The sequence below is a fragment of the Hippoglossus stenolepis genome, chromosome 7, assembly GCF_022539355.2.
Source record: "Hippoglossus stenolepis isolate QCI-W04-F060 chromosome 7, HSTE1.2, whole genome shotgun sequence".
NCBI classification, from domain to species: Eukaryota; Metazoa; Chordata; class Actinopteri; order Pleuronectiformes; family Pleuronectidae; genus Hippoglossus; species Hippoglossus stenolepis.
The window spans coordinates 18,969,395-19,207,964 of NC_061489.1; the positions used below are offsets into that span (position 1 = coordinate 18,969,395).

The following is a 238,570-nucleotide window of genomic DNA, read 5'->3' on the forward strand; positions in this document are numbered from 1 at the left end:
TCATGCATGCCTCCTCTATATGTTCCACACTGAACCAGCACATACTGATCCCACTGTGGTGCTTTCCAGTGACACGCTCTGGGGTTTGCAAGTGCACCACCATGGCTAGATGGATTTTTATTCTGTGAAAAATCTAAATAACTATTGCGTGTTTTAAGCCTTTGCAGCCCAAACAGCCGAGAACACAGAGGTGGCAGGTTATCATAGAGTCAAGGAACAAACAGGGCGAGGGTGGTGGGGGTGTGGAGGGGTTGTGCCTCTGTGTTGTTGGGGTTCGGTGGGAAAGCCTCGGCTTAAAGGGAACATCATGTTCCCGGCTCCACAGATGCGTCTCTGTGCTGACAAGACAAAAGACCTGAGACTGAAGCTGTGGCTGAGACACGGGACAGAAACTTTTTGTCCCTAAACTGACGATGATAGTTTGTGTTACTCTGCCTTAAAAGGCTTTGTTTAAAAGTTAACATGAAGGGATATTATCCTCTAGAGAACAACAGCATCAGCATGACGGTCTGCAGAATCAGTGGTGGAAGAAAGGTCCACATCCTGTACTCAATTAGGATACATGATGTAACAATACTCCATTAAAAGCAAAGTGCTGCATTCACTCACTTAAGTAAGACAAGTTTATTTGAATAGCATATTCAACAACAAGGTGATTTACATAAAATATGAAAAAGTAAATAATAAGTAAACCTATTAAATGCAACGTCTATTGAGAGTAGGACCCTTGTGGATCAAATAACTGCAAAGAGACAAAACAAATGGGACAATGAACACAACATAACCAAAGAAACACAAATCAACAACAAACGACCCAGCTCTGTTTGTCTATACACTGTCTTTTTCCTGTGTGAGAGGTGAGTAGGGGTCGGCTGCCCCTCAGACATTCAGTAACACATCAATATCCTAATTTATCTGAATGATAAGTTCACGTGGGAGTAAAGAAACAATCACATGAATAGCCACATGGATCACTTCTTCAAGTGTTTATTCTTCAGAAAACATCCATTAATTTGCTGACAGTTGCATTTTCTTGTTACATAACAGAATTCCAAAGGAGAAATGGTTTCGAATGCTCTCAGTCGGTCTCCTCCTCAGACGGTTTTCTGTGACCGTGCTGCTCCTGTGCTGTTGGGAGAGCATCGAACACACAGGAATGTTAACAGCATCAGCGAGCGTGCTGGTTCTAATTACGTGTGCAGCACAAGGCAGCACATTGTGAGTCTGAGCGGTGCACAGCAGCGATGTATGTGGCCTCCGCCGTCTTTCACATGAGTCGACTCGTCTGCAGAGGCAGTGCCTAGCAACAACTGCATCACATCACAAGACAACCAAGTGGTTTGTAACGCAGTGAAGCAACAGTTACCTTGGAGCCGTGTTAGACACTTGAGGTCCCTTCTAGCAGGTTGGTTCTACATTGTTAGAGTTGGACCTTTTATAAAGGGTTTATAAACTGTGATCAGTGGATGTATTAGTGGTTAAACGAATAAAAGGAAATTAAAAGAGAGTCTTTATTAATGATTAATTAGAAAGTGCCACTACCTATTAATGGTTTAGCATGATTTTCTTAATTTTAAAATGTGACAAAAACAGCTCCCATATCATGAATAAGTTGTTTAGGTTAAGAAAAGTGCAATCCACTGAATACTCCATTAAAATGTTTACCCTACTTAAAGTATTATATGCTAAATGTTGTTATCTTTTTAAAAACGTTTTAACTTCCGTTAAATGCTTGAGGTATAAAACAGGAAATGAACGACAGCTGTGTTACAATAACATTTCAAAGTCCGGGGGGGGTGTTGGGGTTCACATCCACGAATGGGTTCATCAGAGTTTGTATGATCCATTATATTTTATATAGTTTCAGAGTGTTTTAAGAAAGTGGATGAGGGGGTCTTCCTCTCAATCGTAACTTTAAGTCCATTATGTTGGTACTAATGCAAAATAAATATAAACATTAATGGAAATCAAACAAAATAAACAAATAATAAATAAATGGACAGCAAGCAAATCTAAGATTTCACGTCCTTCTGATATTTTTCACATTTGTGGTGGCATGCCTCAGATTCTTTACTCAGCCATTTCCTGCTCATGGTTTTCTTACTAGCTGCTAGTAATATGAACTATCCGATTCTTTCAAGCTGAAAGTTTGTATCTAAAGTTCTCAATCTTCCTTCCACCACCTCCAGTGATTTGAAACCCTGCAGGAGGTCTCTGTAAAATAATCAAATGCTATTGTCGTTCAGTCCAAATTCACTGACAGTTTCAAGTTCTCATATCTGGTCTCGGTTGTTTGACCTAATGTGACATTTAAAGCAAACAAAACCGTGCATGCGTGCAGGTGTTTACTCAGGGAGCAGCAGAATAAGGGCAGCCCAGTGATAAGAGCAGAGAGGGTGGAGGTGTCTCTTTCTTTAGAATCACATTGACCCTTAGACTTCAGCCTCCTCCAGCACCTGATCACGCTGACCTCATCTGCGCCTCATAAAGTCATAATCTCTGCTCTGTCTGCTTGTCTGCAGGTTTACGTGCCTGTGAGGCACAAGCTTTTACAGCTATTGAGCAACAGACTGTGCAGCTGAAGTGAAGCGGGGAGCTCCACCGAGAGAGGGACAGCACGCAGATGCTGCCATTGTCTGCCAAGTCTGTATCACGCAGCCTCTGGCTGACAGGCCGAGCGGGTCAAAGACCTGCCAACCTCAGAGATCCAAGAGACCTTTCAACACCAAATATCTGCCAATGTCGGTCACATTACACTGAACTCAAACTTGGCATTGAAACATCTCGCTCGCAGATGCACACAAGATCCTATTTAACCAGTGTGAGTCTCAGTTTTCTAAATGTCCCTGAGTGATGAAACCGTCTCACTCACAACCCCGGAGCCGAGTCAAGTCTGCAACGCACAGACTGAGAAGTTGCAAGCGTTTGCTCTCAGGTTTCTCAAGACATGGACGTGAGCATGGGGGAGACGTGTGCGGGGTCAGTCAGACTTCGATTACAGAATATCACTGTCGCAGTTCAAGCCCTTTGAGATTTGCTTGGTGACACTGTGCAATGGAAAGTACAACTTTAAGCCATAAGATTGAAGAGATGAGATATTACTCTTTTAGAGCAATATAATTACTGCCAATAAACCGGCGAATGTGGTGTTATATTTTACTCTTTGCACTCCCACACACCCTTGTATCATTCGTATACTCATTGAAAGACAGGTAGAAATTATATGTACTATGCATATTTTTTTTAATCTGTAGGCTATATGTGTGTTTTAGCCTCTCCCTGACATCTTAAAACCAGTCTAGTGTTCGTGGGCGAAATAATCCTGGATGAGATATTTTGGTATATGCCTTTTGATTAATGCCTCTTCTCTGCCTGTTCAATATGAAGCTAGTTACTGTTGGCTGCAATAACATCAACAGCTAAAAACCAACAGTCACACAACCCCCCCCCCGTACACTGTTATTTACTCAGGTTAAACAAAAAAAAGGCCAGGTTAGCAGTTTTTACTTTGTTTTCAGTGTTTGTGATAAGCTAACCTCCTGCTGGCTATTGCGTCAGTTATGCGATCTTCATACATTCTCTTACAAACATATATATTTCCATAAATGCAGAAGTTTGGGCCATTTGGTGACAATACACACTAGTCATGAACTCATGTCATATTTGGTGAACTTGTGGACGAACAATTGCTAAATGAAACAGTTACAGAGAAACATAATTCATTTGGTGTCATGTTTCTGTCCAACTAGTAAATCAAACATTCACCTGTCTTTTAGCTCCGTTTTTGGTCTCCACCAGTTGGGTGTCTGACAAGCTGCTAAATGCTCTACGTTCAGCAGTCAGTCATCTGAGTTGTTTTTAGAGTGACTGCGATCAGCTGCAGTTCTTCAGCTTTGAGTGCTGAGAGGAAATCCTGTTGGGGAGCAGACAGCTAAACAAAGAGATAAAACTGGCTTTGAACCTGCAGGTTCACTTTCATGACATGCGACTTTCAAGTTGTTTTCGAGTTGTAATTCTAAATAATATTGATTCTTGGTTCAAATGTGGACTCAATTATCAATTAAATGTAGATTTGTTTGATGTAAAGAAAAAGACCAGAAACCCACTTTTGGTTCACATGCACTGTCTGGCCAGCTGTCACCAGCTTGGTTGACCCAGTTTATCCGGGTGGGCTGAGGCACACTGGCCAGCACAGCCATTTTGATTTGCAGCCATTTGTAAGGCCCATTGTGAGCGGGAACAGAGGAGGACTGTGGCTCATGCAGCACTTTCTCTGTGCAAACTCCGTGCCCTCTGCGTCCTCGTTGCTCCTGCTGGTCGGGGAACACCAGTTTGTTTGACCATGGCCACCGCTCGCTTCCTGGATGCCCTTCATCAGACGACCATCTCTTAATCACTGCTGTGCCTTTGAGAGGGGAAGAGAGAGGGGGGGGTGGCTTTGCGAACGGATTGGCTGCTCCTGGCAGAGCTGTTGCTAAGGGAGGGTTTGGCTCAGTGATGGATAGATGTGGCGGCTGTTAGGGGGTGGGTGTGTGTGTGTGGGGGCAACCACTGCAAGCAACGTGTACATCAATTTGATGTTTCATTTATACGCCACTGACGCCGTGTTCTGTGACTAAGCAGCAGGAACCTGTGACTGATCCTGTTCATATCCTCCAGAGGTTTTAAAGATCATGGTTTCTGTGTCACCAGGGTGCCACTTATTTTTATCAAGTTTATTGTCTCGCCAACAAAGTCTTATCACCTCTGATCGGTCAATGCACTTATCTGCGTTTTATGGCCCTGTTTCACACCGTTTGAGATTAGTGGACTGTAAATGTCTAGGAAGTTAGAAGCGATAGCAAAAATAGAAGGAAATACATGCAGAATCCACCACTGCCCAGAATTCAGTTGACTATTTTCTGAAGTGAGGTTTATAAACGGTAAACCACACATTTGTTTTCACAAGCAGCTGTAACACCACTGCAGTATATTTGCCTATCAGCCCAACTGTCTGTTTGAATACAACAGTCAGAATACATTGTGTGTTTGAGGAGAGCCGTGACCTCTTTACATCTCCTTTAGGTAAATCCTGTGCAAATCCCCTTACACAAGCTTGCTTGACCAGTATAAAACAAGGAACCAAGTCATGTCTTGTTTCAATACCGTGTTATGTCAAAAATGCCTCACCACTCATGCCTGGACAGGCCTCGAGCAGCAAAAGAAGAAACAGAAACAAAGTGTTGCTGAATGAGCCGCTACAGGAAAAAGGTATCAACGCCTCTTGCACACTTCCTGTTGACAAAGACAAAAGAAACCAAGCCAAAGAATAAGATTTCAATTATTTATTTCGTTTTTAACTGAGTCAATATAAAATTGGTTTTGAAATATCGTAGGACACTTAAATGAGCCGTTGCATCATAAACACCTTGAACCATTTAAGCACAGAGACAATGGGGAGTTAACTGAACAGGGCATGAGAGAATACAAAAGTCAAGGCACACCATGTTAGATACACAGAGTGGAAAGATTTAAAACCTCTGCTGGTAAGAGCCCTTCAGCTCAGCATAAGAACCATGTCAGATCTTTAAAAAAGGAGGGACGAATAACCAGCATTCAATATCTCCTACAGTCGAACCTTTTATTCAAAAACGGACACATCGATCTGGCCACAAAATCATGTTAAAATTTGAAAATGAAGACAAAAGGGGAAGTGCAAGTTTCTGCATAAACCAGAGCTGTGCTTCATTTGGACTCGAGTACGGATTCAATAAACCTCCACCTGAGCACAAAGTGTCAACCCCCGCACCGACAAACAGGCCCAGGTTGACACGTGCAGGCGTCATTGGTTCAGGTATGTTTAACATGGGAAAGAAGAAGAAGAAGAAGAATTCTGGGAGTGTCACTACACAGGAGTGAGAAGTCACTAAGTGATTGCCCTGGTCAGTTCACTGTCCATTGAGATCTATTCTGAAGAGAGGGGGCCCTTCAACACATCCAATTAGTTAAAGTCAAGCAGTCCGGCTGAAGTGGGGGAATAAAAACAGAAAGAAGAAGAAAACAGTGGGGACTTCTATCTGATGAAGTTTCCTCCTCCGATTTCTCTCTTGTATCTGTTGGTGAGATTGTCCGCTTGCAACGTGAGCTTGGACAGAACGCCAAACAGTCCTCGGAGGTGAAAATGAAACTGATGCTCCAGGTCTGTGTGCTCGTCCGTCTGCAGATCCCCGGTGACCGGCTGCTGCTCCTCCTGCTTCACCGCCATCTCCAGGAAGCTGGCGCCGCTGCTCATCTCCCTCTTCAGCATACCCCACTCCATGTCGTTCTTTATGGACTTGAGGAGCAGGTAGTGCTCGTACATGTCCCTCTGCTTGTTGGGACACTGCGGCACGTTGTTGTTGGCCTCCACCTCGCTGGCTGCCTGCTCCTCCAGCGGCATGTCTCGCAGCAGGCTGGGCACCATGATGGTCTCGTCCATGTTGTTGGCGGCCGCTATGAAGCGGTGCATGACGTTGATGAGGGAGTGCTTGTTGCTGGCGGAGTCGCTGATGAGCTGCATCATTTTGAAGGCTTTGAGTTGGCGTAGTTACAGCGGAAAAGTGGTAGGTTGGGTTGTTTGAGGCGGGGATGCTGGGGCAATTTAGAGGTGGCTGATCTGCAAGAGGAGAGGAAATGTGAGGAGGCTGCAAAAACAAGCCACACAGATCATCCCGGGTCACTTCTGTGAACATTTAGACTTGCTTTCAATTCCTCAATGTTTACCCACAACTACTGTTTATAAACAACCCGAATGTAACCCACACAAAAATCTTGTTTCCCCAATTGGATCCACAGCTTTAGTCCGCAGTTGTGAAAACTGTCCCCTGCTAACAGGTCTTTAGAAGGACTTTCAGACACAGCCCCCCCACTAGCAGCCGAGCACATGAAGGCTAGTTGATGTTCACAACACTGAGCTGGAGTCTGCAGCATTAAACTAACTTCCCATGCACAGTGCTGCAGCTGAAGAGCCTTCACCAACTGTTCTAATCGAAAATGAAAAAATGAAACTAAAGTGGCGGATGGAAGCATTTTGACTACGAGGCACACGACCAGGGAAAGACAATGGATGATGCTAATTGTTTGGAGAGGCCGGTAAAGCGCAACAAGTTCCAACACTGAAGTATTAAATCATAAAAGGTTAACCGTTTAACTATTAGCAAGCGGCTACATTAGCAGTCAGTTAGGTTATCATTAAGCTAGCGGCCAATAATAAAAAGGCCTAACGTTGACGTGGGAGCTGGACAGGAACCGTCAGTCCTGCTCGTCTGTAGCGTTAATTTGTCTGAAAATGTATTTGTTTCCCTTAAAGTCCCAGATTGAAGCTGAGGAGAGTCCACCAGCAGCTGGACATGAACTGATGTTATTGCTCCAATTTTTATTAAAACATTTTTCATTCCGATTTGAAGTGTTTGGTAATTTTCACCCCCGTGATATAGAAAATGGCATCGAGCATCTTCCACCCAGGACACCCCCCCCTACACACACACATCCCCCCCCACACCCCCACCCACACACCAGGAAACATGACGAAACAGATGCAGCTTGTTTCTCATCATCTGGTTATAATCTGATAACACAACTGCTGCAGCCGCACATCTGGATCGCTACTCCATCCACATTGTGTCGCATCGCATCTGTCAAACATCGTGACCTTGGATTCCTCCGCACGGACGGATCAGTGAGAACTCGCAGCTGAGGCTTCGAGTGTAAACAGAACTGACCTGAACCACGAAGTGAAGCTGAGGGAAAATCAGATTAGATCTTCTCAGACTCTGCGCGTCATCCGCCGGGAAGCAACACACTTATTTCCCCGGCTTCCTCTCGGCTGAACGCGGCTTTTATACCACACGCGCCGGGGCTGGGGCGGAAGAAAGGAAGCAGCAAACCCCGCCCTCCGTGTTGCTTCCCCGCAGAGCCGATTGGCCGGCGCGGAGAGGGATGGGCGCGTCCAAGCGAGCACCTCATCCATATCCGACCAATGGCAACGCGCATGGCAGCTGTCTGTCAAACGGGCTTTCCCCCACGGTGTGCGGTGATTGGCTGCTCATCTCTTCCGGTTCCGTTTGTTGCCTGAAGGCAAACGATGAAAATACGCAGTTATTATATTTTGCAGCGTTTTTTTCTGCCTTTTTGCGTCAATTTTATCTTTCGATCTTTCGTTTTTTTGCGTCAGAAAGTGGATTTTGAGCTTATTTCTTTTATTTCGCTTGTATTTCATCATTTCAATGGAGTCAATCTGTTTCTATAGCTGCCTCAGTTTATTATTGCACCAGTACTGCCCCCTGGTGGACATATGGTGTTAATTGAAATCCTTCTCTATCTAATTACTGAATCTAAAATATATATATATATATTATTTTCGTCACTTTTAATAACAATACAAATTATTCTATTCTTCATTTTTTTGTAATGTGTCTTCTCTTATTTGCTTTAATCTTAATCATATTGGCTTTTTGTTGTCTATCTATCTATCTCATAGCAATCTAACACAACATACAGCTTTAGATATTGAGATATGTACTTTCTTTCTTCCCACCTGTATATGACATATGTTTGAATATGTTTTAATGATTATATTTTTATCTCACTATTATCTTTTGTCTCCTGTTTTTTGTTTTCCCTTCTCCTATTCTTGTGTGCTGCCACTGTCATTTAAGCTATTGGATGCCTGAAGTATCTATCTATCTATTCATCTATATCTATCTATCTATCTATCTATCTATCTATCTATCTATCTATCTATCTATCTATCATTTCTGAAAGGAGTCAATGTAAAAACAGTCTCCCACTCTTATTATTTGATTCCTGTGTCTCCATTAATTGACAGTTGACAATCTACAGTGTGATCAATAGAATGTAAAAGCCTCCACAGTTCTTCACTCACCAGACTCTTCCAGGTTATTTTACATGCTGTAGCAGAAGGTGTCTCCCTGTGTGGCTGCATGTTGCAGGGTCACAGCAGCTCTGACCTGCTCTAAGAATAGACACAGTGTTTACAGATTGTCTGAACTCAGTTATAAGGATAAACCTCAGGTTTATTACACGGGGTCATTAGAACACTCACCTTTGTGTTCTCTTTGATAAAGTAGGTTGTTATTGTGTGGAGACGTGAGGGACATTGGTGTTTACTTTTCTAAGAAGCTGTTAGTGGAACCTGACTCCCTCTATCTTTTCCATGTGACTTTGACACTGCGGCTCAACACATTACACTATGGTTGGTTGATGCTTAACAAACACCAAACCAGAACGGATCTAGGAAAAAATGCTTTTGCTGGTGGTGCAACAACTTCATGGAAATCTGCAACATCTGAAGAAAATCACAACACTTATGTCTTTCTGTAACTTAAAGTACATTCAGTAATCATTCTCATCCTGGATTCACAGAGACTGTTTTTTTTTTTTTAACCTCCATGTGATTTCTCTTAACTCTGAACAGAGTGTTAATTCGTGTTTAGCTGCAAAAAATAAAATCATAGGACACAAAGGTCTGGTTTTGGGCAAATACTGTTGACTATACGTAGGAAGAGAAATGCAGGAGCAGACGTTTCATGTGTGCACAGAAACAGCGAGAGTGCAAGTAGAAGAGCTGAAGCTGAAGCTTAAGTGCAGGAAATCTGAGCGCAAACTGAAAGAGCACTCTCTTGAATAAACATAGGACAAAATACTCCATAATGTGTTGAAGATTATGTGAAACTATTGTGAGGTCTCAGCACTCAGGAGTTACTCAAGAGGATTTATTCATAAATTAGAGCATTTTAATGTGAATTGTGTAATTTGGAAGATATTCCCTTGAATTACTTAAACTGCTGAGGTCCCATATTAACACCAGATAAACTCCTGAATAAAAACCTTTACGCAGAAAAGAAAAGAATTTGAAAATACATTTTAGTCGATCTTTTAAAGAACTGTGTGAACAATATGAACGATTAGAGGCAGTAAGACCGGTTTAACTGCTATGGGAATATGACTGTTGTTTTATGACAGGCTGTTATTTAGAACCTTTACTGTGGATCGGCAGGTATCTTTATGTAACACACTGTAAATGAGCAACACGTATTAGAGGCCTGAGCAGGAGCTGACGGTGATTCAGCCGTGAACGTTGAAATGTATTAACATGGCTGACACATTTTAATAGGATATATTTAATGATATAAAAGAAAAATACAACTTGAGGAGTGAACACAGGCGCTGGTGAGAGGCCAAACATGTTTCTATCAATGTTTGAGCTGATTTAAATCAGAGTAACGGTGTGAAGACTACTGAGAAAACCTTTATTGGATATGAATTTGATCTGAATTTACAAAGTTTTGAATCTACCAAATTCAGGACTGTTACAGCCTCATTCTCTCCGGCTGTGGCACAATAGGATTAAAGCTGTTGATGTGTAAATTTGGTAATCGACCATATCTTGTGGGATTCATGGTCTGTTCTACATTTGTATAATCTTATTTTGCTGTTTCTTAGCTCTGCTGTAACTGAGAGATATGGACAGAGAATTGCTTTTTGATCATAAAGAGTATAAAGAGTTTAGTTTATAGATATCTGAATTCACTTATATTTCTGTCAAATATCAGACAGAAATAAAAATTCTTAAAAATAGCATTTAAGAATTTTTTATACAATTACTTGAACAAATAGATCACAAAGTATGCCAAAAATCATTTAATACCCACAACTACAACCACACACTGCACTAAGGTATTTTAAGCATAAAGCTGACGTTTAATTAAAAGTCGTCCTGCATATTAAAAAAAACTAGACGCCTTTCCCACCTTGTAATTTGAATCCCTAACAAGGCCCCAAATAACTGAGTCATCTGCCAAAACATCGACTTCAGCCGTGGAACAGACGCATCCTGAGCTGAAAATCTTTGGTCAAGATACTGGATTTCATCTTTATTTAAATTTTTTCAAGTATTTCACATGCATCAACAGACGAATAACAACTGAAACACTGAGAACTTTGAAATGAAGGTGGCTGGGTACACATGAATACAGGCTCTCAACAATACTGGCCTACACAACCATTAGCAAGGCCTGTTTTCCACACTCCCCCCTCAGACCTTACTGCAAGTCACACGTATTTGATTTCAGAGTGGCGACCTCTTGTCCATCTCCCGGGCTAAATCGGTTTCACAGACAAATTCACTTAGTGTTGAGAGAACCTGCACATTTATCAGCTCGTCATCTACGTTTGATTTGCTACAGACTAAATATAGCAACATTACAAAATAAGGCAGCTGCAACACACAGAGAGAAACTGGTTGAGTTCATTAACTCAAACGAAAAAAAAAGGATAATCTATATCTTAATGAAAATTCCCTAATTGAGTCCGAGGAGTATCGCTGACCTCCGAAGTGTCCAGGTCCCTTTTCTCTTTCGTCGAACTACGCTGCGGGTTTTGTCCCTTTCTGATTCTCCTGTTACATTTTTTCCCTACATTTTGTCATCGATGACACTTGATACTGGAAGTGTTTTTCCCTTGCTAAAATGATAATAACTAGCACACATACACACACGCACAATATAAAAAAATCACAGGAGATTCGTTTTAGTCCGTTTTCACCAGGAGCAGCACACCAGTGACCTGCAAACGCAAAACAGAAAGTTTGGAATAAAAGCAGCTCATTTGCATTCGAACATTAGATCATTAAATCGCTGCTGTTGCTTCTCGGTATAATCTGTGCTGATTTGAATGAAGCACGATTCTTTCTCACGTCTCCAATATTTCATCACTTTGACACGTAAGTCTTACCTGCGACAGGTCACAGTTAGACCATCTCATACTGGTTGTTGGTGATGTATCGGGACAAGCAGCAAGCCAAGAAAATCCCAATGAGCTGAGAGGAAACAGTTTGAAACAATATCGAGTTAACACACACATGTTGGTGATGGTCATTAACAGTGTCTTTAACCCCTTGGCCGACAGGAAGAAAACTGATATCTGACTGTTCTCGTCGTTTTATTTATTTGTTTATTCTACAGGGACAGAACAGATTAATAAACACCACTTTAAATGTGCCAGACTTAACCAAGGTTATTTTCTATCTGTAGTCCCTGGACAGATGTTACAATGTCATCTGTCCAGATGTTTCCCCAGTGGACTGCTGTCTGTCGCTGAATCCCCAGATCTGGTTCCCATAACCGACAGGCATCATGGCCAAAGCTACAAACATTATACTTGATGTTGGAGAAAATATATATTTGTACACGAACCCACCAGAGGCACAACGCAGCTTCATTTGTTTCCTGCGATTAAATACATCTGAGAGAACGTGGGATGTACCTGGAAGAATGCAATCCCAAAGGAGATCCCTGCAATGATTCCCAGGTTGGCCTCCATTGTACTTGTCACTTTAGCGAAGCAGCCCTACACAGCAGAGGAAGAAAGATTTATAGAGCGGCTAAGAAAGTGACAGTTTTGGATTTAAACTGGTGACCATGCGTGTCGTCGACAGATGTTTAAATCATTTGAATACATGACTGATTTGAAGCTACATAATATGTTGTGGGCAGTGAACTCACCGTCGTGTACACTTCACTCTCAGCCTTGTCGAGGTCTTTCAGGGACTCGGGTGAGCACTTGAGGTCGTCTTTGCAGCAGCTGGCAGGGACGCCCTTCTCTTTAAAGTAAGCCGTGTCGCTCCAGTCGGTGTAATTTTTCACCCCGCAGCAATGCAGCTACAAGGAACAAAACATTTTTTTACTTACTCCGAAATACACATTCAACATTTTAAGATTTGATGTTACAGTCCCTGCCGGTGCCGTCTTCACCATGCAGTAGCTGCCACATTTGTAGAGAAATATAGAATCCATTGTGTACACTGTCTTTTTAATATATAGCAGGGTTTACATGCATGTCACTGCTGAAGAAGAAACACTGCTTATGCAATGGTGCATTTTAAGATTGAACGTGCCCCTGGCTATGTAAGGGGGAGAATGCCAGAAAAGCCTCGAGGCATGCATCATGCAGATGCACGTCACAATGACATGGTCTTGTAACTCTGCAGAACTTTTACATGCAGAAAAAAATCTATAAAACCCAACAAAGGAAAGAAAAACTGAAAAAGCATGATGTAATATTATATTAGGTTTAAAATATCCCGACATAAACTCAAGTTCTTTGATTGTCCATCGAGACAGAAACAAAGTGGACCACATGAGTGTAACTTACAGCCTTCTGGATGGTGTCCACTGCAGTGCTGCTGCTGCCGCCGTCAGTGCTGTTGTAGGTCTTCACAGCATTTTCATAGGCCGTGCCTAATTTGGCTTTAATCTGGTGAAATCAAATCAAAAAGGTAGAATTTATTTCATTTGAGCTGATGTGACCCGTCTGCGAAACATTTCAATGTTTGGCACCAGTGACTCACCTCGTGTCTGAAGATAAAGCCTGAGATACCTGCCACAAGCTCCGCCAGGAACACCAAGATCAGAAACATGGCATACTGCGGAACCAACACAGGGGGGGAAAACAGTTATATATGGTCACACCTGAGAGGGGGGGGTATGTTTTCAGGAGAACTGCTCCTTCACTGACCAGTTTGAGCATCCATGGGCTGCCGCGGCATGTAGCGAAGCAACCGAACAGCCCAAAAATAACGATGGTGGCTCCGGTCCCAATGAGGACATATGGTGCATTGGTGCTCTCCTCAGAAGCCAGGGAGAGATAGGCCTCGAGGCTCACCTTCCCCCACACCCCGACCGCCAGCAGGATCACGCCTGTGAACTGCAGGAGACAGCAGGGCATCAAAGAGCCACACAGTAAGATGAGGAGGGTCGGACACAAAACCTGAGATTAAAGCCTCCAAAGCACTTCCCCCCTGAATCAGTATCAATTTATCACACATGAAGGATTTTTAATTATCACATTTACGGTGAATTGTTTTGAGCTGCTAAAATAAAGAATGACATGTTTATGAGCGGAAATGTGAGGATTGACAGTGATGTTTTCTCTCATAAAAACCCAAGTTTAAAGGGACTTTAACAACTTGTGACGGAATAAAGCTGAAGTTGTCTGCATCAATTCTGAAAATCAAATATTCGTTAAAATCCTGTCTCGAGCCAAAAGGACACACATGATGATTCCAGCTTCTTAAATGTGAAGAGTTTCAGTTTTTTGGGGGCTTTGGACCATTGGATCAAACGAAATAAGCAATCTGATGGATTTGATGAACATATTTAGCCATTTTTCTGTGAACAAAAGTAAAGCAGATCAAGTGATGATGAACATAATGAGCTGAATGATAATCAATCAGGCAATAAACACAAAACTACTTTAATTCAATGTTAAAGATATTTTTCTTACTAAAATGCCAAATATTTCCAACATCTCAACTGTAGAAATGTGATGCTTTTATTTAAGTCCTATATGATAATGAATGGTTAGTGTATTGTGGGTTAGTGGACATTTGTATTGTGGTTTCGTCTGTTTCAGAATCGTTAGTATTGAGTCTACAATATTGTTTACAGTCAACACATCTTCACTGAACTCTCCTGTCACCTGTATCAGTAAAAGACAGATGTTTGATAAGCAGCAGTTTGTCTATTTACCGTCAGGATTTTACATAAAAACGAAAGACACCTGGGACTATGGCCTCGGCCTGTGATTCAGTCATCTCAGCATCTTTTCCTTTACCACTGCTCTCACAAGTCATTAGCCTGAGGCGAGACATCAGCTCAACCAGCCAAGACCAATATATCGTCAGATAAAATCACTGACCTGAACTTTGTGTCTGCAGCAGCAGCCTGAGACGGCTGTTTGCTCAGGTACAAAGATTAACAGGGGGAGCGACGATAAGTGCTCATTTTCTTCTCAATGCCACCTCGTGTTTATATTTTACCAACATGTAATGGGGGCTGCAAACAGCAGCTGCTTCAACTATCAGTTACCCTGCTGATTATTGTCTTGATTAACCGTGTTGTTGTAATTAAAGTTTTAGAAAAACGTAATAAAAGCTTGTTTAAAGTTCCCACAGTCCAAGGTCATGTCTTCATGATATCCAGTTTAATAAACATGCCATGGAAAAGTAAATCATTGTAATCCAAGTGAAACATTTATCAAAAGGAGGATCAGCAACTATTTTGATAAGGACGTAATAACTTTTTCTATGTTAATATATCAAACATTTGCTTGTTCCAGCTTTTTAAATATTTTGTCCAATGTAATAAACTGGAATGAATCCTTTGTTTTAGAACTGCTTGTAAGAAAACAAGACATTTGACGACGTCAACTTTAGCTACTGGAGACTGTACTGGCAGTTTCACCAAATTATGACTTTTAAAACCAAATAATTAATCAACTTATCACAAAAATAATCAGCAGATTCATTAACGGTGTTAATACGTTTAAGTTTAAACCCTCGATCAAATCCACACAACTGAGAAACTGAAACGAACAAAGGTTTTGCTTTTGTGTTGACACGTTATTTAGGAGGTCAAGGTTTTCTTAAGGATTGTTTAAAAGTTACATTGCACCACTGTGGGTCACAGGAAGGACACAGTGAACACAAAAATAAAACCTCATTGGTGAATCGATAAATAATTATAAAATTTGAGTTTTCGCAAAGTTTACTTAGATAGTAACAGTAAACTGAATTAGGGCAATTCCTTGGCCAGTTTTAAATGAATACAACAACTAATGTCATTCATCATCAGTCAAAAACAGGATTTATAAATAAAGAAATACATAAAATTATCAGGAAACCGCAAATATTTGGTAAAAGTTGATCCACTTTCTGTCGATGTGAAGATCTGCGAGCTGGTCCTCAGCTTTAAACTGACTTTTACTCACAGAACAAATAAATTACAAACAAACTACTTTAACAACAGATTCACAAACTGAATCCACGATCAGACACAGCGAACAAACCAACGATCCTCCGGTCAGTCTACGTGTACCGATTAATCGACCACAGCTCTTTGTTACCAAGTAGAACAACAGAGAAGCAAACGGGGGGTTGAATGTAACTTTAAACGGATGATGTGTGAAATGTAACAACACTGCGAGTGAAACAGTGAGTTAGAGAAACACCGAGAAACAGACAGTAAGTCCACGAGCCGCTGCTTGTACATGACACGTTGATGCTTTTCTCTGCGACCGAACAACAAACATCTGCTTCACGGCTCCGACATTTCCAACAAGTGGTTCTGTGTGAACTCGACAGCTGTGACCGGAGGACATGTTGTCAACACGGGTCCCTGTGCGGGTCGTGATTTGAGGGAAACCGTGTGTTCGCTCCGCAGCTTCTCCTGTTAGCTCATTGTTGCTTCAGCTCGTCGTCCCTCCAACTTCCACGAGTCCGGACTCACCCAGAAAATGAGGCTGTAAGAGATGAGGAAGGTTTTCAGGCAGGTGATCACTGGCTTCGTCTGAAGCCGCCGAGACGGCGGAGACATGGCGGAGGTTGAGATTCAGGACAATAACGAGACGAGGAAATGTTTGGCTTCTTCTCTGCGCCCCGGAGGAGAGGAGGAAAAAAGTTGGAGAGGAAAACAGAGAGAGGAGACTGGAGGGAGGGGGGGGGGAGTGTCGTCACTGACCCACATTCACTTTCCTGAAGGGGCAACGTCCCTCCTCCACTCAGATCCACATCCACATCCACACCAGATTCAGACCAGATCCTGATCCAGATCCAGATCCAGATCCACACCACATCCAGATCCTGATCCCCACTAGATCCAGATACACACTTTCACACCGGATTCAGAATCAGACCCAGATCCACACTTTCACACCAGATTCAGAATCAGACCCGGGTCCACACTCGATCCGGATCCACACTTTCACACCGGATTCAGAATCAGATCCAGATCCACACTACATCTATATCCAGATCCAGTCCAGAGTAAAATCTGCAGAAACATTTGAATAATTTCACCTTCAGATTATAAATGAAAACATGAACTAAAAACACTTTATTTTAACAGACAAATTTAACTTTTTAAAGTCAATTCATCGTAATATCATTGTGTAATTTAGTTCTGTCTCCCTTTATGTTTACACCGGGCATCAGAGAGAAACGTCATTTGAATCCTGTCTGTGTCATGTACATGTGGCAGAATAGACAATATTGTTGACTTTGACTTTTATAAAATAAAAATAAACATCAGAGAAAACCTCTCCTGGATGACTCACAACTTTTATTTGATCTTAAATTTGTTGTCTATTTTCACTTTCTAGAAGTTGTTTTAAGTTTTTTGTTGATCTTTCTTTTCCCCTTTGTTTCTTATTTTCTTTGATGAAATGGCTCTGTCGTCACTTCAGTCCTTCTCTCGGACGTCAGGCGAAAACACACACATGAGAAGTCCGGTAGCGCCACCCAGCGGTGGTTCTCTGTCATCGTGGCCTAGAAGGATCATTTCTTTAAAAGCTGCGGAGACTCTGCAGTGACGAGACGCTCATTGTCTTCAGCGATGAAGTGAAGTTTGTAGAAAAAGACGCGTCTGGTTTCAGTTGAGAACTTTCTGTGGATCGTATCTTTGTTCTTGGTCCTTTTATTATCTGCGGGACTTTGGAACCTGAAGCTCAGACCTCAGGGAAACTTCGGTTCAGCAGGAGAAGTTTCATCTTTGTGTTTCTGACATGATCCTCAGCTGCTTTGTTGCTGTGTCCAGTTTATTCTTCACAGGTGAGTCCAAGGAAAACCCCTTTAGTCAAGTCATCAAGTTCTTCAATAATATGTTTGTATTATAGTGTATATGTGTAACATGGTGGAAAAAGTACTCAGATACTTAACTTAAGTAAAAGTACAAAATGTTAAAAATGTTATTTAAGTTACAGTATGTTAGTATATGTAGTATTTAGTAAAAGTAAATATACTGTGGATGTAATAGGCTACTTGGACTTTACAGTATCCTATGATTGGTTTGTTATTTTGATGAAGTAATGGCATCACTGTGTTGGTTGAGGTTTAAACTACAGTTTTTCATGTCAGGCTGCAATTGATTATTATTATTTAGTTCATTGTTATCGATCAATTTCCTGATTTGTGAAGGGAAACCCACAAATTACTAATTTTACTGTCATTTAAAATGACTAAAGTAGAAAATTATCACAATTCAAAAGGTGAACTCATTAAATCTTAATACAATCTAATTACATTTCCTTTGGGCCACCTATTAGTTTTAATTTGATATAGGCCTAAAGTTAATCTGGATAAATCATAGTCTATAAACTCTTCAAATGTAAAAATCTGAGTTTATAAAGTAACTAGTTAAACAACAACACTCATTAAAAAACATAAATAAACAGATAGAAAATGACAAAGTATACTCAAATAAAAGTGCAAATTAGCATGACATATAAATACTCAAGTTCAGTATTCAATGTACTTTGATACTGTACATTTCTCTATTATATAATATTTCACTGGAGACAGTTGAAAGTCATGTGACATCCCTGCATCTGGGGGCCTGCTTTCATCCCCGCTGTAATAACAACTGTATGAGATGCAGATGTGCAGAATGTTTGAGGTGACTGGGTGAAAGCAGACGGACCCACTCCTCCCTTCAGGAATGAGGAGCTGGGATGCAGCTCGTTCACAACACCTCCCAACATGCAACTGGCCACACTCCAGTTATGAAGAATCTGAACTAAGCCGTAGCTGCAGCTGAGCCACTTTTTCAGACGCTTCCCTCTGCTGTGTTGACCAGGCAGCTTAATTACAGCTCGGCTCCAATCAGTGGCAGCTAATTACCGAGGAGCCCCCCCCTCTGGGCCGAGCGCGCTCCAGCCTCCATTTAGTCCTGCAAGACAACGACGGGACCTGAGATCCGCCCACAAGCTTCAGATGATGAGTGGAGGAGAAAAGATGCAGGTTATTATCTCTGCTCTGTCATCACAGACAGATGAAACCCACTCCACACCTTCCTCCGGTGTGAGTGGGTGAGTCATGTGTCTGAGGTAGAGTCACTTCTCTGAGTGGTGTCTGATGCACAGTGTGTGTGTCAGTGTTGTGGAATTCTGCACCATTTTGTTTTTACATATTTGGATTTGTTGCTTTGGGGACGCTTTAGATCTTTGGGGGTTGAGCTGTTGTTCGGACGAAACGAGACATCTGAAGAAGATGTGAGCTTTGTCTGACACAGATATGAAGATAAACTGATAAATAATGCGCAGATTAATCAAAATACTAATGGAAATAGTTGCTAGTTGAAGCCCTACAAGCCAAATCATAGTGGGAGCCATTGAAAGAATGACACATCACAACAAACAGAAAAACACCAAAAGCAAATCACAAAACATAACAAATAAGAAAAACAACCTTTTTTAGGATGTAATTAGCCAATGTGTTTTCTTATTTGCTGCTCTGTGTTTTGGGTTTTGTTGTTGTTTTTTTTATTTGCTGTTGTGTTTTCCTATTTTTTGTTGTGATTTGCACTTCAGGGCAGCAACACCCTGGGCACACAGGTAAAAGACCAACAGAGACATGTTGTCTTGTGTCATTTTGAGTGTCTTTGTGCATCCTTTATGAGTTCTACTATTGTCAAACAAGAAATATTAATGTTCACTTCGTACATAGGCTCTTGTATCTTGGACATATATATTTATATATCTGGTGGGCCTGTTCAATGACCCTATAGGACAACTGGCTTAATCTTTAACTGTGCATTGGTTTTATCATATTTCAGGTGGAATCTTAATCTGAAAAGACACAAGTAGCTAGCAAGCTGCAAATTAAATATAGTATTTTATATAGAACAATATTCTCCTCTGCAATGTGGAGTAGAAATATGATGTTGAATGAAAAGGTCTAGTAAAGTACAAGTATTTATCTTCACCTCTGCAGTAGTTTTACCTGCATTTGAATATTTGTATGCATGCTGGTGCAGGTCAATCAGCGTCTCTGCTTCGGCCCAGCAGTGCAGACCATCCCGGTGATGGGCTGCGTCTGTTTATTTCCTCTGTGAATAATTCTATGTACGAGCTTTCTGAGTGGAACACTGGGCTCATTATGAGAAAAACGCTGATGGAAGTTTTAACCCACACGTCACTGGAACAACCCAGGGCAGCCTCCAGAGCAGGAAAGTCAAATGAAGCATCATTATTAATAAAACACAGTGTTAACCTGTGAGGACTTGATTTGTTTGAGGGCAATTGGGCCAAAAAACATGCAAAAAATCGGAGCCGAAGCAAAGGAAGCAGCACAGGAACTGACTTGAGACGAGGGCGGAGGTCGACACACTGGAAAATTTGGCTCTTGGCTCTAAACACAGAGTCATTTTCAGGATATCACAAAAAATAGAGTGGCTGAACCACAGCAGCTGAGGGCGGAGGATGGCAGAGACAAGGGTTTATTGTGCTGAAAGAATGATTCAGACAAAACTCAGCACACGAGCCACGCTCCTTTTTTTACATGGAAAGAGATGAGTGAGCGGGAGCGTCGCCAACAGAGTAATCAAAACAAGCAGTTTGTCCTAATTTGTGGTGAAGACTGTGTCCAGCTAAACATTTCACAATAAAGCGAGGGCCAGAAAACCACTACAATAGTCGTCTTGCACACTTTCTTGACTCACATCCACATTTTTTTCTGTTCCCTTCAAAAAAACAACAAAAATCTTTCCACCATTTGCGAGATTGACATGTTTTCTCAGTCTACCTCTCAGGTTGTAAACTTGCAGGAGCTTCCCCTCAGAGTCCCAGATTGCAAATCCAGGTGTGTGTGCACTGGAATGTTACTGAGCGTGTGTGAGAGGAAACCTGAGAGGGAAGTTATGGAAATGAGATTGTGCTGCAGGGGGAGAATCACACAACACTCTGGGTACAGAAGCTTCCACTTCCAACATGTCTGACATGTGTTCTTTGTTCTGTTTCAGCTGGCTCCGGTACAACAGTGGATGACGGCTACAATGACTTTACAGAGGACGACAATGCTCCGCAACTAGACTACAAAGGTGCGTATTTAACCCCCCACCCCCATTCTGCATGCGGAAGTGTCCAAGATATCACTGATGGCCGTTTCACTGGTGTGTGACTGAAGTGTGTTAGAGAAAAGTGCTGCAGATAGATGCACTGTATGAATGTGTGTGAATCAACAAATGGCAAAACTGTACTGTTACTATTATTATTATTACTATTAAGACTAAAAAAATTGCTATAAATACAGTTATTTATATTAGGACATACATTAATATAGACTATAAGTCTGAGTTTTTAAGCTAAACAAGATAGATACAAGATAATACTGTTTTTTAATGTGTTTATGAATCCGTATGATTTTTTAAAAACATAAATCTATTGGTATTCATGCAGATGTAAAAAGTGATATGTGTGATAGCTCTTGGATACAGGTCATTGATCAGAATAATAATATATAACAGCACAATCCTGGTATTATCTTTACCCCTCTAGCTTGAATTTGCACATATGTGACCTCAATTTGGAAACAATTTTTGCAATTTCATCATGTTGTGTTATGCTTTTATAGAATTTAACCAAGTTTGACCTCCGCCAAGGCCCAACTGCCCCTTCCAGTTCAATCAAACTTCACACACCCGAAGATATCAGTCCCCTAAATGTGCCTGATGTTTTTCATCAAGATCCATGAATTGTTTTCTGGGAAATGGAAATATGTTGTGTCGGTTTCTGTGTAATCTTGACAGGGGTTTATTTTTATTTAACGTTTGGGGTCATTGTGATAAAATCTGACATTTCATTTGCTAAATTATCAGAACCTTACTGGTGCCATTCTCCGGGTCTGACCAATGGGGAGGTGACCTGCTACTCTCCTCGGGGCCCCGCCTACAAGAGCACGCTGGGCACCCGCTGTGAGATGAGCTGTGACCGGGGATACAGGCTGGTGGGGAGGAGCTCCCTCCAGTGCCTCGCCAGCCGCCGCTGGTCGGGGACTGCCTACTGCCGCAGTATGTGGAGACCTCACCATCACACATGGGGACACATTATGGGATGTTTTGTGTTTTGTTATTATCGACAAACGTAAAGACCAAAAGCAACAGTGAAGTGATGCTGCTGAAGAACTGTCTGTGGTTTCAAAGCCTATTAAAGTTTATTACTCTGCACCATGGAACTCCATTAATGATAAAACTCTTTTATAAAGGCATCTGTGAGCCACATTGTTTCACTGCATCTACCATCATTGCCATAAGAAAAGACATATTTTGAGTGATTCCTCATACAGAATCCTGCAGATTCAAAATGTCTAATAATTGAAAAAAGTCCCCCACAACTGCATCACGTGTTACGTAACATCTGGTCAAACCTAGTGTCCAGGAAATTAGGAAATATTTCACCTTTTTGAACATTTTTATATTAAATTCTGGATAGTTCAGAAAAATTTACATCCTCAGTAGGAATGACTTGGCCTGCACTGTAAAAACAAATCCGGTCAAAAAATCTGGCACCCTTGTGGCCAGATTTTAACCGGCAAAAAACAGAATACTGTAACATTTAAAAAACGTAAAATTACAGATTAAGCACGTACCACAAATAAATTATATGGCTGTTATTTTATAGTTAAAGGATTTCTCTATCAAGGAAATTATTGTCATTTAATACAAAATAAATGTAAAAAAACATTAAAGCTTAGATATCATGTAGAAACCACCATTAAATAACAGCTTGTAATGTTAATTATAAACAAAATATCTGGAAAATAATGGTATTTTTGGCGCATTTAAATACACTAATTTTACAGTTAAACGCAGAAAGAAAACCTTAATACTTTAGTATTAGTTCATTTCTGTCAATGTCATTACAGTTCTTTCATTACTTTCCCATAATATTGCAGTTAAAAAAATGACAATTTCTTAGTGTGTGGGGTTGAGACAGGGGAAGTTGGAAGTATTGAGTTGGACCCACTCATTGTTGATTTTGGTCTTTTATGGGATTTGTTGACGCAGCCTCACTCTTAAAGATTCTCCCTGATTCTCTGACCGTTTTCTCTTCTGCTCTTCTTCAGAAAGGCGTTGCCACGTGCTGCCACTCATCCCACAAGGCAGATACTCCTGCACTCAGGGCTTTGTGGTGGACTCCAGGTGTGAATTCACCTGCGACCCCGGCTATAGCATCCAGGGGGAGCACTCACGCACCTGTCAGCACGGGGGGTCGTGGAGCGGAGGGCAACCGGACTGTTTAGGTACACACCGCTACTGTGCACGTAAAACGAACCACATGTTCAAACTCGCCGTCATAACATGGACCTGAATTGAGTCCATCTGCGTTGCTGTGCAGTTTCCCATCATTCTTTCACAAGCTGCACGTCCCAGTGTCCACTCTCATAATAACAAGCATATTTCCTGCTCCTCTGTTCTCTGGACTGAATTCAAACTGTTCTCTGTGCTCTGATGTCTCTTCACAGGCTGCTCTGGGCTTCCATGTGTTCCCGTTCAAACCAATTTCCTTCCTCTAATATCTCCAGTGTTATTCTTACCTTTCAAACTGTTCCTTTCAGATACCGATCCCCCAAAGATCAGGTGTCCTCTGTCCAGACTCAAGGTCGCTGATCCGGGGAAACTCACTGCCAGGGTCACCTGGGACCCCCCCACTGCCAAAGATACCGCTGATAAATCACTTGAGTATGTCACTAAGTTCCTTTACCTCTGTCTCTTGTTTAAATGGAGTTTAACCTTTTGGTCTTCACTTGTGTCTCTGCAGGGTAATATTAGTGGACCAGCTGTCGGGCTCTGACTTTAAAGAAGGAGTAAATGTTATCCGCTACAAAGTGTTCGATCAAGCCAGGAACAGAGCCGCCTGCAAGTTCTTTGTCAGAGTTGAGGGTGAGATCACGAACCTTGATATTCATAAAGCAGTTCATGGAAAAATACTAAGTGCTTTGAGATAATGAATGCTGTGATATGGTGCCATACCCATAAAATGTTATTTGAATGAGTTTAAACCCAACAGATTAACTGGAGGCAGCTTTATAACTTGCAGGATGTCAGTTGGATGTTTGTTTTGTTACCATGATGTTCTCCTCACAGTGAGACGATGTCCAGCACTACCTGCGCCCCTGCATGGCTACCTCACCTGTTCCTCTGACGGGAATAACTACGGTGCAACATGTGAATACCACTGCGATGGAGGGTATGAGCTGAGGGGGGTGTCGAGTCGCGTCTGCAAGTTCAGCCGCAACTGGGACAGAAATGCAGCCGAGTGTGTTGGTGTGTACAACAGCAAATACTGCGTGTACTAGTGGTGGAAGAAGCACTCAGGTCCTTTACTTCAGGAAAAGTATTAGTGCAGCAATGTGAAAATACAATACACCACTACAATCAACGGTACTGCATTTGAAAATGTACTTTAAAGTATTAATAGTATTTAGCCGTGAAACAAATGTAGTGGTGTAAAAAGTTCAATATTTCCCTATAAATCGTTGTTGAGTAGAAGTATAAAACCTTAAAGTTGTACTTGAAGTGCATGTACTTTCTATCACTGACATATACGATACACAACAGTATTCATGGTGTATATAAGGTTTAAATGCAGGATTTCATTGTGTGTTCGTAGCGATGGAGATTAAATCCGATGTAAAAACAACTTCAGCTCTCCTGGATCAGTTCTACGAGAAGAGGAGGCTGCTGATCCTGTCTGCGCCCAACATCTCTGACTCCGACTACAAACTGCAGAACATCATGATTCAAGTGAGGGAACCTGTTGTTGACTTAACATTCATCTCCACACAATACTGAGTTTCTGAGAAAGTTTAACAAACATCAAGAAACTAAAAAAATCGGTTTTCTCTGTTTTCCACCAGAAATCAGACTGTGGATTAGACCTGCGACAGGTGACCGTGATCGAGCTCCTGGGCTCCCCGCCTCGAGAGACGGGTCGAATTAAAGAAAGTCTGCTTGGCTCTGAAGTCATCGAGGGATTGAGGTAATGGTCAGATACTTCACCACTTAGTTATTCAGGAGGTTTATGGTACATTCTGGGGGAAAATGTCAGTTTAGTATAACATTTAACTCAGTTTCTGGCAGAGTTCAAGTTCAACCCCTCCCTCCCACAATCTTTATCAATCATTAATAATGATGAGGAAGCAACTGATAATAAAGAGTTTTTAGTAAACTCTTCTTGGTTTATTTCCCCACATGAGTCATATTTCCCCCCCACTCTCTGCAGTGGCAGTCAGCCCCCCAGGGGCCCCACCCCTCAGCTTGAGAACCACTGCTCTATTAAAATGTCAGGAGCCTCCTAACATAAAGGGAGTCTTTGTTAGTTTGATGTTAAAAGGAAAAACTCCCCTGGAAAGATTAACAGTGTTAGTAGCACAGTCAATCCAGGGTCGCAGTAATGGGATTTTGACAGAACCGACACAACAACATCAACAGCAGACATCTGGATTCAGTTCCTATGAGAATCAGGGGCTTTTAAAATCCATTCTGCACCAGACAGGAGACAAAACCGTGTCGGCACTGATCCATTTAACAAGAGGCAAAGATACAGCTTCTTTCCACCAACTGTGAAATTTGAGTAAGGGGCACTGCTCACTTTTTCCAGACTCTGGAAAATCTCTCCCAGAGTTTCTTCCTTCAGTCTCTGCACTGACACACAAACCCCACAGCTGAGTGAGAGCTGCACACCAGGCACATTCTTTCAGTATAGTGCTAAGCACTCTGAGAAATGTAGAAGAAGAAGTAGATATGAGATAACAAGGACATTTTTGGGCCTTGTTGTCAAAATAAAACCCACGGTACAATTACTTATTATTACCTATAACCACTTTAACATCACAGTATGAGACGGTGGACTGTCCCTTTAATAGCTGCATCATTTCTCTGCAGACAAGTATTCAGAATCTCCAGGTCCTACTTCAGCATGGTGCTGCTTGACAAGCTCGGGCTGGACCGAGAGCGCTTCATCACCCCGATGGCGTCGGACGAGCTGTTCTCCTACATCGACGGCTTCCTGCTGGACGAGGAGGAGCGAGAGAGGCTCGAGCTCCACAGAGACTTCTGCGATTAACTCAATCAGACCCTCCGGTTGCCACAGCGATAAACTCATCAGTAGAACTATAACAACATGAGGAAGGACAAACACCCAGAAGCCAGATCCAGCGGAACATGAAGAAGGGGAAAACAGGACGAGAAGGCCGTTCCTCCTGTTTACATGTGATCGTTATACAACACTGAAGAGATAGCACTGTTTTCTCTATATCAAGTCATCAGCTGAAGGCATGGAGGCCACCACTGATACAGAAAACATTTAAACTAATATTTAACTAGAACTTTAACACATAAATGATAACCACTGCGACAGAAGACTCAGGAACATCCAGCAGGTATTGAGGTGAAATGCAGAGCTGAGATAATCAACCATGTCCTGGGTTTCTCTTGGGGGACAGAATATTTAAGGCAACTTTGAGGTAAACATATATAATTGAGATAAAAAACAAATGTAACAATTTCAAGTTAGACTTTATTCGTTTTATATAAATATAATTTTATGTGATAATATTTGTGCAAAATAAAATGTTGTAGATTAAACTAAGCACAATTTGTAGAATGCAACAACACAAATTCTGTATACAACTATAAAGAAACACATTTGTGACCCTGTTTCTGTGCTAAGTGCTGTGCATAATTTTAATGTATGAAGCCTGAATTAAAAAAAAAACATAAAATGACTGTGTCAATGCTCTTGGATTAAAGACATAGTGTTGTATGCTTTGGCCCATTTCCAGCAGTAACACCAGTCTGCAGCATGTGTGTGAGGGGGTGTGAACAGATGTCTGTTGTTCAGGAGGCCAGTAAACTGATGAGTCTGATGAAATAAAACAAATCCACATTCCTCATTAATCTCACTTTCGTCTCAGAGGTCACAGCTTCTCCTCTTCTCAGTCTCTTTTCCCTGAAGGTCCAGGGCTGCGCTGCCGTCCTCATTTGCCCTCCTCCTTCCGCATAGTGGATCGCAGTGGAAGAGTTCCCTCTGCCCACGAGTCGGGGTACTGCATCATCTTCTCCCACATACTGACCTCCTCGCCGACCGAGTCCATTTCCACTTCCTCCTTGCTTATTTTAACAGTGCCTGCAGGGGTGACGATAAGTGCAGCATTAGTGCAGAGTTAGCCGTTATTAATAACGATGCCAAACTCCTTTAACGCTCTTAATTGTCACACTGGGGAGGGGCTTCGGCAGTAAAACAAAATTAAGCATGTCCTTCTCGTAAAGGCAATTTAAGCTTAGGCAATAAAACTAATAAAAGTAGAAAAGAAAGTGTTACTTTCTCTTTTCATGGAGACTTTTTTTTCAACCTTCATTCCACTGTTAATGTGTCATGGGGGTTAGAGGCTGAACAAAGTTAAAGAGTCGTTCCCTCACTGGTTCCAAAACACGAACATAGTTCTTCGAGACAAAAGCTAAAAGAAAAATCCAGTCTTTGTTTTGTGCAGACATATATTCCCAAGTCCCCCCCCCACCCCCTAGTATTTCTTCCAAAGTTCCTCCAAAATCCCCCTTTTTGTGTTTCACTGTTTTTGTGGGAGTTTTCAACTAAAACGGCTGCAACCCTGGAATATGTGCACTTCCTAGATTTAAGTAAAACTGCTTAAACAACATCATCAGATTTAAATACAGTTCTGAATAACTGTTTAATGAAAGGAGGAGAAATTCTGTCCCCATCACACGACACTCAAATTGCTTTAGAGGAGGATCTTCTCAAAGCCAGCGTGAGCAGCAAGAAAAAACAGTTTCAATATTTATATGGACAAAAGCTGTATTATTGTGTTTACAATATAAATACGATACAGTTAATCTGCCAGAGCACTAGGTCAACAAGATCTCACTGAACAGTCTAAGAAACACACACAGAAACTACAAACGGAGGAATATCTGAGAATTTTAAAGAAACTGTCTTTCATGCAACATATGAAATATCTGGATTTATTGGATTCTTTCAGTTTCCTACCTTTTACCGAGCTGAGGCGGACCCCTCCTAGGAATTCATTGGTCAGCATGGCCTCCTTGTCCCACACAGTCAGCTCCAGACACATCTCCCTCAGCTGCTCCAGAGCCAGGTCCTTGTACACGAACGTGTGGTCGTAGTGGGGGTCCAGGTTCTTCTTTACGACTGGAGTCTTCCTCTTTGTGCTCTTCCCTTTCGTTGGGAACAAGTATCTGCAGAACCACAAACACAGAGTGGGTTTATAAAGGTAAAACGCTCTAATGAAAACACGTGAGTGGGTTGTGAGAGTTGACAGATGATCACTAACCCCTTCACAAAGCTATCTGATGTCCCTCCTGGTTGCATTGCCATCAAATTATTTGCCTCTTTAATTAAGATGTGCAGTTCTCCCCTGTGTTCAGTCGCCGATTCTCTTTTCTTGACTGAAGAAGAGAAGACACTCTGATGAATTTGAGGCTAAGCGTATGAGACAGTCAGAACTAAATGCAGTTTTCTTATCGGACTTTTACCTTTGGTTTTCTCAGTCGCTGGCTTTTTAGATGTGACGTACTTCAAGGAGATGACCAACTCTCCTTTATACTGAGCAAAAGCTGAAGTCTGTGCAGTGGAGGCTGCCTGTTTGATACAAGTACATGAGAATTAGGACACGGAAGGATCTCACACAACAACACAGTAAACATGTTATCTTTCCTAACAAACAGGTATCAGCACTAAAACCTGACTAACAATAATACTGGTCGGCTGAGGCTAATGCAGGGTGGGAAAAAATTCCATTCACCATAATGATAAATACTGAACAACCATATTTACTAAGATTCGTGAACAAGGCAATTTATTTCTATATACATCACATGAAAATATATAATGGAAACCCACTTTCTAGTGACCTTAAACATAACCCACGTATTTTTATGTCCTTTTTTAAACAGCTGCCAAAATAAAATAAAAACTGTTTTAACTACTTGATAAACAAAATGGTTTAATGAAAAAATTACAAAGGATCTTCTGCTTCTGGTGAGTTCTGCTCTGGACACTAATTGATGAGAGACGGATCTGATTACTAAATCCCCCAACATCATAGTGGGGGCAAAAATGAATTCAGCAAGTAAGTTGGACCACATAGATACACACAATGCATTTTGCAGTGTAAACACACTGGGGCCCCTCCACTGGACCTTTTACACATAGTATGAGACAGAAACACAAGTTCTGTTCTACCTTTGACATCAGAGCCACATTGTCCTCGTCCGGGGAGTCGAGGTCTCTGGAGTCCAGAGGGATCTCCACTTCTCCCAGGAAGGCGTTGCGGCTGAGGCGACCGTGATGCCACACTGATATTAGCATGGAGCGGGTGAACAGCTGAGAGCGGTTGATGGAGTACTGGAGGAGGAGGAGGAGGAGGAGGAGGAGGAGGAGAAGAGTGGATGATTCAGAGATGATACAGTGATGGAGAAGTCTCACTGTTTATAATATAATGCTCTGGTGCTGAGGGAGTTTTAAATAAATCATGTAACATTGATTAACGCAGAAAATTAATTCAGAGTTTATTGGAGGTTGTAGTTAAAGTCTCCTGAAGAATCTAAGTTAAAAATTACAAAATTACAAATAGATTCCTCCAGCTAATTTTCTTTCCAGCACTTTTCTTTGCCCCTTGATTCAAGCTGACTCTACATTAGAGGCCAAGACAAAAATCAATATTTGACAACAGGTATTCTAATCTGCAACGTCAATATCAAACGTAAGGGCTCTGTAGGTGTGGTCATTGTTTGCAGCAGGCACGGCGCAAGGTCACTAATCAGGGAGTGTCATTGAGTAAACAGGATAAGGTCAGCAGCTGAGAGGAGTCAGATATAAACCACCACCTTAAGTGTTTCTTTATAGACGGGGTCGATGGTGTTTCTCTTGATGGTGGTCTTCCTTTTGCTCTGGCGAGATTTGTCGGGGAGCAGATAACACTTGACATAACTGAAAGACAAAAATAACAAGTCGGTCAACCCGTTTTTCTCCTCAGCACCACGTCAGTGTTTTGCTGAAATTTCCTGATTGAATGCTGTGAAAAGATATTTGTTGACATTCAATTTCCTTTGAAATCTCGCAGTAAATCACATCTGGGATGTGATTATCGCGACTTTGTAAACACGGCAACCTCTTATCCACCCAGATCAAAGCTATGTTAACATCACTGAGGGGTGTGTGTTCAGTGGAAAAATGTCTCTCAGAGCCACGGTTCGGCAACAGCCGCTGCAAAGTTTGAAGTCTTGAGCAAACTGTGCTTCCAGACGACGTGTTCTGCCAAGTGGAGATTCACACAACAGCCACGCTAAGTCAATAAGTTTAATAGTTACGGGTTTGAAAGCTGCCGTGTGGCATCGGCGTAAGCCAGCCCGTGGCACTCCTTGATGAAGACCTGGAGGCTCTGGCTGTCTTCGTCGTAGCTCATAGAGAAGACGATGTTCCCGCTCACCTCCACGCTGTCAAAGTCTCCTGCTTCACTGTAAATACTCATCATGCTGCCCATTGCGCTCTGCGGAAACACACACACACACACACACACCTGAATAATCATCAACAATTCCTGTTTCATTAGCACCAAATATTGACACTTAGATTAGAATTGGACAGACGTGCTCTAAAGGCTTAATGCTGCAGAACAAATAGAATAAACTAGAAATAACACATAAAACAAATAAATGATATGTAACATAAGACATACTGGAGGGTGTAGAAAGTGAGTCAGGGACAAACAAAGAGAAGGTTTCGGTCAATATCTTAATCCAGAGTGACAGCAGGAGAGTCATCCTGTAGTAACAGCTTTAGTTACTATGGAGACATGTTGGTGGACTGTACACAGCGATTTCACACTTTCTAATTTGCTGGAGGTTTCCTGAGGCTGTAGATGCTCGTTCAGATGATCCAACATCAGTTTTGTTCTGAAAGAGATTTTCCTCAAAGAGCCTCCAGTTGAGTAAACGTGAGCTGTGAGAAACGTCAATACTTCACCTTTGAGCTGTGCAGGCTGGAGGAGCTGGATGCCATTGACCTTTTGTGAAAGCTAACCAGGCTGTCAATATCTTCATCTTCCTCTTCATCTTCATCTTCCTGTGGTGAGATAACAGACATTTAAAATCAGACACACACAGTGGGATTAGTTTTACCCGAGATTCACGTTATTTGTAAAAATATAACAGCAACATCTAAGACAATGGATTACCAGAAATGTATCTGGTAATTTACCACCAATTGTTTTACTAAGGCCACCGAAGCAGCATCACTGACAACATTATAACTGAGTCAAATACAGGATTTGGAGAAGAACATTTTCCAGGTGATGATGACGTCATACATTCATATTTTCCTTTCTGTGATTGATGTAATTACTTTGTTTGGCTACAAACTATCTATGAACTCATCTCTTACATTCTAACACTGTCAACAGGACATTCAGTCACTCAATCCTGTCATAAGAGGGCAACTGTTGTATGGGCATAACCTTCAGATGTTTTAATGTCATGACTTTTACAACAGTCTCCTCTTACTGTTGTTTTTATTCTTTGTTTTAGTCCTTTATACAATATTTTGTTTTTTTTAAACCCCTAGTACTCTATGCCTGGGAAGTGTTATGTAAATAAAATGTACATCTTATGCATTATACAATCCAATGCCACCTGAACACCAATAACTCAAAATACATATCATCTACTGACAAATTTAAAATGAAATTTGAAAAGGTCAATGTGAGATCCAAAGTTACAGTTGAGTATTTTTGGATGATTAACTTCCACTGAGCCTCATCTGTTTATCCCACTTAACTAGTAATAGTAAGTGGAGTCTTCAGCACCTGCTGGGAGATACTGGAACTAAACCACACAATGAAGCTCATACAACCGCTCACCACAAGTTGGGGAGAAAGAATCATTGATCTTTAAAACAAATAAAAACCAGCTACAGTGACTAATATTTGAACGGTCACTCACATATTTGAGCAACTTAAGTTGTGAAAATAATTTAAAAAAACAAACATTTTCCAGGATATTTTACTTTTTGTCCTATTTTCTATTAGTTTATCATGAATGGAAATTTGGTCAACTGTTTTCATGGACATGTGGGAGCCTTGAAATAGTTGGAAATTGTTGAGATATATGAAACATCAACTGTAAAGGCCAAGTTTGAGAGTTTCTCCCCTCATCCAGTGATTTTCAACAAATCAACGTAAGAAATACTTAACCTCAGTGGACCACAAATAAATGTGGCCACAAAATGTTTTAATAAGAATCTTTCTGTAGTTTGTTTGTTTTGCTCACTTTTAACTGTGTTGGTCTTTCCTTCCAGAGTCCATTACATGAAACAATTGAAATATTAAATATAAATTAAAGACATACAATAAAGTATGCAAGTCGTTAAAAACACATACATTAATTTACCCACATTGTACTGATAAGAATGCTCACACGCACCCATTCAGTCAGTCTAACAGTAACAATGCACTTCCTCATACATAAGAATCCTCATATCACACTAGTTTTGTATTGTCTCTTAAACTCTTAACTACACAGCAGTTAACTGCCAGAACAAATATTACAATCATGCAAATATCTGAACACAAATATACTTTACAAGTTGTAGTGTCGGACAGGTTGAAAATGTAAAATACGCAAGGATCAGTTTTGTGTCCCTACACTGAGTTTTTTTTTTTTTATACTGGTGCTCTCACAACAGAAAGAATGACAGAGGCCAATGTTTAACTAAATGCCAGACATTAACTTTTAATATAAAATATAAAAGCAGTGCATAAGAATATCAAAATCTAGATATTCCTTCAGTAAACAACTCACCTTAACGTCTAAGCCTGGTACAGAACGACTCCGGTTGCCCATCGAGGCGTCAGGTGCCTTGAGTCCGTCGCGTAGGTCGAGTGTCGACACGGACTCTAAACGTAAAAACAGTGAATCAAACACATGTATAGAGACATTGTTTGTCCTTTGACTCAGGAATAAAATCAACTGCACTGCACATGGTGAGATAAAGATACTAACCAGGAGGCTTTGGGGCTCGTTTGAGGCTCTTCTTGAAAAGTCTGTCAACGTCCAACTCCGAGCTCGGACTGACGGGTTTTACTTCTGGAGCCTGTGGGGACAGAAAAAGGGAGACATAGTCAGAAGAGAAGAAAGATATATAATAATTTGAGACCACGTTAATTTAAAAGCATCTCACAGCGTTTGCTTCTGTGTTGGTGTCGACGGTGACGACACATGTTTTGACTGGGATGGTCAGACTGGAAACAGTGGAGCCTGTTGGACTGGACTGGAGCGACTCCTTCCCTTTCCTTGTTGACAACATACAATTAAATCAAATACAGTTAAAACAGGCAGCTTTTAACTTTACAAATACAGCGTAGATGTCTACCCCTCATCCACATTATAATCAAAATGGCATTTGGAAATCGCAGCATATCTTTAAATCATATGTGGAGTCTATTTTAATAATTATGCTTGTTAATATCATTATTTTTCAAGTCAGACACAGGACATCATTTTAAATAAATTACTTGTTTGTTTTTATTGCAGCTTCAATAAAAGATTCTACATTTTTATAACACCTTTTAATGGAAACTATGAGGTTTAGAATTCCAAGCCAATATTAATAATGTGTAAAAAAGTATTGTCATTACTCCGCAAATCATCTGATAATTTAAAGCATTATACAACAAGTTACAATGTAATTTGTATTTATCAACTTTACCGTATTTAAAATTATCAGAATATTAAAGACTAAAGATTTCAAGTCGTACACTTGAGCAGGCCGGACTGAGACCAGCCGTGGGGGAGGAAGGCTAATCTCTGCATTATCTTCACCTCAAATGTTGTTTGAAGTTGGGTAGCAGTGTTTGTACATTTCAGAATAACTGTAGATTAGTTTACCGTGGCTGCTCAGGGGTCATACGGCCGGACTCAGTCTCAGTTTTATTGCTGCTTAAACTGGCATTTTCTGCAGACTCTGTATCACTGCATGTCAACTTTGACCCGACGTCCTCCTTGGATTCAAATGATTCCTTCGAAGCAACTGAATTCTTGCTTGAATGTCTGACAGAGAAAATTTGACAAAATGCGGAGACGTCCTTAATCAGTGTTTCAGAAATATGTTAACATTTTTGAATACTGATAAAACTAAAGAACGAGGACAAACCCTTTGTTGTCCGTTTGATTCTTCTGCCTGGGCAGAGGCACGGGAAAGGGAGGATCTGGGTTTATTTCTGTATTTCTCAACAGCTGTTCTCCGGTCGTCTCACGCTTCTTCACTTTAACACAGAACAAAAAAACCACACACACATACCCGTCAAACAAAATGCTCTCATGTTAATGCATTTTTCAACATCTCTCTCCTTCCACTGTTGAACTAAAGATTTCTGTGACTGTGGGCTCGGCTGAGAGCTGTTTACATTCCTAGTTGGACGGTGATACCCACTTCCTCTTCCTGTACTCACATGGGGATTTCTTTTTGAGCGAGACCCTCACTAGGTTGTGTCCTGGCGCTTCGGAGAACCGGTTGACCCTCTGATCGTAAAACCAGTCACCCGTCCTTTTCTTCAGATCCCTGGCAGAAACAAACACATTTTAAAAGTTTAAAGTGAACTGGATTAACATTCATTCAAACAACTGAATGCCACTGTAGTTAATGTTTACCCAACACACTGTGAGCTCATCAGTATGTTCCAAAATGCTGAACATTACTGTTATTAACATTAGTCATGTTGATACAGTTACAGATAAATGTTGGATTGTTAACGGCTGCCAAATATTTTAATTTCTCCATTCATCTCATTGCATTATACAAAGAGGCATTCCTGTCATTTAGCCTTTTCTCATTGGTATAATCATGGTGGACAAAATAATAGAAACAACTGTCAGATTAAAATATTGTATAAAATACTGATGATTACTGATTACAATATCTTTTACTATTTTCAAATACATTTCCCTCCTTACATCTTTTTTTTGTGTGACTATTTTTAATCCGGTGTCATTAACATCCTTGTTTGGAATAGTGGGAAACCACAGTGAAACCAACAACCGTGTGTGCACAAGATAAACAAAACAGGAATCTACTCATAGAAAACCGGGGAGGGTCTGAGGAACAGCATGAAGAAAATGGTGTCTTACGATTCTTTGGCGCACACAGAGCACAGCCAGGATCCATCGGGGAGGCCCGTTCGGCAGTTGCTGCACACATGGTGATTGCACGTCTTGCACTGAGTGGAGAAAAAAGTCAGTCGACTCAGAGGCTCCAGGCATCGGCCACAAATACGCTGACTGTATTTTCCACTGCCACGTTTGGCCCCTTTCCTCTTCACGTCCAGCAACTCTGTCTTCAACTTCCTGTGACAATCATGACATCATCCAGTGAGTTTTGGGGTTTTATATACACACACACACACACAACAGGTGAATCAAGCATTGGCCAGCCATCTACAGGAGTAAGAAAACTTTGCAACAGACACAGAAACACACTGTACACTTCCTCTTTAAACCAGGGGGAAATGTTACATGTTAGATTTGGTGTTGAATGATATGTCTAAATCAAGCACTGGGGTTGACCAATGAGACGGAGTTTAAATCTGACAGTATTTCTAATCTTTGTTGTGAGGAACCTGTTTATTCCTGCAATTCAAAACACATTGACAATGGACACATCTGTAAACTCAGACTGGGTAAAAACAGACTGTGGTTTCACAAACAGAAATGACGTTGTATGTGTGTATTTGCATACAGAGCACGGATGTGGTCACAGGGGACACATTCAGGACGCATTTCAATGCCAGGTGTCAACAGACATCATGAGTAGCCATGTGCATCCATTTGTGACCATCTTCTAACGGCCACTTCCAGCATGATAATGCCTTTGTCTTCTGTCACAAAGTAACCAGGTGGCTCTGTTGCATAAACCTAGTCAATCTGAAAATAAAAATAAAGAAACCACCACACCTGAATCCAACAGAACATATATTTCATGTGGAATGTGTAGCTGATGTGATGTACTCATGTGAAGCAGAACCTCAAAGAAATGTTTACAACCTCTTGTAAAATCTACACCACAAAGAATTGAGGTCAAAGAGAGGAACTAGCCAGTATTAGCGTGACATTACTAATAAATTTCATAACATGATGACCACGCAATAAATGATTATACTGAATTGTGGTCCAGCCTTAAATCAAAATATTGTGCACTGCCACACAAAAATGTGAATAATAAGATAAGATATATTTGTTGTCCACTATGTGAACACCAGTGTAAATTTGTCTTGGGCTGTACTTGGGCTCTACTGTTTGAAATACTGGTGCCAACAAGATATGTTATGAATGAATATTTTCATTGACTAAAATAGTGCCGGTGCCTTTAACACCATTCAGCCTACATTCCTCATAAAGAATATGAGGGTAGTGGAGAGTATTATGACTGTGTGAGCTGAACCACCTGCAGCTCAACCAAGTAAAACAAAGGAGCTGGTGGCACATTTGCATTTCCACATATATTTATATCCACTTACTGTGTATTTATTATAATTAGTAGTACAATTTTATAGCAGTCTGAACTTTTTACTCAATTACTTCCTCTTTGCTGACTGGATTTTGAGATACTATCACAAAGCAATTTCCCTGCAGGTGATCAATTAATTTGTATTTCTTTTCTGAATCGACGACACTAGCAATACCTTAAATCTGATGTTGAAAAAAGTAAAGCAAGTTAAACACAATTTAGCCCAATTAACAGGAAAACGTTCTCTTCTCACCTCACACGCTGCTCCTCTCCCTGCCTCAGCTCCTCGTCCCGCTGCAGCACCTCCAGGATCCGCTCCCGCTCGGAGTCAGACAAGAAGCCTAGGCTGATCATGTTAGCAGCCTGGGGCATCGTGCCTTCAACAACAAGCCCTCAGTGCCAGTTAACTGACGGTCGCATTGAGAAGATCCCCTGGAGACAAACACAACATCAGGAGTTGACTCAGACGGGAATATACTCTCGACTGTGTCACTGCAAGAAAAGGTGGAATTCATACCAAAAAGAACTGTATTTTAAAAACTGAAAGTTAACATAAAAAAGATTACAGAGGTGAGAAACACTCTTGACATAACTATTGCAGAGCCTGTTTTCTTATGATTCCATGGAAGACACGCACAGTTATGGCCGGTTGTGTACACTGGTGTGTCTGAGAACTGTCAGACGTGATGCTATAATGACAATAACAGCAGTAAATAGAAGAAGGTCTATGCGGTGACTTGGGGTAAAATGCAGAGAGAGCTGCAAGGTCTCTCTGCAGCCAGCGATGAACACACTGCCTCATTTGACTATCTAAATCTCACTGCACATGTAGCTGTAGAGCAACATGGTTCCTTCTTGTATTCAAAATTTTGTACACACACACACACACACACACACACACACACACACACACACACACACACACACACACACACACACACACACACACACACACACACACACACACACACACACAGAGAGAAAATAGTCACTCATAGTAATCGGAACATTGAAACATGTTTTCCATTCACAAGGGGGAAGGAATCAGTGATAACAACTATGGAACAAAGTTTGGGCCGAGCCCGGTTCTCCAAAAATGACAAATGACTCAAAAGGAACCAGGCTGCCAGAGGATTTAAGAAATCCCACAGAAAGCCTCTGCCCGGGTGAAAGGTTGTTTTGAGTGGGACGGACAAAAACAACACCAAGTGGGTTCCCACCCTCTAAGGATACAGAGAGACGGGTGGAGTTCAGTAGCTCAAGCATTTGTTTAAGCCCGACATTAAGCTTATCATCTGTCACTATCCCATCTGAAACTTCATGCTCCATTTATTTTCCAACAGCCTCAAAGAGAATTAAGTCAGAGGGAAAATGTGCATGTGAAGAAGCTAATTAGAGGGAAAGCTGCAATTCTAAAGTGCACGCAAAAAAACCCCGAGACCTTCTTTTCCTCATTGTTTGAATGCCTGAGGCAAACCGACTCCAGCAAGTGTTCAATAATACCTGCTGGGTTACTTGTCTAAGAAACCTTTAAGGAAATGGAGCGTGCGTCTGTTCAAGATGACCAAGAGATACAGCTTCAACTGAAAAACATATAATGGGCATTTAAGAGGAAATGGTTTTTTTTTTTAAAAGCACATCGAGCTGAGAAAGTTAGGTCACATAGTGGAGGTAGTTGTCTCGGGTTGTGTTAACTGTAATTGACATTAATTCTCTGAGCTTGAGGTTCATTTTGGTTAATTTCCTCAGCATTAATCCAGGTTTTTGTCACATTTTAAACTGCACCACATGCACAGTTTCCTATTTTCAACACAAACTCAGCTAAATGTACAAGTTTTAGTTTTGTCTGTTTAAGAAAGTACAAAGCCGTAAGGAGCTGTACTTCTACTACTTATACACACTACTTAAAGACCAGTAAAGGTATGATGTATATTTACAGTCTTTCATGTGTATTTCAGATTTAAAGTCTCACATTAGCACTTTTAACTGTTTTTCTCAGTTTGTCTTTACATTATGTAAATAAAATGTTTTCCTTGATTAACAAACAAAACATCCTCCAGAAGTTGTCAATAATATGACAACTTCTACTACTACCACCACTAATATATATAACAATCATCATCATCTGTAATTGTATAGCACTATTCAAACAAAGGTATAAAGTGCTTTACAAGAATATCCACGTAGTAAACTCAAATAATGAGAGATGAGTCAGTTGTTGTAGGATTAATAGAAATGTTGAAATTCAGATTGCAGAATTTACACGTTCAACGCAAAGTGCTGATGTTTGAATGCAACTTTAAGAACCACAGGTTTGTTTAAGTTTAAACAACGTGATCCCCACAAACATGTCGGCAGATACAGAAAGACACGAAACTCCCATTTAACGCGTGGAAACAACTTGGCTGTGAACACCACGGCTCTGGGTTGACGTCACGATGCCAGCGGAGAATTAACGTTACTTTTGCCGTATCTATAGAAACCAGTTTGCGTTAAAGTTAAAAGTTTGACGCGTAAACAAACGAAGTCACGACTTTAGTCCATTAAAGAAAACACACGCACGCACACACACACACCTGTTGTTAAAGTCGAGGTCACACCGCTACTCAGTTCGCGTCACTGCGACATTAAACACAACAAAAACAAAAACAGGTTAAAAGTAGCACACGAGCTAACTGCTAACACAAGCTAATTCCTTTACCTGTGTAATAAACGTGTCGCCTCGTCCTCTGCTCCTCTGTCAGCTGTCTCCCTCCTCTCGCCTCCTGCTGCTGTGTTGACTGAGAGACTCTCTGCTACCGGAAGATCAGGAAAGTTTGCAGCAGACACACACACACGCACACTGAGTCAGGAGCGCCTCTCCACAGTTTCCATGACAGGTGCTTCCCTGTGTCTGCTCCGTGCGCCTCAGCAGAGACACACTGGAAGTTCAGGAAACACGCGAAGAAAGAGAAGTGCAGGGGACTTTTATTTCTCTCTTTCCTCAAAAGTCAGACAAGCGCAGCAAGGATCACTTCTCCATCCATGTATGGTGGCCCCCGAAGTGCAAACCACGAATCAGAAAACACACCAACAAACACAACACATAAAAACCCCCCACAACAAATAAAAAAAAAAACACAACACAAATAGTTTTCTTATTTATCACTGTATTCTTGTTTGCCATTGTTTTTTTTTAAAAAAATTCTGTTTTCTCATTTGAAGTTGTGTTTTGGCATAGTTGTCTTTTTTTCCTGTTGTGTCATGGATTCTTGTTTACTGTTGTATAACAATTGGCTGAGTCCATATTTGTCAAATCGCCAAACCCTATTTGCCATTGTATCTTCTTGTTTGCCTTTGTGATTGGCTCTTCAGGGCCACCATACCTGTAAAGTTACAACAGTCTTAAGAGTTTAAATGAAGTGGTTGTAATTTTCATTTTGAGCAAACCCCAGTACATCTCCTTCCATAAAAATTATAAATTAGCTACTTTCTTCCACATTGTTCCTTCTCGTCATTGTAAAGCTTTTACAAGTTGCTAAAGAATCAGGCTGAGCAATACAACAATATCAGTAAATATCCTAATATAATTTTCATCAATAGAAATATAACAATATATATGCTTATACAGTGTCATTCTCTGCCCATAAGGAAGAGTTTAAAACTATAACCTTAACTCAGGAGCAAAAAACAGTCTTTTAACATAAAAGAAATAATAAAGTGACATTAATCATAATTATCGTAATCGACTGATATGAAAATCGATATCTTTCCATTTTTTAGCCGTATTGCCCCGCCCTAATATATAGACCGTATAAAAAGACATAGCCCTGGATATTCCTGGAGACTTTGTATTTCCATAAGACTGATAATACTCATAAATCAAACCTTATCAGTCTAACATGGATCTACATTCACCTCCTGATTCCCCCACAGCAGATGCAGAAGGATGACAACAGAAAAACAGCATCAACTGTCTCAAATACATGTTAATCCACCACAAGTCATTTTCAGAGCCTCAGTGCTCTTTGGCATAGATTACTACTGGACGGATGAACGCCGTTCAACCAGAAGATTTTCCCTTATTTGGATTCCAAAATCTGCTTTAGCTGTTCAACTGGGTTTAGATCTGATGCGTGAAAAGACCAGATCATATGATTCACATCGTTGCCAATTCTCACGAGTGTGTGAGCGTTTTTTCTTTAATTTATAACTGTTCTACAGCTCAGAAGTGAAACCATCATGTAAAAATGAATAGTAATTTCTCAAGGTGACTTGCCTTTCGAAGCCATATATACAAATCCTGTAGTTTAAAAAGTCAGAACATTGGAGTTTTGGATGCTCCTGTATTTATTATTTACTATATATTTCAGCACAGTGGTGCAGGGAATGTGAGTTATGTCTGGGCGTACACCTTTTCATTTCAGCCAAACACCAGTTTAACGAACAGTGAGGTTCCTTTAACCCTTTACCTACTAATGCTCCAGTTAAGTTCTCCGGTCAGCAGATAAGGCAGATAAGGCAGATAAGGCTGTGGTTGGGGTAAAGCTGGGCAGCCTCCATGTAATTAAAATTGCATGAGTGTTTTTGAAAAAGAAAGAAACAACAAAAAACATGCATTAATGCTCAACCTGCCCGAGGTTTTAGAAAAACACTGGAGCAGCAGATTTCACCAACCGACAAGTAAAATAATCATAGAAACCAGCAGGAGTCTTTCTCTTGGAATCCTCGACCTATTTCTTCTTTTAAATAAGCAACTTCAGTGCATTAAAAAGTTCAGAGTCCCTGTGTCCTCTCTGCATCTGTGTTCCTCAGCTCACACAGGTCTGCACTCCAGGTCCAACACAACATGGTGGACATGAGGTGCATATGACTTCACATGCTCTATGTGCTGGACGTTTGTCAACCAGGATGCACCGCTGATGTCCCTCAAAAGAGAAGCAATGAGGTGTGCTGTGTCATCAGCCCAGACCTGCCACGCCTCTCTGTCGGCCTTCTTCCCAGAAACCCTGTGGGCGGCATCATCGATTGCTGGAATGGCTGCAGTGTTCGGTAACGGCGAGGTGACGTTCTGGTGAATGTGCAAAATGCCACCTGTTGTCCTCTTCAGCAGGCGACAGGCGACAGGCCAGCCGTCCTCCGAGCTCGGTATGAGACCCAGGTTCACGTGGTCAGCAACGTCACACAGCCGGAGCTGGAGAAATGAAAGACAAATAAAAAGACAGTGTTTTTTATTCTTGTACTGATTCAGATTAATCTTTTTTTTTTAGCTTCTGTGTACAAAATATTAAGAGTGTGTGCTATTTACACAAAATAGACTATGTGACTCCTTTTGAAAGCCACAAATCCTTATAATTTTACCCGATATCTTTAAAGGGGGACAATTTGATCAATTTAAAAGAGAAAATGATAGTCAGTTGTTATTTGTTTGAAGTGGGTAAAGTTTCTGGCCATTTATTGGGTTGAAAGGTACATTTTGGGACATGTCAGCATTGGGTGTTAAAGTTAAAAACAGTTATGATAATCATAAGGCTAGACCGTAACATGTTTTAATTCAAAACTTGAATAAAAACTAAATAACAAAACTCCTACACACAGTCTGCTCACTGAATATTTCATTTTATATTAAATATTATGACTTTTCATTTTCATCACGTATACTGTATGTGTAGCAAATTTAAATATTTCATATGTTGCCAGAGACACTGGGGGAGAATATTTCTAGTTGTTAAACTTCACTTTGGAAATAAGTTGAACTTAATTTTGAAATAAAATGAACTTGTTTAAACCAAAGTAAAACCATTTCATCATCATTGTGTTGTAACAATATTTCTCCACTGACCAAATGTGGCTGCAGTTACTGTTGAAACACTTTTTTTTGCAACCGTGGGATCCAGAGTTCACACCCCTGTAAACATGCAATGTGATTGCAGCTAAAATATTGATATTGATAAGCATTTTTCATTGATCAGTGGTGATGAAAGTCAAAATTAATCTCTGGTTCCCTTCTCAACCACTAGAGAGCGTAAGTCAACACTTCCATTCAGACACAGCTAATGTTGTTGTGTGTCAAGCAACACATGTAGCATCGGGACATGTTACCTCTCGGTTGTCTCCTTGGTGAATCGTGCAGCGGTCAGACACCTCGTTGGCCTCCAGGTTTTTCTGTAAAGCTTCGACAGCATCAGGGTTCCACTCGCAGGCGTGAACATGGCTGGCCCCAGCATGGACCAGGTACGGGAGAGTGAAGTATCCGATACCTGACAATCAGTTAATCATTTCTTTAATTACGAGATGCAATGAAAGCAGCATAGTGGACAATGATTATTTCAAACCTGGACTAAAGACAATTTTCAAAATATCCACATTCAAGTATCTCCTGTTAAAAAAAACTCAAAGTGCATGACACTGTTTAACTACCTGCATATAAATCCACCACAGTCTCTCCTGTGCAGTCAAATCCAGCCACGCGCAGCTTCTCTGTTATGTTTCCAGCTGAAAACATACATTTGGTGACATCGAACTCATACCTGAAACAAAGGTGGACGTTATGAGTTTCACACAGGTTTTAGGCAATTTTATTAACCGGTGTGCCAGACCGATTATTACTGACACCTACCCGATACCATTGTCCACATGTTTGACCCAGCTGTGCTCTCCCAACAGCATCGTCACCACCGGAGACCTAAATCCATCCCTGGAAATTTGACTCATCTTTGCCAAACGCTTTGCCCCCAGACCTTCGGCCACTGCGCTCCACAGCTGTCCATCTAAACAAGTAAGAGGAAATTAATACATGTCCCAATTAAATATTTTGTAAACCTACACCCACCGAGAGCTTTATTTGGAACCGATCACTGGGTAGGGCCTCCATTCTTTGTTTCATCGATTCCAAAATAGGTTGTGAACATTTGTTTAGGATTCTGCTCCATGTTGACACTATTTATATCTGCAGATTTTTCAGCAGCACATTGTGTGTTCTACTGGATAATGATCTGGTGACTTGTAGACCACTGGAGTACACTGACCTCATTGTCTTATATATATATTGTGGCCACAAATGGATGCACATGGTCAGCAACAATACCAAGATAGCCTTTGGTATTTTAACCACGATAGGTCCACATTACAGGGCCCAAAGTTTGCCAAGAAAATATTCCCCAAACCATTACACCACAATGAGCAGCCTGGACTGTGTTTTTACAACTTTCAACTCTCCAGAGTTTGTGTCTCCACTGCAGCCTCAACTTTCAGTTCTGGGCTGACAGGGTGTTTTATGTTTTTCTCACCATCCTGGACTGTTGTGAAATCAGCAGTTTCAGAAAATACTCAGACCATATCCTCTGTCACCAGCAATCATGCCATAATCACTGAAATCGCCTTTTCCCACATCCTGATCTGTGACATGAACATTAACTGAGCCTATGCATTTCCCTACAGCCATGTGATTAGACAGTATAGATATAGAACTAAAGAAAAGTGTGCTAAGGTTGGGGACTGTACCCATTTTCTTCCACAGAGGGAGGGAGAAACAGCCGTCCCCCATTAGGACGAGGTCTCCGTGCCTCTGGAAGCTGCGAGGGAGGTCCGCCCTCATCTCCTCTGTCCATCTTTCACCATGAGACTCCAACAGATCCTGGAGGATTTGTTCGAGTTTACTGCCACTCGTCTTTCCCTTCTCTTTATTTGCCTGCAGAGGACACAGACAACAGGAGACGTAAACAAAGACTTGGACGACAGTGTAATTCTGTCTGTTGCAAACAGTATTTCACTCCGACACTTTTTATTTACCTGACACCAGACTAGTTCACACGTGCTGCCTGAGGCCACCATGCTTCTGAGAGAGTGCAGATCCAGCTGTGACACACAGGACGGGGATATGGGTAAGAGGACTGTTCCATCTGAGTCTTTCAACAGATGCAGACTCAGATCTAGAGCTCCTCCGGACTGGAGACACCTCCTGTCAAAAAACATATATTTTAAAGATTCAGTGAAGCTTCATGTTGTAGCTGAAACCCCCACCACCTCATCCTCCCCTTTCAAACATGAGAGAGAACCTGTGGTAACCTTCAGTCGTCATAACAACTCAAAGGTTTTTAGTTTGTCCAGTCTGGGCTACTGTAAATAAAACATGGCAGCCTCCATAGAGAGGAACCGCTCCTGATGTAAATATAAAGTATTTCAATATAAAAGGCTCATTCTAGGGTAAAGAAAACAACAATTTGTACAATTTACATGATGAAACACTAGTGAAAACATTACTAGGATTATTTTATATTCCGTTTCTGCCAATAGACCCTTTCACCTAAATATTACACACTGGACCTTTAAATATTTATTTTTTTTACACTAAAACATGAATCAAAACAATGTCTCTGTGCAAAGGTTCCCATGTCGACTAGCAGCTAACTTAGCTTAAGGAGGCGAATCAATAACTAAATATCTACCTGAACTGTTGTGTGTGACACTGAGACACACGAAGACAAGGCGCACCTTCCATTTACCAACACACATCGGAATCCGCTGTGTTTCGGTTTAAAAGGACCAAGAGCGACGAATCAGCGTCAGGGATCGTAGCTTCCCCATAACCATAAACAAGAACTTGTTTCCAGTCGGATCATTATACGCGACGGACATTTGAACCCACCAAACTTTATTGTAACGACAAACGGCGGATTGTTTATAATTTTGTTGATTACAGATTTCCCGCTGCTGACAAATGTTAAATTCTCACTAACAGATAATAGCTAAGACTGAATTTGTGCCATATTTCAGTCGGTGATGGACAGTTTCAGGCTAAATTTGTAGAAAAACATGACTGAGCATCGGTTTGGTTTGGACCAGTTTCCAGCTGATGGTCAACAGATGGAGACAAAAGTCAGGGAGGTGAGTCACCTAAAGGCAGAGTCTATTGTCAGAAGTGTCACGTCAGTGCTTTAAAATGAGCTTTTCGTTTTTAATTAATATTAAATGGAGGAAAATTTGCATGAAGTGTGTTGACAGGTTTTATTCTTGTGATTTGTTATAACACTGGTTGTCTGCAGAGAGATTGATTAAAAAGAAAAAGACAGAAAAAGCCCAAGATATCCTGACATCAACCCCTGATCGTCTAAGTGCTTTAAAACTTTATACCCTCTGTTTTTAATACAGACTTTGTGTTAAAAGGTTTAATCACAAATACCCCTGATGACATCATGAAGGTAAATCAAACCCGGTAGCACCTTCATTTTAAGAATATCATTTTTGTTGTTACCTAAGAGCAGTTTCAGATTTAGAGCAAAAGATTTGGACAAACTTCAGTCGGACTAAAACACACAGTATTATTATATAACTCTCACAGACACAGTGAATTGTAGATAGATTTAATTGGTTTTATATTGATTTGATGTCTCTTCCTTGTTGTCTCTCCATTGTTATTCAGTGGTGGATTGCTGAGCTGTACAATAATGTGCTTTTGTGTATTTCATGTGTGAAACCACTGGGGATAAAGGTATCTATCTGTCTGCTTTCAAACACTTTAGACCGGTCACATCCTGAAGTTTTTCCTCTCGCCCTGAGATAAAACCTCCTTCTCCCGGTTTCCTCCTCTGTGATGAAAAGTGGCACCAGAATTTGATAACGACTTTTTTAAGTTGTCTGCAGCCATGAGTTCATTTGAAGCTGCCTTGGCAGGTTCATCAAAGCAGCACCTGAGAGGTCATGTATTAATAATGTCCTCCTCTGGACCGGGTATAAAACAGCAGGGCTCCTGACTGATGAGGTACTGCAGCTACAGCAGCTTTTCTACCTCAGATTAATAACTCAAGGACAGACTGAGAGTGAGGATGTTTGGTTCATTATGGGTTGTTTAGTGTCCAGCCCGACCACATGCATCTCATAAAGTGCCATCTCCTCTCATCTGTGTAGCAACAAGGAGGCTTTAATGGCTACACATCTGAGTTGAGCCAATACTGAACTATCAGAGTAACACTTCATACCAGTACTCAAAAAGACTTAGAGGGACCTTTATACATCTTGTACGGTCAATATAAGTGCTGTTTTTATTACTGTCCATGTATACATAACTACACAGACTTTAAATCAAAAGCTCCTGCAGACTTTGCAGTCACAACAGTTACACAAATCCATAAGATGACTGCAGTGTTTCTAAACAATGGAGTTGGACCAGATATTCAAGATAAGATCAATAAATATAATCTTCTGTTAAACAATTATTTCAATTTAGAAATACAGTATGTATTAACTTCCCTGGCCACTTGGATAGCATCATTATTCAAACTATAATCAAACTTACACATTTCTACTGTATATTTGTGTCATATTGTTGTGTTGTGCTGTATAACTATCACCCACTTGATGGTTTACCTCAGATGTGAGAGGTTAAAGCCCCAGTGTCTTATTTTCACTTGTTAATATTCATCATATGTCAAACTGTAGATTATGAGAAGTGAGAATGTCACGTCTGTATTTCTGCTGAGCTGCTGAATATTCAGGTGCTTGTATGTGTATATTTACCTACAAAAACATGCAGAATACACAAAACAATACAAAATATGTATGTATTACAAAAAATATGTAAACTTCAAAATCTAAACAGAAAAATATGTAGTTACACATTTTTACATGAAAAATATACAAAAGCAAATTGTACAGTTGTGCAAAAATGAACTGAAAATGAAAAATTATAAAGTAGAAAAGTATAAATTCAAATAATATAATTTATAATATAATTTCTCCAGTGATTTTCCTGTGCAGTGTTCACCTCTGGGGCCTGTAGGTGACACATGGAGGAAGAGCAGAGGGATTCAAATCGTGGATACTCTTCCTCACAGCCTCTTCCTCGGGTCAAGCAGCGGCTCCAGTATCTCCAGCATCTCTGAGATAAGAACATGACGTGAACTGGTGTGGCTCCTTTGTTCCTGTTCTTTTTACCTGTCCTGCCCCTTTAAGGTTGGACATTTCAATCTAGGCGTGTTTCCTGCTGCCATTGACTGAGGAGCTGGATCCTGCAGGAGAGAGAGAGAGAGAGAGAGAGAGAGAGAGAGAGAGAGAGAGAGAGAGAGAGAGAGAGAGAGAGAGAGAGAGAGAGAGAGAGAGAGAGAGAGAGAGAGAGAGAGAGAGAGAGAGAGGAGGAGAAAAACCTGCTCATCAGACACATTCACGTTCCTCCTCCACTCGGGCCGCGGTTATTCCCGATTATTACTCTTTATTTTACAGAGTCCAGGTCATAGTCTGATTCCGGAGGAACGAGAGGCAGCTGGAGCGAACCATCGTTTATGATTCCGCCAGATATGATATGAATGTCAACCGGTCAAGGTCCGATCCACCGGATTCTCAGGCTCCTTCTTCTCCTGCTGCTCCTGCCTCACGCGTCTGGGTGAATTTCTACCTAATCAATATTCATTAATAATCCTTGATAATAATCCCGTGTGATCCCGTGTGGACGCGGATTGTTGGAGCAGCGTGGGAGCTCCACACCGGGGATGACATGCTGCGGTAAAAACTGGAAACTGGGAATAATATGGATTAGAAAACACTGATGATGTGACTGCGACACTTGAGAAAGGAAAATGCTTGTCGGTCCTCCTGTGCAGAAATCTGTCACAGCACTCAGTAAGTCCTCTGCTTTTCTTCATATCTGTGCGCAACGCAGCCTGTGGACTGTGGTTCTACGAATACACCCGATCCCTGTTTGTTTCCCTCATTGTCTGATTTGTGTTGTTGTTATTTCTACAGTTTAACAGCTGACGTTCACCCAGAGATCGGACCCGACGAGAGGACACCATGTCGGCGGTGATGATCACGCGAAAGGTGCGAAAATGGGAGAAGCTCCCGGGGAAGAACACGTTCTGCTGCGACGGGCGGGTGATGATGGCCCGGCAGAAAGGAGTCTTCTACCTGACCCTGTTCCTCATCATCGGGACCTGCTCCCTCTTCTTCGCCTTCGAGTAAGTCCTGTTCTCTCTCTCTCTCTCTGAGTCTCTGAGTCCTGATGAGCCTCATATCTGAATCCATAAGTCACCTCAGGACGCATGTGCCTCCACCCAGCAGCCTCATATCTCTGTAGGGCAGCTGGCTGTGGGCCTGTGTCTCAGTGAGTGTCCCTGTCCTGCAAAAACAAGTTTAGAGCCTCAACAGTTAGTCCATCAATAGATTAGTTCATCTACAGGAGATTCTTTTGAAGCCATTTTGATAGTTAAAGGGATAGTTCAACCAAAAATATGAATTCCCTCATGATCTACTCGTATGCCGATGGAGGGGTGGGTGAAGGGTTTGAGTCCACATAACACTTTTGGAGTTTCAGGGGTAAATAGTGTTGCAGCCAAATTAAGTACAATGGAAGTAAATGGTGACCACTTCTCTAAACGTGAAAAAAACAACAGTAAGAAAACTCAAAATGTCTCCATACTGCTCCTGTGGTGTCATCCAAGTGTCTGTAAGCCCCGGTATTGAAATTAAACTCGAAACTGTGTCATTTACACCATGTTTTTAGCCTAAATGTCTGCTGTGATCCACACTTGAGCCTGGCTCCAGACGAGGATACCAGAGGACATTTAGGCTAAAAACATGACGTAAATGAAGCCGTTTTAGAGATGATGTAAAAGTCCTGTGGTTCCAGCTTCTCAAATGTTATTATTATTTCGTTTTTTTTAGACTAATAATAATTTTCCTCGACTAAATCCTTTTTGATATTTGCATTTACAAACCAAAACGTTTGAAGATGTTACCTCAGGTTCTGACGGCTTTCTACCAATTTATAAACCCAACGATCAATTGACTCTTCAGGAAAACACAGATTTGTTGATGGATCGTCTCGTCAATGAAATGAATCCAAGCTGGTGCATAGAAATATCTTGTTTTACGTAACCAACAATCCAAATATATTGTGTACAGTATGATATATGACAGAAAAAATGACACATGTTTGAAAGCCAGAAAATCTGAAAAATTTGTTATTGATTATCAAAATACTTAAATAAATTTCTCTCTGTCATTTATTTATTTTGACTCATCTCACCTGTTTCTGTTGCATTTGACTTGTTATATTATCTTCTTTGTAATAATGAAGCTATTTCTGTTCTTCCCGAACACACTTTGCATTCATGTTCCGCTGCTCTGACAGAGAAGAGGTTTATGATTGACCACACACAGAGGTGTTTAATATTTGATAACCCTCGCTGTCCAGCTTCAGGGTTTTAGAAAGGAAAGCTGCCATTTTTGTTGTCTCAGCAGTTCTGTCTCAATCCACTACCCACACAACCCCGTGGACTCATTAGCCCTGTGAACGTTGCCGTCTGGCTCGGGTGCTGCTTGTGAACCTGAATCCTGCCAGCTAAGGCTGTGCAGGGGATTGTTTTTAAAAAATGAAGACCATGACTGTGAATAATCATCCTGGAGCAGCGCTGCTCTTCATTCAGAGTACGCCCACTTTCTGTCTTTGTCCTTTTTTAAATTTCCCCGTCTCTGCCTTCTCTCCGGTTTTTTGAAGTGACAGATTATAGACATGATGATGAGGCACAAATCGTGCAGCACAGTAGCCGTGCTCTCTCTCTGTGGGCGTGTATGTAGTCGACCAGGCCAAATGGATTTGGAGCGTAGAGGAGAGGTAGCTGCTTTCACTCATGCCAGGCCCTTCCCATCTCGATCTGCTCTGCACTTTAATGGCCTCCTGCTTCTTCCCTCTGAGTCCGGACAGAAGGAGCTGTTGTCTGGCTCGGAGCGCAGTGAGAGTGAGAGAGAGAGAGAGAGAGAGACGATGCTGCTCACGCTGAACATCCAGAGCCCAGAGGAGGCATTGCAGTGACTAATGGCTGGAGGGTTGTTAGCATGCTATGTTCATATTACAGTGAAACATAATTATCTCTCGTGGGGAGGGGGTGGATATTAACTTGGAGAGGCCCAGATGACATGAGGGTAATTTTCAAACGCAGCATTACACGGCCTGTTGATACATATTTGATTTAAATCTGTGGCAGGAGCAATATCCTTCTGAAACACAGGCTTTGAGGTTTATTGCATTCACAAATTGCACAATTACATTACATATAATTGAGCATTAAAACAATAAGTCCAGACTTTGGTATTATGGCATCGTAGAATATCTTCAGCTGGTGTCAGAGGTGCAACACAATTTCATAATCGAGTTTTTAAAATTAAAATGTCAGAAAATGGTGAAACAAAATCCCATTATTATTTCTAAAAGACCAAGGTGATTTATTTAATTTGCTTGTTTTGACCAAGCAACAGTCTTGAATCCCCAAAAAATAAGTTTACCATCATATGTGACAAAGACATCCAGCATGAAATGTGTCTCTATTGACGACAATGTCATTCTGTTGGTCCGTCCACCATTTGGATCCAGAAATAAGTATCCTGAAAAAAATATTGGATGGATTGCTATGAAATTTAGTACAAAAATACCTCCTCTATGTCCTGACTTTTCTTCTGACAACACCAGCAGGTTTATATTTCAGTTTTTTTTTTGTGAAATGTCTCCAGGTCTATTGGACGGATTGCCATGAAATTTGGTACACACACACACACACGCCCCAGTCAGTATTGATTATAATAACCTTGGTGATCTCTTGACCTTTTGTCTATCGCTCAAAATGATCTCTGTCTAATAATAAATCCATGACAAACTTTGTTTGCTGCTTATTTGCGAATCTTTGCACTAAACTAAGATAACATAGTTTCACTGATCTTCTTCTGAAGATGGATGAAATAATCATTGTTATCTAAATAGTCACATTTAAATTTTCGGTTAGTTGATGCATGACCCTGTATCATTAAAATCTAATTATATGAAACAAAGCTTTTTGTGGCGGCTGATTCTTATGCATTTTGCTGTAGTTTATCATTCAGTCTTGCAGGGTTTAGTTTCCTTGTTTTTTTTAGAGGGTTTGTTTATTATTTTTTGGTCTTCATTGTGTTTTGGAGCTGCTCTGTGGTGTTGATGGGAGGACAGACAGAGACACGTCCTAGTGCAGACTGTCTCATATCCTCTGAGCAGACGTCTCACTTTTATCACCAGCCATCAGCACCGCGTGCAGGGAAACCACTCTGTGCTTTAATTTGTACTAAATTGCGGAAACGAGCGGTTGAATACACAAATGAAAAGACTCATTAGGAACAACTAAACAAATTATTCACGGAGGATGTGGGCCTGGCTTATTTTTTCCTTTACGGGCAGAATGAATTTTAGGATGACATGTCCTTACCCTGTTGGAATTGATATTCTCTGTTACTAGAGGTGATTTTAAAAGGTTTTGGAAGTTAATTGCCTTACAGGTTTGTGTCCACGTCACGAAGCTTCCTCACAGTTGGATGTTTGCTGGTTTGGTTCCCTTTTGCACATTTGTCAGTGTGTGTGTCTGTGTGTGTGCGTGCGTGCGTGTGTGAATGTGGATAGCCACCTATAGAGCTTGGATGAGGGAACAAGAAACTGGAACACGGGGACAGTGTGTCATCTGTGTGTCCACCCAGGATGCTGGCCTGAAGCTAGAGAGGCATATGTGCATGTAAAGAGACTGATCCTTTTCCCATGTGTTTGTACATACAGGTCCACTGTCGACCATTTCCCCATTACAAGTGAATGGGCAAGTGGTCTCAGAGCATTTGTATTCAGAGGGAATCTTGTAACCGACCCCTGAGCCTCCCGCAGCATCTCTAACCCCACCCTGTCTCCATGCTAGCCAATCAGAAAGCGGCTCCCTGCCCAGGCTAAATGAGCAATAACATGATTTATGCTCTATTCAGAGTACATGCTCCATTTACAGTAACGGTGATCCGCAGGCTTTGTTCTCCGGGCTCTTCCGTGGCAGGAGGAGAGTGCAGATTTCTTCCCTCCCTCTGTCACACAGGGAGTGGATTTTATCTGTTGTCGTTATCTGTTTGGTTCGATGAAGATGCTCTACTAGTATTGTTTTTCATGCTGCTGAAATTAAATCATCACATACACCGTTAGCCTTCATTTCACTTAGTGAATATTCTATGATGCAACATCTGTAATCCGAGCTTTAATCTGAGGGAAATGGTCACGACCCCGGCTCTAATGTTTCATCTCACTCATATGGTATTTAAATGTTGCATAACAAGGACGACTGATTTAACCCAGACAACAAATCGTACCCATTGAATTTCAGAGTAACCTTTTTTGAACTCACCCACACAAAGAGGTTTGAATGACGTGTTTCCTCACAGTTATCTGTTGTCCATTGTTAGGGTCTAAGCTTCCTGTTTTACCATTGTGTTCAAGTCCTAGACTTAAACATTTGTTTCCTGAAAAGAAAAGAAAAGAAATCCTGATGATCTTTGAAAAGCCTAGAAAGTCATGTCATGAAATGTAAGGGTTTGTGGAGGCTCCTTTGAAAATCCCCCTCTAATCTGAATATTTACAAATTTCAGTCATGGAGTATCGTTCTATATATGTGTGTGTGTGGAAGAGGAGAGGGAGCAGACAGAGTTGGAGAGCTTTTGTTTTCTTCAGCACTGCCCCAGAAACAGGCCCGATCGCAGTCTCCAGATGTTTGCATGACACAGGGCTGTTACTGAGGCCCACTGTGGATCTGCCTACACATCACTTACATTATTCATTTGTAGTATGATTCATGCAGCTCAGCAACAGCTTACACACGTTAAGTATTAATAAAGGAAGGGCTTTAAACGTTTACACAAGTAAAATGTCATGAGTCACCGAAGGAATGACACGCTGACATATTAATCCTGGTTTTATTACTGAAGAGTTAAAATGATTTTACTCTACTTTATTACTTCTACTCTAGAAGCTTCTCGTCTCGTTCTCAGTTAAGAGGGGAAATCCTTTGGATCAGAGTGGGGTAGACACACCCTAATGCATCTAATGCCCACCACACACACACACACACACACACACACACACACACACACACACACACACACACACACACACACACACACACACACACACACACACACACACACATTGATTGTATACTATTGTGTATTTGTTTTAAGTGATCCTTGACGAGAGGCTGATTGCACGTTACTGTCGCCTCAGAAGGTTCTGAGTTTGAATGTGTCGGCCAACGCCTTTCTGTGTGACGCTCGCATGCGCTCTGTGTGGGTTTTCTCAGAGTCCTGCCTCCTCCCACAGTCCAGAGTCATGCAGCTTAGGCTCTCTGGAGAATGTAGGTGTGAATGTGAGCATGAATGCTTGTTTGTCTGTATGTCAGCCCTGTGATGGGCAGGCGACCTGTTCAGGGTTTGCCCAGCCTCTCGCCCAATGTCAACTGAGATTGGCTCCAGTGCCAGACCCTCAAAGGATAAGAGGTATAGATGATGGATGGATGAATGATTATATTTTTGTTGTTTTTTAAGTACTGAAAAGCAAATAAGAGATATTTGATTTGGTCCAGTCTCTTGTGTGTGTGCTTGTTGGTCCCAGGTTGCGTTGTCGTCCTTATGTGTCTGATGTGAGACGCTTCAGTGTGTAAATGTGTTTTTATTGTTGTTTGGGGGTCGTGCTCACTCTTGCAGCACAGCACACTTTCAGCGGGCCTGCATGGGGGGCTTGCAACTAGTTAGCATGGTTAGCATCTCTAGCATAGCCTTGCTGCGTGTAGCCCATAGACTGCATAAAAATAAGGTGTAGTATCCAACAGTACCATGAAGGAAAAGTATCCACCCTGTCATCTTGACATCACTGCAGCACATCAGAGCTGGAGCCATTTCTTTTTATAAATGTGGGTCGTGCAAATAATTTGTCATGTGCGTGCGCGCGCACACACACACACACACACACACACACACATTGGCTGGTATATCCAGGTTTAAAATCTCATATATAAAAAACCTTTACGTATTAAAGGCATAGTTGCCATTTTTAAGAAACTGTTTGTTGCTCCCTTTGAGTTCGATGTGAGGTTCGATATTTTTACTGTTAATATGAAGCTAAAGCAGATTGTTGTGTTTATATTACTGTTCTTCATTAGCTGTTTCCAGTCTTAATGCTGAGCTATGCTAAGCCACTCCAGGCTCTTATTTACTGTACGAACATGAGAGTGGTATTGATCCCCTCTCTCACAGCGATTTAAATGTTGTGAAGTATAAGTACAATTACCTCGGGGTTGTATTTGAATGTACTTGTTACTTCCCACCACTTGAAGTCGTTTACAATGTGCTACCAACAGACAGGGAGATTACAGGGAGTGTGTCGGGGGGGTTCTGTGTGTCGTTTGGCGGTCTGATCGATCACCTTGTTGATGATGAAAACATTTTCTCTTCATGGACCCGCGGCCAGATTAAGTCCCGTTTTTCTGCTCCCTCCGTGCTGACTGATGAAAACACAGCGTCACTGTGCCAGCACCACCCGGCTCCTCAACAGCACAGGAAATGGTCACATCCAGGAAGGACGTGCAGGCTTGATGGGAAGCGATGATAGAGTGTGCCTCGAATACCTACCAGTCATCATTACGGGAATTACACTTCATCGACAGACTGCCTCCCCTCAGTCCGAATCCACTGCCTCCCGCCGTCTGTGCGCTACAAATGGGACAAACCGACTTCACAGGCTTGCTCCAGTGGAAAGTTCTATTGATTTGATCTCTGCTCTGTTTCCATTAGTGTGAAAAAAGGCGTTGCAGGGAAACTGCTCAGACCAGTCCTGCAGGTGGTGTGTGTGTGTGTGTGTGTGTGGTGTTAGTGCTCAGGTATGTTGATGTACCTGGCTCACATCATGCGATTTATCAGGACTCTGTTCGCTGCCATGTTTTGCCGACTGAGAGTTGTTCACTCAGATACTCTCCTCTCTTTTTAAACTTCCTTACAGCGGTGTGTGGTGACAGTGGAGGAAATACCAGCCAGGAAACCAAAATAAAACTCTCACTGTCACATCACTTGTTTGGTCAAAAACTTAAGATAGTCAATGTAAAAATATGTATGTGTGGTGGTAACAAATTATTATTTGGGTTGTCAAATTCTACTGTGTTGACTGATCAACTGATTAAACACCAACTCGTATTGGTTCTAATGAATAAATCCCAACTAAACCAGCTACAACCACGTAGTTATAAAAAATACTATGTGTTTGTGCTGTTAAGCAGTTTTGATCACCAAGAAAAGCATACTTTTATATATATGTAGTATACTGTTACATATGCACATGTGTTACAGTACATACATGTGACAAATATGAATGGCTGCCTACATGTGATATTATATTCCTTGTAAATTAACTTTGTAATTTTCTTTGTAAAAAAATCCTTCTTATTTAAACTTCGGGCTGCACTGAAAGATTATTTCTTTTATCTGTTTATCAGAGGATTTTCTGATGACGTTTTGTCATAAACCCAAGGATGTTAAATGTAATCGTATAAAACAAAGATAAGCAAGATTACTTATATGGTTAATTGTTTATACATTGAGATTTAAGTTTTGTTCAAGTGGATTTCCTGAATACTCTAAAACTTTATACTTTGACTTTCACAAAAAAATTATGTAACTCAGTGGATTATCAGAGCTCTAAAGTTCTTCTTCCTCATAATAAAGCAGAGTGTGTCAGCTCTGTGTGCAGCTTTTTTTTTTTAATAACATGGTAGGGAAGTTAGCCATGTACAGGATATGGCATAACAACCTGCAACCCTGTAGTGCAACAGTAGTTTTGCATTTTGAATAGATGATCCTGGCCACATGGGAGGGAGATGAGGCCGTGCAGTTAAACTATTAATATCTGCATGCGGGAGCGTTTTCTGCTGCTGCGCTCTGCAGTGTCGCAGCTCACATCTGTTATCGTGTTGAGCAGCAGGCCTGTTTGGAGGAGCCCCGCTGGCTCTAATCTCAAAGGCCTGGCAAACGCAGTTATGCTAATATTGCTCCACTCTTCCAGAAGGTGAGGGGAGTGTGGCGTGGCGTTGTTTATTCATGGCCGTGACTCTTGCATGGTCCAGAGAAAGGGCAGTTCATGACCTTGTGCTCAGAACAACAGTTCAGAATATGTATAGTGTTGTTGTGTCATGTCCTCCGAGCTCTCTTTCAGAGGGCTCTCACATTTACAGTTGTCACATTTATATAAATATCTCTTCAACTCTTTAAATCAAAGAGTGAAGGGCTGCAACTAAGGATCATGAATGTTTTATTGGTTGTTGGAACTAGGTGTTACAATCCCTGTGGATCAGAACTCTGACTGGATACTCTGATGAAGGGCAACAAGAGGATGTTACTTAGGACACATCTTCAGTTGTTTTCCTCAGTGTCCTCGGGTGTTTCGGCCTTTTCCTCACAGAACACCCTCTCCTGAGGCAGCCCCCACAGGCTGATCAGACCCGGGTGTGTGTCCCATAATTACTGGCCTTTTGACAGTTACTTGTTCCCACAGGAACTCCACTCCAGCCTTTTTCTTACGCCGATAAGTTAATTGACAAGGTGATGTCGTCCCTTTTCAGCCACAGCTAATGACTGCTTCACCCGGCAGACTCCACAAGTGGTTTTACAGACGTGCTTTTACAGAGCTGCCCTCTGACTGATCTTATAACATCACTTATTAATTACTTTGTTAAGGAATATTTGAAAAATGTCCTTCACATTATCCCCAAATGTAAACATTTAGTTTTTTGCAGAATCCAGAACCAGAGATTGTCTCGACATTTTCTGTCTTAAAAATTGTATAAAAAGATGTATCAGTTAGTAAAGTCACGATCTCTCTTTATTCATATTCCTTTTGTCTTCCCTCCTGCAGATGTCCATACCTGGCTCTGCATCTGTCTCCCACCATCCCAGTCTTTGCTGTCGTGCTCTTCCTCTTCGTCATGGCCATGTTGTTGAGGACCAGCTTCAGTGACCCTGGGGTTCTGCCACGGGCCCTCCCAGAGGAAGCCACATTCATCGAGATGGAAATAGGTAGGTTACAAAACTTTAGAGACATTTGTTTTTAATTCTACAATAATCCACTTAACCGGTTGGCTTCAAATGTATATTCATTGATGAATAAGCCCAGAGAAAAACACAAATACAGAACATTCATATGAAACTAAAACTATCATAAGTTTGGTCGAAATGTCATTAGTCAAGGTTAGAAGCTACATAATGAATCAGTTTTCCATGACCTTCACGTGTCCCCTGAACTACTGTCCACACTGCCATGAGCAGGTATTAGATATTAGTGTTGACATGAGATCAACATTTTGATTTTGATACCAACTCCACATTTAGAGTCATGATTCTGATTCAATGCTCAATTAGAACAGAAGTACAATGATTGATCTCATTTTCCAACTCATAGTTAATTATCAATCAAAATAGTTTATTTAGGTTGATGGATATGAACAAAATGAATAAACACATCAATGTGATTTTGCATGAAATATGTTGTCTCTTGGAGATTTTGACTCGAATCTGAAAAACTGAAGGAACTGTTGTCAGCAACATTCGTAGAGTTCTGATCAACCAAAAAGTCAATTTATTCTTGATAATGGTAGAAAAGAGAAAGTAGAGTCCACGTTTACCGATGATGCTCGCTTCTTCAAAGACTTTTGAAGGTTTGAAGAAGCGAGTCGTCCAATGTGACAGTCTGGCTTCTGTCCTTGAAGTGTGTATAGTCATAATTCACAGTCAGTGCTCATAATGCCGACAGACACGTCTCTTATCTACATCCATTCAAATGTTAAGTCAACAGCAGAACAAACGGTTGTTACAGCTCATGATCTGATGTGTCGTCATCATCTCGGCGGTGCACATCTCTTTGTCTTGTATAAAACCACATCAGGGACTTGTTCAGTGGATTCTGTGGAAGTTGTGGAAGGGACAGTATTTGGAAGCATAAATAGTTTAGTGTCGGCAGGTGAAGCAGTGAGCAGACGGCCTCAGTCCTGTTGGTTTATTCATGTTCGTTATGCTTTATGTTGCTAAAGGTTGGACTCGCTCGTCGGTGGATGTAGCGCTCGGTCTAACACTCGTTCATTACGAGGAGTCTGTGTCTCATTATACAAAACAAATACTTTGCTGTGTACTAATGACAACAAAGCCTCATTGTCTTCATCAGAAATGCATTTTTTTGTCTTCCCGTCTGCTCCGTTTGCTCTTCAGACTCTTTATGTCTGGATGATAAGTAATTCTGTGATATTACTGCAACAGCCCACTCTGCATCCTCACCCTCCCTCCCTCCCTCTCGTGGCTGTTCAGTGTTCACTCTTTGTCTCTGTGTAAGATTCATGGCGTCCTTCAGCCATCGCTCTCCCACTACACACAGGAGGCCTGGGTGGAGGCTGGTCTCTGCTCATGACAGAGGTGGACTGTAGGAGCGATGCTGAGGTGCTCGCTCCTCTGAGAGTGTGTGAGCCAGCACTGCTCTCATCATGACTGTGACTCATACTGCTCGCTGGATGACAACAGCTCGCTGGTTTAACCATCTTTGGCTGTGATGACACAGGCACCTGCCTGTAGTTTATATGAGGAAATGATTCATGTGAATACAGCTGCAACTAATGATTCTTTTTGGTATTAACACAGGTTTGGATTTCAGTGATGATTTTGTTTTGATTGTTTAAAAGTTCCCAGAACTCACATGGTATAAAACAGTATAAAACCCAATTATACAGAATATGTTGGCAAACACAGGCACACAAAAAACACAACTCTTTTATTGACAGGTTTCAGGCTCGGGAGTCTTCAGGATGCACAAATGTAAAAGATTGTATTTTCAGTTTTATTTGACCTCCCATTCATTTGAATGAACAGATAATCACCAAATTCAGACCTTTGAAACTACAGACCGTGAGAGAATATTTGCAGTTTTAACCCAAACAACTGCTCAACTTATCGATACATTTCCAGTTGATAAAGCAAGTTAAACTATTAAAACCTGCTCTTATTCACATTTACACAAACATACATACCACGTCCATTGTGGACACAGAGTTAAGTGTTTTAATTATTTACTTGGAGGGAATTAGTTGAAAATTAACAGCGCAATCAATATGTACAGTTAGTACAGCATTTATAGACCTAAATGCTTCCTCAGTTAAAGGCAGAAGCTACAGTATAGTCAAACTGCAGGACATAATATATAGTACACATTCAAAAACTCGTAATGCTAAGGTATTCATCATGGTGTCATGAATTTTCATCTAATTCTTCCTTTAAATCCAACTTCTCCAAGCCTCTTAACCTCAGGAGTTTTTAGGATTTGCCTGCAAACACAAACAAAGAATACATCTTTAGTAGCATGCCGTTTCCAGAACCTTTCACCGATTAATCACTTTCACTCTGTGCTTTCATTTTTCTAATCTACTTTACACAACCTCCAAAAAAGTCAAATGTCCGTTATGTAAATGCTAAAAAGGCAGAAAATTCACTGCAGCAGCTCAAACAAAGCTCTTGATTTAACGACTCCCATCCCGCACTTAAAGCTATGAGCCAGTATTTGTGTTTGGATGGCTGTTTTTTTTTGTTATAAGTGTGGGTGCGACGACAGAGGAGGCAGGCATGGGCGTTTGCTTTCATTCTGAAGCCGAGGCCGGCGTGTTGATGAAGCAGCCACAGCCTCTGCGCTCTGTCCCCTCTGCCTGTTAGCGACTGGTCCCGAGGGGGAATGCTAATACGAGGAGAGGCTTCCTCTTGGAATATTTAATGCCCCTCGCAGACAGAGCTCTGCTACCCGAGGGAGTGGCATCATTCCCTGTGAGTGATGACTCATTCATTCATTTACCCTGCTTTATCCTGAAAGACGCTAATCCCACATTCTTTAGATGTATATTACGTTGAACATTTTGTGCTGTCAGATAAAATACATTTCTAAATCTTCATGTCTGTAGATTTATTACGGATCGTTTGGATTGTGGATGTGTTTCCATGATTTATTAACATGCTTTTACATAACAGAGAACGGTCATTTAGAGCAATATAATAAGGATAAGTATGCAATTTAGCTAATGCAGAATTTTTCCTCCGCTCATCCCTAAACACTCTCTCCAGCCCAGATAATTTAATTTAATTTCCACATTTGGCACATTTTCCTTATCTTAATGTGTCCAAGCGAGAGTCCAACATTCCCATTGGGCCATGTGCAGCATGTAGATTTCTCCCTTACAGCTTTTCCCATGACAGATTCCTGCCAGCAGCCCTCTGGTCATAAACCAGCCTCTCTAATGGCTCCTGCAGTGCAACATAATAAGAAAGAAAGATCTGAGCTGCTCAGAAAAAGAGAATTTCATTTGGTTGCTGAATGCTGCGCAGGGGAGAGGCTGCGTCACGTCGGAGATACGACTGTGAAATACAGTCACTCCAGTGTGTGGAAGGTTAGCTCATCCTCACATAGAACTGGACACTGTGCACCATAGTGTTGCTAATATATAAGATTAACAGCTCAGCGGCCATTACACATAAATCCACCAGCATCAATACCAAGCCAATGTTGTCATCCACTGATTTTCTCAAGGTTCAACTATCAAGATTTATCTCTGGGTTTTTTCTCGTCCTTGTCATTGGATGTCACATTTCTACCTGTCTGTTTCAGAAATACCGCAGGTGAAGGTAATATTGTGAACAGCTGTAACATCGAATGCAATCCTGTGCAAGAGCGCTCTTAAGAATTGCACCTTTTGTGAAGCGTATTCTTTCTGCCAGCACTAAAGGTGTGTGTGAGTTAATAATAATAATTTGAAAACGCCTTCTCATGAATGTTGTACTGTTTTGTTTCCGCAGAGGCGGCCAACGGGAACGTCCCCCAGGGTCAGCGGCCTCCACCGCGAATCCGCAACGTCCAGATCAACAACCAGATCGTCAAGCTCAAGTATTGTTACACCTGCAAGATCTTCCGACCTCCTCGAGCGTCTCACTGCAGCATCTGTGACAACTGTGTCGGTGAGAAATCACTTCTTACCTGTTGTTTTTCATTGTATTAGGGTTTATGTGACTTTTTCAGAAGTAAAAGGTTAGAAATGTTAAAATAGCTCCCTGACTTGATTGTTACTAGAGTATTGACCTTCATTTTCCGCCCGGATTCATTTGTCACGGTGATGAAATTATTTGAAACAGATTTATAAATAAATGTCAGACGAAGCAAACATGGTACAGAAGGTTTTTAGAAAACTGAGACAAACGCACGAAAACTTCACAGGGTGTACTTTTTTAGAAAGTGCTTTGAATTTTGAAGGCAGTGTGTTTGTTTGTGTGTTGCTGCGTGATGTGTGTGTGTGTGTGTCTGTGTGTGTGTGTCTGTGTGTGTGTGTCTGTGTGTGTGTGTCTGTGTGTGTGTGTTTGGCTGTTGTGTCTCTCAGTCCTGCAGAGTCCTGCAGTCATTTGGCTGCTGATGATTGAGGAATGTGTTTGAACACAGCGTAGACTCACAGGCGATATGAGAGGAGACAGTGGAGGCTAAGAGAGGGAATAAGTGCTCCGTCATTGTGAACACTGGTTCATCTGTGTGCACCTGCTACACACACACACACACTCGCGCGCGCGCACACACACGCCTCACTCCCTGTTTTACTGCAGTCATATCTTTACCTCCTCAGCTTAACATCATTCACAGTGGTGAAAGTCCAAATACACAGCACAAAAACACTTATATAACAATAATATTTGCTTATACCCACAGTCTTTTGTGGTAGATAATGACTTATCAGAAATTCAAAGTAGTCTGTAAGTGTTTGAACAGTGAATTTTGTCTTTGTAGTCCAACAATAACTGTGAGGATTATTCATACCAAACAAGAAGTACTGGGGTCAACATGTTTGAGGCGCTGCACGTGTCTCTGATATGGGATTCAATTTGCGAAAGTGGCAAATATTGATATTGTTGATATTTTTACCTCTAATTCAATGTTTTTCATATCCACACTAAGCAAACACTGTTGGAACAGCATAGAGCAGCTACAATATTGTTAATGTGGTGCAGCAACTGGTCACCATCACCGTCTCACTGCCGTTAACAAGACTATACATACTTCCTAAACAGTTAACTCATTCCAGATCGAGTGTGCAGTGAACTAATTGAATTCTAAAACAATAGAAAATGTGCAGTGCTTTTGTTCTGCAAATCCCAAAATGATCCATTCATTTGACCTTTTCTACAAACCGCTTCTTGCCTCATGTTTGTGCGTCTGTTAGCTCTTGTTGTGAAACTCCATCCAGGAAGTTCAGAGAAAAGTAAAAAAAAAACCAAGACGTTCACCTCTGTTTACCTCTGTCTCGGCCTAACTTCCATCTGGCTCTGCTCTGTTTGATAGAACAGGGGAGGCAAAGAGGAAGGGATCACTATATTTAGACATCAGGTTTACAGAAGTTGAAGCACAAAGCTGTCTGCGTCTAAAAGACTGCAGCTGATACTGGTGTATTTTTAACATTTCGTTTGATTTCAAAAATAGTCTGTTTTCTAATAAAGTCCACATTTCACATATTTATATACCGAGACCCTTTTTTTTCTCTTTTTCACAGACCGTTTCGATCACCACTGTCCATGGGTGGGCAACTGTGTGGGCAAGAGGAACTACCGATACTTCTACCTGTTCACCATGTCGCTCTCCCTGCTCACCATTTACATCTTCACCTTCGACATTGTCCACGTGGTCATGCGTAAGTATCGACCGTCCAATCAGAAGTAACGTGCAGAGAGTGACGCGTGTAAAGCTGCAAGAATGTGGCAAAACCGGGAGAGCGAGCTGTGAAACTCGCTCATCGGCAGCGGCTCCCAGTGTTTATGCAAATGCAGGCACATGTTCTGAAACTATGACCTAATTCAGACCAGGCTACTCCTGATACGTGACGCGACGCACAACAGCAACTGACAGCTCGACACGAGTCCTCTTCCATTCTCATCCTCCTGCTACCGTGTTCTACCCAACACGACACAGACACACGTTTCTCATGTGGATAATTAGCTCTGTTCCTCTTCATGCTGTATAATATGTGAGATCTGCTCATTTTCAGGAGAATACAATGAAACAGCAGCTTTCCTCTCTGTCTGTTCACAGGCTCGGTGGATAATGGCTTTCTGAACACTTTGAAAGAAACACCTGGAACATATCCTTTCAAAGCTGCTTTGGACGCAGCTCGTGAGCTCGTAGTTACGATGAAGAAAGTCGTGTGTGCTTGGTGTTCAAGTCGTGAGAACACCGCTGCTAAGCAATGGCAACATGGAGGCTCAAATTATCATTACTGCAGACATGTGATGTAATGCAGTAATTTAAAGACTTAATCACAAAGGAAAAAGATGAGACTGTTGAGAATATCAACTAATAACATTTACAAAGAAAATCTATATACGAGTAAAATTACAATATATCTATACAAAAACTTCCATGGCCTTTGTCAGCAACTCATGTATTCAGAGCTTCCAGAGAATATATACAATGTATACAATATATACAATATAAAGGATTATGTTTGCCAAACAGCCGGGCAAAATATAGTACTACTGAAATGTTTATTTAGCCTAGGCTACTTCTTATACTCAGAGTAATATCCTCTACACTCCAATGGAAGCGTTATGCAGTTTTTTTGTTGTGCTCCACTTAAATATCAACCACTTAGGAAGTGGATTGTTTTTCTTTTGGCCTTGGGTGTGTATCTTCAGCCTCAGTTCTCCAGTACAAAATCATGTCTGTAGCCAGAGTGCGATAAAAGCTGTTTTACAAGATTGTTAATTATATTAGCTTGAGACATAAAAAACAGGAGGAGCCATTTTTAAACCAGTCATGAAGCTTAATTAGCAAGAGTAGAACATTATACAGATGTAGTAACAGTAAATAAGGAAAGTTTTACTTTATGATAAATTAATTTATTCAAGTAAATTCCAGGTCATCGTTTCTTTTTTGCAGTTAAAAGAGTAGAAACTTCTTGTCTTGGACTTTATTCTCTTCATTAGTCTTTGCTAATTAGTCTTTCATCATGTTGCCGTCTCCTGCTGTCCACTGTTTAGTCAGTGACCGAGTGTCTGGCACCAAACATCTGTTACTCTTCTCTTAACTCGTGTCCACTGTGCTGGAGGTGCTGGTGTGTTTCTTCACCCTGTGGTCAGTGGTGGGACTGACCGGCTTCCACACCTACCTGATCTCCCTCAACCAGACCACCAACGAGGACGTAAGTGCACCTTACTGCATGTTGCCTTAAACACGACTCCACATGAATGATGGTGTCAACATCTGCACTTTGTTTACTCGGGTCTGAATCAGCAGGTGAAGCACAGAGCTGCACTTTTACATGTAGTTTGTTTTAATTTTCATGTGACCTTTTATGCCAGTGAACCATAACCTTGACTAACAGGAGTAACTGTGACATTATTGTGCTGGATCCAAGTGGTGGAAAACTTCGACTTGCTGCTGTTTAACTGGACTTTTATTGCCTGCATTTGTCTTAGTGGTTAACAAAACACTGTGAGCATGAGTTTTTATACTTTAAATGCTCAGGTTGGCCCATGTTGAGTTCTCACCACAAGTGAATTATACCTCAGCCATGTTTACACCACAACATCCAGATGTGATTTAACCCGCTTAATTTAAAATTGACTCACATTTAGACACGTGCATGCATCTGTTTTCATGTAGCCTACAATAGACTGTGTGTAAAGATGGACGACGCGTCTCCTCTTCCTCCCCCCATGCAGGAATGAAGCGGAAACATCCCGCCATCTTGAACATTTAGAGCCGTAGCGATCAGAGGTTTGGAGCCACAGTAGCATCGCCCGTTTATACACATGCTCGACCAATCGCGAGTCCGTCTCTTTATAGCATCAAAAGAGTCATTAAAAAACAAACTTACCCGCAATATTAACAAGAATTACCTAAAATAACACACACAAATCTTTGAGAAAATTGTATTTGACGTGTACTTTGACTCTTTACTTTGGTCCACGTTCCATCCACTAACATGGAGGAAGTGAGGTTTATAACATATACTGCACCTGGCACCACATGTACAGATACCACCACCTTTGACCTCGTCCATCTTTACATACAATCTGTGTGGCCCACGTGCACGTTTGGGTGGAACCTACTTGAGCTCAAAGGTTGGTGATTGTGCACCTGAAGCTGAAAACGTCACAAAAAGAAAAACTTGTGCAGTTCACCAGTTTATTTATGACAGTACTATTGTTACTAGTTAGTTGAAAGCTATTTAAAAAAAAAGAGAATAATGCATTTACAGCTTTTTAATCATCCGGCCACTGAAACACTACGTGGTTGCATTTCCACTCTGTTGAATTCTCTCCTGTTTCCGATTGCTCTGCTGTTTGCTCAAGACAAATAAAATGGCAAAGTATAATTAGGAGAGAACTGAAATCCAAGTAATCCGTCTCCTTTGGCACTGCTGACTGGTTTTCACCATTTTATCACCTGCCCACATTTTCTCAACTCTAGTGGGAAATATTTCAGTCTTAACGGTAAACACTAGATGTACATATATTTACAAAAATCACGTAGGCGGAGTAAAACCCAACCCCAGAGGTCGTTTATCGTTCACACATTTAAAAATGAAATAGATCCTCCAGAGTGCAGATTCGTTTCCAGCCCTCACACATGTAAGAATTACGATGAAATGCTAGACACGAGTTTAAGTTGTTTTAAAATCTGTTTCAGATCCACGTGTTTGACAAAGTTCAGCACATAGTGAAGATAAAGTGTCGCTTTGAACGTCTGTAAATATTGTGATCAGTCAGCCTGGGTTTCACGTGGCTGGAAAGTTAAACATACATGGCTGCGGTGTAAACACTACAGCTCCTTGGAGCGCAGAGCTGTTTCCTTGACAACGGCACCGCCTCGCTCTGCACCGGAGGACTGGAGGGCTGTTAAAGCTGCAGCTTGTTAAACGAGGTTATTATGTTGGGAAGCAAAATGAACTGAACAAAGTAAAGCACTCAAATATAAGTAAAGGAAACGTGTAAAACAAGATCTTAACTGAAATTACTAAAGATTGTTTATAACAGCTAAAACAAAGACATCTTAACACATTTTTATCTTTAAATCAGATTTGACATGAAGCAGAATGAAGCACATGCAGGGTTTGTCCAATACTTCCTGCTGTGTTTTAAACATTGATTCACCCTGTTTTTTATCCAGTTCAGCCCCAGAGTCTCTCTTCCAGGGAAATGTGGCGAATAGAGTGTGAGCCTCATAACCAACGAGCTGGTAAATGATTTGAACGCAGCATCTCGGCTCTTCTCACCGGCAGGACGCCGCCGACTAATCCTCTGAAAATATGCACAAACTGCTGCTATTAATAAAAATCAGTGATGGAACTGAGCTGAAATAAGAACAAATGAGAGCAGCTGAATTTTCCCGAATCTCCGCTTTTTGATGCCAAATGAAGTATTGATTGCTTGGGCGCGTTCCCGTTGAATCATTATTTAGTCATCACACACACACTGGGCCCATGTGAAGCAGATGATGAGTGGTGGGGATGCAGGTGAATCCAGTTGCTGTGTGTGTGTGTGTGTGTGAGAGTGTGTGAGTGTGTGAGAAGCAGCATTAACAGTGTGTGTACTCTATCGGGGGCTTTGTTTGGCCCAGATCTGACTGCAGAGGCTCTGACGAGAAGCGGTGCTGGAGACGGTGGGAGATTGTAGATGGCTGAAAGCAAGAGAGTGCACTCGTACTTTGTTGTAATGATTAATTTATTATTCTCCTTCTTCTTTCCTGTGGGATGTTTGGCCTCATTTTTTCCCCCCACCCGTACAGAAATGCAGCTCTGCAGTGTGCGTCTGCACTGTAACGTTGCTCCGGGAGTCGAAACAATGGCTGTCAGCCTGGCCGTTTCAATATCTGTGATTGGCCTAATAATAGATGCATCGATACCTGCAGGGGCCGGGCCCTCTGCCAGAGATGCTGCTGTGGCAGAGCCGAGAGGGGGGTGAGGAGGGGTGAGGAGGAGGGAGAGAGTGTGAAGAGGATAGAAACGGTGGAATAAGGGCGAACAAGAGAAGGCACCTTGAGTGTTGTAGCTCTTCTGGTCTCCCACAGGACGACACATGGTCTGTCAGCTGTGTCTCCAAACAGGCGCGCACACACACACACACACACACACACACACACACACACACACACACACACACACACACACACACACACACACTGCAGCACTGACCTACATCTACATATACAGCTTTTTTCTCTGACTTGCAGGAAGGTCAGTCAGTACAAACAGATGCTGTGAAAATGAAAATGTGTCTGCGTCATTATATCTGTTACATTTGCACCAATATCAATTTAATTTCTCTTCTTCTTAATTGTTTTTACGATAATTAAAAATATCATATAAAATGAGATAAGATTATCCTTTATAAGACCAACAACGAGGCCATTTGCATTATTACAGCATTAAAAAATAGTATTAATAAGTAAACATGCAATACATATGGTTATATATAGATATACAAAGTGTCTATGAAATACAAATATAAACAGTATATGTACAGTGTACAAGATCCAGGAATTATTCTCTGAGAAATCAGTGAAATTGTCGATTAAACACAATGTGAACAACCCCAACATTAAATGGGTTGATTGTTGGTTCATGTCCCATCCTGCTGCCGAGTTTAGTAGAAATCCATTTAGTAGTTTTTGACTAAAACTCACAAAACAAACAAATAAACAAACCAAGGGGCGAAAACATAGGGAGTCAAAAAAAGATGATTTTTAAAGGGAATAATGCAGAAGGATTTTTCCACCATGAAAAAGAAGCGAAGGAGAAGAACCATCTGATGTTTCGTCTGCTGCCGGCATGTGACTGAGAGGAAACACACATCACAGACTCTCATCAGCACATAGACTCCCCATCAAACCAGGAATCATTAAAATCCCTGACTAGATCCTTTTAGTGGGTCAAAGCCAAGCCTGTGGGAATAACATCTAAAAATGGAGCTCTGCTTTTGAATAAGGTATAAGCCCAGGGAAAATCTTTTTGAAGGAGAACTGAGCGAGGGGGTAAAGTAGTCGGGGTGTGTTTGGGAAGTCGGCTGATGGCTTGAGAAGAGTCCATGTGTTTTATGCACTTTATTTGTTTTTTCCAGATTAAAGGGTCGTGGTCTGGAAAGAACCGAGTCCAGAACCCGTACAGCCACAAGAACATCTTCAAAAACTGCTGTGAGGTGCTGTGTGGGCCGGCCTACCCCAGGTAAAGCTCCAGCAGGGAACACGCACAGTCTCACACAGGCCTGAGTGATTTAGTCTGAAATGTCTGTTTTAAATCCGAACCTCCCTTGTTTTATTCATCGTGGTGCTTCCTTCTCTTGCTTATCGGTGAGTTCTGTATCTGTGCCTGAGATGCTGTGATAGATTAGTCTCCTTTCTCCTCCGACTCGTTCGGGTGAATAACGAGCAGGATGCACTTAGTGACTGATCGCCTTGTCTCGCCTCCCAGCGTCTTGGACAGAAGAGGAGTGATGCAGGAGGATTCGCCGGTTTCTGCGTCGTCTGCTGCTCCGGACAACAACAGCAGCAGCAGCAGCAGCAGCCCGGAGCCACAAGCCATGGTGAACACACAAACACACACACACACGCACACACACGCACACACACACTGTATCCTCCCTGTTCACCCAATTTGCTCTAAAGTGGCTACAAAGCAGATCAGTGAATGCAGAGCAGAAATATAATTTAACTTTAAGTCTAAATCTATTACAGAGGCAATTTTGTGTGTGTGTGTGTGTGTGTGTGTGTGTGTGTGTGTGTGTGTGTGTGTGTGTGTGTGTGTGTGTGTGTGTGTGTGTGTGTGTGTGTGTGTGTGTGTGTGTGTGTGTGTGTGTGTGTGTGTATTCTGAAGCATTAACAACTATATCACTGGTCGTTTGTGACATGTTTACTTTTATATATTAATTCAATTTTAATTCTGTTTGTTGAAGCAAAAGAACATTTGAACTTGAACTGATTGGTTTGCAAGAATCCAGGATTTATTCAGGGGTCGTAACAAAGTAGTTTCTATTCCTTTAGCCTTTAACAGGCTTTTTCAACCCTCTGTAATTTCCAGTCTTCTGGGGCCTCACACATTTTGATCTGGTTCATTTCACTGCATCTCAAATCTCTGTCTGATCATTCGTTTGATTTCAGTCTCGTGATATTATTGGTGGATGTAAAATTTGAATCAGTTATATTATAGAGTTATATAAATAAAACACTTGTTATATTCATGTTTATTCGGTTTGTGGTCGGTGACTCACTCTGCGTCTGCGTCTTGTCAGCATGCTGTCCTCTGCCTACAGAAACCCACGGCTCCGCTCATCCCCAACGAGCACACGCCTGATGACGCCAAGCCGAGCATCGCTGCCTCGGCCCAGAAGAGCCCCTCGCCCAAAGAGGAGCACCCTCCGCCGTCCAAGGCCCCGCCCCTGGCTTCTCCAGAGGCCGAGGTGGAGGCGTCCAACACCAAGGACAAGACCCATTAGCTGTGTGAGGGGGGGCGGGCCCTAATTGCGGGCCACTCCCCCTCCCCAGAAACCTGCCTGGACAGGAAGTGGAACATTAATAATCAATGTCTGATTACTGTGCGGGTGACTCAGTTACTCTCCGGCTCCGGCCCCACATCCAACCAGAAGGGTCTCTGCTGCGGCCCCTCCTCGCCCCCCCACTCCTCAGCAGGAGCTGCAGAGCTGTTTGACTGACTCCTGCAGGAGGGAGGGGGGGAGTGATTTAATGTTGAGTCAGCAGCTTCCTCTGACTCCTGAACACTGCATGCAAAAGACACGCAGGTGGAGACGCCTCTGGGAAATCTGCAAAAAAACAAGAACACTCTTAAAGCGAATGACTTTCCCTGTGGTTCACCTGTGGGCTCCTCTGTCAGACTCTTCTCTTCTTTATTTAAAGTTGCATAATGACATTTATTGTGAGAGGCCAGCTCAAATATACTCCTTGCAAGTGTCTGGCAGGACAATAATACTTCTGGACATGTAAACACCAAACATACTGTCGGCTTTCGTTGTGTGCACATTACATGTCCTATGCAAACCATGAGGAGGCAGGACAGGCTTCAGCTGAAAGTGTGTGAGTGGACGGGACGTCCGTGCAGGGGGAGGACAGGCCAGTCCTCAGCTGAGATATTCCTAAAGGCTCCTTCCAGGCAAATGTAAATCTACTTTTCAGTCCAATTCTGCTGCATCAGTACTGTTATTACTTATCTTTTTTTTTTTTTTTTTTACGTGATCTGATCCAGGCCAACTCCTGTCCTTCCACTTTTTCTATAACTGAGGCTGCAGTGTGACGCCGGTGCTCTGAATGACGCGGCTGCTGCGTGCACAGCGACGGTCTCATACCCGGGAGACGCCGAGTGAAAGGTCTGACCTCTGGTGATCGTAGACACTTGTAGTAACAGTGCCTTATCGCAACAGTTGCACTACGAAATGCAACTTGGGTCGAGCAACAGAGACGCCCTTCAAAGTCAGAGCCGTTCATACGCAGATCAGCCAAGTGCTTCTCAACCAGGGGGTCCGGAGATAAATCTAAGATCATGAGGAGATTAATGGAATAGTTTCATATTTGGGGGGAAACGGTCTTTATTTGATGATGTAAAACATCAACAACAAACCACAATTGGTTGTTTCACCAACTGGAGCTCTATCTTGACTTCCGGACATTTCGACATTTCAGTATTTGCACAACTTAAACAAACGTGTGAATCAGTGAGAGGTGCTGGCATTTAAATGCAGAATCATCCAACTCTCAGCAAAACTGTTAATACGATTATTTCCCCCCCCAATGATGAAAAACGAATTAGTTTTCTTCCGGAAAGTATTAGAAAGATAAAATCTTAATGAGGAGAAATTCACAAACTGGAAGATAAATTCCGCCTGTGACCAGTAGATAAAGTTGTGTGTGTGTGTAATCCTGCAAGACTTCACGGTTGAGAATCACTGATTTTAGAGAAAAGAACTAAAACGCTTGAATTATAGATTGAAATGTTCTGAAAACTTCTCAGCTGACGAGCGAAGACGACCGACATCAGCAGGTTGTTGTTGGTTTTTTTGTACCTATTTGAAGCTGAACTGTGGCCAAGTGTTAATTATTGTGCCTGCGAGCTCGAGCGCCTCCTCCTGCAGATCACATCAGAGCCGATCTTCCTCAGAGTCCTCTCTCTCTCTCTCTCTCTATCTCTCTCTCTCTCCCTGCCGTCTTCTGCCTTTTCATACTCGTCTTCTCACATCTGCGCTGTGACAGTAAACTCCTTCCACGGCAGCTGTCTGTGGCAGACGTGCACACATCCTCTCCTTTCACACATCTGTGTCTTTCAGACGGAGCGCAGCCTTTGGTGCGAGAATCGAGAAATCGTTTTTGTTTCGCTCGAGGGTGTGGTGGGGGAGAAGAAAATCCACTCAAGGCAAACTGAGAGAAAGTGAAATTCTTAGTATTTAAATGATTTTAGCAGATAGCGAGAGTTTGTCTTATAGTGATTGTGTTTATATGCAAGACAGAGTTGGTGTTTGTGAAATATACCTGTGTAGAAATTCTAGTGTGTTCAGCAGCGTCGTGTGGGAAACGTGCCCGGGATGATTTATGATCAGAGCCACAGTCACAAGTCCTCTTCAATCTCCTGGAGAATTAACTCCAGACATACGAGCGAGGAAGAAGCATTTAAAGAAGAAGGGATCTTTTCATGGAGCCGTTTAAAGCTCATGACTGATATTAGATACTTATAAAAAAAAAATGATTATAGGCCTGAAGGTAACATTTCTTTCATTACTGATTCATCTGTGGATGGTTTTCTTGATGAAATGATTGTTTGCTCTGTATAATGGTGAAATAATAGTGAATGTCCAAACCCCCAAAATAAATTTTATTATGAGAAAATAAGCAAATACTCACAGTTGGAAAAAAAAAAAGCTGGAAGTAAATTTTGTTAAATTTTGTTTGTTGGGAAAATGCTAAACAAACAATTGATCATTAGAATATTTGTCGATACATTTTCTGTTGATAATCAACTCACTCTTCCAGCTCTAGATTATTCCTTTTATTTATTTGTATTGTCTCTTAGGAGGGATAGGTGACGTGACCACTGGGAGATGCTGTAACGTGTGTGGAAGTATTGTTTCTGTGAAGTAAAGAAATGTAATTACTGAATATTTTTTTCTCCTCCAGAAATCAAAAAGAAAAAAACCAAGAGCACTTTGGTAGATTTGTCATCGAAGGTGTTTGAGGACCGTTTGTATCGATGGCTTTGTGTCGCTGTCACCGAGAACAAGAATGTATGTGACTGATAAAAGAAGGGACGTTTGTGTTGAAGCAGATTTTAAAGGGAAAGTGGAACTTGTTTTATTTTTAGCCGTGCAGGTTTTGCAGACTGACGAGCGGAAAGCTGTCGTCCCTGTGACTCCTGTGTTGAAATGACCGGGATCAGACCTGAACGAAACTCTGGTCCGTGTGTTGCATCGCATCATGTAAACTGATACAGAACGAGCTCTTATTTATGTTCACTTTTAGTATCAACACTGTGATTCGACGTGTTTCATTTGATTTACTTCACTTCTTTTTACATGATCAATGTGTCTGGTAAATAAACAATATTGTCTTATTATTATTTGTCCGTCAAATTATGTTTTATTGTTTATTTCCCTTTGTGGCTCTGTTCTCATTTTATCCACTACACTTTATAGTGTATGTGAGTATGATTGTGCGACTGGATGAGACACAAACAGTTGTAGGATTTTGATTTTGTCTGAATGTATGTTTGCAGGATTTTGAAATACCAATGAAGTGATTTTATTGGAACTTGTTGGACTGATGGGGTTTGGGCCACAGAACAACCCATAAACTTTTTATGGTTGTGGATTCGATTAAGCAGCAGATCCAGGCATTTTCATTTTTGTGAATTTCTCAAGAAATGATGCATGGATCTTGATCTGGCACATTTAGGGGCCTGGTGTTTATGAGTGTGTACCGTTTGGTGCAGCTTGATTAAATTTGAGGGGACTGTTGGGCCTCGGTGGAAGTGCTCTACTGTAATAGAGCTGTAGTACTGGGAAGAGGCGTGTTATGAAAGAAGAAGAAACATCTGCATGAAAACAATATTCCCTGACACGACAATGAGACACGTCTTCATCGGTTTATTTGGTGGATCACTTACTTGTAAACATAAACTGTTTTTATCACAAATGTCGAATGTTTTTAAGCCATCATATCAGTGTGACCACCACTTCCTCGTTAATATTAATATCTAATATGAAATAGATCTGTAGAAATTAGTGTTTAGAACTGGAAACCTACCCTCTCTCTTTTTGAAATATTGCACAACAATTGAGTGTTACTGGTTTGGAACCATCACAGTGTTTGTGTGAGATGAAGATTTGACTCCACAAGGTACAAAGACTGACTTTCTGCAGCCAGCACCTCCTAATCTGTCATTAGATAAACGTGTTAAGATGTTAATATGAATGCATCCCATCATTCTGAGGTGGAGCCCTGAGGGAGTTCAGTGTGTAGGATTTAGTGACATCTAGCGGTGAAGAGGGATATTACAGCCAATCGATTTCCCCTTGCCTTGACCTCCTCTTCTCATCATGAAGGAGAAGCCTTAGAGGCCTTCAGGTAATGAACAGGCACCAAGAGGCCTGATGGAACACGGAGGCCTCTGTGGAGGAGGTCCTGCTCCTGGTGTAGATAAAGACTCATTCTAAGGTCATGGAAACACAATGATATCTGCCAATAGTTCTCTAACTCCTGAGCGCTGGGCCTTTAGAGCAGCAAATATAACTGAACAGATAAAATATACAGACACTCCTGATTGTGACCACACATACTGTAAAGTAAATTATAATAAGTATAATACAAAATAAACTTTATTCCTAAACTTTGTAAATAGTAGCTTGACAAAATAATCTTGACTCAGGATTTGTTTCCTGGATTTTTCCAGAGCTTTCGAGCCCATCTTGAACTTCATAAGTGCTGATGATGATGATGATGATGATGATGAAAGGACCTTGAGTTAAGATTTAGATAAAACACCTATTGTTATTTAATGAGTCATCGTGTAGATAATACGTAATTCAATTGGTTTAATTGTGTTTTTATGCCTGAGATGATAAAACATCAAAAAGTAGCAACAAGAACGACACAGACATCATTTTAATTATGTTTTATTCAAATTCTATTTACAGCATCTTTAGAAACGTCAGAGAAAATCACTGCAAAGTCTCTGATCAAACTTAAACTGAACTCTCACGTTAAACAGAAAATATTTTACATTCATTACATTTACAGTCACTGTATGAAAACATGAGACAAGGACATAGTGAAGAGAAGAGAAGAGAAACGGTGGATTTGTACCATTATAAACAGAAACTTCACACAATATATCACAACGATAACAAAAAGACAAATTACAGTTTACTCAACATCAAACTGAGGAGAACAGAGTATTTCAATCTTCATCATCAAGTTGCTCTCATCCGTCAACTCTGTTACAGTCAAGTTGTTAAATCTCCATCAGAGTCTCAGAGAAGCAGGAATAAAACCAGTCGGTGTATTTTTCCATTTCGTCTCAACGTCCTTTATCCAGGGTCAGCTCCTCCAGCTGCTCCTGAGCCTCCTCCAGCTGCTCCTGAACCTCCACCAGCTGCTCCTGACCCTCCTCCGGATGCTCCGGAACCCCCTCCAGCTGCTCCTGAACCTCCTCAAGCTGCTCCTGAACCTCCTCCGGATGCTCCTGAACCTCCTCTAGCTGCTCCTGAACCTCCTCTAGCTGCTCCTGAACCTCCTCCAGCCGCTCTGTCTGTTTCTCCTCTTCCTCTTCCTCCTGCTCGTGTTTCTCTGCTCCTTCATCGGTCTGCTCCTCCGATGCTTCACTCTGCAGCTCCTCCTCCTTCTTCACCTCTTCACGTCCATTCTGCAGCTCCTCCTCCCTCTTCACCTCCCCACGTCCACTCTCCAGGTTCTCCGAGCTCTCGAAACAGCCCGAGTCCCTCGGCTCCTTGGCCTCCTCTGCAGATCTGTTCTCCTCCTCCTCTGCAGATCTGTTCTCCTCCTCCTCTGCAGATCTGTTCTTCTCCTCCTCTGGCTCCGACTCGTCCTCAGCTACATGGGACAAAGACAAACATGTTTAATACAGAGTGTCTCAATGTAATCCCTTTGTAATAATGCTGGACTCCAACAGGCCTTTTAATCCTGGTCAGAGAAACTTTAAAGCTGCGGTAACAGACTGTTTGGCCACTTGGGGGCAGCGGTTGTGAAATTGTCATATCATCACATTTAAAACTGGTGATGTGTCTTGAAGAGTAATAAATCCATGTCAGCTGCCCCCTGGGGGCCAGTCCCTGTACTGATGGAATAGGTGCAGAGATAGTCTTGACACGACAGAGCACTGAAAACCACGAGCTGTGTTTAAAACACTGTATCTGTTGCTGCAGGAGAAAGTGTTAGAATCATGTTTAATGATTTGGACGAGAAACGAGCCGAGATATTAGGACCGAGTAGAATTTCTCACAAGCGACCGAACTGTGAACTTTGAGTTTAATGCTGCACAACTGAGCCATGAAATGATGTAGCTCATCTAATAATGTAGCTGAGGCAGAACAATTTGATGGTAGCATCATAAATTCCCCAGAAACACATTTTTACACAGACAGAATGTGATTGAAATCTGTACTGAGACCATTAGTGTCTCACTGACTTTCATAGGGATGTTTTCTCAAGATTTGATTGAATGATATTAGATATTTTGTTATTGTTTCCCTGCAGCTTCACAGTGTGTTTATGGTGTGAACCTACAGTCTCTGAGCAGTTCGCTGGCGCTCAGGATCTTGGAGCGCTGCTCTGGATCAGTGAGGTTCAGCTCATTCAGGTGAGACTCCTTCAGTCCTGCAAAGTCCTCCAGACTCTGGAACCCGTGCATGGACAGTAAAGAACTCAGCTCCTGTGAGAGAAACACTTAAAGTGTTAGACTGAGACACACAAACAGGTTCTGTCAGTTCTTCACTCTCTGTTATCAGTCGGTGTCTCGTACCGTCAGGCCGATGCTGTCCAGCACCTCCTCCAGGGTTTTGGGTTTGGACTTGACTCGTTGGCCTTTGCTGCCGCAGCGTCTCCTCCTGACTGGGGGGCTCTCGTCAGGCAGGAGGTTGACGTAGATGAACTTGAAGGAGCCCACCTTGTTGTTGAGCTTCCCGGTCCAAGTCCCTACAGGGGGCTTCTCGATGATGTACATGATGTCTCCTTTCTGTAAGAGACATGATGCATGAACATCTCAGCTCAGATCAGGAGATATAAGGACACAGATGAAAGGACGGACTAAAAGAACACAAGAGCAACAATCCTTTAGCGAATCATGTTTTTTTTTGGTTAAAAACCTGAACCATCATCTGTCCAGTTACTGTTTACAAACTCAAAATACTGTTACGATCACATGCTCGGAAACAAGTCACAAAGAAACTTAGAAAAGCAGAAGACTGGATGACTAACTCCAAATATTTTAATACCAGTTAAATATGAATCACAATGTCCCTTCTTGTCTCACTTGGTTTACAAGATCACAGGGAAACATCACAGGGCCGAGGGACCAATCAGAGCTGAGGAAGACGAGGAGCTTCCCCTGAGCCTCACCTGGAGTTTCAGTGACTCCATGTCGTAGGGGCTGGGGGTGAAGTCAGTGTGAACCACAGCTCGACCACAGAATGGTCCAGTGTAAGAGAGGCCGCTCTCCTCCAGCCTCATGCTGTCCCTCTGACAGTATCCACTGTCCAGGCTCTGTCTGTCACTACCTGACCAGGACAGACAAAAACACGGTTTACAACAGGGCTTGTCAAACCCACAGATTTCTGTACATGAATGTATAGAGAAGGGAGCTCTGGTTTACAGGGATACAGATGTTCACTCACTGCCTGAGAGCTGGCGGGAGATGGGACTGGGCAGGGTGTCCTCTGAGCCCGAGGAGCAAACAGACGTCCTCTGTCCTGCGCTCAGATTTGGAAGCCAATCAGAGATGGGAGACGTCTCCTCTCCGATCTCCCCCTGGAGACACAGAGAGGGTCAGAAGTTTTTTTGATTCACCCTCAGTTCAGTCAGTGGAAGTTTATCACAGCGGGAAAAACAACAGCACACTCAGATATAATGTAATAACAAAAAAATAATTAAATGAAGAAAATAAACTTATCAGTTTATTGCTGATGAATTGTTGATAAAAGAAAATACTAAATCCTTCATAACAAAGCTTCCTTTCTTTTTATATAAAATATCAGTTTTTTTGTCTGTATTTAAATTCTCTCTATCCGGTCAGTGGTGAATGGGAGCAACAATCTAAAACTAGCTTAATGAATTCTGTCAGTACTGAGGAAGTGCAGAACGAGCGAGTCAGCAGGAATAATTCAGGTTCAATATCTAAGTAAAAGTAACGCACTGAAAATGACACTTATGTAAAATCACAGTACTGTTATCAAAAATTCAAAAAGGATCTTTAAGTATCAAAAGAAAAATTATCAATACAGAAAATATCCCTGTGTGTGATTATACTACAACCACATTATTTATTAGAAGAGTTGTTGATTCTTTAATGTGTAAGTCACATAACAGTTGGTGGAGATAAGTTATTCCGTATGTTCTCATTATCACATGATAAATCTTGGTAAAGTAACTGTTAAATGAAGCCGTCAAATAATTGTAGAGGAGTAAAAGTATAAAGTGTCATGAAAATGGAAATACTCATGTAAGTGGCTACATGTTGTACTAGTACTAGAGTTTTAGAGTAAATGTACATTTCCTGCTGCAGAGAATCAAACAAAGGGAGTTTCCTGCCTTTTGAATCAAGCTCTTGTCCACTAGATGGAGACAAGTTTGATCTTCCTGTAAGAACAACATCACTATTCGAGTGTTTTAGTATTTATATTTTATATTTATATGTCATTCAGGTAAATATTAAATGTCTTCACCCCCTCCTCAGCCAGAGCCTTCTGCACCATCTTGGACGTCTTGCGGGTCATCGTGCGTGAGATGACTTTTCGCCATTTGTTCCCCAGTTTGCTGCCACTTTTCCCGGCTTCCTCTGGTGGAACAGCCTCTGTGACCTGGGAGGAGAATACAGAAGAAAAAGTATTTGAATAGCTTGTTGACAAATACAGACGGGTTCAGTTTTTTTGAAGTAAAGTTCGTGAGTATTTAAAAAGAAAACTGTGTCACTGACATAAACTCAGTCTCGGTGGCTCACAGTGGCCTCGCTGTCACTTCTCACACTAGAAAACCTTTGTGGTCGTGAGGTTTGCATAAACAAACTGCTGAATCCCACACAGCCACATTTACAAATGCACAACACACACACACAGACACACAAATACACACATCTGCACGCCTTTGTGGCCGCACAGTTTCTGAGAACGCTACCTGACATAACTCTGGCTGCAGGGTGCAGGGCCCCGAGCTCCTTAATGGAAGCTAATGACGTTTTGAATATTGCTATGAGGTAGTTGAAGTCTAGAAAATGTTTTGGTCAAAGGTCAAAAGGGAAATACAATAGAAATGCTGTTAGAACATAAACTCAGGAAGTGAGTTAGTGTCGGCTGAATTCGACGTCAGCTTCTACTAAAGAAACATCAGAGACACACAACAGCTGGAGGGGAATTTACCAAAGCTGTTTTCTTCTGTGGTTCTAATTCAGAAATCTGATCTGAAATAATTTCGTCAAAACCGACGTTTTCAAGCTTTTTGTGAACTTGAAGAATCTCAAGTTTTCTTGATGAAGTAAAAATGATGCCTGAAACAGCGACTTTGTGTTTTTCAATTACAGATTCAATGTCCATGTTTATTTATTAAATATAAACATAATCGTGTGTTTCAATGTTCATATTTGTGTATAAGTTTAACTTTATTTTATCAAATTATTTGATTTATTTGATTTATTCTCAGTAACTTAACATAGAAAACACTTCATTAAATGTGACCCATGTAAAACTGTTACATGAACATTTAGTATGTAATGGAAATACACAGAAAGAGCATTTTTTGGAGTGGAGGGAGATGATGTTTATTTTCAACATGCAGAAGCTACAATGACACACACACACACACACACACACACACACACACACACACACACACAATCACACACACACACACTCACAGCTTCTGTCTGTCTGACTCAGAGGCTCTATGCTCGACTAACTAGCGCTGCAGGACATCCTGTCTGCCCGCTGCTGTCATCTGGCCCCTGTGCAACACTTCTCCTTCTTACTTCCTCTCCTCTTCTGCACTTCTTCTCTCATTTGTCTGTCAACTTCCACTCACAACGCACAGAACGTTACCGGGAAGTTATCAAGATAGATTAAAAAAAACGTTTGAACACACATGTGCAGCGGGGCGTTAAATCAGGAAGCTGTTCCTGCTCGGCCTGTGTGCAACTCCAATTCTTCTGAATGCAGAGTTGATTCAGGGCGAATGAGGGACACTGACATTAACTATTTTTCGTACAGGAACTTAAAACACAAAGTTTATAAGGAATAAACTTCTACTGTAAAGAACAAGTTCCGTCCTGTGACTGATTGTGATTTTGTGTGTTTTTATGAGTCTGTCGAAGAGGATAAATACGTCCAGCTTACATTCTCCTCCAGTGTGAACTCCTTCTCTGACACAACAGGAGAGGTGGGTCTGTGCTTCATGAAGTCCTTGAAGCTGCTCGACCTCTGCAGGGTGAGCTGTAAACACACAGGAAACTGCATTTACTGGAAATCCTAATGACAACAGCTCAGAGTAGCATAACAGGGCGAATGTGTCACAAGGAGGTACAAGATAGAACATTTTGGATCTCAAACAGTCGACGGTGAAAAAGCCTCGGGGCCGTCACCAGGAAAAGTGTCACATCAGTTGGTTGTTGGCTGCAACATGAAACTCGTCCTTATCTCCTCGGACGTGTGAACAGACTGAATCTGTTGATTTCTCAGAACAAGCAACTGCCTGTTTCTTCTAAACCGGTTATCACAGAAACACTCCTGAATCCTGCGTGTAGCTGCATCTGAAACATGTTTCTAAGTTTAGCTGAGCAGTTTAGTGGAACACACAAATAAATGATGTTTGGTGACATGTGAGTTTGTTTTCATGAGACAGAAACATGTTTGTAGTCTGAATTGGAAAAAGGGACAGATTAGAATATGAAATCCTCTTTTCTGAGTTCGTAAGTTTGATATAAGGCTCTGAGTAATTATTATTTTCATTATCGATAAATCTACAGATTGTTTTCTTGATTCATCAACATAAAAAATGACAAACTATTAACTCATAATGAAAATAGCTACTAGTTAATAAGAAATCAAACAATGAACTAGTTCTAGTTCAAGTTAAATCCTGGATCCTGGATCAGCTAAGTAGTTTCTCTATAATCCTGCTCACAAATAAACCCAAACCAATCCAACTCATCCTTTCAGCTCCAGTCTTCTGTCTCATGTATATACATTGAAGTTAAATGCATCTTTTTCACATGTTTAAATAGTTTCTTGCAGCTCAGGTGTAAATTGTTAAAAAACTTTCTACACGTCTCTGTGCTTGTTATCATCGTTGTTGATTCTTGATTCTGAAACCACAGGAAACGGGCAAAGTTCCAGCAGCTGCCAACAGCCAATCATTGCACACATCCAGGCAGAGCTGGTGGCTGATGGTCTGTCTGTGGCTCACCTGAAGAATCAAACCACCGGTGCAAATAACATCTCATAGGAAGCAGAAGGTTTGGTAAAATTTTTTTTTTTTCTGCCTCCCTTAATAAAGCTTGAAGATAAATAATGAAACGCTGACATCCTCCAGCTTACATTTTTATTTCTGACAACTACATTTGGAGACGACAGCAGAGAACAAAGCTGGTGAGATGTGTAATGAGGAGGTGTGAATCAAACCAGAGGAGATGTGGATGGAAACTAAAGGTGCCGGTGTCGGGCGTAGGAGGATAGGCCTCATGCTGGCAGCAGAAGCCACAAAGCCTTTTCTGACTCAAACTACATCTGCAGCAATGATTCATCCTCCAGAATACAGGAACCAAAAGAGCACAAAGGATAAGTGGAGGTTTGTTAAACTGCACATGAAAATCCTCAGTTTTAGACAAAAGATCATCCAGAGCTTTGTGAGCGTGTTTGTCTTGAGGTGACATCCTGATCTGTGACAAGCCCCTCTACATAATCACAGATATTTACATTTATAAAAACCTGTAAAACTTCTCTTCCTCAAGTTTAAAAGAAAAAAGTGATGAAACACTCATCTCACCTTCTTCTTCTGCGGCACCTGCTCCTTCTCTGAGACGTTTGAAGGCTTTCGCCTCAACATCTTGCTCCGTGCTCGTCAGGTCTGTCAGGACAAACTGTTGAGAGGGAAATCTACACCGGTGTTAATCGCTCAGAGTTTGTGTCGCTGTGCCAAGAGATTGAAAACACTCAGAGGAAGCTGCAGCCGAGTGAAGTGCACAAGCTGAGAGGAAGTCACATGTTCACACAGAGAACTGAAGAGGCAAACCCTTGTGTCGCTCAGGTTTACACACCCAGGCCATCGGGTTTGTTACATGTAGTTTTCAGGCTCATGTGCAAGAAACTGAAGTTCACTGTGGCTCAAACCTGAAGTGACAGTAAACGTGTCACTTCTGATGGTCAAAAAGAAAGTGAACAACACTGGTTCTTCATATTGTGAATAATCAGACTCTGATTGGTCATATTAAACACGTCCAGTCAGATAAAAGCTCCAAAGGATCATGGATGACAAACCTCATGCTGCAGTGTCCCTCAGCTGGAACTAAAACGGAACTAGAGCTCAAACATCTGCTAACTCCACACCACACACTCATCGACATCAGTTCACTAGATTTCCCCGATTTCAATGGTGAGAGGTGACAATGGAAACATTTTCCTGGATCTGAACCTTTTTTCCGGATGCGTGACAAAAATAAATGGTTTCTGTCTTGGCCTGATCTAGTTTCATGGAAATCAGTTCCGTCATTTTTTTTTAGCATAATCCCGCTGAGAAAGAAAGAAAGAAAGGAATAAACAAACAAACACACCAGCGCGGAGGTGACGTTTTCAGCTGCATGAAGCTGAGATAAGTTAATGATCCTCAGTATCCTCAGTCTGCTGACATGGAGCCATAAAGTGAGACGGGGGTGCATAGCTGAAGAGTGGAAGTGAAAGACCTCCAGAGACGACACATTTAGAAACTGAACTGTAACAGGTCTGCAGGTGCAGCTTCAAGAGGCCATAACATCAGAGAGGATGTGTAGACACGGAACGGTTTCAGACCCAAATAAGTTGTGAGGTCTAACACATGCAGACTCTACAAACACTAATGGTTGAGTACATAATAGAAATGTCTGTGCTTTTGTATCTACACTAAAAGAGAGAGGGAAGTCCAATGCTTGTTATTTTGGTAGGGTAGTAAACCACGTGAGAAGAAGATGCCCTATTTCAATTTCCTGTTATTTGAGAGGCAACCGAGTCTGATGTGTCTGCAGATCACGAAGCCGTGAAAACCATAAACAAAACGTGAGAAGACCTGAAACCAAGAGGCAGCGGTGGAGACGTATTTAGATCCTCCACTCATGTAAAAGTATCAATACTTCACTGTAAAAATACTCCATTACTCTACATTACATTATATTAATAATGTAAAAGTACTCATCGTGACATTTTAGCTTTCGTTTCTTAAATCATAGCTGAGATGTAGACTTCCATCAGTTAAAGTTCAAGTCATGTCACTGGTGTTAAAGAATTATTAACCGAGGACACTTCTCTGTTTAAAAGAGTCTCACTTTAATAAAATAGAAATGAAATGAGCTGGTCATACAAAGGTCCAGTTTGAAAACCCAAAACTCAAAACATCAAAAATCACACAAAAGCTCATTTTAAAATCTTGAACGTCACAATATCTGAAATTTATTCACAGAGTTAAATTATTAAACAAACATCCTTTTAATTAAAAAAATCTACATGGCAGTGCATCTCTCAACCTGGCATAGCTGCTAAATAGAGACTGCATAGGGGTAACGTCAGTGTGCAAGTCTGCAGAGGATGGAGTGAGCGTCAGAAGATGCTTAGGAGACGTTGTGGAGGACAGCGACGGCCAGAGTGATGAGCGTCAGCGAGGAGGAACAGACGGACGCAGACGATCCAGATGCGGTGAAGGGCTCGGTGTTTCTCAGCATCCAGTCCTTCTCTTCATGTAGCTTCTGTCGGTCCAGCTCAGGACCCACCAGCCTCCTGATCGTCTCGTAGTAGTTGTTCAGCCACTGAAGCTGGAGACACACAGAAGAACTCTGGATGAAAGATTTACTCTGCTGACGTGTAGACACAGAGCAGCTTTGTTTAATATCACCGATGAATTGGACGGATTTGAGTGAAAACACTGGATAAAATGCAAAAATAGCACAAAATAATCCAGATTTATCTGAAGTTGAATACACTTGAATACATTAAATATGGTGTTCCACAGGGATCAATACTTGGATCACTTTTGTTCTACATTCTGAAGTCCTGATTGTTTACTTAAAGAATCATTGTGGTTGTATGGCTCTGCTAAACACAGCAGTTCAGTCTACATGCATGTTTTGTCAGATTCATATGAGGTCACCATGACCAACAAAATCGATCCGTTTATCCTTTAATCCAAGTTAACGTTTGTACTCAATTTGGAGAAATTCCCTCCATGTGCTCTTCAGGTTTTGAGTTCATAAGAATGGGAAAGACAGACGGACTGATGGATGGACAACCTGAAAACATAATGCCAACATAGTGCCAGAAACAAGAAGCAAGAATACTCTATTACAAGTACAGGTTCTGCATTCAAACTTCTACTCAAGTACAATTTACAGTTATACAGTTTTCTCCAATAATGATGAAAAGTACATGTACTCATTAAGCAGGAAGTTGAAATACTGGTGTATCAGTGGATCAAAACCTTCAAACCAGTTGGCACTAAATTAACAGAAGTTGGAAAAAAAAAACAGTTTAGCCCAAAGACGACACAGTTCCTCCTTGTTTCAGAAAATGACCAATTTTCTTTACTGTTCCATGATGTTAACAAAAATATCTTTCTCTTCAGATTAACAGGAACAAAAGTGCAGATGTAAAACTTCACACGTGGTTTTGTTTTGATCTCTGAGCTGCAGAGAAGCTACGGTGTCGTGTTAAAGGGGAAGTTTTAGAAGAGGAAACCTGCTCTTAAGGCAGGAAATAACATTTTATAACAAGCGTTATTTCTACAAATTAAAAATCAGATTTTATAACTGGAGTAGAAAACCTATGCTTATATGATGAATCAGCTTGTTTAAGTAACTCCTTTTAAAAATAATTGAAGTGCAGGTTTAGTAACTTCTTAACAAACAGTTTTCTTGACATGAAGTGGACGATGCCGTCAAACACTGGTCTTACCTGCTCTGGGCTGAGGAGAGACGTGTCTATTAGCTTTCTGTCGTATGGAACCAGTGACACGGTGTCGAAGGTCAGAAAGTTGTGACCATACTGAGGGTGAACAGAACACATGGAGGCAGATGTTATTTACAAAGAACTGATCTCAATCTGATGATGTCACATATTGTCATTAAATGTATCTGCCTTCGTTTGGGCGGGTACAATCACAGCAACATCTTCGATTCGGATCCCGAAGTCGTTCTCCTTGTAATATCCAGGTTCTGAAAGAAAACCATCGACAGTTTGGTGTTTAGCATTTGAGCCATGAAATGTGCACGTGAAGTTAATTCTGTTTACCATCAGGATATTGGTTTTAAAAGTCTCACCTATCGATGTGAACATTCCTGCTCTGAAGGGAATGTTGTTGCTCTGAAAACCCACCGGCCCTGCAGCAGAAATATCACAATATTACATCTTTAAACTACGATGGAAGCATGTTGCATTCACTTGAGGAAAAATAGTTTTTTCTGAAACAACCAGAATATTTTCTGATTTGATTGGGTCAAATATTTGAATGAGACTATTTTCTTACATTTTATAGGCTCAACAGTTTTTTTGGTCAATAAATACGTCACTGTTAAAGTACAGTACAGTAATCTGAGTAAAACTGGAGGTCGTATAATCTGAAGATCATATAAAAAGTAAAAGGAGCCGTACACTCATGAACTCCAAAGTAGTTTCCAACACCGTGACCTGTGCCGTGGCCGTAGTTCAGGCCCACCTCCCACAATGCCCGGCGGCCCAGCATCTCTATGTTCACGCCTGTTGAGGAACAAAACAAAGAGATGCTCAAATCTAACATCCTGCTGCAGGCACAGAGACAATGATGACAGGTGGAGAAACAGCGCTCTCTCGTGGTGAAACAGAGAAAAGTGTCAGAGTAGAATCGTTAATCTCATTCTAAAAGTGTTTTTCATCCCCACCTCTTGTCCCTGAGGGAAATATGGTTCGAGATATCTCAATGTTTCCCATGAGCACTCGCGTGTAGGCCTCCTGTGAAGTGAGACAGGATTGAGACTGTGTGAAAAACCTGACTTTGCACAATGCTGAGCTATAACTCAATACACTTTCTCACTGTAAGACCTGTGAGAAACATGTCATGTATTTTTTATTAATTTCACTGCACAATTTTTTGTCTGCTTTGCCTGTACAGTTTAATGTTAGTGTTGATTTACTGCTCGAACACATAACGACGTCAGAGGATCATTAAAGTGCCAATTTATCATAAAAATGACAGCAGGAATGATGTGGATGATATTTCACAGAGAAAATGTAAATATCTTTTCACAGATTCACACTTTCATATTTTAATTGAAGCTGTTACCTTCTGCATCGGTGTAGGGGTTCCCCAGTGAACTGTCCGAGTGATGTCAGTGGTCCCGTCTCTAGTGGAGGTAGTATTTGTATTAGTATCAGTGGTGAGAGACGGGATGACTCATTTCACATGTGGGTGATGTAAAGTGAAACTGGAGCAGAGTGTGTTTTTACTCACAGATACTGTCCTCCGGAGTCGACCAGATACATCTCATCTACTCTCAACCTCCTGCTGGTTTCTGCTGATGGGCTGCGACAAACAGGAAATGGTATCAGGACTATGAGGACCATGTCAGTCTTTGGGTTTAGGCCTCAAGCTTTAACAAGGGTGTTGACCATTTTCTAAATCATGTTTTAAATTTGTAGATTGATTCCTTGACTCTCAGATGCTCTTGTTTATCATTAATTTAACTATTTTAGATGCATCTCATGCCTTTAATAGGTAATATCCAAATGTGAGCTCACAGTAAATGAATGTTGACCTTTAATTTATAGTTTTACATTTAGGATAATGATAGTAATGGAGCAGTATCAGCAGTCGACTTTGTCCGAGCATGTTTGAACCCTCCAACAAGGAGAGGTAACTCTCTAAAAACCAAGATACAAAGATGAGATGATTACAGACTATGATAAAAGATAAGTCACTAAAAATGAAAAGACCATTAGTTCATCTTACCTGTAATGGGCCAGAGCAGCGTTGGGTCCACTTGCAGAGATGGTGTCAAAGCTTGGGCCTCTGCTGTCCTTCTGTTTGCTGTAATGATGTTCACATTAGCTGTGAAAATGCACTTTGAAGTGATTGTGTCTTGAACTGTTCTATACTATGTCTGGACTTCATGTTTTTCATTTCAATTACTGGACATCTGTCTGAGTTTGAACCTCAGGGTCTTTATAGCTGTGTGTTTTCTGGGCTCTTGATCATTCAGTCAGTGTTTGCCTTGGCGCTCACCTGCGACACTTGTTGACGTAATCTGAAGCCGTCAGCTCAGTCTCCTTCCCCTCGGGCACAGCCTTCTCCAGCCATATCAGCAGCTGGATGACCGCGACTGCATCCCTCACCTGCACAGAGCCCCAGCGACACACGGGATCAAACCTCACGTGTTACAAAGCTGTTCAGACGTCATTGGACAAGGTACTAAAAATATATCAAGGCGAGTGTTCAGCTATCAGTGTTATCAGTGTCAGTGAGACCATTACCCTGTAAAGATAATGGTCTCATAATAAATTTAAAAGCTTCATAAGTAACAACCACAATTGTGTCTTTATCAGTGATTACACAGTGACTGTATGTGCATCATGGACTGTTTATAAAGATGGATGACGCGTCTCTACTTCGTCCAACTATTTACAAATTAAGCAACATATTCCATATGCGAGCCAGAATCAGAGCAGTAGTGTTTGAGAGATCGAGCCGTGGTATCGATGTCCCACCGATACACAAGCTCAACCAATCACAAGTCTGTCTCAGCTGTCAATCATGACGTTTCATCCCATGTTAAGAGCAGCAATAACTTACTTTTTTTTTTACCTAAAATGACAGAAACCATCTTCGAGAAAAATGTATTTGACGTGTACTTTGACATTGAGTTTTGTCCATGTCCCATCTGCTAACATGGAGCAGGTAGGGTTTATGACCTTTACTGCAGCCAGCCACCAGGGGGCAATCAAGATGCTTTGGCTTCACTGTGTGTCATCCATCTTTATTTACAGTCTAATGTACATTGTGGTTTGCTCATGTATAACCCGAGTATGTCTGTTCACAGTTTACGTACGTGAGCTTCCCTCAGGATTTTCTGCTCAGTGTCATCTTTAACGGCTTTGGTCGTTAACACAGGAGAGTAGGAGGTTGTCATCAGTTTGTCCTAATTAATACAGGGAAACAACATTAATTCAAACAACGATAACAATAATAATCATTATATTGAAATATGCAGTGCAATTATATGATTTCATTTTTAAGATGTCTGCATACCTCCGGTGTTATGACCTCATAAAGTGCATAGTTTGTGTACTCTGTGCCGATCCACACTTTAACTCCTGGCTGGGCCACATACGTCTTTAAATGGTCTCGAACAGTGTCGTAGCTTTTCAGCTGCACACACAGGGAGTTGTTGCACGAGGCGTTCAGGTACAACTTCAACTCCTCTGTCACTCTCTCTGTGTGGAGGAAGAGCCTGGAGAAGGGAAAGTACAAAAAGTCCTGATACTGAATATATCAAAATATGATTATTGGTTTGTTTCTAGTGTTTGTGGTGGAAATTACAGCAACAGAGACAGAATCTGATGTGTTTGCATATAATCCCAGAGAAAGAACTTGCCAGATCTTATCCATTGTGAGCAGAGTGTAGGAGTAGAAAAAGGGGTTGTATGGGATGTCGTTGCCGCGCAGATTAAACAGCCCTAAAAAAAACCACAAATACACAACAACACTGTATGTCAGTGGCAGCAGCAGCTCACGCATCCATTTACATCATCTGACAGATCCACCTGAGCACAGACACACAGTCTGTATCTTCTGTTAGTGTCGGATGTACGTGACTGTCTCTGAGCCCCCGACATTGGGAACAGATTTGTTAATTCTGAACTCAGGAGTCTGGAGCGGTCTGAGGCAGAGCAGTCATCCTGTGTGGGTTATGAGGAGAATGCTTTTGAATAATACACTGTTCATTTACCAGATGCTGAGCTGATTAGTCACACTGCTTCAATCCTGCATTTTTGTCAGTTTATAACTAGTTATTTAAAAGTTTCAAGTTCGAATATTTTCTTTATACCTCTATGCTATGAGTACTGCCCTATTTTTTTTTTTAGAAACCCTTGTTTGTCTGAGAGTCTGTCATAATCTTTCATGCGCTTTGTTTTGTTGTTTGTTTTTATACAGTATACTGGATATTCAGCCAGAGGCTTAAAGCGGCTGTTCAGCATTTTTAAACATTTTGTCAACAAAACATTTTTATGAAAACAGTATCCTATTCTGATATTATCTATTCTTGTCATTTAATTTTGAAAACATTATTAGTTTCATTGATCTCACATCGATGATCCGTCCAGATTCTTTTCAATACTGGTTTGCTTTTTGCATTATTGTTGTAATTGCATTGTTTAAAATTCTTCTTCATGTAGTTATCTTCATGGTAAAATGTAGGTCAGCAAATTTGATTTCAGTTAATTAAAACTTTCAATCAATTGTCTTGAGGGCAATATCAAATTCTAATTCTGTGGTGGTGAAGAGCAACAGTCAATCTGATAAAACAAATTCTTTAAGTATTATCATCATTTTCCATAAATAGATTCACTTTTAGAGTAGATGAAATGTATCTTTATAGCTCTCATATAGATTAAAAATTATTTTCTCTCCTATATCAGTGGCATGATTGATTGAAAATTAGGCATAAGCGTTACTTACAGGCTGTTTCATCCAGCGCTGAGAGCAGAAGAGCTGTGGGCTGGTATGGATTGTCCCTCATCTGATTCCGTATGTGATCCACTTTCATCTGCCAAGACCTTTCTGCAAAAACACACATTTGATTTTCTTTGCATCTACAACCCAATAAACACTTGACGCTCGTTTGCATTCGAAACAGGCCTCCTGAGCTCTTGTGACACCTGGACCTGTGCCCGGTCGGCCTGCTTGGTAATCAAGAGCTTCTCTATGAAGCAACTGTTCATATTTCTTGTTTGAAAGTCATTGAGCTCAGTTAAAAAGACACAGAACAAAATTGAGTTACATAAAAGATGCTCAAATGTTTCAGAGTTGTTTGAAACTGCAGTCAGGTGATAATTCTCTGTGGATTTGTCACTTTGAACAAAATCATTCCATTAAAAAATATTGATTAGTGCAGCTCATAGGATGTGAACAGCAGTGTTGTTGATGCTTCTGACTAAGTGAAGGCACATTAGTGCTTTTCCAGTAACCACGCCATGACACAGCATTTATAAAAGACTTTCTGAAACCCCTGTATGGAATGCTTTTTACAAGATTGCTGTCAAATACACACACACAAACACACACAAACACACACATTAACAAACACACACATTAACAAACACACACATTAACAAACACACACACACACACACAAACCATTAGGTTTATGATGCTCTTCGTTTGTTCCATTTGTCTGACCATAAAGAAGAATAAGGCTCATGAGCGTCCAGACAACTTCCTTATCTGAGGCTCTTCCATTCTCTCAGTTTGTATTTGATCTGTCAACCAGACATACGACATGAGCCAATGTTTATGGCTGTGTTTGTGGAGCCACTTATTGCCCTCTGTTCAGTTTGCAGGTATTTGCCAGAACAAAGATAAACGGCACCACAGACTGCAGTGTGTAGGCCTATGTGTGTACAGTGCAGACACACTTACAGACACACGCACATATAAGGAAGGAAACTCACGTATGACTCTGTCTGGCAGGTGGGTGAGGGTGTGAGGTGGGACGGGCGGTCTGGCTTCCCACACTTGGTCGACCAGGTTACCGGGGATGGATTTGAGGCTGCGATTGCTGGACTGCAGATTAATGCTGTAGTCCTCCTGTGTTTCTAATGGAGGGAATTGCAGATGATTACACTCAACGAAGCAAATCAATCACAAGTAAACAGTCTGTGCGGCGTCTGGTGGCTCCGCCAATAATTTTCCATCTACTTATGCGATTTATTGATGTTAACCTGGACTGACAGGAGGGATTGGAGGAGGGAGACTCACTGAGGGAGAAGAGGAAGGGATCGAAGCCAATGTGGCCGCCCGGTGGAACCTCGGAGATGAGCCACTCGGCCATGTTCATGATGGACACTGGAGGAAATCACACATGACAGACTGGAATCATTACTGACTTTGGAGAAAGTGACAGAATAAATCTAGTGGCCTACCTGCGGAGAATATATATATAAATCACAGTGATATTCAAAATGTTTTTGGTCAGTTAGAAATGTATTAAACACAAAATGTAGACAACAAAAATAACCAAAAGGTTAGACAGTATGACGATTTCACAAAGATCACATAATATAGTTTCTACTGATGTGGTTGTTGTGTTTCAGAAAACATAAATACTTTTTGATTAAAATATGATGAGTTAAAGATGCACTCTAAGGAACTTCTTATACAATAAATCACGACATAAATTACACAATGATCCATCACTTTCTGGCCACTATAAATAAAAAAACAACCAACTAAGCAAGTCATAAAAGCTGAATTGCCTATTCGAATATTAGAAAATCTGCTCTCTGTTAAGTTTTCTGTTTAACAAATGTGTGACCATCAGCATCACATGTTCTGTTTCTGCAGGACAAAGCGTGCACTTATTTCAGTTTGTTCCTGAGCTATTTTTATCAATAATAGCTGCAGCATTTGTCAGGATATTTTTAGCCCGGATCATCAAAACCACAAATCTTAGATTTTAATCTGTTTGCCCTGCGTTGTCATAACAAGAAGTCACAGTATCATTGCTCCTTACCATCTTTTTCCAGCACCCAGTTGCAGTCCATCTCTCTCTCCGCTTGAATCCAGTAGCGGCTGTCCGTCCACAGAGCGGCCTTGGTCTGAGTAACTACAGCAGTGCCTGGGGAGAGAGGCAGGACGGCAGCTGTGTTATGGAGAGCAGCAGTGACAGTGAATTACAAACAACTATAAATGTCAGTGTTGACTTACAACAATGTGTGATGGGCCAGCTAATATTGAAAAATGTGTGCGTGCGGGGAGAGACTAAAAGGTTAAGAAGAAACAGCGAGGAGATAGCAAAGTGGCGATGTGTGGTGGATATATAATGAGGGCTGACATTATCATTCCACTGTTGTACCCTCACATGAGATACATACATACACGTCAGTAGCAGCATATGAGTAGATCTTCAAATCTAAATGAGACCTCCTTTATAGAGGCCCACGAAATGTGACTTATTTTCGTGCAGTCGGTTGCAAACAGCACATTACTGAGTTTTCATCTATCGCCTCGTCCCTTCATCCGTGCAACAGCTAAGCGAAGAAATATGCATGATCATTAATTTTGTTAACCATCATTGCGTGAAAACAGATCTCATGATTTAATGGTCAAGTTACTGTGCAAAGGCGAGCGCAGAAGAATGAGAGGACGCAGCGATGCAGTGAGTCAAGACAATGAAACCAAATGAACAAAGAGGTAGGTATAGGCTATATGGTGAGGATGTGGGATGAAAGTAGAGAAGCTGCGTGGCCGCGGCACTCAGGCGCGGGGAGTTGAGTCACAGGGATTAGGAGGAGGACGGAGAGGGGGAGGCAGAAAAGGATTGTACCTGCGGAGCCTGTAAAACCGGTCATGAAGGCCCTCCTAGCATCCCGTCGTGCGATATATTCACTCTGGCAGAGAAACAGAGTAGATTACAAACATGCATATGCACACACCCATGGTTTAGACAGAGATGAATTAAATATGATGGACAGCAAATGTACCAGGTGAGCATCAGTGCCAGGGATAATATACGCATTGATATTCAGGGGAAGCATTCGCGCTCGTAACTCCTGCAGTTGGAGTGTGGTATTTGAGCCTCGGTGGTACTGTAACACACACGCACACGCACACACACACACACACACACACACACACACACACACACACACACACACACACACACACACACACACACAAAGGGAGAGAGACACAGAGTGTGAAAAAGTCGTTTGATTTAATTAAAACCCAAGCAACTGCTGAATCATCCCTTTCTGTATCTCTCGCTGTAATCATTAACCGTGGCGCATGTGCACTAATCATTAACTGTAACTGTATAAAAACCACGCTAAATGTTAAATGAGAGGACAATACAGAGTGACTTCTCTGATGTCAATTTTTACAACTTGCTTTTTATTATTTTATGGATAAAGGCAATAATGACTGTCAATTATTTTCAAAGTCATAATGTTTTCATTGACAAGCTGGTCTCACCGGCGGGGACAGAGAGCAGTTCCTCTCGGTTCGCTCGTACGCAGCAGCACCAGCAGAGTCTCCTGACATGACAAACACACAGCGTTAAAAGACCTTGGGAAGTGACACAAAGTGGTGATCGAGCCGGGCTACGCAAGCACATTTTTACAACAGTGTAAACTTAAGCTCCACGTTGAGCCACAGTTACAGTCGGAGCAATTTGTGGAATCGATGTGGACAAAAACGTCCGGCCGGTCAAAGTAAAAAGGACCAAATAACTTGTGTAGCCCAATAAGAGTCACCCGATGATCTGTTAAACATAGAATAAAGGGAACAGGACAAACAGATCACATGTCGTCCTCCAAGACAAATTTTATGCAAAGAAATCCTGATTAGTTAACCTACAGGCACGCAAAGAACAGATGGCAATTTCTTATGCCCACTTTGCAAGTGTTTTCATGAGACAGCATGACATAGGATTATAAGTACAGGCTATAAAACTGGTTGGAATTGCAAAGCAGAATTACAGAACAGGATACAGGATACCAAAAAATAATAATAATAATAATTTCACACATCTTAATTAGACACATTAAAGATCAGAGCAGCTGAATCAAAGTCTTCACACACATCAGTGAGGATAAAGAGGAACTTCTTACCTGCCAGCGCTGCCACACACAGAGCCAACAGCCAGCCGCAGGACGGCATCTTGGCGTCAGGAACAGATGCACACGCTCAGAGCGGCTACAAAGCAGGTGCTCCGATGTGTATGCAGCGTATGTGAGAAAGTGTGTGTGGGTGTCTGGTGAGAAATTGCGTGTGGGTGTCTGCTCGTAAGTACGACTGTCCTCTCTCTCTTTATCTCTTTCCCTCTCCCCCTCTCCCTCTCTCCTCCTCCTCTGCCACCACTCACTATCTCCTCTCCCTGTGGCCCTCTGATAGGAATCATGTGCAGCAGCTCTTGGGACTCGGGAAACATTTCTTTCCTTAAAATTGACCGCCCACGTTTCCCATCATTTGAAATCAAAATGTTTTTGTTTCATGGTGTGACTCAGAGGCAGCGAGTTCCCACTACGACGCACAAACATCCAGCACGTGTTTTATCTTAAGTAAAAACCTTTTCATACAATAGTTTTATTTACAATTATTTGTATTTAGGATGAGGATGAGAGATTTCAATTCTTATTTCAAACACGCAGGAATATACTGAACAACACGGCCAAGGCTGTTCAAATACAAAACATGAATGATTATGTATGAGACTGTTTGTCTGTGGACAGATGTTGAATTTTGAGAGAATTTTTTATCTCGGCAGATCCACAGATTATAGGCAAGTGCCTGTAATCCAGCAGAGACCTCCATGGAGGACGCTTGTGCTTTGGGTATTTTTAAATCCTTTTCTTCAATACAAAAATGTATAACGGCACTTAGCAAAAGAAGTAGAGGGAGGAGGAGGCAGTGTCATTTAAAGATTCTGGGGCATATGTTCAGTCCCTCCTAGAAGACGTTCATGGTGTTGTACTCGGCTGTTCTCATTAAAAGTGACAGATGTAAGGGAATAAAAAAAAAAGGTAGCGAGAGAAGTATAATGCCCGGCTCCTCTTTCATCTCATCAGGGTGCCGATGTCAGTTAGTCAGTTTCAGAAAGTTACAGAAATGGTCGGCTATAAAACCTAAACTACGAGACAGTAGTTTAGGGATCTTGGGCTTTTTGAAAAAGCCCAAGATCCCTCCATCTATTATCTGTATCTCAGCATGTATCTGGAGCTAATCCCAGCTGACATCAAGAGATATGTAGGATACACACTGGATAATGTGGATAATGTGCAGTGATCACAGTGATGCATCTCTCTATTAACCCCTTTTCTCATCATTGCAGTGCAGCTGATTAAAGTGAATATGTGTCAGTGAATATGACAGGAAAGTTTAAAGCTGGTATCAAACGTCTTTAATTTAAAATTATTCTTTCACACAAAACTCAAAGATGTTGAGTTTACTATCAAATATTTTCCCCTAAAAAAAGAAAAAAACCTACTCTTCAAATATCAAAATGTTTGTCGGTTAAATTTCTGACTAATGATTAATCTGTCAATCGACAAATCTTTGCACCTCTACATCAAAGCATTTACCTGGATACATAACCTGTACCAGATTTAATGGAAAAAACTCAAACTATAAATGACAACCTGCAGGTGGCGCTAGTTGAAACGTTACAAGAATGTCAATGGGATTCATCCACTGGGGATTATGAACATTTTGTTTTATTGCAGTGGGAGATTTTTTTCTTTTAAAAAGGTAACATAAACCATTACATTTTAGTTTACAGCATGTTAATGAAGTTAATGTTGTGGGAAGACAACAGAAAAGAATAAATCCGTCACAGATCAATAGTCTTAGCTTTCAAAATGCTTTGTTGCTGCTCACAGTATTTTTAGATTTGAAGTGACCCAGATCTCATTCAATAAAATGCCATGAATACAATCTGTAAAACCTGATGAGTTTAATCAGTGTGAAAACCCCCAAAAGCTTCTATAAAATCTGTAAGGCTTTTGGATTTAAATATGGCTCAGTGTAGCTCATGTTGAAAAAATCCAAAGAGAGAAATTACATTTTGACACAAGCCTGATTCACTTTTACTGTGAACTGGGGGAGATTTGTTCCAATGGGCTTCACCAGATGCTTTAAAAAGGAAAAGGAAAAGGCACAGCGACCTTCTTTCATGTCACATTTAAAACCACCGGTACGAAAATTTACATTTGTAGATCATTTCTAAAAACGCTGCATGTGTAGTTGACAGACTCAGGCTACATTGAGCCATCTACACTTTAAAACGTGATGATATACACAGAACAAATATATCTGCAAAGTACATGAATACATTATTCCATCTACAATTAAACTGTGAGTGTACAGTACAGTGTCAGGTTTTTGTCTCAGTGACAGGCACAGGTGTGATAAAAGCAGCCGGTGATGAACTCGACACCTTGAGCTCATCCACACGTTCCATGAACAAGGCCTTTGATCCAACAGCATCTTAAGTAGAGAGCATATCTGAACATAAACCTGTGATTTGTGTCTCTGCTCAGACAGACTGACACATTCATCCTACTGTACACAAACTGTTCTTTAAGGCATAAAGGAGTAAAGGTCAAGGGGTGTAAGTAATATGTGTGATTATTTTAAGAGGTGTCTCTGCATGTTTGATGATTGTTTTGTGTGACTTACTTGTCTCGATATTGTTTTGTGTATGTGTCGGTGTTCTCAGGTCTCACTTGCCGATGACATTTTGAGTTCAATGAAACCACCTGAAAAAGTGGGAAAAAAGCAAAGCTGTTTTTTTTTTTGGGCCACATGGGAACAGCAGCAGAAACAAGTTGTAGGGAAACGTTTGAATATTTACAGATCCAGCAGTTACATAGCAACATCATGTAGAGTCATTTACTACGTTTACCAGCTATTCTTTGACTGAATAATGGATGTTTAGGTGTTCCTGTGAAAACAGTTAAACCAAAACAATCAAACTGTTGACCTGAAAGTTAAACAATGAAACTCCATATAAAGCTGCAGATTTGGGTGATAATTCTCTGCAAGTTCATCACTGCATGCATCCTTTTTGAAAGTGTAATTGATAATGTGTTAAAATAATTATTACAGTGGTTTAACTAACAACCCCAAGGAAAATGGGTAAAATGCGGATTTAAATGACAATAACTTGCAACTGTAGTCTGTAGTTTTTCATAGTCTGGGTTCAACTAAATGGTGAATAATTGTATCTGGTTCTTATTTGCAGCGTTTGTGATGTATAGACAGACTGTGCTGCAAGGAAGAGCGGAATGATGACAGATTTACGTAGATTCACCTTCTTGCAACCTCTACAGTAAATCACCTGTTGTAATCCTTACACCTTCTCTTGAAATGCACAAGTGACTTTTTTCCCACAAAGGGAAAACAAGGAGTCTCTTTCATTGTTCTGACTAAAATATCCCAACACATATGGGATGATTTGCCATGGAATTTGGTCCAGTTGCTCATAGTCCCCAGAGGATGAATCGCTGCAGGCTTTCTGCTGTGTTTTCTTGCTGGAAGGAGCTTCAAAAACAGAGGGGCAGCAGTGCGATGGGTTTGAAATACGTAATGTGCTGATGAAATTAATGCAATGGAGAAGTACATGCAAACTAAAACAGGAGCAAATTACACTGACGATGTATGAATTAGGCTGTTTCAAGTAACAGCCTGTTTTCTCTGCAGTATGAAGTAAATTCAGGTCTTGGCCAGTGTTTGAAAATCAATAGAATTTGTTGGCACTTGAACTTGGCTTCTCTTTCTCCTTCATAACACACTTTGAGCCAGTTTTTCATACAGCTTACACCCAGCACTGTGATAGAATACACCTCCATTGCTGTATTACAAATCCTGAGTTACAAGCAGTCAATAGTCAGTGAACAGAGATAGTAACTGTGGCTTTAAAGCAATACAATGGATATATATATTCCAGTACATAAAAATAGGAGAAATGCTCTTTTGTTTTGCAACCACACTAAACAATGAGCTCAGTAAATCTGCTCTGCTGCTTTGACCTTGAACCAAAATAACCTGCATTACAGAGGAGAGAGAGAGAACTATGATATACAGCTGTTAATGTTTGGCCACCATCTGTTATTGAACACGGAAACTGCACATGGGTCAGTATTGTCATAAAGTTTCCTTAGTTTGCATAATGTTTGATAACACGGAACAGAGAGACGTAGATTGACAGTAAAAGTGATTATGCAACTTTAACTCTCAGGTTATAAACTGTTGATAGGAAATGGTTGGTGTCTGGGGACCTGAGGGACTTGTGGGAAACAGAGTTTAATTTCATTTCATAAAGTGTGTGAGCGCCTTCAGGGGTTTGTTGTCAAATTGTTTGCAACATTTATCCAGCGCACCCTGTTCACAACGTGAGTGTTCCATCAAGAAGCAACGTGTGGTGAATCTTGACAGGTGACACTCACACACGAAAGGAAGCTGTGGTCACCTTGGATTTCATGGTGTTCACATGAACACCATGAAAGACGACTACATGAAGACGACTCGGTTTGACAGCAGAAATAAAAAAAGCTTCCACTGAAAAATCTCAGACCATTCCTGCAGCATATTCCCTGACTCCTCTTTCCACCATGGTAAGTTTGCACTGAACATTCAGACATTTGGGCCAATTTTTAGATAAATATATGGATTCATATTATCTGTTCTCCTGGTAAAAGGATGCCACTGGCCCTGAAAGCTCTGAACACCTGTAAAGACACACAACACATTCAGACAGATAGTTTCAGATATTTACTGTAAATCTCTAGTTCATCATTCAAATGATGGAACATAATATCTGACTCATGGAATCAGAATGTTTTAGTTTCATTTCTATTGTGGTCTGTGCGTCTGTATTTATGTGTGTTTTCTCTATTTGCCGTGGGTTTTTTTTCTAAAGGCAATTAATATTGTCAAACTCATGGTGTTTTCTTCACTGGCTTGTTTTGCCTCTTTACACGTGTTTCCTCAAAGGATCAGTGTATAGGATTTAGCAGCATCTAGTGGTGAGGTTACAGACTGCAATCAACTGAAAACCTCTCCTCTCCCCCTTCCCATGCTGAATCATTTGTGAGCATACAACATGGACAGACATGAACAGCAGGTCCTGGTACTATTTACTGTATGTTATTCCCCTATTCATTTCCTGTCAATATACTTAATGTAGATGACTCTATACTCACTACGTTGCATGATACACTGGTTCTATTCCACAACCACATATATAAACCTCATAAACATTTTAAAAACACCACATCCAACCCAACATCCACCTGTAGGCCTTGGATCTAAATTTACCTTCAGTGTAGTGTTGTCCTTCCACAGTGTCAAACCACAGTGTAGATGAAACAGACAGTGAGAATGAAAATATTGAATATATAAGTGTTGACACAGTGTCTGAATTAGCGTTCAGTAACACCAAGTGACCAGTTGGGGGTGTAAGTGCTCCATTGGAACTTCTTGTGAAGATAAACTATTTGTGTATTTATGTAATCTACACAACTGCACAATTCTGAAGCAGTCACATTGAGCAGAAACCTTACCATTACTAAAACATTTCCAATACTATAGTTAGACAATAATAAAAGTCATAGCCCTATTAAACTAAACAGAAATGAATAAATATTATTTCTAAGGTTGGTTAGTAGGATTAACTATATACTATACAATGGCCTTTATTGCGATTAAGACATATCTTAAGAAGACCCTGTCAGCTAAACTTCACAAAATGAATTTAAAGATTTACTTAAAAAAGATAAACTAATTACATAAACTAATATGTTCAAGTAATTAGTAGTTAATTTACTAATTGATTCAGAATAATTCATTATGTTGACTGATGGAAATCTGTCAACTAGTCATCCCATAATGATTCATTAATATGGTATCACTAACTCTGTTCACCAATAAATTAAATTGATAGATCGAATAATTTTTTTGTTTTTCTGTGTGAACACTTGGTTTAAAACCTGATTAGAAGTATGTAGTGTGGATGTAGGATATACAGAAAACCGTGCTGAGCAGTGCCAAGACGTAAATGACAGAAAAAGTGCCCACCTCACCAAACGTGACCACCAGGGGTGGCTAGTGTTCAATGTATTCCAACTCCTCTTCTCTCTCCAATCTCTGTTCCACCCTGCACCCTGTTCCTCAGGAAATCTGTTTTATCAAAGGTGCACTCATTTACAATCTTCATCAATTGGACACAAACCATTCATGTGTATGTGCGAGCGTCTGTGTGTGTCAGGTGATTTAGTGCCGGTGACAACCTTCGGCCATGTCGTAGCCCTGTGATGAGGCTCAAAGTTGTGGACCAATATTAATAAATGGTAGCCCTGGCAACAGTGTTCAGTGTGTGAGTCAGAGGAGCTCAGGCAGAGGGGAAGGCAGGGCACCATGGCCGAACATGGATGCCTCTCAGAAAGACACCACCTCAGAGCCTGGCTGTTCACCAATGTCACATCTGTGCCCAACAAGAGTTAGAGGACAAGCTGAATTATAATTAATTCAACATGAAATCCTCAACTCAGTGAGCTCTTACAGCAGAGGCATCATTTTAGTTTTTTGTCATTCAGGGATGAGCTTTGTTTGATTTAAGTCATTTTCAAACACACAGTGCTGTAAACCAAAGAGATTACAGTTAATGACTTGTGCTGCAGTGTTTGAATGCTCTGAACAATGTGAGGGATTACAGAACAGTAAACATCTGTGGAAATAGCTGCTCTGGGGTTGGCGGGGTGTACTTGTGGTTAAAATGTACATACTCCTGTATCTCCGGGGAGAGGATAACATTTTTAAAGTGACCATAATAGTTGCTGTTGATTTTCAGAGTTATCAACTGGATATAAATCAGTAGAACTGCTCCAGGCTGTGGACACCAGCCTCCAGAGCCCCCAGTCTTTCTAATGTGGTCTACAGAGGGACAATGGGTCATATACAGTGAAAGATAATGAGGACTGAGAAGCAGGCCTGAAAACTAAGAAGAGGAAAGTAAGTTAATTAGTCGCAGCCCTGTCCTATTACACAGTCGAAGCAAGGCTTTTGTGACCTGAGTCACGTAAGCACTCTGCAGTCCTGAACGCTGCTGTCAGTCTATATATAAAGTAAACAACAAGTGGCCATGTTGGGGTCAATCACTTACAGTGTGCGAGCTGCCTTTGTTTACCGTGCCACTGCAGAGGCCCCGCGGAGCTGATTACAAATCTGTACACTTCCCCTGGATAACAGATATGTAACCACGTAACTTTAGATTTGCTCAGAAACACTGAGCCAGACAAGTGCAGAGTGATACTATTTTATATGTTTATACTTTCAATTTATGTCACAATGTTTTCAAGTTACACATGTAACAAATAATACTAAAAAGTGAACAGCTACAGTTGTTGCCCAGCAACAATCAAATTCATATTAATAAAGGAGATGAAAGGAAAATCAAGCACATTCTGGCAGAGGACAAAAAGCCATTGTTATTTTACCTATTATACCAAATCATGAGGCTTCAGATCTCGGAGTCTAATGTTTCAATTTAAACCATTCTGGATTGTTATCTCAACAATTGCATCGTAAATATCATAACCCAAATTTGTCAAGAATATTTTAACCTTAAAAAGAATGAGTTATGACGGATATATATTATTGTCAGTGTACAGTGTCTGTACCACTGCGCGGTATCTTTTCTTCTGGAGATAAAGCAGTGATCACAAACACATGCTGCATTTGGAAAAATGTAAATTCTTTTTATCTGCACCATAAAGAAGCGGCAACATCTTGAAGAAATTAGGAAATTTCAACGAGAGGCAAATAAAATAGGTCTCCCCTCCTTTTTTTTCCCTTTATGACACAATACATAATTTTGGGTGCTTTGGCGGGGGGGAAAACCTCCTCCTCTCATTGTGTTGACAAAGTGCTCTTCAACAGAGCTGGGAGCCCAAGTGAAACCAGATTGTTGAGAGAGATAGAGGAAGCAGAAGATAACAGGCAGTAAATCAGATGATGTAGGGAGACAAAGGTTTGCAGATTCACATACAGAACAGTAGTTACACCTTTCTGCAGTGGCAACAACCAGAAGAGTTATGGCCCCCGTGAAAAGCTGTTCTGTACAATGTTGAGGAGACGTCTTCTTTGCTTCTTTGACATATTAACTACTCCACTGATAGGGTTGGTCATTCACTGGAGAAAAACACGGATAAGAATCTGAAGCCATAAAAAAGAAATTAATGCTTGCTAGTATTATTATTATTATTGTTATGTTCATATCTGCTCACCATGTTAGCATGCCAAAATTTGCTCTTCGCTATCTGGGACTAAACATAAAGTAGATGGGAGCTCTGGTAACACTTCTTTATTAAAGCTATTTAGTATTTGTAATGATTATATAAGTAAATAAGTTATGGTTTCTAACACAATATAACATTGTTGTAAGTAGATGTAAGGACATTTTCAGCTATTTGCATTCATAAATTAGTCCTCTTCTGATTGCAACTGTGTCTTACACTGGACTCACACGTACTGTATGTTGTGGAGGCTTTGACTGAAACGCTGCTCATTCACTTTGAATGGGGTGACGTCATGCCTTGCCTTCATCCGGCGATTTAACGTGAAAGAGGAGGAAGACGCAACCCGGGGAATCTGGTCTGTGTTCATGTGGTTATGGATTTTAAATCCGATGTACTCCTCTTTAGCATTGCATTGACAGCTAGCATGTTATGTTAGCACGAAGGCCTGCTATGTAGTGTGCGAGCATGAAACTGTGATTGTTGTCGTTATGATGATTCCACCAGCACCAAGCGTCAGGTAGGTCACCGTCAAGCATTAACACAACACATACGAGTGAGTCTTGCATTAACATGCTGTGATTAATTATCTTTCTCTTATGTTTATACACCACCATCCATTAATTGGTGCTGACAGGAGTAATTGCAGTTTTTGACTGACTGATAAAAAAGATAAATCTTCCTACAACTACATTACAATTTGTTAGGAATATGTTATTAAATGTTTATATTCTACTTAAAGCATTAAATCCATAGGATCAATAGCATGGATAACATGAAGGCCTGCACAGAGTATAATTCAGGACTAACTAACAGACAGACCAGTGATGCTATTCCTATAGCTTCACCACTAGCATGGCTACGAGGAAAAATACTGTAGAAATGTTATACCTGACGAAATGTGGTGAGATGTGAGATGATTGCAGAGTCTCTGGTTTCTCCAGTGATTGAAGAAAAATGAAATTCTACACCAGTCATAAAAATCTGAGTGGCAGAGATGACATAACATGGACTGGAGGACTGTGAACTTTAAGGCAGGAATGCAGATAGAGTGACAGCAGATTTTGGGCAGTAGCTGATGATGGAGTCCTGAGTGCGATTGCCTGTCAATTCAGCAGCAGATGAATGAGCTGGCTGGCTTTGATGCTGCGGCAGGTCACATGCCTGCTGTCCCCGTGTATGTGCGTGTACGTGTGAGGTAATGAGGACTGAGATAGAGAGAAATACTGGGATTACTGGAAGGTCGGGAGCTGTCAGATGAGATGGATGCAAGACTCCTTTGGCGCTTAAATCACACACACACACACTTACACATTGAGAGACGCAGGGGTTTGAGTCCTGAGGCGCCAATGCTTCACTTACCACACACTGACTCACACCCGTTTCGATGTAAATGCACATGCACACACAACAGGACAGATGTGTGCTTACAAGTGTGCATGCTCACGCGCACAAACCTCAGCCATGCAGTCAGCTCTCAAACTGCGTACATCCTACTGGGCTGCGCTCCAATCAGCAGGATTAATGAAGAGGTATCGCATTTTACAGTAAAGCAGCGTGTGGGGCTCTGGGGAACAAATGGCTGGAGGCTGCAACTCTTCAAGTCTGTCTTCAATAATGTAATCGACTTTTAGGTTATGAGATAGCATGGTTAAGGCAATTTGTAGAAGTTTGTGGCATGGTTGAGTTATGTTCCCTAACAAGACCATCACATGCAATCTACTACTTTCCATAGACCCCAGACCCTCATGATTACCTACTGTGTAAATACTCCACTGCTGAGAAGAACCATGTTGGTGTAACATGTCAGAAGGCATTTGGGGAAAGGATCCATGATCATATAAGAGGTTTTTGTGAAAATAATTATCACCTAAAAAATGATTTCCTTTAGTCACATAAACTAAAACCCGCAAAGCCTCAGACCTTTAAGAACTAAAACTAATTTGGAATAACTCCAAAACTGTTGCCCACAAACAGCTCAGCCCCAGTGATGAAATATAAAACAATTACTGACCAGATTTCAGCTCAGTTTGTTTTGTGGTGAATTTCATGGGTCATGTTATTTTAGAGACAATATTTTTAGGTTTGTTTTACATTAATTGTGACCACATTTCATTTGAATATGACAGCTCGGGTTGATGTTTGACGTACAATTATCAAAGCCACAGAAACTTGAACTGTTTCTATTTTGAAGACTCACTTCTCTTTTTTTTTAACAACCCAGTGGCTCATTCAGTGGTTCTGTCAAGGGCACAGGCTGCTGTCATCCTGGGAGGCAAAAAAACTCTGGCTGATCCAAGTGCAGCTGGTGAGGTGGTTACATGTTTGGCAGAGTGCAGGATGATAACAGTATGTGCTTGGTGCGAGGTGACAGAGACTTTTTCCAATACTCTGCACACTCTTCCACGGAGACTTGCTTCGCCTCCATTTGTCTCTCAGAGTGTCAAATTCCAAACCGCTGAGGGAATAACCAAACTTGTTGTAGACGCATGGGAACACATATCAGTTGAGCGTACAGTAGATGAGTGTTAGCGAAGCCGGTTACAATTGATAAAGGCCTGATAAAGGCTGGAGTGAGTGTGTTGTATGTTAAAGTCAGCAGAGCCATTCTGCACAAGTCAGACTAATCCCTCGCTATCAGAGTGTTTGTCTTGGGTCAGGATGAAAGCAGCAGAGCTTTGGGGTGTGTAAGAAAACACAGTGTATTTGTGTTTGTGCGTGCACACGCAATGTACGTCTGGGGTCTATAGTGTGTGTGTGATAACATGTTCAAGTAAAGGTCATGCTATTAAGGCCTGATCAGTGACCCAGAGTGTGAGAGCGATATCACAAACAGAGGTCAAGAAAGTAATCAGGAAGCGGGCTCGGAAATGTCTGAGGAGGATTCAGCGTAATCCCAAATCTGAAAGCAGAGTGTGGTGCTGAAGACAAAGAGGGGACATACCAGAAGAAGAATAAGTAAACGATCAGACAGAAAACTGCCCAGCGTTAAATCAAAGCAAGGAGCTGCCTAGTTAGGGGCAGTGAGGCATGAAATTCCATATACGATTTTTAAGTCATGATTTATTCGGCAAGTGTTTCCATTACACAGATTTTGCTTTAAATCGATACATAAACTTTTCTACCTCAGACAAGTAGTATTTTTCTTTTGCAATATTTTGAGATGTGGATGCAAAATGGTGGATGAAAACACACCAGACTGTACTTGCAAAATGGGTTAGCTGAAAGCTATTGTCAGCATTCTAACATGCCTATTTCAGAAGGTGGGATATTATCGTGTTCGTTATCTTTGTAAAAAATGTGCATTTAATACGGAGTGCAGTCAAGCCTTATGGTCATAATATTGGAGGGATGAAATTTTAGATTCTTGATGATGGAGCTGGATAAAAAGTAATGAATTCACCCTGGACATGAATTAAAGATAATATTTTCTTAAATACAATACATTTTCGCCTCATAGTTTTGCTAGAGGAAACAACATGGGATCGTCAAAGTGAGGAAACTTCATCCTCTGGAGACCATGAAAATATGTTCACAATCAATCCAATAATTATTGAGACATTTCAGTCTGCACCAAAGTGAAATCCAGACTGATTTAGTCATCCCTATAGCGTACTAACATTTCAAACATTAAGAAATGTCCACACTTACACTGCTAAAATTATCAATCTATCAGCATAAAACAATGATTCTCATACCAATCCTGTGAAAACTTTATTTATTTGTTAAATTTGAATGTTTGAGTTGTTGATAGACTTGTCACTCCACAGAGAGGAAATGAATTTATACTTGAAGGAAGTGCTTGGAAATGGTATTGTTTCATTTGGCATTGAAGGCTTGGGTGGAAATAACGACTTCTTACAGTTGAATACAGATGATGTGCAGCAGGCAGCTCTGTACCTCCAGAAATAGCTGAAGTCTATAACCAGCATGGTTTCCAAACAATGCACCGCACACTGGACTCCATCAGACATCCCTTTGTTGATATTCTGAACTTATTTAATGACATCCGGTGGCCAGAAAAGAGCGGTAGAGTCCGGCGAGAGCTGCACGATCCACAGGAAGCTATCGACTTAAGGGACCAAAAGAAAACACCCAAACAAGCGGGCAGGCAAGTCAGTAAACAGGAAAATACACAGAGGAAGGCACCTGGTTCAAGTGCACGGATCCTCCAGGGACATGGGACACACTTCGACTCATGCTGTGTTGCTTCCTATTGACACACAGTGTTTCCTTACTTTCGGATATCCTGTGTATGTGTATGTGTATGTGTGTGTGTGTGTGTGTGTGACTCAGTGAATCTATCATCATGTCAGTTTGTTTGTTTATCAGTATCTATAACTGGTATCACTAACTGCACTTTGGAATTTGCTCCATGTTAATTACAAAGGATGTTACCGTGTGCGGAGGAATGCCATTGTACTCGCTAATTTCCATAGATGACCGAATGATGATAGATAAGCACGTGCTCCTGTTGCCTGCACAGACATTACGTGTTTCTATTCCTACAGCCGGATTAGAAGTCAATATTCTTCTTTTCCACAAATCCCCAATCATGGATTGTTTTTTGAAGTTTGGATTAAAGTTAAATTTTAAGGAAATTAGAGGACAGCAGATTGGAATCAAATAAAAAAAATTAATGAGAAAATACAGGAAGCATCAGCTTGAAGCAGTAATAACCAATGCTTTTTTAATATAACTATGGATCAAATTACTAATGTTTAATGGAAAGGCATCACCTGTAGTGATGAACCCACAGAGATTCATCCCTGAATCTTTACAGTCTCTTTTAGCTCATGTTTTGGTACTCTGTCTCTCACAGTAGCATTTTAAGCTGCTGCAGGTGGGAAATGAAAAAACGTATCCGAAAATTCTATTGTAATATGTGCTCGGTGCCAAATACCAGGCAGGCAAAACAACTATAGCTGGTGAACACAGTTCATTTAGCAGCTAAACATATTCATAGAAAGACTAGAACCTAACAGTGTTTCCATATTGGACATTGAAAATATGATATCTAATGAATGAATGATAATGTTGCTAGAATGAGTGAAGTTGAACTTATCAAAAGATGATAATAAGTCTCTATTGTTTCTATGTTAGACATCTTTCCAATGATGCGTCAATAGCCCAACAAGTGCCCAGATTCAGTGATGCAACCTAAAGCAGAGCTAAATGCTAACATGCTGATGTTCAGCAGGTATGTTTACTGCGATAAGTGAATTAGCATGCAAACATTGGCATTGCATATATGGTACAGCTGATGGGAATCACGTTTGTGTTCCAAAGTCTTGCACATGGCATGATGATGGCGCTAGAGAACCAATATAAATCTGAGGGGGATATAAACATCTACAGTACATCAAGGCAATCCAGTGGTTTATATTCTAAAAAAGCTGTCAAGCTCATTGTGGAGCAGGAGGAAAAGTCAGTGGAGAACATCAAAGTCAGGGTCATGCTGTTAGCAAGGGTAATAAAAATAAAGAATTGCAGGTTTAAATATATGTAAAGGTTAATGTAGAGCATTAAACACAGTGACTGGGGATTAATTAGAAGGAAAACTAGGGTTCTTCAGGGTCCAAATTTATGGCCGCTGAAACAACGAGAGTAAATGAAGAGCTTTGGTTTTTCTTACGGCTTACAGTATTGCGCAGCTCATGTCTGCACATTCGGGAGCTCATAATAGGCTTGTGAAGGGATTAGTGCAGCGCCTAACTTAACCTCCTGACCTGTCAGTATAGGCCTCTGCTCGACTGCCAACACACAGCCGCTGAAAAACAAGGCTTTTACCTCATCCCCACAAATTTCTTTCCCCCTCTGACACTTGTAAACTACTCCTCCATAGCAGGTCTGACCCCATTACACAGGGAGGACTGCATGTCAAAACTTTGCCAGTCAAGTTGGCTCATTATGTACATGCGTTGGGGGTTAAGCTGTGCTCTGACAAAGTGTGAAAAAGGGGAGCTTTAAGCCAATAAGCAGCTTTTTTAGAAGCAGATGCAATGTATATGAAAAGCAAAGGATGACCCGAGGAGTAAATACATAGCCGTTCCTCAGTTTTGTCTCATTATATCGTCCATGAAAACTGCCATTAAACAAGCAATTAATATAATGATCGAACTTGGAGAAAACTTGGGAAGCAGCCACAATAAGTAAGGATGATCAGTGATGAGTCAGTTTTTTAGGGTGGAAATATATGGATGTGAATGCCACAAATCCTCCCACCAATATGATACTGAATGACATTAACAGTTCACTATTAAAATGGACACTTGTCTAAAGCTGCCATTTATATCGAGAGAACAAAACCATTGATGTGAAATTGAGCCTGTGTTCTGGCTGAAAGGATTTTAAAACCTCTCTTGGAAGGAGAATAAAAACAAACCCCTGGGTGATGACACTCTGCTGCTGCAACCCCCGTCATGTGCAGGACTTTTATGGGTGTCAGCAGTGACCAGTGGAAAAATGGAACCGCTGCAGTCGGCACGCACACGGTGACCTCAGTCGACATATCATCCAGTCTGCCTGTTCCCTCAAACACCTTCTTCTCCCAGCTCTGATGACAAAAGCTATTTATAGCACATTGAAGCTATGTTAATACTGAGCTATACCTTTCACTGCACCCTTATCTAACATTTTAAATTGATTAAAGCAGCCCACATTTGCAGGCTCTTTCACTGTGAACAAATGTTATTTTACCACGCAGAGTGGCAATCCAAGCATAACACTGACCATATAACTGCAAAATACAGGAACAAGGACTGCATTGTCTCATGATACATTTTATTGATGCTGCAGCTACAGGATTTCAGATGATGTGAAAAACAGGCAGATATAATGATGCATAGAGCCTCTGCAACTTCACAGATTTAGTGTATTCATGATTAATTTATAATGACTGCGTTATGGTCAACTTCAACAAATGCCATTTTGTGTACAAGCATAAAATATAATAAAAAAAAGACTGTGCTACATATTTGAGGGTGCAATTTTCTAAAATTGAAGATAGTTTTATATATAAAATAACTGAAAATAGCAAAAAATTTCATTTCCCGCAGGTCAATGTCGATTTGTTAGACCGACAGTGTAAAGCCCCCAGACATTCAGTTTAGCGCCATATACACTATAACAAAGAAAAGCAGCAAATCCCAGCAAGTGGAGACTGTCATCTTTAAAAACAACTATACTCGGTAACTGTAAACATCATCTGTGCAGCTTTTTATTATGACCTTGCTACATTTTATTGTTTGGCGACCTTTACTGGCTATAATAATTATGACAAATGCAAATGTGGAAGTCAAGTGACGTAGTATAAAGAGTAAAAGAGTCTGTGTTCAGGCTCACTTATGCGCAACGTTAGTTACGTATATGGAAACTGACGGTGCTTTCTGTTTGTACTCTGTGTTCTGTGAGGCAGTGTAGCCAATAGTTCAAGCAAGATGACCATGGTACACGAAGAAAAAATATCAACAATGGCAGTAACTCTCGACTCGGAGTTGCCCTCTGGTGGATGTAACGAACATCCTATAATGTTAAAGAAGTATTTATTTTAATCTCACTTCAAGTCATTTCTGAAGGGAATATATTAAAAAAAAGGAATCTTTTGTGACATTCTCTGTTTACCAAAACATAACCAACATGAAGTCTGTTTGTGGTCGGTCTCAGAGGCTTTTTCAGTATATTTATAGTATAATAACAGTATTTTAGCCTAAAACACCTACACGGCCATTCTTCCTTTCTAAACTAAAACAACATGACAGCAACAACTGCAACAGAACAAAATGGTCAAACCAGGTGACCAGTACGCAGCAGCTCTCTGTGGATCCATAACCTCAGTCTGATTCATTTCCTCAACCTGTAGTCCCTAACATGGAAGCAAAAATAAGCAAGGCGCCTTGGCTAAACAAAAGCATGGTGCTCATAAATCAACCAACGGCCCCTCGAAGATCCTCCGGGCCCTGGCTGCAGCGCAGCGGTGCGGTACCTTCTGGGTTTGGGGGTCATGGAGGAAAGGGAAAGACATGACACATTGCAACAGCGGGGAATCTGAACTCCTGCTGAGCTGCTGCAACCCATCATGGAGAATTTCCTGATTGTATGTCTAACCTTTCAGCAATTTTGTGACAACCTGCGGTGCCCATGAGTGCATAACATGGTTTTTGCCCGAGGAGAGCATGTTTGCCATGTTATAGACAGTGAAGTTCAAAGGGATGGAAAGACATGTTCTCATAGAAAGGGATAACACTTTATTTTGAATAATCCATGACCTTTAAAAGTCAAGCGTCTGTCTATGTTCAGTATGTGGTAAAGAGATATATTTCCGTCTGTCTATCAAAGGGAACTGTTTTGAGATATGAGCCTTGTCCTGGGCTTTGTGGGGCTGTCAAAGCAATCATGAAGGAAGCTCACGAGTGTATCTAGACTCAACACAAACCAGCTCCAGATCCACAGAACCAGGTGTCTGTGGAGCTGCTGCCGCCATTTAAACACTGTTAACATTTTATACGTTGGTGTGGCCTGCAGTTAAAATGTAAAGTTGGAGATCAACACTGTTAGATTATCATGCAAATCAATATGATACTTCATGATTCAATTTAATCAGATAAATATCAATTTAGCATAAAGTAGTACTTACATTTATTCTACATTCATATGAATACACTATGAATATTGAAATATTTTTGAAGCCTTTATGTGCAAGAATAATTAAAACCTGCATCACTTACAATGACATCATTACTACACATGATTTAAAAAACAATCATTGTCCTCAACAGCTATGCTTGGACTGTCAGTAGCAGATGCTTCAGATAAGTAGAGAGATCCGCTTTAATAATCACTTTCAGTGCAGGCAGGGCAGAAACTGAAAGTCTGTGTTTGTGTTGACACGACATTAGCCTGAAATCTGCAGACAGCTGTTGGCTACCTCCCTGGCAGGGACATTACTGGATAAAGTAGAATCCACTCACACACTGTTCGGTCGACTTCCACGGCCTCACATTTGGTTGCCAGCGATAATAACTCTTCAACAAACACAAACAGACCTCCGATCAGTTTACAGTAACTTCTAGATTTGTAATGAGAGTCAAGGTCGGCTGACTGTCATAACATTCCCGCAAATTGTTGTGAGTTCATAGGGACAGTTTATGAGACTTGTGGCTCAGAGGAAGCTCGTATAGCACTTGTCATGTGGTGTCTATTAATTACCTTAATATGCACATTGTGAGAATTAGATTTCCACAAAAAAGACAACCCTAACTGAACTGCATACAAGTGACCACTGCATACACATAACAGATACCACAGATGTTGTACATGAAAAGATGCAATTGCAAGTTGCAAAGCAAATTTCATGATGTGACGAGCTGATATTGGATCATTCAAATAGGCATCACCTTTTTTATCTGATTCTTTCAGACAGGTTGTACGTTTTTTTTGTGTTTGTCATATTAGTGCTGATAGCTTTAGATTTGATTCTTACTTCAGTAGTCTCTTTAATATTTGACTTTTTAAGTCAAAGGATATAAGTAACAGTGATGATCAGATGTGCAGTTGCAGCTTTTGTAGCTCAGATAAAGTGCTAGCTGTGAAGTGGGGCTCGGGAAAGGTGCCATCAAATATCAAAGTCAAATGAAGTCGGTCTCATCTGCCTTTTATCGTCACAGATGCTCAAACACGTGTTGACAGGGCCAAAGCGAAAACCTGCACATCTCTGTGAAAGCAACAAATGAGAGTGAGAGGACCAGATGCCAGTTTAACAGGTTTTCAATCAGAGTTTTCTTCTTTCCTCTGGACTGCCCGTGCACTTGTTTGGATTTTATATCAGGGCTCAGTCGAATAAGCCACCGCAGTGAAACTTTGATGGAATGATATAAAGTTCTGTAGTTGTGAAAATGACCTTGAGACATCAGCTTGTCATAATTGGGCATGGGCATTTTGGATGTACTATTGAGTTGCATTATGGGAATTGTAGGATCCAGCCTTTTTTGATTTTAACATCCTACGAACTAAAAAGCACAGACTGTATATAAAGATGGACAATGCGTCTTCACTTCAACCAGTTGTACAAAAATGAAAATTCAAAAAAAAGTCTGTCTCGTCTAAACAACCACAATCAATCTTTACTGCACAAGAACCCCTTGACCTTTGCCATTACATTCCAGTCAGAACAAGCACCACAACAACAACACAATGGTGCTTAAAAGTATATGAAGTCTACAGGTGCTCAATATCAGTGATAAAGAGCCTGTTTTCAGTTAACAATGGCTGCATTCTTGGCTGTCCTGCTGGATGCGGAGGTGATGTCCAGGTTGACATTCTTCACCATTTCCTCAACGCATGCTGCGCTACCTTGAGGGCCTTGAGCAGCCCGCATATTTTTAAGGCAGCACATCCTCATCGGTGATGGAGCAGAGATTCCAGCAGCTTATAGGCAGCAGGTGTGAGGCCAAGGCGGACTTTCCAAGGATGTTAAGTCAATGGATAGACACATTAATATCCTTCCCCTACCTCTGCAAACAAAAGGACTGGAATGCAGGAGGATGCCTGTCGACAAGCCGCAGATGGCAGAGATACGGTCCTCTGAATAGGATCCTGATCACTGGTCAAAGATAGTTTACACACTAGGGGCTTACTGGGACTTTTTCAGCTGGGCCCTAATGAAAATATAAACTGAAAACTAAAGGAATAACATCCCTCTACAGGGCTTTAGGGATTCCATGTTTTTCCCAAACAGTCAATACAATAATTTAAAGCAACCCAGTTGTAACTGTTCTTCCATTAGTCTATGTGTTGAAGCAAAAATTCATTTAAATCAGTGAAAAGGATTTGAGGAAAGATGTCTTTGTTTTAGAAATTGGTTGAAGAGAACAAAGAGAGGTCAAAAGAAAAGAGACTATATCACCACTTTCTGTGTGTGCCGTCTGACTCTAACCACTTTTTAAATATCGCCATGGTGATTGCTGGTGATGGGCTTGAGAGCTGAAATTGCACATAATTACTCTATCTCAGCTTGAGTGAATTCTCAGAGGGCTTAAGAGCAGGGAACAAAGCTTTTAAACAGAAACAAGCAGAGAAAAAGACATTTTGGACAGAAAATAAAAATCAAAGGATCGTTGACCTGCTGGGCTGCACCTTCCTTCTGTTTTCTGTCCCCTATTCCTCTATCGTTGTATGGACCTGATAGGATTTTTGTGAGACTATGCTACGCCACCCTCAAACTACATGGATATATGTTCATATAAAGCCATGGAAGGCTGGAAACAAGCTGATTATTTTACTCTATTTACCTGCTCAGTGCACTATGGAGGAGAGACAAAGTAAACAAGTAGATGGTGTAGAAAGCTGAACATTTAGCAAACTATAACATCAACATATTTTTGGGTCTTTTGTTGGTCAACCAAGAACAAAGCTAAAAGTTGAATTTTAACATTATTTTGTATTCCCCCTTCAACACAAAGTTGTTATCCCCGTATCCTAACTTCTCCTATACGTGCATACAGGTACCCGTAAGTGTTTTGTTGAATATTTGAATATACTAAATAATAAAAAATGTATTTATGGTCTGTAATTTAAAGTGTTACCAACTGTATGCTGTATATGTAACTGGAAAAATCTATGAGATGTCCAATAGAGTGATAATTGACTTTAAACTTGCTTCTAATTACACAACTGTAGTTTTCATAATAAACACAGCAAACTAATTAGCAGTTCCATTTCAGCAGGGTTGTCTTTGCTGCAGCCACAGTATGAAAACAATATCAACCTTTAGACCGGTCACCATGGCCACTGCAGTGGCCTCAGCTGGCTTGTCAAGGTGTTTTAATGGTGCCTGTTGATGGATGACTCCATTACTGTACCACAGCATGCTGTGTCACCTCCAGCTGCACACAACGCTGGCACGCTCCCTCCCATCTAAGGATGTTGTCTCACTGTTTGTACTTGAGGAAATAGATATGTTTAAAAACAACAAACAAACAAAAAGAACATCTCCTGCAGAAATACTTCCTGATGATAAGAGAGGCAGCTTGATTACAGCGAGCAGCCGGGAGATGATGCGAGTGTTGTTGACCGCAGTGACGACGAGGTCTACTTCCTGTGCCATAGACATGATGCTCTGTCCAGAGGAACCAGACCTCAGCAACCAGCTGAAAAGAGGTCAGAAAGCTTTTCTTGCATTTGACTGAACCACTGAAGCAGAACAGCGAGGATAAAAAGGGGAGTGGAAATGGCTGAGGTGAAGCCACCACAACAAACAAGGTATGGCCCAGATCAAGGTGCTCCCCCATCGACATCCCGCACGCTATCTGAACCACATTAGTCAAGCTTGAAAAAACTCCCCACAAGAGCACTGAGGATGGACGAGCAGCAGGGAGGCAGATGAAACACAGGTAAAGAAGAAAAAAGGAACCTGACTGAAAGTTCCAACCTTTCTCTTCTCTTCAGTTCTGTTCGAGACAAAGACCAAGACGTTGTTTTGTCAGCATTAAGCCACATGAGCTCGATCCCTAATAAATCCCAGGTGTTCATGTCTGTGAGGTGTTAAATCTGAAGGGTCCTGCCCTGTGTGGCCTCGGGGCAGTGCTGAGCTGTGCAGACTGGAGGACCCATGAGACCTGACCGTACTGTCACACAAGATCAGATGTTGCATTTATTTTGTTGCTTGAAAGTGTAGGGCTCATTTGTTTTACTGGAAGACATGTCTCCCTGGTACACAAGATGCCCGTCTTTGTAGTTCCTCGAGTCCTTCATTCGAGTGTGTTGCCCATGAAAATGCTGAAGGGGATTCACTCACAGATTGATACAGCACCACAGATAACATCAGGGGTCCTCTGAAATGGGGTGATAAAAAATTTACTGCTTTACAATAAATTTTTCACTCACAAAAACAAGCAAAACTTTGCCTGTGCCAGTTAGTGAGGTCTAACAAGGGAGAAGATGTTTGGGTCAGGAGGATTTTTAAAACCTTAAAAAAAAAAAAAAAAACTCTTCACATTTGTAAACGAATATTTCCTGCTACCAAATTCTTTCCATTCGTGCATTAAATTTTATCTTACCTTGACTGATTGTTTGTATACGTTGCCATTATTTAGAGTGAGAGCATAACAGCACATGACTGGAGGGAGCAAATATCATTCAACTTGCTGATTAGATCTGCAGTGAACCAGGATATGAAGCTTGAATGAACGTGGTCAGGAGACTCCTAAATTACCCTCACCTCCCGGATCAACTCTCAGGCTTATAATAACACACTTGAAATGCATTCCTTTAGGCGAATTCAACAATGCAAGCATGTAAATTAATACGAGGAGCCAATTTCCTTTTCCAATTATGCCTTTCATTTAGTTTTATTCCAGTTTGTTATACTGCCAGAAAACTGCCGCTGCAATCTAAACAAAAATTAAACAGAAATAAATCTAAAGAAAATTGTTTAAATTGTATGTTGAAGGAATGTGCCACTTACACTCACAGTTTGTTAGAGTCTGATGTGAATCAAGGAAGTGGCAGTGTTATAGTTTCGTGTATAGGGTATTTGTTGCAGACAGAAACGTGAGAAACTGAGCCCTACTAAACCCAGCTGAACCCCACTGAGCTGCCGGGCACCTGTTTTCTGCAAACGCCAGCAAGCTTCTGCACCTCACAATAACACCCTCCACTCGCAGCACATCCCGCCCCTCCCCCTCGACACTAAAATCTTTTCCTCAAGGGATTCTAACTCCTCTTATCGTGATTCCACGGATCCTCTCCCCTGGATTATTCCCATCCTGCACAGTGACTAGTGGGCACCAGCAGGCCACGACTGCCGACACAGATGGGAGTCCAGGCCGGTGATGACTTCCATATGTCGCATTGCTCTTTCGAGTTAGTGCTTTTTTAATGTTTTTCTTTCCATCTCTCATCTCCTTCTCTGTTTTGGTCTTTAAAACGGCCTGAGCAGGACTGGAGAGGTGAGCGTGGTCGAGGTTGAAGAGGGTCAAACGTGATGTCCATTAATTCATTACAGCGCAAAGCGGGGAGTCAGTCTCAGCTTGAAGTCTACCTTTCACTGAAAGATTATTGTGAGGTTAAAGACTGCAAGGTTAAAACGACCACATTTTACTGCCCAAAAGCCAACAGGAGATAATTTGTGCGTTTCGGAGAGTGCCCTCAGCGTCCACTGGGGCCTTGGAATTGGACCTATGGTGAGATTTCCCACCATAACTCCTTCCTCCATTAACTGTCATGGGCCTGAGATTTCTTAAAGCCACCCTGGGGACGCTGTGACACGGCTCTGTGTTGTTGTATGGTAAATATGAACCGATCGGAAGCTGAAAAGCTCATTTTGACATTGCAACACTGGGAGGTTTCCCCATCTTGAGTGACACATGAGAACACTAATATTCCCTGCCTGATTATAATCCCTGTAGTCGACCTCATTAGCCAGGCATCCGCATTGAACCCTGGCTGAGTAGGGTCCAGGAGCTCAGCTGTCAGTCAACACCTTTTTCTTCAAACAAAGGGCATCAGGGAGAAATAATCCCGCTCTCTCTCTCTGGAGCTTATGAACAGCCTGTTTTGGGATTTGTGCAGATTTATGCATGCAAGCATGCACGCACTTATGACACGTTGCTTCCGAGTCTGAATGTTTTGGGACACAATCAAACACAAAAGCTAAACCTGCACATGTGAAAGATATAGAGAAAGCAGATATAGGTCTCTGGCGTTGAAAGTCCTGTTTGACTCCAAGTGAGGTAAGTATTTTCAGTTTCTTTATCATTGCACTTTGACACCAAGGACATGGCCCAGATCTCTGCAGGAATGGTCCAAACCTGCAATAGTTTTCCCTCTAAACCTCTCCCATGAGCCCTCACACAAAGTGATTCATTGTATATAAAGCGCATGTTAATGCAAATTAACACTTATACGTTCAGGTTCACATCCTCGAAGAATGCAATAAAGCCTCCACTTTCCATACTAAAAGAATAAGCTGAATTCCTCGAGGTTCAGATACTGGACAAAGGTTGGGTTGAGGTTCCCCTGTGAACTTCGGGTTGTCTTTCTGTCGATGGCTTTCCATTCAGCTCTACCTCTGATTCACCACTTCAGGCGAACACATCAGCGCTTAAAGCAACATGATTTCAGAGCCCCTCTTTCTACATAATGGTGTGAAATAACAACCTATAAAATGACACTGCCTATGGGCAGTTTGCTGCTTCAAAACACAAAGCTGCCAAGGTGATTTACGGCGCGCTCACTTTTCCTGAGGGTGACAGCAGAGACAGGGAGGAAGAGCGATTCGGGGCTTTGTGAGGTCTGCTCATAAAAGCTTGAGTGATGAGACCCCACTGCTCTCATAACATTCCTTTGTTGTTTGGGTAACATACCTAAACAGAAAGCGATACGCCGTTCACGGCATCTGTAGTGTTACCAAACACTGACGCCTCTGTCTTTGTAAAAAATTGAGCTGAAGTGACTTTTCATGGGAAATTCACACGGACCATTAGTCTTAAGCTGAAATGCAAACAAATTGTTGTAGTTACACTAATTCAATCATCTCCATTTTCTTGAATTCCCTGTCTGCATTCTGTAACTTTATAGCGCAGCGATGTGTGGCAAATTGTGAATGTGCCAGTGCTTTTGGTTTGAGTCAAGAGCGAGAGCCATAGACATGAAAAACACACAGACGATAGACAGATGGGAAGTCTGAGTGAGTGTACGAGTGTCTTTTTATATATCTGCGTGTAGACTGAACCGAACCCATTTCACTCCCACAAACAGGCATGGAAGGCCGGCTAATAGTGCCATGTTATTATGAGATGCTGCAATGCCAATAGAGTGGCATGGTGGGCTGCTCCACGCTCCCTCATGCCTGTGCATTCAATCTAACACTGCTGGACCGCCGCCTGAGAAACAGATGGCAGGGAATAACACTGTCACCCACCCTGAACACTGACATCCTGGACCAGGCCTCTGCCATGCACTTTGCTATCGGTCTGTTTGTATCCCCCCCCCTTCATCCTCACAGAGCCATCAGCAGATTATGAGATATACATGAGTGAATCTGACTGGTCAGCTGAGCCTCATTAGCCAAACATATGATTCCATTCTACAATGAATCTGTTTGCTCTTGATTGTTTAATCAGCCCCGTGGTTCTGATGGATGGATCTTGTTCTGGTTTAGGACAACATGACACACGACCAGTGAGTGAGTCACTACCCTCCGTGTGAGCTCTTCAGCTGGGAGACGAGAACAAAGACTGTCTCTTCATTTATTGTCTGTATTTAAAGAATTAGATAATTAACTAGTTAAGAGGGATCAATTGGTTGTGGGATTAAGACCAACTGGACATGCTGAAATACTTTAGATTAGGGAAAAGATTACAAAGGGAGAACATAACATTTTAATACTGATTTAAAAGGAAATAATCCTCCTTAAAACTAAAGCAGAGCTGACATTTGGTAATGAAGCTGCACGTCAGGGGCAAGTTGTCCAAACCAGCATCAAGGGCTGGGTAGCTTAAATATATTATAATGAAATCTATTTCAGAATGAATGCTGGAATTTGAATAAAGATTGTCCAATAATCATAACAACAAATTAATTAAAATGGGCATCAGGATGTTACATAACTTTACAAGAAGGTGTAGAAGAAAATATTCAAAAGGGAAATTGTATTTTCAGAAGTTTGAATGTGTGAATCCAAGCATCTGTGCAGTGCTGCAGCATCAGCCTGTGCAACTAACCCAGTGTCAATTCATCAAATGAATAATTAGCTATGTAAATATGTACAGAAATACCCAACTATAATCAAATGGCAAGCTCAATTTCAAGTGTGCTTGTATTCAGGGTTAAATTTAGGAAGATATAAGCTGCAGCTTTGCATCCCCAACATTAATCCAACACTAATGACAATAAGTGTCAGATCATAATGTGTTCAATTTAACTCACACCCAACAAACGCACAAGCAAAAGAAACACAGACTGTCTGAAGTCCCGAGGACAATTTCTTCGATTTTCTTCCGTCAGGGAAACAATCTCTCCTGAATGTGGAGCTCACTCTTGTTCAAAGTGTTGTCGGCAGCATGAGTCCTTCTTAATATCAGCCCGCTGGCGTTTCTCTCGACACCCCCACCTCGCCCCAACCAGCACTTTTAATCTGGATGGCAGGAAACTGATTTGATCTTGCAGAAAAGCGGAGCATCTAAAAATCTAATAGATGGATGGACCAGAAGTACCACCCCGGCTATTTGACCTTGTGTGTTCATGCTGTTATTGAGAGTGGGAGATGGTGACAGCAGGTGTTTTGCCTCCTGGCATCGCTTGATGTCTTATGGCAGCACTCTCATCTGCCTCCTATCTGTGATTTCTGTTTGAGGCCACTGAGAACACAGACAAACACAGGCCAGCTCAGAGAAGAAAGTGCTTGGATGTATTGGCAGTAAAGGTTCCAGCTATATTGAACGAGTTGATTTAATTATACTTTCAGATTAATACACCTTTTCTAAGAAATCTGGCAGTCCGTTTTTTTTAATTATAATAACATGCTTAGGAAATATTTCTACGACAAAGTGTGATTGAAAGCACTTGTAAAAAAGTAAACACATCTTCACAGGAAAATCACGAGTGTGTGCTCATTGTAGAACTCTGTGAGGGATGTTTTCTCATTTTCTCCGCTAAATAAGTTTGTCGAACCTCAGGATTTGTTTGACACCTGTATGATACTATGACTGCTCATACTCCTCATGTTTCCTGCTCCATCTAAACTTCTTTCACCCAAGACGTGCTGAAATTTCACAATGTTATTTTTTCTTTTTACAGAATGATGAAAACTATAAATAAGAGACCCAAGTTATAATGACCCTGAATTATTCTTTAAAGAAACGAAGAAAAGAAAGTATTTTACTTGCTCACTTCACATAAATTTAATAAATAGGAAAAAAGACACAGTTCATAGTAAGGTCTGTGGATTAATCAGGATAATGATTTCTGGATCCAACTCAAGGTCTAGGTTTTTGAAAAACTTTTGATGGTATCACATGGACTTCATCGACGGATAGAATTTGCTCCGTTGCCATGGAGATATGCTGACATGCAAGCTCAGTACTTGTTATGGAGCAGAGTTGTTTAAGCCATAAATGGGAGGAGAAATCCATGCAAAAAGATGGTATGAGGATTTAAGTTTGGAATATGCAGACTAACTACTGTTCATAAGGTCAAGAATGTTGCTCAACTCTCTCACTTAAAAACAGACAATAACAATCCCTCAAAATCTCACATTACCTGCCAAGTTAATCGTATTCCAAAATAAACAAAAATATTTCTGACTACACACAATTGCAGAGTCTCTTCTTTATTTTCTTCTGGTTTATACATAGGGATATGTATGTATAACACATCTGAGGGTTAGAAGTAGCGTAGCGTGTCTTCTCATGCTGGTGACTCATGCTTAGAGCTGCCGCTTCCACTTCTCAGTTGTTGTTTGAACCTTTTCAGAGCCGCTCATAGGTTCAAATGTCAGAATACCCCAGCGGCAGTCTCGATGTTTGATTTTCCTCTGGACCTTGACTTGAGTCCCTGCAGTGTCTTGTAACGCTCGCCCCCCCAGTTTTACGTGTAAACTGTCACACCACCAAATGAGGCCATGCTCACCTGAAAACCATCGCCGCTCAGACCACCAAAGGTGCCCCTGACTCAAAACTGTTCACTTTAAATAACCATCATGGGAGTGGTATTTTGGAGGAATATTCTTCTCCTGTGGCAGGATTTCCATGTCCCCTTTTTTCCACAGGTGGCTTCACATCTGGAATCTCCAGCTGCAGGAGAGCGTAGATCCGGAAGGGCAGATGGATGGGTGCACTGTGGCTGGTGGAAGTCCTCATTACCCGTCCACATCCTTCTAGAGGAGCTTGTCTATTGAGGCCATTAATCCTTGGCTGCTTCAGGGGCCGCATGTCACTTCTAGTCCATCACTCCCTTGTCTGCCACGCCATCTCACACACACGATCACACGCGCGCACACACACACACTCACAGACACACAATGTCTGGCAGGCCCAGAGAGACAGACTTGTTGTGATGGGTCTGAGTTAGCCATGCGTGAGGAGCCAATAGGATGTTTTCATCGCTGGGAGAGGTGCAGTGACAACAGACAGAGTGGTAACCTCAACAGGTCAGTCAAACTCATCTGCTAGACCTGCAGAGTCTCCTCAGATCAGGCACTGAATATGTTATAAACCCTGGAGTTTAAAAAAAAAAATGCCTAAAGTATGCTATCACACATACCTGACATTTTCAAGTTGAAGACATCCAGAAAAATATCTCACTTTGAACCAAATAATCCTTTGCTCGAAGAAACTTGGGACTATAAGACCTCTCTGCAACAAGAAAGGTAAACACAACTTTGACCCTTTCAAGGAGAACTAAACATATACCGCTGGATGTCAAAAGATTTATCAAAGTGTCAACAAATCGAGTGGGAGTGAAAAACGTCTGCTCCTGTAATGTACAAAGTGCGGATGTAGAATGAAGATAAGCGAACAAAAAAAGTGTTTAATCGTTCCCACAAAAATCTCTGCTGATTTTTTGGAGATTCTTTTGCTTACATGAAACTTTACCCGATAATTAATCAGATGAGTCAGCGGTCTGGTCAGCTGAGACAACATTATACACTTTAAAATAGCAATAAGGGTTTTCCCATTATTCTTCCAAATCAGTAAAAGCTAGCTTGGTGTATATTTATGACTATTTGGTTAGTGGCAAATAACAAAAATGTAAAGGTTCCAATCATTAATAAGCAACTGTAACTAGACAAGCAGCCCTATCAAGAATGTATACACATGTTAAATGTGTGTTGAGAGGTATGACAATACTTCATATGCAATTAGTTTAAAAGATAAAAAAGTGTGTGTGTATTAAATTCGACAAATTGTCAAAAAATAGTATTTTCTTTTGTAATGCTAAAAATGAGATATACTGACAAACAATAGAATTACTTAATTCCAATGTCTACCTGGAACATCTGCTGAAGATGTGTCTTTTAGCATGATTTTGTGTATTTAGCATCGAGTACATATTTAAGACCTTAGAGATTCTCATTGGAAGCAACATGGCCAACATTTTTAAACAATTCATTAGCTTAATTAGCAAGCTTGTGACATCTTATTAAATATGCTACCTGTACAGCGGCACTGTGTGAAATCAAGAACCTATTGTTGTGCCAGGTGAGAAATGAAAGCTTCACAGCAGCAGGAACATTAAAGTTGAGTTTTTGACCCTATTCATTAGAAAAGTAGAAATATCCCAAAGGCTACAACAAGATACCCACCCCCAGCTGAGGTCCACAGAGTAATGAGTAATATCTCCAGGCTAGTTTTTAATTACACCATTATGGTACAAAAATAGAAAAACACATTGAGCTACTTTATAAATTCCCGTTGTACATTATTAACCAGTTATTGTCATTGTAGTGCACATGAGTTATCCAGCAGAAACAATATGTCCCTTGAGAGTTTGAAAACCCAGGACACAGCAAAGTAATGATGAGTGAACCAGCTGTCCTTTCTGCCTCTTAAGCCCCATGTGGAAAGTGTGCCTGCCTCTCTGCTTCCCTGATCTCCCACTTGTTTAATGTGTGTCCGCTTGGAGGGAACAGAGTAATCTTATTTCAATGTCAAACCCCGGCACATCCACTCTTATCCATCTCCCCTCCCGAGTGTACAAGCTCCCGTCTTGGGAAACACGATACCACGTCAAAACAGTAGAAGAACAGAAATAAGTTATGGGCTGAAAGTGCCTGGGATCCCTTGAAAGTTCTCAGTGACATAAAAAAAGATGATAGTCCTCTGCTTTCTTTTACGACTGGCAGCTGCTCTTGGCCTGTGAACCTCGAGATAATTGGTTTTGTTTGTGGGGGCTGAATCTTTTTTTTTCATCCTATTTTTCATCCCAACTGATGTGTAATGCCTCACTACAACACTTCTTCATGTCACAAACATATGAAGTATTTCAAACACAGGAAGTATTATCTCACAGACTCCTCACTTCTGGACAAGTATCACACGATGCACTTATCTCCCTGCACTTATGAGTGAAATCATACTCTAACCACCTGCTGTTATTATGGTGCTACAGCAGGCTGCACTATGTTCTTTATGTGTCTTCTCACTTAGTGTGTAAGGACATAAAAGCTATAAAAGGTGCCGCAGCAAATATGCACATATTTTACATTACTGAGAAATGCTCCAAAGCTTTAATGGCATACAGAAACTGAATGGACTGAATTGATTAAATTTGGATCATACATGGAGGTTTCTGTAACTCTGTATTCAGAGTTTTATAGCTGCTCCCCTTCTATTGATTTAGTGCAATTGTAGTGTCTGTGTTACATGATACTGCAATACAAAGTTTGACCACTTGGTATTGTGCTTTTTTACTGTAGGGTTGAATCCTGATGCAGACAAACACTAATGCAAGAGGGTTTTCTTTCTTCCTCCTTTTTAATAAATATCATATACAGTAGCATTAGCTGTACCATCTGACCTTTTCAACTTTTGAGAGGAACCCATAATGCTTTTCACTTTATATGTCACTCAAAACTGAGGAGGCCCCAGTCGAGAAGCTTGTTTATATTTTAACAATAAACCGTTTGGCAGGTGCAACAATTTTGAGGAATAGTTAGTTTATCTTGCAGAAACTGACTTTTACTAGATTTTACAAGAATTTCTATTTATTTAGTTTTAACACAGCATGAGTCATGATTACTACAAAAAGGAGGAGGTCCAGCTTGCATTGGTTGCCTCTCATCCATGGTCCAGATGTGGCAAATGACCAGACCGTCAAAACTCACAGTAACAGGTAGTCCTATATCCTCAGCAACCTTAATGTTAGAAGAGTCATAAAACAGATTAACTAATCCTGCAAGGTCAACTGGTTAACAGCCTGTGTCAGAGCTGCAACTAATGATTGATCTAATAATCTGCTACTTATTCAAGCTAAAAAATCCCATCATCTTAGTTGCGAGATGATGTCATAAAATATATGTCTTGTCCAACTAAAAGTCAATAACCCAAAGGTATTCAATGTACTATAATGTAAGAGCAAGAAAGGAAAAGCAGCAAATCCTCCCATTTGAGAACATGGAACCATCATGTCTTTGAACGACAAGGACGTTCATTTTGCTGGTAACACTGGCAAAATTAATTAAATAAATCTGTTCACACATTTTCTCCATTCTAATGGGAAGATGACTTTTTTTCCCCTTGCACTTTGTACAAAATAGTTAGTGAATACAATAGCACAAATGACACCAAGCCAATGTCAGATGCACACATGTCTACAAACCAATCAATGTCAAGTATAAGTGGATGGTAATTGTTTGGTAATTCAATTAAGTATAATTAAAAACACAAAGGGAATATAAAGTTATTTCTTATCAAACACATATTGTAACTTCAGTTTGACCTTTATGCTACAAGAATAACTCCACATACTGACAAAGCCCCACTTTTGTTGGATGTTATTTTTTCTCTCCCTCCGTGTGGTTTGGTCGTAGTAAAAGACTCTGTTCAGGAAGTTCAGTCGGAACATTAATGCAGGTCGTAAATCAGCTGCTCACTGCTGGATTATCGAAGAACATCCTATGAAGCAGGCGCTTGGAGCGTGTCCAAGTCATGAACAAAGAGCTGCCTATCTCTCCCTCTGCTCAGGCAATGCACTTGTTAAACTCTGCTGGACGTTCGTCTTTTTGGGCATCTTGTAGGCCAGTATCGCACTGCAACCAAAACTTCTCTCTCTCCCTCCTTCTCTCTTTCTTTCAAATTTTCTGCTCACAGTTAGAAGCCAGCCAAGTGGGACTTGGTCAGTAATTGGAGTCTCTGCAGTGGCTGCCTTCAGCAGCGCTCCAAACGATGCACTGGAGAGGCTTCCGAGGGAAAACTCAATAAGCTCTTCACACTTAAGTGTAGTCATCATTAGGAATTTTCCACTGTTGTGACCAGTACACAAATAGTTGGCAACGCCTTCAGATGGCCTCAAGTAAGAAAAAAAAAATAGCATTGTTCGCTTGTGGTTGTTTTTCTTTCATCTCACCCCTATTTTAAATGATCCCTCATTCATTTCCCACAGCACTGCTTTGTTGTTTAAAGTGGGTCAAGGTCCTTTCTATTCACTACATTGTTTTTTCCCAGTCTATAAGGGATTTATAAACGTGTAAAGTACATGAAATAATAGAGCACAATCATTTGAGACATGAAACATCAAATTTTTATGTTTAATTCCACTTCAACAAAGGAGTAATGATTGAGATGAACGTGCCTCAAAGGAAGAACTTTGTAACGCAGGATATGCATTGAAGGCTTCAAAGGTAATGCTACTTATTCACTTTGAATGGGGTGACGTCGTGGTTCATCATGGTTCTGGCATCGTGTTGCTTGTGCTGTGTATAGTAGAGGATGAGCAAAGCTTTTCATGCAATAGTGAAGGCACTAGCCAATGCAATGAGGTTAATGCAAAAGACAGGAGGCAGCTGCTGTGTGTTCATCGTGGTGAGGAGTTTATCTCCTGTGTAGCATTGTATTGATGACTAACATGGCATGCTAGATATATTATGTGTCCTGAGCATGAATCTGTGATTGTGGATGAACACGCCAGCACCAAGCATCAGGCACTAACACTATGCATACGTGAATCCACTGTATAGATGATTTCAGTAGGATGGAGTTTCAAACTATAGATTGTAAGACCCTATGGGTAGAGGGTGGGCTGGATATCTAATGAATACAGAATGAATGAGTTGCCCTGAGGGTTTTAAGAGGTAAGCCACTTTGCCTGAAATAAAAAAACAACTCCACTGATATCAATTATCACATTATAATGAAATTAATGAGAGTTTTCTAAAGCCTCAGGGAAAACTAGCATTGGCACCACACCACTCAGAAAATATAGCATATTTTCACTGACAGCTTCAGAGTTTTTGAAATGATGTAATTAAATATGCCAATGGCAAGGTGCAGTGAGAATTGAAAGTTATCAGGAGAAGCAGTAAATACTGGTTAGGGAAGCTGGTTTTATATGCTGATGTTAATACTAACATGTAAAACCCCATAATATGAACCAAAGCTTTAGATACAACAGGCAAAATGACCTAAATAAACTGTTAGCTTTAGTGGCAACAGTCTATGGTTGACAGTAAGTTAAGTCTGCATTTCAGACTAATATCGACTAAATTCTTGTCCCACGTCCTTTGCTGTGACAGAGATATTGACTGAGCAGCACTTGAGTAATAAAGGGCATTAAACAGTGATGCCCCCACCCACTTTAAAGATTATGTACTTATTTCAGAGCCCATTGGGCACCGGAGTGAGAGCTTGAACAAAGTGTTGATTGCAAAAAATTGATTCACTGCCAATACAGCGGAATGGCAGCACCGTAGCTACTCCACACAGGTCTAACCTCCTCTGGCTGACACAGAAAACAGTCTGCAGGTTTAGTGTGAAGGTAAAAAAAAGATGAAAGAGAACTGAGTCCAAACTGCTTTTCAAACATTTATATTGTTCTGCCTCTAGAGATCTGTCAAAACTCTGAAAAGTGAGCACAGGCCTTCACTCTGCAGAGGAAACAGATCCCATCTGAGCCGATATAGCTCTCAAGAGTGGGAGTATAAATTTCAACCATAAGATGCGGCTTCAGAAGCTAAACATATTTAGTATGACAACCAGACCACACCATGAATCATGGCTGGTTGCGATCATTTCCTGATTAAGGGCCCCAAAAATGCAGACCTCTCTCACACCTGGTGAAGCACGCTGAGGGGCCTGACACGCAGGCACTTGGGTGACATTGTGATGAATAGGGAAGTGATGAAACGCAGAGGCTTGGTGACCCCCCAACAAACACAGTCAGACAGAATGTATTACATTCACAACCTCCAACCTTGGAGAGATGATGATGACGTAGCAACGCTGTGGAAACCACTGGTTCGATTAAGCCTTGATTGCCTCACCAGTAATGACAGTTCCATGTTTATTTATAAACGAGGGGGGTTGAATATGGTCGGAGGTTTCTCCTGCAAGACATTATATTTAAAACACCTTCACTGTCTCACAAGCACAATACTGCAGTCACTGACACTTTAAGGGCCCATGCTGCCAAATTAAAACAGGAAGAGAGATGAGTTGGCTCATCCTCTGCGTCTTATCGTTTTCTGGACGTTTCACTCCATGTTCTCCTCTAGATAGCGAGCTCTGACTTACTGACAGGACAGTTCCTGGCACGTCCAGAATGACATCAACTCTATAACAACTCAGTTAAAAAAAAATTTAAGTCAACTTTATTTCTAGCACTAAATCCTGGATCATTTCCAGGCACTTTACAGAGTAAGGTCGAGACCTTACAGAGCCAACAGTTCCCACATTAGGCAAGTGTCCGCGGAGAGAAAAAAACTCCTAACTACATGAAACCTCGGGGTGAGCAGTAAGACAGCCCTGACAGACTATTATTATTATTATTATTATTATTATTATTACTACTTACCACACACTGCCCACCATGCAGCATTAGGACAGTGTAGCACAACCTGTTATGAAACAGCCATGGTGATGCAACACTGGGAGCCCTGCTGCCTTGCAGAGTTACAACAAAACAGTTGGCCGTTGGATTGGCAGTTACTGTAACTCCCCTCAGCTGTAGATTTACTGCTCTGTGGTCGAATCTTAGCCTGCACAGGAAGTGGTGGGCGATATTTCAGATTTTTGAGGTGTGAAAAAGAATCCTGCTTGGACAGAAATGTCCATAATTCACGGGCTATTTGCGGGCTGCTCTTGGTCTACATAATGCTTAATGAGTTGGGGTGTATTAAAACAAGAGGGTCAACCGAGTCACATTAATGCAGCCCACTGCTGCAGTGTTGAACCGCAAAACCCTGACATTAATCCTGAGGGTAATGTGGCCCTTCCTGTGGCTAATGAAATCTGAAGCTTTTAAATGGCTGCACCTAATGACACTCCCTGACAGTTTTTGAATTAAGCAGCCATGACTGCTGGGACCGGACTAAATAGCACACAGATGGCCAGCACCAAAGTTTTGTCCACCCACCCCCATCGCTGTTTGCCCTTGGGCTGCTCGATGTGATCCCGTACCTGCTCGGGCATTAAAGCAGTAAAGGATTTTTGAATTAGACAACAGGGAAACCTCAGATTAGCTTTGATCAACAGTAATTATGTTGTTCATGGATAATTTTAGGTAGCATTTTCTACCAGAGCTGGTTTGCATTAGGTTCAAACATGCACATACACAAATATCCTGTGCAGTTATGTTAATGTTTCTCTCTAATAATATATCCTTAAGGCCTTACAAACATCTTCATTATTTAAATCCTTTTCACTCCCAGTCTTTTCCTCCCTTGGCATGCATGTGTTTCTTCATTGAAGATTTCAAATAAAAGGATACCCTTAGGTGGCACATGAATTAGAAATAATAAATACGATAAAAAATAAATATGATACCTACAATAATAAATGGGTTTATAAGTTTATATTCCCTGTTTCCATACCTATCAAAGCAAATAAGTACCTGAATTCATATGTTTCAAGAGCAGAAATGCTTTATAAAACTGAATAAGGCAAAAAACTTGGAGTAAATATAGACTTATGAAGAATAAAGACATCATAAATATTTATTTTCCATTTCATTTGTCATGTGTCTTTCTATCAATAAAGACTTATTCTGTGCCATTTGCTGCAAACATGATCTAAACCAGCTGTCAGTGCATTAACAAAGCTTGAAAGTAATGGATTTCATGTAATCCCCCCCAGTTTTTGAGGTAAATGGCAGTTAAATCTACCAATACTATGGGCAATTGTTCATACTGCATGATGATATGTTTCTAAGTTTTAAAAAGATCAGCGAACTCTCCTCTGCGTTGTAATCACAGAGCTGGAAACAGGTCTGCTCACTCAGCAAATGCTGAATTCCCAAAAAGTCCCACTTACACTGAGATGATGTCACGCACATAAAACCAGCTGTGCTAAGCACTGGGGAATTTATACAAGCATTAAATCTTCAAGGTTTAAGATTCATAAAGCAAAGAATAAGATTTTACGTTGTTTGTAGGTTGATGTGCCTGTCAACAGCTTTATGGGCATCTGTTTTTATAATCTTCACTGGTTATTAAAGTTGAAGTCTCACTCATTTTTCTATATGCAATATTACATTACACACAGCTGGAGCTCTGCATGAAACTCTCCTACCAAACATTACACAACTGTACATGCTGGTCATTGTTAAAAACATTTTAGGGGGGAAATTAAACTTCATGTAAAGGTGAATTAAGGTTCATTTAAACAAGAAACATCCAATCACTGAGCAACAGGGCAGAAACCTTTTGGATAATGTACATAAGTACACAAGTAAACAAAATATATTACATAGGTGTAGTCGTTCTAATGGCGAATTTTTACATATTATATCTTAAACTGATTTTGGAGGATACAGTTGAAATAAAATGTTTAAAAGGTAATAGAGGATAGAGAAAAACGCTCCAGGAACAACGGCCCCTTCTTCTTGTAGGGAAATTCATTTTCGGCCACAGGGATTTTTTATTTATGACGATACATACAAGGCAGAATCTTGACACCTGCCCATTTCTATCGCATCCATCATATTTGGCTATGTGAGAATGGACTATTCTCATATTGTCTAATATATACCAGACCCTAGCAGTTATAGTCTTCCCACCAGTAGAAATAGACACCAAAAAAGATGGAGTATGTTTCATTATTTCTTTTCTCAGCAAGCTTTCACTTCTCTGAATGTATTTAAAGAAACATTGTCCATGTTGTACAGAAAAGAAAATACACAGTAACACTCTTATATGTAATATAATACAAAATATATAACATGCTCCTCACTGGCGATTCAATGTTTTCCCCTAAGTGTATACTCTTTCCTCCAGTTGGAGAGCTTAGAGAAATTGAACACTTAATTGCCAAAGATGTTTAATAATGACATTATCATGGCTTAACTTGGGAAAGATGTGAACTTAATCATGAAATACAAGACAGAAAATACAAAACTTTACACATAAAACAGAAACAAATTATGCTCAGGGTACTTGATGATCCAAGTCGTCCATAAAACATAACGTCTCTTTAATGAAGTCGCCTTTTCTTGCCCCTTTTTCCTCTTTTTGTTCATAACAACAAATACGAGACAAAAAATACTAAATATTAATAATAACTGTGTGTGTGTTTCTGCCGTGTAAACAGAATAATTGTTGTGTATAATCTTCAGTCATGATGCCAGGCAATCAGCCTTGTACAACAGACATCCACAGCCAGATTTCTCTGAGGACAGCCGAGCACAACTGCAGAGTTGATTGCTCCAAATATGTGATGCATGCAATCTTCTGCAACCAAACGCATCAATTAATTTACAAACTGCCAACCACAGAGAGAACCGTCTCTTTATTTATTTCTGAAGCAACTGTAAATAAACATCTGCAGAAAATGGCTCGTCTCCTTCTCTGTCAACAATAAAATCACTCAAGCAATCGAAACCACAATTGGATAATGACTTCAGAGCTGAAAACACCATCAACCATAAAATAGAGTTCATTTCACACTCTTGAATCCTATTGGATACAGGGATTTTTCACAAATCTTGAGATAATTCCTTCTATATTTGCTCATACGCTTTTTCTCTTTGATATTAATCTTTACTGATTTGAACTAACTCAAAGCCACTGGCGCCTAAAAAAATGTTGACTTTAGGTTTTCAAACATCAGCAACATCACTTCCACTGCACTGCATGCTTTAAAGTGACACCAAACATAAAGCACACCAGCCTTATCTGAGCTGAAGAGCCTCCCACGGTGCAGGGCAGGCTCAGTTTCCAGATAATGAGCGAGCACCGAGGTGTCTGACCGCTCATTTGATCACAAACACATTGGAATGGACAGGGCAGAACGCTTCAGCCCATTCAAACCAGTCGGAGGGGTGATCAAAGCAGGGGAATGTACATGCAACCATGTTGGTCACCTTGCTGCGCATCGTCCATGGTTTTCTCAGGGTAGCGCAGGCTCCCTCCCTGCCACCCCCTCTGGTTGTTCAGCTGTCAAAGAGCTTTAGTGGTTGTGGTAAAATCCAGACATTCAGATACTGAACCACTCATCCACAATCAGTGCTCCAAAAGAAATAAGTTACAGAATGAGGGCAAACATATGTCAGGATTTTATACGGGTTTGTTTTCTTAGACAAGGAAAGCGTTGACGGGAAAATGTACTGAAATAATCAAATCTGAGTGTTTATGTCCGCGCACCAGTACTACATACTTATATGAGCACAACCAGATATGTTCACAGGTGGTAGAAATAATGTGGTGTTCTGTAAGTGGCTGTGTAGTGAAATGGCGATTTGTTTTCAACTCTACGATCTGGGTTTAATTCCCGGCAGTGGTGAGAAGTTCTACTGTGAGAGAACCCTGAACATCTTCTATTAATCTAACCTAAAACCTGAGCAATTACACAACTTGTAAACAAAATGCCGTGTACAAGATTGCTAATTTCTCCAAATTTGGCCATATCCTGTTCATTTACATCAACATTTCTGAATTCTTCAACACCCTGGATTTTGTGCCGTGACAATATTTGTTTCTTGTCCAACCCACAAGATTCCCTCTTTGTGTTTCCTTGTACAGACTTTCTTTGTTGAGCTGCAGTAAACAACAGATTATAACAGAATGAAAAAAAATTCTTTAAAAGTATCCACTTGATTTGACTAACTCCGACTGCTGAAGCCTCATATATAGCTTCAGATACAGGACGATGGATTTTGTTCTCTTACAATGTAATTATACTAGGAAAGGATTCTTTTTTATTTTCATGATGAACAGAAGGAATAATTACAGTATGCAAAACCTGTGTCAGACTGAGCAGCAATCAAGGGGAGAGAGACGTGCAGTGCAAAAGCTTTGTTAGGCGTCTGCTGTTGCTTAAAAGGAGAAGACGACTGAAAATCTTTGTTAATGTTGACTTTACTCTGAAATAAACTCCAGAAACCTCCTGGGGAAAATACAATCAACTAATCATAGGCATTATGATGTCCTCACATATCTCAACACATGTCATATATGTCAACACTGTAGCCTAAGCATGTTGTTGCGTTTATGAGGGAGCACTAATCAGCTTCAGAGTAATCTTTAATGCATATGTATAAATCCAGCTTTACTGTTCACCTTGATAAGTATGGATTACACTACATCCTGCACGGGCACAGGATGTTGTATTGGATGTAAAATGTTGGGTGCACTAAGGCTCAATGTGAGTGTAATTTCTGCATATGCTGGGTTGCCCAACCAGACTGCAGACTGTGAGGGGGCCGGGGTGGTAAAGGAGGTGTCCATGGGTTCATCTGCCAAGTTCATTGAGAGCTGTAAGGTTTTGATGGGAGAGTTAAATGTCTCCAACATCTGAAACCTCATGCAGAAGAAACAGGCACCAAAGCCTGACTCGTAACTGCCTGCGGAGAACCACGAGCCTGGTCATCAGTGTCACTCTCCTAACTTTATAACATGAAAGATCTGGATGACTATGGAGACATGTGAAGTGTGCTTTTAATGTGAGTGCTGATTTCATTGCAACTTAGCTCTCTATTCACCAAATATAATAAAACATCTTTTATGTACTTTTTTACAAAGTACATTCTAATGCCTTTTTATCTCAACTTCTTCTTATCAAACTTTATATTATAAAATTACAGCAAATTAACTGAACACAGAGAATTTAAAGCTGGTGGAATGTGTGGTGCGCAACAACCACAAAATGTTTTCTCATACTTTTATGTTCCCTGATGGAGCTGAATCAAAGTCAGTGTTTATGTGTTTATGGAGGCATTTTCAGCCTTTATCCTTGTTCTTTAAAAATATAGCATCAACAAATGTTTTAGTGATTTGTTCCAGTGAAAATGTGATAATTGTATGTGGCTACATGTTGACATCGCAGTGCTAAAAGGCTTGGCTCTGGTGTGAAAGATTGTTGATATGCTAGAGTGATTGTGTGTGTATGTACATGTGTTTTGTGGGCTGGTGGGGAGAGTTTATATTGAGGCATTAGCCATTTGTTGGGCTGTGTCAGATCTAGTGCCAGAAAAACAATGTCTGGCAGAGAGTGAAACCAAATAGCAGGAACTGTTCAATTGACCCCAAACATAAGACGAGGAGTTAAGAGAGAGAGTTAAGAAAACGTTATCCTTCTTCCGTAATGGAACACACGTCTGCTTTAGATTTATGACTGTGTGCATTCGCAGATAAAGATGATGTGAAATGCAATTCCTATCACCAAACGTCTAGTTGCTACGTAACTAAAAGAGGTCAGGCGTTCCCTGTGAAGAGACGCGGTTCCTTCAGAGACGTCCATTCATCAAGTGCTGCCAACATGCCATAAGTACAAAGGACAGCATATCCTTCACTGGCTCCATTTCTCCTTTTGTTTGTCTTTCTTGTCTCTTTTCTTCTTTTAAACTCTTTTCACAGTCATATTTAACTTCATTAAAATAGTCACAGCACAAAGAAATGACTGTATTTCTTCTCCTTTTTTTGAATGACAAGTAGACTTTGTTGGCTGAGAAGCATCACTATAACTTTTACGTTTACTTTTATCTGATTTTTGATGCCCCCCATAAATATCAAGTCTTTCTATTTGTCAAGTGAGCAAACCAAAAGAATTCAAGGAATAGGAGCTTTCATTCAACTGTCAGATGCTCTCCATCTGCAATTCATTGAGGTACATATAAAAGCCTGTTTAATGGGTCTCTAAGCACATGTCGAGAAATGCCCTTCATCTACCCCAACCGGGGCAGGTGGAGACCGGGGTGGCTCACATAAAACAGAAACAAATTATGCTCAGGATACTTGAAGTTCCAAGTCCACCATAAAACATAATGTGTCATTAATGAAGTCGCCTTTTCTTGCCCTTTTTCCTCTTTCAGTTCATAACAATAGCAGCTGGGGAAAGAGTCACCAGATCTGCTTCAACTTTATAGTCTGCGCGACCATGAATAATTTACTTTGATTGCACATATCGGAAATATAAAAAGGAGATTTTTCAAATGACGGGTTATGGAGATTTTCTTCCCGGAAAGAGCAAAGAGAATTCATAATGGGGAAAGGTGACAAGACATCAAAGAGAAATTTCATAGACTGATAAGAGACAAAAGAACAGCGACTTCAAAACACTGCCAGCGTTTCCCCACTTTGTTCTTTAAGTAACCTTACTTTTCTTTACTCGCTCACATTCAACAGAAAGAGTCGTGACTGGCTGAAAGTTCTTTTTCCTCCATTTACTGTATTTATATCTCAAAGTCTTCAACTCTTGAGAGGCAGCATACATTACACTTTGTGCAAATATGAAATATAAAGAACCATTGTGGGAACAAGAAGAATGCATCCACAAGCACCATACTATATAAAACTATTATACTGATGATATCAAGAATAATTTCATAGATCAATTAAGGCTTTGGACATCTTTTCTGATGAAATCAATTCTGTGTCTTGAAGTATTAAAAACAAAGACCTGGACACACCAGAAAGAGTCACAATTAAGTTCATTTTTTATTTGCAAAGTACAGGATGTGATTTCCAAAGCTCTGTGGTGCAGTAACAAGTCACAGGACTTGTTGGTTGGTTTCTGCAGCTGGAGAGTGAACGGCCAACACACAACAACAAAACACTGAATCACTCCTGAGCCTCTTTCTGTTTTCTCTATAGTCCGTTTATTCCCCTTGACATTTTCTTCTCATTATGTTTCCATTATTGATCTACGAATGAATGCTGCTGATAGTTTTTTCTTTTTCTTGTTACTTCCACTTTGCCTCACAGAAAAAAATCACAATTTTGATGTCACCATACTTGACCAATGATCATTCTTGGCTTGGCTTTTCACCACCAGAACCAGGACCTCACTTAATATTGTCAAACACGTTCCAACTCATCTCTTCTGCTAAAAAAGCTTTTCAGGCTCAGTGGCCAACAGCCATATAAGTTCACACAGTTTATTCAAAAGACATATCCTGTACTCCTGTCTCATAAACCTCTGCATGTTATTATTGTCGTATGGAACCATTTATACTCTGACAGAGGAGGGTTTGATAAAGCTCATGATGCATCACAGCTAAAAAGTGACAACAGCTTCCTCCATTCTGGACTCTCTCTCCCTTTTACTTCCAAGATTAACTATTGATCAGTGGCTAAAATTTTAAGGGTCACCCAAGTTGAACTCATCATTTAAGGGTCAAGGGGGTGCTGGAGCCAATTGTGTGAATTCATCATTCACACTCAAATGAATTGTTTTTTTTAGATGAAGTCTGATTGATATTCTATATTTTCTTATTGTCAATGAATCCCCTGAAAAGATTAAAAACACTTGCACACCAAATCCACTCCTAAAAGCAGCACCCATCATTCAAAAAAGGTTACTTAAAAACACTGATTCATATAAAAGATGTGTTGACTATTGTTAAATATTTAGGGCCACAGACAGGCTAAGAAAACATTGAAACGGGAACTAACCTGCTGGCTTCGGTCTTTCCATACATTTTGTTGGCAATAACAAAGCTATAAATATTATATTGCTAAAAGGTATTTCAGATCAGTTTCTTTTCATTAATATGTAATGCTATGCCTCAATGCTTGAAAATGTGATCAGATTCTGTTCTCTATAGGTGGAAGCAGTTATTGTGTCCTTAAGAATGCGTTGACATACACACATAGATGAACTAAGAAGAAAAATCACAGAAAGTTGCACTTGGGACAACACTGACAGAAAAAGGGTATTTGAGAGTTCAGGTGTTTCTGTCTTTCAACAGTAAACCTTTTTTTGAGGCTGTACTTCTCTTGCTCTTTAAAACATCCCACAACTTGTATCAAGGCGGAAGAAATTAGTGAATTCAGTGAAAGGTTCATGGAGTTTGGTTCCAGCGAACGTTGATCTTCAGCTCCTTCACTTCGCACTACAGACTCCGGCTTTGTGAGCGTTCAAAGACACCTCATGTCTGTTTTCAGAGTCTGTCTTCTCCCCCGGAAAACATTTCCTTATCTTTCATCTGTCAAGTCACATTTCTCTGTCTCGATATAAGTCCAAGCAAGACCAAGCTGCAGCATGCTGGCTTCCCAGCATTAAAAGAAGAAAACAGCGTCCATAGGAAACAAATCAGCCATTTCCAAACTGCGTGCCACTGCTCAGACAGATTAAACTTCTGATAACTGAAACAATATTAGAGGGGAAGAGAGAAGTTACCCACTTTAGATACAACACCTCCTCCGTGTAGCTTGTTTTGACTCTGTGTGATCTTCTGCTACAATAAAAGAAGGGTGGATGATCATCATATCTTCTGCACATTGAAAAAAATCACACTCCTGAAGAATAGTGCACTCAAGGAGCCCAAGACTGGTATTTTATGTGCACAGGAGCGTGCGAAAAGCTGGCTCACTGCCACCGATTCCCCTCATTGCAGCACATACCAGTATACATTGACGAGTGCGGCTAAACCAAAGGTGCGAGTCACTCTCAGGAACGTTTCAGAGTATTGAAGAGGCATTCATCACTCGCAATGCAAACATAAGAGCTCTGAGGGTGATGTCAGTAGCTGGGCAGGTATCACCTGCCACCTGGAGAAAAAACCTCTAGATTTTCATGACAGATTAAACAGCGCAGAGTGGAGATGGATTCAACAGACATCCCTTATGTGTTGTTGTAGAATATCTATGGAGAATCTGAGTTAGACAGGCTTATGAGGGTGTGAAGCGTGTTTTGTACATGCTCCTTGAGTTTGATCCTGCCCTTGGTGCAAACCAGAGTGAGAAATGAACGTTCAAATACAAGAATATTTTGTGATTTGGAGACCAAAAGGCACATCCTGCAGGTGCAACATCACAAGATAGAAATCTACCCTCTGGTAGTTACCTGACAATGATTAATAAAACTCTCGGTGAAAAGATCTCCCCTGATGTAAAGTTGTCTTTTCATGTGTGGGCGGTTACACTGAATAGTCATCTCACAACGCATCTTTCTCCAATTCTGCAGGAAACTTTGTTTCCAAAGACTGGTGAGCCATATTGGACTGATTATAGAGACAACTGTCTGAGAGTCACGCAACACCACAGCACTAGATCCAAGGGGATAATTTGTCTGTTCAATTCAAAAAGGGAGAAGTAGTAAAAACTATTTTGAACTTCATAAAGAGACATATGATCATTTCTATTAGGTTATTTTGGATTTAAAACTAGCCAACTGAGGATGAATCTGTCACAGAAGGGTAGACAGATGAGAAGTCAATTTATATTTATATGATTACTGATGTGTAAATTGCTTTTCTCTCAGGACCGGCAGCACTCAGATGTCAAGGGTTTGTGATTATTCTCAGTTCATGTCCGAGTTCAGAGTCAGTCCAACATTAAAGGAGATAAACTCCAGCTGGTGCCCACATTCTGAGATAAACAGACCATTTTTCCTTAAAAGACAGAAGCGTAATAATTCATTGTGTTTGGACGAAAAATATGTGTTTTGCAGAACCAGTTTAAGAAATTGTTAACTGATGCACTTCAGGGCAACAGCAGTTCTCTGCAGTTATAATGACTACTAGGAACTCTATTCATGCAATTATGAAATAACAGAAAATGTGTGTATGTTTGTCGTTGTTGTGAGGCAATACAACAGAATAAGAACCACAGACTGACAGAGAATTCCAGGGGGCTTTGGCAAACCCAGAACATTTCTCAGTTGAATCTTGCAGTGCTGCTGATAATGCCATGATTAAAGGAAGATAAGTTAATCCACCAAGTCTGTGATTCTTGACATTTCATGATATGAAGCACAGGCCGCCTGAGGGGAGGATCACATTTGTTTAAAGCTTCAGATGACCAAAAACACTGCTCGTTTTCTCATCTCTTCATCAAACTGTAGCCTTCAAATGTCCTTATGTAGATGTCACACTTCCCCCATTGCTGATCTTGATTAACAACCACGACCTCAAGCTGTTGACTGTGTTGACTCTTATCATGATGGAGGTTTGATTTGTTTTCCATTTTAATAAAGGTGCGCTGCTACTGATGAATGCTCTGGAAATGGAAGCGGATGTAAAAATGCTAAGTTAAACCCTTCCACAACAATTCCAACAACATGAGTGAGTTGCTGCCGCTCGTTCAATCAGCAAAACAACAATACATGCAAACATCCGCACACTTCATTAGCATCTCAGAAATCAGGAGCTTTATATAGGAGCGGAAGATAAACAGGAAACACATTAATCGTCAATACTGTAAATAATATAGCATAATAGTTTCTAAGATCAGGGGACTCATTTTACCACAGCTGAGATGCCACCTGTTGACGACTCCTGGCGAGGAAAACGTGGCTCAAAGGAAATGCAAAGACACCGTTTCTTTCTCCATCATCTGTATTACTCGTATCTTAGGAATGTCTGCCTGTTATTAAAAACTCAGGAATGAGGAAAAGTCGTCACCAGCGACCAAAGTCAGACATCCAGAGCATTCCATCATCAAACACTTCCTGTAAACAGCCAAGTGTTTCCTGTGTTCAGGCACGTGGCTGTATTGCTGTATTGCATGTGGCTGTATTGCTGGTCCCTGACTGCCCGTGCATCGTTGCCTGGTCTCCCTCCACATCCCTGGATGTACAAAGGTAATCCTCCACTGGCTTACAGTCACGTCATGGCACCCAGTCCACTGATACACTCAGAGGAAACACCATCTGTTACATTTTCATTACAGGCTTTGCTTCAAGCTAAGACAATTAAAGCTAACAGAGTGCAAATGTTTGAGCCTGCACTGCCAACTTTACAATGTCTCACACATTCTTATCCACAGGACATTTTAATGACCAGAAAATGCACAATCATAAATTATCATGGGTAGCACCTGGTTTCAGTACATTAGGGTTATAGCCAGCTCATACACATTAACTGTTAATTTAAAGTAACTCTGCAGGCAGTCCTCCCACATTGGTTTGAAATTATTCCTGAATGTTGGATTAGATTGAATTTTAAATTACTCCTAACTACTAAGTGGGCTGGTAATGGCACTATAATCCCCACTATATCTCATTATGTACAATTGCTTGTGCTTGGTGTCAGTGATCAGTGAGCACCTCTGAGAAAATGCCGTGAATGGATTCTTTTCAAGGCACTTGGGCAAATTATCTTTCAGCTAAAAAAAGGACAGGCTTGGATAAGCATCTTTAGTCCCCAGGGCTTGGCCACCCCTGAGGTGAGAGGATTGCTTCTCATGAAGTGGAGGCTTCAAGTGCTGCATGTAAAAATGGAAGCTGCTCTTGTTGCTGGATCTCAAGTGGGTGGCACAGACATGTTGCCCTCTGGGACCTGGAGCCTTAAGGAGACAATGGCCGGGCTGTGTGAAGAGGGAGCTGCGGAGTCGAGGGTCACGGGGCCCCTCCGCTCAGGTCCACACCACTAAAGTGACTGTTTAGTGACAACACATAAAAAAAGGGGTTGTGTGGAAGACTTTAGTGGGGGTTTTTGGAGGTTGGGACCAAAGGCAGCCAATCCATCATGTGTCACTACAGCCCTTTGGGGACTTGGATATATGGACCCAAAAGTGAACTGACGCCTTGTAAACAGTATTTCGCAAAAACGCCTACATTTGTGCTTATCAAAAGGATATGTTAGCATTTCTTAATTTACCGATTGATGGGTCAGATCTGCAGACTCCTTGCACTAGGGCAGAGTATAGAATGTTAAAAGAGGGTGGGGACGAAATTGTTTGTATTTTGTATGAATAGGGTAAAACTAACAAAATTTGTGCCCGTTCCCAACTGGTTTTCTTCCATGAGAGGATGTAGAAACTGGATTTTTCTTTATGGCCAAACGCGATAAGAAAACTTGTTGTATGTCTAGTGCCTGCTTACAGTTCTCACAATTCAAAGCAAGAAATGCAACCTTTCCTGTTTAGTGATGAAAAACACACAAGTGGACTTATTCCATTTTAGGGTGGTGGTTTTCTGTCAGCCTTTGTTCATGGAGAGGATATAATCTATTTAGCAAAATAAAACAAATTATTTCAGGGGGCAAGGAACAAATAGTGAACGCGATGGGATCGGGCAGAGTCTGATAAGTTTTTTCCTGCGGTTACTCCCAGAGTCACAGACACTTACTTCAAACGGTGCAAATTATTTAAGCCATACCTTCAGAGAGACAGGGCTGCCAGCGCTACGGTGGGTAAAGAATAGTGTGAGGAAGAAAGGTCTATACAGCTGGCGTAGATACAAAAGCAGGAAAGCATGAACCTCATCTCACACCTTCCCTTCTTTCATCTACTTCCCCTTATAAGCTGGTATTTTGATTCCTGGATTCCTGGCAAGCGACGCTGTTCGCAATTCAAAGAGTTTTCAACAAGAGCATCTGTTTGGGTATTATCATAAACCTGCATGCTCCCCCTACCCTTTACCTCCCTACTCCCCTACTCCCCCTCTCCTCCCTCTCCTTCCTCTGCCTTGTGCATTTGCATGTTTGAGGAAAAAGGGGTGGAGAGGGTGGGTGATGGTGGGGCTTTTCCGTGACCCAACAGAGTCAATGATACATAAGCCACATGACCAACTAGTCTCCTTATCCAGGGCAAACAGGACTCACACACACACGCCGACAGACAGACCTGCGAGCGGACTTCCAGCACATTCACAGCTCCACTGAACTTGGCTCATGCTGTCGTTTCTCTGACAGAAGAAAAGAGGAGACGCGCGCACACACACACTCACACTCACACACATACATACATACACCTCCGTGGGAGAGCTCAGATATAGACGTGCCTTCAGTCTTAGAGTGGCGCTGTCACACACTGATATACAAACACACATTTAGACAAATACACAGTCACAGTCAGGGAGCCACCACATGCCACACACACGCACACACACACACATACCCACAAATTGACACACTCACTTCTCACATACACACACACACAGGGGAGCAAACAGTCTCTCTCTCCCTTTCTTGCTCGCTCAGCTGCTCTTCCTCTCTCTCTCCCCCTCTCCCTCTCTCCCTCCCATCCACACACACTCTCTCACACACACACACACACAGACACAGACACACACACACTCACTTACACACACACACACACACACACACACATACACACACACACACACACATACACACACACCACTACAGTATATCAGCGAGTGACTAGCGGAGAGCCAGAGGGGAGTGCAGAAATGAATGTGAAGATCCTGACGCTGGTGATTGTGCTCTTGGTGTCTCTGCTGTGTTCTGCTACTGCTGGTGAGTACAGGAGCGGCCAGGCTCGTCGCCGGTCGTCTCCCTTTGCTTTCTATTTCTCTCTGTGTTTGCCTTGGGCTCGTGCAGGCAGCTGTAGTTGATCAGTTACCCAGCATGGTTAGCCTTGTGTGGGCTCTAAAAGGCAGGAATATCAGCACCTGGCTGTATACAGTACTGCACTGCAGTGGTTATACTGTCTGCTTTTGTAATGCCATGGCTTTTATGGTTAACTTAAATGCTTAGATTGATCATTTTCCTCCATACCTCACCTTGATGTAAGCTTGTGACATTTAGGGATGAAATATAAAGATAGCTTTTTATTGATGGACCTTCATGTGTGGAGCTATGCCTGAGTGATACATTAGCTCAATGTATGGGTGTTGTGGCTGTTATGAAATGTGAGATATGCATGGCACATGTTCTGTAAGGTGGAGTGAATCTGTTTAATTTATGGCTTGATGTAGTCCATCTGACCCAAGTGCTATATGATTATGAGATGACTGTAAATGTGCAGCAGGGAAACACAACACTTATATATGCATGCGTGCCTCCTGTGGTGATGATAATGAGGACTGTAATTGTTGTACGCATTGATGAGGGGAGCACAGATCCCAGATGCTTGGACCGTCTCTGGAAGGGCTCAGTCTTGATGCCTTGTCACAGTAAATTTCCATAAAGTGCTGCTGCATCTCTGGAGCCATTGTTGAACTAGATATCAATTGCAGCTTGGATCTAAAAATGTCTAATATTTGGAAACAATAACATTGACTTGGGACAGTTGAACAGGCGGGCAGGGAATATTCTCTCTGGTGGATCGGGTGAATAAATGACTTCCGAGAAATGGGCTGGGGGGTTAGTTGGGAGACCGATCGGCTGTCTGCAGATGTGATGCAGGTAACATTGTGGTGTGAAAAAACAACAGTTAGGCCTGTGTAAATGTCTGGACCATTCTTGGGATTATCACCTACCCACCAACTACAGCAGCTTGGAAGACACACAGACAGAAGCTGTGTTTATATCAAATACTGTGCATGTGGAAGATGCTGTGCAGACTTTACCTTTACACAATAGAGAGAATGCATGAAGCATATAAACGCTTACATCTTAGAAGATGTAGGCCCAGGAAGATGTATAGTGTAAGATGCTGTCTAGGCTTTATGTTGCTAGGTGCTGTATGGAGTGTGGTTTTGAGCTGCTGTGTAGACTTTATGCTTGTATCGATCCATGGCCACAGCACTCACAGTTCCCATGCTTCCCAGCACATTTGTTACAGCGACAAGCTATTTTTGTCTGAGGCTCTCAGCACATGAGTAAATGGGAAGCAATTATCTAGCATCATGGTCAGTGTCGTTTTTCACGCCCTGCGTGGGGCTAAGCATGTTCCACGCCTGAGAGCCCACTGTGCTACACCAGCGACGGGGAAAACAAGGCTGCTGTGCCTGAGGCTTTCATGGGAGCTTATCCCTCTCAACGATGTTCAAGTCACGGCGCTTATGTGCCTCTCTGTTCCCTGGCTGCTACTGTAGTATCAGAGCTCCATTGACAGAGAGGAAGAGAGAGAAAGGATGGGATGCAAGTGTGTTGCGGCGTTGATGGGTGTGGGGAGGGATGCTAGCTGGAGTGTCTGCGTAGCACAAGCCTCTGCTACAGTATGCGCTGTCGCGGGAAGGTGTCGGAAGAGGCTCTGCATGTAGGCAGTGGGTGTGAAGCCTTTCATCTTGAGACAAACGCTTTTCCAGTTCAGTGGGCTTTCTCCTTCTCTCAGGCATCTGTGTGTGTACATGTGTCTCTGAGAAAGAATAGAGACGTACACAGAGAGTGAGACAGAGACCATGTGTGTCTGTTTGTGCACTTGCGGGAAGCAATGGATATAGACCTGAATCTCAGTGATATAGGGTGGAGAATTATACATAAGGGTGTGTCTTGTATTTACGGACGTATATGCACAAGTACTCCTTTAGTGCAACAGGCAAAGCATCTCAAAAACCTAATGTTACTTACAATATTTATTCAGTGAACTAAAAGAGCTGCTGTGGCCTTCTCTATGTAATATTAGCATCCTTAAGCAGTGCACTTCAATTACCTATCCTTGAGAAGCACTCTGGCTCAGGAGTGGGCTCCAGCTTTAGACATGTGGTATTCATAATTCATCCCAGGGCCGATCACTCTTCCTCCCTGTGTGACTCTTAAGACTGGTATAACAGTCCTTATTCTCAAAACATCCTCATGTCTGTAATGGCCTCTTAGACGATATCAAAGCTTCCTTTTCCTCCGCCATGGAAACACCCTGCAAATCTTCACCCAGGGATGCTCTGGATAAAAACAATAGCAGCTGGCTCAGACACACACTTGCCCACGCTCACACATACACAGAGGGTGTAATTGTTAGGGCCTGGGTTGAACAGGTGAGGCCGTTCTGACTGCGGGGCACGAGGCCCGGATCAGAGCCATTATCTGGCAGAGAAATCGTCTGCTTGGGAAGGGGGCAATTTTATGAGAGCTGTCAGCACTGCTATTATGCCATATTAAACTTTGATGTATTGTTGGGGCTGGCTGCTCTGTGGCACCAGCATGCATACATACTGTTCTGCAGCCTGCCTAACTCAGAAGCTCAACCTAGTGTTACAGGTCAAAGTAACACTAGAGGTGGGCTACAGTACATGCAGTCACTCATTAAGGCACCTACAGGCATTAAATGCATGCTTTGCTAGGTCTAATTATTTAGTTAGCAATTATTTAAGCTCCAAACCAACCATAACCAGGAAACTTTAAATCATAAGCGCAGGTATTTCTAATGTAAAGAAGGTGTTTGTGCCTGTGGACATGATTACGGTGGCCATGGAGAGAACAAAAAGCAGCTAAACTCTTCCAGATGTCCAGGCATAACATAATAACAGTGGGCAAACAGTTGTGTCAAAGGGGAAGCAGTGGAAAGGTTATTAGAGGATTATGGAGAATCACAGAGCCTTTTTTGAGGCACAGGAGCTTGTGAAAACCAGCTGCTTTTATGTCTCACACACACACACACACACACACACACACACACACACAAACATGCACGCACACAGGGTCAGATGAAATCCATTTCATGAAGAACCTGGATTTCCTCTTGATGCAGCATTACAAGAAAATAGAGCCAGCAGCCTGCAGCGTCAGTGCAGTTTGTCTGCTGCAACACACACACACACACATACATACTGGTCTTACTATAGCTGCAAGGACTAACATAAGGAGGATAAATAACCTTAATGTCAACCCAAATCTAAACTGTGGGAGCTGACCAACATGTCCTCATAGCAATGTATTGAACTGTTCTCTGTCCACACAAACATAGAAGGACATTCACAAACACACTCTTCACAGTCAATGAGTTTGTGTACAAAGTGATTTATCCTCTTGTTGATTTGTCTCTTGTTTATCTTCTGTGGGCTTAAATAGTAGCACTGTTATTATAATCCGCACATCACAGATCCATGTCAGTTTGGTTAAGGGGTGGGTGTTTGACAGTAAATAACATGAATGATATAAATTTGTCAGCTGTCAGAGATTTGCCTTACTATTTATACTGTACCCTACTTGGTGAAAGGAACTGGAAACCATATAGCATCAACAAACCACTGCAAATTGGCTTTACTTAGCATTAATCATTATTAACAATAACAAAATCAATTTGGCTAATTTAAAAGAAGCTATTCACTGGTTGTTTTTATCTGGTTTACTTGTTAATGAACAGCTATAAATCCAAAACACTAACCCAAATTTAATTTAAACTAATGCAATTTAAATGTTGTGAGTTCAACGTTTGAAGTGGGTATAACCATATTTGAGGTTTTCCAGTTGTTTCTGACCATGACGTGCAATTGCAGCAGTAAATTAGCATTGTGGTTAGTGTTATATATCAATAAGCAGAAACTTGGAGGAGAAAAAGCATTCTGTGCTGATTTTATATCAATTAACAATAACTAGATAAAGATATACCATTATCATGATAAGAAAATTATACATCAACAGAAGATCTTATCAATATTGTCATCCCCTGCAGTGAGCATAAAATGCATTTCAGTGTAGCTGTACGGTTTCATTGAGAAGATTTTCCTGTGATAAACCACCTCACATCTGTATAATATCACCTAAAGTGAGCTTTGTGAATGGCACTCACAATTGCTCTGGAGTGGGCAGGAGTTGAGTTAGAGATTTAGTGAAAAATCATAACTCATTTGGTAGGGATATAAGGCTAACCTTTGGGCTGACGCTCCCTGGAGAGTTCAGATGTTGAAGACTTTGGCATATGTGACTGCTGGGTTGCTGTAATATAATTCAGAACCCTTTGAATGAATAAATCTACTCACTTAGATCTTCCCTTGAGAGTGAATGCAGTGAAGGGAAGAAAAAGCAGAGGGGGAGTTAACGGCAGGAGAGAAAAATAAAAGGGTGCAAAGGAAGCGAGGCATTCTTGAAGCTGTGGGGTTGTGTAAGCTTTCCATATAGTGGAGGAAGTCACAGCTACATCTAAAAACTCACAGCTGGTGATCTGGTTGGGCTTTACAGATTTCATATGTGGAATAATGACACTTCTTTGCCTCAAGGAGGGAAGTCCGTTCTGCTAAGTATGTTAAATTACTTGTAAATTAAATTCTGGCTGCATTCTGATTCCTTATGTACATGTCTGTTGCAGTCCTGATCCCCCTTTAAGTTTTGAGGGCACAACCTGGGGATAGTGGGGGTTTGTAGGGGGGGTCCTGTATAAGCCAGAGCTCATGATCACCAGACCCTATCCTCAAGCCCGGGGCGTTCCTTACAACTTAATTGAAGCCAGATATAAAAAAAAAAACTGCTCAATTTTCCAACAGTATTCAATATTTAAGTGATTTATGACTCTCTTTTTAACATTAAGTGTTACATTTACAGCAGTTGTCCCGGAAGATCAGATTCCTGATCAAGATCTAAGTGGACATTTTTATCAACGGGCTGCCAGACCGCAGAATAAATATTTCGGTCTTTAGGAATGCAGGTGCTTTAATTACTTTCGTGCTATATTTATAGGAAAGCAGATTGGAAAAATATGGCTTCTGTCTATTGCTTTAGAGATGTAATTTGTGGTAAAAATTCATACTTCAGCAGCTAACACCGCGTGTAGGAGGAGAAGTGAATTACTTTGGAGAGTCAAATAAATATGGTTTAAGGTATTGTCGCCATTAACGTCAAAGCTCTATAAGTGAAATAATGGATCAGCGATATTCCAGACATAGCTAAAAAAAACGTGCTGCACAGCTGGCTGTTGTTAGGCAGATCTAACTCAGACAGGGGATTTCAGTGCTGTGAAGATGACAGTATGGATTGGGGCTGTGGATGGTGTAAAGGGACTTAGTAGATTTGGGGTTCATTTAGTGACACCCCCATTGGGATCAGCCTAAACTCCAAGCCTCAGGCAACAGGATGTGCGTGTCTCTTCTATTCTCAGTGCATTATAGGATGTGGTGGAGCTTCTCATGAGGTTTCAAACTGCCATGTACTTTATGTTTGTGCCTTAAATGACATGCTTGAAAATGGAAATCGTAAGATCTCCTCAGTCCTCCGCACAACTGGATCCCTTCTGTGGCAACACAAGAAATAACTCATTTTTTAAATCATGCATTATTCATCACAGTTGCTGTGTCTTTGATCACAAATGTTGTTTTCCCTGGGAGACTATTTCACACATACAGGTCTACACTTAAACATCGGTCAATCTAATGATCTGCCACTGACTAATAGCATCGATATCCCCTACATCAGCATAGGGCCCCTCGCTGTGTCCCCCCTCTGTCTCATTCACGAGGCTGCCCTGCACTCAGCGGCCCCTGAGTACGAACACATGTTTGTAAAAGTAGAAGAGAAACACAATATTTGGAATTCATAAACATGCATCCACATCAGGTAAACAGTTTATCCAAGCAGCCAATGAAAATAGAGGAGGGTGTAGAGGGCCAATAAACAGTGAACTTTAGCTCACCTGCAGCAATGTGCAGCTGAACCCATGAGTAAAAGTATTTACGATTTCTATTTCTTCACTAAATACATGTGACGACATTGCTTATTAAGTTTCACTGCATAGCCTTTAACCAAAAGGGCCTCTTTGTGTATACCATATGCTTATCAGTATCAGTATATCCTGTATCAGTAATATATTTTTATATAGTTCATATTATGTGTTTTAATGTCTACATCTCATCTAAATCTCATCCATTGTTTTGTATTCGTTGGTCTGGTTGAGTAACACAGTCTGATGCAATGCTGCTGCTATTTTCCTTTAATAATGCTGTATGTACTGTGGGGAGAGGCCATGGTCCCCTCGGGCATTAAAAGCTGCAGTGACGCTGTGATGTTTCTCTGCCGCTTTCTGTTTCTCTCTGTCTCCCACAAATGGGAGAAAGAACGCAGGTTCACAGCATGGGGGGTGATGAGACAGGAGAGGGAGGGGCTGTGTTTCACATCTGATTAGCGTGCCCATGGAAACGGATGGTTGGAGGATCCCTTTGCCCTTGACATGCAATCTCTGGAGATTAGGGCAACGGTTGGTAGCCTTACCTACCTACTGTACCTGCCATGCGCATAGCTGCTGCTGCTGCTGACGGAAACAGCAGCAGCAGCATCATCATCTCTCCTTCTCCTGCCCTCAAATGACAGGAAAGTTGAGAAAAGAAATATCCCCTTGACTACTCGTTTTCAGTTGGCTTCAACCTGCAGTAACCTTATAGCCACAAATTCACCCCTTCAGCTGGAGTGGGATTGTGAATAAACCAACAGGCAGTCAAGTGGCGAGGAGAGTCAGTGGCTTCATTAGCTGGCTCAATGCTGCTGGCGGCCCTTTGAACTCACAGCGCTCTGATCATAGCAGAGTACGCAGTCTCACACCTCATCATTTCATACACTCAGTAATTCAGGGGCATATATAGCACCATACTTCACAGGCGGCTGACTAACTCAAAGGGACATCTGCAGAAAGCCAGAAACTACAGGGGCTGCACAGTTTGTTTTTAATTTGTCCCCAACCTTCAGTGAGAGTGGGGGGTTACTTTCGGAGCAGGGGGACAAAGGGTTAAGTTTAAAAGCTACAATAATAGGAGGAACTTTTCATGCACTTTGGTTTCCTCAGTGGACTTTACACAAAGCCAGCCTTTAGCCCAGCCACAAGCGTAGCATTATCACAGCACAACAATGCTGCATATCAAACAGTTCCTGGCAAAAATAAGAGAAAGTGCTCATGACCAAAACAAACCCTCCCTAAGAGGAACACTTAGAGTCAGAGTGCGGTGGCACACGAAGGATGTTAAAAACATCAGGGACACAGAGGGATGATCATGGACTCAGCAGTTTTTTTTTAATTGAGAACCTGGCGGCTTTCAGCTGACAATGTCATTCATTTTGCTCCAAACTGAGCGCCTTTCATGGTGGCTGCCATGGTAACGAGGTCTGAAAGTCGGCAAGCAAATCGGTACCAGTTTCTGCCAAGGCCCAGACTTACTGGAAGGCATGCGATAAGCAGCATTTCCGAAACACTAAATGTTGAATTGTGAAAGCTAAACAACAGGGGACAGCCTTCTCGGTTAGGCATCTTTCCATATGTGCAGGATGAATGTGTGGGGAGGCTATCAGGAAGCAAGCAAATCCCCAGTGTGATGATGTAGCGGTGCTGGGACTTATTCTAAGTTAAAAGAATGTTTGGCTTGTAAATGGCACAATTAACACATCTCATCCTTGGCTAAATAATCCTGATCCCCTAATGTGTTTATGCAGTGGGAAGCATCTCTGCTTATGACATGTCTCTGTCTGGCTGCGTGGGTTAGCATGTCTGTGGTAATGGCATGCTATAGAGGGATTCATTAGCTAAAGCTACTCCTCTCCTTTTAGTGAATGAAGGGAGGGAGGCACCCAATGGAGACAGCGGGCTTGCTCTTCTCCTCCAATGTCATGGTAATAACCATGGCTACACACACCAGGGTATTAATTCTTCCTCTCTCCCACTTACACAAATATTGTTCTATTGCCCTAAAGGATTACACACACACACTCAATAAGCTGCAACTATACCTCCCATAAAATGCAGACAGAAAATAAAGCTATATATTACTGTGATGGTAAAATACAATAACAGTGGTCACTAGTTTAATTATGCAATATAAATTAAATCCGTCCTTACATTAGAATATGTTGTTAAGTGATGGTATCTTATTAATTATGGTTATGGCATATTAATACGGTGTGTGATTGTGAAAGGAGGGCAAGAGCTTTAAATGGGTCTACAATTTAGTCCAATCATAGTGCTAACAGGGAGGGAAACTAAATTTAGAAAGAAACAATAGTAAGAGCCATAGTGTCTCTATGAAGCTGTAGTTTGGCACAGTGGTGCTTTGATCATATACTAACATGCTGATGCTCAGCAGGAATGAGGTTTACCATGAGCACTATCTTAGTTTAATGCCAACATTTGCTAATTGACACAAATGAAAAGTTAAGGTGGAGCTGATGGGAAGACCATTGGTCGGGCAGGTATTTTCTTGCAACGTATTATGTTAACTAATATTTTGCCATGGTGCTAAATGGAAAGTTGAGGAATTATGGACATCACTGTAGAATTACACTGGTCATTTCTTTGTCCTCATGGGGTTAACCGTTCTCCTCCCAGTCCAGTACCCACCCATTCCCATTCTCCCAGCTGTTTGTTTAACATCAAGATACATCTGTACAAACTGAACCAAGCACGATTTATGGCACAGAGGTGTCAGACAAGTGATGCAGGGATGGTAAAAAAAAACACAACGGAGAGATGAAATGTTCTTGAGAAGCTCAGCCAACTGTGAAAATAGATCAATGAGATTGCACACAATTGATTCATAATCAGTGTGACTGTGGGTGATGAGCACAACGGGTAAACAAACAGATACGATTCAAGAGGACAGTAAATCAATTTGCAGTGACACAGAGAAAATTAAACACAGCGAGGATTACATTTTGGTGGCCACGCTTGATTGTGCATGTTTACATTTGATGCAACAGTTTCTAAATTATAAACACAGCTCTTTGTGCACTTGTTGCTGTAGTTAGTCTCACAGGCCGATACAGTTTAATCTCTTATGTCGTAGTGACACAAAAACCATTATTCTGTGGCTGCATTTACAAGTGCAGACATTTGTTATGTGGTCTTTTTGGCAGTCTATGCACACAAATCAGCTTTACAACTATTAATAATCGGCTCTGGCCCATTGGCCATGCTGCCTGTTTTCCTGCATTGACACACAGCGCTGTGATGTACAGTTTGCTCTTGCCAGCCGTGAGGGCAGCTGATGAACTTGGCATTAAACCAGAGGACAGCCATTCCTCTTCGCTGACTGGATGGACAAGTGCTGGAAGACGTAAATCTCTCCAGGCGCCACTGATGGACTGCTGCAGAATCGACAGGGATAAGCTGTCAGGCTTCCACTTTCTGCTGGGCCATTATAAGACTGAGAGCCAGCCATTTGAAAAAGACAACATAACAAATATCACCTTAGGAGGCAGTGGTGAAACTAGGGCAAGGAATTAGCGAGGAGCCGACCAGCTATTCATCATTAGTTTGGAGACTGTCCAGTTTGTGACACTCCCAACTATTCTCTCCTCTCTGCCTTACCATCTCTACGTCTCCTCTATACCCTTCTCCTTAAGGAGGCGGCAGTGACGCAAGCAGCAGCAACAGCAATAACCTGGCATTCCTGAAATTCCCCCTTTATTACAATTTAATTAGGGAATTACCAAGTGGGGGCAGAAGTGTTGAGATTTGGTGGAGAGAGGTCAAAACCAAGGTCATCAAAAGTATAGATAAGATGCTTGTTGCTGTGAGACATATGTTATCCTGCCATTTTAGTGTTTTACCAGCTGAACGTAAACACACGGTAAATCCCTCATGGGAAAAAGATCAAATGGGATACTACAAAGACTGGATTCAATTTCAGAGCATTAAGATGGCTGCGATATCTTTGTTTATGGAAAAGAAACATGCATTATCCAATAATAAACCTGCCATGGAAACAATCAAAAGGTCTTATCCAGATGCAACAGATGCTGCAACATTCAATCTATGTGTATTCCACTATAGACAGGTAAAGATTCAAAGATATCTGTTGCTGTGTGTCATATCTGTCACACTGAGATACTGTCCCTACAGACTGCAAGAGTTAATCTATACAGCCGGTGTTATCACTTGGGCCTGGTTTATTTTTAGCAGCTTTCATTACACTTTTCTATCCTGTAGCCAGATTGGATGGGTTGAGATTTGTGAGGAAAATCAGGCGATGTAGTCCCTTCAAACCCCAGTGCAGAGCAGTGGCTGACAGCTTGCCATGGCAGGAGACATCTAAATTGTCTCATTATGGACCTGGGCTATGACAGCCTGAGCCTCCCTTAGAGGGACGGCAGATGAGCTGTGTGAGCCGAAGTACAATTACTTTACCATCTTGCATTGGAATGTGTGTATGAGTGTGTGTGTGTCGCAACTGAGTGAGACTCCAGTTAATGCATGTGTTTGCAACACCTGTTACTAGCCTACTTGAGCTGCAGTTGGACTTAGTGTAGCATTGTAGTTACTTCAGGTATCACTGAGACATTTTAGGTGTCAGTACACTTAACCCAAAAGATCGAACAGTGCCTCTTTTGACATTTTTCACCCAGTCACTTCTGGCACTTCTTCATTTGTACAACTGACTGTTTCACTCCTCTTTGGAGCCATTTTTAATGGTAACAGGCGACAAGCAAATGTGTTTGGATGAAATGTTGTTCAAAATATGTTTTGACAACATTTGTTTTGACCATAGACTCTATATAAAGATGGAAAAAACATCTTCCACCCACTATTCAGAAAGAAGCCAAAATCTTGTGGATACTAACGCTGCTATCTTGCGCCAATGATGCCATTTGGAGCCTGGGTCTGCATAGCAGCAATAAGGGGGAAGGAGCCATAGTATCCAGATCATCTCAATACACACGCTTGCCTCACCTTCAGGGAGCTGTCATGTCGTCCATCTTTATATACAGTTTATGCTACTGACACCTTAAATAGCAAAGACTGCATCCTTCCTCTAGTTTTTGTATTTTCTGCATCTAAATGCTGATGGTGTTTCAGGGGCAAAAGGAAGGAGAGCCTCCCACCCCCTTATCTTAATACTTGTGTTGGCCTTAAAATCTACTCAAACATAGAGGGTATTAACATTAAACCACCTGAATTTGAAAGAAATGAGTTGAATGCCTTCAGTATGTGCGAACGTCCCTCATTTGCTGTGTATCTGGAACAATAACAAATGGATAATGTGCAGATTAGTGCGACTAGGGCCAAAGATGGGCTTTAGATGCGGAAATATGCAACAGAGACTTTCCCTGCTGCAAATGAATTAGCCCACTGTTCAGCCACAAATGTAATGTGTTATGTGATCGCGGAAGAAGATTAGTGTGAAAATGGAATTTGAGATGTCTGGCGTTTCAGGTATATCCACTGCAAACATTAAACAGGCTGTTTTGCTCAGTCATGCAGTTAACCATTGTTTAAACCTGACAGCCAGAAAAACACCCCTCTTTCCTCCTTTTCTATGGAAGTTGTTCTTTTAAAAATGTTCAATATACTACGGCTGGTTGGTAATTAAGAAAGGCTGCCTACCCTCTAATGGTGTTTTGAATTCTGCCATTGAAGAAAGCAGCCCTTTATTGAGACAAACTGATCCAGGCTAATAGAGAAGCTTGAGTGTTTTGAACACCATAGAAAGATTCAGGGTCATGGCTGTGCCTTCTCCGTATAAAAGCCTGTAATCACCACTCTGCACACCTAAATACACTCACTGATGAGGAGAATCTTAGGGAACCAGGAAACTTAACATCACCCTGGCCTTTATAAGCTGCTCAACTGCTGTCCTCAATATACTTGCTGCTTTTCCAAACCTCTGCAGTCGACTGGCTGAATTATCTTAAGCTGTGTCCTCACCCAAGCCCTCGTAAACCCAGGAAGGTCTTGCTCCTGGGAATTCTAAAAATGGTGCCAGTGTCTCTGAGGAGAGGAGACAGGAATGTCATGACCCCATGTGAGTGATGTCAATCAGCTTTTTGATGGGAAATACCCACTGGGGATTTGTAGTTTCTTTTGAAAAAGGGTAGTAGTTTCACTTTGAGATGAAGAATCTGTTAGAAATGCAAAAAGATTGGAAGAGCGATAAAGGTGCAGTGTGGGTCTCAATGGATTTCACCAATAAGGTTAAGTTATTCAACCTGTTGAATCAGCTGTATCTTGTGTTTTTGGACATGGTTTTCTTAAGTGTGGAAAAATATCCCTGTTGATGATTTCTTAAGGGGTGTCTTGGTTTGGACATTACCAAGTGAAAGTTTAAAGTTTTTAGGGCATAGGTATTTTGGAGGCAGGGGTGGTTCACTGAAAGACAGTAATGAGGAATGTAGGGTCCAGTGTTTTAGTGTTTGACCGATACTGAGGACTAAAAGTCACAATGTATCTCTGCCTCTACGATTTGAGTTTAATTTCTAATCCGTCTCTTGTGTGTCATCTAAACATTATAGAAGTCAACTACATCTACAGCTCCAATTCAGTGTTTTTTATGAGTTATGGGTTATTACAATGAAAAATGTATGACTTATGTAGTATGTAGTCACTGGGATTCAACCACTTCGATGAGCCCTAATAAAAAGTCCTGCTCTGCTTACATTCACATTTTATTGGACTAAAGATCAGGGTGTAGAGTGAAAGATCACCTGCATGAAATATCCCATTACTAGTAAAGATCTGCAGCAAAATGTTATATTCCAAGTCAAGAGGAGGTCTTTCAGTTTGTGATGTTGAAAGGTCACAGCAGAGACACTTGAGGTGGACCTGAGCATTTAGAAAAGAGGGGCTTAAGGGGATCAGGCCACACTTATTGAGAGAAGACTGAGAACATCTGGGATCACTCTGAAACACACACACACACCTAAGACATTCACACATTCTCTGAGAGACACATTGCTATCAAACGCATCTCTAATCTGGGATCAAACACTGAGACAGGATGCACCTCCACAAGGTCTGTTGCTTTGTGGTGTTTGTAATCTTGAGGGAGAGTGAGAGAGACATGAGACACCAGGGGTTTTTGGTTTCCCACTTTGGCCATGGCAGTGTCTATCTGCTTTGCTCTTGTTCCACCATGCCAATTTGATGAACTACAACTCTGGGTGGGCTTGAAGAGGCCCACACAGACACACCCCCACACTGACACACATGCTTATGTATACACGTCTCTTGTTTCCTCATCTATAACCACTGTGATAACTCTTTGGATCTTGCTAGATGTTTTTCTTAGGTATGAATGGGCTTGGCTAATAATCGACTCAAATGAGATACTTTGTGCGAGAGGAAACTGAAATATTAGGACATTTCTGGGGATCTAACTGGTCTTTGTTTGTCCTCCAGGTCCCATGGCCTCCATGGAGCATGGCAGAGAGCTGGAAGAGGCCTCTCCAGTGAGAAAAATGGTCCAGCAGAGCCCTGCAAGGGGTGGTCAGACCCACAGACCAGCCGGCTGGAAGAGGAGACGCCCACGGCCCCGTCTTTCCCACAAGGGGCCCATGCCATTCTAGAGCAAGGTGAGTTTATAGCAGTCAGGGGTGTCAAGACACTCATTAGGTTTTGTTTGTCAAAACCCATGACAAAACGGTCAGTGTCACACACTAAAAGGCTCTATACCCACCTGCGATTCTCATGTGCCTCTCTGTGCTGTATTTGCCTACAGCCAACTTTCTGTCAAACGTTCTGTCAAGTCAGAGCAAAAGCACTTCCCGATATATTAAATCATAAATGCTGACTAGTGAGGAAACGACTTCCTAGAGGAATTTCTAAAAGGATTGTGATCTTGAGTCCTAACATACTTTGTTGGCAGAATCCATTTGGATGTTTCTGATGACGAATGGTAAACCTAAACTGTTACAGGAACACTGGAAACTCTGTTAATGACCATCCCATCCAGATTCAGTTCCAACACAAGCGTGTTATTGTTGGCACTGAAAAAAATACATGTTTTAACAGATTATTGGACTTTGCTCTACCAGCTTTCATGCCTTCATAGTACGATAGAGACTGTATTTGAGGCTACGTCATTTATTTCCTCATATGGGAAAAAGTTATACTTAGAAACATAACCTTTGAATCAACTATACAAGCATTAATCTTTTCTATACCTCTGATCAAGTCGATTAAATCTGTTTTTCCAAAGATAATACTTTAGAGAGTTGGGTTTCCTAGGTGTAATATGCTTTCCCTCTCAGGAATGTTTAACTTGCTGTCAAGTGAAACAAGGTTTTATGTTGAAACTCTTTAATCCCAAATCTGAGATAATATTTTACTTATCACCATTTCACGGCTTGATTTTCTTGTCTCAACTAAAACAAACTCTCTGTATTTCTAGAAAAACTAATCAAGCTTTACTAGGAAACTTAAACATACTGCAACTCATTAAACAACATGATAAAGATTAAACCGTTCTTTGTACTAGTCTCTGTGTGTAGAGGGCAACAGTAGTTAAAATATGTCACTGCATTAGGAAGCACAGGACACATTCACATGTCTCTCCCAGACACTGTGAGAGACAGGGAAACTTAGAAAAACACAATATCCCTGCAGGAGGTGTCAACCATACAAAGCTGACCTGCAAAGGTCCGCCATAAATGAACGCCATAGTGAGGGGAGGCTGCAGCCAGAAAGTGTCTCGGCATGGTTAATCAGTTTTCAGGAAATAGGATCAAAGCATTAGACGTTTGGAAGTTCTATTCTCTAAAACAGACAGGGAAGTTTTACAATCTAAGGCAAATTATGGATCATTATTGTGTTTTTTTTTGACAAGGTCAGACTTCTTTTGAATGCACTCCTGTTTCAGTAACATACCCTAGAGACTCAGAACCAGGCTGAAAACAAAAAGTAAGGTCAATGTGTGCTTGAAGGACAACAGTGGTGCTAGTCCTTTATCTTCATGCCTATAAAAATGTGAAAACGCTTTCTGCGAGTTGAGTGGTCAGATCTTCTGTTTGGTGCCGGAGTGCTGGCCACACAATACAGGGAGCTTCAGGAAGTTGTGAAGCTCTGTAAAAGTGAACAGCTCACTGAGTCACAATGCTCTCTCTGCAAACACCCCTTAAACCACAACACACTGAAGATTTCCTTTTGTTGTTGGCTTCTGAATGCAGCTCCTTGGATTGTTGCAAGGGTCATAGTTCACCTTGTTCAAGGATTTCTCTGCATGCCCTACTGGTTTACTCCAACCAGACGGGAGTCAGAATCAGGCTGTCCATCGCAAGCATTTGAGTGACATTTAGTAACGTTAAAAACTTCACTGTGTAAATTATCCAAGTTCAGATAACGTTTTACTGGATGATTTAAGACTTCACGAGAACCAGTTTCTCCACTCAAAAAGCCACTCCTCTAACACTTAAGTTTGAAAGGCTCTGTTCATCCTCACGCGTCCTGCTTTCTTCTTCTATTTGAGTTGATGATGAGAAAAAAACCTCTGGAAGCAGCAGGACATGCTTTTTGTTTGATCAAAGCTAGAGTTCAATGGAGAAGTCCAGCAGTCCATACAGTCAGATGACATAATATGTTACGATTGGCCCAAACTTAACTGTTTTTAAATAAAGTTGAGCAATAATTGACTGGACATGGTTCATCCTCTAGCCATCTCCTATTTAGCAACATCTCCCTATTTTAGTGTCAAAAACAGCTCATCTTCTTATTCTCAAAGACACCTGAGGCAAAATTGGACTTTTCAGCATTACACATTCCAGATGTGAGCGATGCTGAGAAGAAAGATGGCGACCCGGGTCATCCTCCTTGAGCATATGAGTAGACTCAGATCTGAATGTGCTATTACAGCTCTTGGAACTAAGCCATGCCAGTGACAGTAAAAGACGACAGGATATTACAGATTTAAAGCTGCAGGCAATTTATGGAAACCCGTTGAGATACTGAGTGTGAGAAAATCTCAGTGAATGAGTCCTCTAAAGAGTTTCCCATCCAAACAATGCAGGGCAGGTCTGCAACTCCTCCCGTACATTCAATCTGACATGTAGTATGACTTCAAGGCGCTGAGATCATACTGTTGGCCCACACAGTATGTAAGGTCGACAACAAACAACAATACAACTCAGTAGAGATTAGATATACTGTAGATCACAGTGCTTGAGGCCTTACATGACCACAGAAATATGCCGTCATGAAACAAAAGCAGGTTCTTATTCTCGAATGAACCTTGTTGTCGTGCAACAAAGCTTACAGCATCTGAAATCTTGGGACTAGAGAAGATGGGGGGCATGGGAAGATAAAAGATTTCCTCATTGTTGGGAGTGATGCAGTGCCCCTAGTGTAGTATAATGTTGGGCTTGTGTTCTACAGCGAGTTATACAGTTGTTTTTCTTACTCCCTGCTGCACCTTTCTGTCAAAGACCGTGAAATCTGGTTGGAACATGTTACAGATAACCTTTTCTTCTAGTTTTTTATTGCACAGCAGCCAGAAATAGATCCCTGTGGGGTGCCATTATTGGGGAGGAAATTGAAATGTCTGCATGGTACATGAAATGATATTTAGGAAACAAAAAAGACACATTGATCTGACTTTTTCTGTTATTTTCCTGTCTTGCAGGCACTGCTTTGAGCGCCCTCCCCCAGGTTCTGATTTCTATGCTCTTCCTTTGCCTTGGGGGGCCTTGCAACAAAGGGCCGATGCTTGCCCAGCCTGAAGAGTGATGTCCATAGCACCTGCTGGTTCTTCAAGCAACTCTGTCCACAAAAAATCAGGACAAGCCGCTCACCCTCAGCTCGAGGAAGAATTGGGAGCAGGGAAGGGGGGTGGGGGGTATTGAACCCGAGCTATCAGACTCTATTTCTCTGTCTCTCTTTCTTTTACTCCCTCGCTACTTATCTATCTCTGTCTTCTCCCAAGTGTTTTTTTTCCTATCATTTGCTTAATAGAGCCCAATCAATAGCGATCTCCCTCAGTGTCTCACACACTTTGCATGATATGTGGTGGAGGGGGAGCCCAGTCATAACAATCTGAGTCTTAAAGCATCTGTCACTTCTCCATGGTGTGGTATTCCCATCTCTCAGATTCAAGGTTACAGCAGCCACTGATTTATTTGCTGTGTAGCTACTTATCAGCTTTACTTGTGAGAGAGGGTGCTGATCATGCAGAAGGGCAGTTATAATAGTTGACAAAAGCAAATATTAAGTTCACTTATGATACTCTGGATGTATGCAGCGTAAAGGAAATTCCTAAGTTTTTGTGTTTAAAATGGAAGAGCAAGTGAGTCACATCTGAACGACATTGAAATCATCGCTTAACTATTATTATTTACGGTGCGTTGTACCTCCTAATGACACTGCGTCCACATGCAAAGTAAAGTTGGACTGAAAAGAGAGTCCTATTGTCAAAACAATCTATTCAAGTGACACAACAATTCCTAAATTTAGAAAAGAAATGAAAGTCTTCAATTCCAAAGCTATTTTGGTGTTTGTGAACTCATTAACACCTTGGGGAGGGGGGTGGGGGGTTTACTGACGCGCTCAAGGTTACTGTAAAATGTTGCACCTTGGATGAGTCCTTTGACCCCAAATCCCAATCCCAATCCTGTCCCCAATCCCCAGCCTTCGCACCACATTGCTGCCCTGTGCAGCTGCTCTACACGACTGTTAACTGGCAGGAGCGGTCTGCTCCACCGACAGGTCGCCTTGCCTTTTAATGAAGTGCCAAATAATAACCTTGTCCACAATGCTGCCAGGAACAAAGGAATGGAAGGTTAGGCAGAAACACATTACCTCTTGTTTGAAGTCTTGATACACTGACACAATATGCATTTTAAATTTCTTCTAACAGAAATCCAATGTGAGATAATGATAATAGGAAGACAAGTTAAATTTGACCAACAAAAACAGGAAACAGTTTCGAAGCAAAGCTCAGCTCAGTTAATATACCACAGTGACCAGCCTCCCACTAGTGCTCTAGCTGCTGTAATATTCAGCATAAGGCTGGTTTGACCCCTTGACCGAAATCTTTCACTGACAAAATGCTATGCCTTTCCATCATACTGGAATATATTACTGTTTGTGTTTATTTCTGTGTTGAAGTAGTAATTTCTTTTTTTCTCAGGGTGCTGTGACAGAGGCTTGTACTAGCGCAGTCTATTTTGTGCATTTATTTAATAAAGAACACAAACATACAGTACATTAAAGCTTATACGAGCATATTTTCATATACGGTATCTTTACTCTCCCTGTATGTATTCACCAATATAGCCATGTAGCCAGATTCAGTCCTTTCTCATCCTGATCTGTTCCCTACATTTCGTTGGGTACAGTTGCCTTTTCTAGTGCGCCCTACCACAGCACAGGTGGTCGTGGCTTTGATCATTCCGCTCATTAAATCCTAGAGTTAATCTTTCTCAGATGGATCTCCCCAAGGCTGGCCGGGGCCACTTAGTCTGAGCTCATTGTTAAATTGGCTTAGACTGAAACCACGCCCTTCCCCCTTTCCAATCCCCAAACCCCGAATGATTCAGAGTGTAACCATGTAACATATTAGGAGAGTAACGTGTAGAGCAGCCACCTTGCAATCGTTCGTTGTGTATTAGGTGTGAGAAGCAACTTCCTCATTTTTTGGAGGTAAACTCTCATTTCAATCCGCTGCGATTCAATCAGCAAACACTCTACTACGACCAAATAAGCAACTGGCAGGTAAACTTAGATTTCCGGTACCTTTTCCCTCTCACCATGTCTCATGCAAATAATATAATAAAATGCAGAGTCTTCTCAGGCCCAGCATGAGAAGCTTTTATTAAGAGAGCATCTAAAATCACATCCACCCAACCAAGCACTGCTTGATTAAAACTGTATTAAATCCTAGGGCACTGTGAAGCGAAATTATTTCCGTTCCACCATTTTTTTTTTTCATACCCGCTTAGACAGAGATGTAGATTTCATTAATGCTCCTTGGGAGTGAGACAGCTTTGCTCATGACGTCTCATGTATTATTGGGGAAGATAGTGGGAAGATATGAGCTGGGGATGGAAGTTCAAAGCCGCAGGAGTTGGGATGCTGGAAGTAGATGAGGTTATGACAAGGGGTTTTAAACAATATTCCCCCATCTCGGAAGTTTTTGTTACAGAGCCGAGCAACGTCTGTATCCGCACTGTTCTTCATGAATGTATCCTCACCATCTGCACCAGCCATGCTGCCCTTTCAGAGACAAGAGCAAACCAATGTTTATGTAAAGTACCCTTTTGAATCTTGGTCAGTTGAATCCAAAAATCAAAAGCCAAATATCCCACTGATCCAAAGCCTCTAGTGTCAATAAGTCCCAACAAATAGACGTGGCTTTGCTCCAAGATTTTCTGTATGGGTTCGCAAGGCTGCACTTTTGCAATTCCATTATGCTGCTGGACAAATACACCCTGAAAACAAGAGTCTCTTGGTATGGAATAGTTTTCCAGTGTATTGTGACAATTTTTTGTCTGATTTTTGTCTAGCTGGTTGTCCAAAGCTTACTTTTTGAATACAGTGTGAAAACCTGTATTTTTTGTGGATGTAACAAAATAGAAAAGTAGTCTGCAGCACAATATGTCGTTGACACGTGAAAGCTTTCAGGCATTCTTTTCTTGTAGATCATAGCCCACAACCCTCCTCTGCACATCAGGTTAATGGGCCTTGTGGTGTGGAAGGACAAGCATGTCCAGGCTCAAACTGAAATGGTAAACCAATACATTATGCTCGGGGAGCAAAACCATTTTCCTTAATGGTCTTTTCCAGCAAGGCTTACACAAGAGAAACGATTCCTATCCTCTCAATGTTTCCCCTCCAGTTCCTCTTCTCTGTGACCATCTCAAGGCCTGAGTAATGTTCCTATGCACTTGTTAGCATGTTTTCCTGGTAGAAAAATGTTTGTGCTGAGAACTTGCCCCATTGTGTTTTGTTATTTTTGTCCAAATGCATTTGGCTGGTAGTGTGTAAGGAGTGGGGATGAGCAGAGAGATAGATATGTGTTAATGGTGGAGATGAGAGTAAGCTAGCAGAAAGATTTAAAATATTAGCTTAGCAAATAAGCTCTGTTTCCCAATAGCTGTAGACACAACAGCCACAAAAAACGTCATGGAAAAACACAAGGTGTTTATGTTTTCTATGCTTTTGTCATTATATACTCAGTTCTCTACCAGACACAATTCCTTTCAATTGAAACCGAACCAAACTTTTCATTCATTGTGGGAATGGTATGAGAGTCAGCACACAACACATTCCATGATTTTACCTTGTGTATCTCTAAACTCATCAAACTGTATCATGTTGGCCTTCAGAGTGGGTGTCTGCAGGATCTAGTGGCTGATATTCAATCCAATGCATTCACACATTTCCACCGGCTGGGCAATCCAAAGGATAACTAGATTATATCTCCCGTGGGAAATGACTATCTGTCATTATCCCGGAGCCTCAAAGAGGCTTCCTACACCCAGAATAGCACAGGCCCCTTGATTGCAACATATTCTCCATCTATGTAACCACTGTGTTAAAGATCAGCTACATTCAGAACGATCTGAGGAGAGATGCAGTCTGTAGGCTTGCACGCCATTGCAACAGTGTTACTAGGTCTCAAGCAGAAACAATTTTTAAGACAATGTATTACTCCTGAAACTTATATTCTGTTTATGGTGTGTGCTCATATTACTCACCAGGCCAAATGTACAGTCCCTGTCTCTGTTTTGATGTTGAACTGGGCAAAAATAAATGACATAAATAAATAAATAAAACAAGTGTATCAGAAATGGTTGAAATACTGTGTACATATTTGAACTTTTGGTTTCTAATTTATAAAAGATAAGCTTTAGCTCTTGGAGTACTTATTTTATTTTTTCCTTTCATGCGTAGCTTTGTGTTTTTATTTTCTATTTCTGTAAAGTGTGTAAATATATCTTTATGATAATAAGTAATATTAAAAATCTTATTTTAAGAAAACACTGCGTCATGTCATTTCTTTAGAAAAAGAAAAAAGCATTTCATGTTTATCATTGTCAAAGGTTTAGTGTTTCAGTATACTGTCATCTGCTAACCACCAAATGATGAGGGTGCTTAATAGATGATCACCAAAATCATTAGGATTCATTCTGGGGAGGACATGGATTTCTGAGCTGAGTTTCAAGTTAGTTATCTCTCAAAACCACAAGTGTTAAGCTCATGGTGGCACTACAGGAACAGTCAGGGGCTCACCAACAGAGTTAGGATTTGTCCTCTGGAAACCATCATTACCTGCATAATGGTCTGTGCCAACTAATCATATAGAGGTGGAGATATTTAAATGCTAACTGAAATCTTTGAAATACTATGGGTGCTAGATAGACGCCAGATGATCACCAAATTTAAAAGGATTTATCCTCCGGTAACAATGAATACCTGTACCAAATGTAATGGAAATTACATCACTCAAAACTGTTCAATAACAATGTGACGCTCTAATCACAAAAATAAGCAGTCCTCATTAACTCACAGAGGTTCTCGGATGCTGAAGATTTACTCACATTTTTTAAATATATTAAATTTCAAGTCAGCTCCATTGTTAGTGTTTTTTAACATTTGTGTAGCTGAACCTAAGATTAAATTAAACAAAAGAAAAACAGCAACATGTTTACCGGACTGCCACGGCCATTAACCTTTACCTTCAGTTCAGTCTTGTATAGAAATTCATTCGTTGCAGTATGCACATGCCTTTGGAAATGTAAATCAACTCCTCATCCATTAAGGAACACTTCACCAGTGACAGCTAGCCTTTCCTGAGCTTATAGTGCATACTAAGCATGCTGCACATTAATGCATCACAGCTGCTGAGCATGCATGGAGACCATGGACGAGTCTTGATGCACTGAGATGCAGCGTGCATACATGTCATATCTAGATACAAAGGAAGCTCCTCTAGTCATTACTGCTGGATAATCAGAAAATAATTCAGTAGAGGTAAACAAGTATGTCTGATAGTCTATACTATCTATCTACTTTCTATCTTTATACTTTGTATCCAACAGTTTTTATTGGAATAAACGTGTCCAAAAATCTCTAAGATTTAGATTTATCCTTTTCAATTAAATATGTGTGGCTTTCTGTTCATCAATTTTAAATAGGTGTATGCTTAACATTTACAGAAACATTATATACTTATATAATTGACGACATTGCATATGCTACTTTATGATAACATTGTTTAAAAAGAGAGCCTCAGTGAGGCAATGTACTGAAATGTCCTGAGGCGTGCATGGGAGCCACTCTTCCTCTGAAACCCCCACTGGAACCACTCAGGGAAGTGCCTGGTTAACACGCAGAGCTGACAGGTCATGATAGACATGAGGTGCACCCCTGAGCCCCAGCAGCCCCCAAAAGACGCCCAAGGTTATATCATCAAGCCTGGGTCAGCTGTATAATTGAGCTTAGGGTCACGGGGAGGATATGGAGCGTGACAATGAGGCTATAGAGTTACAGTTTGTAGATGGCCAGAGAGGGCCACTGGTGGGGCATTACCGCGGGGGCAGACGTCCCTTTAAAGAGTTCAAGGTCCATCTGTGAGAGTGGCTCCTGTCCTGTTCACTGTCACTGCTGGAATGTGTGTCACCGCCTGCCAGCCACCAGTGCACTGCTGGGAGAGTGGGGATGGGTGAGGAGAGATGTTGGGTTTTGGGTTTGTTGTTAGGAACAAAATTAAACTTTAAGGATGATGAGTGAGGTACTATCGATAACAAGTGTCAGACACAGTTCTTTAAACTGTCGGTAACGTCTCTTCAGCTACAGACAGAAGAACAGCAGTGGGATTCACAGAGTGGGAGTCTGTGGTGCTCCGTGCCCTCTGTGCATGTATGTATATCACAGAAACAGGCTCTGGGACTAACATCTGGTTTGCTCTTGGCACAGAGTCTCATAATCAACTTCTGCCACATCGTAAAAACCTTTATGCCGTTGGCTCTCCAGCTATACCACCAACAAAGCCCACAGAAGTTCTGACAAATCCACAGTGATGGATACTAGCCAGCGCACTGCCGTCGCCCAACCACCTGGAATCTATGGACTCAAATTATACGGAATGTGCAGGCCATGATTGAAAATTAAGCACACATATAACAAGCAGGTGTTGCACAACTTTCTATAACATTTTTATTGCTCTTATCAATGTTATAATTATGCAGCAGTAAATGAATGAATCAAAGGGTGTTTGCACAGTGTTTGAGCCAAGACTGACTGGGAGTAGTCTTTTCAAGGAGAAGAATAAACAACACCAGCTGACTGCTCCAAAACTAAATTAAGAGTAATTATGTAGTAGTTATTTGGGGAATTAAAAAGTAGTGTTTTTGAAAAACAGCATGACTAAAAAACATCTTTGTTTCAACAAAGCTGTGGTGCGGAAAAATACATTAATCAGTGTTTTCTGGGCATTTAGGGCTGAAATTAACAATGACTTTCATCATCAGTTTATCAAGTCTGAGTGTCCAAGATGAGGTAAAAAATTATTGTTTGTGCAAACAACAGGAAAAGAGAACTAAAATATCGAATTAACATTCTATTACAGTTAATCAACTATACAGTTTTTTTGTCAGTCAACTAATTAATTAATCAAATCATTTCAGCTTTGTTTTAACAAAAGTCGACTTTAAAGAACTTTGAGATCAGACCAATTTACTGTAGTTCACATTCCGCAATAACATTATTGTGAGATTTTAAAGATAAAAAAAGATATATATATTTCACGCATAATTTTTTATGTCCTATGGTTATTTTGGGGTATTTTATGTCTTCATTAAATAGCAAACAGAATGGAAATGAGCGAAGAGAGAGATGGGACAATAACATAAAACAAGTTCCCAATTTGACACAAAATGCATTCATTGTCCTCTAGATGACCTGGACAGCCCACGTTTTCATTATTCTCATCACATTCAAAAGGGGAATTGAACTTTGTGTCAACTGTAAAAAAGTTGTGATTCCTCTTAAGGTGATGAAAATACTGATGTGATGCAACATGTTCTAAAATATAACCAAGGGATTCAGACTAGTATAATAATAACAGGACAATTCAAGTTTTAAGGTTGGCGTGTCGTAACAGTGTGCTGTGGCTCAAATGCAGTGTGTGTGAGAGAAAGTCCACGTCCCAGTCTGCATCTGCCTCTGAAGTGGACATAATAATAAGAAAAAACTTCCTGACTGCAAACAGAGCCCGGAGCCAGGTAAGAGGCAGGAACAACAGTTTGTGTAATGCACCTCAGCTGTGTTAACACCAGCAGCTCTGCAGTGGCGACGGATCACTGAAGTGGTCATAAAAACAGAGCCAGCACAAACACAGGACGGGGGGGCAGCTGGTAGAGAAATGCAAAGCTGCAATGAGGGTGACATATGTAAAAAAACTAAAACAAGGAGGTAGTGGCTGCTCAAGTAACCAAGAGTTTACCCTCAACTGTACAGATGGGTTCTGGGTTTTACTGTAATTTTGAACTTCCGCTGTGCTTTAAAAATAAAACAATATGAAATCATGATAATGGCATCTAGCTAATTTGCACCTTTCCCTGAACTTGAGTCTCTTGTCAATGAGCCAAGACTTCCCTCAGGATTATTCTATACACTGTGCAGCTTAGCCACATTGGCTTTAGCTCACAGGCCAGGAACAAAGTGAGTGCACCGGCCCGTAGGCTTATACAATCAGGGTCATAACTTTCCCATCATTGGAACGTTACCCATTGATGATGGACGGACTTAATATATAAACTGTTACCTTTCTTAAGCCTTTCCTGAAGTGTCCTCTTTTGGGGGCCAAGAGGACACTTCCTTCCCTTTCAGACAGAGAGACGTTGGGATTCGTCTCCCTGCCATTCTTGGTTAATCGTGGTTACAGGAGCATGAAGATGTGTTGTCCATGTCGTGGTCTGCGGACACTTGTGAAAACTTAACGGTCAAATGAGGTTGTAAACAATAAATCCTTTAGGAATTTATGTGACATTGTAAATCTGAGCAAAGCCATTGGGTTGTTGTGTTAAAAATAACCTAAAACTTTTCAATGAGGAGTGATTTTTACAGGAATATTTTCTGTTTGGATGCTTGTAACATTAAACCTTGAGATATATTTTTAACAACATGGGATGTAAATAGGTTCAAGCTAAAATCTTAACTGTCCAGCTGTCCTTGAGGTTTTCTTTGATAGCCCTATCTTTAACCGCGCTACATACACGTGTACATGTAGTGCGCTCAGAGCCAGGAAGTTAGTCATCATTCGGGTGTCACCCACAACGACATGTTTATCAGCGGCGTGCAGATCACTGATCATCTGATAAGATATCCTAGACTTCACAGAAATCGTTGAGGACTTCCATTCAGGGTCGTGTCAGTAAAGCCCACTCCTGTTCTCCCCTTACCAAAAGCATTTGAAGAAACAATTTGCTGCTGATCACAGTAACCGTTCCGTGTTATTATCTTGTTAAGGCCAGTTAAGAGGCCATGTCTCTGAGGGCTGAGGCGACCCTGTCAGGAAGGCGTCACTTTGCTTGGTGGGCTGCCATGCAACCACAGAGGCGTTAACGGTCCAAACTTCTTTGCCACATTGAGAAACACAAACACAAAGACAGACGACGACACGAATCCCTTCACTACCCTCAAGGTATTTCTCAGATATGTTAAGAGACTCTAAGGAGTCAAGTTTGCTGAGAGAAGTTGAATGTTTTTGCCTGAGCCTGCAGACAATGTTTAGAATGTTGTTATTTAGTGACCAAATGTGTTTAAATATCAACATTACCAAATCAATGTTTATATAAATATTGAAAGAAATTAGACAATGCATTTATGAAGACTCGACATGGCAGTGAATCATGTCATGCTGTTTGCAAGTTTGTGTCAAGTTAGCCTTCATTGTGGAATGGGAGTTATATTATAACTTAGTATTAACAATCTGAAACTTTTATTTCGAGGTCACCGATACACACGCTCGACCAGTTCAAGCTTTTTTATAGCATCAAATAACAACAATGAGCTTTTGGACAGAAACCATCTTTATCTACTAACATGAACTATGACTTTTTAGTTTAGTCCATGTCCCAACAACTAACATGGGGAGGGCTTGATTTATAACCTATACTGCAGCCAGCCACAAGGTGTCGATAGAGATACTTTGGATTCACTTTCATGTCGTTCATATTTATATATATATTTGTATATATATATATACAATTCGTGGTAAATAACTTTTTTTTAAACGTTGTAAGCACCTTGTTAGTGCACAAATTATACTCTCATGTCCCTCATTATAAATAATAGATTTCACTTTTAATGATCAAACTTATGTTTACAACAGGCTGTAGTCTCTTATTTCTCTGTTCTTTCCCATAAAAACTCTCAAGTTAATCAAGTTTCATTACTGTATTCACTCTGCCTGGACCTTGGCAACGGTTCATATTCTAAAACCACTCAAACAACAATGATTCAGAAAACAGTGTTCATGTTGTTTCTGGATTTCTGCTCCATTTTAAATAGCAAAGAGAAAAACATATCTGATTGCAATGGGAGCTGGAATGGAGCCACTCCAAGAAGACAATGATGTCGTGACACACACTGACCTATAATTGCCCACAGCAGAGAGCCGAGGGGCAGTGATTGGCTGGCTTAAAGGGCCCTGTGGCCTTAGAGGATGAGAGCCATCATGCAATTGCAAAGGATCAGCAAATCACTGTCAGATGCCCACTGGCTAGACCACTCCAAACCAAAGCCATTTTCCCATCAGCATCAGAGGGTTCACAGAAAACAATAAAAGCAAAACAGTTACAGTAAAACAGAAAGAGTCTTTTGAGTCTCTTTCAATAAAAAAAGAGCAAAAGTCTTAGAGGAACAAAGTGTTTGAAGTGAGATGATTTACTTTCATCTTTACACAAAGCTGTATTCTACAATAATGACAAATTCAAGTGCATTGAAAAGTAAGAATGCAATAAAAGCAATAGGGATAAAGAAACGTTGGCGTGTGAGTTTCGCTCAATGAGAAAGAAGACGGTGTTTGTAGATGTCCAATAAACACATTAGCGTGGAGACAGACACGTCAGTCGGAGAGGAAGTATTTGGGCGATGTCCAGGCATTTCTAATCTGCCAACACAGATTAGGTGAATGGTATTTAAGCCATAATAGCAGTTTTCCTTAAATCACTGCCAAAACTCCACAGTTTAACAAGCTTTTGAAGATGTTCTAGAAAACTGTTCCTATTAGCCCGTCAGGCAGTTTCTGATGTCTTAATGCAGGTCAGCTCCCAGACCCACAGCTGGATAGAGGAAGACAGACCAGGAGAAGGAGGGGAGTGTGGAATAAATCCAGATTCAGCAGCTCTCCCTCTGCCTCCTCTCTTATCTGCTCGCACAGCCATCTGAGAGGCACACACACACACACACAGCACTCTCAGACACAGCCAAGCTTTCCTGGCATCTCTCCCCCGACTATGGAGAGATGAGTTTGTCCTCCCATCTACACCTCTGTGTGAAGCGCAGTGCACATCAAGCAGCAGCAGCAGCAGCCAGGAGCACATTTAATTGGCCAGCTGTCTGAGTGGTCAGGGCTACAGATTACTTCAGAAGCGACAGACAGCAGTTTCTCCGTGGTCGCTTGAGCATTATAGAAGTACACATTAGAACTGTACACACAAGCATGCAACCATGAGCCATATGCAAATATCAAAGAATCGTCCTTGTCCGTACACTCCCACTGGAGAGGATCTGCAATTTCCCCATTTCTTCTTCAGGATGTTAATTGATGAAACATTCAGCATATGGTAATACAAAGTGAGGCTTGGCTCACAGGCAATAGATGCAATCAAAGTGATTTCTTATCAACTAATTATCTCCACTCAATTGTTCATCAAACACCAAAACAAAAGGTTATTCTTGTTTCTATCTCCCTGTCTGAACCCATAGCTGTGTGAATTGTATGTGTGTGCTCACATGCTCAGGGGTTTTGTGTTTGTCGGTAGGTGACATCTCTGGACTAACACTGCATGTAAGTCTGCTAAACACTGACATCAGCAGTATACAAAGCACACTGACCGTGGATGAGATGAGTCAGATGGGCCGGAGGGTGGAGAAGATGATCAAGGGCCGGCAGGTTGATGCTGAAAAGAGCAAACGTTGCTTTAATAAGAGCTGCACTCACAATTTTTAATGGTGGTTGAATGCGCTTCTTCTAAAGTATGTCCGCTAAATAAAGGCACAATAATACCGTCATATAATTTGTATAATTTAGTTTTAATGTAACTTTTTCCACCACATATCAAGGTGGGAAGTTTTCTTTAGTTTAAGGTTTGAGTCTATTGATGCCAGGCAGAATTTTGGCCATTTTTGTATTATTAATATGTTTGAGTCACAAAGTTAGACATCCTCACTTTTCAAAACATAAAATATAGTTTTGAGCTAAAAAGAGATGCAAATAAATTAAGAAACAGCAAAGAAATTTAACAACATTTATGCACATATTTAAAAAAACTCACTCTTCCATCATGTGGAGAGAATAAAGAAAACAAATCCACTGCATGGTTAAAATCCATGTCCAGTATTAATCTGTTTCTGAAGATTATAATCTAAATCTAATCTTAAAAAGTACTGAATTAATTTTCCTTAAAAACGGTCTAAATATGTATTAATAAAAATGGAAAAAATTAATTTGATGTCTTATTATAGTTTTTTTTGTCCATCAGTGCTGTACTGAACCATATACTTCGTATGGGACAAAGATGTTGTTGGTAATTCATTTTCTTTCATTAAACTAATTGATGAATCACAGCAACTCTTAAAATGACATATATTTATTTAATTGTTAAATCCATCCATCACTGCTACGTAACTGGGTTTCATTTATTTAGTTGATGATATCCTAGGGAGTAATTGTTATGGTTCTAAAAAAGTCTTAAACTTAACTTGGTGAACTCTGCAGAAACCACAATCTGGAAATAAAACAGCAGGAAGAGTCGGTAAACATCCATGTGGGTTCTTAAAAGATCACCAGTTTCATACTTGGGATAAACAACAGACAGAAAAAGTCTAAAATAACCTGAAAAATAGTTTTTGGCAGTGAAGCCTGAAAACAACAAAGCCCTTCCCACAATGGCCCCCAGCTAAAATCCACCATCATCCAACCACAACCCTGAACCTCATGGCTCAGATTTTAGTGAGTTAATTTAACACTTGTTGAGTAACAAATATTCAAAAAGGATTTCAAGTTACTAGCAACCAAACAGTGGAAAATCAACTACATTGATTTATTTATCTACTGGAGGGTTTGGCTATTAGCTAAATAGCTATTAGCGCCTAGCTTCATATATAGCTATTAGCACCTAGCTGCGTGGCTAATATTTCTGACGGCTAACATTCACTGACTGCGTCTATTAACAACTGACAGTGACATTAACGTTTCAAAGATGAGAGTGAACAGAAACACTTACTCAGCCTCGGTTATTCCTCTTTGTCTGTTTGCACTGTGCTCTTGAGCTATGCTAAGGCTAGCTTCCACAGTTAGCATCCTAACTAGCTGAGTGTCATGTCTCGACCTCGGAGGGAGACTCCAGTTACTGAACCTCAGGAAGTTAAAGACTTTAAACTGGGTCCACCCTGTAGAAGTGGGGACTTCTATTAAACAGCTTTATTATTATTATTTTACTGAATGTCATACAGGAGATATCAGTTTGTTCACCAAATATTCAATTTTAATTCAATTCAATTTTATTTGTATGGCACCAAATCATAACATACATGATCTCAAGGCTCTTTACATAGAAGGTCAAGACAAATCATTAAACATGAAATCAATCACAACATGTTTAACTGGTTGTGACTCGCATGGTTAATATTTAAAAATCCATCATTGCCATATAGCAGTTAACATATCATAAACATTAAACCTGTGTGTTTTTTTTATATACAAGGGGCTACAACATTGAATGGGAAGCATCAGTGACTGCAACTGTCACATAAAGTGGATGGGGCGGATGTGGCTCAGGAGGTACAGCGGGTCGTCCACAAACCAGAGGGTAAGTCGGTTCAATTCCCGGTGGTTCTATTCCCGGCGCCTCCAGTCTGCATTCTGAAGCAAGATATCGAAGATTGGTCCTGACATCTGTGCTGATAGTGTGTTAATGGTGTGTGATAGAAGAAGTGCTGCGTATATAAGTGCTATATGCATGAGTGGGTGAAAGTGACTTATACTGTAAAGTGCTTTGATTAATAAGACTGGAAAAGCATCTACATGAAATACAGCCCATTTTACCATAAAATAATTCATCCTTCTTTCTTGCCTTAAAAAATACTTTAAGTAATGAACAGATTGCACTTGATGACACAGGTTTAGGTAGTTTAGTTTTAGTTTAGGTCCACGATTGTCTGGACAAGCTGGGTACACATAGAGCTCGGACACCAGGATGTGTTCCTGCTTTTCCTGGAGAACATCTGCCTGCAACAGGTAAACACCAGAAGCAAACCCCATGGGTCAAACCTAAGCCAGCCAATCACCTGTCAGAAAAGCACAGCAGGGGGAAGGCACCGAGGTTTCCTGTGTACACACGGGCTGATAAGGATGACACAGGATTAGAGATGATTTGACAGTTCAGATGGGTGAGAGTTCACAAACGCACAAACACAGAGGGGAAACCACAAACAAGTGTACACACGTATATTTCTCTGCTCCCATTTATAATGTTATTGCCATTCATTATATATGAATGAGGTAATTTTACAATATTGGTGGAACAGTGTGATGAAATACAAATGTCCATCCACTTGACTATTAAAGGGCCAGACATGCGTTGTAGCCCAGTGAAGTTGGCCCACACGGGACCATCCCTTCAACAGCTTCTCCACTCATGTAAACATGACCTCTGTTAGTTAACAACTGACTGATATTGTGTTTTTAATCTCAGTCCAGTGGGACTCTTTATAAAACCAGACCAGGCACTTTGAAAATCCCCAAGTATGCGTGCGCCAAACACATGGCTTAGGAGAGATAGGGAGAGAAATTCAGTGGCGGATTCTCGACTTTGGTTTAAAGATAAATCATGTGTCTGTGTGACTCTGTGTTACGGGCTGGAGGTGAACACCATGTGTTCCTGTCATCACAGGTTCAAAACCAGCTCATGACCTCTGCGAGACATCATCTGTTTCCTTCCAGAATTTCCTGTCATGTTCCACTGAGTAATATTTAGTGAACCAGCGGTTTCCATAACGGATGATTGTGCTCTCGTTATATTATTCCTACTAATGTCAGCTCACCTTAAAAAGAAGATATGTACCGTTACTCATTTTTGTGCAGCATAAAAACAGCGCTGACAAAATATCTCAAGCACAGCAATCCATCACAGAGAAAAGATTATGTTTAATTTATTTTGCAATTGTTTTCATATCAGTGTGTGAATTATACAGCACTTAAAAAATTCAAGTCTTATAAACATCCCTCAAAGACAAGTTCTCTCATACGCTTGCAATTCCTATTTATGCAGAAAGTTATTGTATTATTGTTAAACAAATGCGTCAAATGCGTCCCACATGAGGTGAGGGTTAAGTGAGGAAACCCTTTGGTTAGAGACAGATTCTATTTTTGGTTAAACATTGAAAACGTTAACATGTTTGTATATCAAGGTTTGAGTGAGTTTTTACTTCTTTACTATTTAGGAAATACCACAGTCTGTGTTACTAATTTAATTTAATTTCTCTCCTTTCCTTACCATGGTGACATGTGGCGTTAGCTGTGCCAGAGGCTCTCGGGTGCCCTTCTCATCTCAAAATGTGTCAATGTTGCAAATTAGTGGTGCATAAAGGTCATTGCTAGAGGGCAGGGTTCAACTAAAAAGTCCTCAGCAGGATGCAGGGATTTGATCCACATCCATGGGCCTGCGTTCAAAAGACAAATCTCTCTGAGCTGCTGCTAACAATGTTTTGAAAAATATATTTAGAAATACTTTTCAAACTGTAGTAACAACTCCAATCCAAACCAATCCCTGCTGTATGTTTGTCTGCTTCAGTGAAAGTAACTTCGCGGTCACAGTTTATTAGAAACTCACACTCTAATGACCTCAGCTGCTGGCAGCTCTCCACAGACCTTTCACCATGTGCCAGCAGCACAACTCAAAAGGGACACCCGAACAATCCACTGGCTCTTTCACATACTCACCAAATCCTACAATAACAGTGCGGCTCTGTGCTCAACCTGGATATTTGACAGGTTATTATCCAATTAGATACACTTCATTTACAGCCCAGACAATATATGAAAGCATAAGGCAAACCATAACTGAGGCTTAGAGATAGAAATCAGCTGCTCCTGGCTGCTGGTTTAACCGAGCAGTGTTTGTTTTTCAGGCTCTTAATGGTCACGTATAACTTTTCTGGGAGTTCTTCTCCCAGCAGACAATTTGAATTATTTTCTGTTAAAGGTTAGAAAAATAATTAAGGTATTTATCAGACAAATGAAATATTTGCAAATGGTTGGAAACAGCCTCAATTCTACTCAGCAAAAATAAGTTATGTTCGTCATTACTTCTGTGAACTGCTCTTGTAAACCAGGAACATGTAGGACAAGAAATATTCTACATAATAAAGTCCTGTAGCTCAACTGCTCTACTTACATGGGTAATGGTGATTGGCTATAAATCATAATGTCATAAATCATTTTAAACATTTTAAGTCACTACATGCATACCAGCCACACTGAGGTCATTTCATTTTCAGCCTGAGTAAAATGTTCCTTTTCCTCTGAATGTTTAGTGACTCTGTCAGCATCAAGCCAATTGCTCCGTGGTGGATTGCAAGGCATGAGGTGGGAATGTAAAACATGGTAGAGAGTGTGGAAAGCTCTTGGATGCCTCGTATCATCGGGTCCTCCAAAAGTGTTTTGACTCAGTTAGAAGATGAGGAAAACACAGAATCCTGAATGTAAAGACAGAAATAAAAAGTGTCCATATTGACTGTATATAAAGATGATCTACACATTTCTCCACTTCCTCCCACTATGCAGAAATCAAGTTAAAGTATCCTAGATATGAATTCCGCCATTTTGCTCATTTGGAGTCACAGACTGAATTGTTTTTTGTTTTTAGTTTTTTTAGTCAGCTGAGAAATGATCACTTGAACAAATATCAGTGTGAGTAAGATATACCTTTAATGACAACACCATCTTCGATAAAAAACATTTTTTTAACATGCACGGTTTAGTTTGGTCCATATCCCATCCATTAATATGGAGGAGGCAGGACTATGACCTATAGCCCAGCCAGCCATCTGATGGCGATTGACACGCTTCTGCTTCACTTTTGGGGAGCTGTCATGTCGTCCATCTTTTATACAATCTACAATATTGACAGTGAATTTGATAGAAAACAACATATCTGTTTTGGGAACCAATTTCTATTAGGTCCCTTTTTAAGTGACGTCTGTATAACGTAGCTCTCTCAGGCCACTGGGCAAACGTTCATACACACAGGCTGCGTCTGGACTTGTATACAAAAACTGCAGTCTTGTATATTCCCCACAAAACCCTGCCTTGAAGAGCGTGACAGATGTTTATGCAGTTGCCATGGCGAGGACCCTCCTTTAGCGAGGGAGCATCAGAGGTGTCGCACGACGCACTTCACCCTTTCAGAGAGTCATCATGACAGCGCCGCTTGTGTCAACCGCTGAAAAACCCTCCTCTCAACAGGGTGGATGCAATCGTTTGGGAATGAGGTCACATGCTGCAAGATATAGACGGAAATTTATTTTTACATAAATTGCCATTTCACCCCAAAACATCGAGGGAGTCATTGATAGCTTGTGCACATGATGAAAAGTAAATATTCCCACAAAAGAGAACCACGTCCCACTGAAACAAATACAGATGAACTTCAGTATTTTAGATTTTGTGTGTTATTGCTTGCATATTAGGTTTTCAGTCTCTGCAAGGTATTGTGTGCATACTAAAACGTAATACACACTAAAAATATATTTTCTCACAGAAATAAATACAAACAGATAAACTTGGACTAAAAAGAGGAAGCTGGTTTGAATTTCCCTCGTTTCTAATGTTAGCAGTGCCTGGGATGTATCCATAAGAATTCACAAGGACACTGTGTGGTCATGTTTAAGGAGAATATGGCTCTAATATTGCTCTAATTACTCGTTTTCACTCTCCCTTATCTGAGTGAGGCAGCACATATGTGCAGGATACTTTGATTACTGCTAATAAAAGGTTGTTTTCTTAGTTCAACCTCTCACATGTAATTTCCTATAAAAGCTGCAATACATTTATTGCTCATTGCATAGTGCAACAACATGTTTTCAGGTACTCTCGTGAGAATAATTAAAAACATATCGTGTTAATATGACGCTCAAGGCTACTGGCAATGTAAAAGAAAATATTGACATGCTTTGTGCTTGGTGTTGGCCCAAATAAATCAGGGATTTCAGCGCTATGAAATCATTGAGGTGCAGGTCCGGCGCTCTGTCTGGCCCCTTTCTCCAAACATTTGTCTTCATCTTCAGAATGGCTGCTGCCCCTGGCCTCGCTGCCAGCTCCTCGCCACTTGTTTGATGATTAAATACTTTCTGATTTGCCGGGCCATGTTGTAAACTTCCTGTGTGGTTGCACCATGAGGTCTGTGTTCCACACCGCCGCTCCCCAAAGGCCTGGCGTGAACACCATTATTATCCCTGCAAATTAGCCCAGTTAACCCGCCCCTGCTCCAGTTCACTCTTTGTTAACCTCTCATTTTTCACCGTGTCTGGACTGCGGACCAAAGGATTGTAGAAACTGGTCCCCCCCCCCCTCACCACCATCCTGATCTTCCCCTGTCCTGGCAGATCCTAACCCCAGTGAATATTAAACAGCACAGACTGCAGGAATGCCTCGGCTAAATTGGCAGCAGATGTTGTTGAGGGGATTTGGTTGTGAAGTGTTTTGTCTGCAAACCGAGCTGTAAAACATCGCAGGCCTGACAGGTTCTCTGGTGAGCCTCTAAGGTGAAACGGCACAAGGGCAACGCAGCCCTGTTGTCGCTCTACTGCGGCTCACTGCTGGCTGAACACTCACTCATCCATTTAATGGTCACAGAAAGCTTCGGGAGAAAAGATGAACAAAGGGGCTACTTCAAGTTGGAATACAACAAACATTAAGATTATATGATGTGTAGCACCCATCGTAAATAATCCAGTAGAAGACTCCAGGATCAAAATTGTTGGAAAACCTCAATCGTCTCCACATTGTTGTCCTTTACATGACACTGAAAGGCTTTTGTCAAGTACGAACCAGATTTCAAGTCAAATGTGGAAAAGATGTTAACACACAAGCAGATTAAAGTTTAATGTATGATCAAATATATGTTTTTAAAAATGCTACATGTGATCTGAGTGGAAAATGTTGCATACCTGCCGGTCACGTCACTTTGAGAGGAAGCAGGCCTGAGATGTCTGGGTGTCTGGGAGAAAGATGAATGACTGGTGCAAAAAAGAAAATGATTTCGTAGTTTGCTCCAAATTCTAAACCGGTCACCGCTCCAGGCTACGACTGCCGACATAAACTGTGGCACATGTGATTTCTTACTCCCTGCACAAATTATGATAGTTTGGACGACTGCTGCTCTGGCTCCAAGTCCTCGGAGGCACTGGAATTGGTCGTGGGCTCAAATGATTCAAGGGTTGGTAACAGGAATATGTGTTTTCATTGACAAGGAAAACAAAGCATTTTAATGAACTATAGCTACATTTATCATTTTTTCTTTGTAACCATGAGAAAATTGTGTGATTGTGGTGCTGAACAAATAATTATCACACGACTCTGACCCTGCTTACCCATTGTTCTGAGTGACTTGACACATTTGGGCCTTCCTCTCAATAGAAAGCAAACACTGTTTAGAAAAACTTGGTTGCCATGTATAGGAAGCCTCCCAAGGATCTTTTGCAGTGATGTTGTAGGGGTCGATGGCCTGGATCCAGAGGATGGGGAGGGTGGGATTTTAATCATTTTCTATTTGTTTTTTGTGTGTGGTGTTTTGTGTATTAGTATTAGTTTGTATTTTCATGTTTCTTTGAATACAAAATAGAATAATTGAATAACATTCTGCAGTTGCATTCAGCTCTAAGGAGATTTTCAGCATCTTTCAGCCTGTTGTTTTGGTTTCTACAGCCCACAACTTTATTGCTTGTGTTCGGTCCCACCGTTCAGAGAAGCGGATCACACTACCTGCCCAGCATCAAACTGCCGACAGGGAAAGCGGCTAACCTCAATCCAGATATTGCCCCAGGGAGACGGTGTAGACCAAAACAGAGCTATAAGGGTTGAGGATTGGACAAACTCTACATTTGACAGATCTAGGACTAAAGAAACGAGTTCACCAAATCAGGTTGATAATCAATAATAATATTACCTGTGTAGCTAACTCTGGCTCAACAGTTGTGTTGTGCACGGCCCCTGTTAAATAAACAAATAAACTGGAATCACACTCAGTAGAGAGCATAACTCCGCCAAGACCCTTCAGTCTCCTTAAATTCAATCAAGCTGCACCAAATTTCACACACTCATAGATATCAGTCCCCTAAGTTTTCATCCAGATCTGTGAATTATTCCCTTGGAAAACAATGAAAATGTTAAATAAAGAACACCTTATCAATGTTATAGAAAGTGAAAAAAAAAAAACATGGATCTGCACCAAAATCTGATTGGTTCTTCCTGTACTCATACAACAAGTTTCACCATGTTTCAGGTCAAACAAAGAAACCAACAAACAGACAGGGGTGAAAACATAACCAAAAGAGTTAATGCAGATGAGTAAAAAACTTATAGTATATGTCAAATTGAGGACTACTCTGCAAATGCACTTTGGATGTTGTGTGTTCCTCCTTAACCTAAGAAGCGAGATCACTGTATATAATATAATTCAATACTATTCATTCTACTAGTGTGTTCATATGAACTCACTGTATAGAAGAGTATGTCATCCATCATCAGAGACATTCCAGAGAAATCATCAGTTTAAGTGCTGCAGTATGGGCGGGTGGGCGGGTGGGGGGTGGAGAGCACGAGCGGAAACTGTGTGAATTATTTTTTTCTCACTGATAAGAAACCATTACAACCGAGACATACGTTCCAATACGTAGAGTGTAAGAGCAGGGAGCAGCCCATTCACTGACAAGGTGAAGATTAACATGCGAAGTAAATTCAAGGGTGGCCAGGATCCATGCAGGCCATCTGCCAAGAATCCAATACAGCAAATGGTTGGATCTGTGTAAGCCCTAAGCTGACAATAAAGTCACTACGCTTAAAAAGATGCTAACACCCGTTAATGGGTATGAAAGCCACTGCAGCAGAATACAAATCCTGGCTTCTTTCCCCCCTTGTGTTCCCTGTAGCACAGACTTTTATCCGCCTCCATCCAGCACGTCCTGTGAAGTTGATTAACTGAATACTTTGGAGACTGAAGGAAAACTTTTATCAACTTTGGCCGCGACTAACCCACAGTGAGGAGTTTGGGGAAATAAAAAAAATAAAAAAAACCTGCCTTGCTTTATCTTCCGATCACAAGACAAGGCAGTGGAGTGTTTGCCAAGAAATAAAGGTATCAAGAATTCACCGCGGTGGCAGATAGAGGTGAGGAGTCTCGTGCTGCTGGTGTTTGCCACCTGCTTTGGGACAGACTGGAGGTGGGGGAGCGCAGGGTAACTGTTGGGTCACAGCTGTCAGCAGTCGCTCAGTTACACAGGCCGAGTGGGACTGCAGATATGAGATGGGGGGGGAGCAGAAACTAAAGCGATGACATGATGGGGGACCCGGGGGTTACACAGTCACACTACCACCATCTTCATTCAGCATTGTGTGTGTGTGTGTGTGTGTGTAAACATTCCTTTAAGCAGTTTTCTCTCAGGCTCTGTCTTCTGTGATGCTCCCACAGTGGAAATCTGTCCACGACCCCTTTAAAAAGAGAGGGATGCCCACTTCCTGCTACCCTCAGGCGTGCCAGTCCTGCCTCCAGGGAGAGGGGCCTCATTATTTATTATTTGTTCCCCTCTTGTTAAGGAAATACTTTCTCAATAACTCTTTCCCCTTTGTATATTTTCAGTCGTCTTATTTTCTTCCTTGATTCAACCCCGTCCTCTCTTATTTATTTGCTTTCTAAACACCAGCTTGGTCCGTCACATCCAGGCCGTCATGAAGAGACTTTGAACGATGACGTTTGTCCTCGATGAAGACAGTGTTTATTTGTCCGAGCCAACCTGCGGGGATAAGGGTATTTTAGGGGTACCTATGTGAGCCGAGCCGTGCGGGCTGACCTGGGTTAGCATTACCTCAGGCTTTAATCAGATTCCACTGCCTCAGATTGAAGATATGTCGACTGATTCAATGAGCTCACGTGTCATAATTTATCAGCCCGGCCCTGCCACTCTTAATGTAAAGACATTCCTGCCCCATGTGAAGTTAATGGGATGTTATGTCCACAAGCACATGTTGTGTGAAACGGTTTCTTTCAGCGAAGTGAACGCTCAAACACTCAATCTCACACCAAAGCTAATTCATCCCCGGCAGTGACTTCTTTGTTTGTTGATGTTGGTCACAAGTTTCCCCCCCCCCCATCCACAGAACTCATCAAGGCAAAGAACAAAAAAAAAAAGTGGGATGAAAAGGCCACAGCACAGGATGACCACTGATCCATGACTCAGCTTTGAAAATCGCCGCCTCCAAATCAAATTGTCCGGCTTCAAGGAGCGGAGGAGCCACAGCCCCTGCCCCGGGCCACTCGGTGTCACCGGCCAGCTTTGAGGGGTTAACGCACATTTTTCTCAGTTGTCAAGGACGTGTGACGGGGGCAAAGCAGTACAGAGGAGGGCAGGGGGTCACCACACTTGCAAATATCAGGAGTATTTGAAGGATGTAATTGTCTTATAAATGAAGCGGGAACTTCATTTAACATTTTAGGTTTTTGCTTTCATGGGAGCACATCTGGATCTGAACTGTGTATCCTCAGTCAGTGTGTGATAGTAGTTATGTCATCATGAGCTTATTGACATATCTTATATTGTACTCGGGTGTTCACTGATCATTGTTTAAATGCATTATTTCACTGCTTTGTATTTTTAGAGAACAATCTTTTATATTTAGGCTGTTTTTGTATTTATTCTGATTCTGAAAGTTCTCCATTTTACTTGTATGAAGAGGTGAAAGGTGCTAAACGAACATAATGGCCGGTAACCCATGATCTATTATTCAATATTGATCATTTTTACCACCACCAAGGTAATCCTGTGTTCACCCCTGTCCGTTTGTTTGATGGGTGGTTGGTTTGTGTTAAGTAACATTACGTAAAACCTACACAACTGATTACCACAAAACTTAGTGGAAGGATGTAGTATGGGTCAGGTAAGAACAAATTAAATTTAGGTGCAGATCCAGAATTTCTTTATTTATGTTCTAATGTTTTGACATTTTCACCATTTTCCCAGGAAATAATTCATGGATCTTGATGAAAGGAATCAGGCACATTCAGGGAACTGAAATCTATGAGTGTGTGAAATTTGGTGCCGCATGATTGAATTAAACCATAACTGTTGGGCCTTATCGAAGGTATGAGTGTCATTCTAGCTTAAATTTTTTATCGGACACCTTATTAACTTTTCACCTGAATGTACATTGACAATATTTTTTCCATACTATCCAGCAGACAAGGATATCTTAGGGTATATTCGTCTTCAGCACAAGGCAAAGACAGTGCAGCTGCATGAGATCAGGAACACTGTGTGGTCCACTGGCTTTGGATTTGAGAGATACGGAGAGAGGGGGAATGAGGGAAAACCACGTCCTGCAGCTCCTCTCCTCCGAGGTCCTGATAGAGCTCCTCAGTCCTGAGAAAACACGGCAGCTTCCTCCGTGAGCACGGCCATGTTTCACGTCCGGACAATTGAAGGAGTCACATGCAGCCACCGAGCCCCTTCTCCACACACTGAACTCAATTATTACACAGGCCAACTCCTCATCGCCACAAGTTCCCAGACTGTGGCTAATCTGATCTGATCCATTATTAGCAGCATTTTTCATCTTTACGGCCGAGCTAACAAGCCTTTGAGATCATTAAATAGCTGGGAATGTTCAAATCTCAAGCTAAGCACGAAGATGAGTGAAAGAGGGATCACGGAACATAAATCACTCCGCTCCCTGCATAGTTTTAACGTGCAGGGAGAGTCTTAAGCTGCAGGATCCGCGAGCAGGTCTCATGAGACAGAGGAAAGAAATTGCACGGCACGAGGCGATCTCTCAAGCAAATACTTTTATTTAATTTAAATCTGAAGCACATTCTGACTCTTGGGCAGAAGCAGGAGCAAAAGATGATTTATCACAGACGACTTGGAGCAAATACGAAAAAAAGGATTACTAAAGTCGTGTACTAAGAAGGAATAATGACTCTTTTCTCGTAGAAGGATCCAGGTGCTGGATTCGTCTATGAGCTGCAGGGAAACAACTTCATGAACCATTTGAAAAGCAAACAGTTACATGTAAAACCAACATGAATGCGCGACTGTAAAAGCTAAAGGACGGTGAGACGCTTTTGGTCACGGGGGGGTGGAGGGAGAGGTCAATGTGTTTGTTAACAGTGAAGGGGTCAAGGGTTAAGAGCTGGTAATCAGACAGAGTGTGAGTGATGGACGAGGTGGAATCAGAGGGGGAAGAACTCCAAGGAGCCGCACTGTTCAGCCTCTGGTGTGTGTGTGTGTGAGTGTGTGTGTTTGTGTGTCAGACTTGTTTGACACTAAGGGGACAAAACATTTATGAATCACATCACCGAACTGGTAAAGATAAAACCCACTTGAGGAAATATCCCTGCCAGACACTGAATGGACACACACTCCTGGCTGAGCCCCCGTCCTCCCACCTCCCTCCCACTTTTAGACACTTCCATCTTTCTTGGAGTCTCGGGGTCATCTGCCAGCGACCTGTTATCAATGGCCCGGCTTAGGCCTCCAGACAGCATTAATCTGTCATGATAAGTTTACATCTGCTCAAATTGCTCCGTCGGTACCTTGCGCTTCGTCCTAGTGCCGATTTGGGTCTGCGTTTCACTATTGTCTGTTTTCTAATCCGTGTGTGTGTGTGTGTGTATGGGAGCATCCATCCAAACTCCAGCCGCCCGGTCTCACTCTTCGTCCTCGTCTCACAGGTCGCACAGCCTCTCCTCTTCGTCCTCCAACAGACTCCTGAAATTCACAAACACACAGAAAGCAGGTGAACAGTCGTAGTTTACATGAGACACTGAAAACTGATATTTCTGGAGCTACTGACAAAATTACATCACATCGAAAAAAGAAAATTGTTTATCAACTAAAAAGAATTGATAGCACACAAACAAATAATCTTCAAAGTAAAGTTAAGAAGTCATACACGTTTGAAAAAAACTGAATTCATTAGAATTGCCAATTAAAGTATTTTTTTAAGCTGGATAATATTTGTCTTTTTTTCAAGACAGCAATTTACAATTTTTTCAGTAACAATGTATCTGCAGATTATTCTTACATTAGATTAACTAATTAATTATGTTTAGATAAGTTGGGTCTTAACTGTACAGAATCCCAAATAAAATAAATAGATAACTGAATACATGAATGTTTATATATTAGTAAACAGAGGTTTGATTAGTATATTTAAAGCCACACTCATATTTCAGACACACGGAACTGCAGAAACACTCTGTAAACACAACACTGACATTTCATCACATCTTAAGTTGATGTGGTGAACGAGCATTGACACGTTTGAGCAACATGATCATTTCTTAGAATCCTCTATGTGTCCACGTGAGGAATTTAAGTCTGACATTCCCTCTTCTTTCATCTCCACCGACTCCTGAAGGAAAGATCTGCCGCTAACTGTGTCTCTGTTTGGTGCGGGGCAGGTAGAGCGCAGTGACTTTTTAAAACAGCACAGTTGGTTTTTAAAGCAATTTCCCCGCAAACATGAGAAACATCTGCCTGCGGCATCTGGAAACACTAGTGATGAGAGCGGTGCGAGTGAACCAGCAGCGAGAGGTCACAACAAACCAAAACAACGAGCTGAAAGATGAAATAAACTTCATGGTGCTTCATTATTAATTTTTGATTATAGCTCCTTCATAAAAAACACCCATGATTCATCTACTGCTAAAAGAACACTTAACCAAAGTGCATGTTATGAGTTGAGCTACCTGTTTGCTGTGTCATGCAGCAGCGGGGGAAAAAACCCAGTGAATGAGTTGCAGTGCAACATGGTTCACATTAGCAGTGAGCAAAGCAGTGAGCATCTGCACAGAACTGCTCTGAGATGCTTTCACAGGCCATAAGACACCCGCTAATTGCAGCCTGGGGTCATTAAGGTCTGTTTTGCAGACAGTTTGCAACGGCACAGAGAGAATAAACAACCACCACCATTTTCATTTCTTATTCATGGTTTTAATCACGGATGACAAAACAACCAGTGAATAAAGAAAGGGAGGAGAGGAAAAAAAAGAAGTTGGCATCGACTGCGTGTCTTTCGTTTGCCTTAAATGTCTTTGGTACAGTCTCTTGTGTAGCGAGAGGGAATCGAAACTGTGGTGAATTTGGAAATGTGTGTAAGTGAGGGGTGGGGGTGGGGGGTGGGGTGCTGACATTAACAGGCTGGCGTGGAGACGAGCTGGCAGGAGCCCAGCACGCAGCGCTGACAGTGTGAGGTCCTCTTTGCCCATTCTAATGAGGTATTGTGAGGGTCTGAACTCAGGCCTGCAGCGGAGCCCCCTGGGGGCCGCATGCAGTCGGGTGGGCAGTGGAGGGCCGCCAGAGGAAGTCCATGGCAGCGGGATGAGAGGGCTGAAGTGCGTCAGTCCACATACCAGATGGTTGAACAACCTCAGTGAACGGAGCAAATGGTATGAAACGTCTTCAAGGTCACATATACAGGAAACTGCATCAGACGCAGAAGCCGTTTCCTGTGATGTCAGGCCTTTGTCTGATGACACAATATGAGATGCTTGGACTTATACAAAGAATCTTGCGGAAATACTCCCTGTATTATTCACAGTGATGCTTTTGTAGAGATTGTTGTTGAAGGACGGGGACAATGTCTTTCGCCCACTTCCATGTGTGTTTTCTTGTGTTTCTTATAATGAGCTCACGTGTAAAGAATTTCAAAAGTAAACAGCGTGGAGTTGATGTAAATCTAACAAATTTATCCTGGGATCATTATATGTGCTTTGCCTCTGACAGCTCATTCTCCTCGACAGGTTTACATAACGTGCAGCACTTTGTCGAGCACCATGGGCGACGTCTGTTTTCATTTCACCTCCTACCGCAGAAGATGGGAATCTACAGTTTTACAGTGCGTCAGTGAACGCCCAGGGTCTATAGGTTTTAATTGCAATCAGAAACTGCAGCAGCTTTAACAGGAGAAGACAAACTAATCAGTGAAGTCATAGGGATCAGTGTTTTTGTTGGAATGAGAAAACGGCATCTTGTCCATCAGACACAGTTAAACCATCCCTGCTCCACAGTGTTGTTTTATATAATCCTACAGACCCCCAGCCTCAACACAACTTGGACCCCACTGTCCCTTGGGCATCGCATGTCTCTGGTGTTATTGTATCACGCTGCACAAGACATAAGGTGTGTGGTAAAACCTTAGGTGTGTTTAAGAATAACAACTGCAGCTAAATCACATTAAAAATTATGAAGACACTTAAGATCAATGTAATCACTGTATTTACAACAGCTCTTCATTATTAAATTATGGTCTATTTTCCCAGATTGTCTTTAAATTAAAATGTAATCAAAGCTATAAGATAAGTCCCAGGACGTTCCACTCGAGATATTTTATCAGTTATAACTTTCTGACCTGTAGGCGACTATCTCCATGTCTCTGGCCATCTTCTCACTGAGCAGCTCCTTGTAGTCTTCACACTGCTCCTTCATCTGTACCTGGAAGTCGGTCTCCTGCTGCCGCATCTCATCCATGGTGAACTGGACAACACACACACACCAGAAGAGGTTAGTCCAAGTGTTAGTCCAGAAACTCTGGTCCATTATAGCCTAAGACTACAGTAATGAGTCCGCTCTCATACCTTCAAATCAGCAATCTCATCCATGTATGCAGCTTTCTTCATCTCCACCTCATCCTCCAGCTCCTCGTTACACTTCTCAAGCTCCACAAGCTCCTTTTGTAGCTCGGGAATCTACAGGAACACAAACAGCAGCAAGTATTCATTCAGATGAGCAAACTCAAGCAGATTACAAATTCTGCCCTGAGCCACGGCTCAGAGTCAACGAAGGGTTTGAACCTCAACACAATTTGTCCTGAAACTTGATTCCTGCATCAATTTGAAACAGAAAACTCTACGTCTCATTTCTTCCGTTCAACTTGTTATGGTGTTTGCTAACGTGCTAGCAACTGTTTATACGTCGAGAGGAAAGAGAGAAACATTAGCAGTGATTTGAGTCATCAGAAAACCACAAATCCACAAATAGTGAGAAAAGTATCTGGGTTTTCAGCTGCTACATCTGTGATGTTCGTCACTCTTGTTTACTGCAGATGGGATGATCTCCAAAACCCCAAACAGTGACTGAAAAGAGGATTCGTGTGCAGGCTCTCCACACAAAATGGATTTATCCATTTAACACACAAAAGCACAGAAATTGAGCTCTAACTAAACTTAATTAACACAAATAAACCGGGTTTCTTTACTTCGATCATAAACTACATGAGGAGTATCCCTCCTCTGGTCTGAGGCGGAGTCGTGCTGCCGTGAGTAATTACAGCAATCACACAAGTTCAACAATGAGATGTTGCAGGCAGATGGGGGATCCAGGCGGTCCTGCTCGTCACTCAGCGATCCGGCCAGTTACTACCCTTCGTCCGATGACGACTCCCCGACATGGTCAAGTCACTTAACTCGCACACTCCTCCGCTCTCCCTGCCATGATGAGTGAGGCCTGGCTGTGTTTGTGTGTAGTGGGAGTAGTTGTAGTGTACAACCCCATAAGTGCCTGCCCCATTATACTATGTATTTCTGCGTCCAGGCTGATTTCACTGCAATCTGTTTGTTTGGCCATGTTGCGTCTCAGTGAGAAACCAGACCCGAGGCATCCATCACAGCCGAGAGAGGAAACAGAGCAGATCAGGCCGAGCTGTCCATCCGTCAGGCGGGATCGGGCAGAACTGGGGCTTGTGTGTGCGCTGCTGTATTAGAGAGAGGTGGATGATGTTGGGAGAGTTGTGCTGTGGTTACAGAGGCGCTCTGTTTATTTAAAGAAGGTGGAGGCACAGCCACAGCCGCTGTAATGAGAACCAAACCACCATGTTTGTTACAGATGTGGTTAGGTGTCGGCTGTGGTCCGAAAACTAAGAGGAGGTCGTTTCTGTGTTGTTGAGTCACAGTTTCCCGATGCTTCGCTTGGCTGCGTCTTTCCTGCAAAGCACGGTTACTTCTGCAACATTTTTCAGAAAAATATCAGAAGAAGGTTTATTCCCTCTCTTCCGTTTGCAGAGGAAGCCTCCAGTCAGTGTGTGTGTGAGATGTTTTAAGGTGTTTATGATGCTGCAGCCGCTCTGAGAGACTGTGCTTAATAACTGAGGACACGGACAGTAATAAATCCTGTCTGAGCTGAAGTCGAGCCCTTCACATCTCCCGCTGAAAGTGTCCGCAGAGTAAACACTCTGGTCAGCACCGTCTGCCACACTGTTGCTCAGCTGTCACTCAGCTGCCCTCCACTCCCTGGGTCTATGCTGTGGGAAACCATTCATTCGCAGCATTACGTCTGATTTAGGAGCTGATGGCCGATGCAGAGCCGGTTGTGAGCTTTAAGACTCCTCTTCTCTGTGTCGGTAAAGAGGTGGGAAATGCATTATGGGAAGATGTGAATCTGTGGGTATCAGCTGAAGGGTTTAAATGATGTATAAACGAGACCATTAAGAGTCTGTACGCCTTTAAAAAAAAATGTATTATGTAATTTCGATCAACCACTCTCATGTCTGTAGAGTAAAGCTACTACAAGCTAACTTAGCTTAGCATAAAGCCTGGAAACAGCTTGAATTGTGATTTTAAAAACACTGAGATAAGAACTACCTAAAATGACAAAATTATTTTTTTTTATTAACGTGCACCAAACTTTTTAATTATGTCCTTGTCCCATCCACTAACATGGAGGAGGCAGGGTTTAAGACCTATACTGCAGCCAGCCACTAGCTGGCAATCTAAATATTTTGACGTCACTTTTGGAAGCCGTCATGTCGGGCATACAGTCTATGGTTTCCAGTCTTTGTGCTAAGCTAAGCTAAGCAGCTGCTGGCTGGTGGTATCAATCCTCTAATTTAACTCTCAGCAAAGACACTAATGAGGATTCTCAAAATGTATTTACACAAATGTGCACAGGACTCATTTGGAGACATTCGCATACTTCTTCTTTTACACATTTTTTGAGATATAGAAAATGTGCGAGACAGAAATCTCAGAGACAAAACAAGCTAATGCTAAATCTGTGTAATTTGAGTGAACTTAGCCTTTAAAGAGTCAACTCACCAGCATCTTCAGCTCACCGACGTCCTGTATCTTTGGCAAGTCTGTGACCTTTGACCCTACGGCAGCTCCCACTTCCAGTTGTTTTCGATCACCACCGCGGACTGCAGCAGAGGAGGCAGCTCCGCACTCGTACTGCGGAGACAGACGGAGAGGGATCAGTGATTTAGTGAAAGTTTTTCGGATGAAAACCTTTTAGTTTCAGTCTAACAGAGACCACGGAGGACAGTTCACTTTGACGGGGGAGCAAAGAGCAATCAGAGCCTCTCGTACGAGCGGATGGTTGAAGCTCTCCTTGTGTACAGCACATTCCTGATTAGATGGAACAAGTGCAGCCGAAATGAGCAACATGAGGGTGCACAGGTGTGTGGGAGTCCGCCAGCAATCACCATTACTGTTCAAACCCAATAGCAATCATTGCAGCATTGAGACAATTGCATCTCATAATGGAGGCCAGGCTCAGACAGGACGGTGTCCAGCTGGCGAGAGAAGAGAGGGAGGGAGACCGAGGGAGGGAGACCGAGGGAGAGAGAGTAAATAGAAATGGAGTTTAAGGGGGGACAAAAAACATAAATGCATCTAGACACACAATAATATATGAATATGCTGCTACCCATCAACCATGCCTCTATATGAAGGACACACACACAAACACATAAACCAGCATCCACTCCACTGCTGCCGAGGAGCCTGGGAAGGCGGCCAGCAGTCTGATTACAGCTCTGACCTCTGAACCACACAGACATCCTCGCCCCAGAGGAGGTCAGACCCACCGGAGCTATTGTCTGACCCCAATGCAGCACCTCTGCGCTTTGTAACACACACACACACACACACACACACACACACACGCACACGCACACGCACACACGCATTCTGTGCGGGTCCAGAATCGCAGCTCTGATTCTCAAGTTCTTCCCTCGTGTTGTGTTAAGAGGGAAAGAAAACAAGTGGGAGTATCGTGGTGTGATTTGTGAAAGCTGAGATTTACGCCTGAACCTGAACGGCCCGCTGCCGAGGGAGAGCGAGGGCAGTGTGATGAAAATAGGAGAGGTCAGGTGGTCAATAGGTGTCAGTGGTGTCCGTGTACGAGGGGGGGAGAACTATTCAGATGTTCTTTGACTTAATAAAATAATAGCAGCGGTTCATTGATTTCAATGATACTGCAGTAAAAGTCACGTATTAAAAATGCTAAAAGAAGCATCAGACTTAAATATGCACCAGAGAGTCTAAGAATAGCAGCAGATGAAAACGTCCGACATTGAGACTATAACAACAAACGTAAATGTCATATCTCCATCTTGTTTTCTACATAGTTTTCCACCTTCTGTGTTTCGACTGGTGTTTTTACTTCCATCATTTCTTTGTGCCCTTTTCTTCCATGATGGTTTAATGGCACCCAGCTGGAAAGTCCACACCACCAGCTGTTGATCTCGATGCACTCAACTCTTAATATTCACAACAGTAGTGGACAGAAATCCACATTAACTCCCATTTTCTTTTGTCCATTTCTGTAAATTTACCTAAAATTACACAATTTAGATTAAGATGTAAATCTGAATATAGACGTTTGAAAAACTAAAAAGGTCAACACTGGGTTTATCTTTAACTATGTATTTAACATGTATATACGTTTTTTAAATGAAAAATAAGAATAAGAAGGTAACGACTATAGCTGATAACAGATAGAATTACAAAACGGAAATAGTCCTAGGTCAAGTTCGTAAAGTAAAAATATAATTTCATCCCCTGGTGTGTATGTGAGTGCATCTTAAATCAGAAATAGAACCATGGGTCTAAAAATGTACACACACATGCTACAGTAAAGCATTTAGCCTCCAGTTCATGTCATGTTGATGGGTTTTATGGGACAGTGTGTGGTACCTGGAGACACTCAGCCAGCTGGCAGTAGAACTCCTTCACATCCAGGACCGGAGTCATGTCCGGGCTGCAGAATCCAAGAGCTGCAGCTGCTCCTGTGGTCCAGTCGGCTGGATCCAGCAGACTCTCCACCTCCTGCTCACACAGGCCACACATCAGTGGTGGAGAAATATTCAGAAACAGTGGTGGAATTTAAATCAGTATATTTAGTCAAACAGAGGATTTAAGTGCAGTCTTTGGTTTTTCCATTCTGTGCTATTTCAAACTTCTACTCCCCTTCATTTGCTTAAAGGTTCAGTGTGTAGAATTTAGTGACCTCTAGTGGTGCAGTTGTATGTTGCAGCTGAATACCCCTCACCTCATCCTCCCCTTCCAAACATTAAAGAGAACCTGTGATAACCTTCATTTTTCATAAAAACTCAAAAAGGTGTCTAGTTTGTCCAGTCTGGGCTACCGTAAAAAACATGGCGGCCTCTGTAGAGACACACTAGTGAAAGTAAAGAAGTACTTAAGCCATTTTGAATATCATAGTATTACACTGATGCATTGATATGTTATTTTACTGTTATATGCTCTCTGTGTACATTTTAATTTGTATTGCAACTAGTAACTAAAGTTGTCTCATAAATGTAATGGAGAAAAGATTTGTACATTTCCCTCTGAATTGTACGGCAGTAGAAGTATATAAATGGAAATATGTATAAGTACCTAAAAACAGCATGTGACGAGGTTAATTACCTTTCACCACAAAACCACTCCAGTACATTTTGATGTATTGGCACGTTCACTAAAGACCTCATCATGTATGTCTGCGGTTCCCAATATGTACAATATGGACATAAAAAAACCAGACATCCATTAGAAGGGAAATGAACTGTTACAGAGCTGCAGTGGCAGTCTGACGTTTTCCTCCCTCCCCTCCACCTTCATAACGACATGACTGTCGATTTGTCGGGGGGGGGGGGGACATGTGGAATCTGCAAGTGCTGATAATAACAACAGTTAATAAAACAAAGGGAACTTCTGTTTTCATTTGGTATTCAGCCGCATTTCCCGGACCGTGAGTTATCGAGCGTGTCCCAGAGGGAGTGTGTTAAACGGTGGGCAGCCCGGCTTTGCAGTGAAAAACACAGAGTGATGGAGCTGATGGTGGTTCAGCTGCCTCTCTCCTCCTCTCCCCGCCTGCAGCCTCCTGATGCTGGGCCCCGTCTGTCATCTCCTGGTGATGTGGAGAACACTGTGGACGCTGTGTGTGGGTACGCTACGGCCAGTGGTGTGTGTTGTATGTGGTTGGTTGCAAACATATGTTTTAAAAGGAGGAGTTCAACATTTTATGGGAACGTGCTTATTTGCTTTCTTGCCTCGAGTTTGATGAGAATATTGATGCTACTGTCATTTCTGTCTGTTGAATATAAAGTTGTTTTTTCTGACTAATTTCTTTCCTTGAATCATTTGCTTGAATTTAACCACTGGTCTGTTTGTGTGGATTAGACCCATAGGCCGTACATAAAGATGGATGACATGACAGCTCCCCAAAACGTCTCAATCGCCCCCTGGTGGCTGGCTCCAGTAGAGATCGTAAAATCCCACCTCCTGGTTAGTGGATGGGATATGTATCAAACCAAAGATTGTTTCTGTCATTTTAGGGTTGTTCTTATCACACTGATGTTTGTCCAAGGGGTCATTTTTCCTGTAAGTTTGGTTTCACATAGTTATTTGATGCTATAAAAAATGAGGGGAAACATGATTGACAGCAGATATTGACTAATGACTCTACACCACTGCACATTCTGGCTCGAGTGCAAAAGACTTCAATGTCCGTATGCAGGATATTTTGGCTTCATTTCTGGATAGTGGGAGAAAGAGGAGACGCGTCGTCCATCTTTACATACAGTCTATGACTCAACCAATTGGACAGACGTTAGTTGGAACTAGCAAGGGAAGGACACACTAAACACACGTGTGGTTGTGTGTTAGTTCATCATCTGGGATACATGCAAAACTGAAACATTTTTGACTTTGCATGGATGTCATCTTCTCATTGACTGTGTAAGTGTTAGCACCACGTCTAACATGCACTATAAATATAATTATGTTGGCATGGCTTCAAACTGGAATCAGAGAGAACCAACTTGTCTACCTCCAACTCCAAACGTCACTTATGAAATCCCTATATCCAGTTTGTTTTTATCTCTATAAAAAACAATGTTTAAAAATGGTAATTTGTGGTTTTATGGTGTCAACTATTCACGATTTCAGATTTTTTTACGTCCGTAGAAGCTCATTCCGTTTACCTCCCATATTGTGACAGACTGCTTAATAACTTCCTGCTTTTACACAAATTAAACAAATGTAGAGTGATTGTAGAGTAAATGTCTATCTGTTCAGTTAAGATGAACACAAAACAATAAAGATAGATTTATTCTGATGTAATATTATGTGTTTTATGTGATTTATGTTTTAACCCCCTCTGCCCATGTTTCTGTTGACATGGCTGAGTTTGGCTACAACTTTTCATCAAGGTGAGTGAGGTCATCACATCTGTGTGTGTCTAGACACGTCTCAACATTTCTCCGACACACCCATGTGTTTCTATGTGCTGCATATCGAGTCATTTTAAAAAGCCATTAACGGCTCCTTTTCGTCACACTGCAGAGATACATCTTCTCTCCCTCTCACCGTCTTGTGCCGGGCCTCCATGTTGGCCAGCTGCTCCTCGTAGATAGCCACTTGCTCCCTCAGCGCCAAACACTCTGCTGTCACAGCATCCACAACCTGCGAAGACAATCAAGTTACCAGAGGAACAGGGCAGAAAGCACAGAAGTTGAACTTAATTTGTGGAGGTGTCTGAGAGGAGCGCTCTGCAGCTCGGGACGTAAATCACACCACAGGTTGAAATGAAGTGAAAAAAAAAAAAAGTCTTTGTTTCCAACCCTGAACACCCATTTAATAAAAAAAAAAAATGATCAGCACCAGCAGATCCACCCTGTTTCAGTGAACAGCCAGAAGACACCGCAATGCAGAGGAAGGGGGAGGAGGAGGAGGAGGAGGAGGAAGATGAGACGGAGGCTAACTAGACACAAAAGCCCCGTCCACCGATGCATTCACCAGCAGGGGTTCTCAGCTCATCCACTCTTTTTAAAAGAACCAGATTAACTGGCATTGGATGCAATTACTGCGTTTACAGCTGAGCACATGCAGGGAGGGTTTGGGGGTGAAGGAGCGGAGCCTTGTTTAGAGGGTGGCAGGGTCCCTGATGGACAGCAGTGGGTAAAGTAGTCCGTCCTGCTGCTGTGTTCAAGGATCATTCAGCAGCGGGAGAGAGACTTGTTGTAAATCAAAGTCTGTACAACTTAAAAGCTGAATTCATTTATTTTTCTGCCACTTAGGGAGAACAGAACAAGCTGTAATCACAAAATGTCAACACCTCATAGTTACTTTGGCAAGAGCATTGGTCTAGTGGCCTAGTTTTTGCATCCAGGAGAGCAAATTAATGTTAATTGAGATTTGGGATTCTGTCCACCTGACCAATGTCCAATATTTACTTTCCTTTTAACTCTGAGGGACTAATCTGACTCTTTAACCTCTTAATGGAAAAAGTAAAAGATGTTTTGAGACTCGATGCAGCTGCACGTCTGTGTTTAACTCTCTAGAGGAGATCATGTTCAAAGTGCACCTCGTCATTTGAAGACATTGGCGCAACTTTAAGGTTCATCAATATATTCACCATCTGCTTTTCTGCCCAGATAAACCAAGTTATCGATTACCTCAAAGGAGGCATTAGTTTATTAGTCATGTAGTCAATAGTCAATTAGTCAATACTCAACTGATTTCACGAAATTTTGTGGAGGCGGGTGGGGAATGACCCAAGGAAGAACCCATTCACTTTTGGTGCAGATCCAGGTATTTCTTAACATTGTGACATAGGGCTGCAATTTTCAAAATTTTTGTTGATTTCTCAGAAAACTATTTGTGGATGTTGATGATGATGTGTGTGCAATTTGGTACAGATCCATATAAAAGTTGGGAACTAGTGAATTTAAATGTGGTTTCATGAGAGAACTCCTTGGCAGAAGAATGTACTCTACTGAGCCACATCCTAGTTCAACCAATACATTTTTCTGTGACCATTGTTTCCACCTTCAAGAGCATTTGGAGCCACTACATAAAAACTTGCTGGCCAATTCAAATATTCACTCCTTTGTACTCAAATCATGGAGAATAATGTTTAACTCAGTTGACTTGCTCGGCTGTTTTTCTGCCTCTGACATCTGGCGAAGCAAGAAAATGGCAGTGAGACAAGTCAGGGTGGAAATCTGTGGGTCTTGAGAAAGGATCGGAATTGGCAGGAGGAATGCAACACAATAGTCAGCAGTATAATTCAAAATAAACCAAATGTGCACTGCTTCATCACTGTCAGTCTTCTATTATGTTGGGAGAATTATTGTGGGTTGAGCTGTGTAGTACTCGCTCCTCTCCTCCGCTCTTCTTCCTCTACCTCCCTGCTGATTTCACACCGAGTCCTGTCACTCTACAGCTGCTTCCAATTCAGAACCAGAGGACGGAGCCAGCAGGAACATTACGGCACCGAATTACAGCCCTGTGTTGCATCTGTGAGGCAGAAATTAAACCCCCTCTCATCTGGACCGGCCTGGAGGGGGGATGGCCTCTGTCGTTTGTGAGGGACGGGGGGGGGGGGTTTGGGGAAGTTGGTGGCTCAGGTTACAGTGGGCCACCAGCCCAGACTGTGAGGCTGCTGCTGATCAAAACCTGTTGGGTGGAGATGCAGAGGAGCTGCTGTGTCTGAGATTCAACTACAGGAGGCCGAGGGGAGGAGGAGCAGAGAGGAGCTAGACAACACTGCCATCTAGTGCTTTAAAGGCAACGTCACAATAAGGGTCTGATGATGGACAGTGCAAACGTTGTTTTTCAAACTGATCACAAATACCTTTCATTATTTTACCTAAACTCCACCATTTAAATACTAAACCTGTACCAATGCATTCCGGCTTACACCAAAGAGGTTTTGGTCTGTTAGTTAACAGGATTACGCAAAACCTTGGTGGGAGGATGCGGTACGGGTCTGGAGAGAAACCATTAGAGTTTGGTACAGATCAAGGATTTATTTTCCAGTCTGATCTCTCCTCATCGGATTTTCCTTCCAATACGCCTTTATTCCATTTATGCTGATTATCTGTATTTTTATGATTTCTTTATTTCTGTCAAGCACATTGAACGACCTCTGTGTGTAATCATGGACAATACAAATACATCAGCCTTGCCTGAGGAGCAGCAGTCAGGGCTTTGCAGGACTGGAGGTACTGGCTGAGAAAAGGTAGAACTAGACTATATTCTTTTCTTTACAGTTAATGCTCCTCTAAAAAGAAGCTACAATTAAACAACAGTCAAACATGTCTTCCCTCCTCTCTCACTTCTCTCCTTCAGCCCAACCGGTCGACACACATTGAGTTGGGTTCTGCTGGATGTTTCTCCTCAATAAAAGTTTATTTTTCCTCAACCTTACTCGTAACATTGACAGAATGTTGTGATTTGGCACTAAGCAAATAAGATTGAATTAAATTTAAGAAGTAAATAGCAATATTGATCAGCATTTATATCATATCTTCTATTAAAGTAAACTAATATTGATCAGTGGGGCTCCGCTATAGATCTTAATGCTGTTCAGTGTTCATGTTACTAGAATCAATACGTGCAGGTTTAAAGCTTGTTGGGAAGTGATGGCACTTTGCTTTTCACTTTACAGTAAACCATTACATTTGCTTCCTATAACTTCAGTCGTCTCCTTCCATCACACGGTCAGATGCTACTGTCTTGACTGTGTTCACTACCTCAGCCACATCCTGTCGTTCTTGCTGGTAGAAGACTCTCTGCTGTGCCACCTCCTCGTAGCCGCTCTTCAGACACTCCAGCTCTTTGTGCAGCTCCTCGGTGTCGCACAGAATCTCGTCCTGCAGGGAGGGCGAGGACAGTGATGAGTCTTGACAGGGTCATAGATCAGCCTGGCCTGTCACTGTACAAGCTGAGGTAACTGAGACATGCAGCAGACACACCCAGCAGCTGCAGCAGCAACCTACCCTCTCCCTGCGCAGTCTCTCCACCACTGCATCCAGGCTGTAGTCAGGTTGAGCCACGGCGGAGGTGATGGAGGAGGAGGCGGCTGGGCGACTTCTCGGCTTCTCCTCGAGCTCCACAATCTGACATTCAAGCGCCTCATTCTCCTCCTCGAAACAACGAGCCTGCAGGGCAAACAGAAACAGAGGAAATGTATAAATATATATATATATAGATTCACTGCATCATTTACAGAGAACAGAGAGAGGACGCAGGTAAAACAAAGTGCTGACGTGTCACTGTTCCTCCTCACCAGCTCTATAAGGCCGACCAGGCGGTCGTTGAGGGCAGCGATGACGGTGCGGTCCTGGGCGAACCGGTTCAGACCCTCCTTGTTGAGAGACTTGGCAGCGACAAAGTCCAGCTTGTCACAGTCACAGTCGCACTTGTCGGCGGCCGCACGCCTGAGAGGAGAACAAAGAACACAGATAAATACTGCACTGAATACAAAGAAGAGTACACATGCATTCCTTAGGGGCTAGTAGAGCGGCCACACTTTACTTTAACTACCCCTATTTAACATTTATAACTATTTATATACTTCATAAAAAATGCTTTTGAACACACTATAATGTACGTGACAGTTTCAAGAGTTTATTAGATTACAGTATTACTACTAGAACTGTTAATATACTATGATTAATGATCTTAATATACTTAAGCTGCTACTTATAGGTACCACAGAATATAATACACATCCACCTGCTCGCAACCACATTATATTGTATTTTAAACCATGTATTTAGTAATAATAACAAATCTTTAAAGCACCTTTCCACAGACACTTTAAATATTTAAGGGGACAAAGACAAGGTGATATTAGACAGTTTGCATTTTGTCAGCTCATATGTAATAAAAAGGAGTTTTGAGTAGTTTTTTTAAAGTCCACAGGGATGTGGCATTTGCAAATTTATTATCGTCTGCTTTTAAATGTTAAAATATCAGAGTTTCTGCCTCAAGTACATATAAACCCTACGAATCACAACAGAAATAGTTACTTCTGCTCAGAAACATCTTATAATCTACATATTTTAAGTGGAACAACACTGTGACATGTCACTAACATTTAGAAATGATGTACAGATCTCTCGGGCAGAGTACAGACACTGACCTGACAGAGGCCCGATACTGCCCCGCACACGGCAAACTCAATCCTCCACTTCGACTCCACGTTTCCTCCTCAAACAGCCTCCGGTAAGAAGACACTCTGAGCATGGCCATGGCTTCAGACAGATTCAAACTGGACTACAACACAACAGGCATACAAGAGTCAGCAGGGTCCCCGCCGGGGTTTAATATTCACAAGGAATGAGAATGTATCACTGAGGCGATGGATCTCTCATCTGTCGCTGAGGAGACTAACTATAGCGTGAACATCAGCCGGCAACGATCTCACATGCACCTGAGGAGTGAGCCCCAAAACCCATCCAACAGTCGTTGTTTTTCTTAAGGAAGCAGTGACACGGACAAAAAGTGTTGCGCAGGAAAACAAATCAGCTTTATACATAGTTTTATTTCTGTTAAATAAATTAAAAGTACCAAAAACTCTGAAAAGTTGAAAACAAGTGCGAGTGTTTCCTTGCGTACCTTTAAATTGACCTCAATATTTCTGATCAGAAACAAAAAAAGACAAGAAGCACAATGAATCCACACAAATACATCAGTTGATACAGTGGCATACGACAACACTTACAATCTGAAGTTATTGATTATACTGATTTTTCTATTTGACATGTTGAGGGCAGAATTTCTGACAAAGCGAGTAACTGAAGGGCCGCTGTATACATCGCTTCTCCCAAGTTCTGAATCACCAGGATCGTTCCCGTCACACCTGAGCCACCTTTTGGTTAAAAGCTGGTTTCAAAGCTTGCTTCAGTTAAGACCAATAGAGAAGGCTTTTCCTTTTAAGTGCCACGATTGCCAGAATTGTCATATTATGTCATGTGCTCGCATCGTCTCCGAGGATAAAATATCGTGACGCAGAGTTTCTGGAGTGTCTGAGAAGAAAACCGCCGGCATCACTACGTTGCAGAAGATACTGAGAGAAGTAAATTAGTGTCACGAGTGTGGTTTTGTTTTTGTCAACTGGGAAATCTAATGCTGACATCTCTTTGGAAAAAAAGAGGAAATACTGGTCATGTTAAAGAGGAAATACTGGTCATTATACACAATGTACAAGTTCCTTTTTTCAATAACCAGGACGTTTTTTGCAACAGCGATTGCAGGCAAAAAAATCCCTGTGGCACAAATGAGAAAGCTGCACAAAGACGGGCTGTATCCTGCAGAGTAATGAGCCATTAAATCTTGCACATAGAAAATGTTGCATCACTTAAAGCAAGTACTACTCATGTGGTTTGAGTGTTGGCATCACACAGGCATGAAACTATGAAGGATGAGCTTCAGGATGTGGAGGAAAAAGACGTAAACAAACACAGACATTAAGATTACCACCTTCATGACAAACATGACGGACTGGAGACACCATCACAGACCTGCACCACCACACCAACGGCCATATGAAACAACCACAGCAGTATTTACACCATTTAAGACACCGAACACCACAGAGCGTCACTCTTGATTCCGGTCAACCAGGAAGTTAGTTGGTGTGTTAACAGACGTGTTTTGTAACTCAGCAGGAACTGGCCAAACGAGATGAGGGGCTCACAGCTGAAGTTACAAAATAACACACACACACGAAAGAGTTTTCTATAACATGATGATTAAAAATATGAATATTTCCATTGAACCGAGGCAGAATTAAAAACAAACTGTAGTATGACTCGAAATCTTTTCACATGGTGCAAACTTGGAAGAAAACAATATATAAATAACAGTTAAAACATGACGGACATGGCAAAAAAAAAAAAATATCTTGGTTATCTCAATGTTGTCCCCTCAAATAAAATGATGATTGTCATGATTTATCTTAAGCTTAAACATTCTTTGTTATAGATTTCCACAATTATGCTCTTTATTTACTTATTTATATCTATTTAATGCTTTGATTAGTGAACAGCGATCAGCGACAACATTAAAACATTTCACTGGTTTTAATTTCATAGCCGATTGTTGTCCTTAAATTCAGTCTACTTCTTAAAACGACAGGAATTTCCTTTTCTTTAGTGTGATTGAGTCTTTTCCTTAGCATCTATGGATACATAGTGTTTTTACATTCATACCTATAACTATTCAGGGGTTATTTTGGCATGAGCACCGACCTACAGGTCCTTTAGGTCATCTGAAAGTGCAAAGGCATCAGTCCAAACCTCTGCCCAGTTCTCCAAAATCCAGTGATCGGTCAGACTGTGGGTGAAGATATGACACTTGATAATGTCGTCCCAGTCCTAAAGTCAGTCTGTGGTTCCTCTTACATGAGAGTTGTGTCAGGTGTGGTCTCCAAAAAGACGACAAAATACCAAGTGGGTCATGTGACACAGTCCTATGGGTCCAGGTCCCGTGCCAAAAGTTAAGTCAGGTAGAGTTTAACTCCAAACTCTACGGATGCTGTGAGGGAGTCTTGACCTTGTTTACTCCTCGTCTCCGGCCATGAGGAAACCCAGAACAAAGTCGATGGCTTTCTGCCGCTCGTGTGACGTCTGCCTGCTGACCAGGTTGGGAGGTGGTCGGATAAGGAGGCTGGCAAAGAGGGAGGCTAGAAGACAAAAACAATCAACAAAGAATATTAGCGATAGAGTTTTTAACCTTGTCATCTATTACTTTAAGTACATTAATACAATATCATATGTTCTCTGTAATCAGTAGTGTCACTATAAGCACGCATTCAAAGCAGCATACGTGGGATTTGTTTGAATAATGATGAGTCTGGTCACCATGACGATAGAGATGGGTAAAATGTCTCACAGAAAATCGAACATATGTCCATGTCATACCTATGAGGCTGGCTGTCAGGTTGTTGTTGTGCGAGTGCTTGAGAAGTTCCTTCAGAAAGGCCATTAAGTAGCGGAACACGTTGCGGTGAGCCCGGGGCAACTGGGAGATCAACTGGGATTCATCAAAGTGAAGACAGATTAGTCATATAGAAGAATTCACAAAACAACAGCTCTTTACAGCCGCACACAACACAACTAAAGTGTCTTCTTATTGACTATAAATCGTATTTTGCAGTGTAGAACAGAACAGTGATCGCTGCACCTGTTTGCAGAGGCGGCTGTCGTGAGCGCACTCGAGGCACCGTTGGTAGAGCTCATAACAAACCACTGGTTCTGGCACCGCCTCCAAGAAGATCAACAGAGCCTCGGCCACAGAGTGGTTACAACCGGCTGTGTGACGAGTTAGGGAAGAATAAGAGAACCTGGGGCCCGGTGAGGCCCCTGGATAACACATTTTAAACCTGGTCATCTCCAAAGCCTCTCTCATATTATCTCATGTAGCTTTTAACATTTGCAGAGCCTGAAACATTGAGAAATAACCTTTATCACTCAAGCTGGACACGACAAGGTCAACAGGCTGCCTGTGAGCGCTCACTTGTTTTTTGTTTTATTTTACATTTGTTCTCTATGTGATTGCAGAACTGGGTCTTGGTGAAATCTGGGTCAGCGTGAAGCTGCTTGATAAATGAGGATACGGATGGAGTCGGGGATGCTGGTGTCCAGACAGTCGATGATGCTCTGCAGCTCCTCTTGCAGGCCTGGTGTCTGGAACAGGTCCTCCTGAGAGACGCACAAAGACGACACGTGGAACATTTAACACAGCTCTCACTATAACCTACATAATGCGTGTTCAGACACAAAGTGAGTTTAGAGGTGGCGGGATTACATGCAAAGTCAGTGGGAAGATGTGGTTAAGCCAGCGTGAAAAGAGTTTGTGTTGTGTTGATAAAGAGGATATTATGATATGAAATTATACGTTCTAGAATTTTAGGTCAGTTATTAGACATTTGTCATTTGGTGAATTTAAGAATAAATGCAACCAATCACTAAACACAACTCTTACTCTTCTGAGGAAAAGAAATTGAGGAGGAGACAAGCACGACTCCATCTTCTTAAAAACAAAACTAGACTTAAGCTGCTTTCAGACAAGCACTGAGGAACGCACATTTTCCTGAAATTTTCTGGAGGGGCTATACTTGAGAACGCAAATGTCCGAGTCAGTTTTATTTCCTCTGAGTCTTAAACCGTGCTGTTCGTCGTGGGGCTTCTCACCTGATCACAGGACTTGGTGAAGAGGTGGTTGACCAGGATCCACACCTCCTTGGGGATCTTTAGAGGTTTGTCCTCAGTACTTGCACCATCCACCATCAGGAAGCTCACCTTTGACTTTTCCTGACAGGAGACAATTCAAACATGATTTACATTGACAAACTATAGCAAGGACATTCGATTATCTCCTGGAGTAAGACCCCAATATTTCCCCCATTTATTCATTACAGGAAAAATGATCTGAATTCACGAAATTACACTCATACTATGTGATTCAAACTGCTTGGATCAAGTGTAACAGAGACTACTAGAAAGACTGCACATGACTCATCTGATCAATTAGTGATGGAGACGGAGCAGCAGTCAGATCAAGATTATCTCTGGGGTCTGGAGACTTGGAGTAGAGCCATTTTACTAAGAGCTGGATATCACATTCTTTTTCTCTCTGCAAATGGATCCCTGAGACTCATTAGAGAAGTCAAAAATAACCCCAGCTGAGGATGCACATTAGAGGCAGCACAGACCGGAGAGAGGGCCTTTAATGCTGGATGACACTAATATGCAGAACTAATGTGATAAGTCTTCAACACGTTTTAACACCCAAAGCTTTTCTTGTGATCCTTAAGGATAGTTACAGTCTGGTGAATCGTCCAATATATTAAACTGTTACGTTGAAAAGAAATGGGGAAAAATGTCTCTTCCCAATGGCTCCATGTTTACTCATGCAGCGATTTAATTTCAGTAATAACTGTTGCAATGGAAGAAGAGACATGTTAGGATTCATACGAGTGTCTAAGCTGAGCTGAACAGATTAATACTTCTTCTCATTAGCTCTAATCATGTGTATAAAGGAGCAATGTGCCATGAGGGTGACCTGCTGTGAAATGAGATTGTGTGCGCGTGTGTGTGTGTTTCTAACTTCAACTGGACTGGACTACCCTGTCCTCAATGGGCGAGGGGAGATTTAATGGGTGACTGATCCACACACACACAGAAACAGACACACGCACAGATTATAACTAAACTGTCATGGTCTGGTCTGTGATTGCCTGCGGGTTAACAATTCCTGCCCTTGTCAGCTTTCTGGAATGTGGAGTGAGTGGGCAGTGTTGCAGTTTTCAGATGAGCGTGTACACTCCAGTGTGCATTGTAGCTGAATAGTTAAACACTTTATGAAGGATGCTTTCATTCTTAGTCACTCTGCAAGAATCACATGAGAGGTTTGATATCACTGATGTGTCTGTGTTCTAAAATGGAGGTGATTAGCATAGTTCAGGCTAAAGACTCGAAGCAGAGGGACAAAGTTAGCTCGACTCTCTCTATAGTTAAAAAAAATACAGAGAGTTGAAGAATAAAATCTGATTCCTCTGTCCTTCCTCAGATAACGCAAAAAAATTGACATCCAAGATTGGATTTCTTGTTTCACTAGTGCCTGAAGCAACACAGGCTGTTTTACCACAGGACCATTTTGAAAACACCAGTTGAATGAGTTGTGGGAATATTTGTCTTTTAGATATTACTTGGGTCACAGTTTTCCTCTGATTTGCTGTCTTACGTTAGCATTAAAGACTCCCAACTCTCCTAATATTGGGATCAAACATCTTATCTAACTACATGAAAGCAAAATTTACAGTGTGAATTCGCCGTAATCAAATTTTTGGCTTGTTGGGCACCAGAATTAGTGGCCCAACCATTTCTTAAATATTTCTACTGGAGTAGATAAAAGCGAAAGCTTCACATTAACGTGTCAAAGCCTGCACTGAACATGGTTTGAACATGAACCACACAAGTCTTTGAACTGAGTTGATATTGACTCGGTTTTGACTGATCACATAGATGAAAATCAGTATTAATGTTTTACCTTTTCCATGTAGCTGTCCTCTCCCTGAGCAAGAAGTCAGCCCACAACCACAGTGAAGAGTTGGAAAGGAATAATCAAGGCAAGGAGAGGCAATGAAGGGAAACAAAAGAAGAAAGAACAAAGTAGATAGCACTGCTACGTATAAACACAGAATCAGAAAGGTGGACAGATTATGAATTGCTTTTTCATAAATCAACTGATCTAATAGGAAAAGGGAACAGTTTAGAAGAAATAAGAGCAACGATTGATAGTAGAACTATATCCCCATGCTAAATCAGATTAAGTCAAAAAAGCATGGTGGAAGAAGACAGAAGTGTTTATGTTAAAGCCAGAAGAGTCTATTTATAAGAACCAGGCTAAAGTGGATCTAACCTGAGTCAGTTTTCCCTGTTCTTTAGGAGCTCCCTTCCTATGTTTGAGCCACTTCCTCATTCCCCTGGCCCCTCATGGCCAGAAATATACAGGCTGAGGCATTTTGTGCTCTCCACATATAGGCTCCCTCTCTCTCTGTGACCGAGTTTACCCTGAGGGAGTGAACAAGTCCTCGCGTGTGCCTGCTCAGGTTTCAGGTAGTGAATAGCTCCGGAGGGAGGAACCGCCATCAGCATACAATCTGAACTAAGCTGCTCTGAGTACAGGAAGATTTGTGTTTAACAATCAGGGTTTCAACTAATCTGAGAAAAATATGCCTTTGTTGTTCACTAATCCAATCACTTTTAAATTATGTCCCATGTTGTGGCTGCTGGGTTAGCTTTCCCTCACCAGGTCAATGAGTTTGGTGATGGGAATCTCTCTGATGGGTTTCTTCATGCGGCACAGAGTCTCCAGCGAGGTGCCGAAGCAGCTGGGCAGGTAGTTGCCGGAGATGGTAATGAAGTAGTCCTTGCCACGGTCCAGATGGAGCACCAGAATGTCCTCTATGGAGTCCTCTGCAGAGTTCAGCAGCGTGACCGAGTCTTTACTGACGTACACCTCCAGAAAAATCTCCAGGGTCTCAGCTGGTCAGGAAGATATATCAAAGGTTCACAGAGAAACTTTCTAAGGAACATATTGAGAACATTTTCATAGGAGCTGCCTCTTCATTCTGAATTTATCACAAACTAACTGAACATTATCTTGAAAGAAAACATGCATATTTTGAAACATGCCTTATTTATCATCCCCTGTGCTTACGAGTACAAAAACCAAGAGAACATTAAATTGGCCCACTCAGGATTAGTGCATAAACCTTCACAACATTCAAAATAACCCCTTCGGTGATAAGCTTAGGACATGTCACAGGACAAATCTGTCCTTAAGACTAAATCTATAAATTTATAATTTCCCTTATGCATTTCAATATAGTTTTACAAAATATTACATCACCATTGTTGAAAATGTGAGGTAACGAGCCAAAGAACAATGAAAACAAAGGAATTAATGACAGGACTTACAGGGCTCTAAGAATCCTTCGCTTGGCTCGGCACGCAGCCAGGATTTGCAATATTGTGAGTCATTGAGTTTTGGGATGAAGGCGAAGTGGCAGGGGACCTGCCCGTCGTTGGTTATGAGGAAACGCTCCTTTTGAAGCTGCCGGAACTTCACATTCTGAAATGCAAACTAAGGGACATAAAATAAGAAGAAACATTAATAACTAAGCCCAGCAACCTCCTCCTACATATTTTAAGAGAAAGTGACACAGACTATTCTGGTTATTAGCCTGATATACACTGCTCAAAAAAATTAAGGGAAACTCAATCGTCGCAGTATATAACCAAGTCAGTTAAACTTTTCAATGAGTGGATGATTTCGGTTTCCATCGACCGTTGTTAAGTCATTTTGTCCTTTGTGTATATGACCTGAGGAGGAAATATAACACAGGCCACGAGTATGATGAGCACACATGTTTGAGGACGTTATTCTTACCTCTCTCTGGCTCAGAGATACAGATGGAAGGAAATCATTCTCCATTCTGTCCATCACTCGAACAATCTCCTCAAACACCTTTTTGTGTCGCTTCTCATTTATAACTTTTACCTGGTACACAAACACACAAGTCCTATTTATTGATTTTTATCAATAAAAACACATTTTATTACATCAAAGTCCTGTGAAAATTGTTGATGTTGCATGTTTTAACTAGTTTTTGTATTTGACAACATAGCCTCTTACCCCGACAGTGAAGAGGGAGCTGACGGGTTTGTGGTCACTTGTTTGCAGCTCCATGCAGCTTCGGTATTTGAGCTGCTTGACATTGTTGCCCCGCCAAAGGATCCTGTCGCACCAAGCCGGGACACGGCATTTTCCACTGCAGGAAACAGTTGTGATTTTAGAAGCAAAGTCAGAGGTGAGACACGGGACTGACGAGCAGTACTGCTGACTCTGTGTTACTGTAACGATAAGGCTGGAAAAAGCTTCTTCACTCGCAAACAGATAGAACAGAGGGATGTGTTTTTACCTTGAGTCCCATCGATCTGTTTTTGGGTCGTACTTGTACGTGGGCATGAAGTTAATATCTCCCTCCATGAAATCTGTGAAGGCTCTCTTCGTCTGCCTCTGAATGTTCAGCTAAACATTAAAAGAAGCAACATTGTAAGGCGTTAGTTACTGTTTACAAACTACTGTTAACTCAGACTGTTACTGCTTTCTTGCTTCAAGTTTACCTAACTGAGGTGGGATGTTTTTTTTCAGCTGTTGCTTATCATTGCACATCAAAACAGAGAAAACACACTGATCTGGATAAGAGATTCACCTGATCAACCTCCTGAAGCTTCTTTAACTCATTCTGTGCAATGAGCTGTTTGACGTCAGCAGCGTCATACATGAACAGGCGATAATTCAAATCCCCGAGCCAGATCACTACACTGAAACACAAGAGGAGACAGAGGTGGCTTAAAAGAACAGAATTACAACAACAACACTGTAGTGAATATAATTTAACTCAAACAATAAAATGTTGTCAAAGAGAAGTTTACTCTATAAATCATAGTTGTAAAGCTACTGAAAACAGTAACTCTGATTAACTTCATGTTTATCCAAATTAAGAACAATTTATCATAGAATTCAGTTTTATTGCAGAATGTTGAACAAAACACTATAAACCACAAAAATTCAGTTACAGCTCATGTTGAAAAACAAAAAAAACAACTGATGACACAAACCAATGAGTGTAAAATCAGACATTAATCCAGAGCCATGTTCTGACTCTGGACATCATTAACAGAGAACTCACTCGTGCTTGACGATATTGAGAGGGGGGTGTTCCAGTAAGTGGAAGGTCATGCGGGCACATATGTCTTTGTAGTCCTGGTTGCGGCGCTCAAAGTCTTCTACGTGTGCTGCTAGATGAGAGTTTACGATGCAGAAACTCGTGTTGTGGAAAACAAACCTCACAGCCACGCCTCCTTTGTTCCCCTGAGAGAGAAAATGCATAGTGTTTTTATCACGGCTGTGAGATTGACATCCACCAGCCCCTTATTTGAATATAGGGGAACTAATACAGGAAATAAGTCGACGTAAAACGTTTTCAAAATAGTTTTCGAAATAGTTTTCGAAATTTGTTCTGAAAACAAAATGACTACAGACGGATGTTGGGGGAATAAGAACATTAAGGAGGGGGTAATAATTTCAGTCTTGCTCATGTGTTTGTTAATTACCAGGATCTCCACAAACTTCCAGTGATATTTTCTGAAAAGTTAATTATTTGTGTTTGGTTCTGCTCAACATGCAGCTGCAGATCCAGCTAAACAAATTTCTCATCAGCCCCTGCACACAAATGCCAAAAAACAACAAAGCATAGCATTTTTTCCCATGTGGCTATGATCATTTTGTATTTTGATGCAGTCAGTTAAAATTTAAGGTGAACGAACCATTTTCCCCATGATTCCAGTCCCCACATGCTCTGCAGCCACTTCTTTAATGTGATTTTTGTGAGTCTTTTTGACAAAGACCACAAGCATCATCCCAACGAGTCGTATGATCCGGACCTGCAGACATAAAAACATAAAATCATGTTAGGGCCTATTCAACGTATGTTCTGTCCTACTTAAATGAAAACCAAATATTCATCAATACGACAATAGAATGTACTCGATATGGAGGCATTTCTTTTACCCACCCTCTTGTACTTGGCTTTCGGGTGCAAACTTCTCTCCACAGCTTCCACCCACAGCTGCTCCTTGGACGAGTCCATGTAGAAGAAAGCTTCAGTGCTCAGGTCCAACTCTTGAAAACTAAAGTCATAAACCAAGTCACCATATTGGTTGTTATTTAATCAAGAAAAGAAGCCAGCTTTGTACGACTACTAATCAGGAAACTGATGTATGATTAATGGTAACTGACCCCAGAGCATATATATCAGGAGGTTCTGTGTCACAGGAGAGCCATGGCTCCAGGGTGCTGTCTGGAGACTGACCGTTCACGTTCCATGTACCTGTGAAAATCCTACAGACAGGACACACAGTGAAGGGTTAGGGGTGGCAGGAGCAAATACAAAAATATAAAATCATACACATAGAATAAATATGCTCCGCTCACCTAAATGTTTGGATGTCCACATACTCATTCTCCTTCTTGCCCAGACGGTGTTTGATGAGGTATTCTCTTTGTCCTGCCTGGCTGGAGAACATGGTCTGCCTCATGCTGTTGGTGGTGGGGCTCTCACACCAAGAAGGTGGTCTGTCCACACGGTCAAACCCAGACCTAAAACTACTGAAATGGAAAAAGTAGGCATTATTTAACACCAGCAAGACTTAGGACAGATTCCACTTATGGACACAGAGCCTTCTGAGCTGTGGTTACAGTGGCTTTGGAAAGTATTTAACCCCTTTTGCTTTGTGCACTTTGTCTTGTACAGTTAAAGCTAATGGGATACATTTGGCATTTTGCCTATCAATATATACTGAATAAACCATAATGAAAAAGTCTAAATATATTTTAGACACTTTTTGGGGGAAAGACATAGTATCTGAATACTTTCTGAAGCCACTATATGAAATGTAAACAATTTTAACTAATTTAAAATACACTTGCAATGACCAGTTTCCGTTGTTTCTGCTGTTTTGACAAGTGAACTTACTCTGGCTTAGTGTTAAAGGAGTTCTCTTTGGCCTGTATGGAGACAGATCTCTCTTTAGGGACTGGTGCAGGAGGCAGAGGATTGGATGGAGTGTAAGAGGCTTTGCGAGGAGGCAGAGGGGGAACAGGAGGAGGCTCCCTGGTGGCAACCATGCGATTCTGGTGGTTCTTCTTTTCCTCCACTTTGAGAGCGTGGTTGAAGCTGTCTTCAAAGCCAAAGTCTGAGGCAAGCGACTGAGCTGGATCTTTAGAAATAGCAAGTTCAAAAATACAGTATTGAATACAACAGAAACTAAGAAATTATAACTAAAAGGTTATATTTAGAGCTTTGTTTACACAGAAGCTATAATATATACACAACAGTCTGACTCTGTATGTTACCTGTCTTAGTCTGATTTGTTGTAGTGCTGTTGTGGTGGTTGGGGGGCAGTGCAGGGGCAGGTTTGGATGGGTTAACTCCAGAGCCCACAGGGTTAGCAGTCTTGTTTATTCTTTGTGGTGGGATGGGGACTGGACCCCTCGGAGTCATTGGGGCTAGGGGCTCCATCGCTTTTGGTTTTGTGACTTTCGATTCAACTGTGAAGATTAAACAGCATTGTCAGAGGAAATAATCCAGCTTCAAACCAACCGTACTCAAGCAGTAGGAACATCTTCCCAGGAATTATCTTAAAATGCATAGAAAACAAACAATATGGGTGCAAAAGCCTGCTCAATAAAAGATATCCTGAAGCTACATTTAAATATAAGATACATTACAGTTTACTTAGGCAAATCCACATCCTGTTTCAGCCATCCTGTCACTGTAAATATGATGTCAGATGAAAATGAGCCAACACCCAGAAGCACCATGTTGTCATTACAGGAAGTAGGGAGTTCCATCAAACAAGTGACTATTTGAAAAAGGGCACGGCTCCACTGCTGTATGACAGAGCAACAACAAATATCACAGTATCACAGTATGCTCACAGTATGAGTTTCCAAATGAAGTTTTGCATCATTACTATGCAATTGTATGAAGTATGTTTGTTCACAAGTCAGTTTCCTCCAAATTAAATAAATTAAGCCCTTAATTATCAAATATCATTCATATCAACGTGTTCATATTTGCATGTGACATAATTAATCATTATTTATTCTAGCCTGCTACAGTATCAACATTTCCAGTCCAATTACTTTTAAGATCAAGAGAATATCTTGAAAACACTTAATACATTAGCAGACTAAATATGCCTAAAAAAGACGTGGACCCAGTGGTGTTCAGTGACATTTGAAGATAAGCATGCAGGATGTGATTTAGCCGTTTACTACACAAATGACCAGACTTAAATGAGAGCAGCACCAAATCTCTCTTAAATCTCTGTCTCATGATTTGGTGCTGTCTGTCTTTCCAATGCTCCAAGTCGTTCTCCTCTATTTGCTGCACACATTTGAACTGCAAATGCATCAAATGTACAGTAGAGAAAAATGACCTCATATTCTGCAAAATATTTACCATTATCTTGGCAGTGAGATACTCCAGTTAACCCACACCTCTATTAACAGGACATTTTCTGTGATCCCCCAACTCCTCGCTGGCACACTATGACCAAGGAGAATAGCCACTAATGTGACTTGATAATATACAATGTCATCTGCTCCTTCACTTGCTACTACTACATTCTACATTCAGTTTCTCCTGTTGGGCGGAACAGATCAGATATTTGATTTGAACCGCCATCCCAGAGACAAGCGGCAACCTGCTAAACCACCTGAGGCACCCCCCCCCTTGCGCTCGACCAACAGTCAAAGCTGAATGACAGGAAACTTGACAAGCACAATTGACTGCATGCAAAATCTGTTACGCTGCTCTGAGATTTAAGAAGTACCCCTTCCACTTCCTTGTTGTTATAATTGAGGTCTATTTTTTAGCTTGAACTAGTTATGCACTTGTCTTGTTTGTCCTGATGCCAGATCACTGCGTAGGACGTACAGAAGAAAACACCAACCTTGCCATATGTGCCATTTATTTTCATCAACCAACTGAACATCCGACTACTATGAATTTTGTCATCATTCACTGGACTCACTGCCATATCAAAGGATTTCAGTGGGAAGAAAAAGTTGATAAACATAACTTATTCTTTTGAAGAGAGTCAGTTACACAGATACAACAAATGAAGGCATGTCACATTTAAAAGCAGATCTCATTTCAAAATCACCAGCCAATGTGGCAGGAACACAGAGGAAATCCACGAGTGGTGTAATCCACCCTCTGTAAATGAATGTTACATGAGTGATTAAATAATTAATCATCCAACTGCTTTGGTCTGTTTGACAGACAGTGGAGTCTTACCTTGCTGCTGAGCACTCTTCAGCTGGGTCAAGAAAGTTTGAGTCCGATCATCATCCTGTAGTTCCAACAGCAGCTCTGGGGCTTTTTCGCCTTTAATTCGTACCCTGACAAAAGCTTGAGATGGGAACAGAAAAAACAAAGACAAACACACATGTTAGGCACCTTCAGACTTTGCAAATACTGACTGTCTAGAAAACAAAGCAAAGTGATTTAACAGTGAACCATTTCAGCATTCTTTCAGAGCGCCCTGGCGACTCAGGGCCGGCCTCTGCTACTAAATAAAGACATGTATCTGAAAGCATGCTCTAAAAATGTAGGATGGTTGAATGGGGGCTTTGTTTCTGTGAATGCCAATTTTAAGGACCAAAACATAACCTGACCACATGACAAAAAGAAAAATAGGAAAAAAATAGGAATTATTTAACCTAAAAAGAGATTAAAAGTACTTACAATTCACCGAGAAGTCAATAAGAAGAGCTTCGTCTGCTTCTGAAATGAAAAAAGAACAAGAGCTCAAACGGAGCCGTTGTGGTTCAAAGGTCTGTGGTAGTAATCTAGAGGTGTTATAAAATATTTCAACAGGTCATGTGTTGATTTTTGAATTTTTTTCTTCCAGGTGCAAAGGAAATGCTTCCTGCGGCTTTGCTTGTACACCTCTGAGCCATGACCCCAAGTAAACCATAACACTACTATGCATCGGGGTCAAGAATGTGAGGCCACAGGCTGGACAGGAATCACAAACATCTCACAGAAGAAGAACAGTTTGTAGCAGCTGGCAACTTTAAATATCTTGAACATTTGATTATACTGTACATACATGATATAGTTAATGTTGTCAGTGTTTCCCCTACTACTGCCTTGGGGGGACATTTGGGACAACAACTCATATGACGTTAACCAAATGTCTAAAAGTCAGTCCAATCATCAGCTTTTTCTTTTAAAACACATGCAATCTGCTGAGAGTGGTGAGGCTGCTGGTCTCTGCTGTTGATAGCAGCTAGTCCGGACCACAACACTAGCAGCTCTCCTGGTGTTACAGCTACACTTCACAACAAGAACAGGAGGACAGATCTTAAAATGTGTCCTGAATCTGTCTTCTGTAATCACTTTGGATCAGATTTCACTTCCAAGCTCTATATGCAAATCTGCACACATACGTCATTTCTGTTGACCATGAGCAAATTATGTTGGCCGATTTTCAGGATGTGTCGGTTGACAATGTGTTTGTGACTGTGTCGAAATCTGTAGCAGGTCAGAGGGCATCAGCTTAGTGGGCTGTCCTTGATATGTGGCCCAGGATTGGTATTCCCATTGTTAAAAGAATTTGGCCACATGCGTCCTGAACCCCTTCTGGATATCGTCTGAGTGATCGGATCTCAAGACGCATTCAGGACGCATTAGGTAGCGTTCAGACCTGAACTTACTCAAGTTGGATGTTAATAACAGGTCTGAACAGGGTCCGAGAGTAAGTTCTCCTCCTGACTCAACAAGTCTGATATAGGAAAGGTTGGGAAAGGTTAATACTAAATGAAACTCAAAACAATCTCACAAACTGTGAAAAAACTGTTCAATCTGCATCTACAGAACAAGAAAATAAAAATAACACACCCCCCCCCAAAAAAGCAGACAACCTCGGCGAAACACCGATTTTGATTTTGATATTGAGGACAAGAAAAAAGACACATACCTCGAACTATTTCAAAGTTCCCATTGATGGGTATAGACAGCTGAGGGACTGGACGAGACACGACAGCGTCAGGGGTGGCCAACACACCCAATCTGGATGAAAACAGCATAGACTCTTACTTAACATCAGCTCTGGGGTGTTTTCAAATCATTTAAGACAAACAAGAAAATCATCTCAAAGACAAAGACAAGACAAACAAGCTGCAGCTTAGCTTCTTCCTCATTACAGGCAATCTCTTTCAATTTAAATTGTGTTTCATGCATAAAATAAGTGAATATGGGTATATGTAATACATGGATTAGATTATACTATCAAGTGATTACAATAGCTTTCAGAAATCTTACACATGCTCACATGCAAAAGTCTGATTTAGTTGAATTAGCAGTTCAGTTACTTTAGTTGTAAAAGCAAACGGTGGCACAAAATGAAGTAACATGCTGATGAAGCTAAAAAATCTACTGAAAGAAAGTGGAGCACGATGAGAGGAGCTCAGCTTCAGGTCGTTAAACTAGCTTCAACTCTGTGATAACGTAGGCAGGATCATATTTCCTTAACAATGACTGACAAACAACCAAGGTCCGTGTAGCACACTGGGCACTACCCACACCTCCCGTCCATTTCACTATTCATTACTTCGAGAGGAAAATGATTCAGCCTTGCTGCAATAAATGTGTCAGAGCAATTTGCAATTACCCAGAATGAACAAGGGCCCTTCTGATGATGTAAGCTACACGACAACCAACAACAGAGAACCTCCCCTTCCTTCTCAGGGCGGTGGACAAAATAGAAGACTTGGAATACAGCAGCCATGGATTAAATAAGAATATGGTGGCTTATGATGACCGGTTTTAACTGAGAAATTCATGTTGTTTCAGCTTTATATATATTTTTGAGGTGATCATTTTTAACTTCTATTATCTGTCCTCTTTAAACTTTATTGTCAACACACAGTTGCAAACAGAATAGTCTCGGAAATCTTAACAATAAAAGCCAAACATAAGAAAAACTGCCCTGGCCAAGAAGACAGGTGATCACAAGGACATCCTTTTGGCATGAAGACACTTAATGAGATCATTAATTACCAATACAAATGTAAAAGCAGACAGTCTGAACAGATACTGTCAGATTTACATTTGTTTTATTGCAGGGCTGTTATATCTGATAGCACCTGGTTTCACCATTTCCCCTGTCAGGACTGCTGCCAGGTTTAGTATGTGTGGTTTTAACACAGTTAGCTGAGCACAAAGCTTGTGTGCCCATGTGAGTCTCATTACAGCCCAGGACTAGCTGAGCTGGCTACTGGTGGGACTAATTGCTTTCTCCCTCATGCTACAGCTACAAACAGTGTCGTCACCCACAACACACTCTTTCAAATAAAGAATTATTAATAAAGCTAAAGCTGACGAAAGAACAGTATTGGGGTTTTGCGCATGTGACTAACGCATAAATCCCAACTAAGAGCAAATCTGATTATCTGATTATGCGTGTGCGTGTGCATGTGTAGGTAGCTCCCCCCATCAGCTGGATGACCAGGGTTAAAATCCTTTTTATGCAACACTGAACCAAAATCACTACAGCTCCATGGTCAGCACTGCCTTGGAGGTGACTTTCTGACCGCTGGAAAGTGGGTCAGTGAGGCGTCACTGAAACCTACAGCAAAATATTAAGTCTAAGATTTTGTGACAATAACATGCAACATTTGTTTCAGTCGCTTGGGGGCTGAAAAAAGCGAAATACTGCAGTTTTGGTAATTTTCTAATACAGCGTACATCATCTGATTGAGCAAGAGGAACTGACTCCAACAGCATAATGCATATCTAATATAAAAATATATTCATTAGACAAGACAACCAACGCTAAAACACTATACTATCGAAAATCATCTCCTCTATTATTCAGTGTGGTGTCATCATGTTTCTAAGTGCTATAGGCAGGACACTGGAGTTGCTTTAAGTTCTCAACAAGGTCCAACCTCTTATCCAACAGGCTAATGTGAGGTCCTGGGCATTTAACCTTGAGTGGGGGGTCCTTTACACTTTTGAGAGTCACTGAGGGGCACATGTGAGTCATTGCATGATTGGGCGTTGAGTTGTCTTGGGAGCAATCTTAATATTTAGTTGTGAGTGGCTGATGAATGGAGTTGTTTAGTGATGACTGCCAGCTTGACGTAGATGAAGCTGATGCATTCCAGATGAAACGTCTTTGAGAACTTCAAGCAAGTCCAGTTTCCGTACTGCACAGCACTTTAAAACGCCATTACCAGGAAGCCGACCAACACGGCCTTATCGTCATAAACACCTGACTGATATTCTAATGCAGTTTGAGTTACCTCCAAACAAGTTCATTTGCATTTTAAACGCAACATTTCCATTTGACCTGAAAGCAGCAGAGCCATTTGGTGCATGATAATGGGAGACTTGATCAGATTTAAGACATTTCCAGGGGAGCAGGCCTGACACTTCAGATGTACGACCGCCACCAACCAACATCAAACACGTAGCTGTCAAAAACCCTGATTTCTTCACAATTAAGGTGATGATCATCTAAAAATCTAAGTCATCTCACTAGCTTAAACTACGGCTTGACAAAACAACACACACGTTCAGTCACCAGGTTCACTGATACTTACATAAACTCTCCATTGCGCTCAATAAGTGACAGTAGTCTGGACTCCTTCTGGCCAGACCTCAGCTCCTGACCTCTCACAGTGTGAGCAGCACAATCAAGGAATTATTGTGGATGAAGATGATAAAGACGCTTCGGACACATCACAACTTAGGTGTCCTGTATTATAATTTTTTTTTTTAATGAACCATAGGCAGGTGCCTCACTGTCATTCTGAAGTTAGTATTGTGTGTGGTTAGTGTGGAGATATTCAGAACTGGAGATCTCTGTGAGAAGAAGCCATGCTCATCGGAAATCATGATGCAAATCAATGTGACAAAAGAGAAAAGGCAGCTGATGTAAATAAGGTTAAACTGAATGATGACGTTATTGTGGATCATCAGGAGCAAGTGTGTTCATTTGATGGCTGCTCGTGGTGGCATGGTTTAGTATGGAGTTGAAATAAAGAGGGAACGTGTAGCTATAAACATTCAGGTGGATTAATTCATTAGTTTCAGTGTTAGCTGCTAAAATACAAGACCAATGGTTTCAGATTAGCCGAGTTGCTAACATTAACTGTCGGCTAACATTGGCTAACTCCAGCTGAAACACACGAATAAAGAATAAGGTAACTTTAATTCCAAAAAAGGATATTGCCAAGCATTCCTCCTCGCTCATTCCCAGAGCCGTGTCCATTCTTACCGAGGTGTTACGATACGTTTATCAGTGTCTACAGAGACTTTCGGTCGGTTCAGTCCGGACGAGGCGGCCGGAGAAAGTTAAATCCACACCGGGCGCGGCGGCGGCCTTTCCGGTGTCACAGTCGCTGTCTGAGCGGGTGGATGCTAACGCTCGTTAGCTTGTTAGCCAGCTGCTGTTGTTGTTGCTGGATGTGATCACAATCTCCAACGGAGCCGAGAAGTCTTAATGCCCCGGTGAGGGAGCGTCGCTCAGCCGGAAAGCTCCAGGCAGCTCCGCCGTCTTCTCGTGTGTTCCGCGCGGTGTCAGGGAGCAAGCTGGTCGGGCTACATAGTCAGCAGCGAGCGGTGGGTTTAGCACCGCGGCGACTGGACACAGTTCGATGCTGGGAGAATTCTCTCCCTGCCGAGTTCTCCAGCTTCACCGCCGGCAGGTTGAACCGAGGTATGAGCGTCACAGCGCCACCTTGCCCCTCGGAGTGTGAACGCAGGACTGAGATCAATTCTTGTGCCAGCTTCCTCCAAGATCACACACCATTACAAGCTTAGACTGTATATTGAAAAGATTACAACATACAACTGAATTAAAGAAAATTAAACAATACAGCATTAAGAAGAAAAAAGAAAAAAGTGAAAATTAAATTAAAATGTATTAAGTGTATCATTAATAAAAATAAGAATATAAAGTTAAAGCATCCTCCAAAGTTAAGTCCCAGGTACAACTCCTCCTCTGCAACCTTGGGCCACATTATTCACAGCTCCACATGGGGTTATTTACTCTGCAGAGCTGGTTTTCTAATGAGTTCATGTTTTAATTTCCTCTTAGAGATACAGTACATGAGGCATCTTAAAAGAAAGTAATAACATTCACCGCGGGATAACCCCTGAATTTACTTAAAACAAAATTTCTACATTTAATACTGTTGGCCCCTCAGAGAGGCTGTCAGACAAGATTGAATATTTCCCATTCAGATAGTATCCCACACATTTAATTATTAAAGTTTACAAGCAATAAAAGTTTCATCATCGCACTTATACAACTTTATAAGTTACATTGCAATAAACTGTGACCAATTTATTAGGTATACCTGTACAATTTAATGCAATACAACATCACTGCCATGCTATTTCTCTTTAAAAAACACAATATGTTCAGTTTTTGGTGACACTGTCACAATTGTGAATATTCAGTTTATAACTGAGGTCATATAGTTACAGATGGCCTTGTACTGGATCACGTTATGGTGAGATGTTTTCTGAACTGTCAATTATATTGACAGTACAGCATGAGCTCAATGCTAAAACAAAAAGTTGAATTTAACACCTATGAAACACGTCAGTCATTAATGAGACAGAACAATTACATTGGTTTGCACAAGGTGTACCCAATAATGAGGAGTTCATCTTTGACATTTGACCCATGTTATCAAATAAAATAGCATTTTAAATAAACTTAAAGAACAACTCGATTAGTGTTAATTCTAATAATGATTAACCATGTATGTTAGAACATCATGTATTTGTCTCACAACCTTTTATGATGTTTTATGAACGACAGAGCACATTCATGAAATGTCTCCATTAGATTCAGGTTAATTTAAAAATAATTTCAACGTCTGTCTGAAAAGCTTCACGACTTCTGTCAGTTGTCGTAAGTTTGAATCTTGTGAATGGCGTAAGGGCTGGAGTCTCCACGAGGCCAAATGTCTCCGTTGGGCAGATCCCTCATCCGTTCCACCCCGCGATCAACCATCTCTACCGCCAACGTGGAGGGGCTGAAGATGTCCGTCGTGCGGTGGGATTTTGTGAGGCGACAGAAGGACGACGTGTCTGAGACCTCGTCGTCGTAGAGGTCCTCCATGAGCTCGTTGCGCTGTCTGCGAGACGCTTTCAGCTCATCCTTCAGGTCGGAGACCAGATCCTTCACATCTCTGACTAGTGTGGAGTGGATACCAAACAGGCAGAGCAGGAAAACCAGGCCAGCACAGATTCCAGAGACAAAGTACAGTGCCACTTTCTCTGGTAGATCTGGAAGAGAGATACAAACTGGTTTAATGTCAATGCCTTGCAGATCCTACAGATAAAACCAGCTTGTCTAACTCCTTTCCAGGGCTTTCTGAAACACTAATCCACACTAATATTCAAACATTACACAGATATTGTACAAATCCATCTACAACACTAGCCTGTGGTACGTTAATAAGATAAGCCTTTATTTGGAAATTAGCCATTTTCATTTAGTAAAATTATTTATCTGTTTAAGATATCAACAGTTCTCAACTAATGCAGAATGTAAACTTACCTTAAATATGAAGAAAATACAACAAATATCAAATAAGGTTTTCAATTGCATTACCAGGCCATGACATCACAAGTGTGACAACAATTTTAAAAGGATTAAATGTTCCCTACGAACACTTACATGTGTTGAGCAAATTTCAATTTCTTTTTCTTATTGCATTGTATTGAAAGGGATTAAATAGGAAGAAAATGCTCTTGTTAATCTAAACATCTGTGGCATGCAAATATATATATTCAAATCAAGTAATTTCAAAAAACGTGTTCGTGCAAAATGTGTGCAAGAAAACCTTTAAATCTGATCTACAATGATAAGAACTGTACATGCAGCCCCAATGCACATACCCCAGATTTTTTCAATGATCTCCAGACAGTTGGTAAAGAGCACGTTTTGAGGCCTGTAGGTGGGGCCAGTGTACCATCCACCTGCAGGTGAGAGCCTGGACTCAGACCATAGACTGTATATAAAAACCTCAGACACCAGTCAAACTCTGCTGCTTTACGACCTGTCAACGCTCAGTCTCACTCTCACCGTGTGTGTAGTCTGAAATCAAGAAAGGATCAGTCGACCCTCGACCCACGTCTTCCAGAAGATACTGGGGAACTAAAGAGAAAACAAGATATTTTCACATGATTACTTCATTACCATATCACCTCGGTCATGAGCAGTAACTTCCCCTGTCACTCACCACAAGTGAAGGACACCCGCAGGTGCTTCCTGGTGCCGGGGAAACATGGGTCACCAAAGTTTTGAGTATCGGCCAGGAGAGAACAGTTTGCTCTCCCATGACACCTGCGGGACACCTTCCTCAGAGCCAGTGCTGACAGACACTCTGCAATGAATGAAGATGGATCAATGAATCATTATAACAGAGAAATTAGTGTAATATTGTTAAAGTATCTGATCAACAAACAGTATAATCGAGATATATACACAGTTTTACCAGAATTTTACCAGAATTAATACTTCTTATGAATAACTTAGCAAATCTCTCATTGATGTAAACTAAAACGGATGAATAGGGCACAGGACTTATTCATTATTCTCCACCATGCAAGGTTTGCTCCATTATTTGGCCATTAGATGTTTTTTAAGTTCCCTGTTTCAGACCCATGTCGTTGTGTGATCCAGGTTCCTGAGGACAGTAAGGACTTCCATGCAGCAGGTGTCCAAAAGACGCCGAGTAAATGGCGAGGACGGTCTCATTTTTACACACCAGCCTCAGACGCTCGTTTTCACACACAAGCCTTGTGCGATGGTGCTCTGAAAAACGAATGGTGTAAGTTAACCAGGAGGGACGGAAAAAAAGCAGGGACATTTGTGCTTGTTGTGTATTCATATTGCTGTGATCCTTCCAGGCAGCATGGTTTCTATAAAAAGCGGCCAATACAAGCCCTTCACAGATATACTTGATCAGTACCGGCCTTTACTTGCTGATATGAAAACTTTTATTTAACAGAATGAACAATGCAATGTACTTATGTTTATATTTAGCGTTGTAGATTTTCTTAATTAAAGTTCTATATATTCGGCTTTATTTGTGTTTTCCTTATCTTTTATTAGTCCTTTATTTATAGATTTTCGGTTAAACAGCACAATATCAGCCCTCAATTAAATGTCATTGTAATAAGGGTTTGATTGTGACATTTTAGGAATAATTACCAAATTAAAAGAATTATATTTATAACCTTACGTCTGTCAAAGTTGTTGTTGTTGGGCTGGATGTGAGTACATCACTATGTGGTGTGTGATTAGACAAATAAAGTAAGTATATAATAAAGTATGTGTGTTTCAGACGGTATCCAGTATGTGTGTGTCCCCAGAATACAACAGAACATAACATGAACATTGGAAGACAGTGACTCAAGATCATCTTTGCAATATATTTTTAGTCAGGACCATGATAAGGAGTTTTGTCGCAGATCTTATAATGGAGAGTAGAAACAGGAGGGATTATTTAGAATTTTGAAGAAAATATGACAATGATGGCACTGGTTAACTTTTTTTCCCGGATTTTTCAACCGTATGACATCAGCTTCCTTTTGCTCTGTTGTCATGAAGATGAACGAGATGGACAAGATGTCCTTAAAGTGGACTGGAACAGCTGATATCTCAATGATAACTGAGCACAATCAGTACCTTGATGAGGACATGTGATGTGGTTAAAAGAAAAAGAAAAAGGAATCTCGAGTTTCTATTCTTTTGTCAAACTTAGTCGGACTATATCCAAGGTCACGAATAACCTTGCATGCAGACAAATAAGGGGAAAAAAATCCTCATATTGAAATGCTGGCACCCTGTTCACCATGTGTGAATATGTGTGTTATTCTCCACATATTTGATATCGGGAGCTTAGTGTCCTACCTGGTCTGCACTTGTAGGAGACGAGGAGATACTTGCTGGTGAGTGGACAGGGGTCTTGTCCAAACACTGCACTGAAGACAGGGATGTGACAGGAACGTCGATCCTGACACTCTGACAACACTTTCTGCAAAACCAAGGAAAAAATGTTGAACACGCTCACCCACACACCCAGTTGACATACATCTCCCAGTAATTACATCTATAGCAACCGGTGAAGTGCACGCTGTGTCCTCGTCCACACTCGTGTTTGTGTTTGCAGAGGGACATAAATGCTGATAAGGCACTCGTCGTCCATAGAAAGCAGACAGGACGGCCACAGACGTCCTGGAGGGACACTCGATGACGAGCGTGCTCCCTTCACATGCATGAGCCGTGTGGTTCTTCAGGATTGTGTGAAGATATCCTGAAAGAGAGCATCAGGGGACATAACTTTATAACTGTTCAATAGTTTATGAACACCCCACTTATCAAGCTGGGATTTAAATTGACAATTTATAGAAAAAAAAAAAAAAAACTAATCTAAAATACAATGTTTTGACTCATTCAGCAGCCAAAAGGACATAATTTCTACTGAATTGAATGTTTCTATTTCCCTTTCTACCGTATCAAATGTGTTGCATTTGCAGGTTTCTTTGCTTCCAGCTCATCAGTCTTTATGTTTAAGCCTTGGATTACATTCTTTCTGTGAAATGAAGCCCTGATAAACCCGTTTGTTAAGTTTGTTTTTATTACCATTGTGTTTGCAATATATACTTCCGCAGCAGGCTACAACAATCATTTCTACCACACCTTGGTTAAGAAGATGGTGACTAATAAGCATGGTCATCCCAGGTGTTTATAAATAAAAAAGTTAAAGAGAAAAGGTTAGTTGCACTTATGGCACATTACATTACATTACATTACATTTTATTTAGCTGACGCTTTTATCCAAAGCGACTTACAATAAGTGCATTCGACCATGAGGGTACAAACCCAGAGCAACAAGAATTAAAGTACTATTTCTTCAAGAAAGCCAAACTACAAAGTGCTATAAGTAAGTGCCATTTAAGTGCTACTAAATTGTTAGGTTAAACTTTTAATCAAAGGTATAGTCGGAAGAGGTGAGTTTTTAGTTTGCGGCTGTGTAAACTAAAGATGTGTAAACTTGCTGCTGTCCTGATGTCATTGGGGAGCTCATTCCACCATTTAGGAGCCAGGACAGCAAACAGTCGTGATTTTGTTGAGTGTTTAGCTCGCAGTGAGGGAGCAACAAGCCGATTGGCAGATGCAGAGCGGAGTGGACAGGCGGGGTGGGAGGTTTGACCATGTCCTGGATGTAGACTGGACCCGATCCGTTCGCAGCACGGTACGCAAATACTAATGTTTTTTGAAACGGATGCGGGCAGCCACCGGTAACCAGTGAAGGGAGCGGAGGAGAGGAGTAGTGTGGGTGAATTTAGGTTAAAGACCAGTCGAGCTGCTGCATTCTGGATGAGCTGCAGAGGTCGGATGGCACTAGCAGGTAGACCTGCCAGGAGGGAGTTACAATAGTCTAGGTGTGAGATGACCAGGGCCTGGACCAGAACCTGCGCCGCCTCCTGAGTGAGAAGGGGGTGTGTTCTCCTGATGTTGGCAGCATGAATGTACAGGAACGTGTTGTTTATGGCAAGCCATTGTAGTTGGCAGTAATGTTGGCAGTAAGGGAGAATGTGAGGATGTGACTGCCGAGTGTCACACCCAGGTTCCTAGCAGTCTGGGTGGGGGCTAACACGGAATTGTCAAAGGTAACTTTGGTAATCACTTAAATATAGCACTTTGTAGTTTGGCTTTTTTGAAGCTAATTGGTCGTACATGATTCTTGCTGTTCTGAGTTTGTACCCTCATGGTTGAATGCACTTATTGTAAATCGCTTTAGATGAAAGCGTCAGCTAAATGAAATGTAATGTACAGTTCTACTTCCTGCAGTACTGTATTGTCTTAATATCCCATTTGAGGCTGTAGTTTTTTCGACACTGCCTTTGTACAGACAAAAGTTGGGGCGTGAATTGTTTGCTTTTAACTTTCAGGCTCTTCAGTTAACCAGCTTCTTAATCCCTGAATATGACCTATTTTCTATGAAATTTACATAATTATTCAGTTTTTGGTGACCCATACCTAACTCTACCTTAGCTTTAACGTTACCATGGGCAGTTTGCTTCTTGTCTTTGCACTTTTTGATGTTGTTCACTGGACTTGAAAAATTTAAATGTCAATAAAAAATGTGACAAATTTGGGAGTTCTACAGGTATAACAATAGCAATGCAGGCATACAAACCCAGTGAATAGTCACCTACGTGTTGCTATTAATAATACAAAGGCTGATATCTAATCTCTAACACAGCAGTTAAATGTGTCACCTAATTTAAGTAAAGACATAAGTATAACTCCTGTTTGACTGACGTCAGTGATGCGACAAGAGTTTCATATCTGATTTATAACCAACAAGGCTATTTTCCCATGTAAGTGAAGTTTAACTGACAAGTACTCTATTACGCTATTATTACATACGTACAGGAACACCCATTGGAGGGTAGACTGACATAATAGTAGGATATAAAGTGCTCCATTGTTCACATTGCATTTTTTATGCTGTCAGTGGGTGTAGCCGTCCAAGAAAATTATTTGGACTATGACCAAACTCACAAACGTGCACGACAATGAAATACAGACACTGAAGTCAGTCTACCCTCCCATGGGTGATCCTGTACGTGCCCATCTATATGTATGTGTGTGTGTGTGTGTGTGTGTGTGTGTGTGTGTGTGTGTGTGTGTGTGTGTGTGTGTGTGTGTGTGTGTGTGTGTGTGTGTGTGTGTGTGTGTGTGTGTGTGTGTGTGTGTGTGTGTGTGTGTGCAGTTTAAAGCTTCGTGGAGCAGATGCGAGACAGTACCAGGCGCTCACTCACAATGAACTATTATTAGGCCCCTGAGAGGCTGCAGCCACATGAGGGTAGACAGAGAGATACACTGTTCACAATAGTAGTGTCTAAAATAAAAATAACTATAATGTTATGTCAGAAGTCCAACCATCAAAATAGCTCAACTCATAAACTCAACTCAACTGTAGATTATCTATCAGTGAGGGAGTGAAGACCTAAGTTCATACTGGTCCCTCAGACTGAGCTGCACCAGCTGTTTGCAAAGCAGGATGTGCACATAATGTTGAATGTCTTCCTCTGCAGAACTGTCGCAACCTTAAAAGTAACAGCTCAGCATTTTGATTTTCTCTAGAACAGGAACAGATATTGATGTAAAAAAGAACAGAGCACTTACGAGAGAAGTCGGGAGCCGCGTGTGCGGTGTGTGCACTCAGAGTCAGGAGGAGAGGTAGGAAACAGAAAGACCAGCGCAAACTCCATGGTACTGTCATCGTGCGTATCCAGCATGACAGACCCCCAGCATTTGTTGTAATGTGTTGTTGTGCAATTGACTGCCTGGGAGATGGCGATCAGTGGGTCAATGGTGCCATTGTGTTTACAACCGCCCTCCTTTAGCAATAAAAAGATCAAATCCAGTGCTGCTTTGGCCGCTTGAGATGAGAAATCAGATGCTGATGCATTTACATCTTTCTTTGATGAATATCAGCGTAAATATACAATGCATAAATAAAGTTGGAGAAGTTGTGAAATTAAAGGCAGAAATCTCCTGCACAGTATCATCACTTTCTTTATTTAAACAGAAACAAACAAAATTGTGATAGAACTTTAGCCATTGAACTCTCAACATGAAACAGAAACATCTTCGTTGAAAGTGGATGTGCATGAGGATGATGCAATTTTGTCTGTTCTGAGTTAAAACGTTTGCTAATGAGAGGCCAGAGAGTTGTGCAGCCACAATGGGAGCGCGGCTGTCTTGTTCCTCCCAGCGACTCCAGTTAGCTTAGCTTAGCATGAAGCCTGGAACCACAGGAAACAGCGACGATGGCTATGTTCAAACGAACAACTCTGAAGCTCTGATTGACACATTGTATCAAATTTTTCTTAACCCAGACACAAAGATACATGTAAAAATAAGAGTATATGATATTTTCCATGTCAAAAAAGGTTAATCATAGTTATAAATATTGAAATATATAGATGGCAAAAAAAAAAATGAGTCCTTGTATTGTCCATGTCTCGTTATATCTGACGAAAGAATGGAGACTGTGTAAAACTTATAATTATTAAAACTTATGGTTTCCCTTTTGTCCATCCAGCCATCATCTCTATAGCGCTTGTCCTCCAAGGGTGGCGGGGGGCTGAAGCCAATCCCAGCTGACATCCGGTGAGAGGCGGGGCACACTCTGGACAGGTCACCAGCGTATTGCAGGGCCAACGTATAGAGACAGTTTACACTTACATCCACATCTACCAGTCAATCTAACTCTATATCGACATGTCTTTAGACCGTGGGAGGAAGATGAAGTATCCGGGGGAAAACCCACGCAGACACGGGGAGAACATGCAAACTCCACACAGAAAAACCCCCACCGAACTTTGGAACAAGGAACCTTCTTACTTCCTATTGAGAGAATTCAAAATGTCTGTTGTAGAAAAGGGCCTGTTTCAGGAGATGTATTTGTTGGAGCCTTTTGTTGATTAATTAGAGTCACTTGATCTTGAACCACCGGGTAGTCAGGTTAGCTTTTTCCCCTAAAATCCCCCTCATCACCAAGCTCCTGCTTTGTACTTAACTCACGGGGGAGTGGCGTCGCCCTTCTCATCATCATAGAAAGAAACTAAATAAGCTATCTGAAATTTCCCAACATGTTGAACTGTGTATTTAAGTCCTGATGAGGATCTCTGACCTTCGTGTGTGTGTGTGTGTGTGTGTGTGTGTGTGTGTGTGTGTGTGTGTGTGTGTGTGTGTGTGCAAAATCAAGACTCATTGTCATGGATTTGTCAACAGCGAGGGTCCTGTTTATGGAGATAAGGCTCTTTTTTTCCAGGAGGTCACTTCCAGCAGCTGTGTGTGGCCATTGGAGATATGTGTATCTCTCGCCATGAGACTGGCCTCTCCCATCTTCCTGTAAGGAAGTTACAGACCAATTGTGTCACGCGTTTCCAGAGCTGCAAGTTATTTCCAGGAATGAAACCTGAGCTCTTCACTCTGCCAGATCTACTGGTTTAAGTTTACTAGAAGGGTTGTGATTGATCTTAGTTTCCCTTTTACACAACCTCTCAACGCATTGTGAGGGCTGTTGTCATACCAACCAAACACTGAGACATAATACATGTGAAATCACTCACTGCCGCTGAGCTCAGGACATTATCAGTGACTGCAGCCACTTGCGAAGGTGAATCAAAATGAATTTCTGAATAACAGCCCAGTCATTTATCACACACACTCAAACACTCCCTTCACAGCAGTGGACGTAATAATGTCGGGTGATAATTTAACAGGAGAAGCCCTCGTTTTAATCATGTGCGTAGGAGTGACACTCCCACGGTACACTCCAGTAAAATTCCAAGCAAGTGTCAATAAAGAAAGTAATTATTCATTCAAACTGTCTGTTTTAGTTCTCGGGTCACCTCCTTGACATTAGTAGACATTTCTTATCACGGTTAAATGTTTTTCAACAAATTTCCAAGAAGTGTTTGGAATTTTTTAAATGATGATAAAAGATTTTTTCTCCATCCTCCCTCTCAGTTATATAAATTCCCTAAATACTCTAAAGATAAATGAGGTGGGTACATGGCACTGGTCTTGTATCAGTAAAGTATTGCTTTTGCTAAATTCCTTCTAGTGTGTTGCATTATCTCACTGGTGTTGTTGGTCATGTTTGTTTGGGGAAGTCTACACCCCAGCGTGGGGATTTCATAATAAAATGTCCCTTTTCCGATTTACTGTTTGTGATATATTTACAAAAAGCATCAAAATGAAAGTGATCACTTAGTCGCCAAATCTCTGAGGACATGTGGTCATGAGATGATAGAAAACTGTCAGATACAAACATGTGATTCAAAATATCCCTTGATCATTTGAAAGAATGGAGACAAAACCCACTTAGACCTGCTCTATAGGTACAGTAGAGTAGAGAATAGTGTACAATAAGCTAAATATACACTACTACATTCTGTAAAGGGAGGAAAAAACAGTTCTTATATTAAATTCATTCTCCATACTTCAGATACTTGGTATACAGGAAGTTAAATCTGTGTTTCTTCAGCACTAAGGAATAGGCTACACAATGAAAAAAACAAACAGGAACTTATCATGAAATAAACAGGCGCAAAGAACTAAAATATTGTGGCATAAAAAGTAGTGCACTACTTGTAAACTTCCACTTTTTCATATTTAATAAAGTGATGACTTATTGGTAAAGATATGTTCAATTAAATTATGCAGGATACAGAGAACTAAACATTTCAAATATCAATAATACTGCTAGGGTGTTTATTGTACTTAATAACAATGCTTGTATAAGTTTCCAAAATCCTGCAGAGTAACTTGTAACTAAATTTCAAATAAAGGTAATGGAGCATAAATGAATATATATATAGATATATTGTGAGGTAAAAGTATAAAGTAGTATGACATTGTAAATTCTGTGCAAACAATGGTGAAGAAAACACCACACTGTAAAAATGATTCCATTACAAGTGAACATCCTGCATTGAAAACATAACAAAATTACATAAGCGTATTATTATAAAAGTGTTGATAGATAAATCTATGAAAAGTAAAGTCAAAATAAAAGTATTCGATGGAGAAATTGACCACTAGAGTTATAGTATTAAATACCACATTGCTGAATTATTATTCCATTCATATAGGAATTATATTGCAGTACTTGATTGAGGTTAATATTAATGATTTTATATATTATTTTGTAGTTTTTTTCAGTAATAAAGCCACGTTTTATAACGTGATTGCGTGTGTAATATGTAAAAGTTTTTCAAATGTAGTGGAGTAGAAGAATGAAGTAGCATAAAATGGAAATACTCAAATAAAGTACAAGTACCACAGATTTGTTCTCAGGTGCAATACTTACTAGTACATAGTTACTTTCCATCACTACCGATATCAATACCTACTTACATATCTGTCAACCACTTATTAATCAGCCATAAAAAACATTTAGCTTTTTTCTAAAAACTTTTGTTTTTCATATGGCAGCAAAATAGACTAATAAATCATTATATGTGTGTCCAGGTGTTTCTGAACATTCCTGTAGCCAAAGTCAATCTATGGTTCGTTATTAAGTCACACAGATGTGAGACTGAAAGCTACTTTTCAGAAACTAAATTAGATTAGGTGTTGCCACCGTTTTCCCAGAGTCCCTCAGGATACAGTGGCTGCTTTGTATCAAACCATGGCCCTCCTGTGAAAAGTGACCCTCCATTACTCCTTTCTAAACCATCTCACAGTGTTGGAATGTGAGTGGCTGTAAAGGAAATTTGTGTTTTGAGTCACACATCGTTATCAGGGGCTGTATATTGCAAAATGCAGAGTGGAGCTGCTATTTTAAGCTCTTTCCTCATAGATTTTGGCATGTTAGAGTGTGCACCCCGCCCATTCCTCTGGAGCCTCCCTCTCCTCTTGCTGGTGAAGTGTGTTCACAGAGATAGCCTCCAAGGAGCCCTGAGACAAAACACAAGCAGCAGTGAGGTGTTTAACTCTTTCTCCTGACATCCACGACCAGAGAGGCACTTGAAACCAGAGCAGCGTTTGTGCAGAGGCACCAATCATCAGTTTGTTCTTCAGCTCTGTGGATATTTCAGGCCTCCACACTGACTTGAGGAGACGCTTTGACTGGAGCAAAAAAGAGTGAATAGACTTTTCTAAGAAGATGGCACTTCGGCAGAACTCTGACAAGGAGCCAAGCATCGAGTTGTTCATTAAGGTTAGTGGTTTCTTTTCAGTTTCTCTATCGATTTGCAAAAAGAACCATGGCATTTCAGGCAAAAACAACTCTTGAATTCTTGACTGTGCTGCTTAGATGTCACTGTTTCATGAAATGGTATCTAAGGAAAATACAAGAAAATCAAGGTGTCACGAAAGGGTTTGCTTCTCACTTAACAGTTTTATAAAAAGGCAGAGATCTACAGTGAGTAAAGCAGCATCAATCAGAGGACAACTCTCATTTCAATGGGTCTCCAGATACCAGATGTTTGAAGTGTTTGTGTTCCTGCTGAAGGTCACAGCGTGTTATGTTTTTTATCTGTGACTTCTGGCCTTCGACAGACAGTCCACCTTATCACCGTTATACACCCAGGAGGAGCAGGCAGGGTGACTGGCCCCAGGCCTGGGCCGGGCACACCCACTTTTACTCATGCGCACAATCGCATACACTAAGAAGACTCCTAGTCAGCGGTCCTACTTATTTGTCACCTCACAATTACATTTGCTTTTAAATTATCTAAAAAAGCACCTTGTAGCTGTTTTGAAAGGTGCCATATAAATAAAGTTTATTATTATTTTTCTAATATGCCATCACTAAAATTTACTTGAATCTCTAAATGTTTCTTTCTCTGAGCACATATGTGTTTTAGTTGATGGTATCCATGCAGAGATATGGTTTTTCAGATAAAATGGGGTCAACTGAAGCTAAAGACAATATAGATAGTATGTTATGTGATTTTAGATGTTGAACGTTTAAGTTACAGTCACTTTAAGGAATAGTTCTCCCAGTTTGGGGAGTTAAGTGATAAAATCAACTAAATATCAGTCCAGTACAGACTTTTCTCTTGTCTCTTTGCATGTATTAAACACTAAAGAGAAAACATAGTCAGCTGGCCAGATTTGAATCGTGATGGTGGCATCAATTCACTATAACAGCAGGAAGGTGGATTGTTCCCAAAATGTCACAATTTCTTTGACATCGACATATTGAAAAATTGTGGTTCGAAGCTGGAGCCTTGAGAAAACCCATGAGCGGATTTGGCCTGACTTTTGTTGTTCTGGTTTGAATGTTTGCTGAAGGAGGAGCGCACATGTTGCTGAGGGCACCGCATCCATTGTTTTCCACCACAACACAATGGCCGCTATTCCCCTACGGGGAGGAAACTGCCTTTAAATATCCCAGACACTCCTTTCACTTCTTTATCAGCATGGAGAGATGCTGTATATTTGTGGTTCATTATTTATAAGATAGTTTTTGGGGCCTTTCTAACCTTTTATTGATAGTGTGGCGAAGGCATAAAATGAGGAGAGAGAGCTGGGGAGACGGGGAGCAAAGGGCCTGGGTCGGATCAGAACCTGCGGCTGCTGCATGGAGGCCTCAAGAAACTCAGAAATACTGACTTTATCATCATCATTCATTTTTCTGTTTTCCAGGCTGGACATGACGGCGAGAACGTGGGGAACTGCCCCTTCTGCCAGAGGCTCTTCATGGTTCTGTGGCTGAAAGGAGTGAAGTTCACAGTGACCACTGTTGACATGAGGAAGTAAGCACCTCTCCTCTGGCACTAACACTTCCTGAGCATCTGGTCGCGGGGACTTTCACACAGAACTCTGTACAAGAGAAATTGAGACGTTATTTCTTTTGTAATCCAAACCATGTCTCACTTGTCAGGTACGCTCTCCCACTAACCGAGGTCAGAGGGAGGGGCCTGTAAACTCAAAATGCACAAAGATCTCAGTGTCGCTTTCAGACAAACACCGTCTTTAATTGAACCTTTTTATTGTTTGAATTTCTCAGGGTCATTACCGGTGTGCAAATAAGACCAGGGAACTTTGAAAGATTGCTGATAATTCAATGATTCAGAACACACACACACACAGGCCTCTGAAATATGCAGCCTCCCCAGCGCAGTGTTTTTATAACTAAACCTACAGCTTATATTGAAATGAATCCCCCACAACACATCTGACAACCTCCAACCTCTGTTTTGACATGCTTCAGAGCAGTCTGATTGTAGAAAACATCTTTCAATGTCTTTCCAGGAAACCAGCAGAGCTCAAGGACCTGGCCCCGGGGACCAACCCTCCGTTCCTCCTCTACAACGGCACCCTGAAAACAGACTTCATCAAGATCGAGGAATTTCTTGAACAAACAGTGGCCCCACCCAGGTATATGTGTGCTCAATCATTTTTGCAGTGAATTTGGTGAGTGCTTATTCTCATTGCACATGTTTACTTTCTCTTTTCTCCTCCCCCCCCCTGCAGGTACCCTCATCTCAGCCCGCTGAACAAAGAGTCCTTTGACGTGGGCGCTGACATTTTTGCAAAGTTCTCTGCTTTCATCAAGAACAGTTCCAATAACGCCCGTAAGACCAGTTTCTGTTCATTCATTCAACCCCTCACGCCTCACGATATTTTCACTTATTATTTCTAGTGGTGGAGAATAACTCTATTTTGTGACTATTTGCATGTTTTGATTTTATAGAATTTATTATTAGACTCAATAGTTTGGTGTTTTGTTAATGACAAACAATTTTACATATTAAGATATAGGCTTCAGCTTATAATATTAAAAGGCTGCTCATCTGTTAGCCCATGAGTAATTAGAATCCAATAATGTAAAATCAATAGGAGTTATAAGGCTCTGTGGGGCTATTATGCTTGTAACAGTAAATGTACTCAATGCTAATGATACCTTTACTAAAATAAATGAATAAATATTCCACCACCAACCAGTAACTTCAGATACATTTCAAATAATTGTAGGAGAGTAGCAAGCCCAATTTTTCCTTCTGAGTAAGTGCCATAAAATGGAAATACTCAAGTAAAGTGCAGGTGCCTTGAACATGTACCTACAGTGAGTATAGTTGAGTACTTAGTTCATTTCCACCACTTTCTGTTCCTGATCGTCCAGTGCAGGAGAGAAATCTGCTGCGGGAGTTTAAACGTCTGGATGATTACCTGAACTCGCCCCTCCCAGAGGAAATCGACCACAACTCCAGAGAAACAGTCTCCGTCTCCAAGAGAAGGTTCCTGGATGGCGACCGCCTCACCTTAGCCGACTGCAACCTGCTGCCCAAACTGCATGTCATCAGGGTGAGACACTGTTTTCCTGTTGGTATTGTTTCTGTTCATCCCTGGTGCTGTGCTGTGTTGTTTGTTCTTCTAATTATAGTGTTGAACTGACACCCGTAATGTTAAAAGACAGGGGAAGTTCATAAATATAAACAGCACATTTCAAACACAGAGGCAAGGTGTTTGACAATACTTATAAGAACTTTGAGAAACTTCTGACATCATTTAAACAAACGATCAAGGCCCAAAAAGATACAATTCTCCAGTATTAACCAGATATGACTGTTCTGAATGAGACAAATGTGTATTACGAACATTACAGCTTGTAGGACTATTCTAGTAGACCTCCAGATAAAAACTGCGTACCCGTTAATGACCAAAACATGAGCACATTGAATAACTGATCTGAGTATTTCTCTCTGAACTTTAGGCACCTGGTGTAATATGTGTTTCTCAGAATGCTTAAATTTGATCTTCCTTTATTTCCATTGATTCCAGGTCGCTGCCAAGAAGTACTGCGACTTTGACATTCCCGCCCAGTTCACAGGTGTGTGGCGATACCTTCAGAACGCCTACGAGAGAGAGGAGTTCAAACAGACTTGTCCGGCCAACATCGAAATCGAGAAGGCTTACCTAACCGTGGCCAACAAGAGGAAATAAACTTTTCTTCTGCTCTATGTAATTCATACCCTGTTTTTCCCCCAAGTATAACCGTGCATTATGATCTGTAGAGGGCGCTACAACCTCCGAGAGTAAACTGTGGCAATCAATCAGACACTATTGACCTGTTGTTGTGGTAGGAGCAAAATGTTTTATTGGTTTTATGTATTGAATATTTATCCGTAGTCGCCCGCAGATAAATGGTATTTTTTATGCCAAGTTGAAAAGGCCAAATGTGCAATTGACTGTTGATGTAACTTAGCAGAATTTTTGTTTATAGTGTAAATATATATATTTTCAAAACTTTTAATGATCAAGACACCCTCCATTAAATGTGTGTATGGTTGTGTTAGATTGAGCAGCAACTTCACAAACAGTTGATTTTTAGATAAAACATGATATAAATCCTTTTTATTATATTCTGTAAGTTTGCAATGTCACAATGATTAAAAAACACCAATCATCCTTGATTTTTGTGTGTGTGTGTGTGTGTGTGTGTGTGTGTGTGTGTGTGTTGACACGTGCTATAACGCTGCTCTGTGAAATGAAACATTTATCCTGCATGTAGTTTTCCTTCCTTAGGTCTTACACAGTATATAGTTAAAAAAACCTTGAACTTTAAACATCAAAAACAAGCCACATAAATAACACATCTGATGTTCAAGTTTAATTTCAGCCACAAAAAAACACAGTGTTACTTCTTCAAAAATATATTTTCTCACGATCAAGTTCATGTGATGGATATAACGTTTGGAGGGAAAAAGAACTGGTGACGGAGAGTGACGGCGTTTGCGTCCTGGTCTTGGCAAAATCCCAGCAAACGTCCTGCGGCGGCTGAGCTCTAGCTGGTGACGCAGTATTTCCAGAAACACGCTGTCAGGACATCAGACGTTGAAAAGTTAGGAACAAAGCTGGAGACGTATGAAATCCCTTAACACAGTGCACATATTTTATATATTCATCTTTATCATTATACAAATACACATCTATTCTATGTCTGCCTCTCCTCTGTTGCTTTTTTCCTTCATTTATTCTCATTTGTAGTTGAGTGATTCATTTTGTCCAAATCCTGAAGGCCATTAAAGGAAATTATATGATTTAGATGTATAGATATATATTATTTACTCATGTGAACTTATCAGAAGTAGTATTTCAGTGTGCTGGTACCTCTACTGTTCCATATTTTAACACTTTACTGCATGTCTTCCTATATGTTATGGATTTTAAGCAAATATAGGTTTTTAGTTGTGTATTTCTTAACAACTGTAAACCCTGCAGTGGATACCTATTTATTAAAGCTGCTGTATAATAGATAATGATTATACAGGGAAACATAGTTGTAATAATGATAGAAAAAGTACATCTTCATAGAAGTCAACAAATACTCTTACTTAAAATGTCCCTATTGCTGCACACAACTACATTATAGTAAGTGAGCTTCACTTTATTTGAGAGTTTTGTCCTGCAATTTCACTTCTGATAAAAATACTTCTACTTGAGCAGAATATTCTCATCAACATTCACAAGTCTGAGTTTAACATCCTTGTTTTTAGATCATTGGGTTATAATAAAGGAAGTCTGGGTCGCGTCATAAATGTTTTGATGTGAACTCACCTCAGGACTAAATGCCTGAGTCCCTCATCAGTGATGGTTTATAAGGAAACTCAAGTCACTCACCTCTTTTGTTCGTTTTTGGCAAATTCTGCTCCGATCTAAGAAAACCCTGAGAGCGAAGCTTGTCGGCTGCTGCCAGCTTCAAGACGGCTTCTTTCAGGCCCTCCACCTACAAACAAAGAGAGGTGTTTGTACAGGCGCATGGAGAGATCACACAATCTGATTATCAGCCTCACTGCATTGGCTCAATGCTAGATATAGTTTATTTTAGGCTAATAATGTAACATGTGAAGTTGTTCTATAGAAAAGATGACATATATTGAAATTAAAAATTAAAAAAATTATGGCAGACATGAGTAAAAGGCTTTTATTAATTTTATTCATGTAGTCAGAGCCCCAATCTCCGAGAATAAGGCTAATGAAGTAATCTTCCTACTTCAGTGACTCACTTTAATATCCATGAAAACTCTTTCCTTTTACTTTGTTCCCTCCTAATAATGTCTTATATTTTAATACATTTTTTCTTGTGATGATGATCTTTTCCTTGTGGCACTTTGTAACTTTCCTTTGAATAGTGCTATACTGTTTTATACGTGTCGTGTTTTAAGCATATTATCAGCCTTACCATGTTGGCAAACCTGTCTTGTTGTGCGGATTCTTTAGTCCCTGAGGGAAAAATGAAATAAAACATTGTTATTTGAAAATCCAATTTAACTCATTTGTACTCAAATATCTACTTTAAAAATATATATATAATTTATACCTTTATTCCAGGAGTCTCTACCTTCATTGTGCTGCATTAGCAGAGGGTACATGTTATTAACTTCTCTCTGCTCCCCATCAGCAGTGTTTGGCCCGTCCTCGACCTCTGATACTAATTTCTGAATGAAATCTGTTTGAAATTACAAAAAACATTCTTATCATTCTGTCACTAGGACGTCAACATCCCTTGAGTTTAGCAGATATTTTCAGAAAATTTATTCTGGGAGTTACATCAACATCAAGATTATACTACAATCAATAAGTCTCGAGGGAATAAAATGAACAGAATTTTGCGGAGTTCACAGTGCGTTAAATCATCAAGTTACTCGGCACAAGAGGAAGAAAAGAGTTCAGAGTCTCACCTGCCTGTGGCTCCAGGTCGGTATCAGGGTACAGTGGTAGAGCATGTGTCCGTCTGGCAGAACAAACCACAGCTACGAAGTAAAACAAAGCCAGAGAAATCATGGTGCCTCTGTCTGTAAAGGGTCAGTTTTGGACGATACCTCAGGCCGACTGAGAACTTCACTTATATACCCCCAGAGGCCATCCATCACAATCTGATCAATACACTATCATCACACCCAGTCTCCTTCTTAATGGTTTGGACACGATGGATCAGGCGTCATAGATGCAATTTAGGAGACCCTGTCAATTCAGCCGGAGCCTATCTGTGCTTGTACAGAGAGGCCTAACAAATGTTTGCTCTGCAGCAGTAATCAGCGGCTGTCCAGAAAAGCTCTGATGCTTTATGTCTGACACCATTTCTGTTCAAATGTCTCATCGCTCATGTCTGAGGTCACAGAGCCGGTGGAAGTATGTAACTGTGGGTTTCTGCGTCATTTGGAGTGATTCACTTTGCTGACGTAATTGTTGCGACGGTCTATGGGTGACATTAGTCTGAAGTTAAAGGTAAAAGCAAACTAATATTTCTTGTTATAGAGCAAAATAGTTATATATCGACAATAAAGTGCTGTTTCAATATATATTTCTCTCTTCATTTTTGTATTTACTCAATGCTTTCATCCAAAGGGACCTACAACTGAGGGTTAACACCGAGGTGTCTTTTCTTTTAAATTTTCACTTCTACATGTAGATCAAAGTATAGATGAGTGTTTCACTCTGCCGCACTATGAGAACAAATTCAAACATTTAGGGTGAAAAACAAGAATTCGAACGCAAATTGTTGAAATGCGTTGTGCTTTTCTTAACACTGTGCTAACTATTCATGTTCTTCCTTTCTTCATAATAACTATTGTGTTTCATTTGTTCTCAACGTTAAACGATTTTTAAAAAATGCTGTGCTAAATCGCTGGTGTGGAACAAAATACAGATTATGTAAAACATGAAGGATAAACTAGTCTGCAGTCATGGTGGTGGCTCTGATAGGCTGCTCTTATGTGGATTCTGTCGCTAAATGTTAACACATCTTCGTTGGAATTGATGGGAATGTCGTTAAAAATATTAGGTCATAAACCAAATTGTGTCCAAAATTCTAAAAGACCAAAAGTAGTCCGAGCTGTGGCTTTTAATCAAACTGAGAGTTGACTGATGCTCTTCAGAGGAGCAGGTGTCGGGTGATTTATTCGTCTGTCTCCACATCTCTGCTAAAAAAACAACAGCATTTGATGCATGTGGCTGCTGAGCAGTCAGTGAGAGGAGGGAGAAAAACAGCAGTAGTTGGTTTTAAGGTCAAACAGTGACTTAAAAGCTGACATATAAATAACACAAATAATCAGAATCTGAATCAGAATCAGAATGTATTTATTGCCAAGTAGGTTTACACCTACCTGGAATTTGCCTTGGTATATAGTTGCATACAATGAACATAAAACATAAAAACACAATAAGTACTACACATAAGAAAAAAACAATATATAAAATAAAAATACATAAAAGATATAAAAAGTAAAGTAAAAAGTAAAATGCAAAATGCAAAACAGGAGTGCAATGTGAATGTGCAATATGCAATGTGCAATGTTATGTAATGTGTGTTAATGTAACACAGACTTGAGGCGTGGGGGCGGGATAAGAGTCCAAGTCAGGTGGGGGTCCCGGGCCTTGTTGATAAGGCCAACTGCAGCAGTCTTTTGGTGAGGGAGCTGATGTTCAGCTCCCACTTGAGGTCCTGGGAGATGATGGTGCCCAGGAAGCGGAAGGACTCCGCAGTGTCGACTGGGGAGTCTCTCAGGGTGATGGGGGTGGGTGGGGCTGGGTTCCTTCTAAAGTCTACAACCATCTCCACTGTTTTCAGAGCATTGAGCTCCAGGTTGTTCTGACCACACCAGGTCACCAGATGGTCAATCTCCCACCTGTAGGCGGATTCATCCCCACCAGAGATGAGCCCAATGAGGGTGGTGTCGTCCGCGAACTTAAGGAGTTTGACAGACTGGTGACTGGAGGTGCAGCTGTTGGTATACAGGGAGAAGAGTAGAGGGGAAAGAACACAGCCTTGAGGGGAACCGGTGCTTATGGTCCTGGAATCAGAGACATGCTTCCTGTCGTATTCTTTTATGAGAAGAGCCGGTCTCGGTTTGGTTCAACAAGTATTTATTCAGAAGCAATGAAAAGGTACAGCATAGCTATGTGCACATAGCTATGGGCACTCAATACACAGCCTCGGCTTTCTAGTAGCACGGGGTAGTCAAGAGTCGCGCAGAACGGACAGCGGGTGCAATATTTATAATAGTAGGTAGAACTTCATTGGTCAATAACGAGGGGGAGTCACCGTGGCTAGTGCACAGGCATGGTCCCAGCCTCTTGGCACTGGAATCCGCCAATGATGAGGAGCCGCTCCCAGTTTCACCCCTCCTCTGACCGTTGCTGGGCAAATCTTCACATTTCTGACAGTTTGGTTTGGTGTTTTAAAACAAGCCTTGAATCGGCTGACGGCTTGTGAGTCTTCAGTATGGCATGCACATTTTCTAGACAAAACAACGTCTTTCCTATCTGTCCTTCAGAACCTAGTGGCAGCTGCTTGAATTCTTTCTAACGGTAGGTCACAGTTTCTTAAGAAAACAGTGCATTCGTGTATGTGTGATGTTTGAATAAAGCTAATGGAGTTTAGGCTGTAATATAGTAAGTTAGGTATGAGAACAAGTTAAAGTACAGTGTATTGTATGCCACAGATGGACAGTCTCCACAACAGGCATTATCAGACAGGTGCGAGACTGAACTGCGATGTGACGCACACACAAACCAACTTCAAGATTAAAACCAGCCAGCAACGGCTACTAACAGTCACTATGTGAAGGCCACACATTCTCCCACATATTCAGCCCAAACTGGCCCTGCCCCCACCCCTGTCTAACATACTGCATTTTTTTTAGAGTTCAGTTTCATTGCCATCTTCACAGACACACACACATTAATTCTTTCTGCTAAGGTACAAACATGGTGCGCGTAAAATCAATCCTTTTCGGGGCTATAGTGTCTAATTATTTTATTAAAATCCTAACATTCCCCAGCCTCACGTGTTGCCTCCTGTCAGACAGGAAGTCTGTGATCCACCTGCAGGTGGAGTCAGGCACACTCAGCTGGGAGAGCTGGTCCTGTAGCAGAGCCGGAATGATGGTGTTGAAGGCAGAGCTGAAGTCCACAAACAGGATCCTGGCGTAGGTTCCTGAGGAGTCCAGGTGCTGGAGGATGAAGTGAAGGGCTATGTTTTGTTAGGATTTTAATAATATAATTAGACACTATAGCCCCGAAAAGGATCGATTTTACACGCACCATGTTTGTACCTTAACAGAAAGAATTAATGTTTTGTTATTTGTTAAGACTGTAATCCGTGGCATACAATAACACTGCACTTAAACTTGTTCTCATACATAAACCTTTATATATATTACAGTATTCCTTTAGCTTTATTCAACATCACACATACATAAATGCACTGTGCTCATTAAGACACTGTGACCTATGCCTTAGAAAGAAATCAAGCAGCTGCCCCAGCTTCTGAAGGCCAGATAGGAAAGGCGTTGTCTTGTCTGATAAATACGCATGCTTACATACACAGGACGATAAAACAGAAACACAATGTTTCACACTCCAATGAACAAAAACACTGTGTCTGCAAAACTACTGAAGACTCACAAAGCTTCAGCCGGATAAAGGCTTTTTCTTAATACACAAAACTTAACACTGTCAGAATGTGAAGATTTGCCCAGCTACTATCAAAGGAGTGACGAACCTGGGAGCGGCTCCTCATCATTGGTGGATTCCAGTTCCAAGATGCTGGGACCACGCCTTCAACCTACTATTATAAATATTGCACCTGTCATCCGTTCGGGGCGACTCTTGACTACCCCGAGCTACTGACTAAAAGCCGAGGCTGTGCCTTGAGTGCCCATAGCTATGCTGTACCTTTTCATTGCTTCTAAATAAATACTTTTTGAACTAAGACCGACCCTTCTCATACCTAAGGATAAAAGAACATGACAGTTTACTGCATTGTCTACAGACCTGTTGGCTCTGTAGGCAAACTGCAGGGGGTCCAGGAGAGGGTCAGTGATGGCTTTGAGGTGGAACAGCACAAGGCGCTCAAATGCCTTCATCACCACAGAGGTCAGGGCGACGGGTCTGTAATCATTGAGTCCAGTGATCTTTGTTTTTTTGGGGACAGGGATGATGGTGGAGGTCTTGAAGCAGGCTGGTACGTGGCATGTCTCCAGTGAGGTGTTAAAAATGGCTGTGAACACCGGAGACAGTTGATCAGCACAGTGTTTCAGGTTTGATGGAGAGAGAGAGTCTGGCCCGGCTGCTTTGCGGGGGTTCTGTCTCCTGAAGAGTCTGTTGACGTCCCTCTCCAGGATGGAGAGAGTCGTCACTGTGGTAGGGGAGGAGGGAGGGGGCTCTGAGGTGGGCAGTTGTGGAAAGGCGCAGGCCTTTGCTATGGTGGGGGAGGTGCAGTTGATGGGCTGGAGGGTGGTGTCACGGGGGATGGTGTCAGGACTGTCCCATTG

At 41.3% G+C, this 238,570-nt stretch overlaps 14 protein-coding genes and 1 long non-coding RNA gene across 21 annotated transcripts; 4 read left to right on the forward strand and 11 right to left on the reverse strand.

Moving 5' to 3' along the window:
- Window positions 1–5,309: 5,309 nt before the first annotated feature.
- Window positions 5,310–7,898, reverse strand: mid1ip1l (MID1 interacting protein 1, like). Its single transcript, XM_035161858.2, has 2 exons — window positions 7,740–7,898; window positions 5,310–6,634 (listed from the first exon to the last, which is right to left on the reverse strand). Exon 2 carries the CDS (start codon window positions 6,539–6,541, stop codon window positions 6,053–6,055), a length of 489 nt encoding a protein of 162 aa, XP_035017749.1. The 5' UTR covers window positions 6,542–6,634; window positions 7,740–7,898; the 3' UTR covers window positions 5,310–6,052.
- Window positions 7,899–10,887: 2,989 nt separating this feature from the next.
- tspan7 (tetraspanin 7) lies at window positions 10,888–16,549 on the reverse strand. Its single transcript, XM_035161914.2, has 8 exons — window positions 16,326–16,549; window positions 13,555–13,743; window positions 13,388–13,462; window positions 13,192–13,293; window positions 12,543–12,698; window positions 12,304–12,387; window positions 11,773–11,857; window positions 10,888–11,604 (listed from the first exon to the last, which is right to left on the reverse strand). Exons 1-7 carry the CDS (start codon window positions 16,410–16,412, stop codon window positions 11,789–11,791), a joined length of 762 nt encoding a protein of 253 aa, XP_035017805.1. The 5' UTR covers window positions 16,413–16,549; the 3' UTR covers window positions 10,888–11,604; window positions 11,773–11,788.
- Window positions 16,550–17,360: 811 nt separating this feature from the next.
- Window positions 17,361–26,593, forward strand: srpx2 (sushi-repeat containing protein X-linked 2). Its single transcript, XM_035160836.2, has 10 exons — window positions 17,361–17,644; window positions 20,832–20,909; window positions 21,687–21,878; window positions 22,934–23,110; window positions 23,426–23,549; window positions 23,629–23,750; window positions 23,955–24,134; window positions 24,481–24,614; window positions 24,728–24,849; window positions 25,755–26,593. Exons 1-10 carry the CDS (start codon window positions 17,599–17,601, stop codon window positions 25,933–25,935), a joined length of 1,356 nt encoding a protein of 451 aa, XP_035016727.1. The 5' UTR covers window positions 17,361–17,598; the 3' UTR covers window positions 25,936–26,593.
- On the reverse strand, window positions 26,369–39,255 carry sytl4 (synaptotagmin-like 4). Of its 2 annotated transcripts, XM_035160835.2 has the most exons (18): window positions 39,107–39,234; window positions 38,982–39,024; window positions 36,659–36,837; window positions 35,031–35,246; window positions 34,355–34,464; window positions 34,057–34,168; window positions 33,792–33,953; window positions 33,085–33,196; window positions 32,907–32,997; window positions 32,706–32,800; window positions 30,874–30,972; window positions 30,219–30,397; window positions 29,736–29,838; window positions 29,092–29,253; window positions 28,383–28,488; window positions 28,181–28,295; window positions 27,877–28,085; window positions 26,369–26,997 (listed from the first exon to the last, which is right to left on the reverse strand). In XM_035160835.2, exons 3-18 carry the CDS (start codon window positions 36,775–36,777, stop codon window positions 26,849–26,851), a joined length of 2,139 nt encoding a protein of 712 aa, XP_035016726.2. In that variant the 5' UTR covers window positions 36,778–36,837; window positions 38,982–39,024; window positions 39,107–39,234; the 3' UTR covers window positions 26,369–26,848. The 2 variants fall into 2 exon arrangements, with proteins under 2 accessions (XP_035016726.2, XP_035016725.2); XM_035160834.2 differs by lacking the exon at window positions 38,982–39,024 and having other exon boundaries at window positions 39,107–39,255.
- Window positions 39,256–39,355: 100 nt separating this feature from the next.
- Window positions 39,356–45,017, reverse strand: trmt12 (tRNA methyltransferase 12 homolog). The gene is made up of 7 exons (XM_035160837.2): window positions 44,832–45,017; window positions 44,176–44,344; window positions 43,888–44,074; window positions 43,004–43,154; window positions 42,805–42,914; window positions 42,487–42,644; window positions 39,356–41,578 (listed from the first exon to the last, which is right to left on the reverse strand). The coding sequence occupies exons 1-7, from the start codon at window positions 44,882–44,884 to the stop codon at window positions 41,201–41,203; spliced, it is 1,206 nt and encodes a 401-aa protein (XP_035016728.1). The 5' UTR covers window positions 44,885–45,017; the 3' UTR covers window positions 39,356–41,200.
- Window positions 45,018–47,451: 2,434 nt separating this feature from the next.
- On the forward strand, window positions 47,452–72,848 carry zdhhc9 (zinc finger DHHC-type palmitoyltransferase 9). Of its 2 annotated transcripts, none has more exons than XM_035160839.2 (10): window positions 47,452–47,997; window positions 48,121–48,332; window positions 57,098–57,258; window positions 61,060–61,218; window positions 62,793–62,930; window positions 63,329–63,377; window positions 64,334–64,436; window positions 68,359–68,462; window positions 68,709–68,820; window positions 69,547–72,848. In XM_035160839.2, the coding sequence occupies exons 2-10, from the start codon at window positions 48,169–48,171 to the stop codon at window positions 69,727–69,729; spliced, it is 1,173 nt and encodes a 390-aa protein (XP_035016730.2). In that variant the 5' UTR covers window positions 47,452–47,997; window positions 48,121–48,168; the 3' UTR covers window positions 69,730–72,848. The 2 variants fall into 2 exon arrangements, with proteins under 2 accessions (XP_035016730.2, XP_035016729.2); XM_035160838.2 differs by having other exon boundaries at window positions 47,454–47,997; window positions 69,526–72,848.
- A 1,542-nt stretch (window positions 72,849–74,390) lies between these two features.
- On the reverse strand, window positions 74,391–81,702 carry sash3 (SAM and SH3 domain containing 3). The gene is made up of 8 exons (XM_035162304.1): window positions 81,497–81,702; window positions 79,849–79,944; window positions 78,190–78,324; window positions 77,143–77,275; window positions 76,868–77,025; window positions 76,272–76,484; window positions 76,037–76,181; window positions 74,391–75,343 (listed from the first exon to the last, which is right to left on the reverse strand). Exons 1-8 carry the CDS (start codon window positions 81,554–81,556, stop codon window positions 74,811–74,813), a joined length of 1,473 nt encoding a protein of 490 aa, XP_035018195.1. The 5' UTR covers window positions 81,557–81,702; the 3' UTR covers window positions 74,391–74,810.
- Window positions 81,703–83,015: 1,313 nt separating this feature from the next.
- xpnpep2 (X-prolyl aminopeptidase (aminopeptidase P) 2, membrane-bound) lies at window positions 83,016–93,871 on the reverse strand. The gene is made up of 21 exons (XM_035161488.2): window positions 93,550–93,871; window positions 92,912–92,973; window positions 92,422–92,526; window positions 92,265–92,328; window positions 91,452–91,556; window positions 90,698–90,784; window positions 90,391–90,534; window positions 89,399–89,500; window positions 88,314–88,395; window positions 87,968–88,169; window positions 87,768–87,857; window positions 86,945–87,054; window positions 86,672–86,749; window positions 86,174–86,245; window positions 86,006–86,066; window positions 85,605–85,674; window positions 85,339–85,443; window positions 85,008–85,067; window positions 84,826–84,902; window positions 84,643–84,732; window positions 83,016–83,507 (listed from the first exon to the last, which is right to left on the reverse strand). Exons 1-21 carry the CDS (start codon window positions 93,596–93,598, stop codon window positions 83,307–83,309), a joined length of 2,016 nt encoding a protein of 671 aa, XP_035017379.2. The 5' UTR covers window positions 93,599–93,871; the 3' UTR covers window positions 83,016–83,306.
- A 961-nt stretch (window positions 93,872–94,832) lies between these two features.
- LOC118112519 lies at window positions 94,833–170,636 on the reverse strand. Its single transcript, XR_004697235.2, has 4 exons — window positions 170,512–170,636; window positions 169,121–169,185; window positions 96,116–96,195; window positions 94,833–95,923 (listed from the first exon to the last, which is right to left on the reverse strand). It is a non-coding gene; the product is annotated as an uncharacterized LOC118112519 (long non-coding RNA).
- Window positions 140,783–162,037, forward strand: apln (apelin). The gene is made up of 3 exons (XM_035161874.2): window positions 140,783–141,018; window positions 154,469–154,641; window positions 157,683–162,037. Exons 1-2 carry the CDS (start codon window positions 140,952–140,954, stop codon window positions 154,633–154,635), a joined length of 234 nt encoding a protein of 77 aa, XP_035017765.1. The 5' UTR covers window positions 140,783–140,951; the 3' UTR covers window positions 154,636–154,641; window positions 157,683–162,037.
- A 10,690-nt stretch (window positions 170,637–181,326) lies between the features above and the next one.
- On the reverse strand, window positions 181,327–196,977 carry vimr2 (vimentin-related 2). Its single transcript, XM_035161872.1, has 10 exons — window positions 196,712–196,977; window positions 195,854–196,004; window positions 195,564–195,725; window positions 195,318–195,437; window positions 192,148–192,243; window positions 189,472–189,603; window positions 187,591–187,722; window positions 185,137–185,247; window positions 184,911–185,035; window positions 181,327–182,266 (listed from the first exon to the last, which is right to left on the reverse strand). The coding sequence occupies exons 1-10, from the start codon at window positions 196,819–196,821 to the stop codon at window positions 182,224–182,226; spliced, it is 1,182 nt and encodes a 393-aa protein (XP_035017763.1). The 5' UTR covers window positions 196,822–196,977; the 3' UTR covers window positions 181,327–182,223.
- A 116-nt stretch (window positions 196,978–197,093) lies between these two features.
- ocrl (OCRL inositol polyphosphate-5-phosphatase) lies at window positions 197,094–215,442 on the reverse strand. Of its 3 annotated transcripts, XM_047340484.1 has the most exons (24): window positions 214,956–215,442; window positions 214,327–214,406; window positions 211,698–211,789; window positions 210,461–210,499; window positions 210,011–210,124; window positions 208,060–208,254; window positions 207,680–207,923; window positions 207,139–207,312; window positions 206,944–207,045; window positions 206,720–206,834; window positions 206,472–206,588; window positions 205,835–206,016; window positions 205,355–205,466; window positions 205,061–205,170; window positions 204,775–204,910; window positions 204,529–204,639; window positions 204,057–204,222; window positions 203,386–203,621; window positions 202,624–202,647; window positions 200,766–200,885; window positions 200,189–200,273; window positions 199,756–199,883; window positions 199,494–199,605; window positions 197,094–199,255 (listed from the first exon to the last, which is right to left on the reverse strand). In XM_047340484.1, exons 1-24 carry the CDS (start codon window positions 214,995–214,997, stop codon window positions 199,131–199,133), a joined length of 2,961 nt encoding a protein of 986 aa, XP_047196440.1. In that variant the 5' UTR covers window positions 214,998–215,442; the 3' UTR covers window positions 197,094–199,130. The 3 variants fall into 3 exon arrangements, with proteins under 3 accessions (XP_047196440.1, XP_047196441.1, XP_047196442.1); XM_047340485.1 differs by lacking the exon at window positions 202,624–202,647; XM_047340486.1 differs by lacking the exon at window positions 214,327–214,406 and having other exon boundaries at window positions 215,004–215,047.
- A 530-nt stretch (window positions 215,443–215,972) lies between these two features.
- On the reverse strand, window positions 215,973–223,153 carry si:ch73-335m24.2 (protein eva-1 homolog C). Of its 3 annotated transcripts, none has more exons than XM_035161870.2 (8): window positions 222,951–223,153; window positions 219,872–220,065; window positions 219,663–219,786; window positions 218,409–218,561; window positions 217,987–218,130; window positions 217,830–217,901; window positions 217,643–217,723; window positions 215,973–217,027 (listed from the first exon to the last, which is right to left on the reverse strand). In XM_035161870.2, exons 1-8 carry the CDS (start codon window positions 223,045–223,047, stop codon window positions 216,642–216,644), a joined length of 1,251 nt encoding a protein of 416 aa, XP_035017761.1. In that variant the 5' UTR covers window positions 223,048–223,153; the 3' UTR covers window positions 215,973–216,641. The 3 variants fall into 3 exon arrangements, with proteins under 3 accessions (XP_035017761.1, XP_035017760.1, XP_035017762.1); XM_035161869.2 differs by having other exon boundaries at window positions 219,860–220,065; window positions 222,951–223,152; XM_035161871.2 differs by lacking the exon at window positions 217,643–217,723 and having other exon boundaries at window positions 219,860–220,065; window positions 222,951–223,148.
- Window positions 223,154–227,192: 4,039 nt separating this feature from the next.
- Window positions 227,193–231,701, forward strand: clic2 (chloride intracellular channel 2). The gene is made up of 6 exons (XM_035161873.2): window positions 227,193–227,502; window positions 228,936–229,045; window positions 229,545–229,670; window positions 229,767–229,867; window positions 230,416–230,597; window positions 231,075–231,701. The coding sequence occupies exons 1-6, from the start codon at window positions 227,449–227,451 to the stop codon at window positions 231,234–231,236; spliced, it is 735 nt and encodes a 244-aa protein (XP_035017764.1). The 5' UTR covers window positions 227,193–227,448; the 3' UTR covers window positions 231,237–231,701.
- A 376-nt stretch (window positions 231,702–232,077) lies between these two features.
- Window positions 232,078–234,077, reverse strand: urp1 (urotensin-related peptide 1). The gene is made up of 5 exons (XM_035162229.1): window positions 233,975–234,077; window positions 233,635–233,742; window positions 233,476–233,516; window positions 232,914–233,019; window positions 232,078–232,109 (listed from the first exon to the last, which is right to left on the reverse strand). Exons 1-5 carry the CDS (start codon window positions 234,075–234,077, stop codon window positions 232,078–232,080), a joined length of 390 nt encoding a protein of 129 aa, XP_035018120.1.
- Between the last annotated feature and the right edge of the window lie 4,493 nt (window positions 234,078–238,570).

What these genes read in the sequence shown, in the direction of transcription:
- mid1ip1l (XM_035161858.2), bottom strand. Translation starts at nt 6,541, where the DNA reads ATGATGCAGCTCATCAGCGACTCCGCCAGCAACAAGCACTCCCTCATC.
- tspan7 (XM_035161914.2), bottom strand. Translation starts at nt 16,412, where the DNA reads ATGTCTCCGCCGTCTCGGCGGCTTCAGACGAAGCCAGTGATCACCTGC. An exon ending in GCCCATGGATGCTCAAACTG is followed by an intron (nt 13,463 to 13,554) that starts GTCAGTGAAGGA and finishes TTGGTTCCGCAG; the next exon opens with TATGCCATGTTTCTGATCTT. An exon ending in TGGACACCATCCAGAAGGCT is followed by an intron (nt 12,699 to 13,191) that starts GTAAGTTACACT and finishes TGTTCCTTGTAG; the next exon opens with CTGCATTGCTGCGGGGTGAA.
- srpx2 (XM_035160836.2), top strand. Translation starts at nt 17,599, where the DNA reads ATGATCCTCAGCTGCTTTGTTGCTGTGTCCAGTTTATTCTTCACAG. An exon ending in ACCGCTGATAAATCACTTGA is followed by an intron (nt 23,550 to 23,628) that starts GTATGTCACTAA and finishes GTGTCTCTGCAG; the next exon opens with GGTAATATTAGTGGACCAGC. An exon ending in GTTCTTTGTCAGAGTTGAGG is followed by an intron (nt 23,751 to 23,954) that starts GTGAGATCACGA and finishes TTCTCCTCACAG; the next exon opens with TGAGACGATGTCCAGCACTA.
- sytl4 (XM_035160834.2), bottom strand. Translation starts at nt 36,777, where the DNA reads ATGCCCCAGGCTGCTAACATGATCAGCCTAGGCTTCTTGTCTGACTCC. An exon ending in CCAACACAGAAGCAAACGCT is followed by an intron (nt 32,998 to 33,084) that starts GTGAGATGCTTT and finishes CTGTCCCCACAG; the next exon opens with GCTCCAGAAGTAAAACCCGT. An exon ending in CCAGCCTGCACAGCTCAAAG is followed by an intron (nt 30,398 to 30,873) that starts GTGAAGTATTGA and finishes GTGTTTCCGCAG; the next exon opens with AGCGCAATGGGCAGCATGAT.
- trmt12 (XM_035160837.2), bottom strand. Translation starts at nt 44,884, where the DNA reads ATGGAAGGTGCGCCTTGTCTTCGTGTGTCTCAGTGTCACACACAACAG. An exon ending in TGTCACACACAACAGTTCAG is followed by an intron (nt 44,345 to 44,831) that starts GTAGATATTTAG and finishes GTTTTTTGACAG; the next exon opens with GAGGTGTCTCCAGTCCGGAG. An exon ending in CATGTGGACAATGGTATCGG is followed by an intron (nt 42,915 to 43,003) that starts GTAGGTGTCAGT and finishes CCTTTGTTTCAG; the next exon opens with GTATGAGTTCGATGTCACCA.
- zdhhc9 (XM_035160838.2), top strand. Translation starts at nt 48,169, where the DNA reads ATGTCGGCGGTGATGATCACGCGAAAGGTGCGAAAATGGGAGAAGCTC. An exon ending in TCCCTCTTCTTCGCCTTCGA is followed by an intron (nt 48,333 to 57,097) that starts GTAAGTCCTGTT and finishes TCCCTCCTGCAG; the next exon opens with ATGTCCATACCTGGCTCTGC. An exon ending in GCCCGGAGCCACAAGCCATG is followed by an intron (nt 68,821 to 69,525) that starts GTGAACACACAA and finishes GCGTCTTGTCAG; the next exon opens with CATGCTGTCCTCTGCCTACA.
- sash3 (XM_035162304.1), bottom strand. Translation starts at nt 81,556, where the DNA reads ATGTTGAGGCGAAAGCCTTCAAACGTCTCAGAGAAGGAGCAGGTGCCG. An exon ending in AGGTGCCGCAGAAGAAGAAG is followed by an intron (nt 79,945 to 81,496) that starts GTGAGATGAGTG and finishes GTGTGTTTACAG; the next exon opens with CTCACCCTGCAGAGGTCGAG. An exon ending in TGGAGTCACTGAAACTCCAG is followed by an intron (nt 76,485 to 76,867) that starts GTGAGGCTCAGG and finishes TGTCTCTTACAG; the next exon opens with AAAGGAGACATCATGTACAT.
- xpnpep2 (XM_035161488.2), bottom strand. Translation starts at nt 93,598, where the DNA reads ATGCCGTCCTGCGGCTGGCTGTTGGCTCTGTGTGTGGCAGCGCTGGCA. An exon ending in GTGTGTGGCAGCGCTGGCAG is followed by an intron (nt 92,974 to 93,549) that starts GTAAGAAGTTCC and finishes TTGTCATGTCAG; the next exon opens with GAGACTCTGCTGGTGCTGCT. An exon ending in GACTCCGGAGGACAGTATCT is followed by an intron (nt 86,067 to 86,173) that starts GTGAGTAAAAAC and finishes TACCTCCACTAG; the next exon opens with AGACGGGACCACTGACATCA.
- apln (XM_035161874.2), top strand. Translation starts at nt 140,952, where the DNA reads ATGAATGTGAAGATCCTGACGCTGGTGATTGTGCTCTTGGTGTCTCTG. An exon ending in GCTGTGTTCTGCTACTGCTG is followed by an intron (nt 141,019 to 154,468) that starts GTGAGTACAGGA and finishes TTTGTCCTCCAG; the next exon opens with GTCCCATGGCCTCCATGGAG.
- vimr2 (XM_035161872.1), bottom strand. Translation starts at nt 196,821, where the DNA reads ATGGCCATGCTCAGAGTGTCTTCTTACCGGAGGCTGTTTGAGGAGGAA. An exon ending in AACGACAGGATGTGGCTGAG is followed by an intron (nt 192,244 to 195,317) that starts GTAGTGAACACA and finishes TTGTCTTCGCAG; the next exon opens with GTTGTGGATGCTGTGACAGC. An exon ending in ATGGAGATAGTCGCCTACAG is followed by an intron (nt 182,267 to 184,910) that starts GTCAGAAAGTTA and finishes TGTGAATTTCAG; the next exon opens with GAGTCTGTTGGAGGACGAAG.
- ocrl (XM_047340484.1), bottom strand. Translation starts at nt 214,997, where the DNA reads ATGGACACGGCTCTGGGAATGAGCGAGGAGGAATGCTTGGCA. An exon ending in CTCAATATCGTCAAGCACGA is followed by an intron (nt 205,467 to 205,834) that starts GTGAGTTCTCTG and finishes CTTGTGTTTCAG; the next exon opens with TGTAGTGATCTGGCTCGGGG. An exon ending in TATCTCTGAGCCAGAGAGAG is followed by an intron (nt 204,223 to 204,528) that starts GTAAGAATAACG and finishes TATGTCCCTTAG; the next exon opens with TTTGCATTTCAGAATGTGAA.
- si:ch73-335m24.2 (XM_035161869.2), bottom strand. Translation starts at nt 223,047, where the DNA reads ATGACAGTACCATGGAGTTTGCGCTGGTCTTTCTGTTTCCTACCTCTC. An exon ending in CTCCTACAAGTGCAGACCAG is followed by an intron (nt 218,562 to 219,662) that starts GTAGGACACTAA and finishes TTCGTTTTTCAG; the next exon opens with AGCACCATCGCACAAGGCTT. An exon ending in GATCATTGAAAAAATCTGGG is followed by an intron (nt 217,028 to 217,642) that starts GTATGTGCATTG and finishes TCTCTCTTCCAG; the next exon opens with ATCTACCAGAGAAAGTGGCA.
- clic2 (XM_035161873.2), top strand. Translation starts at nt 227,449, where the DNA reads ATGGCACTTCGGCAGAACTCTGACAAGGAGCCAAGCATCGAGTTGTTC. An exon ending in ACCACTGTTGACATGAGGAA is followed by an intron (nt 229,046 to 229,544) that starts GTAAGCACCTCT and finishes ATGTCTTTCCAG; the next exon opens with GAAACCAGCAGAGCTCAAGG. An exon ending in CAAACAGTGGCCCCACCCAG is followed by an intron (nt 229,671 to 229,766) that starts GTATATGTGTGC and finishes CCCCCCCTGCAG; the next exon opens with GTACCCTCATCTCAGCCCGC.
- urp1 (XM_035162229.1), bottom strand. Translation starts at nt 234,077, where the DNA reads ATGATTTCTCTGGCTTTGTTTTACTTCGTAGCTGTGGTTTGTTCTGCC. An exon ending in GCTAATGCAGCACAATGAAG is followed by an intron (nt 233,517 to 233,634) that starts GTAGAGACTCCT and finishes TTTTTCCCTCAG; the next exon opens with GGACTAAAGAATCCGCACAA. An exon ending in AAGACAGGTTTGCCAACATG is followed by an intron (nt 233,020 to 233,475) that starts GTAAGGCTGATA and finishes CTTTGTTTGTAG; the next exon opens with GTGGAGGGCCTGAAAGAAGC.